Source organism: Schistocerca americana, chromosome 4, assembly GCF_021461395.2.
Source record: "Schistocerca americana isolate TAMUIC-IGC-003095 chromosome 4, iqSchAmer2.1, whole genome shotgun sequence".
Lineage (NCBI taxonomy): Eukaryota > Metazoa > Arthropoda > Insecta > Orthoptera > Acrididae > Schistocerca > Schistocerca americana.
In genome coordinates, this window is record NC_060122.1 from 338,311,556 (window position 1) to 338,537,113 (window position 225,558).

Consider the following 225,558-nt stretch of genomic DNA (forward strand, 5'->3'; position numbering starts at 1 on the left):
TGTAGTACTCCATGAGGACAACCAAATGTGTAAGCTGTAGCGCGTACTTCTCAAGCATTATTGAGAAAATCGCAAGATAATTTCGGCCGTCCAATGTATACCTGTGCGTGGCCGTTTTTACCTTGAAGCGGCGGCAGCCGAGTGGTTAGCGTTCAAGCCCCGTACTTGCTGGATTGCTCAATCGAGTCCCTTTGGTCAGTTTTTTTCCAACATAGCAATATTCTTTACTATTTGTATTACAATTGATATAATGGGAAGAATACGTGTAATCGTATGAACTTTACGATGTTATTTGGCAATCTACAAATTTTTATTATCACAAATAATATAATATTCGTAACTATCGATTAGCAAACGACCAAACACAAAATGATGCTGAAAATGTGTAGTTGTCCGTGATCTGAGAAATCCCTTATACTTGGAAGGGGCCCCAAACTACTTGTTGCCTGCAAGTTTTGACCGGCACAGACGGCTTTCGAAAGATGTACAATTAATCGTCGCTTTCTACAGGCAAGCTAAAAATTTGATTAAGCGTCTTCAGAATTGTTCTTATTTAATCGAAAGAGAACGAGAAACTACTTCTCATGAAGACGCTATTAAAATACACTCAATACTGCATGACCAATTATCAGCGCCGATATTTAAGATACTTCTGTGTTATGCATGGTTTGCTTCCAAATGATTGGCTGAAAGAGGGGTTTATGAAAATGTTAACGAGGTTTGTTTTTCCACGGAAAACCTCAAAAGACCTTGCGTATGCGGAAAAATAGCTTCACAAGCTGCGATATCGTCGCGAAAAAACAGTGACCCGTATATGTAGTAAGTTTCCTTTAATTTAAATCTATGGTCACAAACTTTTTACTAACTGATTACCGGTTTCGGTCTTTAATGACCATCATCAGATCTACAGCAAAAATGGGAAAAACATAAATACATTCGCACACTGTATACAGCTTAAGAACAATACATGGACCATAATGAAAAGTAGTACTGACAAAATTTACATTTGTGCGCTTTAAATATGAGGAGGGGTACCTGTTTCATAAAAACAAAGTCCTAATGTAGTGCACCCATAGTGGCATCGTCAAATGTTAAATTCAGAATCAGCACCAGCATCGTCAAATACATATACACTCCTGGAAATTGAAATAAGAACACCGTGAATTCATTGTCCCAGGAAGGGGAAACTTTATTGACACATTCCTGGGGTCAGATACATCACATGATCACACTGACAGAACCACAGGCACATAGACACAGGCAACAGAGCATGCACAATGTCGGCACTAGTACAGTGTATATCCACCTTTCGCAGCAATGCTGGCTGCTATTCTCCCATGGAGACGATCGTAGAGATGCTGGATGTAGTCCTGTGGAACGGCTTGCCATGCCATTTCCACCTGGCGCCTCAGTTGGACCAGCGTTCGTGCTGGACGTGCAGACCGCGTGAGACGACGCTTCATCCAGTCCCAAACATGCTCAATGGGGGACAGATCCGGAGATCTTGCTGGCCAGGGTAGTTGACGTACACCTTCTAGAGCACGTTGGGTGGGAAGGGATACATGCGGACGTGCATTGTCCTTTTGGAACAGCAAGTTCCCTTGCCGGTCTAGGAATGGTAGAACGATGGGTTCGATGACGGTTTGGATGTACCGTGCACTATTCAGTGTCCCCTCGACGCTCACCAGTGGTGTACGGCCAGTGTAGGAGATCGCTCCCCACACCATGATGCCGGGTGTTGGCCCTGTGTGCCTCGGTCGTATGCAGTCCTGATTGTGGCGCTCACCTGCATGGCGCCAAACACGCATACGACCATCATTGGCACCAAAGCAGAAGCGACTCTCATCGCTGAAGACGACACGTCTCCATTCGTCCCTCCATTCACGCCTGTCGCGACACCACTGGAGGCGGGCTGCACGACGTTGGGGCGTGAGCGGAAGACGGCCTAACGGTGTGCGGGACCGTAGCCCAGCTTCATGGAGACGGTTGCGAATGGTCCTCGCCGATACCCCAGGAGCAACAGTGTCCCTAATTTGCTGGGAAGTGGCGGTGCGGTCCCCTACGGCACTGCGTAGGATCCTACGGTCTTGGCGTGCATCCGTGCGTCGCTGCGGTCCGGTCCCAGGTCGACGGGCACGTGCACCTTCCGCCGACCACTGGCGACAACATCGATGTACTGTGGAGACCTCACGCCCCACGTGTTGAGCAATTCGGCGGTACGTTCACCCGGCCTCCCGCATGCCCACTATACGCCCTCGCTCAAAGTCCGTCAACTGCACATACGGTTCACGTCCACGCTGTCGCGGCATGCTACCAGTGTTAAAGACTGCGATGGAGCTCCGTATGCCACGGCAAACTGGCTGACACTGGCGGCGGCGGTGCACAAATGCTGCGCAGCTAGCGCCATTCGACGGCCAACACCGCGGTTCCTGGTGTGTCCGCTGTGCCGTGCGTGTGATCATTGCTTGTACAGCCCTCTCGCAGTGTCCGGAGCAAGTATGGTGGGTCTGACACACCGGTGTCAATGTGTTCTTTTTTCCATTTCCAGGAGTGTAAATAACATCACATGCACGAGTCATGTTGTCAGTACTACTTCTGTTTAAAACAAGCTGCCGTACAGTAGCCACAATATGTTTGTGTTGTAAGTTCACCAGATGTCGCTAATGTCGGCATACACTAGTGTATACAGTGTGCGCGTGTATTTATGTTTTTCCCATTTTTGTTGGAGATCTCATGATGGTCATTAAAGACCGAAACCGGTAATCTGCTAATAAAAAGTTTGTGACCATAGACGTAAATTAAAGGACACTTACGGAAAAATAGCATTTATTCAATGCAACTGGTGCCGTTTAACTTGATGTTTTCCATGGTGGTGGTGGTTAGTGTTTAACGTCCCGTCGACAACGAGGTCATTAGAGACGGAGCGCAAGCTCGGGTTAGGGAAGGATTGGGAAGGAAATCGGCCGTGCCCTTTCAAAGGAACTATCCCGGCATTTGCCTGAAACGATTTAGGGAAATCACGGAAAACCTAAATCAGGATGGCCGGAGACGGGATTGAACCGTCGTCCTCCCGATGTTTTCCATGTTTTTACGAAAAATACCATCGTGCAACTTGTACTCGTAATGTCGAAAGCGACGATTAATTGTACATCATTCGAAAGCCGTCTGTGCCGGTCAGAACTTGCAGGTAACAAGTAATTCCGGGCTTCTTCCAGGTATAATGGATTTCTCAACTTACTGACAAGCATACATTTTTAGTATCGCTTTATGTGTTTGGTCGTTTACTAGTCGATAGTTAGGAATATTATATTATTTGTGATAATAAAAATTTGTAGATTGCCAAATAACATTGTAAAGTTCATACGATTACACGTATTCTTCCCATTATATCAATTGTAATATAAATAGTAAAGAATATTGCTATGTTGAAAAAAAACTGACCAAAGGGACTCGATTGAGCAATCCAGCAAGTACGGGGCTTGAACGCTAACCACTCGGCTGCCGCCGCTTCAAGGTAAAAATGGCCACGCACAGGTATACATTGGACGGCCGAAATTATCTTGCGATTTTCTCAATAATGCCTGAGAAGTACGCGCTACAGCTTACACATTTGGTTGTCCTCATGGAATACTACAAGAGTACGAAGTTTGCACTAAATCCGCGTTCCAAACGTCGCGGCCTCCCCTTGTTAGTCTTCTCCCGCTGGGGTGCTACTGACAGAACGCTCATACAACAATGTGCAACTGTCAGAAAAATACTTCTTTGGGATGTTGTTCAACTCGCGCTCCACATTGCCTTGAATGTTGGTTGCGACGTCAGAGTGTTGACTACTGATCCCAAGTTCAGCATTTTGTTGTTTTGTGATAGGTTCGCATAGATCACATCATGTCTCGTCACCAGAGACGATTTTAACCAAAAAAGAATCGAGTCGCGGCATGTGCTCATATTGATTGCTTCTGTTCAGGAATCAAGGCATGCAAACTTAGCACTCATTTTCCTGTTCTTCAGAAATTCTGAAGGATGTATTAAACTCGTGATTTAAAGATTTTGCTCCATTGCTGTCTGTGACAACAACTTGGGACACTATGGCCGCACGCCCACGCGTGCTTACGACTGACTTGCCAAATGAACATCCGTTGATTACAGTTTTTAGTTCAAGCTGCTACCATAGTTACAGTACTGATGTCACTTGTATGTCAGGAACAAAAGCAGTTTTAGAAACCTTTGGACCGGCGGTACATAGATTCACAGTAAAGAGCGCATACTCTCTATGGCCGCAGTTAACACACTGTAATGCCACTGCAATTAGCCTGAAGAGACTCAGTTCGAATCCTGGTTGCGAAACAGGTTTCCCCGGGAAACGAGAGAGTATATTTTCCTATCACGGACCACGTCAATGTGTCGGGAAGACCCGAAGCCTCTTACACTTCCAGGTACAAATGAGTGCAAGCGTCGTGGTTGTACTAAAAGTAGGCTTAGCAATTTTCAATCATTTGTAAATCACGCTTACAATGATATTCGACACGTCTAGGTATTACAATTCAACAACAATAAAAATAGCGTAATTTTTGTATGTAGGCATTTACATACGTACAGGTCAAGTTTGACACGAACGGGGTAGGTAGTCGGCCATGGCCTTATAGTATGTACAATCCTGGCATATTGCTGACGTAATTTATAGAAGCCACGGGAAACCTGTATCACAATGGGCAGATGACGATTGGAATGAGGAGTCTGCGACCTACCGAATACACGGCCGACAACATCTTCCCATTCTATTCACCTCTAGTGCACAATACGTCTTTGTTATTTAATAATATAAAATCCTAGCGCTACATTATTCATTCATTTCTTCCTCCCAGTCACTGAACACATTACACACGACATGCACAAATTATTTCACAATGTAACACTACACGCACTATCAGTTGACTTCAAGACCATAATGATGATGTTTCGTTTCCATTCTGTGAACAGCTGCTTCTCACTTACTAGCCTAAAAACTGAGTCAGCATCCCTCTACAATAAGTGTGATGTTGAGCTCAGAAGAAGATAAGCTGTTAATGTTATACATTGCACAGTTTTGGGAGTAAAGTTTTTCAGGAAATAAACGTATGAGACAGTGTTATGTGAAATAATGGATTCATTATTGTTATTACGGTTATTATTATGTTCATACATTTTTTACTACACCCCTGATCTGTGTTATCTAAGTAATCCTCCGCCGTATACAATGTATTACGTAACATGTACTTTGTCTTTTTAAATAAGTTCGTTTCAGTGATCTTTTTAAACTCTGTGTAATTTACTGGATACTTTTATCCCTAGGTAGAAAATCCTATTTCTTCTTCATTCTTTCTTGGGAAATGTAAGTTTAGTCTAGACCTTGTTCCACGGTCATGGGCAGAGCAATCTGTGCAGTAATGTTACATTTGATGTACTCAGATTATCTAGTTCAAATCTGCAGTATTTTGAACAGACCTTAACTGTGTGTTCAAATATTTTCGGTTACCATTTTTGATAGCATTTCCCATAGATGAAAACCGTGTTCACATTTCGTGCATTTGTCTCCCAGTGCATATGAGCAGTATGTAACTGGAAGACACTGGCTGTTACACACTGATGAGGATACTCCCAGGGCACATCGTGCTGATGTAATTCAGTTTGCAATTATCTGAGTGTGTTTACACGACTTCAGCTGAGAATATGCATTCGTACAAATGTTGTATTTGTTACACTGTTTGTGGAAGTGCCATCTACATTTAACTTTAGTGTCATTTTCCCTCTTGAAACTGATATACGTAAGATTCGTTTTATTTAAGCTTAAAGTCACTTTGGTTGCATACCATCTGTAATCTTCCTTGAGAGTTTCATCCGCTTTCTTTCAAAGGACTTACCTTTTTTCGTAGTTATTTCAATATTGATGTTACCAGCAAAGCGAATACTCTTATTCCTAATGATTTTAGCTTACTTAGTAAAATATTATGGTCAGTAGCATCAAAAACTTTAGACACGTGACACACTCAACTTTGTCAAGACTGTCAAGTGTAACTTCTGTGATATTTTCTATGGCTGGTTCTTTACTTTTGCTACTCTGGAACCCAAACTATTATTCACTCAGAAGGTGAACTAAATAGTTACGCTGTTTTTCATAACTCGCTGTATTACTTTTGAGAATGATGGCAGCAGGCTTGCCCGTTTTAAATACTCTTTATGACAGATGCTCGTATGCTCTTTACGCATTGTTTCCGTACACACACTTATACTCAGTCTAAGCCTTTTATTTTTTAAGTTTTGTACAGTTTTGCTGGCGTCATGCTGTGGAGAAACATCATTGTATTTACTGCATAACTATTTGGAGGTGATACATTGGTTTTTGTGAATTTTAATTTCTCTGCAATTCTTGAAAAATAGTCATTCACATAGTTTACATCTTTTATTAGTATGTTGTTCTGATTTTGTTTGTTTGTCCCTATTTCTTTTTTAATGACCTCCGGCTTATTCGTCCATTGGATGGAGACGTTAGGCTTGGTAGAGGCTTTTACGGCCTTTAGGGGGTGTAAGGTAGCGAGTTCTCTCTCTCCTCCTCTTCTATCAACAAATCAAACACGACGCCACATTACATAAACACTCGTCACAGCCAAACATGCACACGGCTAAGACACATTCGTGGAATGCTGGACTGACGAAATTCATATTTCACTGTCCTGCCGTCACTCGTGGAAATAGGTCGCAATGCTTGAGTTCGTCTAAAGTCCATGCAACAAGTGTAACTCACTGAGCTGATTGTGGCCGCTAAACATATGGTTTCTGAGCTGTGGAGAGATAACGTCAGATAACGTGTCAGCAAATCAACCACTGTGTAGGTTTTAGTAACGCCCACATTCCTGTATCGGTCAACACTGAGACCAGTCTCTGAACTTCTTGTTCGGAGTGTTACCCACAACAAAACAGTTAAGTCCGGTACAGAGTACACGTTTTGGTAACGTAAGCCAAATTTTCCTTCCCTAAAATAACACCTCCCCTTCGACTGGTTTGATGCTTTTTCGGACCCTATTTTGATATGTCTGATCCACCGACTTCTTTCTTCATCTTGTGTATCTACTAGTTCTGCCAAATGCACATTGCCCATCAGTTTCATTTTCAACAACCTTTTGTGCCAATTTGTGTTTTGTTCCTCCGACTATCATTGAATTTGTACAGATTATAGTTCGTCTTTGTTGCTGTTGGCAGTCTGTTGTCACATTCTGTCCCAAACCACTGAATTTTTTAAATTCACTTTTCAGTTTTACCTTCAGTCTGGCATATAGTTTCATGCTTCTGATCTTGTACCAGTCGGGTCATTTATACATAAATGCAACATCGACATCCTCCAAAGCTATATTAGTCTGCTATGTTTTCTCAGTTGTTCCCCCCAGGGCGTGTGTGCCTCAGCAGATACACTGATCGATCAATAGCTTCTGCTGGCAAACGTTTTCTACATCGTTATTTCCTTGCCGATCGGTTTTAGTGGATCTTTATTTCATGCTTTATTTTTCAGTCTTACCTTCAACATCTCGTACCACCATGACGCACGTGCTGTGTTGATATGGTAAGAATTTTAATTCCCACAATCCATCTACAAATCGGCGCTATCTTCATGTCGCAGTCTGCGTTTGCTGGGTTTTTTGATTTTTAATTGTTGTCTGCGGTACTATGACACCGCTTATAAGTGTTACATTCATGTACTTCTGCTCATCAACTGTAAAAAACCGCCTTTCAGCGCCGGTAATGTAAAACTTTATTCTGCTACACGTCTCGCGTAACTGAATAAAATATGACAAAATTTCAAGGAGTGAGGTAGAGACGGTATTACTTACGCAGAAGCACCTAAATAAACTCTACTATGCTGTACCATTTTGTTTAGATAAACTTTTGAAAAATTAGTAGTTGTTCTTACCAGGTTCTTTTGAGCTTTTAATCAGACGATATGCCGAAGTTTTTTGTAAATCGGTACTTCCAAAGTGTAACATATAGTCACTGTAGAAGAGTTTAATCAACCTCTAAATATCCCTGCTGTAACTGTTTTTACGTAACAATATTTTTCTAAACAAAATAAATGTATTACCCATCACTTCACTTTCATCTGTAGACGTGCTGTTAATATACGTGGGTCGTTCAATAAGAAATGCCTCAAATTTTGTTCTCAGAACGTATTTATTGTTAAGAGTCAGACAACGCATAACATGTCTTGTCCACGTCCTGTTTTTCTTCATAGTCTCCATCACGTTCTACAGCCATACGCCAACGTTGTGGAAGAGCAAGTATTCCCTGCTGGTAAAAGCTCTTGTCCTGCAAGCGTAGCCATGTTTTCACTGCATGACTGATAAGCTCGTTATCTTCAAAAAGGGGGGTCCCCCTGGAGTGTTTTTAAGCGGCCCAAAGAGATGCAAGTCCGAGGGTGGCAGGTCTGGACTGTAGCGTCGATGAGGCAATAGGCAATGATGTCCAACCCAATTTCGCTATGTGTTTTGGGTTGTCAGACGTGCATGTGGGCGTTCATTATCGTGTTGGAGCAACATTTCCGCTGGATTCTTGTCTTCGATCGAACACGTCGGAAACGGTTTTTGAGTTTATTGAGAGTCTTCACGTATGCCTCTGAGCTGATGGTTACCCTCTTGGCATCACATCCACGAGAACGACGCCATCACAATCCCAGAAGACTGTCACCATGATTTTTGCGGCAGAGGGGGTTTTCTTGAATTCCTTCTTTTGTATTGGATGAGGATGATACCACTCCATGAACTGCGTTCTTGTTTCCGGCGCAAAGTGGTGCACCCAGCTTTCGTCCCCCGTAACGATCCGTGACAAAGTCCTCTCCGTCGGTCTCAAAACGCTGCAGATGAAATGACCTTCCTTTGAATCTTGTGGTCAGCTGTGAGCATTCGTGGAACCCATCGTAAGTACCTCTTAATATCCGAGAGTCTCCATCATTGTAGACGCACTTCCATTGTTGACCGACAACTGTAGAGCCAATTGTCGAGTTGTGATGCGCAGGTCTGGCATCGGCACAATTCAGCATATCTGGAGCACTGGCTGTGACGGGACATCCCGAGCATGGCTGATCATGGAGCTCTGTTTCTGCATTTCCAGAGGCTGTAACATTCTCTACCCATCGCCTAACTGTGATATCAACTGCAGCATCTCCATACACTGCACACAAACGTTTATTGATTTTCACCACGGTTTCTTTTCCTGAATGCAAGAATTAAATAACAGCACGTACGAAAAAATGTGTGTGAAATCTTATGGGACTTAACTGCTGAGGTCTTCAGTCCCTACGCTTACACACTACTTAACCTAAATTATCCTAAGGACAAACACACACACACACACACACACACACACACACACACACACACACACACCCATGCCCATGCCCATGCCCGAGGGAGGACTCGAACCTCCGCCGGGACTAGCCGTACAGTGCATGACTGCAGCGCTTTAGACCGCTCGGCTAGTCCCACGCGGCTACAGCACGCACGTAGAAGCTGTTTTGATGCTGTACTACGGCTCTGCCATCTGCCAGAACGGTTCGAAACTTCCACGGAGAATAGAATAAACATCAAATGTAAAGTAAAGCACCAACAAGGACGTTTGCCTATGTACATTAGTGGCTTTTTTAAAAAAAAAAAGGGGGGGGGCGTTACTTATTGAACGACCCTTGTAATTTCGGAAAAAGATTTCTACTGAAGTAGCTGATAGATTTTTTAAAGGTTACTTTGCAATAAACCAGTACTATATCGTCTGTGAAATGACTATCCTCATAAAAGTTCTTTACACAAAGATGTGCATAATTGAAGTGAAAAAATGTTATTTTGAAGGAAAAAAGACAGTTCAAAAGCAAATGAGCAGTTTTATTTCAGTTGCAATGTTCCGTATAATTTTTCGCTGCCGTAACGATTTACACCGATGACACAGTAGCCCAGCGCCGATGGGCGCCGTTGGGCGAGTGCAATCGCTGACTGGCGCCACGCAGTCGGCTAATGGCCAGCTGTGTGATTTGAATGCAGGTTGCTCGAGTAGGACGTCGCTCGACTCACACGGTGGACCTGAAACAATACAAAATACCGGAAATCAATTATTGTGCTAACCACACAAAAATAAACATTTCGTTTACTTATCGAGTGTGGCTCAAGCGGGAAAGTGTGTCAAACTTCAGGTTTTGGGACACGACGTCACCACAATTATGTACACTAGAAATAGAATTTGAAGAATTTTGTCAATATTATTTACAAGCTGAGATCGTCTTTCAAGAAAATTTTGTCACTAATGCGAATGCACGTGAGAGAGCTTCATTACTTTGGGCGTCTTACTACAATCAAGCCTTCTGCAGTACAGAACTTTCTCATTTCGTCTTCTAGTCTGCCGTAGATAATTTCAATGTTTAGCAGTCTACTGTGTTTCCTTGTATTACCGTTCATAACACTCACCGCAGTCTCTGACATCAACAACAAGGATCTGCCATTCTGGCCTGAGACAGGCATTGACGCTATAGTGCTACAACGATGAAAAATAATATTACGACGTCAAACCTTATTTTCATGCTATAAAGGAGAACTGGCGATATTAAAAATGTACTCATAATTTTATTATTTTAGTTTTTGTGCTCAGTGAATCAAAGACTTTCTAGTGCACGAAATAAACTAGCAGTTTTTGTACTAAGAAACTATATATGATTGTTAAGTGAGAACTGATTCTACGTAAGACATTTTGTCTGGGCAGATTTTGTTCGCGTACTGGTCGGTAGAGAAAAAAAGTTTCCGAATCGATGTATGTAATGTGAATGTATGAAGGCTATAAAAGATTAGATATATATGTGTGCGGACAATCAAATGGCTCTGAGCACTATAGGGCTTAACATCTGAGGTCATCAACCTCCTAGAACTTAGAACTAATTAAACCTAACTAACCTAAGGACATCACACACATCCATGTTCGAGGAAGGATTCGAACCTGCGACCGTAGCGATCGCGCGGTTCCGGACTGAAGCGCCTAGAACTCCGGCCGCCCTTGCGGACGATCACCCTATTGTATAAGAAAAGGTAAATATAAGATAATCAAAACAGATATCTCTACAGTATATCGTCTTGTGATTTCTAAAGACTGAAAATTGCGGTGTTTAATCTGAACCTGTCCTGAATAACAGCGAAGAACATTTATGTCATCATATGTTTCCTTCGTTTGACCACGACTGTGATTCACATGTTACTTTTTGTTACGCGACGTGTTGGGAATATTTTCATTATACCCCCAAAAGTGCACACAGCTTTAATCGAACCTGCATCTTTCGGAAACGATAACTCTTTATCAGTACAAGTAAGCGAATACCGTCTAAATCGCAACCGTGAACACAAAACTGTTTCCTGGACCTAATTTTTATAAATGTGTACCCGTGGTCTAGGGGTAGCGTCTTGGATTCATAATCAAAAACCTCTTCGGTCCCGAGTTCGATCCCCGCCACTGCCTAAATTTTAATAAATAATCAGCATTGGCGGCCGAAGACTTCCGGCATAAGAAGTCAGCCTCATTCTGCCAACAGCCTTGTCAAAGAGGGCGGAGGAGCGGATAGAGGTTCAGGGCACTCTCTTGTCCTAGGGGTGGGAAATTGCCCCTAAAGGCGGAAGAATCAGCAATGGTCAACGACATGAGGATGCAGAAGGCAATGGAAACCACTGCATTAAAGACACGTAACGTGTATCCACAGGACATGTGGCCTGTAATTGAAGAAGTGTCATGATGATCTCTCCATTGGCAAAAGATTCCGGAATAGTCCCCCATTCGGATCTCCGGGAGGGGACTGCCAAGGGGGAGGTTACCATGAGAAAAAGATTGAATAAGCAACGAAAGGATAACGTTCTACGAGTCGGGGCGTGGAATGTCAGAAGCTTGAACGTGGTAGGGAAACCAGAAAATCTGAAAAGGGAAATGCAAAGGCTCAATCTAGTTATAGTAGGGGTCAGTGAAGTGAAGTAGAAGGAAGACAAGGATTTCTGGTCAGATGAGTATCGGGTAATAGCAACAGCAGCAGAAAATGGTATAACAGGTGTAGGATTCGTTATGAATAGGAAGGTAGGGCAGAGGGTGTGTTACTGTGAACAGTTCAGTGATCGGGTTGTTCTAATCAGAATCGACACCAGACCAACACCGTCAACGATAGTTCAGGTATACATGCCGACGTCGCAAGCAGAAGATGTACAGATAGAGAAAGTGTATGAGGATATTGAAAAGGTAATGCAGTATGTAAAGGGGGACGAAAATCTAACAGTCATGGGCGACTGGGATGCAGTTGTAGGGGAAGGAGTAGAAGAAAAGGTTACAGGAGAATATGGGCTTGGGACTAGGAATGAAAGAGGAGAAAGACTAATTGAGTTCTGTAACAAGTTTCAGCTAGTAATAGCGAATACCCTGTTCAAGAATCACAAGAGGAGGAGGTATACTTGGAAAAGGCCGGGAGACACGGGAAGATTTCAATTATATTACATCATGGTCAGACAGAGATTCCGAGATCAGATACTGAACTGTAAGGCGTACCCAGGAGCAGTTATAGACTCAGATCACAATATAGTAGTGATGAAGAGTAGGCTGAAGTTCAAGACATTAGTCAGGAAGAATCAATACGCAAAGAAGTGGGATACGGAAGTACTAAAGAATGACGAGATACGTTTGAAGTTCTCTAACGCTATAGATACAGCAATAAGGAATAGCGCAGTAGGCAGTACAGTTGAAGAGTAATGGACATCTCTAAAAAGGGCCATCACAGAAGTTGGGAAGGAAAACATAGGTACAAAGAAGGTAGCTGCGAAGAAACCATGGGTAACAGAAGAAATACTTCAGTTGATTGATGAAAGGAGGAAGTACAAACATGTTCCGGGAAAATCAGGAATACAGAAATACAGGTCTCTGAGGAATGAAATAAATAGGAAGTGCAGGGAAGCTAAGACGAAATGACTGCAGGAAAAATGTGAAGACATCGAAAAAGATATTATTGTTGGAAGGACAGACTCAGCATACAGGAAAGTCAAAACAACCTTTGGTGACATTAAAAGCAACGGTGGTAACATTAAGAGTGCAACTGGAATTCCACTTTTAAATGCAGAGGACAGAACAGATAGGTGGAAAGAATACATTGAAAGCCTCTATGAGGGTGAAGGTTTGTCTGATGTGATAGAAGAAGAAACAGGAATCGATTTAGAAGAGATAGGGGACCCAGTATTAGAATCGGAATTTAAAAGAACTTTGGAAGACTTACGGTCAAATAAGGCAGAAGGGATAGATAACATTCCATCAGAATTTCTAAAATCATTGGGGGAAGTGGCAACAAAACGACTATTCACGTTGGTGTGTAGAATATATGAGTCTGGCGATATACCATCTGACTTTCGGAAAAGCATCATCCACACAATTCCGAAGACGGCAAGAGCTGACAAGTGCGAGAATTATCGCACAATCAGCTTAACAGCTCATGCATCGAAGCTGCTTACAAGAATAATATAGAGAAGAATGGAAAAGAAAATTGAGAATGCGCTAGGTGACGATCAGTTTGGCTTTAGGGAAAGTAAAGGGACGAGAGAGGCAATTCTGACGTTACGGCTAATAATGGAAGCAAGGCTAAATAAAAATCAAGACACTTTCATAGGATTTGTCGACCTGGAAAAAGCGTCCGACAATATAAAATGGTGCAAGCTGTTCGAGATTCTGAAAAAAGTAGGGGTAAGGTATAGGGAGATAGGGGTCATATACAATATGTACAACAACCAAGAGGGAATAATAAGAGTGGACGATCAAGAACGAAGTGCTCGTATTAGGAAGGGTGTAAGACAAGGCTGTAGCCTTTCGCCCCTACTCTTCAATCTGTACATCGAGGAAGCAATGATGGAAATAAAAGAAAGGTTCAGGAGTGGAATTTAAATACAAGGTGAAAGGATATCAATGATACGATTCGCTGATGACATTGCTATCCTGAGTGAAAGTGAAGAAGAATTAAATGATCTGCTGAACGGAATGAACAGTCTAATGAGTACACAGTACGGTTTGAGAGTAAATCGGAGAAAGACGAAGGTAATGAGAAGTAGCAGAAATGAGAACAGCGAGAAACTTAACATCAGGATTGATGGTCACGAAGTCAATGAAGTGAAGGAATTCTGCTACCTAGGCAGTAAAAAAACCATTGACGGACGGAGCAAGGAGGACATCAGAAGCAGACTCGCTATGGCAAAAAAGGCATTTCTGGCCAAGAGAAGTCTACTAATATCAAATACCGGCCTTAATTTGAGGAAGAAATTTCTGAGTATGTACGTCTGGAGTACAGCATTGTATGGTAGTGAAACATGGACTGGAGAAAACCGGAACAGAAGATGGTTAAAATAGCTCTGAGCACTATGCGACTTAACTTCTGAGGTCATCAGTCGCCTAGAACTTAGAACTAATTAAACCTAACTAACCTAAGGACATCACACACATCCATGCCCGAGGCAGGATTCGAACATGCGACCGTAGCGGTCGCTCGGTTCCAGACTGTAGCGCCTAGAACGCACGGCCACTTCGGCGGCGGAACAGAAGAGAATCGAAGCATTTGAGATGTGGTGCTATAGACTCTCGCGTCCGTCGGCCGTCGTAATTTAATATATATATTATTGTTATTATTATTTTTTTATTGTTGCCGACTTACGTGGTGGGCCTTAATAAAAATGATATTTAAGTTGAACAACGTAATAAACTTTTCATATTAAATTCCTCGGCTAGTCAGTTCACTTTAAAGCAAGAAATCTTTAGTTATTAATTAAAATTGCGGCCCACACACGCGTGAGAGTATTTTTCTTACCTCCGTTAACCATTGTATTGTAGTCAGAGTCCTGGCTCTGGGTCTCGGCTATGGTACTGAAAATAAGAATCTTAAAGCTAAGTATTTCTGCAACTTCGTGCGGCTGTGGAGAAAAATTAATATTATGCTAATAACGGGCGAGTTTTCCGCTTCCGCTAATTATTCATAAGTTAATATCGCCACGTAATGGCGTCGTTGGCTGCATCGGCCGCTGCGATTGTTGAGCTGTAAATTACTTGAACGCAGGTTAATTCAAGGAACGCGGACATGAAATCGGGATCACCTCTTACAAATTAAAAGTGCACAATAATATTTAATCGGTATATTATATGCTTAACTCATACAAATATGCTTATATTTGCCAGCACTCGCAAGATGTCCGTACGTACACACTCAAGACAAGAGAAGAAGTAATGAAGACGACTAAAAAATTAACAAAAGAATGTATCTTGTCACCTCTTTAGATCATTTTGTCACAAATTATGTCTTTGCATTTGAAACTTGGACAGAGAAATTATTATTTTACGGCTACATGAAAAAAAAAATCTCTTACAAATTAATAATGTCTTCTTTATAAATATTGTTTTTAAGTCTTTTCGTAATATGGCACTGGGGACGCTATAAGACGAATGTTGAAAATTAGGTGGACTGATAAGGTAAGGAATGAGGATGTTCTACGCAGAATTGGAGAGGAAAGGAATATGTGGAAAACACTGATCAGGAGAAGGGACAGGATGAAAGGACATCTGCTAAGACATGAGGGAATGACTTCCATGGTACTAGAGGGAGCTGTAGAGGGCAAAAACTGTAGAGCAAGACAGATTGGAATACGTCAAGCAAATAATTGAGGACGTAGGTTGCAAGTGCTACTCTGAGATGAAGAGGTTGGCACAGGAGAGGAATTCGTGGCGGGCCGCGTCAAACCAATTCAGTAGACTGATGACCAAAACAACAACAGACTTGAAAGCGAACAGCATTGCACCATCGCTGGCTCGCAACAACTGAAAGAAAAGAAAACAGGGACTAAACAATTTTAAATTTTAACGCCGTCAGCGTTGCGAAATCTGAACGACGTAAGTTAATTAAATATTAACAGGAAGAGAATTATTAAATTTTAAAGATTAAATCATAGCAAGAATTTAAAGCATTTTAGCATCATTACGTTTCTTTGCATTAGTACTTGAGTATCATTATCATATCTATTTAAATCACAGTGCGTAAATAAAGTTGCCAACTTGTATAATTATTATAGCAATTCAAAGCCGACGGACAACCGTGTTGTCTGGAAGCGACATGGTGGAGCATGGGGTCAGCACATCGCTTTCCAGGCGGACCTTTAAGCACCTGCTTCTCACGGCAGTATCTCCTTAACTGGCATCACAAGGCTGCTTGGACCTTGGTCCTGTTCTGTCGGCAAGAGGAAATGCCTGAAAATACTGGTGATAGAACCTGAGTCCTCTAGAAAGCAGTCAAACACGATGACCACTCAGCCGTGGAGGCGTAAAGCATTGTACAACGTGTCCCAGGACAAATGTTCAGTATTCAGCGATACGACAGGAATGATAATTCGAAACAAAAAATCTCTAGCAAACATGGCATGCCTTAAGACCTATGACCACTTCGTCTCCGGAACTATGAAACTAGTTTCTTCTACTGCAAGCTCCTTGCTGTCCACATTTTGAGAGGTGGTAGTATCGATCAAATCAAGAACAAAAAATATTCGTTGAACATGGACTCCACAGTGCATACAATAAGAGCGAACGCAATGCGGTGGCTGTTCTGCCTATCTGAGTAATTGCTACTAGTAACTTGCATAGCCGCCGATAATGAGTGCGTATACGACGTTACACTGACCTCTGTCTGTCATCTGGGCGCTTCACATTTTTGGTCAACATGCGTACTCCACATTTTTTTTTCCATTTCGACTATCAAGGAAACCTGGTAAGGTTAACTCCCTTTCGCATATATTTCTTTTTCCTGCTGCTTCTTTGATGCTATTTGTGTTTCTAAATTTTCGATTTCTAAGCTGGAGCTGCTTGTTAATTACTTCTCCAGGAATAACTGAAGGTCTGTTTTGTTAACCTATTGCTAGTCGTTCTACGCAAATGTCAAGAAATCATTACCCTACTATTATTTCCAGGAGTCTGTGCCTTTTGGATGAAAAATTACCTGAATTCTTGTGTTCTATTACCTGTTTCTCTAATTTATAATTCAATGCTATGTATGCACTTCGATAGACGTATTCTGTCTACAATATTGTGTTATGCGATTCTTTTCTTTTTGCCTCAGTGTTCTTACTGAAAATACACTACTTACCATTAAAGCTGCTAAACCAAGAAGAAATGCAGATGATAAACGGGTATTCATTGGACAAATATATTATACTAGAACTGACACGAGATTACATTTTCACGCAATTTGGGTGCATAGATCCTGAGAAATCAGTACCCAGAACAACCACCTCTGGCCGTAATAACGGCCTTGATACGCCTGGGCATTGAGTCAAACAGACCTTGGATGGCGTGTACAGGTACAGCTGCCCATGCAGCTTCAACACGATACCACAGTTCATCAAGAGTAGTCACTGGCGTATTGTGACGAGCCAGTTGCTCGGCCACCATTGACCAGACGTTTTCAATGGAGAATGTGCTGGCCAAGGCAGCAGTCGAACATTTTCTGTATCCAGAAAGGCCCGTACAGGACCTGCAACATGCGGTCGTGCATTATCCTGCTGAAATGCGGAGTTTCGCAGGGATCGAATGAAGAATAGAGCGAGGGGTCGTAACATATCTGAAATGTAACGTCCACTGTTCAATGTGCCGTCAATGCGAACAAGAGGTGACCGAGTCATGTAACCAATGCCACCCCGAGACGTGTAACCAATGGCACCCGATACCATCACGCCGCGTTATACGCCAGTATGGCGATGACGAATACACGCTTAAAATGTGGGTTCACCGCGATGTCGCCAAACACGGATGTGACCATCATGATGCTGTAAACAGAACCTGGGTTCATCCGAAAAAATGACGTTTTGCCATTCGTGCACCCAGGTTCGTCGTTGAGTACACCATCCCAGGCGCTCCTGTCTGTGATGTAGCGTCAAGGGTAACCGCAGCCATGGTCTCCGAGCAGATAGTCCATGCTGCTGCAAACGTCGTCGAACTGTTCGTGCAGATGGTGGTTGTCTGGCAAACGTCCCCATCTGTTGACTCAGGGATAGAGACGTGGTTTTGCGATCCGTTACAGCCATGCGGATAAGATGCCTGTCATCTCGACTGCTAGTGATAGGAAGCCGTTGGGATCCAACACGGCGTTCCGTATTACCCTCTTGAACCCACCGATTCCATATTCTGCTAACAGTCATTGGATCTCGACCAACGCGAGCAGCAATGTCACGATACGATAAACCGCAATCGCGATAGGCTACAATCCGACCTTTATCTAAGTCGGAAATGTGATGGTACGCACTCCTCCTCCTTACACGAGGCATCACAACAACGTTTCTCTAGGCAACGCCGGTCAACTGCTGTTTGTGTATGAGAATTCGGTTGGAAACGTTCCTCATGTCAGCACGTTGTAAGTGTCGCCACCGGCGCCAACCTTGTGTGAATGCTCTGAAAAGCTAATCATTTGCATATCACAGCATCATCTTCCTGTCGGTTAAATTTCGCGTCTGTAGCACGTCATCTTCGTGGTGTAGCAATTTTAATGGCCAGAAGTGTACTAGCTGACAAACACGGCATTGCGGGAGTATCCATTTTGCCAATTTTTGGACTAAATGATGCTGATGATGATTGGTTTGCGGGGCGCTCAACTGCGCAGTTATCAGCACCCGTACAGATTCCCCGTCTCTTCACTGTCCATTCTCGCCACTTCCCCAACAACACAAAGACCCAGTCCCCGGGTGGCGTTTTATATTAGAAATGTACAGTTCCTGTACGCTGGGGGCAGCTGCTTCACGTATCTACAGCGCTATTTCATAAACGCCTGTGGCAACGCCTCTCCATCGCTCTGTACTCGAAAGTGCTGCCAGGTGTCAGGCATTTCTGTAGCTGAACTCGATTGTAGGGCTGTCTTAAATGTAAAGAACAAATGAAAATTCCATACACGATGCAACATTTTTTCACGCTTCTGTTTTTATGACGCCATATCTCCTGAAGTATGATAGGTTGGTGGTTCTTACCCGATAGCGATTGTTGTCTGATAGTAGTTGTCTGCGAGTAGATGAAAACCGACAAACAAACGCGCGTGCGTTTATGTAGATTAGTTGTAATTTCAGACGCATATCCTATTTTTCGAATCTTCCCTCTAATTCTTTAAACTCTATTTCACCACCGTCTTTCATATAAATTTCGTTGCATTTCTTACGTCGAATAAAAATTTAGTTTTCATAGGAGAGGCTCTTAAACCTGCCCTATCGGATCTTTTTTCAAAACACAGACATTTTTTTGAAATTTAAATTGCAGAGCGCGGCCCCTCCCGCCGGTGGTTAGTCCTCCTTGGTGTGTGTGTGTGTGCGTGTGTGTGTGTGTGTGTGTGTGTGTGTGTGTGTGTGTGTGTGTGTGTTTCTTAGCATAAGTTAGTTAAAGTAGTGTGTATGTCTAGGGACCGATGACCTCAGCAGTTTGGTCCCTTAGGAATTCATACACATTTAAATCGTGGAGTGGAAAGTTTCACCTCATACTCGATATAAAAATGGTACCACTATATGAGACTGCAGTGGTTCTTACAAATTAAAATAAAAAATTCGTACAGAGTAAGAAAGCAGACCAAGGAAAGAAAACAACATTCATGCTACCAGTAGTTGATGGCAACTGAATGCGGTTAAGCATCAGCTGAGGAATCAAGGGAAAAGAACTGTGAACAGAAAATAACGCGTGCCCAAGTCCATCCTCTGTTTCTGTGGCAATTCTCGTAAACAACAAGCTGTTACTTCGTGTCCCGAACCAAGTATAAATTAACAAAGAGAGAAGGATGTGGCTAATGCGAGGCGTTGGTGCGGCTGGTGTGACTTGTGTGACATTTTTTTTTTAGTTTTAAACGTTAATTTCAAACAGACGTTACTTTGAGAGCAATATGATTCAAATGTTCGAATGTGTGTGAAATCTTATGGGACTTAACAGATAAGGTCATCAGTCCCTAAGCTTACACACTACTTAACGTAAACTATCCTAAGGACACATACACACACACACACCCATGTCCGAGGGAGCACCTCCGCCGGGACCAGCCGCACAGTCCATGACTGTAACGCCTTAGACCGCTCGGCTAATCCCACGCGGCAACAATATGATTACTCTATTTCTAAGACGAAGTTACTCTTTCGCTTACTTGAGTGTGGGAATTAGGTCAGCATTAGAAAATTATTTCAGAAATCAGCTGAAGAGAAATTTATTGTATCCACTTAGCAGTTAATACAATAAATACATGCAATTAACAGGCTATTAAAATATTAGGGTAAAACAGTTTGAAAGACCAAGTTCTGAGACATTTTCAGTAGCTGTAAGTTAAAAGTCAGTATAAATGGTACACACGAAATAATGGATTGCCAGCTTGCATCATCCTTGACTGTTTCTAGTGATAAAAAACCGTTTTTAAATACTGCCTATAATTAAAAAGTTACCAATTATTAAAAGTTACCAATTTTCGTTACAGGCTTTTTAACCAAGTTCCTTTCATAACACCTATCCTTACGTAAACAATGTTTCAGTTTCCACAGCTTATTTCTTGTCTGTTACTCAGGAGCACTACCTTCCTACATTCGGCACACACACACACACCACCACCACCACCACCACCACCACCACCACCACCATCACCACCAAGATCCGACAAGGCAATGTTAAACCACTATTGACGATTGCTTCATGGCAGTGAAGAAATCCTGAGCGTTCGTCGTGAAAGTTGTTTCTGGAGTATATGCCGGAGGAATAGAATTTTGGGCCAATCCTCAACTCATATTTTCAATCATAGTACAATTCTGCTATTCTCTCATGCATACTAGTTTTTGTGAGAGACTGGCTTTTGAATAACGCTAGGCAAGTGTTGAAGTATTCTTGTCAAGAGTGAGTTGAGATGGTATTCCACAAACACATATGAAGGACAGTGGTCGCGAAGTGGCATGGATTTAACGAGAACGTTGCGCACACAGACGATACGAGGAAAATAGAGTAAAATGCGAGCTTTTCGAATCATCGGAGATCACGACTGCAGAAGCCACCAAGCTCATACCTTGACTGCGTGGGCGAACATGGCGCTGTACGGGAAGGAGTAGACGGTGCCGCCCGGCAGAGTGTCAGCGCGTATCGTGCCGTTACTGTAGGCCTCTGCCACGCAGTCCTGTAAGAAGGCCTCCCGCTGCTGCTGCGGGATCCTGCCGACGAACGGGTTTATCGCAGTTATCGTGTCTGCAACACACAAAGTAATGCGATCTACAGACAGGATCAAGTACAGCGTGAATAATGTGCAATTGTTCACCATGAATATACTTGCAAGTGTGGAAAATATAGAAATTGTCATTTAGAGAAGTAACACGTACATCTGCATCTAAATGGTCATTCCGCGAATCACATTATGTGCCTGGCAGAGGGTTCATCGAACCACTTTCGCAATCATTCCATTATTCCACTCTCTTAACAGCGCGTGGAAAAAAACGAACAGAATTCTTATTTCCCTTGTTTTATTATGATAATCGTTTCTCCACATTGAAGGTCGGCGTCAACGAAATACTTTCGAATTCGGAGGAGACTGTTAGTGATTCAAATCTCGTGAGAAGATTGCTCCGCAATGAAAAACGCTTTTGTTTTAATGTTGTCCACCCAAATCCTATGTTATGTTGCTGACACTCTCTTCCCTATTTCGCGAGAATACAAAACGTCCTGCTCTTTCTACTTCCTTGATGTATTCCCTTAACCTTTTCCTGTAAGGATCCCACACCGTGCAGCAGTACTCCAAAAGAGGATGGACAAGTGTAGTATAGGCAGTATCTTCAGTAGATCTGTTGCGTGTGAGTGTCCTGTCAATTAAGACAAGTCTTTGGTTTGCCTACCCCACAACATTTTCTGTGTCTTCTTTCCAATTTCAGTTGTTCGTCATTGTAATTCCTAGGTATTTAGTTGAATTTACAGCCTTTAGATTTGACTGATTTATCATGTAACTGAAGTTTAGCGGATTACTCGTATGGATGACCCCACACTTTCGTCCGCAGCTCGTGGTGTAGTAACTAGCGTTGCCGCCCCTGGATCACGGGGTTGGTTGGTTTAAAGGGGCATGGGGAAGAGACCAAACCATGGTCATCGGTCCCTTGTTCCCAGTAGAACAATTACCTAAGGCAAAGAAGAAAACAAAGACGACGTACTGTACAATAACAGGAGAAAGGAAGAACCAGAACAAAGAAGGACAACAAATACTACAGTGGTCAAAACATGACAAGAAAACCACACCATCAGCTATCGAGCCGTCGGTGTAAACCACTTCAGAGCCCCGGAACACTTCAAGAATCAAGACGAAGTGACAGCAGAAAGCCGAAGAGTTAACAGAGTCCTTAGGGCTTCGGCCTACGTCTACACGGACGTGTACGTGAATGGACCTCGAGGAAAGATGGTCTAGGGAAGGACTCCAGACAGAAGCGATCGCACGCGAACCGCAGATCTTAGCCCTGACCTGGGCCGCCTATGCAGGAGGTGAACCGCCGTGGTTGGGGAAAGAAGACGGTAATTATTATGTCCAGGAGCGCTATGAATGTGTGCAACGTAACTGGCGAGTAGTTGTGCACATCTGATCTTCAATGCAGGGACTCCAGCCTCCACCAGTACGCTTGTTACCGGACTCGTCCTAAAAGCTCCTGTCGCTAGTCGAACTCCGCATTGGTGCAATGGGTCGAGCAGACGCAATGCTGAGAGCGCCGCCGAACCATAAATCACAATCCCATAGTCAAGACGGGAATGAACAAGGGCTCTGCAGTGCTGCATCAGCGTTGAGCGAGCTGCACGCCAGTTGGTGTTGCTCAAGCAGCGAAAGGCGTTGAGGTGCTGCCAACACTTCCGTTTAAGCTGACGAAGATGAGGAAGCCAAGTCAAACGAGCGTCGAAAATCAGACCTAAGAATCGATGTCTCCATTGCGGTGAGTGGATCCTAATTAAGGTACAGTGCTGGTTCCGGATGAACGGTACGACGCTGACGGATATGCATGAGACACGTCTTCATGGCGGAAAACTGGAAGCCATGCTCTACAGCCCATGACTACTGCTTGTGGATGGCCCCTGTAGGCGACGCTCAGCAACACCAGTAATGGGGCAGCAGTACGAAATGCAGAAGTTGTCTGCAAACATAAGGTGAGACGTAGGGCCCGACAGCTGCTGCTGCTGCACTGTTAATGGCCACTAAAAATAGAGACCCTCAATACAGAGCCTCCTGGACATCGATGGAACTATGGGAGGCACCAACTTCGACCCGGAAAGTATGGAGCGACATGACGTTTGGGATAAAACCTGGGAGCATGGCCTCGGCGACTCCACTCATACAATATGGCAAGGATATCATGTTGCTAGGTCGTGTCGTATGCTTTACTTAAATAAAAAAAGACGGCAACCAGGTGCTGGCGTCTGGAAAACGCTGTTCGGATATCAGACTCGAGGGAGACAAGATTATCAGTGATCGAGCGACCCTGCCGAGGAACCACCCTAGCATGGAGCCAGTAGGCCACGTGACTCCAGGACCCAGCCCAACCGCCGACACACCGTACGTTCCAGCAGCTTACAGAGAACGTTGGTGAAGCTGATGGGCCGATAGCTATCCACATCAAGCGGATTTTTACCGAGTTCTAGCACCAGGGTGATGGTCCTCTCCCGCCATTGTGATGGAAAGACCCCATCGCACCAGATCCAGTAGAAGATGACGAGGAGATATCGCGTGTTGTCAGACGAGAGATGTTTGATCATCTGGCTGTGGATCCGATCTGCCCCAGTAGCTGTGTCGGGGCAATGTGCAACGACGCTGAGGAGCTCCCCCTCTGTAAATGGAGCATTATAGGGTTCATTGTGACGTTCAGTGATCGAGAGTGCTTTCCTTTCCATCCGCTGTTTGAGTGTGCGAAATGCTGGAGGATAATTCTCTGAAGCGGAGGCTCGAGCGTAGTGCTCAGCAAAGAGCTCGGCAATTGTGTTTGCATCGGTTGATAACACGCCATTGATGTTAATGCCAGTAACACGTGTCGGGTTCTGGTACCCACAAACATGTCTGATCTTCGTCTAGACTTGAGAAGGTGACACATGGCACACAATGGTCGAGACGTACTTCTTCCAACACGTCTGTTTCCGTCTTTTTATACGCTGGCGAACGCGAGCACGGAGCCTCTTAAAGGTTATTAGGTGCTCTAGGGAAGGGTGCCGCTCTTAAATTGCCACAGCGACTTCCGGCGACCACCAAGGGCTGTCTTTCGCCGGGGGCACCCTAGACAGCGAGGGATCGCGTTTTCCGCCGCAGAAATTATCGTTGGTGTGACATGTTCAATCAACATCGATGGCACCACTTAGGGGAAATTCAACGGTGACAGTAGAGGTGAAGGCTACCCTGTCTGCCTTGTTTAAAGCCCATCTGGGTAGGTGTCCGTGGGTATGACATTGGGGGAGTGACAGCACGATGCGGAAGTGGTCACTACCACACAGGTCGTCATGTGCTCTCCAGTGGATAGATGGGAGAAGTCCTGGGCTCCAAATTGATAAATCAATGGCCGAGTAACTAACATGTGCCACACTGAAATGTGTGGCAGCCCCAGTATTTAAGAGGCAGAGGTCGAGTTGGTACAGTAAATTTTCGACGTCACTGCCATGGCCAGTAAGCATGGCACTACCCAACGTAGGGTTATGGGCTTTAAAATTGATTAATCATTTCAGCCAATACGTTCAGGGGTACCGCACCATCTGGAGATAGATATACGTCGCAGACCGTTATTTCCTGTGTCGTCCTTATCCTTACAGCCCCAGCTTCAAGGAAGTTGGGAGGCCTCACAGGTTCACTAAATACCGAGTTCAGGACAAATGCAAACTCCACCTGACACACTATTATATTCGCTACGGTTCTTGCAATATCCCCTGTAGCTTCAAGGAGGTGGGTTACACTTCAGGGTCGCCTGCTGCCACCGATCGAGTATTTGTATCCATTCCCATTGAGGATGAGGCATCAGTGAGATCCAGGTTCTCAGGGGACACTGAGATCTCCACCTCATCCACAAGTGCAGAATTGATAGGGAGTGATGGTGTTCGGACCATCAGAGGGTCCTTTTTCTTAGCAGACTTCTTTGCTTGCCCTCTTGCTTCTCTTTAGGGTCTTACTGGGAGGACTTCTCTGAAGTAGCTTCAGACACAGAGAAAGGCCATGAAGCAGCTTTTGGCTTCTTTAGCCACTAGCGAATGTTCGCTATCACATTGGGGGAGGGGGTTACAAGGGACCCCTTCCACGTGACAGGAGCCAGAGGATGCTGTTGCTTTTCAGGCTGGGGGAGGGGACAAATGTCCCATGCATTTGGGGAGCCTTGCTCCCGAAGTAGGTACACTGGGAGCAATAGAAGATTTTCCCCCTACCAGCAAGGGGGCAGATGTATTCTGGAGACCTGGAGGACCCACAGTTCGTGGCACAGAATGTTGTATGACTGGTACTTGTGATGACAATGGTGATGTAGCTGCAGCATATGTGGACATCAACCGAACAGGGTGTAACCATTCAAATTTACGTTTTGCCTATTGATAAGTCATCTGGTCCAGGGTCTTGTACTCTATTTTCCGCTCATTTTGGAGTAATGTGCAATCTGGCGAACAGGGGGAGTGCTGCTCTCCACAGTTGATACAATTGAGAGGCGCACATTCAGTATCTGGATGCAGTGGATGTCTGCAGTCTCGACATGTGGCGCTGGAAGTGCAGCAGGCAGACATGAGCCCAAATTTCCAGCGGTTAAAGCAGTGCATAGTGGGAGGGACGTATAGTTTAACGTCACAGCGGTAAACCATCACCTTGACCTTTCCGGGCAATGGATCACCCTCAAGGTCCAAGATGAGGGCACCAGTAGCAACCCTGTTGTCTTTGGGTTCCCTGTAAACGTGCAAGATGAAATGAGCACCCTGCCGTTCTAGATTGGCGCAGAATTCGTCAGATTGCAAGGAGAGGTCGCAATGGAAAATAATCTCCTGGACCACGTTGTGACTTTTGAGCAGAGTGACAGAAACGGAAAATCACCCAGCTGGTCACAAACGAGTAACGCTTAGGATTGGGCTGGGATGCTGTCTGAATCAAGAGTACACTGCTTCTCATCTTGGACAGCGCTGTCACTTCCCCAAACTTATCCTCAAGGTGTTCAACAAAAAACTGAGGCTTCATAGGTAGAATGGAGTCCCCATCCTTTCTGCTACAGACTAAATACTGAAGCGAATATCACACTCTTTCTGTAGCCCTACGTTCCTCCCATGGTGTAGCGAGGGAGGGAAGCGATTTAGGGTCATATCTGTCAGCATTGTACTCGATCTTGCCCTTCTTAAAGACTACTGGCGCAGTACAGTCACAACCAAGAAATGACAGTCCGCTTCATTGTGGGTCATCAGCCCTGATGCCACCCACTCCAATCAGGGGCTCTCCCAACAGGCATCACCCAGTCACAGCAAAGACTACCTGGTATGATGGCCGTTGCTTGGAGTTCTGATGCCCCAGGAAGACCGTCATCTACTGCTTGGTATACATCGGGAGTTTGCAGCTCAGGCATCAGCAGTGCGATCCCTGTGCTGTCAGGGGGCTACCACCAAATGGGTACATAAAGTCCCCACCGCAAGGGACTGGTACTGTGCTGGATATTGGGTGCAGATAAATCCAATACTGTCATGGAGGCGAAGAGGACAGGGGACAATAAAAGAAGATGACATACCCTGGAATGTGCTGGGTTGAGTTGTTTGGGAGAAGATACCAAACGGCGAGGTCATCAGTCTCATCGGATTAGGGAAGGATGGGGAAGGAAGTAGGCCGTGCCCTTTCAAAGGAACCATCCCAGCATTTGCCTGGAGCGATTTAGGGAAATCACGGAAAACCTGAATCAGAATGGCCAGACGCAGGATTGAACCGTCGGCCTCCCTGGAATGTGTGCTCGCCCAAATAGTTGAATTGCAGGTGGAGATGCGAAGCCATGACAAGAGGTTCAGGAGATCGGATCTAAGGGCACTATGGATAACACACACACACCACGTAAGGCGTCCTTCCCCATATGGCCCGCACTTCTGTAGAATTTGGGAAGTGGCAGGTCAAACCACAAAATGGGACCTGAACTTATACTGCCGAGAAGTGTGAGACACCTTTTAGTCGCCACTTACAACGGGCAGGGACACCTCAGGCCTGTTCTAGCTCCTGGACCCACAGGGGGAGTAGCGTCTTTCAGCTTTCCCCACAGGCCAGTCACGCTACGGGTCCCCTGCTGAATCCATAGATTATGAAACAATTCGTGAATATATATTGTAGTATTTTGTGCACAAAGGGCTGGACAGCCATCGTTTTGGTACAACAGCTTCCTCCTAGTCTGGAGGGGAACGTCTTTTAGGGTCTGTGGAAGATTGTTAGGAGGCTGTAATACTTGTGCGCGTTCTGCTAACAAAGGGCCTATGAACTGATGGTTCACTATTCCACACCACATGTTTACACTCAATGGACTGACGTTCCACCCGACGATGCCAACGGGGATTCTCAGCAGACCAATAGTGCATTTTTCGGCGGTTCACCTGGCCATGGCTTCATCACTGAACGAGATACATGATTGTTCTGGAATATTCTGTCTTAATACACATGTACAGAAGTTAATACGATTCTCATAATCGTCTCCATGCAGCTCTTGATAGACAGGGAAGTGGCAGAGCTGGAATCGATGTCTATGGAGAATGCGTATGACACTTGCCTGACTTGTGCGATTGCGCGGGAGCTAACACGCGTATCAACTGCAACAGCAGCAAAGATGTAAATTTTACCCTCTTCTGTCATCACGTGTTTCCTTCTGTTTGGTTGTCTAGGTGTTACACTATCACTTTCACGTAATTGGTTGAAGAGGTAACTAAGTAACTGCCGAGATGGTTCACGTCTATTGGGATATCTTGACACATATACCGTACAAGGGCGAACTACATTTTTCCTGCGCTCTCCATACACGATGAAGATGGTGACCTTTTTGTACTGGTAAATCCCATCGTCTACTCATGACCCCCTGCTTGGACTGTCACACTCATTAACAAGTCGCAATGCATTCAAGGAACACACAAACACACTAAGTTGCTGTTTGAACGGCGCAAACCAGTGTCGGTGCAGAAACTGTTCAAAATAGTGTAAGTAGGCTGTTTAGGTTTTTATGTTGGTAACGCCACGTAGCACTCTATATGAAAATCACTGACTGGGCTGTGTGAAGGGTGTTGCTGGTTTGCATTGTTGGAATTCACTATTGTAGTGTTGGGCAGTTGGCTGTTAATGGCGCGTAGCGTTGCGCAGTTGGAGGTGAGCCGCCAGTAGTGGTGGATGTGGGGAGAGAAATGGCGGAGTTTTGAGAGCGGATGATCTGGATGTGTGTCCATCAGTGACAGTAAATTTGTAAGACTGGGTGCCATGAACTGCTATATGACTTTTGAACACTATTAAGGTAAATACATTGTTTGTTTTCTATCAAAATCTTTCATTTGCTAACTATGCCTATCAGTAGTTAGTGCCTTCAGTAGTTTGAATCTTTTATTTAGCTGGCAGTAGTGGCGCTCGCTGTATTGCAGTAGTTCGAGTAACGAAGATATTTGTGTGGTAAGTGATTCATGAAAGGTATAGGTTAATGTTAGTCAGGGCCATTCTTTTGTAGCGATCATTGAAAGTCAGATTGCGGTGCGCTAAAAATGTTGATCAGAATAGGTAAAGAGCGAAATGTCTGAGTACGTTCAGTTCTGCTCAGCTGTTTGAAAATCAAATAATGTGAGAGGTTTATCAGCACAGTAATTCATTGATTTTTCTAAGGGGACGTTTCAATAGGATACCTCGTAAACGATTTGCATTAGAATCCTGCAACAAGCACCACAGACGTTCTAATTTACACTACTTTTAGTTTTTATGTCAATATGCTGTTTCGATTTTGAAATCTTATGCATGCACAAAAATACACTTCATAACTATTACTACAATCTTTTGATTGGCTAACAATACGAGCCCATGATTACCAATACATTCTGTGAAAACTGCACATCAGTAGCACTCCCCATTTGCGCAATATCTGCAGTACAAGATTTAGGTGTGTCACCCTGTATAGCCGGCCGCGGTGGACGAGCGGTTCTAGGCGCTTCAGTCCGGAACCGTGCGACTGCTACGGTCGCAGGTTTGAATCCTGCCTCGAGCATGGATGTGTGTGATGTCCTTAGGTTGGTTAGGTTTTAGTAGTTTTAAGTTATAGGGTACTGATGACCTTAGATGTTAAGTCCCATAGTGGTCAGAGCCATTTGAACCATCCCTGAATACCCCACACACTTCCAGTTATTGCACCCTGTAGTGCTACAACGATGAAAATTAATATTACGACGATATCAAACCTTATTTTCATGATTTAAAGAAGTATTCATGATATTAAAAAAGTAATTATAATTTTATTATTTTCATTTTTGTGCTCAGTGTATCAAAGACTTTCTAGTGCACGGAAGACATTAGCATTGTTTGTACTACGAAACTGTATATGATTGTTAAGGGTTAAGCATGTAATAATTCGATTTAAGACATTTTGTTGAGTCTGAATTTTGTTCTCGTACTGGTCGGTAGAGAAGGAAAAGTTCCTTAATCGATGTGAAGGTGTAAAGGCTGTAAAAAGGTTTGAGAGAGAGAGAGAGAGAAAAGGTAAATACAAGTTATTCAAAACAAATATCTCCTAACTGCAACGTCTTGTGATTTCCTATAACTAAACCTTGCAAGGTCTAATCTGAGCCTGTCCTGAATAACAGCGAAGAACGTTTATGTTATATATTTTCTTCGTTTGACCACGGTTGTGATTCCCGTGTTTCTTTTTGTTACGCGACGTGTTATGAATATTTTCATTTTACGCGCAAAAGTGTACACAGCTTTAATCGAACCTGCGTCTTTCGGAAACGATAACTTTTAATCAGTACAATTACGCGAATACCGTCTGAATCGCAACCGTGATCGCAACAGTGTTTCCTGGACCAAATAGTTCTTATAAAATGTGTAGTCTCCAAAGCGAGCAGCATTGCACTATCGCTGACTCGCAACAATCGAAAGAGAAAAAAGTGCTTAAATAAAATTGCCACCTTTTAATAATTATTATTATCCCATTAAATAAATAAATAGCAATTCAGTGGCTATACAATCAATAAACAGAGGGAGCAATTCAGTGGCAACCTATTGACAGGACAAGCTTATATGTGTGTGCTAATGTCTGTTTTTCCTCTTTGTTTCATACCGTAATGAGCGGAAATCTACGACGACGTTCTTGTAGTCCGGGGTGATATGTTACAATACAGCATCACCGGTCTATTGCGGTCTAGCTGTGTTGGTGAGACAGTAAATTTCCACAGCGCAGTGACGTAGTCACTGCAATTCACTTTGGAGATGTGGCGGTGGGACTTGTAGTCCCGTACCACCCTCTGACGGTGATAGTACTACATGAGTCAGGCACAAAAATTTTGCCTAACATGTGCAAGTCGTCTTAGGAAGTTATAAGAGTCAATTACATTTAAATAGCTGCGAGAAAGACCAGTAAAATACAGCATCAAGTGTTTTCAGTATAGGTTAACTGAACGAGATTGGAACTGAATTTTAATCAAACGAAAGTGAACATTTATAGTACTGATTCCAATCTGGTGCAGTGTAGTAATTATTTTATGTTTTGTGTGAGGGAATAATTGATGTGTTGCGTGTGACGTTTTCCCGATTAGACTTTCACCCAAACATTTGCAAACATGGTGAAAACAGTGCGACGTCTAAGAAAAGCTACACAGCAGGAAGGAATAACTAGTGATGTAGAAATTGACAATATTTTTTTCAGATCAGACAGAGGATATAGAACAGGACACTAATATTAAAGTCAGTGATCCATCTGCTGTAGAACACTCAGGCAGAATACAGACGGTAGTTCAAGTGCATGCTGAAGCAGAAGCACAAGAAACACCAGTTACAGTCTATTTACCACCGGTAGAACCAACACAAACAGTAATGGATCCATTTTCTCTCTTAATGATGAAAATGGAACAAATGTTTAAAATACAGGAACAATCAAAGATACAGCGTGAACAAGAAACTGCTAAACAGCTTGCAACTGAGATTAATAATATTAGCAGAGTAGATGAACGGATTAGGACCTTGGATGAACGCATCAGTCAATTAGACGAGCGTATGCAGTTAAACTTTTCACAGTTCTCAAAAGAGATAGATCAAAAGCTTGAAAACCAGTTAAAAGAACACGATCGCCAGCTGCGACAGCAAATAGATGCCCAGTTGTCTGCTATACAGAACAACATTTCAAGTATGCAACGAACATACCGTGACTTATCACAGAATGTAAAGCAAGTAACCCAGGATGTGGACAAATTACAACAAACACACACTTCTTTGGAAGCAGAAATACGCAACATAAGTACACGTATAGAAAACCTTACAGTTGATAATCAAAACGTAATAGAACAAAAATGCAAAGAACAAGAAGAACGCGTTGTGACCACATTCAACACATGGCTAAATGACAAAGACAAACAAATTAGTACTGTTATGCAGAAGGAACTACCTGTGATGTTACAACGAGCAGGAACACAACTGATACATGGAAACAACACAAAGATTCATGAACTCCAGACTGAACTACAAAACGTGCAGAAAGTGCTTAATGAAACACGTATGCACACATCTCATAACAGTTCACCGGAGTGTGTTAGTATCACAGAAACACACCCTGATCATTATGAAACGCCTTTAACTGAAAGTAGAGGGCAGACGGGCAATAGTTTCAATCCAACACGTGGAGTAACATCCGTTTATCCAGACCATACACAATCACTGGTGACTCAGGATGCTTTAGTGAAGAATTCACAGTTTCAGAAGTTTACCAATGATAAGAACGGACTCCATCCAATTTTGTTTATCAAAGGGATCCGCGGAATAATGCCAAACAGTTGGAACGAGAGGAAGAAAATTGTCTTTACCATTACCCATATTCAAGGTGAGCCAGCGTTGTTCACGACACAGAAAGCTGAACAATGCAGCTCCTTCGATGAATTTCAACAAGCTTTTCTAAACAAGTATTGGTCGCGTGGGCTGCAAGAACGATTGAGAAATGAAGTTTATAGTCCTGAGCCATTTAATAGAAAAGGCGGTACTTCACGAAAATATTTCGAAAAGTATCTGGACAAAGTGAAATATTTATCCACACCAATTCCTGAGTGTGATGTTTTAAAGATATTAAAGGAGAAGTTACCGCGTGATGTAAAGGAGAAATTGTTTCACATTCCCGAAGACAACGTGGAACATTTTATATCTGTACTGGATTCTTTAGATTTGGTTATCGAAGAGGACAGACACCATTATGGGAATAATTCGTCGAATAAATGTAATGGCAACGGGCGAAACCACAAGAACAATAGTAATAGAAACACCTACTACGTGAATCAAAATCATTGGAATAGTCCGAATTATTCAGGATGGCAGAACCACAATATGAACACAAATGGACAGTACGGTAATGCACCGAATCACAATTATCATCCACAGAACAATAGTGGACAAAACAATAACGGAAACTTTTCAAAGAAACGGAAACGAAAGCCAACGCCAATTACAATAACGGTAATTTTTCAAATAATCAGCAAAACATGCAACCACCACATAACTGGTCAACACAGAATTGTGCACAACAGCAATGGCAGCAGCCTAGGCCACCGCAATATCACAATAACAATCATGTATAACCCCCGTACAACACAAATATGTCAAACAACATGCAGCAGCATATGAATGCGCAGCCATGGCAACCACCGAATCAAAATATCAAGATCATTGAGGTAAGTGAACCGCAACCATCAACCAGTACCAGCCAGTCAAACTAGATGCGACGACATTCTGCTCCCGTGTGTCAGTCGCAGGGTGTCTAGGGGGCCACTTGCATGAATGATGTTAGGAACAACGTACAACCAAACGTGCAGACAACCAGCTGTAGTAACAATGAGAATGTGTGTCGCATAGAATCAGCAGCGATCGGGTCTAACAACGCGAAAAATGCAGTGTGTAGGAATAATTCTGTTGATGTTGCTCAGCAACGTAGTTCAATTATGCAGATGTTAAGATATAATGACGGAGTCGATATACGAGAGGAATTATGTCAAGATTTTCGGAAGAAGTGTAATTTGTTTGAACGGGAAATTGTACAAGAAGCTATAGTTTGTGATTTTAGATACTGGAGCATCTGTTTCCGTGCTGAATGAATCTTTCTTTCTTAACTTAAAGAAGATTAGAAAGATTCCGGTTTCCTCAGTCACTAATTGTCGAGTTACAGGAGCCATTAGTCAGAAAGCCCAACTAGTTCGAGGACAGACACGGATTTGTAGCACCTTCCTTATTGTTAAGAATTTAGCCATGAACTGTCTCCTCGGATTAGATATTTTGCGAGAGACGGAAACTATAATCGATCTCGCAAAGAGTGAATGCAGCATGTGTTTCAGTGACACGAGAGTCAGGTTAGACTTGGTAAAGACCAAAGAATTGCATGGCAAATATTGTCAAATTTTTAAGATAGAACCGATTCGCGCACATTTATGGTGGCTTCAACATAGTTTCAATTCCACCTCTCTGAAGTAGTAGAAAAAGTACAACAATCCTCTGGTCTTGACAGTCTGCAGCAAAAGCAATTATTAGACACACTTACTAATTATCGTAAAGTATTTTTGAAAAAACCTGGACTAATTAAAGGTTGTGTGTACGACATGCAAGTGTTTCCCCATGAAATTTACTGTCATCAAACGTACTCAATACCCAGCGCGAAAAGGGAAGCAGTAACAAGACTCTCAGAATACCAATTAGTTGTAAGAAAATTTCAGCTCCAGTTCGACGGAGAAGACGACGCCGAGCTGCAGCAAGGAGAAGAAGAATTGCTTCAAGATGATTCCACCCTAAGACACTTAATCAAACACAATACAAACTAGTTGAGATTTAGTAAACTTTCAGGAACTTATGCGTATGAAACTACGAACAGTGAACATAACTGTATATTTCACACAACAGTAGGATATAGTGACTTCAGAAAATAAACGTTTCATTTTGTTGATTGTTAACTATTTTGAACTCACTAGGGTGAGCAGGTTATGTTTTTTTTTTTTCTTTCAGACTGAACAGGATACACTTACAACATGTAAAGTTTACGCGAGTTACGTACAAGTTTAACAAATTTTCCCCCGTAAGTTAGTGCTCGGACTTGCATGAGCTATAAACCAGGGCGAAAAAGATGTTGTCCATGACTGAACATATCATTACACAGATAAACATATGCAAACTTCTGTTTATCACTGCACAATTCTTTGTAAGTCCAGGAGCACCTTTTCGAGAAAATATACGACTTAGGATTTGCTTTTATATTGTAAATGACTACAATTATGTACTTCATTGATATGTACACTCATTCAGTTATTTATCATTATATAACTAGACTGTGTGAAGACATTCTTATGGGTAGCACAAGGACTTTACCTTGTCAGACTTGATAACTGTGATCAAGTGACTACGTGGTGGAGTGAACATTTCACAGATGACCTATGAACAAAGACTTCCTGTGAACATTATCCTCTACGCGTACGTTCTTTATTTCACTAGCGAAAGAGTGGAATTTAACACAAAAGTGGACGCTCAATGAGTGCGTTGTGTTACCATGATTTCGTTTTCAAATTTTGTGCTACGAGTGTTTAGTAATGCCAAATATTCAGAGTGTTATTGGGACCACATGCGTGGGCGTAACATTCCAGGCGAACTCAAACTCAAGAGCAAGTGTTTTTATCGATCAGTCAGCAACAGTGGTGAGTCGTAACAGTGTTGCGAACTGCTACTGACTATATCATTAAACCAGTTGCAGAACTGTATCAATGTTGGAACGGAATTACATGAACCTTTAATTGCAGATAGTTACGTCGGAAGGACGAATGGACTTGCATCATGATAAAGAAACTCACAAACAGTCTAACACCTCACAAAAAAAAAAAAAACACATTCTTCTTGTTGAGTGAAAGAGTGCGTGAAATATGATGTAATTTAGATGTTAATTTAAGGAACTGATACAGCTGTTTGAATTTCATGTGACTGTATGCTGGGATGCTGAGCACACGTGTCGGTGAGGGCAGCATACTGTAGCGACATCATCCGTCATCCCTTGCCGCACCCTGCCACGTCATCGCAGTCCATCGCAGACTTACCTGATGGGGCGAGACATCGGTGTTGCAGTACACCAAGTCGCCAGCCGTCGTCACCAGCAGCACTATCACGAAATTGTACCATTATTAAATATCATACGACGTGAATATTCAAATGTTGAAAATAAAAAAAGAGGGTAGGGAAGATGTGCTCGCTCCGCTGTGGTTTTTTTCCGGAGTTTTTCCCATTAGCCTTTGCCCGAATGGGGGAGCGTTACTCAAAATCCCTGAGACTTAAAAGTAAACAAAGCACATGCCTCCAAGTGAAAGAACACAGTGAACTTTAAACAGAACAGACAAGGACGATAAGCCTGCTTGGATGTCCAGTCAAACAAGTGTGACCGTACATCCAAAGGGGGCAATGTTGTGCTACAACGATGAAAATTAATATTACGACGATGTCAAACCTTATTTTCATGATTTAAAGAAGTATTCATGATATTAAAAAAGTAATTATAATTTTATTATTTTCATTTTTGTGCTCAGTGTATCAAAGACTTTCTAGTGCACGGAAGACATTAGCATTGTTTGTACTACGAAACTATATATGATTCTTAAGGGTTAAGCATGTAATAATTCGATTTAAGACATTTTGTTGAGTCTGAATTTTGTTCTCGTACTGGTCGGTAGAAAAGGAAAAGTTCCTTAATCGATGTGAAGGTATAAAGGCCGTAAAAAGGAGAGAGAGAGAGAGAAGGTAAATACAAGTTATTCAAAACAAATATCTCCTAACTGCAACGTCTTGTGATTTCCTATAACTAAAACTTGCAAGGTCTAATCTGAGCCTGTCCTGAGTAACAGCGAAGAACGTTTATGTTATCATATATTTTCTTCGTTTGACCACGGTTGTGATTCCCATGTTTCTTTTTGTTACGCGACGTGTTATGAATATTTTCATTTTACGTGCAGAAGTGCACACAGCTTTAATCGAACCTGCGTCTTTCGGGACGATAACTTTTAATCAGTACAATTACGCGAATACCGTCTAAATTGCAACCGTGATCGCATCAGTGTTTCCTGGACCAAATAATTCTTATAAAATGTGTATTCACCAAAGCGAGCAGCATTGCACTATCGCTGACTCGCAACAATCGAAAGAGAAAAAAATGCTTAAATAAAACTGCCACCCTTTAATAATTATTATTATCATCCCATTAAATAAAGAGCAATTCAGTGGCTATACAATCAATAAACAGAGGGGGCAATTCAACCCCTGGGATCCCACACATTGGTCCAGGCTTCGTCACTGCCTACTGTGACTTCACTCTGGCCACCCAAATTGGGACGTTACCACGCCATCCTGATAGAACCACAGCAGGCCGTTTGAAATGCAATGGTAAGCAAGGCCGTTCACTACGGGGATGCCTCTTTAAGTAGCGCTTACAGTGGAGCATCCACACTGTCTCGCCCGGCTGCAGAGTTCAACGTCCGTTGCCGTTGTCTACCTATTACGTTCACGCTGGTGTGTACCAAAAAAATGTCTCTGAGTACTGTGGGACTCAACTACTGTGGTCATCAGTCCCCTAGAACTTAGAACTACTTAAACCTAACTAACCTAAGGACATTACACACACCAATGCCCGAGGCAGGATTCGAACCTGCGACCGTAGCAGCAGCGCAGCTCCGGACTGGAGCGCCTAGAACCGCACGGCCACCGTGCCCAGCCTGGTGTGTTTTTTTTTTTATGTGGTTTTAGGACGCACAACTTCAACGGTCATTAGCGCCCAGACTACGTTAGGAATGCACCGCGAGTCACAAGTTTAAAACAGCAACGATACCGAAAACACGATAAAAGACAGACTGACAGGCATAGGATTTAAAAAACAGCATAATCAAATGTCCTTAGAAAGGGTTGTCAAGTTGATAAAATGAAGAACACGAGGAGCTGCTCGTGGGTCATCCGCTAAAATGGCATCTAGAGTACATGGCAGGCCAAGATCAAGACACAGTGTGTTAAAATCCGGACAGGACGTTAAAATGTGGTGGACCGTCAGCAATTGCCCACATGGACAGAACAGCGCCGGCGCAGCCGTCAGCAGATGGCGATGGCTGAACCGGCAGTGTCCAATTCGTAACCGGGCCAAAACTACCTCCTCCCGCCGAGAAGGGCGAGAGGAGGACGTCCAAGCCGCAGGAAGAGGTTTCAAGACCCGAAGCTTGTTGTCTGTAAGTGCAGCCCAATCGGCATGCCACAGCGATAAAATGCGCCGACAAATGACCCTGCTACAATCTGACGAAGGGACACACCAAGAAGCTATCCGAGGCTGGAGGACCGCAGCCTTGGCCGCGGCATCTGCAGCTTCATTCCCAGGGATACCGACATGGCCAGGAACCCACATAAAGCTAACTGGAGAACCGACGTCCACCAGCTACTGAAGAGAGCGTTGGATCCGGTGCACGAAAGGGTGAACCGGGTACGGATCACTGAGGCTCTGGATGGCGCTCAGGGAATCGGAGCAGATGACTTAAGCAGAATGTCGGTGGCGGCAGATGTAAAGAACAGCCTGGTAGAGGGCAAAGAGCTCAGCTGTGAAGACCGAACAATGGCCATGGAGCCGGTATTTGAAACTTTGGGCACCGACAATAAAAGAACACCCGACCCCGTCATTGGTCTTAGAGCCATCTGTATAAATGAAGGTCATATTAATGAACTTCGAACGAAGTTCGACAAAACGGGAGTGGTAGACCGAACCGGGGGTAACCTCCTTTGGGAGCGAGCTGAGGTCAAGGTGAACGCGAACCTGAGCCTGGAGCCAAGGTGGCGTGTGGCTCTCGCCCACTCGAAAGGTTGGAGGGAGTTAAAAATTAAGGTGTTGAAGGAGGCGACGAAAGCGAACTCCAGGGGGTAGCAGGGCAGAGACATACAACCCATATTGACGGTCGAGAGAGTCGTCAAAAAAGGAACGATAAGACGGGTGGTCGGGCATTGCCAGTAGCCGACAGCCATACCGACAAAGCAGTATACCGCGCCGGTAGGTGAGTGGCAATTCACCAGCGTCAGCATGAAGTCTCTCGACGGGACTAGTATAAAACGCTCCGATCGCAAGTCGTAAACCCCGATGTTGTATGGAGTTGAGGCAGCGTAAGATGGATGGCCGTGCAGAGGAGTATACGAAGCTCCCATAATCCAGCTTGGAACGAACGATCGACCGATATAGGAGAAGTAGGACGGATTGATCCGCTCCCCACGACATACCACTGAGAACACGGAGGACATTTAGAGAATGGGTACAACGGGCAGCCAAATATGACATGTGGAGACCAGCTAAGTTTCCTGTCAAATGTAAGACCTAAAAATTTTGTTGTCTCCACGAATGGGAGAGCAACGGGACCGAGTCGTAAGGACGGTGGGAGAAACTCTTTATAGCGCCAGAAGTTAATACAGACCGTCTTCTCGGCAGAAAAACGGAAGCCATTGGCGACACTCCAGGAGTAAAGATGGTCAAGAGAACGCTGAAGACAGCGCTCCAGGAAACATGTACGCTGCCCACTGCAATAGATGGTAAAATCGTCCACGAAAAGGGAGCCTGATACATCAGCTGGGAGGCAATCCATTATTGGATTGATCGCTATGGCGAAGAGAGCGACGCTCAAAACTGAGCCCTGTGGCACCCCATTCTCCTGGCGAAAGGTGTCTGACAGGACAGAACCCACACGTACCCTGAACTGTCGATCCATTAAAAAGGAACGAATAAAAAGAGGGAGACGACCGCGAAGGCCCCATGTATGCATGGTGTGGAGGATTCCCACCCTCCAACAGGTGTCGTAAGCCTTCTCCAAATCAAAGAACACAGCCGCGGTCGGGCGCTTCCGCAAGAAGTTATTCATAATGAAGGTCGACAAGGTAACCAGATGGTCAACAGCAGAGCGGCGCCTACGAAATCCACACTGTACATTGGTAAGTAGGCGTCGAGACTCGAGCAGCCAAACCAAACCAGAGTTAGCCATTCGCTCCATCACTTTACAGACATAGCTGGTAAGCGAGATGGGTCGATAACTGAAAGGCAAGTGCTTGTCCTTCCCCAGCTTAGGGATCGGGACAACAATAGACTCGCGCCAGCATGCGGGAACATGTCCCTCAATCCAGATGCGATTATAAGTACGAAGAAGAAAACCTTTACCCGCAGGAGAAAGGTTCTTCAGCATCTGAATATGAATAGAATCAGGCCCTGGAGTGGAGGACCGTGACCGACCAAGTGCTTTTTCGAGTTCCCACTTGGTGAATGGGGCATTATAACTTTCACGATTCGAGGAGCGGAAGTTAGGTGGCCTAGCCTCCTCTGCCTGTTTTCGGGGGAGGAAGGCAGGGTGGTAATGAGTGGAGCTCGAAACCTCTGCGAAAAGCGGCCGAAGGCATTGGAGACAGCCTCAGGGTCCACAAGGACGTCATTCGCGACCGTCAAGCCAGAAACTGGTGAGTGGACCTTAGTGCCAGATAGCCAGCGCAGGCTACCCCAGACAACAGAAGAAGGAGTAAAACTGTTGAAGGTGCTTGCGAAAGCAGCCCAGCTGGCTTTCTTGCTTTCTTTAATAATACGACGAGACTGTGCACGTAATCGTTTATAATTGATACAATTCGCCACTGTATGGTGGCGTTGAAAGGTGCGTAAAGCACGTCGACGAGCACGTAAAGCGTCTCTACATGCTGCGGTCCACCAGGGGACCGGTACGCGACGTGGAGAAGAAGTAGGGTGAGGGATGGAATATTCAGCAGCAGCGAGAATGACTTCCGTGAGGTGTGCGACCTGCCGATCGCAGCTTGTGAAGGTTTGATCCTGAGAGGTCGCCCTGGAAGAGAAGAGCCCCCAGTCTGCTTTGGAGATGGTCCAACTAGATGAGCACGGAGAGGGGGTATGCTGCAGGAGATGGATAACACAAGGGAAGTGGTCGCTCGAATATGTATCAGAAAGTGCATACCACTCAAACCGGCGTGCAAGTTGGGTAGTACATATAGAGAGGTCTGAATGGGAATAGGTGTGAGATGTGTCCGAAAGAAAGGTAGGGGCGCCAGTATTGAGGCAGACAAGATTGAGCTGGTTGAAAAGGTCTGCTAACAGGGAGCCCCTCGGGCAGGATGCCGGAGAGCCCCAAAGGGGATGGTGGGCATTGAAGTCTCCAGTTAACAAAAATGGTGAAGGTAGCTGAGCAATAATTTGCATCATGTCTGCCCTGGTAACGGGTGACGACGATGGAGTGTAAACGGTACAAATGGAAAATGTAAAAGTGGGGAGAGTAATTCGGATGGCAACTGCCTGCAGGCCAGTGTGCAACGTGATGAGATCGTAGTAAATATCATCCCGGACCAGCAACATAACCCCTCCATGAGCCGGGATACCTACCACAGGGGGTAGGTCAAAACGCACAGAGGTGTAGTGTGCCAAGGCAATTTGATCGCATGGACGTAGCTTCGTTTCCTGGAGGGCTACGACGAGCGGACGGTGCAAGCGGAGCAGCAACTTCAAGTCCTCTCGGTTGGAGCGAATGCTGCGAATATTCCAGTGAATAAGTGCCATCGTAAGAAGAAATGGAAGATGAAAGAAGGGGTCACCTTGAAGGCCGCTGATGGCCTGGCTTCGAGCGAGCACTGCCGCCGCTATCAGTAGGCGGACAGTCATCGTCCATTGGTTCTATAGGTTCATCGGCCATCTTGGTAAGATGGCCAGGAGGGGGAGCATCCTCCGCCGGTGAACGGCCAGATGTTCGGCTACCAGCGGTGCGGCCAGGCGAAACTGAGGACGGCCTGGGGCGGCAGCCGCTGGGTGGCGCAGGAGAAGAAATGCGCCGTGGCGGAGAAGGAGAACTGTGCTTCCTATGAGCCTTCTTGGAAGGTCGTTTGGTGGAAATACCGGTCGATGGCTGGGAGGTCGAGGTACGTAGGAAGTCTGCACAGGACGGTTCCTTCTTGAAGGCGCGTGCATCTGACTTCTGGGTCTACGCCTTAGCAGAAGTTGATGAAGGGGCTGGTGTCTCTGGGGTGATCTGAGGAAAAGGAGACGTCGACTGCGCGATCTTAGCACTGGCCGAACGGACGACCGTGGTGCTGAAGGTCAGATCGCATGTCTGGGTTGCCACCTGCCTGGTAGTCCGAGGAGAGGCGAGGACAGTACTGTATTTCCCTGCTGGGAACAGCGTGGGCTTCCTACTAGCCAATAGCTTGCGAGCAGCCGAGGTGGACACTTTCTCTTTGACCCGAATTTCTTGGATACAGCGTTCTTCCTTATAGACGGGACAGTCGCGGGAGGATGCTGCATGGTCACCCTGACAGTTCACACAATGAGGAGACGGAGGTGGACAGTCACCCTCATGGGCATCCCTGCCACAAGTGACACATTTAGCCGCATTAGAACAAGACTGTCGAGTGTGATTGAAACGCTGACACTGGTAGCAGCGCGTAGGTGTCGGGACATAGGGGCGAACAGAAATAACCTCGTAGCCCGCCTTGATGCGCGATGGCAGCTTAACACTATCGAAGGTCAAGAAAAGTGTCCGGGTCGGTACAAGGTCATTGTTGACCTTTTTCATGACCCTATGGACAGCCGTCACGCCCTGCTCAGTGAGGAAAGATTGAATCTCCTCGTCAGTCAATCCGTCGAGGGATCTAGTATAGACCACACCACAAGATGAATTCAAAGTTCGGTGAGCCTCCACCCGGACAGGGAACGTGTACAGGAGTGTGGCTCGAAGCAGTTTCTGTGCCTGAAATGCGCTCTCAGTTTGTAGTAACAACGTACCATTACGCAACCTCGTACAAGACTTAAGAGTACCGGCTATGGCATCTACGCCCTTCTGGATAACGAGAGGGTTGACAGAGGAAAAATCCTTCCAGATCGAGAAATGACGAGGAACTGTGGGGTAGGCGGTAGTACTTTTGTCACTGGGGGCTGGTCATGTTTCTGTTTGTGGGCAGAAGTCGAGAGGGAAGAAGAGAAATCCATTGCCGAGGAATCCCCCATGATTGCCAGCGTCTCCGATGGCGCGCTCCTTCCTTATGGGGACCCTCTCAGGGGGCACTCCCGCCTTAGGTGAATGTTTACACCTCAGGTCACACCTCCCGACAAACAGACGGAGGGACCAATCCGCATGGTCAGAAGGTATCAGCTCAGGCAATCACCCCTCCCTGGGCCTGGCCTTTACCAGGGGGTACGTTCGTGCCTTACTTGTCTACCCAGGGCGAGGAATTACGCGTTACCCCGTCACCAGCCACGCGTGCGAATGCGTGGGTCGGTCTTCAGGCGCGCACAGAGAGGAAGCAAGAAGAGGAAAAGGAAGAGAGAGGACAGACTGACTCAAACGTCGAAGCGGAGACCAGAGAAGGCAAAGGGGAAACGGAGGCAAAGGGGAAACGGAGGCAAAGGGGAAACGGAGGCAAAGGGGAAACGGAGGCAAAGGGGAAACGGAGGCAAAGGGGAAACGGAGGCAAAGGGGAAACGGAGGCAAAGGGGAGAAGAGGGCAACGGGGAGAAGAGGGCAACGGGGAGAAGAGGGCAACGGGGAGAAGAGGGCAACGGGGAGAAGAGGGCAACGGGGAGAAGAGGGCAACGGGGAGAAGAGGGCAAAGGGGAGAAGAGGGCAACGGGGAGAAGAGGGCAAAGGGGAGAAGAGGGCAAAGGGGAGAAGAGGGCAAAGGGGAGAAGAGGGCAAGGAGAAGAAGGCAAGGGAAAGAGTAAGGAAGACAGTGAGATGGAGAAAAACAAAGAAAAGAACCAAACAAAGAAGGAAGAAACGAGAAGTGAAAAACCAAAAAGACCACAAATATAGGTCGTGGGACCGTCCGTCTCCGGACGCAGGCGCTAACTACCCTCTTGAGGGGGATGGACTCCTTTTAGTCGCCTCTTACGACAGGCAGTAAGACCTCGGGCCTATTCTAACCCCCGGACCCGCAGGGGGGAGCCGGGTGTGTACCATTGGTGGCTCACATAGGATGCTGATCCTCCCACTGGGCGGCGTGTACCGCCGGAGGATCATACTCGATTCCACCAAATATGTGAACAATACACTAACGTATGTCGCATTACCTGTCACTCGGGCGCAACGGACCGCTGTGAATACAAATGTGTGCCCCATTTTCAAAACAAGGACTAGAGCATTTGAATACGACCGCCGCTCCGCGGCGATAAACAGGAAAGCAGCGCCTCCAGATGAAAGACAGCATGAGTGAGCGCCGCCACGAAACAGCAAAAACTACTCTCAAAACCAGTGGGAAAGTGCTAATGCATGCATGCTGCACTATCTCTCTCTGATTAACAGTAAATGACTTCGACAACATTTGGCTGCTTCATCTTCTAGGCTTTCACTTCCATTACACAAAAACTCACCTACTCCACTCTCCGGAACTCCATTTACACTTGGTGTCAGGAACTCTGTTGGAGATTGAAGTGGTTGAGCAATGGAGGGCTTCGACGGTGGTTCTAAGTGTGTGACAACAACAAATGCACGTAGCAGTAAGAGTCTATCTTATATGACTAAGTGTCCTTGTATTCTTGCCTTTATCCTCTTCTTGTCGTTTTGTTCCAGTTACGTCAGGGATAGACAGTTATGGTGCCTGAGGGAGGGAGGGGGAGGGGGTTCAGAGGAAGAAACCTGCGACACCGGTTGTGTGTACCAAATGTAATCTACCTGGGAACGCAGCACCGTGCGCCGAATCGAACGGTATAGCACAGTGGGTACACCGACACTGAAGACATTAACGCCAGACAGTAAACGAAAACTCATGGCTAAATCAAGAAAATTTAGGTCATCGTAAACAACAGGCAAATACAAGCATGGGTAGATGTACAGGCTACTACATTCCAACATCTCTGATTACAAGTGCATATGACAGGTCTGTATAAAGTAGAGTGAATGCTGTTGACAACGTTTCGCCTAAGAAATATAACAATCGGTAAGAGACAAAGAACCTATAATGTTGTAGTATGGTGACCACTGGGCCAATATGTGGTGAACACTGTTAGTTCTAATGACGTAGATGTAAACAATGGCAATGCTGACAAGGAAGAACAATGACCAAGTGTCGCAACAGTATCGTGCAGTTATAGTTTCCTGGCTTTGAATCATGCAACACTGAGGAAGCAGCAAGACACAGACGTCACAGGTGCAATATCAGTTACTGGGCGTGATGTCAAACCGTTCCAGGGTCCTCGAGATACAATGATCATGATAGCAAAAAATCCACTGAGGTACCTGTCCAAGCTAAAAATATGACTTATGTGAGAAACGCATCACGGATTCAAGAAAATATTAGACGTATCTAACATCTATCTTTGGTTAAGAGGGCAGCTGAAAAGTTACTGTGGCCGAGGATGTAAGTCAGCTATATCAGAGAGCTCATGTTGCATGATACGCTTGTCTAGTCACTCGGGCTCAGAGGTCTGAGAGAACAGATTATTATAGTAAAGTGAGTCACAGAACAATGGATTTTTCGTAGTAATGTCTGAGAATGTGACCACAGCAGTGTTAGAAAGGTTCATTTTATAAAAAATTATTCTTATTTGTTCTGACAGCGATGAGGTCGCAAGACCTCTAGCTAAGGCACTTGACGATATTCAGTGCCCCTCATATGCAAGTCAAGCAAATTAAAAATACGATAAGAACGATTAAAATGTAAGCGCACAAACGCACACACACTTAGCATAAAATAGAAAACTCGTTGTTGCAGCCCAGTCCTCCGCCCTCCGCACTTAAAGACGAAACTGAAAAGTCGCTGTTACAACACTGGAGGAGGAACAGTAAAACAGCAAAAATCATCCACCAATAAGGAGCACTGTTCAGTACTCCTTACCGTAGACGTGATACTGTTTATGACCATGGCAAAGAGGGTGACACTTAAAACACTGCCCTCGGGAACACCACTCTGCTGCTCAAAACAATCCGACACCACGTCACCAACTCGAAACCTAACAAAGCTCTTAGACAGAGAGGATTGTGTGAACATGGGTAAATGGCTACGAAAGCCCCATTGACAGAGTTGCACGAGAAAATTCTATCTCCAAGTAGCAGGAGCAGCAGAGTCAGTTCTGGATTTCTTACAAGACTCTGCCTTTGGAGGTACTGAGAGCACGGCATCAGTGGCAACAGTCGCTTTCTTTGATGGTCTTTAAGGATGGGGGGAGGCGGCTATGGGGCCCTGAGACAATTGCAGTACACAGACAAACGCAGGAACGCAGGTACTCGTGCTAACACTAGCGAACCCCATTTTCAACTTCTTAATGGCCGAAGCAAAATATGTATTGGGTGTGGGAGGCTGCAGGCTTTTTAAATCGTCTTGGCTTCACCATACGAGATGTGCTTCAATTTTTTAATTTCCTGTATCTTTCTTTCTTCAAGGAAGACCCTGCAATTGCTACTCCAGACAGGGTGATCCGCAGAGCAGTTTACACACTTCGGAGGCGAGGAGCTATCAACTCCTCCGTGGGCGGCAGTACCAGATTTGCCACAACTGGCTTTACCCTTACTTCAGAAGGCGGTGTGCTCAAAGCGCTGTCATTTAAAACAACACATTGGGGTGGGGACATAGAGCTACACAATTAGACGAAGGAAACATGACTTGAGATGCTCTGGGAGTTTCATGCTATCGAAGACAATGATGAACGAGTCAGATTTTATTAAATCCCTATCTGCCCCTTCCAATATACTTTTCACATCAACGATCCCTCCTTGAACCCTCTCCGTTCCTCCTTGGGGGTCTACCAGATCCCTACACGACAACACGGTTGCTGCATGTCAATGGGTTGTGGGGTTCCGGTTCTATGGCACCTTCTCCAAGGCATTTAGTTTTCCAGAGATTGTTGCTTATTGAGAACTAGCAGTTTCAACGAACAGTGTGCCGTTACACAATTGATGGATTTCAGCGTACCTGTGAAGACCTCCAAACGTTTATGAATAGAAAAAGGCGAAACCTCAAAACTGCCCTCATTCCGTTTAACAATCAAAAACACATTCTTACCCGCAGCAGTTGTTTTATTACTATTCATGGACAAATTCTGTGAAACCTCCGAGTCTGGAGGACTAGTTACGTGAGTCCTCTTATTTTATCGGGCGCTTGTCTACCAGCGACCCATCCTTTCAGGTGGGCGGAGAAGGAGAAAACTTTGAAGGTATCATTTCGGTATCACAAGCAGTTAGAGAAATAAAACTGAGCCCCGTGTGCCAGAGTAAGCTGTATAAACTGAGATGCGCCAAGTTCCCCACCAATGATTGTTCCACCGCATCAGCGATGCATCGTATTGGTTCGCTGCATACCTCGAGATTGAGGGCCTTTTTGTATTTACCATCCCCACAACCCGGGCAGTCAAGTGAAAATCTATTCCTTGTCACACACAAAATTCCAATGACATGTCCAGAGATTACGGTGACAGTGGCTGGTGGCGCTTACCATTCCCCATCTCAGAAATCCCGGGGTCGCGAAGCCGGGGCTCGGCGAACGAATACTTAGCCGCTGAGGGCCAGAAACATCAATGAGGACTGTTATCCAGACAACGACCAGCTTTCAGAAAGTATCGATGGCAATGAAAAATGCGGCAGTGCTTATCTTTCGCATTGGCCGTATCTTTAACCTTGCCCCAGCAAAGCAGCTAAGGAAGTAAGAGATTGAAAATACCGCTTCAGTTGTAAATTTCTCTTATTATTACACGACCGGTTTCGGGCTCTTATAAGCCCATCTTCAGGTGTCTTAACTGTGCTCTGGCCCCCGAGCACCGCCGTGGACGTGTGCTAGGCGCGGTGTGTTACCTAAAAGCGCAGAACAGGGAGTTGCGGATGTACTTCCAATAGGATTGATTGTAGGGAAATAAGATTGAGTCATCACGGATTCCTCACTCTGCCACTGACTCCACAAGACCGCCAGACGATTCTCGTGCCACCTCATAGGCCAAGGTATGAACTGATGTCCTCCCAATGCTGTACTGCTGGGATCCGACACTGCTAGAGGAATTGACCAAGCCATCAGTCCAGCGCTACCACTATCTCACCAGGGTGACCACCAACCTGCTTTGCTCTGGACACCTGAGTGGGACACTGCCATGCCATCTTTATTCAGCAACAGCACTGGTCTTTGATATCCTGGATAATGACACTGGAACTGTGCGTACTTCTGAAATGGTCCCAAGCATCTACATATATAATCCGCTATCCACCAAGCGGTGTGTGTCGGAGGGCACAATTCGCTCCAAAGTCACGTTTCCCCCTCTGTTCCATTCGCGGATCGCGCGAGGGAAAAAACGACTGTTTGAACGCCTCAGTACGAGCTTTAATTGCCCTTATCTTTGAATGGTGATCATTGCGCGATTTGAAAGTCGATGGTAATAATATATGCTCTACATCCCCTGTGAAGATCGGATTTTGGAATTTAGTGAGCAACCCCTTCCGTTTAGCGCGTCGTCTATCTGCAAGTGTGTCCCACTTCAAACTTCCTATGAGATTTGTAACGCTCTCGCGGTGGCTAAATGTACGTCACGAATCTTGCCGCTCTTCTTTGGACCTTCTCAATTTCTTGAATCAGACCCAACCGGTAAGGGTCCCATACAGACGAACAATACTGTGAGACTTGAATTAACGTATTGTAAGCAATTTCCTTTGTTGATGGACTGCATCGCTTCAGGATTCTACCAATAACCCGCAATCTACAGTTCGCCTAGCCCGTTACTTCTGTAATCTGATCATTCCATTTGAGATCATTTCGAATAGTCACACCCAGATACTTGACGGATGTTACCGCTTCCATCTATTTTGCACTCTTACATTAATGGGGATTTTCGCCTTGTTATACGCAGTAAGTTACACTTACTAATATTGAGAGATAACTGCCAATCATTACAGCACGCATTTGTTTTCTGCAAATCCTCACTGATTTATTCACAACTTACGTGTGATAATACTTTCTTGTAGACTACAGCATCATCGGCAAACAGTCTAATGCCGCTGTCAATACCATCAACCAGATCGTTTATGTAAATTGTAAATGTTCTGTTGTCTAGAAATCTGGGTATTTTGCCAGCCACAGTATTACGTCAACACTATGCAGACAATAGAGACTTGTCATTTGTAGAGAAGCATCGTCCGGTTGAAAAATTACGCCACACTTTTAGCACGAGAAGGCACACCATATCTGTAATGATGTGTCATCAGAGTTCCTTCAGTCACTACGCCAGCCGTGATTTGATTTCTGCGCAGGTTTCTGCCATACTTGCCGATGACAACCTTCTATTGTAGTGTGGAGCCGCGTCTATCACTTAACCCAATTCGACATCATTCATCAACAGTCCAGGCTTCTCTGTAATGGCAGCACTCCAAACAGATAAGCTCTACATGGGGCGGTAACTCCCATCCAGGAGCTTTTAGTCTGTGAGCAACGGTGTGGGATGACACAGAATGTTGCAGGGAATCCTTTACTCGTGCTCCGATGGCGGGCGCAGGTATGAAAGTGTTACGGAGTGACTGGTGCACAATACGACCAGCTTACCTTGCGGTGGCCGCAGGTGGTCGACCAAAACCTTGACAGCAGTATGCCCATACAGTACAGCAACAGGCTACTGTAACATCCGAATGCCACACAAATCTGGATACTGCACGACTCGAAAAGCGAACCAAAAGGAGACGCAAGACGAGGCGCCGGCCCGTGTGGTCGAGCGGTTCTAGCCTCTTCAGTCTGGAACCGCGTGACAGCTACGGTCGCAGGTTCGAATCCTGCCTCGGGCATGGATTTGTGTGATGTCCTTAGGTTAGTTAGGTTTAAGTAGTTCTAAGTTCTAGGGGACTTTAAGTCCGGTAGTGTTCAGAGTAATTTGAACCAAGACGAGGCCCATTTCAAACTGTCAGGTCGTGATAAAGCTGACACACCCTAGTATGCGAAATCTCAATGTCAATTACAAAGATCACTCAGCGTCTTGTGTGTGCTTCACTGTATCAGTCAGTGAACTTTAACCTGCTTGCTCCAGTCAAGTCTGCCCCCTTTGACAATTTGTTTTACCCCCACACTTACTCTCACTACCTAAGTAACAATCCCTTGATGTATCAAAGTGGGCCCTATCAACATATTTCTCCTTTAATCTATTCTTGAATACATCTACATCCATACTCCGCAAGTGGAGGGTACCTTGAGTACCGCTATCGGTTCCCTTCTATTCCAGTCTCGTATTGTTCGAGGAAAAAAGACTGTCGGTATACCTCTGTGTGGGCTCTAATCTCTCTGATTTTATCCTCATGGTCTCTTCCCGAGATATACGTAGGAGGGAGCAATATACTGCTCGATTCCTCGGTGAAAGTATATTGTGGTTTTCGCTGAGACACTAGACACTGTACGCTTTATTCCACTGATATGCCTGAAACGGAGACGTACAAAGACTTACAATTATGTTTACGCACAGTTAAGACGCAAGACTCAACGGATTGGTTATTGCAGCTATGACATTAGGTCAAGCTAGAAGAGGTATTGTAAAATCCAGAGAATAAGGAACAGATTAAGAATGTGAAGACCAAATCTTTTATCTAGTCGCTTAGCTGAGAGTAATCGCGAGGAACAGGGTCGAACAACCAAATATTACTCAGACATCTTGCGCGAAACTTCGTGGCTCGTCAGTCGGAAGTTTCCAGAGTTTGTTAAGTGTTGAAATGTATCACAGCACCAGAGGTTTAGAACGCTATTGCAGTGGCTGTGTTGCTCAGAATTACGCTGCATTGTGTCTGCGGACTCTACGGGAATGTACATAATCGATGTAGGAGTGCAGGCTGTACACACATGGTTGACGAAGTTTGGATCTAGCCGTGAAAAGTACTCTGATAGCCTAATGGTAAGGCGACCACGGGCAATAACCGAGGAATCGGGTTCGAGTCCCGGTCCGGCACAAATATTCAATGTCATTCCATACATAGCAGATGGTTGTCCGTATTTGCAACTGAATACTTTTAGGGATTTATTGATGGCTAGACATTTTTGTTTAAGAGGTTTTTTTAGTTCCATTCAGGGTAGTGAAAGTTGTTGTATGGTGTCACATTTGTTCTATTAACTTAAATGAATATCCAACGTTATCGCCGAATGTATTTTTGTTTTCGGACACTGTAAGGAGTTACCATGAAACACTATAAGAGAAAATATTTCATTGAAATATTCTCCGATGAGCATTCAGCACGATACAAGGATAACCTCTGACTTCTTTTTGGGAAAAAGTTGTGTGTCCCTTTTAATACTGAGCAGAAGTCGGTACACCTGCCTGAGCCGCTCGGCCTAAGACTGCGGTAACAATGGTACCGATCTCGGCAGATTTTGCCGATTACCGACATCTACCGAAGAAGACCGATCTTAAATCAGTACGCCATTACGTGTACTATAAAACAGAGCGTAAAAAGCTGATACGTTTAGGCAAAGAAATAATATGATTATCAGTATGTAGTTCGAAATCTATGAACTGAAATCATAGAAGTAGGCAAAATCTTTATTAGAATTTCGTGTCTAAATTATAACACCATAAAATAATTTGTTTAAATAGGAATTGAGGCGTAGGGTAAGTTTAAAATTTCTGTAGTGAATCTTTCTTGCGTTGTGGAAAGTGGAAATTAGCTGTCATTATTATTTCTTTCCTTTCTCAGACGTTATGTCTGGTTAAAAATGGATAGTGACGCCGACCTTGATCAAGCGTGACCTCCTTATAACTGTACGGTATATGTTACATTACATTTAGGAACTTTCGGGTAATTGAACATGTATCAATAATTGCAGATTTCTGTAGTTGTCTATATAAGTTTGGATGTAGCTGTCTTGCGTTGATATACTGGTGGATATTGTGTGGTATGACTCCTGTAGTTGATAGTATAATTGGTATAATGCCAACTTCATCCTGATGCCACATGTCCTTGACTTCCTCAGCCAGTTGGATGTATTTTTCAACTTTTTCTCCTGTTTTCTTCTGTATATTTTTGTATTGGTTATGGATATTTCGATTAGTTGTGTTAATTTCTTCTTTTTATTAGTGAGTACGATGTCAGGTTTGTTATGTGGTGTTGTTTTAGCTGTTATAATGGTTCTGTTCCAGTGTAATTTGTATTCATCATTCTCCAGTGCATTTTGTGGTGCATACTTGTATGTGGGTACCTGTTTTATTAGTTTATGTTGTATGGCAAGTTGTTGATGTATTATTTTTCCTACATTGTCATGTCTTCTGATGTATCCTATATTTGCTAGTATTGTACATCCGCTTGTGATGTGATCTACTGTTTCTATTTGTTGTTTGCAAAGTCTGCATTTATCTGTTGTAGTATTGGGATCTTCAATAATATGCTTGCTGTAATATCTGGTGTTTATTGTTTGATCCTGTTGTGGGGCGGCTGGTGGATTTATTGCTATTATATAATGTTTGGTTTGTAATGTAATGTAGATACATTTCCCGGCCAATTAACCATTGTGGGGCAGCTGGTGGAATTAATTGTTATATAAATGTTCCTATTATTTATGCTGTCTTTTGCCGTTCTCAACACTGGCTCTCTAACTACAATATTGGCAACCAGAAAGTGATTAGCAAAACGTGAAGCCTGTAATTAGAATTCCTAGTGCCCACTTCATCTGAGAAATACACTTATAGCTACAGCTTATAGCTCTGAGGAATTGGGAGATTGTCTGGGATTCATAATCAAAAAACGATCCGGTAAAAACGTTCGCTATATTCTGAAAGTCACAGGTGGGAAAAAAAAAAAGGAATCCACACAATCCAACTACCAGAGCAGTTCAGAGTCTAATGCGCTGATGCCACTATAACTGTCCAAATTAAATGTTTAAGTGAATGCTCACCATAATTTGATGATAATGTTCATCAAACGCCACGCTAAATAATGGTAGAATGTCTGTCCCGCGACGGCACGTGAAAATACGACATACGCAAACTGAAGGTAGATCATTAAAGTCATCCCAGAATTAACACTTCACTCGAAAACGATTTCATGGCTACGCGTATCCCGAGTAACTTAATACGGCATCCGAGGCTGTTTATAGCAATGATAGCGACGCGACGCGACTCCCAACACAGATGGTGTCCTATTCAGCGTCTGGAGAGAACTGGGGCCTTGCTTCCTCGCGCAGCGTTCTTACATATAAAGCCGCGGTGCGGACAGCTAAGGGAACGCCTGATCAAATCGGCTCTCCCGACTAGCCGCTGGGCTAGTAATGCACCACTTTAAGTTATCGAATAAATCATTGCTTCCTTTGCTGATGGCCGACGAAGCTCTCAATTTAAATGTGCATTCAGCACACAGGTAAGTGATCATAATAAAAGTCTGACATGGCTAAGTAAAATATTTTGGGCGAGAGAATTAATTTAATTACACTACACACAGTAAACGAGCCCTGAACTTGTCCTTTGGAGATACGCTATCGCTATAGTTTTATAGTTATTCAATTGAAACTTCTCACATCTTTATGATTATAGCGGATCTCCCTTCTACTTAAATTTAAACATCCAAGCCTTATTTATTCACCTACTTAATCTATCTTGCTTCCTTAATTTTTAAGACAAAAACACAGAAAATCATGAATTTCAACTAAAATCTTAATTTGTGAGATCCAGAAGACTGTTTCTACTAAATTATTATGAAAAAGGAATCTAAATATAAATTTTTAAGTCTCTGGCTCTTTTCTGTTGCGCCAATGATTTTTACAGAAAAACGTCCAAATTTCGAAAATGGTTAAAGTTATTGAACTGATATTCAACACACATTGCTTTAGTATTACTCCTGACATGCTAGAAACGTTTCAGGGTATTTACTTGATTTTTAAAGTATTACGCAACATTTATGACGTCAGAGCTAGTTACAGCGGACTAGGCTGGCACACAATGGAAAGACTGATGAGAATTTTATAAGGCGTGAGTAGGCTGCTTCCCTACACTGCATTGTAATCATGAATCCTTCCGTCTCACTACATATATTGCCTTTTCTTAGCCATGTGTTGGATGCGTCTTGATCGATGTGTGGCTGTGTTAGATGATCCCGCTGCTTGCCTTGTAGTGTTTTCTTTTTCCAATTTGCTTTCTTCGTATATGTTGATGTTATGTGATATAAAGAGTTGTAGAAGTGGTTATGAAATTGCAGTAGTGTAGCCGATGTATTTATATGAGTGATTGCTTTGTGCATTTTGCTAGTTTCTGCTTGTTCTATTAAGAATTTCCTTAAATTGTCTACCTGTCCATAGTGTAGATTTTTTATGTCGATAAATCCCCTTCCTCCTTCCTTTCTGCTTAATGTGAATCATTCAGTTGCTGAATGTATGTGATGTATTCTATATTTGTGGCATTGTGATCGTGTACATGTATTGAGTGCTTCTAGATCTGTGTTACTCCATTTCACTACTCCAAATGAGTAGGTAATATTGATATAGCATAAGTATTTATAGCTTTTGTCTTGTTTCTTGCTGTCAATTCTGTTTTCAGTATTTTTGTTAGTCTTTGTCTATATTTTTCTTTTAGTTTCTCTTTAATATTTGTATTATCTATTCCTATTTTTTGTCTGTATCCTAGATATTTGTAGGCATCTGTTTTTTCAATCGCTTGTATGCACTCACTGTGGTTAACCAATATGTAATCTTGTTTAGTGTGTTTTCCCTTGACTATGCTATTTTTCTTACATTTGTCTGTTCCAAAATCCATATTTATATCATTGCTGACTACTTCTGTTGTCTTTAGTAATTGGTTGAGTTGTTGATTTGTTGCTGCCCATAGTATTAGATCATCCATGTACAGCAAATGTGTGATTCTGTGTTGGTATGTTCCAGTAATATTACATCCATAAATTGTATTATTTTTCATGTTGGATTGTGGGTTCAGAGCAAGGCAGAACCAGAAAGGACTTAATGAGTCTCCTTGGTATATTCCACACTTAATCTGTATTGGCTGTAATGCGATATTATTTGAATTTATTTGAATATTAAGTGTGGTTTTCCAATTTTTAATTACTATGTTTAAGAACTGAATCAATTTAGGATCTACTTTGTATATTTCCAATATTTGTAGTAACCATGAGTGGTGTACACTATCAAAAGCTTTTTGGTAATTAATGTATGCATAGTGTAGCGACCTTTGTTTTGTTTTAGCTTGATATGTCACCACTGCATCTATTATCAGTTTCTCTTTACATCCTCCTGCTCCTATGCAGCAGCCTTTTTGTTCTGTGTTGTATGTCTCCTTAATTTCTGTATAATGACTGAAGTTAAAATTTTTTTATATTGTTGGTAGGCATGTTATGGGGCGATATTTCTTTTTTTTTTTTTGTTTGTTTTGGTTTTAGGGCGCAAAACTGCTATGGCAATTAGCGCCCGGTCCGTGACTTAGGAAACAGTAAAAAACCGGAATTGAAAACCAGCAGCAATGGGTACGAAAGTCATAAAATTAGAGAAACTAAAAGCAGAAGGAAGGCTTAAAAATCCACTACAGAAAGGGGTTCGTTGTCCACAAAAAAAGCTTCAAATGACTGACATCATTTCACTGGCACTAATAAACTTGAGAGCGCGGTCGGCTGAGCGTGTGTCATCTGCTAAAATCGACGATATATCAGGCGAAAGCTGTACACGGGAGCGTAATGGATTAAAATAGGGGCACTCAATTAAAAGGTGTCTTACCGTCCACGGCTCAGAGCAGTGGAGACAGAGTGGGGGAGGATCGCTGCTTAAAAGATGTCTATGGCTAAAAAGACAGTGCCCTATCCGGAGTCTAGTTAAAATTACCTCCTCCCGACAACGCGTTAGGGAGGAAGAGGTCCAAGCACAAGGAAGAGCTTTCACGTCCCGCAATTTATTATGGGTGAGTGTCGACCAATGCGTGTGCCATAAATGAACAAGACGACGACATAAAACGCTCCGTAGATCGGTGAAAGGAATCGATTGAATAGCTGGCCGAAGAAGTGAGACTGCAGCCTTGGCTGCAATATCGGCCGCCTCATTTCCACAGATACCAACGTGTCCCGGGAGCCAGAGGAACGCCACCGAGACGCCCCCCAGGTGGAGCAAGCGCAGACAGTCCTGAATCCGGTGGACCAGAGGGTGCACAGGATACAGAGCTTGGAGACTGAGGAGAGAGCTGAGAGAATCTGAGCAGATAATGTACTGTATACGCTGATGGCGGGGGATGCAGTGGACAGCCCGGAGAACAGCGTAAAGCTCCGCAGTATAAACCGAACACTGGTCGGGAAGCCGAAAGTGATTTGGGGTGTCGCCAACAATATAGGCACTCCCTACACCTAACGATGTTTTCGAGCCGTCGGTGTAAATAAATGTAGCGTCCGTCATTTGTGCTCATAGAGCAGCAAATGCCCGACGATAAACAAATGAAGGGGTACCATCCTTGGGAAATCGACAAAAGTCACGGAGCAGGCAGATCCGGGGACGGAGCCAAGGCGGTGCTGTACCCCAAGTTCTCAAGAAGGTTTTAGGAAAACGGAAGGAAAGAGAATGGAGCAGTTGACGGAAGCGGACTCCTGGTGGTAGTAGGGAGGAGGGGCGGGCTGCATACCCTACATCAAAGGAGGTGTCGAAAATAAGGTCATGGGCTGGATTAGCAGGCATGGAAGACAGATGGCTAGCATAACGACTCAGAAGGACTGCTCGCCGATTGGACAGCGGAGGTTCAGCAGTCTCAGCATAAAGGCTTTCCACAGGGCTGGTGTAAAAAGCTCCAGACACTAAACGTAATCCACGGTGATGGATAGAGTCGAGACGCCGAAGAATAGACGGCCGAGCAGAGGAGTGGACTATGCTTCCATAGTCCAATTTCGAGCGCACTAAGGCGCGACAGAGGCGGAGAAGGACCACTCGGTCCGCTCCCCAGGAGGTACCATTCAGGACACGGAGGGTGCTGAGGGATCGCAGACAGCGAGCCACAAGATAGGAAACGTGGGAGGACCAGCACAGTTTTCTGTCAAACATAAGACCCAAGAATTTAGCGACGTTTGAAAACGGAAGGTTGATAGGACCTAGATGTAAGGAGGGCGGAAGGAACTCCTTACGTCGGCTAAAATTAACACAAACGGTCTTACTGGGAGAAAAACGGAAGCCAGTGTCGATGCTCCAAGAGTGGAGGCGATCGAGACATCCTTGAAGGCGTCGCTCAAGAAGGCTGGTCCGTTGAGAGCTGTAGTAGATCGCAAAATCGTCCACAAAGAGGGAGCCCGAGACATCAGGAAGGAGACAATCCATAAATGGATTTATGGCAATGGCAAACAGTACAACACTCAGCACGGAGCCCTGGGGTACCCCGCTTTCTTGGGAGAAAGTACGGGAGAGAGTAGCATTCACTCGCACCCTAAATGTGCGCTCTGCCATAAATTCGCGAAGAAAAAGGGGCAGCCGACCTCGAAAGCCCCAAGAGAACAGTGTGCGGAGGATGCCTGTCCTCCAACAGGTATCGTATGCTCTCTCCAGATCAAAAAATATTGCTACTCTTTGGCGCTTCCGGAGAAAATTGTTCATGATATAAGTGGAGTGTGCAACAAGATGATCAACTGCAGAACGATGCTTTCGGAATCCGCACTGGGCAGGTGTTAAAAGACTGCGGGATTCCAGCCACCACGCTAAACGGTAATTCACCATACGCTCCAAAACCTTACAGATGCTACTCGTGAGAGAAATGGGGCGATAGGTAGAGGGGAGATGTTTGTCCTTTCCAGGTTTCGGAACAGAAACGACGATAGCTTCCCGCCACCGCCTGGGAAAAGTACTGTCGGTCCAAATTCGATTATAAAGGCGAAGGAGGTAACGCAGACTATGGGTTGATAAATGCAGCGACATTTGGACGTGGATACCATCCGGTCCTGGGGTGGAGGAGCGAGAAGAGAAGAGCGCATGTTGGAGTTTCCGCATGGAGAAAACAGTATTGTAGCTTTCGCGATATTGAGAGGAGAAAGCAAGAGGTCGCACTTCCGCTGCACGTTTCTTCGGGAGAAGCGATGGCGGGTAATTTGAAGAGCTCGAAATCGCAGCAAAGTGCTGACCCAACGAGTTAGAAATTGCGACGGGGTCCAGTAACGTATCATGCGCGACAGTGAGCCCAGAGACCGGGGAGAATCTAGGCGCGCCTGAGAACCGTCGAAGCCGACCCCAAACGTCCGAGGAGGGAGTGAAGGTGTTAAATGAGCTAATAAAGAATTTCCAGCTTGCCTTCTTGCTATCGCGGATGACACGACGGCATCGCGCTCGGAACTGCTTATAGCGGATACAGTTGGCCAAAGTAGGATGGTCGCGGAAAACGCGGAGAGCACGTCGCCGCTCACGTATTGCATCACGGCATGCCTCGTTCCACCAAGGAACTGGGGGGCGCCGGGGCTGTAAGAATAACGTCGGTAATATGTGTGACCTCATCGTCGACGCTGGGAAAGTGACGGTCATCGAATGTCGCTAGAGACGAAAAAACTGTCCAATCGGCTTGGGCAAACTTCCAGCGTCGCGGGCGCATGTATGGCAGTTGAGGCTGCAGCCTAAGGACACATGAAAAGTGGTCACTCGAGTGTGTATCATCAAGGGCGAACCATTTGAAGCGCCGAGGTAGCGGAACAGTACCGACCGCAAGGTCCAAATGAGATATATTTGTCGTGGAGGCAGATAATAATGTAGGGACCCCAGTGTTAAGGCAAACTAGATCCGCTTGGTGGAAGACGTCTAGCAATAGTGAGCCACGTGGACAAGGATGTGGAGATCCCCAAACCGGGTGGTGGGCATAGAAGTCCCCAACCAGCAAATATGGGGGTGGAAGCTGACCAAGAAGATGAAGGAGATCAGCTCGTGCCATTGGTGTGGACGATGGAATGTATACAGTACAAAGAGAGAACGTGTATCCGGAAAGGGAAAGACGGACGGCGACAGCTTGGAAGGAAGTGTTTAAGTGGATTGGGTGATAATGGAGAGTATCATGAGGAGTATCGTGGAGTAGAATCATGAGTCCTCCATGTGCTGGAGTGCCTTCAACAGAGGGGAGATTATATCGGACAGACTGAAAATGAGGGAGAACAAAGCGGTCATGGGGACGCAGCTTTGTTTCCTCAAGACAGAAGATGACCGGCGAGTAGGATCGTAAGAGGATCGACAATTCATCCCGATTGGCTCTAATACCGCGGATATTCCAGTGGATAATGGACATAGGGTGAACAGAAAATGGAGGAATGTGACCAAGGTCGCTGTCAACTCAACGACTGCTCAGAGCTTGCGACCGACAGCATGGAATGGCATTCAGCCGAAGGCAGAAGATCCTGATCCATAGGTTGTTCAGGAGCAGCTCCTGCCACCAGCGATCGGCCGGTTGATCGGCCACCAGCAGTGCGCCTCGGCGACACACAAGACGGCCGAGGGCGATTTCCGCCAGGTGGTGCTGTAGATGGGACACGCCATGGCGGAGAAGGGGAGGAACTGGGTTTCTTTGTAGCCTTCTTGGAAGTATGATGTTTAGAGGAAGGAGGAACCGATGGTTGGGAAGTTGCGGTACATAAAAACTCTTCACGAGTATGCTCTTTTTTCGAAGTCTTGGTGTCTGACTTTTGGGCTCGAGATTTAGCAGAACCCGACGAAGGGTGAGCCAGAGAGTGGGCAGGCGAAAGTGGTGAGGTTGAACGGGCGATCTTTGCGCTGGCCGATCTGACGACCGTGCCTCTAAAGGTGAGGTCGCAAGTCTGCGTGGCCGCCTCCTTTGTTGGCCGAGGAGAAGCAAGGACAGTGCCGTATTTTCCTGTCTGAGGCACGGTGGGCTGTCGACTGTCGAATAATTTTCGAGCAGCAAAGGTCGACACCTTTTCCTTCACTCTGATTTCCTGGATGAGCTTTTCGTGCTTAAAAACGGGGCAATCTCGAGAGGAAGCAGCGTGGTCACCCATACAGTTGATGCAGCGAGGGGATGGAAGTGGACAAGCACCCTCATGGGCATCCTTGCCACACGTAACAAATTTGGCCCGATTGGAACAGGACTGGCTGGTGTGATTGAACCGCTGACACCGTTAGCAACGCGTAGGGTTTGGGACGTAAGGGCGAACGGAAATTATCTCATAGCCTGCTTTGATTTTCGATGGGAGTTGAACTTTGTCAAATGTCAAGAAGACAGTGCAGGTTGGAATGATGTTCGTGTCAACCCTTTTCATAACCCTATGAACAGCCGTTACGCCCTGGTCAGACAGGTAGTGCTGAATTTATTCATCAGGCAATCCATCGAGGGAGCGTGTATAAACGACTCCACGCAAGGAATTTAAAGTACGGTGCGGTTCCACCCGGACAGGAAAGGTGTGTAGTAGTGAGGTACGCAGCAATTTTTGTGCCTGGAGTGCACTGACTGTTTCTAACAACAGGGTGCCATTCTGTAACCTGGAACAAGACTTTACAGGACCTGCAATTGCGTCGACACCTTTCTGAATAATGAAAGGGTTGACCGTGGAGAAGTCGTGACCTTCGTCAGACCAAGAAACAACAAGGAACTGTGGCAACGATGGAAGAACTGTCTGTGGCTGAGACTCAGTGAACTTACGCTTGTGAGCAGACATAGATGAAGGTGAGGAAACCATTGCGGAAGAATCCCCCATGATTACCGGCGTCTCCGATGGCGCGCTCCTCCCTTGTGGGGGCCCTCTCTGAGGGCACTCCCGCCTTAGGTGATTTCTCACACCTCAGGTCACACCTCCCAACAAAGGGACGGAGGGACCAATCGGCACTTTCTGAAGGTATCAGCTCGGGTAATCACCCCTCCCTGGGCCTGGCCGTTACCAGGGGACACGTACGTGTCCTATCTGTCTACCCGGGGTGGGCAATTACGCGTTACCCCGTCACCGGCTACGCATGGAAGTGCGTGGGTCGGCCTTCAGACACGCACAGGGAGGAAAAAAGAGAAAGGTAAAGGAAAGAAGAGGGGGTCTCAAACGCCGCAGCAGAGAAAAGGGCAAAGAGAAGAGGGAAGGAAAAGAGAAGGACAGAGGAAGGACGAAGACTTGCAAGTGTAGAAAGCAAGGAATTTGTAACAGATTCGAGCGTCCGTCTCCGGATGTAGGCACAAACCATACTCCCAGAGGGTGAGAAAGGGAAGGAAAGAGCCAGGGGTGGGGGGGGGGGCGAAGATGGGGGATGGGGAAGGATGCGGAAAGGGAGGGTATGCAGCCCGGAAAGGAAGGAGGGCCACATTAGCTCGGGATCCCGTGCTCGCTACGCATGTGTCCACAAAAGAGTTGTGGACCCCCCCAGGGGGGGGGGGGGCGATATTTTGCTAGATTTGCTGTGTCTGCTTGATCTTTAGGTTTCAAATAAGTTATTCTTTGTTTAAGTGTATCAGGGACTGTGTGTGGGTCTGCAATGTAACTCTTAAATAATTTAGTTAGATGTAAATGTGTCGAGGTGAACTACTTTAGCCAGAAATCTGGTATTTTATCTTTTCCACGGGCTTTCCAATTGTGAGTAGAATTAATTGCTCGGGTGACTTCATGTTGCAAAATTATCACTTCAGGCATTTGTGGTATCATCTGGTATGTGTGTGTTTCTGCTTGTATCTACCGTGCATGTCTTATGTTATACCTGGTTTGACCATATGTTGCTCCAGAAGTGCTCCATGTCTGTTGTTTGGTGGATTGCCTGTTTTAATGTGTGTGTTATCTATTGTCTGGTAAAATTGCTTTTGGTTTGTGTTGAATGTTTGGTTTTGTTTCCTTCTATTTTCACTCTTTTTGTATCTTCGAAGTCGTTTAGCCAATGCTTGTAATTTCTGCTTCTTTTCATCTAATTGCTCTATCGCTTCTTGTGAGATTTTACCTAACCTTTTTCGTTTTTTGTCTGATATTTCATTTCTTATAAATTGTGTTAGCTGTCCGATGTCTTTCCTCAGTTTTTCTGTTCGGATCTGTAGCCTGTGTTGCCTTGCTGGTTTTGTGGGTTTCTTCTGTGTGTTGGTTGGTTCTGATCTCTGCCTAGTGTGTATATCTAGTGTAGTGAGTGCTGCTATATATACCAGTAGTTGTAACTCTTCCATAGTTGTGTTTCCATTTATTTTGTTGTGTATGATTGTGTTGATAGTTTTTATTGTTGTTTCGACTTGTGGGTTATTTGGTGGTCTATGCAAGAATGGTCTAATGGCTTAATTTGTGTCTTTGTATTCTATATATGTTAGCTGAAATTTTTCTTCTATATCTAATATCTGTGTCACTTTGTGTTCTATTTGTGCTTGTTCTGGTGGCTGCCTTAAGATTTCGTTTTCCTCTGATTGTTTAATTGGTGCGTGTTGTTCTTTGCTTGTTTGCTCTGGGATGTTTGAGTCCATTACTGTATTTTCTTCTTCTTCTGATTGCACATTATTTTGTTCCAGTATCTGTTGTACTCGTTGTTTGATGTTTTCCAATTCTGACAGGGGTATTCTGTTATTTTTGATTATTACATGGATCTAATCAGCTAGTCGTAGTTCTGTTAAAAATTTTAATTCTCGGTATCTGGTTATAAATGTTGTGTATACTTATGATCTGCATCCAGTTGTGTTGGTTCCTGAGTTTGTTGGTTGGTAATAACAGAGCATGAGGTGTCGATTAACTTCATCTGACCATCTCATCCTCTGTCCCTGTTTTCCTTCTGGAGTGGTTGCAGGAAGCATATCCTGCAAAACACCTCTATTTTGATTTAAATCATTTTCCGTGTGCCTAGCAATGTTTAGCGGTTAACGTATTTTGTTATAAGCTTTATGCTTGTCTTTCACACGTATGCTTAACGACCGTAATTCAAGGCTACTATTGAATTACGTCTGCACAACTTCAAATAAATTTAGCAAAACAGAGCATTTGCAGTCTTGGTTTTAAGGGCCATCGCAATTCATTTCGAGTAAGTAAGGCCGAAGAAAGATTTTCACTTAACGAAAGCTGATTTCCAGTACTTGTAGAAGTGTGGTTCGAACTACATTTAAAAAAATCGAATAATCATTATTATATACTTTTGGCTGAAGTGAAGCTAGAAATTACACTACGATATTTGACATCAGGAGGTTACATCTTTGCAATATTTAGGCCTATGTCACGCTCTGGAAACAAGGATTTCAAAGTTTGTGTGTAGTATGAAGGATCCTATTTATGATGTAATAATCATCGATTTTAATCCTAACATTTTCACTCTTGCACCTCAAACACTATGACATATGATACTCATTCTGTACCGAATTTTGGGAGCTATGCCTCTTGAAAGTCTACTCTAAGACACTAAAATAGTGATTTCCCTTACTAAAAGCTGCACATAATGTGAAATAGCGCTGCCACTAATACCTTCTTACTTTCTTTCTCAAATCCACTGGGCAAGTCTTTAAAGAGTATTTAAGATTCCAGTACTACACTGATTATGTGAATATATGCCAGCATTTCATTAATTTTCGCCATTATTAGAAAAAAGTGAGCTGCTGTGAGACTACAAATTTACCTTTTACTGATTCAACAATACTTGCTTAATCACACACGAATTTTATCCATGCATCATGTAATGGAAATATCATGTACTTTCACCACGTAAGTTCACCATTATAAGCTCATACCCTCACTGGCAGACACTTTGTATACCGTAGTAGCACATCCTACCACTTTAGCGAAATAAAACATGCTCGAAACATCGCGTTTTGGAGAGATCTTTAATCCGGTGGATAATTTTTGCTACTTGGCAGAAAAGTAACTAATGATCGCCGAAATGGAGAGGATATTAAATGTAGACCGGCAGTGACAAGGCAAGCGTCTCTGAAGAAGAGAAATTTGTTAACATCGGGTATTTCTATGGAGTGTAGCTTTTCTTTTTGTCACCAGTCTTCTGATTGGTTTGATGCGGCTCGCCCAGGAAATCCTCTCTTGTGCCAACCTCCATCTCAGAGAGCATTAGAAACGTACGTCCTCAATTATTTGCTGGATGTATTCCAATCCATGTCTTCCTCTACAGTTTTTTGCTCTCTATAGCTCCCTCTAGTACCATGGAAGTCATTCCTTCATGTAGTCACATATGGAAGTGGAACATGGACGATCAACAGTTTAGATAAGAAGAGAACGGAAGCATTTGAAATGTAGTGCTACAGAAGAATACTGAAGATTCAATCTTGTAATAAGAGGTATTTAATAGAATTGGGGAGCAAAGAACTTTGTGGCAGAACCTAAGTAGAAGAAGGGATCATTTGGTAGGACACGTTCTGAGACTCCAAGGTTCAAATGGCTCTGAGCACTATGGGACTTAACATCTGAGGTCATCAGTCCCCTAGAACTTAGAGCTACTTAAACCTAACTAACCTAAGGGCATAACACGCATCCATGCCCGAGGCAGGATTCGAACCTGCGACCGTAGTGGTCACGCAGTTCCAGACTGAAGCGCCTAGAACCGCTCTGCCACCTCGGCCGGCTAGACCCCAAGGGATCAGCAATATAGTGCAGGAGGGAAGTGGGGGGGGGGGGGGGGGGTTTAAAGTCGTAGAGGGAGACAACGAAATGTATACAGTAAGCAGATTTAGAAGGATTTAGGTTGCAGTAGTTACTCGGAGGTGGACACACACTCACAGGAGAGAGTTGCATGGAGAGCTGCATCAAACCAGTTTTCGGACTGAAGACCACAACAAAACATCACCGAAACTCCGCATTTCCGTACGAACGCGTAAAAATGAAAACATCAATGCATCATTTTAGCTTCATAGGTAGCAGACCTTCTGGTGCTAATCGGTGGTGGGAGAAGGAAAGTGGCATCACAAAGTTAAAGCGTTTTTAACTTCTATGGCATGGCGTTTCCGCCTTCACCTCATACAATCTTAACACTTATCTGGTTATTCCAGTAACTGAAGACAGAGCGTACAGCACTCACCACTTTCTTTTCGAGACAGAGATAGCTCCTTTACACGCATTCGGCAGCCTTTTAATAGCAAACGCCTCATGGCAGCTCTGGTCTCCAGGCACAGAGACCTTACGGTATCCACACCACACAGGGAGGTTGAACTCTAACCTACTTCATACATGAAACAGATACTAACCTAACATAACCTCCTTGCCCCAGCAAAGACTGACGGGAGAGATCGGATGCACCGTGACCAAGCTGTCAGTGTATCCTGCCGGGCGACCTCTGGCGATGGCGTCAGACGTCCGTTGCCGATGGCACTGTGAGCGCAGCGTAACGGACAGCGTCTGTGCCACCGAAAAATAATCACGAAATCCACACCATTGACTTCTAGGTAATTCCCACATAAAGGAAAGGGAAGAAAACTTCCAAAACGTATGAGCATTATCTAGGAAGTAGCTTCCATAAGGCTATAAATAAAGTCATTAAATAGTCCTTTGTTGTTACGTTGCTGTTCAGGTTTTCTGTAGACGTAGACAATGTACGAGTTTTCAAAAGGAGCATCGTAGTTACCAGTTCCACTTTTGAGCAACAATAGTATTTTTTGAGTAAGAGTGCAAGGTGAAACTTTCATGATAGACAAAGTCCTCAGCTAGTAGAAGAGTACAGAAAGCTGGTGATAGAATTGGTAAAACTGTCAATACACGATATTTGAACTGACACACCGGTTTCTGCATCTTTTAAAGAACGTTCTGCATCAGATCGTCAGTAAACAATTAATGCCTCGCACTTTCTCTGTTCGTTTGGCGTCGAAAACTCCTGTCTGAGAACCGCAGATGGTTTTTTGGAACTTTGCTTTTGCGACGCGATCCGGAGCAAGAAGTCTTACATTATACGGTATTGCCAATTGACAGCTGTCTGTAGTATGAAGACAATTCCAATATAAACTAAACGAAACTGTTTAATAAAGTTTATGGCCACTGCTTTTGGTACACTGATGGAATTTTATTTTTAGATTTTATGGAAGCAGGAACAAAATTTTGGAAGATAGTGTGAACCATCATGAGAACTGAGGCAAGCCATCCTCAGCAATGTCAGTGCCGTGGCTCTGCAGTTGTTAAATACGAACTGTCACTGCAGTTAAAAAAGAACGTTTTTAAACACCAACCTTGTAGGCTGAATTGCCTCCAAGTACACATATTCTCTTTAGACAAGAAAAACATAGCACAGCATCATGGACTGAGTGATATCGGGAAGTTTGCACAAGGGCTTGTCAGAGTAAGAAAAGGTCGGTCGCGAAATGAAAAGCACAGCAGATTTACTTTTTTATATTTTTTTGCAGCAGTTAGCTACGTCCTCCAGCTACTTCTCTACATTGTCGCTGATCCGACAGACATCTGTGGTAACGCTGTACTAACTTTCCAATGAAGGGTCTCTGCATGAGCCTCTTCATGATTTTGCCATACCACACAGCTTCATTTGTTTGCCTCTGGCACTTCAATTTTTGCTGCAAGTCGTCTCTTACCCTAGATGTAAAGAAGAAAAGCGAAAACAGTGAGCAGCTGAGTATTTGTGGTGGGCACAGTATACTATCCACACTTTTTAACATTTCACTAGGTTATTGGTACATGTCGGAGCCCCCACACGCATGTTTGATACATTTAAGTGCCATATTTCAATGTATCTGTTCTTTCCACTTCTTGTCCGACCAGTTGAATGTACTCAAGGATTTCATTGTGTAGATCCGTGGGAGTATAACAGTCTGCCACTGTGAGAACAGCCAACTGTAGGAAACACCTACCAGGTAGCATCGAGGTTTCTGTTTGCCTTTGACGAACCCTTTGTATAGGTTGGTACCACAATAGGGGTTCCTCTGGCCACTTCCGTAGGTACGGGGAGCGATTGTGGTTCGAGAGCTAATGCTCGTGGAAGTGTTCCGTACGATGCGAAACGGGTGAGAGACACTGACGGTCAGTGTGCCATGTTGGTGAGAAGTTCATGTGTTTTATATACGTTTTTGAAAGCTAGTCAACGTAAATGATTCCTTTCATCGTTCATAGTTTATTAACGTGTGTGACGAATTTTACTTGCTAATTCGCGAATTTTAAGTGCTTTAAAATCCAGGGACGGTGTAGGCTATGTTCAGTTGAACTGTTAAACACGTGCAGCCGTGTTGAGTTTATTGGTATTCAGTTCACTTTGTTTAGTATCCCCTTCGCGAGAGCATATATATTTCGTATGATTTCCGTGATTTTATTACAATTTTGCGCAATTCGTCTCACTTGATAACTTTCTTTTTGCACGCTTTTGTTTGTGAGGACCACGTGGTCGTGATCTAATGAGAAAGTCTGCAGTGTCAAGGCCAAAGTGATCTTACGCTGTAGAATATCTGAATTGTGATTCTTATTTATACTTCATTTTAATAGCAATTAACTTTAATAGAAATTTCACTCATCCCGCATGTTAAAATCAAGGAAACAACCCCTCTTGCTACCCACGTGTGCTGTAGTCAAGGTTTTTAGTTCTTTTTCTTCCCGTTAGTCTCTCCAGTGCGTGTGAATGTATGTGTTTATGATTAAACCATCCTTTGATCATTCCTCTTCCATAGTTCGTAGACCTTGAAGGGGACTCTGAAGTAAAGTTCTAGGTTTAATTAACATGCGACGAAGTAGATTGCAGGCAACAGCAACCATCATCATATTACTCACTATATATATACACTCCTGGAAATTGAAATAAGAACACCGTGAATTCATTGTCCCAGGAAGGGGAAACTTTATTGACACATTCCTGGGGTCAGATACATCACATGATCACACTGACAGAACCACAGGCACATAGACACAGGCAACAGAGCATGCACAATGTCGGCACTAGTACAGTGTATATCCACCTTTCGCAGCAATGCAGGCTGCTATTCTCCCATGGAGACGATCGTTGAGATGCTGGATGTAGTCCTGTGGAGCGGCTTGCCATGCCATTTCCACCTGGCGCCTCAGTTGGACCAGCGTTCGTGCTGGACGTGCAGACCGCGTGAGACGACGCTTCATCCAGTCCCAAACATGCTCAATGGGGGACAGATCCGGAGATCTTGCTGGCCAGGGTAGTTGACTTACACCTTCTAGAGCACGTTGGGTGGCACGGGATACATGCGGACGTGCATTGTCCTGTTGGAACAGCAAGTTCCCTTGCCGGTCTAGGAATGGTAGAACGATGGGTTCGATGACGGTTTGGATGTACCGTGCACTATTCAGTGTCCCCTCGACGATCACCAGTGGTGTACGGCCAGTGTAGGAGATCGCTCCCCACACCATGATGCCGGGTGTTGGCCCTGTGTGCCTTGGTCGTATGCAGTCCTGATTGTGGCGCTCACCTGCATGGCGCCAAAAACGCATACGACCATCATTGGCACCAAGGCAGAAGCGACTCTCATCGCTGAAGACGACACGTCTCCATTCGTCCCTCCATTCACGCCTGTCGCGACACCACTGGAGGCGGGCTGCACGATGTTGGGGCGTGAGCGGAAGACGGGCTAACGGTGTGCGGGACCGTAGCCCAGCTTCATGGAGACGGTTGCGAATGGTCCTCGCTGATACCCCAGGAGCAACAGTGTCCCTAATTTGCTGGGAAGTGGCGGTGCGGTCCCCTACGGCACTGCGTAGGATCCTACGGTCTTGGCGTGCATCCGTGCGTCGCTGCGGTCCGGTCCCAGGTCGACGGGCACGTGCACCTTCCGCCGACCACTGGCGACAACATCGATGTACTGTGGAGACCTCACGCCCCACGTGTTGAGCAATTCGGCGGTACGTCCACCCGGCCTCCCGCATGCCCACTATACGCCTTCGCTCAAAGTCCGTCAACTGCACATACGGTTCACGTCCACACTGTCGCGGCATGCTACCAGTGTTAAAGACTGCGCTGGATCTCAGTATGCCACGGCAAACTGGCTGACACTGACGGCGGCGGTGCACAAATGCTGCGCAGCTAGCGCCATTCGACGGCCAACACCGCGGTTCCTGGTGTGTCCGCTGTGCCGTGCGTGTGATCATTGCTTGTACAGCCCTCTCACAGCGTCCGGAGCAAGTATGGTCGGTCTGACACACCGGTGTCAATGTGTTCTTTTTTCCATTTCCAGGAGTGTATATTCATGCATACAATTACATTTACCGATCTAATAAATGTTCTTTTGCGACAATTTCTGTTTATGCTCTCACTGCAAAAATTCCACTTCATGTTTCATCCAGCTCTAATGTACGGCAGATCCTTCTGCATTCCGTTTTCGCGAAAGTTTTATTGAGGCCATACTTTACCCCCAATATTCAGATTAACTGTAAACATACCTTTCACCAATACCTTCGTCCAAGAAAGCAGCCTTATGCTTCTTCAAATAGTTTTCTACACTGGACTGCAGCCCGCTCTCTGGGCAAAATGTTGTCTTCATAGCCAGCGGTTTCTCGTGACCAGAGGTGAAAATCAGAGGGAGCCAAGTCTGGGCTGTGTGGTGTGTGTGATCAAACAGCTCTGTGGGTGGGTCGTCATTGCCCCTGAAGTGTGCCACCATGAAGACAGAAATGCGTGACAATTACGTTATGTAGTGCTGCATGAGATTAGACGAAATCTCTCGGAAGACACTCATACTTGGCGGGGTGCACTGTTTTCCAGGCTGCTTCTTGCGCTCAATGTACGCTCGTAACTGAGAAGAGTGACGTGACGCTATCTATAGGCATAGTCGATACACTGGCTCATCTGTGCTGAACTTCAGATTTTCACTGTGGTTTCCATGTCGCGACCGATCGTTTCGTACTTTCCGAATAACCCACGTTATTTATGCAGAGGGTATTCGTCAACCAGTTAATTTTAGTCCTTACATAGCATGATCAGCCATTGTGACCACCTACCTAATCGACGGATGTCCTCTTTTGACACACAACAGCGGCGACGCGTCCGTGTCGAGGCATGGAAGTAGTGAGGTCTTGGAAAGTCGTTGGAGGAAGTGTACACGCAAAACACACACACACACGCAAAACACACACACACGCAAAACACACACACGCAAAACACACACACGCAAAACACACACACGCAAAACACACACACGCAAAACACACACACAAAAAACACACACACAAAAAACACACACACAAAAAACACACACACAAAAAACACACACGCAAAAAACACACACGCAAAAAACACACACGCAAAAAACACACACGCAAAAAACACACACGCAAAAAACACACACGCAAAAAACACACACGCAAAAAACACACACGCAAAAAACACACACGCAAAAAACACACACGCAAAAAACACACACGCAAAAAACACACACGCAAAAAACACACACGCAAAAAACACACACACGCAAAACACACACACGCAAAACACACACACACACACACACACACACACACACACACACACACACACACACACACACTAGTTACCTAATTCAAATAAATTCCGAGAAGGAAGGCCACATCCTAGCTATGTTCGATTGGGTTCAGATCTTGTTAATTGGAAGGCTGACGTATCAATTGGAGCTCGCCACTGTGTTCCCAGAAATACTCAACCACACTCCTAGCCCTGCGATATGTCCCATTACCTTTTTGAAAAATGGCACTACCGTCAGAAGACAAGATCGTCATGAAGGGGTGTCCGTCGTCTGCAACCAGTGTACGAAACTCCTCGGGCGTCGTGGCGCCTTGCACGAGCTCCATTCGATACATGAATACCCATGTGAGCGTTCACCAGAGCATTGTACAGCAGCCGCCAGTTTGTCTCCGTCCCGCAGTACAGGTGTCAAGAAACTGTTGCCTTGGAAGACGACGGATTCGTGCCCTCTCATCGGCATGATGAAGTTATCAAGATTCATTGCATCATGTAACGCTCTATCACTGCGTCAACGTCCAATGCCGATGGGTATGTACCCATTTCAGTCGAATCTGCCAATGTCGTGGTCCTAAAATTGGCACATGCGTGGGTCATCGGCTGCAGAGGCCCATCATTTGGAGTGTTCGGTGCGTTGTGTGTTCAGACACGCTTGTACTCCACCCAGCATTAATGTCTGATATTAGTTCGGCCATAGTTCGCCGCCTTTACTGGTTTAGCAGTCTGTTCAGCCTGCGACGTGCGACATCTGTCATAGGTGGCCGCCCAACCCAACGACGTCTAGACGTGCTTTCACCTTAGTTTCGCTACCTGTTGAAGACACCACAGCACTCCTTTAACATCCGGCAAGTCGTGCATCCGAAATGCACGTGCCGAGCCTCTGGGCCATCGTTATTTATCCTCAGTCAAACTGACAGATCGCACGCCTTTCCCATTCCACATACGGACAGCGCGCTCGCTGATACTACATGCACCGTCCATGTGTCTGACTTGCAGTCGTTCCTCACCAGGTGACGCTGATGTCGCATGGACGAATATATCTAGATACGAGGTCGGTCGTCATAATGTTCTGGCTGATTAGTGTACGCTACATACAAATTTTATTTTTTCCTAACTCAGGGAATAAACTAAATTCGCCGCGCTTGACTGACGCAATTCTTTCCATCAGTTCTTTCAGTGCATTAGTTTTAGTTTCTGCTTGTTCATATCAGATGGCATCATCTCCGTAAAGAAAGCTCAATGTCGGCGTGTCTTCGAGAAATAAAGTTAATTTCAGTTTGCGGTCAGTAATTTCGGATTAGAATTTGTTTAGAATTGCTGTAATATGTTAACGTACCACAAAATATCGAGTATGTGATCATTTCATCACATTAATACAATGACTCATACCAATGAAGCCTTGGACTACATTTGGCAACGACCTGTACTTTCATAATTTTTAAATGTTTTCTGCGTATTGCACGTATTTCTGTTATTTTCAGTTAACTATTATTCACTATTAACAAGTTCTAAAATTCAATTTACTAATCCCGTTTTGTCCCAGAACAAAGTGCTGACCACCAATACAAACTTTTCGTTCATAGAAACTAATCTCTGGACTGAGGAGTTTAAGTGGTGCAATAACGGTTGTAATGGTACTTTGACTTCCGCAAAGTTATAATTTACGATCGCGCACGCAGAAGAGCGCTGCGCCAGCGACCGATTTTATAAATAATTTTGTTCTTTTTTTTTACTTTTGCGTAGTTTTTTTGTTTTTAAGAGCTGTTGGATGTCTCTCTCTCTTGTCTTGATACGAAAGACGTGTATTTTTCCGTGATGTGTTGAATGTGCTTTTGGTGAAAAGCAAAATTACATAACAAAGCGATGTTGTTTCAATAGCTAATGAGGAGAAGATAATAAAAGGTAACACTACAATTGGGGTCCTGGTGACAGGACTTGCAATCTTCGGATTTGATACAAGTGCAGTTTGGATTTGATACAAGCGCAGTTATTATAAATTTTGGACATTTTATCTAATTTTAACCACTTAATAGCATCAGAAAATGAATTTGGACTAAGTCTCATTCATTTCAATTGTAATGTTACGTGCATGAAATTTACAACAATATTGTTTTCCCTGTTATTAATTTGTGTTAATTTTCACTTTCATGCTGAGGAAATTAATTTGTTAAAAAAAAGGGAAAAGGATAACGTTCCATAAAATAATTTGCACGGCCGCGAAAGAAAAACTTTGGATTGAAAACTGTATATTTGACGCTACATTTGCAACATAAGACTGAAAAAAATTGGTGAGTACAGAAATTTACATTTTTTTCCAGTTTCAAACAGCGATCTGTACTTCCTTTATTCCGATCCATTTATTTCGAAATTATTTTTTCAAATTGTAGTTAAAATTGATTTACTACTATTATTGGAAATGGTAAGTGAAGAGCATATTCACAGTCATTTATTTGTGAGAGGGAAATTTCAGTACCAGTTTAATAATTCAATTTCTAATTAGAAATCATATAGAAATATCCGTTTCCATAAGAGAAATTTCAGATTTCAACATATCGTATTTAAAAAAAAAAATTTTACCATTGGAAAATTTTATTTGCAATTAATTGTGAAAATCGCAAGATGGACGCTAGACGCGTAGAAATTGTTTCCGTGGACGAGCTTAGTGAAAGTGACACATTGCAAAACATGTCCGACAGTCAAATGAATATTGAACTTAGTAGGGAGGATGTTCAAGACATAATTTTACCGGATCGATTAAGACAACAACCCCTATATTTAAACAGATATACAGGCGAATGGAGAGTGAGTACTACGCAACAAAACGTGACATTGACAACGTCAACTTCAGAACCAGACATCAATCAAACACGAAAAAATGACGAAACTAAGACACATGACTCTGACATGCTCAACCAGATTCTGAAGTTACTTGGCGACCAAAACAGAAAATTTGACAGAAGATTTGACGCTTTAGACGAGAAAAATGAAAATTTAAAACGTGACATTGGGAAATTTGACACTAAATTCGATGAACTGACACGGGACATAAAACAAAATTTTGAAAAACAATCGAGACAAATTGCCGACTTGACAGAAACCACCAGTAGTCTTGGAAGGAAATTTACTGACTTATCAGACAAGGTTACGAGACAGGAAAAGGTATTTGTGGAATTCAGTGACGAGACAAAAACTGACTTACAACGATGTAATGAGAAATTGTTAACAGTAGTTTTTGATCAACAGAAAACCAGTACCCAAGTTGACGAATTACGAGAGTCACACAATTCCGTAAAAACAAACCAAGAACACTTAGACCTGACGATTACAGACCTTTCAGACAGATTAAATGATGTAACATTGGAGCAGAAATCCTTACAGGAAAAGTTAGAAAAGCTTGAAGACAGAGCAGATGTAGCATCTCTAAAGAATGACAACTCTAGCAGAAAAACTTGTACATGAATGCAAATTATGTGATTATTTAGATGAGAAGTTTGAGACAATGACACAGATCATTTTAGGTAAGACAAAGGAACAAGTAAAGGGAGAAACAGATAATATTCAGAAAGAGGTACGTAAACTTAAAGAGAATGTAATACAAGTTCGTCAGTGATACCAAAACCCATAACAGACAACCAAAACATAAATGAGAATCATAATAATGCTAGACCCAGCACACAGCCGAAAATAGAATTACCAATGAGTGACACAAATCCCAATGAACCATTTTCAATGCTACCACAAGATCAAAATTACTATCAGACATCACCACATACTATGCACAGTTTGATAAAAAATACAGGACCCATAATACCATCGGGAGTAGCTGATGAAACATTAGTACGACATGGATACTTTCAGACATTTTCATGTGATGAGAAAGACAAAGTGCATCCGACTGTTTTCATCCGCTCTTATGATGGTATTTTCCCGAGACATTGGTTAGAAGCCGATAAAATTCGATATGTTACAAATTTGTTACGTGGAAGAGCAGCTAAGTGGGGAGCAGCAATTAAAAGACGATGTTTAACATTTGAACAGTTTGAACAAGCATTTCTTGAGGAATTCTGGTCGATCACAGAACAGCAAAGTTTAAAACGAGAAGTATACAATCCAGAAATTTACAACCCGAAGAAAGAGACTTTACGACAATGCTTTGAACGCTACCTAGACAAAACATTATATTGGACAAAACCAGCAGATTTACTAGATGTAATTAGAACACTTAAAAGCCACTTACCATTTCCTTACCGTGATAAATTAATAGGAGTGTCCGAGGACAACATAAAGAATTTTTTCAGTTATGTTGATGAGATGGATGTTGTTTACAGAGATGAGATCAGGAATTTCAATCAATTGTATCCAATCCATCCAAGCAATTCGCGTATGCACAACAGAAATGACAGAGGCTATTGGAATCCGCCTCTGACACCACAACAAAGCACTCAAAGAAACAATTCACACTACAGTGGGACAAATCCATTCAATATTAGGAGAAACAACTCGCAGCATTGGCAAGGAAACAATTATTATTACTATAATGGTTATCCAAACAGTAATTACAATCAGAACAATAACAGTTATATTCAAAATAACAACAACAGAAGAAGGAACCGAAATTATAGAGATCAAAGAAGAGAGGATAACAGGCACCATCCAGGATATTTTCAGAGAAACAACATCCAACAACATCCAAACAATGCAGGAATAACAGTAATGACAATACCAGTTACAGTCATGGGCGAAATAATGTATGGGGAAATCACAATGGACAACCGCCACGACACATGCAATACAGCACCCTCAATTTGTACCTAACGAAACTCCCGATGCGACGGGGGGTAATGTCAACAACCAAACAGCTGATACTTAGGTGACGCGCGACAGAAATGTAAATATTATTGAGTTGGGCAATGAACCCAACCCGCAGCAACAACCTAATTTGCCGGAAATCGAACGACGACCTAGCTCAGCGCTCGATTTACGGTCAATAGGGAGCAGAGCGCAACGGAACCGACGATTTGTTTTCTCCGTTATGATGACAGTAAGAAAATAGAAAAAGAATTATATCAGGATGTAGATTTTAATAGTACCAGTAAAACAAAGAAGATTATTCAGGCTATAACACGAGTTATGATTGGTAGTTATGAAGTGGAAGTAATGTTAGATACAGGAGCAGCAGCAAGTGTCATTTCAATGTCCTTATATAATGAACTCAAACAAATCATGAACATACAAACATTGCCAGTACAGAATTGTCACATTATAAGTGCCACCGGTAACAAATCAAAGAATGTGAAATTTCAAGTGCTAATTAACTTCACATTTTCAAATATACCACTCAATTACAGTTTTCTGGTAGTAAACAAATTAGATATGTATTGCATATTAGGAATTGACTTTTTGAATGAATATCAAGCAATCATAGATTTAGGAAAAGGGAAATGTCATTTAACCGTAAACCAACAACAACTGACAATAGAGTTAACACAGGATGAAAACTTAACAGTAAACAAGGTAAATTTGAACAGTCACATTTTGTGTATCCACCAGCAATAAACATATGTGATTTAACTTTCAATGAAGCTGTATCTCAGGGAATTAAACCTAATGATTTATATGAGAAATGCACAGAATCTGAATATCTGACGAAGGAACAACAACTTGAATTACTTGAAGTTTTGCAGCAATTTGGTGAGGTATTTGTGGAAAAACCTGGAATTATTAGAGGCTATACTTATGAGATGGATGTTAAACCACACAAAACATACTGTAGAACATATTATAATATTCCTTGGTCAAAGAAACCCGCAGTTTTGAAAGAGATTGAAAAAATGCAAGGTTGGGGTATCATCGAAAGGTTACATTCACCATATTGCAGTCCGATACTAGCAGTTAATAAAGAGGATGGTAGTGTAAGGTTAGTGCTGGACGCACGAGAAATTAACAGAGTTATAATTCCAATCAACACACGACCTATTAATTTGGAAGAACAACTTTTAAAATTTCATAATGTACAGTATTTAACCAATATCGACCTCCGCTCATCATTTTGGCAGGTGAACCTCCATAAAAACAGTCGTAAATACACTGCATTTCTATGTGAGGGACGTAGTTATCAATTTTGTGTTCTACCATTTGGTCTACGAGTGAGTGCTGGAGTATTTATTGAAGCCTTAGATGCTGTTCTTGGACCACAATTGTTATCGCAAATCACAGTTTATGTTGACGACATTGTCATTGCAACCACTACTTGGGAAGAACATGTAAATCTTTTGAAGCAACTTCTGACTAAATTTTGTGACGCAGGTGTCACTATCAATTTATCAAAGACAAAATTAGGGAGGAGAGAAATCAAATTCCTTGGTCACATCATATCAACTGAAGGCATTTATCCAGACTCAAGAAAAATTGATGCAATAATTAATTGTCCATCCCCACATAATCGTAAACAACTCAAAGCCTTTCTTGGTCTATCTTCATTCTTCAGGAAATTTGTACCCTACCACCTTCTTAACAGTCCACATCTTCTATCTTTACTCAAAAGAAATAATATTTGGAAATGGACAGAGTTCTGTCAGACAGATTTTGAAGCGATTAAGAATGCGTTAGTTAATGCACCGTTGTTATGTCATCCTGACATGACGTCAGACTTTTGCCTAATAACAGATGCAAGTTCCTATGGGCTCGGAGAATTTTTATTCCAAATTCATGTAGAAGATGAACAGTCATCAAACCTATAAGTTTTGCTAGCCGCACGCTCACTGAATGCGAAAAGTCATATTCAGTGACCGAGCGCGAAACACTTGCCATAGTATGGGCGTTTCGCAAGTTTCGCTACTTTCTATGGGGAAAACGTACTAAGCTTTATACTGATCATCAAGCTCTTTCTTTCCTGCTATCATGCAAGTTATTACATCCACGTCTTGCACGCTGGTCTTCATCACTACAAGAATATGATTTTGATATTATATATATAAAAGGAGAATCCAACATTATAGCCGATGCTCTATCTCGTTTGCCACAAGGCCTACAAGAATTTTCAGATGTGACAGAACAAACATCAGATTTTAAAATTTTACTCATGTATGACGGTACATTTGCACCTTACTACAAAAACATGTGCAGGAAGTTAGCCATATTGCAGGACAATGATCACAGGTGGATCCAAATAAAGAATAAATTACGTGCAGGAACAGACCCACATCTTGAAAAATATTACACGTTACACAAAGAAGTATTATTTCACCGACGAAACCCTGAATCACAGCATTGGTGTGTTTGCTTACCTGAAGCCCATGTTGATGATTTTATTTTATTTACACACAGAACTTGGGGACACTATGGTGTAACCAAATGTACAGATAAGATTATACAATATTGCTATTTTCCAAATTTAAGGCGAAGAGTATTGAGTAATGTTAGGAAATGCATCATATGTCAGAAAGCCAAATATTCTAATCGCACAAGCATGAATGAATTGCACCCAATCATACCTAAGAGGCCATTACAGCTAATTTCTTTAGATATTGCAGGACCCTATCCACAAGCACGTGGAGGAATGAAATGCATCCTTGCTGTGTTAGATGTTTTCACAAAGTATTTAAAATTATATGCTTTACGTTCAGTTTCTGCCACTGCTATTACCAGACGTCTATTAACAGATTATTTTGTAAGAATAGGGAAACCTGAAGTTATGATCACGGATAATGCAGCATATTTTACCAGTTTAAAATGGAAGACATTTATTGAAGAACAGAATGTTAAACATATTTTAATTTCAAGATTTCACGCAGCAGGAAACCCAGTACAAAGAACATTTCGAGAATTTGGACAGTTTATGAGAACACACACACCAGAGAAGCGCACAAAATGGGTAGAATACCTAGCACCATTTGAACAAATAGTGAACAATTTAACTCACACTTCTACTGGATACACACCAACTGAATTAATTATGGATAAAACAGAAAGAAATGAATGGACAGACCCTCTACCTAAATTTACAGCAACAACAAATCATGTTAGGTTAGAAGAAAAGGTAAGACAAGCTTACACAACATTATGTGACAAAGCTAAGGAAAGAAAGCAGAAATGTGACAGAGGTGTCAGGAAAGCCCAAACATTTCAAGTTGATGAGTTAGTTTTACTAAGAACACATCCTAAACCCACAAAACTGAAACATTTAAACAGGAAATGGCAGATCTTATACTCTGGACCATACCGAATTGCAAATACTCCACACCCTGGCTGTTATTCATTAGAATATCCATTAACACATAAACCCAGAGGTCTACATCCACACAGGCATTTGAAAAAATACATACAGTAAAATGTTAGCTACTGAGGAGAAGATAATTAATATGATATACAGTTATGATGAGCCTACATTTAAGTTATACAGATACTTACAATCTAATGAATGCAAGTAAGTCTAGAAAGCAATGTGAATCATCCAATAGCTAATAAGATATTTGGTTATAAGAGGAGTTGCTATTGAGGCATATATACATTAGAGGAGGCAGAGAACTAAACAGAATTATTTTCTTTTGGGAGGCATGTGATAATAGTAATGTTGATATGAGTGATGTGAGTGACTGAATGAGATGAGTGAATGTAATTTTAGTTTAATAAGAGGACAAATAGTAATACGGAGAGAGGTAAATGGTATATAAGATGAGAAAATGGTATTATTATTATTATTATTATTATTATTATTATTATTATTATTATTATTATTATTATTGTTGTTGTTGTTGTTGTTGTTGTAAGATGTAAGTGGTGATGAATAAGAGGAAAATATATATATATAATGCTGAGGAATAAGTATATGTTATTTTGTGAAGAATGAATAATGGATAGGTGAGAATGTTATGAGTAACTGAGAATATGTTGAGAGGAGAGAAACTAGATTTGAACGCTATATCACATGTACTCATGGAATACAGAATGAAAGTAGTGGAAAGAATATTATTTAATGAAAGATTGGTATGCCTGAGATAATAACTTATGTGGTGTCTTATATATTCTTATAACTAAAGGTGAAAGTATAGATTTATGTGGAAAGAATTATTTACAGCAGCCACTGTTGGAAATATACCAGAAGATTTAAATCTATAACACATTAACACTAATCTAATGGGAACTTGTAATGAAATTTTTGGAGTTATGTAGGCTTGACACTTCAGATTGGAAGAATTATTTAAGAGAACATATTTAGCAGTCGTCTAATGACATAATTAAAGCTCATCTACTGTACTGAACTAATGCGCCATTTAATATAAAGGAGAGGTCAACAGAAACATCCGATCTCACGCGTCGGCTTTGACCCATGACGTAACGGTGTTGTGGTGTGTGACGTCATTACGGCGCGGAGTTTGGTTTGTGAGTGTGGCGTGTTTTTAGATGTCGTGTTGTTTGTTGTGCCCTCTGGTGGTATGTTCATAGTTTTCGTTTGTTTGGTGTGTTGGGCTCAGTTTGCTGTTGCTCAGTGGTGAGTGCTGCGTGCGTCTTTTTGAAGCGGAATTTGTATCAGTGAGTTAACGGTTTTGTGTGATGGTTAATGTAATGATGATTGCTGTACGTTGGGTGGGTTTGTTATTAAGTGTATTCGGTTGTGGTTTTTTGTTCAAGAATGGATATGAAAGACCAGATTAATAGTTCTCTGTTGAGAGCTATGATGGGGACACAGCTTTAGAGCTGATTAAATTCCTTCAGCTATTTGGCTTAATTGCCGAGGTCATGAAGTGCGGTGTGTGCCATGAACCAATGAAATTGGTTAAAGTTCCGGCCTCTCGGACCAGGGACGGTTACATGTGGCGCTGGCGCAAAGATGACATATGGCGTTCCATATGGCGCGGTACCTGGTTCGAGAAGTCTAGATTGGGCATGCGTGAGATTGTGCTTGTTACATATTACTTTTGTTATAGATATCCACAGAGTTTTTGCGCGTATGAGACTGGTGTGAGTGAGAGGACTGTTTTAAATTGGTATTCCTTTTGTCGTGAAGTGTGCTCGGAATTTATTAAGTACAGGGGTAAGTTGGGGGGGCATGGGGTGGTTGTGGAGGTGGACGAGTCACAGTTTGGGAAAAGGAAGTATGGGAGGGGGAAGTCTGTGGCTAGTCTTTGGGTGTGGGGGGGCTGTTGTTCCAGGGGGTGGGGGTTCCGAATGTGTTTTTAGGGTTGTGGAAGAGAGGTCGAAAGCTGAATTAGTGGGTTTAATTGAGGAATATATAGAGCTGCGGTCCACAATAGTTTCTGATGTATTTTCTTCTTATAGGGGGTTGGGTGAGAGGGGATTTAATCATTTAGTAGTGAACCATAGTTTAGAGTTTAAGAATTATGAGAGAGGGGCTTGTACTAATACAATAGAGGGGATGTGGGGGGGGGGCGGTTAAGTCAGTTCTTGGGAGGGGTAAGAGGCGCTCTTCCAACCTTCAGTCTCATTTAGATGAGTACTGTTGGCGGAAGAGTGTCCCAGAGGGCTATTGTATTGTTCAGGTTTTCTTAAGGGCTGTGGGTAAAATGTATAGGCCGAAAGTGGTTAGTTAGGGTGGGCTGGGTAGGTGGGTGGGTGGCTGTGGTTCACGGTGGGGTGGGTGGTTTATTTTGTTGTATAGTGTTTGTTAAGGTGGGGGGGGGGAGGGGGAGTGTGTGTTTTTTGTTTTAGTTGTGGAGGATCTATTTTGTTGAAGTTTTTGTTGAGTTGTACTGTGTGATTGAGATGTTTTTTATGTTGCATTTGTTTTTGTGGGTTTTTTATTTTGGGGTTGGGGGGAGGGGGTTGAGGTGTGGGTGGGTTGGGTTTTTCTTTTGGTACAGTATTTTTCCGTTGGTTTGCGTGTGTGTGTGTGTGTGTGTGTGTGTGTGTGTGTGTGTGTGTGTGTGTGTGTGTGTGTGATTGTGGTGGCCAATCTAGTTTGTGGGGCTGGAACTTGCTTGTGGTAAGTTCTCATTTTTTTGTTTTTGGCGTATGTGTTGTGTATTGGGGTATAGGGATGTGTTTCATTGAAATTTGTGGCTGTGAAGGTTGGTGTTGGTATTCGTATTGGGAGATGTTTTTGAGTTACATAGGTGAAGGATAGTGGTCGATCCTAAGTTATGGGATTGGGAGCTGCTGTTGAGCTCTATAGTTGGAGGGAAGTGTTCAGGCCCAATGTTTGGTGGAGTATGTTGATTTTTGTAATGGGAGATGGGATCGGGAGCTGCTGTTGAACTATATAGGTCGAGGGAAGTGTTCGATCCCAATTTATGGGATCAGGAGCTGTTGTAGATATATTTAGGTCAAGGGAAGTGTTTGTTCGTAATGTTTTGCGGTGTATTTTGATTTTTGTATTGGGCGATGGGTTCGGGAGTTGCTGTTGAGCTATATAGGTCAAGGGAAGTGTCCGATTCCAGATAATGTTTTTTGTGGTATTTGGTGAGTTTTGTGATGTCGATTTTTTTCGTCATCTTGCGTGGTTTTGTAACGTGGTGGGTGGCTAAATTTGTTTATATTTAGTTTCTCCCCACCCAAAAACCCCAAATTTCCCACGCTTGTCCCGTTAGAGTCATTAGACTTTTTGTGAAACCTGTGTGTGTGTTGTTTTTCCATGTATTTTCGTCTTTATGATACGTATGCAACGATTTTATATCCGCCATATTGGAATTGTCGTTTATGGCGTTTCCGCCATATTGGAATTGTCGTTTATGGCGTTTCCGCCATATTTGTGACGTCATGGGTCAAAGCCGACGGGTGGGATCGGACGCTTCCGTATTTCCGTATATCCATTCTGTATTTACCTTCTGGTACCTGTAAAATTCTATTCATAAATAAATATGTGTGTATGTCTCTCCATACTGTCAGATAATCACGAATTATATAATGTCAAATATTTCATCAACATGTATAAATTTTTCTAAGGAAGGGATGAGAGTATGAACCGCAACAGAGAACTGACGTTTTGTTTTCTCCTTTCGGAAATACGGAAGCGTCCGATCCCACCCAACCCCCTATAAGAAGAAAAAGCATCAGAAACTATTGTGGACCGCGGCTCTATATATTCCTCAATTAAACCCACTAATTCAGCTTTCGACCTCTCTTCCACAACCCTAAAAACACATTCGGAACCCCCACCCCCTGGAACAACAGCCCCCCCACACCCAAAGACTAGCCACAGACTTCCCCCTCCCATACTTCCTTTTCCCAAACTGTGACTCGTCCACCTCCACAACCACCCCATGCCCCCCCAACTTACCCCTGTACTTAATAAATTCCGAGCACACTTCACGACAAAAGGAATACCAATCTAAAACAGTCCTCTCACTCACACCAGTCTCATACGCGCAAAAACTCTGTGGATATCTATAACAAAAGTAATATGTAACAAGCACAATCTCACGCATGCCCAATCTAGACTTCTCGAACCAGGTACCGCGCCATATGGAACGCCATATGTCATCTTTGCGCCAGCGCCACATGTAACCGTCCCTGGTCCGAGAGGCCGGAACTTTAACCAATTTCATTGGTTCGTGGCACACACCACACTTCACGACCTCGGCAATTAAGCCAAATAGCTGAAGGAATTTAATCAGCTCTAAAGCTGTGTCCCCCATCATAGCCCTCACCCGAGAACTATTAATCTGGTCTTTCATATCCATTCCTGAACAAAAAACCACAACCGAATACACTTAATAACAAACCCACCCAACGTACAGCAATCATCATTACATTAACCATCACACAAAACCGTTAACTCACTGATACAAATTCCGCTTCAAAAAGACGCACGCAGCACTCACCACTGAGCAACAGCAAACTGAGCCCAACACACCAAACAAACGAAAACCATGAACATACCACCAGAGGGCACAACAAACAACAACACGACATCTAAAAACACGCCACACACACCAACCAAACTCCGCGCCGTAATGACGTCACACACCACAACACCCTTACGTCACGGGTCAAAGCCGACGCGTGAGATCGGATGTTTCCGTTGACCCGGATATACAGCATGGAACGCAGCAGCAATTATCTAAGAAGATTTATTTATTTATTTATTAAGTAAAACATTTATTTATATTGCTTGATACTCATGAAAGGAAGGAGATGAACTATACAAACTTTATTGGAACATGATTGACTTGAACTATATACTTACCACACTGATGTACATACTTGTGGGATCCTAAGATATTTAGAGGGGCACCACTTTTAGAAACGGTAATAGAGGGGTACCACTCTTAGAAACAGCAATAGTGGGGACACCACACTTAGAAACGGTATTAGGTATAGGAACTTTTACGTTATATTAAGTTAACATGTATTTTATTTATCATATTTTATTTTGTGTAGTCCACTGTAGGGGATGACTTTACTAGTATTTATGAAGTAGTTAGCAACCATCCCATGAACCTATCCTCCTACAGAGGGCTGTCTTGAAGCTTGAAATATGTGTAAATTTTATTCCAGGGTGCAAGATGAATTTTAAGTTGAATATTCTAGCGAGTTGCCGCAATTATCTTCAAATGTTGCAAGTGTAACGGGGAAATAAAAAAATAAAAAAAATAAAAAAATAAAAAGAGAGCGAGCTAACAAATAAAATAAATAAAATGTATATTTCAATCTGAATGTAATGTAATTCACATGTCAGCACAATGATATTGAATGTAACGTAAAAAAATTTAGTATATTTTTCATTTAATTCTGTAACTATCTCATGTAATCATTAATTGTAAATATTTGTATATTTATGTACTTACTGTATCAAGATATGTATTTTAAGGAGATGTTAACGAGCTGCAAAGGACTTGTGCATGTAGCACATGATTCATATAAATGGAACTGAAAATGCAAAGAAGAAACTAACGTGATGGAACACTGATCAAGCAATATTTACGTAGTGTCAATATGCTTTGAAGTGTATGGTGTTGTGGAAGCCGGCAGGTCTTCAGGTTGGTGTAAAAGACAAGCTCATCACCTGTCGTAGGCAGTGAGGTGTTCCCTGTGCCCTCATTGACCATTTATACCCCGGTAGACGCCACCCAAAATTCGACTGCTGGAGATCACAATTTCGTGTTTTCACACTGAACAAACTTTGGATTTTCTTCAAGTCACACGCCCGAGATCCAGGCAGTACACACACACTCAGAATCCGATACTACGTTTAAAGACATTGGAGCAATATAATAGAAACATTTATTGTTCGAATTAATTCCATTGTAAACACGAATCATGTGAACTGAATTCAAACGCTGTGCTAAGCAACGATAATACGCTGCAATTCAAAGACATTAATGTTACGACTCCTAAAGAAGATACACACCAAAAAGACTGTATACAAAGACTGATATGCAAAGAGCATTATGCTCAGAAATATTTTTTGTAATATGTAAATTTCTTATTTTCTGATATATGTATGTATCTATGTAAATTTTCTATACTGCCACGCTCGCTTGCGGAGCGTGTCAGTAGAGGAGGCATTGTAATGGTACTTTGACTTCCGCAAAGTTGTAATTTACGATCGCGCACGCAGAAGAGCGCTGCGCCAGCGACCGATTTTATAAATAATTTTGTTCTTTTTTTTACTTTTGCGTAGTTTTTTGTTTTTAAGAACTATTGGATTTCCCTCTCTCTTGTCTTGATACGAAAGACGTGTATTTTTCCGTGATGTGTTGAATGTGCTTTTGGTGAAAATTAAAATTACATAACAAAGCGATGTTGTTTCAATAGCTAATGAGGAGAAGATAATAAAAGGTAACACTACACGGTATCAGTCTAGATGGCTGTCTTACGGAATCTTAATCCCAAAGAAAAAATTTTATAAATGTTCTGTAATTATAAATCTTCTGTAATTACTCCCACATTTAATTTATATTCAAGCGGACCTCACATTCCTCGTACCCCACGTGATACAATAATTTTGTGGATGATTTGTAACCCAATGTAATTCACGGACGTACCTCCTAATTCACTAAGCGTGTCATTAAATTATGTATTTCAGTGTAGCTTACTACTGTTATATTAAGTTACTTGTTGGTAATACTTTGTCGTAGCATTTACTGCTCCAAAAGAGTGAATTTATGTACTAGAATCACCTGAATCTTTAAAGAACGACTTCACTATACTCTTACTATTCTCATTCCGTATGTGTCGTGTGTTCCGTGAACTGTAGTTCACTCACTTTTAACTTTTTGCTCATCCGTGGAAGAATAGCTGCTGTCCTCATTGCGGCATGTTTTTACGGAGAAACCAGCTTCATGCAGGTATTTCGTCAGAACGGCCACTGGATCTTCCGTTCGTACGTAAGGTGGCTCGAACTGACGGTAATCCTGGAACAGACCAAAGTTATTCTCTCTTTTATCCGGCCAGCACAAACACACAGTTAAGCTCTATTTCAAGCTGGCAGTGTCAGAGTTTTTTCTTTGGTGTGACTGACTGCATTAGACAGCCGTTAAGTTCTATGGCTCTACAGTCCATTAGACCTAAGTATTAAAAATCATTGTGACTTCTCCACCCACTAAAACATTAATTGCAGCTTACCATCATGTAGGCACTCCAGCGAGAGGACTTGGACAGTGTTTCGAACATCATATAGATGGGACTGCCGGTCACGATGATCAGAACTGTTTCGCCTCCGGGAGACAGAAGCTTACCGATGTTCTGAAGGGCGAGTCTGCAACGAAGAGTTTCATATCTGAATGACCATGTTTGTTAAATAATTGAATTTTTACAGAGTGAATAAAATAACTAAACGTCACATGCAATACTTAACAAAAACAATCCAAAAAGGTTTATGTTAAATAAATTCATAGATGTGGACGTGGGAGGCTATTCTGTGCGAGGAGCACGAACCAAGTTCCTCAAAGCTCAAGAGCCAGTTTCTGACCTGAGTTATTAAAAATAATATGCTGAAAATCTGTACCAACATTTGGAAGGAACTATTAAATATTACTTACAGCGTATCAGTGACAAAATACAACAATCATTTCTTCCTGTTGGACTAGAAAAATCAGTGCTAATCCAGAACTCTCGAAAATTCAGTATTTGTGTTAAGCAAGAGAGATTTTCAGTCAGTGAGAAATGAACAGTACAATATGTACCCGCTACACGTTGTCATAAATAGTGTCTCCTATAGTAAAAACAAGCAAATTACATCAACGACCCCTTTATACCTAACATTGGTTAGACATATTAATGAATGTACTGCGGGCGTTCACGAAGTCGTGCAGCATTTTTTCTCGGCATATTTCAATTTATAAATGTGTGACCCCACGGAATATTTCCGCTTCAGGACTTATCGTTTCATGAAGTTCCGATAGATGGAAGCGCTACACGTAGCCTTCAAAAGAGGGGGAGGGGGGGGGGGGCTGTAATGGAAGTGCGTTCCTAGTAATAGACCTGTCATTGTGCTTCTTTTCCGGAAATCTAGATCATCGCAGATATTCATGGGCACTTGCTGAATATCTACTGAGACCTGGCAGTGAACAAAAGCAGATGAGCCGTTGGGCGTGGCGTATCGCAGTACGGTCGGGCAAACCTGTCCAATCTCCCGCATGCCGACCGGTCGCACAAAGCTGTAACTCCCGGAATGCTGGCACGTGCAGAGGAGACACACATCCGAGGTGATCGACGTATCTGGAACTCTGAAGGTGTTTAGTGTCCTCCCTCATGGTGCTACCACCAGGGAGCTAAAGAAACGACTTAATCGCGTTCGTCGGCACATAAATGCAAACCGACTACCGCTTTTCCATGATAACACAACACCTCATACAATTCTGCGCACACGAGAATGAATGGATATTATATTGAAAAATAGGGTATTGTAGTCAAATGAAGGAATAATTTAGTGTACTGGAATCCCGAATAAAACCAACCTGCTTTCAGAAAAACCATGTTCCATTATTTTCTGAACGCCCTTCGTAATACGTTTGTAAGACAATGGCCTCACAGTTCTCTGCAGAGGCTATTCATATAGTTACTTGGTGCCACTAATTAGGGACGTAACCTCAAACGGACAAAACTGGACATTTTTTTTTACAAATACGGTGATGTGTGTACACTACTCAACATCATTTATCTGTAAAACTCTGCATTCGCGTACAATCTTTACTTGTAGCTCAACTATTCTAAAGGCTACAGCTGAAGGAACAACACCCTGAAACAGACAGTTATGACCAGCAGACTCACGAGAGTCATGGATGGTGTATTGTTAAAACATGCAGACTTACTGAGTCATTTCCCGAATTGGAAGCTGCTATGTATGTTCTTCCCTTATGCAGACATGGCACTAAAATTAATTAATTGAAACAACAGAATGGAACACTGCAAGAAACACACGGAGATGCTGCTTCATTTTTTGTGTATCCACGGTCCACGAGTTCAGTATAAAGTGCCACTGATCACACTGCCTTTATTTTAGCCATGAACCTATCCATTCCACTACGCCTTAATCATTAAATTGCAGTTGAATTCGCCTTCTCACTATTACAATTTGGGCAGCGTAAGTGTTCTGTAAGCCACCTCTTTTGGGCGAAGAGCAGTTTCGCAGTATTTTAACAATAGAAGGTTTTATAGCGTTTGCTTTATCAGCAACTGAGGCTACGCGATTATTCTGTTTCATATATTTTCGCAGTGTTGCTTCCATATATTTATTGAAGCTGTCATATGAATTCTTGATGCGCCTCAATCTTGTAATAAACATGTACCACAATTTTACGTTTCGTGATGTTCGCGACTTTCGGTTTTCTGCATTAAGATCTAGTTGCCAGTATTGGCAGCAGGTCGTTAGTTTGTCGACATTTGAAGCGACGTTACAGCAATTTTTACTGGACTGAGCTCAATCATACACCTAACTGCATCATTTTCTTAAAACGTAGCAGCTGTAGCTAATTTTATTCGATGAATATTATCATATACCATGAACAATAAACTTCCTATTACACTCATTCGGGGATACCAATGTCAGCAGATTACGTTTCATTGGTGACAACGTGCTGCGTCGTTTCTTTCACGAACACTGGAGCTTGCATAATAAACTAATTAAAAAGTTGGTTAAGACCTGAAATAGCTTTTTTCTTTGAGTCATCAGGCTCCTGAATGGCTAAATGTGGCCCACCATGGATTCCTCTCGTTTGCCAACCTATTTTCATCCCTTACCTTATCAAATGGTTCAAATGGGTCTGAGCACCATGGGACTTAACATCTGAGGTCATCAGTCCCCTAGAACTTAGAACTACTTAAACCTAACTATCCTAAGGACATCGCACATGTCCATGCCCGAGGCGGGATTCGAACTGTAGCGCCTAGAACCGCTCGGCCACTGCGGCCGGCTTATCAGCCCACCTAATTTCCAACATTGTGCTGTATTACCACATAATAAATACTCTATTCTTTCCTGTTTCGGTTTTCCCACAGTCGATGTTTCACTACTGTACAATGCCGTGCTCCAAAAGTACATTTTCAGAAATTTCTTCTCCAAATTAAGGCCTGTGTTTTATACCAGCAGACTTCTCTTGGCCAGGATGCCCCTTTTTGTCAGTGCTGATCTGCTTTCTATGTCTTCTTTGCTCCGTCCGTCATGGGTTATTTTGCTGTCTCTCCCTTGACTTCATCTGCTTCGTGATCACCTTTATGAAGTTATGTGTCTCGCTGTTCTCATTTTATTGTCATTACTTTCGTCTTTATTCGATTTACTCTCTTTCGCTACTCGGTAGTTAGTAGACTGTTCATTCCATTAAACAGATCCTGTATTTCTTCACTTTCACTGAGGATAGGAATGTCATCGGCGAATCCTAACTCATATCCTTCGACCTTGAATTTTAATCCCACTCTTTAAAATTCTTTTAATTTTCGTCATTTGTTCTTCAGCGTATGGACTGAACGACAGTGGTGAAAGACTTCATCCCTGATTCAAACTGATAGCAGTGACATATTTGGCGAAATCTAGATCGACTAATGGAAAATGGATGGGGTGGTGTTTGTCGCAGTATACAAGAAGTTGAAATGTACCTAGGCAGTAATTTAAACGGAATGCAACGTAGTCTAGGGAAGGCAGTACCGATGTTGGGTAAAATCTGGTAACTGAATCCTGTAGATCGCCAGACTAACTCGCAGATGTAGCCGATAACTTTTGAGATAGTTTAAATTCACTAGTACGTAAGATCTCTAATCATCGTGTCCTCTAAGGTCACTTGTCAGCCAACCGACAATAGGGAAAATTGTTTTCTTAAGAGGCACGTGTGACAGGCCGTCCTGCGAGAGATTACTAATTGCCTTTCCTGAGTGCTACCTAAAACAGAGTGTTCTAAAACCTACTAATGATGGAATATTGATTCGATCGAACAGCAAGAAAGCAAGAAATAGACCCGTTCTCGTTAACGACGTCCGCATTGAATGTGTAAGACGTGTATATTTCTACTGTCTATTGTCAAACCACAATTTATGAAAGATGTTATACCTTATTAATAGGATTAAGTAGGAATAATTAATATTTGTCATGTTGGAAATAATTGTTGTAGCGGGGAATGTCTGCACAAAAGTATTGTTGGCAAGAGAGACCGCACATCGATACAATTTTACAAAGGGCGGGAGATACAGCGTATGGATACATTTTAAGAAAAGTGCGGGAAAGACCGCACATTGATACATTTTGTAATGTTAGCAGGGATCGTCTGTACCAGAAAGCATTGTTGGCAGGAGAGACCGCACTCTAGCGTTCGTAGGAAGTCAGTAGTAAGCGAGATGTGAAACAAGTCTTTAGAGAGAGGTTGAGAGGAGCGGTGTGCCTGTCAGCCACCTGCTATGATATACAAGAGATTATAAACGGATGTACAGAGACATCAGCTAACTATTATCATAAGAGGAACTAATATTATTGATTTTTTTTTTTTTTTGAGAAATTCATGACTACTGAAGGTATGTTTGCGCAATGCTAGTTGTAAGATTATTGTAAAAAGTAAGTCCTATTTGAACGTTTGTAAAATCATTTCATTCAGAATATAATTAATTTTTGCCAGCAACATTGCATTACTGATTATAATCCATCTCAAGAACCATCAACGTAAAACTTGGCAAAATTTTATTGTTGTCAAGAAAAAGTTTAACTATGAATTACGTAACTTCAGTCAAATTAATTAAAGAATAACGTCGGCTTTGGTAATAAATACAGCCACTTATTATGAAAGCCCACCAGCAGCTAATAGAATATAGTAAAACAGAGGAAGTATATTCATGGCGCAGTTCGATGTAGCAGTCAGATGGCGATCCAGTAACAGTAAAAAGGTAAGGAACAGTTTTGGGTTATTACAGGTAACGACTGAGGGCCACGTCGACGCATTCTATGATTCGTCGAAATAATCAGAAAATAACTTAATAAGCAGCATTTAAATTTGTATACTAAGATTGAGAAAGAGAATTAATTTCAAAGGGAAGATTTCATTTGTTATTATTAAGCAAGAGGTAGAAATCCTAAGGGAAGGTTTCATAGGTTATTGTAAAAGGGAAGGTTGCGTTAAACAAAAGAGATATAGAGGAGACGGGAAGGTTCCTAAAGCAGTATTAGTGACCATGCGAAAGTTTTAACAATAGTGACTGCCAAAGAGCAAAGGGCTACTAGAACACCTACAAAGATTTATATATTCAGCATACTAGATAAAAAGCGGTAGTGGCGTATCTCGCCAATGGCTTTTGAGGATTGCTCTCTGGAGAAGAGCCTGGAGATTAACTGTAACCCAGCTTTATTTAAAGCAAAATATATGGCTGTTGAGAGAGAGTCGCTGCATGAAAAGCGGTTGGCTGTGATGAAGACAATGTGTGAAACCTTCAGTGACTACCGTAGCAGGACGTTATGGAAGGATGTCTTGCAAAACACAAAGAAATATTGGTCCTATGTAAATGCTCTTAGTGGAGCCAAAATTAATGTTCAGACACTCATTGACAAAACGGAAACTAAAGTTGAGGGTTGTTAAATGCTGAATTGTTTTCAAATGTTCCTTCACAAAGGAAGAACACTATATAACAAAAAGTGAAGCACCCGGAAGACATGGCCTGGTGTCTGTAACTTCAACACTGACACCCGTCAGCTAGTGTGAAAATGATTACAGTTTTATTTCTCTGCGATAGGATAATAGGCCACGAGAATTCATTAGTGTTTTCTATGTTTAGTGTTGTTGCCGGTGCTCGCAGGGGATTCGTAAGGGGTATGAACATAGTCTGATGATTGAATACTGTGAAGGACACAGAGATGCCGCCTACACTTTAAGGATAGCAGTATCACAAGTTAACAGCTTGTAAAGGATCTCATCGTGGGTCTGCATTGCGCCGTCCGGTAGAATCGCTCCATGTCTACATTTGTGAGGAATTGATATGCGACAGTGGCCCGATTTTAGACTGCATGGGATTGTAAGGACAGGCACAATCATTGTCGAGGTTTCGGTCGACACCTTCTGACTACAACAAGGGAGGATTCCCGTATCGTCCACCCAACACTGCGTAAACCCTTTACGTCAGAACCTGCCATCCGTGAACAAGTGATGGACTCCCTCCAGCATTCTGAGTCATCCAGCACCATTGGTCGAGGCGAGCAGCAGCTCGTGAAGAATTACTATCCCGTGTGAAGGCTGCCGTTAACACCACTACAACAAAAAGACTCGATCTGGAGTCGTACTATGACCGCGGAACATGGAATGCTGATGAATGGCTTCGCATTGTGTTCAGTGATTAATCGCGCTTCTGCGCTACCTAGGAAGAGTGTGGTGGTTGCCTGGGAAGAGGTTCCATTCTTCCTTGGAGTGGCACACCGCTGTTACTCCTGGCGTCTTAGTGTGAGGATCCGTCGATTTTGACTAATTTACAGCCTGTAGTTACTGGAAGAGCTCTAGAGTGCAACTGTACGTCACGGATATTCTGCGTCCTCATTTGTTATCTTTCAACTGACAGTCTCGTGGTGCCATTTTTCAACGCGACGCTCTCGTCCACACATGGCACGAATTTATGAACTGCCTGCCTGATGATGTATTCCCGTGGTCGGCAAGATCCCAAGATCTGTCCCCGATAGAACATATTTGCGACCAGCTCGGATGTCAACTCCATCACAGAGCCAGTGTCCAGGGTCTCAAGCACCACTGATAATGTTTGTGGACTAGCTTACCTCTGGAGGCGATACAACGCCTTCATGACACCATTCCCAACCGAACCAGTGCCTGCATTCAGACTAGTTAGGGTGTAAATTTTAGGGTGTAAATTCATACTGACAAGTGGGCTCATACTGCCAAATACTTCGTGAATTTAACTATTTTTTAAGGGGAGGTTTACTACCTACTGGTTCAAAAATCTATTTTTTTAAATTGCATTTTTGGATCCACAAAAGTGTTTAGCCCCTGCAACGGTTTTTCCGAATACGGAGTGGAAATGTTTGTTATTCGCGGTTGAATAAAAAATGCAGCTCCCTGAAGTCAGCCTTTCTCTCGCACCAGTTTTTTTTCTTCTTTCGGAGGACGAGTTATTGTACCGGTGCTTGAGAGGAAACACACAAAATTCAAAAAATTCAAATGGAAGTTTGAACGCGTGTGTTTGGAAGTTAGCCCCGAAGCATTTGTATTCTGGTGCGAAGACTATGGAGATTGCGACTTCCCAGGCAGTGAGCAGCTTCAACCGAGGGTATTCAGCAATTCTGAAGACCATGACAACGATAATGTCACCTTGGGATTCTACTCGACGCAGTTCGTCAAGCATTCGGACGACCACCGGATTCAAGCGGCCGAAAACCGCTTGTCACCGGCCGTACGAGCGGCTCTGGAGCAGCGCAGGACGGCCCAGATCGAGCAGAGCGCCCTCTATGAGGAAGGACTGGTTTATGGACCCGGAATAGCAAATTGAACGTAAGTTGCATAATATTGCATTTATATGTAGTCAGAACTTCAAATGCGCGTATCTCGAAATGACTATCACGCGGTATGGTAACTTCAAATCTACTGAACCGATTGGCATGATTCTTTGTTTCCGACGAAGCTAACTAAATTGTCTAGGAGTTTTACCACTTATTCCGATCCATCAACTATAAATATTTTTACTTGGCCGACGAAGTCGGCGAATCTATGAAGAACCCTATTTTTCCAAATGGCCGCCATTTTGTTTCTTATGGTCCAAATAACTTAAGCTAGGTACAACTGATAAAGACTCTTATGTACTTCACTAACGACGACTTAATGTTTATTTCAGACGAGCTGGCTGACCTGTGATATACCGCGCGTGGAGGTCTACATCGAAATTTTGTTTCGTTCCGATGGCACTTCCGCCTTTGCTATTCGACATTTCCGGACGAAAAACTTCCAGTTTGTAGAGAAATTATCAAACATTTTGAGAAAATTTGATATTGGTATCTATAACATCCCAAGAAAATAATTCTCAATGAACATGCTTTTTTCGGGCCAAAAATAGTAAGCTTCTCCTTAAGAACTGAAATACCATTACAAACCCTCTCATCCTGTGAAGTATCCTTTCGTTTGTTCTTCCCAACATTTTTAGGCAGTGTAGATCTTAGTATGTGTATTGTTAAAAGCAACAAGTCTCAGGTCTAACAGGGCGCCAGAGCCCGATGTAGTCCGTATCAGATTATTTACCAAATTTCTGACTGAGTTAACCCCTCTTTCAACAATTATGTACCGTAGATCGTCTAACGAACAGTTGTGCCCGTTCCTGTGAGAGACCCACCTGCAGGAAGGGTAGCAGAAGTGATCCGCGTAACTGTAGTTGAATATCCTTGATATCTTTTTGTTATAGAATCCTCTCATCTTAAACGTAATGATGTATCTCTAACAGTAACTTCCTAACACCAACCTGCAAGGTTATAAAAAATATTGATGTGAATCCCAACTAGCATCTTGTCACATAGCATCCTGAAAGCCATGGATCAAGACTGTCAGCGAGCTGCAATATTTCTCAATTTACGAAAAGTCACCGACCAGTACCACACGTACGCTTATTGTCGAAAGTAGGATCGTACGGGACATCAACTCTTCGACAGATCTAGAACCAACTCTCTAACAAAATGTTGTCATCATAGTACATACTTACACAGTTCATTAAACATTGTAAATGGGAAACGATTTGATAATCAACACAGTTCACCGCGGCTGGATGTCACTGGGAAACAGACACTGTAGAGGGATACGTCGATTGTCCAGATGTTGCTGGACAACCCACCGGGTTTGTCGTTAAACAGTTTGTTGACCGGCCTAGTTGCCGACGTTCTCAACAATTTTTTTGAAGGCTGCATCAGATGATTAGAGAAACCATAAAAACTCATATTTTGGACCTTTACTTGTCTTCTCGTGTTCGTCACTCGGATAAGTTAGAAATTGTAATTTCTCGCTGTGTCGCAAGGGACACGCTGTTTGGGCAACTATCTGTGTGGTGGTAGATCTCTTGCAGGCAGGGAATGGTTGAGAGTTGTGCCGTGGTTGTTCTTGCAGCGAAACGCTTTGGTGCAGTTCTGTTTATCAGGCTATTGGTTTACTAGTTTTCCAAACATCTGCAATAGTCCATCACAGAATCCTATGCTCCATAGTGTGTGGTTCACTGCGTGAGTCGAAGGTGTGCGTCAGATTAGGTGTATGTCTCCTAGTTTTTTTTTTTTATGAGTCGGTATCGTCCTGTTAACAAAGTTGGGACACGTGCTGTGGACTTTGTAAGAAGACAACCGCCCCTTACGTATTGAAAACAATAAATCTTTGCCTCACGCAGGTCGTAGTAGGTGCTATCGATAGTCGAGCGCCCAGTGCGCCAGAGGGTAGTCCGTGTTGTGACTCCGAGCAAGTAAGTTGTTGGCTGCTAAGCGAGCTCGACCGATTCCGGCAGGACGACCGACGGCGTTTTTAATTGTTTAACGGCTGTTCGTGTCACCCAAAGCTGTTTGCCTGACCTCCAGCAAAAACATAAATGGTGTTAATTGACAGATTTGTTTGACGTTTTGAAGAGTTCATTTGTGCCCAGTGATTACGCGACAACTGCGCCGGACACCCACGATTTGGACTGCAGTGGAGATTGCGTATTTAGTGCCACGTGTAGAATACTGGCGTGTGAGGACATTAACATGCGACGTGTGATGAGTTCATAGTTTTTACTTTGTCAGATGAAGGGAGTAACTGCTTAATTCGTGCTGTTTAGACAAAAGATATAGAACATTAACAACGAGCTAAGCACCGATTATTGCTACCAGACATCCTAATTAGCTTTGTTGGATTTGATACGTAACAACTCCCGTGCAAATATTAACCGATCAGCCTTTATCAGTTGCAGACGGTCAAACCATTTAAAGCGGTTTGGCTATAATTCACTAGTCAATAACGGTGGGTTGAACATGGAGTGCTTCACCTTCTGGTGATAAAAAAACGCAGCGAGGCGTTTTGCGATACGATATTGGAACAGGTATTGTGTGTGAATTTTGACTCAATGCCATTTGTGTGTGAACTGCCTCTGATTGGATGAAAAAATTCATATATTTTCAGTCAGATGTGATAAGATTCAACGGTGGTGCAAAAACTGGTAACGTGTTTTAAATTTACCGCAATGTAGGAGGGTGGTTCACTTAGATATGCAACAGTTTTGCTGAAAGCAGGTTGGTTTTATTAAGCACTACAATGCACAATATTATTCCCCAGTGTTTTGGCTGCAAAATCCTATGTCAACACAGTCTCAGTTCAATCCGACGGCCTTATACCGCCTTACTGGGACAGCCTCAGTCAGCATAGTACCACTTGTGGTCGACGTCTGAGCCAACGTGTATTGCTGCAACTCATCGACGGACTGCTACCACCGAGTCCATCCTTCACGGAGCTTAAGTCGGAAGGTGCAAAATCCGGGCCGAAGGGAGGTTGAAAAAGAACAGTCCAATGAAGTTTTTTTTTTGGACTCCTCTCGGGTGTGCAGACTTGTATGAGGCCCTGTGTTGCCATGGAGAAAGGGAAGTACGTTTACATTTTTGTAACGGCAAATACGAAGTCGTTTCTTCTGTTTCCTGAGGGTGTGCGCTGCCGACCAGTGGTGATGGCAGACGCCTTGCCCAACGATTCGCCGTGCTTTTATTTACTACAATGTCTCCGTAGACATTCTGCAGGTGTTTATCGATATCTGCTATGCTCTGGTTATCCGCCAAAAGAATCTATGACAGCTTTCTGCATGGATCGTATGTCTGTTACAGACGCCAATCCGTAGGCTACGTGTAGCGCCCCAACTATACGAACTTCATAAAACTATAACAACTGAAGAAAAGAATATTCCACGGGATCCCAAAACGAATTTTTCAGTTTTTCAATTAAATTGACTGATAAATGTGTTACATTACTTACTGAACGCCCCTCGCACATATGTACAACCGAGCGAGGTGGCGCAGTGGTTAGCACACTGGACCCGCATTCGGGAGGACGACGGTTCAATCCCGCGTCCGGCCATCCTGATTTAGGTTTTCCGTGATTTCCCTAAATCGCTCCAGGCAATGCCGGGATGGTTCCTTTCAAAGGGCACGGCCGACTTCCTTCCTCGTCCTTCCCTAATCTGATGAGACCGATGACCTCGCTGTCTGGTCTCCTTCCCCAAAACAACCCCCCAACATATGTACATGTAAGCCATCGTACGGTGCGTGGCGGAACGTGCACTGTACCACCACTAGTCATTTCCTTTCCTGTTCAACTCGCAAAAAGAGCGAGGGAAAAACGACTGTCTGTATGCCTCCGTATGGGCCCTACCTTCTCGTATCTTATCTTCGTGCCCCTTAAACACAATGTATATTGGCGGCAGTAGAATCGTTCGGCAGTCAGCTTCCAATACTGGTTCTCTAAATTTTCTCAATAGTGTTCCTCGAAAAGAGCGCCGTCTTCCCTCCAGGCATTCCCATTTGAGTTCCCGAAGCATCTCCAGAACACTTACGTGTTGCTCGAACTTACCGATAACGAATCTGGCAGCCCGCCTCTGAATTGCTTCGATGGCTTCTTTCAATTCTGATTACCTGTTCCGGGTCTCAAACACTCGGGCAGTACTCAAGAAAAGGGCTACCTGTATGCGGTCTCCTTTACAGGTGAACCACTCATTCCTAAAATTCTCCCAATAAACCGAAATTGACAATTCGCCTTCCTACCACACCTCTCACATGCTCGTTCCATCTCATATCGTTTTGCAACGTGACGCCCAGATATTCAAACGACGTGACCGTGTGAACTTGACACTAGTAATACCGTATGTGAACATTACAATTGATTGGCGACTCCATAGAGTGCTGTGCGCACAACGACCATATACGTGAAATCAGAAGGAAGGTCAGCGTTGGCCGTATTATTGATGGTTTATTGACCGCAAAATCCATTTTCAATCACGTACTTATGTTCTTCAGTGCTGTGTTGTACAAATTAAACTCATAGGCACTGGTGTCAAGTTACTACCAGTAATCGAAGCTCCAATCGATTTTGCTGTCAATAAACCGTTAATATTACGGCCAACGCTGACCTTCCTTCTAATTGAAATTTAGAAGTTTGATCTTCCTGCTCACCCCCCAACAACTTACATTTTTCTACAATTATGGCTAGCTGCCAACTAACAACAATTGGAAATTTTATCTAAGTCGTCTTTTATCTCCCTACGATCACTAATGTTAGACACCTTACAGTACGCCGGGCATCATCAGCAAACAATCGCCGATTGCCGCCCATCCTGTCAGCCAAATCATTTAAGTATATAGACACAGTGGTCCTATCACACTTCCCTGGGGCACTCTTTACGATACCCTTTTCTCCGAGGAACATTGGCCGTGGAGGACAACATACTGTGTTCTAAAAACTGCTTTCACGAAGCGAAGAAAATGCAGTAACATATGACTAACATCAACAATTTACAATTAGAATATGTCGACTCACTGATACCTATATGTAGCGGTCTATACGGATACGAAATGGGGTGGTCACATACGCCCAAGTTGTGGGTGGCAGACTTCGGTTTACTGATGGTACGCTGGGGTAATGCTAGTCCGTCTTTAAAGGAGATTGCTTACTCATCACTCGTGTTACCCATCCTAAAATCTTGCTCAAGTGTCACGAATATAATAGATTTTGACGTTATCTAACTCTGCGACGGTACTTCGTTTTTCTTTGAGAAAACGCAGCCTATATCGCAATAAATTTTCAGTTTTAATTCTGATTACTGGTTTCAGTTTCTGAGGCCATTCTCAGACTGACACTCAACGAGATGTGAGCAGACAGTGCATGGAGCCATTATGTAGGGACGACTGCTATCTGCTATGAACTTGAGTGCGTAACAGGTACCAGTCAGAACCATACAGTACCTCCGGGCACAGGCTCTCCATACGTGGAGCATTGGTCTGACAAGGGAACCTCCATATCGCACCCCCCCCTCAGATTTAGTTATAAGTTGGCACAGTGGATAGGCCTTGAAAAACTGAACACAGATCAATTGAGAAAACAGGAAGAAGTTGTGTGGAACTGTGAAAAAATAAGCAAAATATACAAACAGTAGTTCAAGGGAAGATAGGCAACATTAAGGACGAGGGAAACGCAGGAACGCCGTGGTCTCGTGGTAACGTGAGCAGCTGCGGAACGAAAGGTTACCGGCACGGTAGCTCAGCGTGTTCAGTCAGAGAGCTGATTCGCCTCTGTAATAAAAAAGCTGAGTGAAAGGATCAACAACGAACTTAAATGGATGTCATCTGATGTCCGCAACGACCAAACAACGTTAAAAAAAAATGTCCTTGGTTCAAATCTTCCATCGAGTGAAAAGTTTAATTTTTTATTTTCAGTTTATGAGACAAATTCATATGTTTTCATCACTTTTTTGGGAGTGATTATCACATCCACAAGAAAACCTAAATCGGGCAAGGTAGAAGAATCTTTTTACCCATTTGCCAAGTGCACAAGTTAGGTGGGTCGACAACATATTCCTGTCATGTGACGCACATGCCGTCACCAGTGTCGTATAGAATATATCACAAGTGTTTTCCTGTGAAGGAATCGGTTGACCTATGACCTTGCGATCAAATGTTCTCGGTTCCCATTGGAGAGGCACGTCCTTTCGTCTACTAATCGCACGGTTTTGCGGTGCGGTAGCAAAACACAGACACTAAACTTATTACAGTGAACAGAGATGTCAATGAACGAACGGACAGATAATAACTATGCAAAAATAAAGTAAAATTTTCAGCCGAGGGAAGATTTGATCCAAGGACTTCTCGTTCCGCAGCTGCTCACGCTACCACGGGACCACGGCGCTCCTAAGCACACATAGTCCATTATGTTGCATATATGGCCCATGGACTACTCAGTTTGTATATTTTGCTTATTTTTCACAGTTCCACACAACTTATTCCTGTTTTCTGAATTGATCTGTGTTCAGTTTATCAAGGCCTATCCACTGTGCCAACTTACAACTAAATCTGAGGGGGGTGCGATGGGAAGGTTCCCTTGTGAGGATGGTTTAAAAAAACCAAAACCAGTAATCAGAATTTAAACTAAAAATCTACTGCTATCTGAGCTGCAACTTCCATTTAAATGTCGCGGAGGTGCTGAAGAAACTGAACTGGTATACACCTGAAGATAAACTATGCTGAGAAAACTTATCTACAAGTTTCGATAATGAACTTTAAATCCTGGATCTAGGAATATGCTACAAAGCCCTTCGTATTGCTTCCGTAGCGATCGCGAGGACAAAGTATTAACACAGCCCGCAGAAGCGTTTCAGCAGTCATTCTTCCCGTGCTCCATACATGGATCTAACTAAGGCGGCCTAATAACTGGTACTATGAAAAGTACCCTCTGCCATGCACTTCATTTGTTCACAGAATACGGATGTAGACGTAGAAGCAGCTCTCGATGCAGTCACAAACATGGTTAGATATGCTACACGAACTTTGTTTCCTTAGAAGGCGTCCATGGAGTACTGAATAAAAGCTTTTCGAAAGCTGTTTGGTTCGACGTAGAGTAATATTTTTGCTCTAGGATTCTGCTTCGAATACATAGGGAAGTCGTCCTTCCCCTTTTGTGGATAGGTCTGGTCTGTGCTTTTTCCAGTATCTTTTCGAGGAAACTACGGTAAACTATGGTCAAGAATGGCGTTAACTGATTCTATACTAACTTAGCTGTGTGTGTGGGGGGGGGGGGGGGGGCTGTTATCAGCGCCTTTAAACATATTAAAAGAAACGAAATGGATAAAATGGATAAACGACTAACTAGAGAAGAGCTAAAATAAAAGCATAGGGAAATATGATTTGCTGACCAGTTACAAAAAACCATAGGTGAGCCAGTCACCCTGTCATTACATTAAGACTATTTTCCTAAAACTTTTGGAAACAAGTTAGTCATACCACAAAACCATAAAACTGACTACGTTCGTTTCAGTGTCACTTGAAACAGAGGACTGATCACCCGCTAGAGACAGTTTTATCTCAACAGCCATTCACCTCATCAGCACGTAGCACACTTTCAGGTTGAGGATCTTTTATAGAAATGTTAACCTTCCTCGCGGTCCAGGCGATGAAGCCAAGACGCCCGTTCTCCGAAACACGCAACATTCCACCGCTGCACCGGTCGGTGGTCGCTTAAGTATGCCCAGAGCTTATGGTGACAGGGTTGGTGGCGCTTACCAATCCCCACATCAGGAACCACGGAGTCGCCAAGCCCATACTCAGCAAACAAATCTGAGCCCCCGAGGGTGTGATTTCTGGGGTTGATTTCACTCTTACTGCCATAGCTCCCAGGTTGGTACGAAGGTGATCCAGTCACTAATGACATCCGTGTTAACCAAAGACCATACCACTTCAGACGCTATCCCAGGTCCGGCACAGTTCTGATGGAACATATAACCACACAACATTGGAGAGTGGTCGTAACATAGCAAGACAGAATAAAATAAGAAGAAAGAAGTTGTATTTCCGCTAGGTTACAGTAATACCTGTTGCAATTCCAATGCATTATCCTGAGGTTGACGTTGGATATGAAGAGCCCAAGGGGAGGTTGTCACAGAGACAAGGCTGACGTGACAACTACAAATGGCTTGTCAGACGCAGGTTGCGATGCGATGGGGAGATGGCACCTCCAGGGATACTACGGAGTGGGAGGGGGGGGGGGGGGTGGCGGCGGCCTTGTACTGGGACTTACGTTTCCTCCTCCTCTTTCAGAGGTTGAGGAAGGCATGGCACAGAAGAAGTGCAGGATTCAGCACAATCCAGGACTGAAAGAGAGAGAGTGCGACATTGGGGTGCACAGATGGTGTGTCCAATTTCTGAATAGTGGTAGCAGGACTGTGGCCTCAGATATGCTGCGAGAGGAGCACCTGGCGGGGAGGGTGTGGGAACTTCAGGGAAGGAGGAGATGGGAGTGCGAAAGAGCTGCATAAGGAAGTGGAAATGCGGGCAGGTGGAAGGCTGTAACAGAGGCAAAAGGAGAGGATATCGATACTGGTTGTAGTTGTCATATTTATGGCGAACCTCAGCATAAGATAGACGATCCAAGGACTTTTACTTAGCGACCTTTTCTTTCTTGTAAACTGGGTTATCTGGTGAGCATGGAGAGTGGCGGTCATGACAGTTTACACATACAGATGGCATAACAAAGGGGCTTTCCTCACGGAGTGGGTGGCCACTGTCACCACACAGAGTCTCCCGTGCAGCAGGAAGCCATATGCCCAAAATGCAAGCACCAAAACCACCTCATGGAGAGCTCCAGTGTGACAAGCATACATATACATGGAGGAGGGGGGGGGGGGGCGGAGAACAGTTCAGATATCAGTAGTGTGACCGCTGTGTTATCAGGGTAACAGCCCCACCACACAGACTGGCTGCATGAACTGGTAACCCAGTGGGGTGGAGGGGGCATACAGCAGTGAAGGAAGAGGGGATGAAGGGAGGGGAGATGAATCCACACCGTAGATGCTAGGGAGGGAGCTCTTCCTCAGTGGCTCACACTAAAGACTGAAAACTTAGAACAGGTGGTCAAACTCCAAGAGGAAACAAAAACGTCAGAAAGGATGAAAGACCAGGCAAGAGGAGAAAATCTTACGGAATACAGAGAACGAGATGGGTAGCCAGGTCGACGTAAATAAAAACACGGAGAGAGGGGGAAGGAGGGGGGAGCGAGGAAGGAGGCAGAATGGGGAAGGAGAGGCACGATGAAGGAAATGCAGCTTGGGAAGGAAGGTTGGGCTGCAAGAAGTTGGGGATCCAAGCGCGCCATGCGCGAGCTTACGAAAGAACTGCTAGCCCCGGGAGAACGGAAGAGGGGTGAGATTCAGATTTCAGATTGATTTTTAAAAGTCGTTCGCAACACATCATTGCTGTCCCTTCGTGGGGAAAAAGCAGGAAAGAGAAGGATAGTGTCGCGAATTGAGAGAAGAGGTTCTCAGATGTTGTGATATGTTTAAGAAAGTCGTGGTATCAGAAAAATCATAGCCAGATGCAAGAAGACCTGCAGACAATCGACGCTTGGAGCAAATGATGTTGGCTGACTGACAGATTTAACATATTCCGCACACACAGGCAACAAGACCCTTTGACATATCGTTACATTAATTCCACTTAGTCGCTGGATCCAGCCACCAGCATTAAATAGCTAGATTTATGTATTCACAATCGTTTAAAATGAATTACCACATTGAACAAAATACAAAAGCTTTATTGAGATTCTCAGGAAGCGCCCCAAAGAAAAATCGTTCGTCAGCAAAAAGAAATAGCTCAAAAATCTCTGAACATTTTCATCTCGTCAGCGTGGAACTTACTAAGTAGGACCGACAGAAGATCCAAAGTAGAGTGCCTTCTTTGGACAAATCCAGCAATTTCAGGCGAGACATTAGTCTTTTGCGACTAACAATTTATCTAGTGTAGTGCGTGATGAGGCTGCTTACCTCTGATCCTGGACCCAGTGCAGACAGAAGAAGGAGAACACCTTTGGGAAGGGTCCCAGCCTCCAGACGTCGGTTTCTTCAATACGCGGCGTGCCAATGTCCAGCTGACGGAAGCACAGACGTGGCCCGGAGAACCTGTCTGCCGCCTTGGCTATCATGGCGGGGCTGATGTCTACAGCGAGGACGCTGACTCCTGGTGGCAGCCGCGGCAGCAGCTCGTATGTCGTGACGTCACCAGCGCCGCAGCCAACGTCCAGCACAGTGCCTTGCTCGCACTGCCAGTCCAGCGCCGGCCACAGTTCCTGCAGCACCTTGTTCACGAACTGCTGCTGAAGGCTGCTCGATTTGGCGTACAGCTCTGCGTCGTCCATTTTACCTGTAAGTTTACTCTCATTATTGTTGCCATTATGAGTGAGTCTTTTACGTATAGTGAAAAATCAAGTTCCTTGGGTCCTTACAAATTTTTTTCTGCTTACTGTCGTTGGTATTATAGTTTTTGAGATGTTCGTTTATTTAACCTTCACCCTTTAATTTTAATCCCACATCTGAACTTTCCCGTTATTTGGATCACTGCTACTTCCATTTGCAAATTGAATAGTAGAGGCGACAGGCTACAAAGGGTGTAATAACACCCTTTATAGTCCAAGCACTTCGTTCTTGGCCCTCCACTCTTACTTGGTTCTTGTACATATTGTGTATTACGTTTCTGTCCCTGTAGCTTTCCCCTATTTTTCTCAAAATCCGGAACATTTTGCACAATTTTAAATTATCGAACGGCTTTTCCAGGTTGACAAATCTCATGAATGTGTCTTCATTTTTCTATAGTCTTCCTTCTATTGTCAGCCGCAACGCCGGAACTGCCTCGCTGGCGCCTCTACCTTTCCTGAAGCCAAACATCCTCATCTGATACATGCTCAATTTTCTCTTCCATTCTTTTGTATGTTATTCTTTTTTTTTTGTTTTGGTTTTAGGGCTCAAAACTGCTATGATCATTAGCGCCCGGTCCGTGACTTAGGAAACAGTAAAAAACCGAAATTGAAAACCAGCAGCAATGGGAAAATTGGAGAAACTAAAAGCAGAAGGAAGGCTTAAAAATCCACTACAGAAAGGGGTTGGTTGTCCCCAAAAAAAGCTTCAAATGACTGACGTCATTTCGCTGGCACTAATAAACTCGAGAACGCGATCGGCTGAGCGCGTGTCATCTGCTAAAATCGACGATATATCAGGCGATAGCTATAGACGGGTGCGTAACGGATTAGAAGAGGGACACTCAATTAAAAGGTGTCTTACCGTCCACAGCTGAGAGCAGTGGGGACAGAGTAGGGGAGGATCGCCGCTTAAAAGATGTCGATGGCTAAAAAGACAGTGCCCTATCCGGAGTCTAGTTAAAATTACCTCCTCCCGACGACGCGTTCGGGAGGAAGAGGTCCAAGCACAAGGAAGAGCTTTCACGTCCCGCAATTTACTATGGGAAAGTGTCGACCAATGTGCGTGCCATAAAAGAGCAACACGACGACGTAAAACTGTCCGTAGATCGACGAAGGGAATCATGCGAATAGCTGGCTGAACAAGAGACTGCAGCCTTGGCCGCTATATCGGCCGCCTCATTGCCACAGATACCAACGTGTCCTGGGAGCCAGAGGAACGCCACAGAGACACCCCCAAGTGGAGCAAGTGTAGACAGTCCTGAATCCGGTGGACCAGAGGGTGGACAGGGCAGAGAGCTTGAAGACTGAGGAAAGAGCTGAGAGAATCTGAACGGATAACATACTGTATCCGCTGATGGCGACGGGTGTATTGGACAGCCTGGAGAACAGCGTAAAGCTCCGCAGTATAAACCGAACACTGGTAGGGAAGGCGAAATCGATTTGGGGTGTCGCCAACAATATAGGCACTCCCTACACCAACCGATGTTTTTGAGCCATCAGTGTAAATAAATGTGGCTTCCTTCATTTGTGCTCATAGAGCAGCAAATGCCCGGCGATAAACAAGTGAAGGGGTACCATCCTTGGGAAACTGACAAAGGTCACGGAGCAGGCAGGTCCGGGGATGGAGCCAATGCGGTGCTGTACCCCAAGTTTTCAAGAAAGTTTTAGGAAAGTGGAAGGAAAGAGAATGAAGCAGTTGACGTAAGCGGACTCCCGGTGGTAGTAGGGAGGAGGGGCGGCCTGCATACTCTACATCCAAGGAGGCGTCGAAAAAACTGTCATGGGCAGGATTTGCAGGCATGGAAGACAGATGGCTAGCATAACGACTCAGAAGGACTGCTCGCCGATTGGACAGCAGAGGTTCAGCAGTCTCAGCATAAAGGCTTTCCACAGGGCTGGTGTAAAAAGCTCCAGACACTAAACGTAATCCACGGTGGTGGATAGAGTCCAAACGACGAAGAATAGACGGCCGAGCAGAGGAGTAAACTAGGCTTCCACAGTCCAATTTCGAGCGCATTAAAGCGCGATAGAGGCGGAGAAGGACCACTCGGTCCGCTCCCCAGGAGGTACCATTCAGGACACGGAGGATGTTGAGGGATCGCAGACAGCGAGCCGAAAGGTAGGAACAGTGGGAGAACAGTTTTCTATCAAGACCCAAGAATTTAGCGACGTCCGAAAACGGAAGGTTGACAGGTCCTAGACTTAAGGAAGGTGGAAGAAACTCCGTACGATGCCAAAAATTAACACAAACGGTCTTACTGGGAGAAAAGCGGAAGCCTGTTTCGATGCTCCAAGAGTGGAGGCGATCGAGACATCCTTGAAGACGTCGTTCAAGAAGGCTGGTCCGATGAGAGCTGTAGTAGATCGCAAAATCGTCTACAAAGAGGGAGCCCGAGACATCAGGAAGGAGACAATCCATAAATGGATTTATGGCAATGGCAAACAGTACAACACTCAGCACGGAGCCCTGGGGTACCTCGTTTTCTTGGGAGAAAGTACGGGAGAGAGTAGCGTTCACTCGCACCCTAAATGTGCGCTCTGCCATAAATTCGCGAAGAAAAAGGGGCAGCCGACCTCGAAAGCCCCAAGAGAACAGTGTGCGGAGGATGCCTGTCCTCCAACAGGTATCGTATGATCTCTCCAGATCAAAAAATATTGCTACTATTTGGCGTTTCCGGAGAAAATTGTTCATGATATAAGTGGAGAGAGCAACAAGATGGTCAACTGCAAAACGATGCTTTCGGAAACCGCATTGGGCAGGTGTTAAAAGACTGCGGGACTCCAGCCACCAAGCTAAACGGTAATTCACCATACGCTCCAAAACCTTACAGACATTACTCATGAGAGAAATGGGGCGATAGCTACAGGGGAGATGTTTGTCCTTTCCAGGTTTCGGAACAGGAACGACGATAGCTTCCCGCCATAGTCTGGGAAAAGTACTGTCGGTCCAAATTCGATTATAAAGGCGAAGGAGGTAACGCAGACTATGGTATGATAAATGTAGCAACATTTGGATGTGGATACCATCCGGTCCTGGGGCGGAGGAGTGAGAAGAAGAGAGTGCATGTTGGAGTTCCTGCATGGAGAAAACAGTATTGTAGCTTTCGCGATTTTGAGAGGAGAAAGCAAGAGGTCGCACTTCCGCTGCACGTTTCTTCGGGAGAAACGCTAGCGGGTAATTTGAAGAGCTCGAAATCTCAGCAAAGTGCTGACCCAATGAGTTAGAAATTGCGACGGGGTCCACTAAAGTATCATGCGCGACAGTGAGCCCAGAGACCGGGGAGAAACTAGGCACGCCAGATAATCGTCTAATCCGACTCCAAACTTCCGAGGAGGAAGTGAAGGTATTAAAGGAGATATTAAAGAAGTCCCAGCTTGCCTTCTTGCTATCGCGGATGACATGACGCGACGGCATCGCCAAGGAGCTGCTTATAGCGGATACTGTTGGCCAAAGTAGGATGGTGTCTGAAAACGCGAAGAGCACGTCGCCGCTCACGTATTGCGTCACGGCATGCCTCGTTCCATCAAGGAACTCGGGGGCGCCGGGGCAATTCGGCGGTGTGAGGTATTGAACGTTCCGCTGCTGTAAGAATAACTTCCGTAATATGAGTGACCTCATCGTCGACGCTAGGAAAGTGACGGTCATCGAATGTCGCTAGTGACGAAGAAAGTCCAATCGGCTTGGGCAAACTTCGAGTGTCACATGCGCATATATAGCAGTTGTGGCTGCAATCTAAGGACACATGGAAAGTGGTCACTCGAGTGTGTATCAGCAAGAGTGAACTATTCGAAGCGCTCAGCTAGCGGAACAGTACCGACCGAAAGGTCCAAATGAGAGAAATGTGTCGTGGAGGCAGACAAAAATATAGGGTCCCCAGTATTTAGGGAAACAAGATCCGCTTGGTGGAAGACGTCGATCAATAGTGAGACACGCGGACGAGGATGTGGAGATCCCCACAGCGGGTGGTGGGCATTGAAGTGCCCAACCAGCAAATAGAGCGAGTGGAAGCTGACCAAGAAGATGAATAAGGTCAGCTCGTGCCATTGGTGTGGGTGATGGAATGTATACAGTACGAAGAGAGAAGGTCTATCCAGAAAGGTAAAGACGGACAGTGACTGCTTGGAAGGAACTGTTTAAGGGGATTGGGTGATAATGGAGAGTATCATGGAGAGGAATCATGAGTCCTCCATGTGCTGGAGTGCCTTCAACTGAGGGGAGATCAAATCGGACAGACTGCAAAGTGGGGAGAACAAAGCGGTCATGGGGACGCAGCTTTGTTTCCTGAATACAGAAGATGCCCGGTGAGTAGGCTCGTAAGATGATCGACAATTCATCCGGATTGGCTCGAATGCCGCGGATATTCCAATGGGTAATGGACATAGGGTGGACAAAAAAAATGGAAGAATGTGAGCAAGGTTGCTGTCAACTCAACGACTGTTCAGAGCTTGCGACCGACAGCGTGGAATGGCATTCAGCCGAAGGCAGAAGATCCTGATCCATAGGTTGTTCAGGAGCAGCTCCTGCCACCAGCGATCGGCCGGTTGATCGGCCGCCAGTAGTGCGCCTCGGCGACACAGAAGACGGCCGAGGGCAGAACCCAACGAAGGGTGAGCCGTAGAGTGGGCAGGCGAAAGTGGGGAGGTTGAACGGGCGATCTTGGCGCTGGCCGATCTGACGACCATGGTATTGAAGGTGGGATCACAAATCTGCGTGGCCGCCTCCTTTGTTGGCCGAGGAGAGGCAAGGACAGTGCTGTATTTTCCTGTCTGAGGCATGGTGGGCTGTCGACTGGCGAATAATTTTCGAGCAGCAAAGGTCGACACTTTTTCCTTCACTCTGATTTCCTGAATGAGCTTTTCGTCTTTAAAAATGGGGCAATCTCGAGAGGAAGCAGCGTGGTCACCCATACAGTTGATGCAACGAGGGGATGGAGGTGGACAAGCACCCTCATGGTCATCCTTGCCACACAACACATTTGGCCGGATTGGAACAGGACTGGCTGGTGTGGTAGAACCGCTGACAACGATAGCAACGCGTAGGGTTTGGGATGTAAGGGCGAACGGAAATTATCTCATAGCCTGCTTTGATTTTCGATGGGAGTTGAACTATGTCAAGAAGACAGTACGGGTTGGAATGATGTTCGTGTCAACCCTTTTCATGACTATGAACTGCCGTTATGCTCTGGTCAGACAGGTAGTGTTGAATTTCCTCGTCGGACAATCCGTCGAGGGAGCGAGTATAAACGACCCCACGTGATGAATTTAAAGTACAGTGCGGTTCCACCCGGACAGGGAAGGTGTGTAGCAGTGAAGTACGCAGCAATTTTTGTGCCTGGAAGGCACTGACTGTTTCTAACAACAAGGTGTCATTTCATTTCATAATCTGGAACAAGACTTTACAGGACCTGCTATTGCGTCGACACCTTTCTGAATAATGAAAGGGTTGACCGAGGAGAAGTCGTGACCTTCGTCAGACCGAGAAACAACAAGGAACTGTGGCAACGATGGAAGGACTGTCTGTGGCTGAGACTCATTGAACTTACGCTTGTGAGTTGACATAGTAGAAGATGAGGAAACCATTGCGAAAGTATCCCTCATGATTACCGGCGTCTCCGATGGCGCGCTCCTTCCTTGTGGGGGCCCTCTCTGAGGGCACTCCCGCCGTAGGTGATTGTTCAAACCTCAGGTCACACCTCCCGAGAAACGGACAGAGGGACCAATCGGCACTTTCGGAAGGTATCAGCTCGGGTAATCACCCCTCCCTGGGCCTGGCCCTTACCAGGGGGTACGTACGTGTCCTACCTGTCTACCCAGGGCAGGGAATTACGCTTTACCCCGTCACCAGCTACGCATGGAAACGTATGGGTCGGCCTTCAGACACGCACAGGGTGAAAAAAAGAGAAAGGGAAACGAAAGAAGAGGTCTCAAACGCCGCAGCGGAGAAAAGGACAAAGAGAAGAGGTAAGGAAAAGAGAAGGACAGAGGAAGGACGAAGACTTGCAAGCGGAGAAAGCAAAGAATTTGTTACAGTTTCGAGCGTCCGTCTCCAGACGTAGGCACAAACCATACTCCCAGAGGGGGAGAAATGGAAGGAAAGAGCCAGGGTGAGGGGGGGGGGGGCCAAGATGGGGGATGGGGAAGGATGCGGAAAGGGAAGGTATGCAGTGCGGAAAGTAAGGAAGGCCACATTAGCTCGGGATCCCGTGCTCGCTACGCACGTATCCATGAAAGAGTTGTGGACCCCCTGGGGGGTGGGGCCACCTGTTGGGGCCTAGTGCCCGAAAAGACATTTGATCTGTACCCAGATTTGGAAGGTGACGTATGGCACCCAGTGGTCGAGACTTATCTCTCCCAACACTCCTGCTTCCGTCGTTTGGTAAGTTGGCGAACGTGGGCATGGAGCTGTTTAAAGGCTATGAGGTGCTCTAGGGAAGGGTGCTGCTTATGCCACTGTACAGCTCGCCGACGCTCCTTAATTGCTTCAGCGACTTCTAGTGACGACCAAGGGACTGCCTTACGCCTTGGGCACCCTACAGAGCGAGGGATCACGTTTTCTGCCGCAGAAATAATTGTTGTAGTCACCTGCTCAACCATCACATCGATGATCATCATGTTACCGTGTGGTGGAGATTCAACAGTGACAGCAGAGGTGAAAGTTTGCCAGTCCACCTTGTTTAAAGCCCATCTGGGCAGTGGTCAGTGGTCCTGACGTTGGGACAGTGACAGGAAGATGGAAGTGGTCACTACCACACAGGTCATCATGTGCTCTCCAGCGGATAGATGGGAGAAGTCCTTGGCTGCAAATTGATAGATCAATGGCCGAGTAACTACCATGAGCCACACTGAAATGTGTGGCAGCCCCAGTGTTTAAGAGGGATAGGTTGAACCGAGACCATATAGTTTAGACGTTGCTGCCTTGGCCAGGAAGCATGGTACCACCCCCCAAGGGCTTATGGGCATTAAAATCTTCTGAAGATAGGAAGGGTTTAAGGAGTTGATCAATCAGTGAAGCATCCACAGGTACTGCACCATATGGAGGAAGATATACATTGCAGATAGTTATTTCCTGCGTCAACTGTATTCTGACAACCACAGCTTCAAGAGAGGGTTGAAGGGGCACAGATTCATTACAGACTGAGTTTAGGACATAAACTCAAACTCCACCTCACACTCGATCATAGTCGCTACATTTCCTGTAATATCCCTTTTAGCCGCTGAGGGCAGGGGTCCGCATTGCCAGGAATCAGGTTTCCTGGAGGGAAATGCAGATAGCAGGTGCAAAGCTTAACAGCTGCCATAGCTCAGCCAGGCAGTGGGAAAAACCGCCGCAATTCCACTGGAGGATGACATCGTGAGACTGGGAAGGCATGGAACATTCAATGAGGCAGTTTACGCCTCAGTCACCTGCTATCACTGACTTCTTGCCTGGGCAGTGTATATCCATTGTGTCTGGAGGTCTGGCGAGATCTAGGTCAATGGCGAATGCCAGAATCTCCACCCCACCCTCAGATGCAGAGCTTGTAGGTAGCAGTGGTGTGGGTACCACCATAATTTCCTTTGTCTTAGAGGTTTTCTTTCTAGATTTCTCTCGCTGCTTCTTGGGTTTCCTGGCTGGGAGGACTCCACTGGCTCAGTTTCCGGGATGGAGGACGAGTGTGAAGCCCTAAGACCAGCTGCTTTTGGGCTCTTCAGCCACTGACGGATGTTGTCTTCCCCAATAGCAGAAACCTGGGAAGGGAGTGGCCCATGAGACCCCCTTCCTAGCGAGAGAAGCCAAATAAGACTTACGCTTCTCTGGTTTAGAAGTGGGGATGGACGTCCCCAATAGTTTTGGGTGTTGCTCCCGAAGTATGTGGTGCAGGGACAACAGAGAGGGAAATGGCCCTCACCATCAAGGGGGCAGGTATAGTCTTCCAGCTCAGAGTTAACTTGGGTTGGCCGTTGAAGTGGCATTGTAAGACGATGTCATAGGCACAGGATGCAGGCGTTCAAATTTTCTCTTCGCCTCACTTTATGTCAGTCAGTCCAGGATATTGCACTCCATAATCTTCCTTTCTTTCTGGAGAAACTTGCAGTCTGGCGAGCAAGGCAAATGGTGCCCTCTGCAGTTGACACAGATGGGAGGCTGGGCACATGAAGTATTGGGATGTGATGGGCTTCCGCAATCTCGGCATTTGACTCTGGAAGTACAGCGGGAAGACATATGGCTGAACTTCCAACACTTAAAGCACCTCGTCGGGGGAGGGTTATAGGGTTTTACATCAGAGTGGTAGACCCTTGGGCAATGTATCACCCTCAGAGGCCAAGATGAAGGCACTGGTTGCAACCCGATTATCTCTCTGACTCCAGTGGACACACTGAACAAAATGCACACCGTGCCACTCTGAATTGGAGCGCAGCTCGTCGTCAGACTTCAAAAGAAGGTCCCTGTGAAATATGATACCCTGGATCATATTTAAGATCTTATTGGACGTGATGGTTACAGAACATCCCCCATCTTGTCACAAGCGAGTAACGTCTATGACTCAGCAGAGGCTGCTGTTTTGATCAAGACTGACCCAGATCTCATTTTGGACAAGCCCTCCACCTCCCCAAACTTGTCCTCTGAATGCTCAACAAAAAAAAGAGGCTTGATTGTCTTTAAAGACTCCCCATGAGCTCTTGAACATACAAAGTACCAGGCTGAATAAGATCCGCTTCCATCCTCCTTTGGTGTGGCCAAGGAGGGGAACGATTCGAGGTCATATTTCTGTGCATTGAATTAAGCTCGTGAATGCTTAGAGACTGCTTGTGTTTCACCAGTAGCAAGGTATGATGGACTACGCTTCATCATGTGTAATCTGCCCTGATGCCACCCACTCTGACCAGGGGCCCTGCCCATGGGCATTACCCAGCCACAGCAAAGGTCGCCTGGCAGGATGGCCATTGCCGGAAGTCCTGATGCCCCAGGGGGATGGGCATCTTCCCCTTAGCATAGATGGGGCGTTAATGGCGCAGGCATTAGCAGAGCGATCCCTGTGTGGTCAGTGGGCTACAACCAACAGGGTACTTGGCGGCCCCACCACAACGTACTGGCTATCGTGCTGGATATCAGGTGCTAAGAAGTCCATGGTCATCGTCAATGCAGAAAGTGACACTGCATAGTGCATGGTGGAAAACACACCCAGGAAGGTGTCCTCGCCCAAGAGATGGAGAATAGGCAGGACTGCAAAATGATGACGAGAAAGTTGGCTAAAGATCTCAATACATGATGGACACTATGCACCATGTAAGGCACCCTTCCCCCGATTGGCTCGCTCTTCGGAAAATTTGAAGAATGGAGGTCAAACCCTATAGGGGACCATCACATGAAGGCCGGAACGTGTGAATCTCCTTTTAGTCGCCTCTTGTGACAGGCAGGAATACCTCGGGCCTATTCTAACCCCTGGACCTGCATGAGTCAGCACCCTTGTTTATAGCTCTCCATCCCTTCATCCACACTACATGCTCCCTAAGCTCCCATCCTGGTGCAACAGCAATACAGAATCTTATACAACAACATCTGATCCCTACCAACAAACAAGCCCCTTTCCATGCACACTCTCTCCCAAGACGTTGATACCTTCACCCTTAATGAATTAGTCCTCCACCCGTATCACACCATCCCAGTTCCTCCCTGTATCCTCCAATGTACAGATAATCCCCTCCCCTGGCCAGATGTGGAGTTTAATTGGACACCATGAGAACATCTGTTCGGCCACAACTCTATCAATAATCCCACAAAACACCTTATCCTTAGCCTCTTCTTATATATATATATATATATATATATATATATATATATATATATATATATATATATATATATATCCTAATCGTTCCATCTCCTACGATTTCCTCACCCACACCTTTTCCTCTTATGTTGTTGTTGATCTTAACATCTATAGTAGATCCCCTGCAACACTCTGGTGATGCCCATTATAATTATCCGGGCTGTTATGCCGTGGTCGGTTGATGAATTCTGAGGTGATTCCCAACGTTTCGTCTCCGACTGCGGGAGACATCTTCATCTTCAAGGGGGTCCGTAGCTTGATGGAAGGTCCAACACACACACACACACACACACACACACACACACACACACACACACACACACACACTGGCTCGCTACTGACTGCCGCTAAATTCCGTGTCCGCGCGCCCCCGCGCCGCGGCGTGACGTCACGTGTTCTGAAAACGTCAGTGCAATTGGCCGCTGTCCGTCGCCGTCGATCGCCGTTGCCATCACCCAGTAGTGGACGAGTGGTACACATCTTCTTTAACACCGGCATCCATATACCGTTTAATTTGACGCCCTCCTCCTTTCGGTTGAAATTATTTGGGTGTTTAGCGATTTCGATTGCCTCCCTGTAGAGCCTTTCGTAGTATCCGCTCGTGGCCGCTAGTACTTGCGTCTCCTCGAAACGAATATTGTGGTTCCCTGGCTGGAAAGCATGCTCCGCAACAGCTGATCGTTCCGTTTCTCCTCTTCTACAATTTCCCTTGTGCTCTTCCAAACGTTTAGAAACAGTTCTTTTGGTGGTACCCACATAAACATCACCACAGCTGCATGGGATCCTATACACTCTGGTGGTGCCGTCAGTTTACAGAACTCTTGTCCCGAAAGCAACACCACCCTAGATGCCATTCTCACATTTGCTAACCTCTCGCAGAAGTCCTCGCCCTAGCTGGAAGTGACCACCTACCTGTCCTCACCGTATGTTAGACACTGACTCGTCCTCATGCGGCGCGCCACATCCCCACCTCCTTCCGAAAATGGTCCACAACTACTACTGTGCAGCTGTAATGCCTACAGGGAACCTGTAGATGGGAAGCAACCCCCTAACCTTCCAGCAACATAATGATATCCCCATGCCACAGCTTTTCTGCATCAGACCTTGTCAGATGCTGTATCTGCCCACATCCCTACTAAGGCCATATGTTCCTATCGCCCCACTATATTATCACAAGCTGCGCCCCTCTTCGTGAGTCCTGTCGCTTATATCGCTCCTTCCTCTGGACTCGTGACTGGAACACACTAAAATGCTACCATCAACTGCAACATCAATTAGATATTTACTCCATGCTCTAAAACGCTGGTACTGGCGCCAGACATGTACCAGACTCAATGCTACACTCCCAGTTAACTCTTCCAAGTACTGGAAAGCATTCCATCGACTTACTGGCATCCATCCCATCACGTATTACCTGATCCTTCACAACAACCTTCCCTTACCTAATGGCCTGAGCGAAGCCAAATACTTTGCATCCTATCTGATGCATTCTCCACCTCTGATAACCCTCACTTTGACTAGTCCCAGTTCCCTACTGTTCATAAACGCACAGATACCGTAAACCACCTGTGGATCCCAGCTTCTGATACTTGACCAAAATACCAGACATAGAATTAAACACGCCAATCACATGAAACAAGTCTTTCACAGGAAACAACGCATAACCTGGGCACGTCTGTAGTACCTGTCACCACTTCAAAGAATGCTGTATCTTCTTTTTCATCGCCCTTGAAACCCTGTTTAACACTAACCTTTCCACATGCTACTATTCAAACCTGTGAAAAACCGCCAGAGACCCTCTTTTTCTCAAACCAAACAAACGCCTACCAATACCTCCTTGGACTGCTCCTTTTGCCTCACCACAGTGTTTACGAAGTTCTTTGAATGGATCCTCTCCCAACGCATCCACCACCATCTGCACCAACACCATCTGCATCCTGTTACCCAGTGTGGCTTCCATCTCTCCCTCCTATGCTGCTGATCAGCTTCTGAACCTCACTCCTCTCCCAATAACCGTAAACCAGCAGACCAGGAACTGCACCATTGAGATGGTTTAGGACACACACGCACTGAAGTGAGGCAGTGCACCATGTTGTATCCTCATCCTCTCAAAAACAGCCAAGTTTACGTTCTCCATGAACTCTGAACTCTTTCCACGAACCTCTAGTACAAGTGGCCATTCAGATGGACACGTAGAAGATATGGTCCAATGAGATTGTCATCCACATTGCACTGCTAAACGTACTTGATGGTGTGAGTACTACAGCGTGGAGGTTTACCCCCTCCCTCACATGCCTATTCCTGCTTTTGGAAATACCATCACAATCAAATGAGGCCTCGTCAGTAAACAGCCTGATTTGGAGGGACTCAGGTCGATAAATCCATTGTTAGAGCAACCACTGACACAATGCTACCCTTAGCGAAAAATCATTCACACGTATTGCATGGATTCGTTTTGGGTGATAAGGCTGTGGAGTGCTCGCCACAGGCTAATATGTGGAGCACCCTTTCACATGAAATACGACGAGTACTTATAGTGGGACCGCTGCAACACGTTCCAGCACCACCTCTTCAAAATAGGGTGTGCGAGTGGTCCTCATTTTGCCGGTCCCTCGTTCCGTATTTCCAATGAACCAGTCTGCCGCATTCGTCGATCGAGAGAAACACTCGTCGGGACGGATGATGCCTGTTGAGAAATCGTTCCATGTAGGGGACTTTCGGCAGCGAGAGCATTATAACGTACCTGCCCGTACACAAGATGCATGTCAGTGCGGAGCTGTACCGGCACTGCTCCATCGTGCTATACTGTATGTCTCTGAACAGCAGTGGGTAATGAACGGGTGTGTCGATACATAGCTCGAGCATTTGGGATCCCTATCAGTTCGGCTTAAAGGAGGACGCAGAACCAATTCAGAGGCGGGCTGCTAGATTTGTTACTGGTAGGTTTGATCATCACGCGAGTTACGGAAATGCTTTAGGAACTCGGGTGGGAGTCTCTAGAGGAAAGGAGGCACTCTTTTCGTGAATCACTAGTGAGGAAATTTAGAGAACCGGCGTTGTACTGCCGCCAACTTATATTTCGCGGAAAGACCACAAAGATAACATAAGAGAGATTAGGGCTCGTACAGAGGCATATAGGCAGTCATTTTTCCCTCGTTCTGTTTGGGAGTGGAACAGGGAGAGAAGATGCTAGTTGTGGTACGAGGTACCCTCCGCCACGCACCGTATGGTGGATTGCGGAGTATGTATGTAGATGTAGCACATTCTGTCATGGGACAATGTAAATACGGTACAACAGAGCAACCTTATGGACTAGTAAACAGAACCTGCATCATGACTTCCTAGTAATCAGGCGCGTCGTCCTTTTTTCCTTGCTTGAAACAAAGAATCTTAACAACACAGTACGTGTTAAGTAGCAGGCATGTTACTTGTAAATAAGCTGGAAAACAGTAATGCTAGACAACGCAGTTGAAAATTTTCTTCCGTATCTCCTTAACCTGGCTTCACTGACCCCAGGTTCCCTACCTCAATTGTTCACTGGAATACTCTGTATCGCCTGTTACAATTCTGCACGCACTTACGGAAACACCCTGTGTAATCTGTTCATATGCGTTTCTTGCGTTAGTAGTGACTCTGTTTTCTATGTAGTGTAGTGGCACTTTGTGAAAAGCACCCCCTGCGTGTATCCAAACTGCACCACAAGTTATTCGTAAGGTGAACTGCAGAAGGGTGTAACATTGTAAATCACTGTTATTACAGCTTGTAACACATTGGGATAGAGATGGTTGGTTTGAGGATTAAAGGGACCAAACTGCATAGGTCATCGGTCCCTTGTTTCATGAACACACAGAGCACAGGGAAACCATCCATTAGTCATACAAAACACAAGAAAAATTCCAGGGGAAGAAAATCCCCAAGGTCAATAATAAAGAAATATGGAAAACGGAGCACAGCAACAAAAACAAAGAAGAGAAGAAAGGCAGAAAGAATTAAAATTTTCAGCAGAGGATCGTGGCTGGCTGATCACGAAAATAAGAGGATGAGCCAGCCACTCTCCAACACGTTAAAACCTCCAGCCTAAAAGATTAGGATGGAGTCGATTTACAACACAAAACTAATTAAAAGATACAGCTCAAAAGAGGGTGATGTTAAAAAAAATTAAATGGACCTATAAAAGCCGCTTGCGCGAATAAAACTTAAAACCCGATCTGCCATAGAGACATTGTCACTTAAAAGAGATGATAAATCACCCTGGAGATTAAAAGCACGCCTGAGAGCGGTTAAAAGAGGACATTCCAACAACAGATGGGCCACCGTCATGGTTGCACCACAGCGACAATGAGGGGGGTCCACTCGACGCAGCAGATGACCATGCATCAGCCAAGAGTGACCAATGTGGAGCCTACAGAGAATAACAGAATCCCTGCGAGAGGCCCGCATGGAGGAACCCCACACGGTCGTGGTCTCCTTTACACGCCGCAGCTTGTTGGGTACAGACAGAGTGCGCCATTCGTCTGCCCACACCCCAAAGACCCGACGGCGTAACACCGATCGGAGATCAGTGGCCGGGAGGCCGATCTCCAACAGCAGTTTGCGGGTGGCTTCTTTAGCTAACTTGTCGGCGTGTTCGTTTCCCGCTATCCCAACGCGTCCTGGGATCCATATGAACACCACTGAACGTCCACGCTGATCAAGAGCATGAACGGACTCCTGGATGGCAACAACAATGGGATGGCGTGGGTAGCACTGGTCAAGAGCCTGCAGACTACTGAGAGAGTCACTGCAAATGACAAAAGACTCTCCAGTGCTGGTACAAATACGCTCAAGGGCACGAAAAATGGTTGTTAGCTCTGCGGTGTAAACACTGCAGCCGTCCGGCAAGCAGCGCTGGTCTACATAGTCCGCATGAGCATAAGCGTACCCCACACGGCCATCAACCATCGAGCCATCTGTATAGTTAGCCTCCGAGTCGCAGGATGCGTCGAGGAGAGCAAGAAATTGGCGGCGCGAGACTGCAGGAGGAACTGAATCCTTTTGCCATTGTGAGAGGTCCAGCGGCCGACGAATACACCAAGGGGGCGTATGTGGGTGGACCTGAAAAGCAGATGGAAGAGGCAAAGACTCGAGGTCACTAAGGAGTGACCTAACACGGATCCCAATGGTATGGCCCGATTGAGGCCGCCGGTGTGGGGTATGGACTGCCGCATTAGCGAAAAGGAGATGGTAGTTAGGGTCATGAGGCGAACAACGAACGTGGGCAGCATAGTTGGCTAAGAGTTGTAGACGCCGAATGTGGAGTGGAGGAACCCCAGCCTCAGCAAGTAGGCTATTAACAGGACTGGTGCGGAATGCTCCTGTCGCCTGTCGAACCCCACAGTGGTGAATGGGGTCCAGCAGTTGCAACGCTGAGGGCGACGCTGAGCCATACGCCACACTCCCATAATCCAGTCGGGACAGCACAAGGGCTTTGTAGAGCTGCAGCAGCGCTTTACGATCTGCACCCCAAGTTGTGTTGCTGAGGCAGCGGAGGGCACTCAGATGCTGCCAGCACTGACGCTTGAGCTGACAAATATGTGGAAGCCAAGTAAGCCGGGCATCGAACAGCAATCCTAGAAAACGGTAAGTGTCAACAACCCTGAGCATAGCATCCTCAAGATAGAGCTCAGGGTGGGGATGGACAGTTCGACGCCGACAAAAGTGCATAACACAAGTCTTCGCAGGAGAAAACTGAAACCCATGGGCTAAGGCCCACGCCTGCGCCTTGCATATGGCTCCCTGCAACCTACGTTCTGCAACACTAATGGTGGAGGAGCTGAAAAAGATGCAGAAATCGTCAGCATAAAATGTGGGTGAGACAGACGACCCTACTGCTGTTGCAAGGCCATTAATGGCCACAAGGAAAACGGGCACGCTCAATACAGAGCCCTGTGGAACGCCGTTCTCCTGTTATGAAGTGAACTATGGGATGTGACAATTAAAACGCGGAATGTCCGAACAGATAAAAATTCTGAATAAAAATGGGGAGAGAGGCCCGGAGACCCCACCCGTGCAACGTGGCGAGAATATGGTGCCGCCACGTCGTGTCATATGCTCTGGAGAGGTCGAAAAAGATGGAGACGAGGTGTTGGCGCCTGGAAAAAGCAGTGCAGATTGCAGACTCAAGGAAGACCAAAGTATCGGCGGTGGAACGGCCCTGACGGAAGCCACTCTGGCACTGAGCCAGAAGACCACGAGACTGGAGCAGCCAACACAGCCGTCGACTCACCATACGTTCCAGTAGCTTGCACAGAGTATTTGTCAAGCTGATGGGCCGATAGCTATCCACATTATGCGGGTCCTTACCAGGCTTCAGCACCGGAACGATGGCACTTTCTCGCCACTGCGACGGAAAGACACCATCGCCCCATATGCGGTTGAAGATGGCAAGAACACATCGCTGACAGTCCGGGGACAGGTGTTTGAGCATCTGATTGTGGACGCCATCTGGCCCAGAGGCTGTATCGGGGCACTGTGCCAGGGCGCTTTGGAGTTCCCACAAACTAAATGGGGCGTTATAGGTCTCAGGGTGGCGAGAAGCAAAAGAAAGCCGTTTGCCTTCCTCCCGGCGTTTGAGCGCGCGAAACGCAGGCGGGTAATTCCCCGACGCAGAGGCCCGAACATAGTGCTGTGCGAAATGCTCGGCGATTGCATCGGCATCGGTGGATACCGCCCCATTGACGGTAAGCCCTGGGACACCTGTAGAGTGCTGCAATCCAAAGATGCGCCGAATCTTCATCCACACCTGGGAGGGTGAAGTATGGGAACCAATGGTGGAAACGTACCTCTCCCAGCACTCCTGTTTCCGCCTCTTCAGCCGCCGTGCCTAGGCACGGAGACGTTTGAAGAAAATGAGGTTCTCCAAAGACGGGTGCCGCTTATGTCGCTGAAGAGCCCGCCGACGTTCTTTAATGGCTTCAGCGACCTCCAGAGACCACCAAGGCACTGACTTTTGCCGGGGGCACCCTAACGAACGAGGAATGGTACGTTCTGCAGCGGAAACAATCGCTGCAGTCAGTGTCTCAACCGCCACATCGATGGTACCGTGGGGGAGAGATTCAACAGCGGCAGCAGAGGAGAACGTTTCCCAGTTTGCCTTGCTAAATGCCCATCTAGGCAGGGGTTCATGGGATCGACACTGGGGTGGTGAAAGGAAGATGGGAAAATGGTCACTACCACACAAGTCGTCATGGACTCTCCAGTGGACCGATGGCACAAGCCCTGGGCTGCACAACGACAGATCTATGGCCGAGAACGTGCCATGCGCCACACTGAAATGCGTGGCAGCGCCAGTGTTTAAGAGGCAGAGGTCGAGTTGGGAGATGATATTCTCGACATCTCTGCCTCGGCCAGTAATCTTCGATCCACCCCACAGGGGATTGTGGGCGTTAAAATCCCCAAGGAGAAGAAAAGGCGTGGGAAGTTGGGCGACAAGTGCAGCCAATTCGGTCAGGGAGACTGTACCACCTGGAGGGAGAGACACTGGAGACGGTTATGTCCTGGGTAGTCCTTACGCAGACAGCCACAGCTTTCAATGATGTATGAAGGGGCAGAGGAGCACTATATACAGAGGTAAGGACACACGCAGGCTCCACCTGACACACTATTGTATGTGCTATGGTTGCAGTAATAACCCCTTTATCCACAGAGGACAGGGGTCCGCATTGCCGGGAACCAGGTTTCCTGGAGGGCAATGCATAAAGCAGGTGTCATGCTTATAAGCTTATGTAGCTCAGGTAGATGGCTAAAATAACCGCCACAATTCCACTGGAGGATTGTACAAAGCGTGTCCTGTAGGGGCATTCAGGCACCGAAAAGGCAAACTACTTCGCAGGGTCACATGCTGCCACCGACTGAGTGACGGACGTCGCTACAGCCATCGTTTCTGAGGAGACGGCGAGATCCAGGTCATCAGGGGACGCAAAGAGCTCGACCTCATCCTCAGAGGCTAAGCTGACAGGAAGCGTTGGTGCGGGAACCACTGGGTCCTTATCCTTCTTGGAGAGCTTCCTCTTCTCTCTCTTGTCTTTGGGAGGAGGGTTGGCATGCTGGGAGGGCTTTCCTGACGCATTATCGGGAACGGAGGAAGAGCGTGAAGCCCTTCGACCAGCAGCTGGTGGCTTCTTCAGCCACTGGCTAGTGTCTTGTGAGACACTGGGGAAGTCCGTGGAAGGAACTCCCCCAGGGGATCCCTTCTGAACAAGTGAGGCCGGAGGAGGCTGTTGCGTCTCCGGCTGAGCACCCGGAGAGAGCTGTCGCTTCCCCAGCTGAGGAGCCGGAGAGGGCTGTCGCCGCTCTGGCTGAGAGGTGGGGACTGACGTCCCCGGTTGCTTGGGGCGCACTGCTCCCAAACTGGGTGTTTTGGAAGCAGTGGAAGAGAGAGTGGCCTGTCCCAGCGGTGGGGCAGACGCTACTTGATTTCTCTGTGGGCCAACGGAGAAGAGAGTCTGTGCAGGAGCTGGTGGCGGCAGTCTGACAGTAGCAGAACTCCTCAACGCAGGTGTGGGGTTGAGTCGTTCTAGCTTCTTTTTTGCCTCTTGGCAAGTTAAACGGTCCAAGGTCTTAATTTCTTGTATCTTCCGCTCTCGTTTATAGACTGCACAGTCTGGTGAGCAGGGAGAATGACGCTCCCCACAGTTAACGCAGGTGGGAGGCGGAGCACATGGAGCATTAGGTTGCGGAGGTCGTCCACAATCATGACACGTGGGGCTGCCAGTGCACCTGGAGGACATGTGTCCGAATTTCCAGCACTGGAAGCATCGCATAGGGGGCGGGATATAGGGCTTGACATCGCACCGGTAGATCAGGACCTTGACTTTCTCAGGCAAGCAGTCGCCCTCAAAGGGCAGGGTAAAGCACCGGTAGTGACCCTATTATCCTTCGGCCCCCTAAAGACACGATGGACAAAGTGTACACCTCGTCGTGCCAGGTTCTCACGTAGCTCGTCATCAGACTGTAGCAGAAGATCTTTACGAAAAATAATCTCCTGGACCAAATTTAAGGACTTATGGGGAGTGACAGTAACGGGGATGTCACCGAGCTTCTCGCAGGCGAGTAATGCCTGGGACTGTGCAGATGAAGCTGCTTGTATCAGAATGGCCCCGCTCCTCAGTTTGGAAAGAGACACCACTTCCCCAAACTTGTCTTTGAGATTGTGCACAAAGAAAAGAGGCTTAGTCCCCAAAAACGAATCCCCATCAGTTCTGCTGCATAGAAGGTATCATGGCGAATATGGCTCCTGTCTGTCTGCAGCCCTACGTTCCGCCCATGGTGTGGCTATGGGAGGGAACGATTTCGGGTTATATGTCACAGCGTTAAATTCCACCTTACCACGCTTAGAGACATTGGCGGTCGGGCGACCACCAGATTGAGATTTCACCCCCTTCATTGCGGGCCATCCGCCCCGATGCCACCCACTCCGACCAGGGGCTCTCCCCACGGGCGCCACCCAGCCACAGCAAAGGCCACCTGGCAGGATGGCCGTTGCCGGGAGTCCCGATGCCCCAGAGAGACGGGCATCTACTCCTTGGCTTACGTGGGGAGGTGTCAGCTCAGGCATTGGCAGTACGATCCCTGTGTTGTCAGGGGGCTACAACCTAGAGGGTACATGACGACCCCACCACAACGGGCTGGCTACCGTGTTGGATTTTGGGTGCCATGGGTAGTCCATAGTGATCGTGGGTGCAGATGGTGACGCACTAAGGGCGTTACTTACACAATCCATCAGGTGTGTATGCCCAAAATGAGGGATGGAGGGTTTTTTTGTTTTTTTTTTTTTTGTGGTTTTCGGGCGCACAACTTCAATGGTCATTAGCGCCCTGACTACTCTAAGAATGCACCGCGAGGCACAAGTTGACAACAACAACTAAAAGGGAAAACACAATAAAAGACAGACTGACAGGCATAGGATTAAAAAACATCATCAAATGTCCTTAGCGAGGTGTGTCAAATTGATAAAACAAAGAACACGAGCAGCTGCTCGTGGGTCATCCGCTAAAATGGCATCGAAAGTATTAGGCAGGTTAAGATCGAGGCGCAGTGTGTTAAGATCAGGACAGGACATTAAAATGTGTCTAACCGTCAGCAAGTGCCCACATGGGCAGAACGGCGCCGGCGCAGCCGTCAGCAGATGGCGATGGCTGAACCGGCAGTGTCCAATTCTTAACCTTGCTAAAACGACCTCCTCCCGCCGAGAAGGGCGTGAGGAGGACGTCCAAGCCACGGGAAGAGGTTTTAAGGCCCGAAGCTTGTTGTCGGTAAGTGCAGCCCAATCGGCATGCCACAGCGACACAACGCGCCGACAAATGACCCTGCTAAAATCGGACGAAGGGACACAACAAGAAGCTGTCCGAGGCTGGAGGACTGCAGCCTTGGCCGCGGCATCTGCAGCTTCGTTCCCAGGGATACCGACATGGCCAGGAACCCACATAAAGCTAACCGGCGTACCGACGTCCACCAGCTGCTGAAGAGAGCGTTGGATCCGGTGTACGAAAGGGTGAACCGGGTACGGATCACTGAGGCTCTGGATGGCGCTCAGGGAATCTGAGCAGATGACATAAGCAGAATGTCGGTGGCGGCAGATGTAAAGAACAGCCTGGTAGAGGGCAAAGAGCTCAGCTGTGAAGACCGAACAATGGCCATGGAGCCGGTATTGGAAACTTTGTGCCCCGACAATAAAGGAACACCCGACCCCGTCATTGGTCTTAGAGCCATCTGTATAAATGAAAGTCATGTTGTTGAACTTCGAACGAAGTTCCAAAGAACGGGAGTGGTAGACCGAACCGGGGGTGACCTCTTTTGGGAGCGAGCTGAGGTCGAGGTGAACGCGGATCTGAGCCTGGAGCCAAGGTGGCGTGCGGCTCTCGCCCACTCGAAAGGTTGCAGGGAGTGAAAAATGAAGGTGTTGAAGGAGGCGACGAAAGCGAACTCCAGGGGGTAGCAAGGCAGAGACATACAACCCGTATTGAAGGTCAAGAGAGTCGTCAAAAAAGGAACGATAAGACGGATGGTCGGGCATTGACAGTAGCCGACAGGCATACCGACAAAGCAGTATATCGCGCCGGTAGGTGAGTGGCAATTCGCCAGCGTCAGCATGAAGACTCTCTACGGGACTGGTATAAAATGCTCCGATCGCAAGTCGTAAACCCCGATGTTGTATGGAGTTGAGGCGGCGTAAGATGGATGGCCGTGCAGAGGAGTATACGAAGCTCCCATAATCCAGCTTGGAGCGGACGATCGACCGATATAGACGAAGTAGGACGGTTCGATCCGCTCCCCACGACATACCACTGAGAACACGGAGGACATTTAAAGAATGGGTACAACGGGCGGCCAAATATGACACATGTGGAGACCAGCTAAGTTTCCTGTCAAAGGTAAGGCCTAAAAATTTGATTGTCTCCACGAGTGGGAGAGCAACGGGACCGAGTCGTAAGGACGGTGGGAGAAACTCTTTGTAGCGCCAGAAGTTAATACAGACCGTCTTCTCGGCAGAAAAACGGAAGCCATTGGCGACACTCCAGGAGTAAAGACGGTCAAGAGAACGCTGAAGACAGCGCTCCAGGACACGTGCACACTGCGCGCTGCAATAGATGGTAAAATCGTCCACGAAAAGGGAGCCTGATACATCAGCTGGGAGGCAATCCATTATTGGATTGATCGCGATGGCGAAGAGAGCGACGCTCAAAACTGAGCCCTGTGGCACCCCATTCTCCTGGCGAAAGGTGTCGGACAGGACAGAACCCACACGTACCCGAAACTGTCGATCCATTAAAAAGGAATGAATAAAAAGAGGGAGGCGACCGCGAAAGCCCCATGTATGCATGGTGCGGAGAATGCCCGCCCTCCAACAGGTGTCGTAAGCCTTCTCCAAATCAAAGAACACAGCCGCGGTCGGGCGCTTCCGCAAGAAGTTATTCATAATGAAGGTCGACAAGGTAACCAGATGGTCAACAGCAGAGCGGCGCCTTCGAAATCCACATTGCACATTGGTAAGTAGGCGTCGAGACTCGAGCAGCCAAACCAATCGAGAGTTAACCATTCGCTCCATCACTTTACAGACACAGCTGGTAAGCGAGATAGGTCGATAACTGGAAGGCAAGTGCTTGTCCTTCCCCGGCTTAGGAATCGGGATAACAATAGACTCGCGCCAGCATGCGGGAACATGTCCCTCAATCCAGATGCGATTGTATGTACGAAGAAGAAAACCTTTACCCGCAGGAGAAAGGTTCTTCAGCATCTGAATATGAATAGAATCAGGCCCTGGAGCGGAGGACCGTGATCGGCCAAGTGCGGTTTCGAGTTCCCGCATGGTGAATGGGGCATTATAACTTTCACAATTCGAGGAGCGGACGTCAGGTGGCCTAGCCTCCTCTGCCTGTTTGCGGGGGAGGAAGGCAGGGTGGTAATGAGCGGAGCTCGAAACCTCGGCGAAAAAGCGGCCGAAGGCATTGGAGACAGCCTCAGGGGCCACAAGGACTTCATTCGCGACCTTCAAGCCAGAAACTGGGGAGTGGACCTTAGTGCCAGATAGCCGGCGCAGGCTACCCCAGACAACAGAAGAAGGGGTAGAACTGTTGAAGGTGCTTGTGAAAGCAGCCCAGCTGGCTTTCTTGCTTTCTTTAATAATACGACGACACTGAGCACGTAATCGTTTATAATTAATACAATTCGCCACTGTAGGGTGGCGCTTAAAGGTGCGTAAAGCACGTCGACGAGCACGTAAAGCATCTCTACATGCTGCGGTCCACCAGGGGACCGGTACGCGACGTGGAGAAGAAGTAGGGTGAGGGATGGAATATTCAGCAGCAGCGAGAATGACTTCCGTGAGGTGTGCGACCTGACGATCGCAGCTTGTGAAGGTTTGATCCTGAAAGGTAGCCCTGGAAGAGAAGAGCTCCCAGTCTGCCTTGGAGATGGTCCAACGAGAGGAGCACGGAGAGGGAGTATGCTGCAGGAGATGGATAACACACGGGAAATGGTCGCTCGAATATGTATCAGAAAGTGCATACCACTCAAACCGGCGTGCAAGTTGGGGAGTACATATAGAGAGGTCTAAATGGGAATAGGTGTGAGATGTGTCCGAAAGAAAAGTAGGGGCGCCAGTATTGAGGCAGACAAGATCGAGCTGGTTGAAAAGGTCTGCTAACAAGGAGCCCCTCGGGCAGGATGCTGGAGAGCCCCAAAGGGGATGGTGGGCATTGAAGTCTCCAGTTAACAAAAATGGTGCAGGTAGCTGAGCAATAAGTTGCATCACGTCTGCCCTGGTAACGGCAGATGACGATGGAGTGTAAACGGTACAAAAGGAAAACGTAAAAGTGGGGAGAGTAATGCGGATGGCAACTGCCTGCAGGCCGGTGTGCAACGTGATGGGATCGTAGTAAATATCATCCCGGACCAGCAACATAACCCCTCCATGAGCTGGGATACCTACCACAGGGGGTAGGTCAAAACGCACAGAGGTGTAGTGTGCCAAGGCAATTTGATCGCATGGGCGTAGCTTCGTTTCCTGGAGGGCTACGACAAGCGGACGGTGCAAGCGGAGCAGCAACTTCAAGTCCTCTCGGTTGGAGCGAATGCTGCGAATATTCCAGTGAATAAGTGCCATCGTAAGAAAAGAAAGATGAGAGAAGTGGTCACCTCGAAGGCCGCTTAGGGCCTGGCTTCGAGCGAGCACTGCCGCCGCTATCAGTAGGCGGACAGTCATCGTCCATTGGGTCTATAGGGTCATCGGCCATCTCGGGAGGATGGCCGGGAGGGGGAGCTTCCTCCGCCAGTGAACGGCCAGATGTACGGCGACCAGCGGTGCGGCCAGGCGAAACGGATGACGGCCTGGGGCGGCAGCCGCTGGGTGGCGCAAGAGAAGAAATGCGCCGTGGCGGGGAAGGAGAACTGTGCTTCCTATGCGCCTTTTTGGAAGGACGTGTAGTGGAAGTACCGGTCGAAGGCTGTGAGGTCGAGGTACGGAGGAAGTCTGCACGGGATGGTTCCTTCTTGAAGGCCCGTGCATCTGACTTCGGTGTCTTCGTTTTAGCAGAAGCTGAAGACGGTGCTCGTGTCTGTGGGGTGATGGGAGGAAGAGGAGACGTCGACCGCGCGATCTTAGCACTGGCCGAACGGACGACCGTGGTGCTGAAGGTCAGATCGCATGTCTGGGTTGCTACCTCCCGGGTAGTCCGAGGAGAGGCGAGGACAGTACTGTATTTCCCCGCTGGGAGCAGCGTGGGCTTCCTACTAGCCAATAGCTTGCGAGCAGCCGAGGTGGACACTTTCTCTTTGACCCGAATTTCCTGGATACAGCGTTCTTCCTTATAGACAGGACAGTCGCGGGAGGATGCTGCATGGTCACCCTGACAGTTCACACAACGAGGAGACGGAGGTGGACAGTCACCCTCATGGGCATCCCTGCCACAGGTGACACATTTAGCCGCATTGGAACAAGACTGTCGAGTGTGATTGAAACGCTGACACTGGTAGCAGCGCGTAGGTGTCGGGATATAGGGGCGAACAGAAATAACCTCGTAGCCCGCCTTGATGCGCGATGGCAGCTTAACACTATCGAAGGTCAAGAAAATTGTCCGGGTCGGTACAAGGTCATTGTTGACCTTTTTCATGACCCTATGGACAGCCGTCACGCCCTGCTCAGCGAGGAATGATTGAAGCTCCTCGTCAGTCAATCCGTCGAGGGAGTCAGTATAGACCACACCACGAGACGAATTCAAAGTTCGGTGGGCCTCCACCCGGACAGGGAACGTGTACAGGAGGGTGGCCCGAAGCAGTTTTTGTGCCTGAAAGGCATTCTCAGTTTCCAGTAATAAGGTGCCGTTACGCAACCTGGTACAGGATTTGACAGATCCGGCTATGGCATCTACGCCCTTCTGAATAACGAAAGGGTTGACAGAGGAAAAATCCTTTCCGTCCTCAGTTCGAGAAACTACGAGGAACTGTGGGGCAGGCGGTAGTACTTTTGTCACTGTTGGCTGGTCACGTTTCCGTTTTTGGGTCGAAGTCGAAAGAGATGGAGTAGAATCCATTGCGGAGGAATCCCCCATGATTGCCAGCGTCTCCGATGGCGCGCTCCTTCCTTGTGGGGACCCTCTCAGAGGGCACTCCCGCCTTAGGTGAATGTTTACACCTCAGGTCACACCTCCCGAGAAACAGACGGAGGGACCAATCGGCATGGTCAGAAGGTATCAGCTCAGGCAATCACCCCTCCCCGGGCCTGGCCTTTACCAGGGGGTACGCGCGTGCCTTACATGTCTACCCAGGGCGGGGACTTACGCGTTACCCCGTCACCGGCTACGCGTGCGAACGCGTGGGTCGGCCTTCAGACACGCACAGGGAGGAAGGAAGAAGAGGAAAAAGAAGAGAGAGAGAGGGAGAAAGAGGACAGACTGTCTCAAACGCCGAGGCGGAGACCAGAGAAGGCAAGGAGAAGAAGGCAATGAGAAAGCAAGGGGAAGAAGGCAATAAGAAGGCAAGGAGAAGAAGGCAATGAGAAGGCAAGGAGAAAAAGGCAATGAGAAGGCAAGGAGAAAAAGGCAATGAGAAGGCAAGGAGAAAAAGGCAATGAGAAGGCAAGGAGAAAAAGGCAATGAGAAGGCAAGGAGAAAAAGGCAATGAGAAGGCAAGGAGAAGGCAAGGGAAAGAGTAAGGAAGACAGTGAGGTGGAGAAGAGCAAAGAAAGGAACCAACAAAAGGAAGGAAGAAACGAGAAGTGAAAAACCAAAAGGACCACGATGATAGGTCGTGGAACCGTCCGTCTCCGGACGCAGGCGCGAACTACCCCCGTGAGGGGGATGGACTCCTTTTAGTCGCCTCTTACGACAGGCAGGAATACCGCGGGCCTATTCTAATCCCCGGACCCGCAGGGGGGGGATGGAGGGTGCAGTTACGACGCCAGGACGATCAAGAGTGCCAAGGCCTTAGGGCACAGAGGACTGATGGTGCACCACGTAAGGTGTCCTTCCCCAAAAGGCTCGTACTTCTGTGGAATTTGGAAAAATGGAGGTCAAACTCTAATGGGGACCATCACATTAAGGCCGAAACGTTTGAGACTCCTTTTAGTCGCCTCTTACGACAGGCAGGAATACCGCGGGCCTATTCTAACCCTCGAACCCGCAGGGGGTTGGGATAGAGATAGCTGGGACTCGGCAGCTCGCTTAAGTACCTTCCCCATGACCCATCTATCTTGCTCCACTTATTCCCCTCAGGCACATCACAACTTCACAACAATTCGTAACTTAACACGCTTCTGCTGTGCTGAAAACAACTCTTGTGAGAATTTTATACTTGTAAAACACTATTTTTAATAATAGGCGATTTTTCCATCCCCCGATACACGTCAGCGACTAGTCCTACAGAGAAAATAAACAGAACTTTTTTAGAGAAAATTTTGTACAGCTGGAGAAATCGACCGTGTTGGAGCATTCACCGACTTATAGACGACATCACAAAATTCGCCGACGCGAAAGTTCTTTTCGTGGACGTCTACATGTATTCTCTGCAATTCACACTTAACTGCCTGGCAGAGGGTTCATCGAACCATTTTCATACTGCTACTCTACCATTCCACGATCGAATGGCGCATCGGGAAAAAGGAACACCTAAATCTTCTCGTTCGAGCTCTGATTTCTCTTATTATGATGATCATTTCTCCCTACGTAGGTGAGTGTCAACAAAATATTGATAAGTTGGTGATCACCTTTGTTTCAGTGACTGCCACCCCAACTCGTGTATCCTATCAGTGACACACTCACCCCTATTGCGTGCTAACACGAAGCAAGCTGCCCTTCTTTGCACTTTTTTGGTGTCCTCCATCAATCCAACCTAGTAAGGATCCCACACCGCACAGAAATATTCCAGCAGAGGTCGGACAAGTGTAAGGCAGGGTGCCTCTTTAGAGGGTGTGTCGCAACCTCTAAGTGTTCTGCCAACAAAGCACAGTATTTGTTTCGCCTTCCCCACAATATTATCTATGGGTTCTTTCCAATTTAAGTTGCTCGTAACTGAAATTCCCAGGTATATAGTCGAATTGACAGCCTTTAGATTTGTGCGATTTATGGTATACCCGAAATTCATCGGATTTCTTTTAGTATCTATGTGCATGACCTCAGACGTTTCTTTGTTTGGTGCCAATTGCCACTTTTTGCACCATACAGAAATTCACTCTAGATCATTTTGTAATTGGAATTGATTGACTGATGAATTTACTAGACGGTAAATTACAGCGTCATCTACAAACAATCTAAGGGAGCTGCTCGGATTATCACGTAGATCATTTATGTGAATCAGGAACAGCAGAGGGATTATGTCACTACCTTGCGGAACGCCAGATATCACTTCTATTCTACTCTATGATTTACCGTCTATCACTACGAACTGTGACCTTCCTCAGAGGAAATCACGAATCCAGTCAGTCGACTGAGACGATACTCTATATGCACGCAATTTGATTAATAGTCGCTTGTGAGGAACGGTATCCGAAGCCTTCTGGAAATATAGGAAAATGAAATCGATCTGAGATCCCTTGTCGACAGCACTCACTACTTCATGGGAATATTGAACTAGCTGCGTTGCATAAGAGCGATATTTTCTTAATCCATGCTGTTTATCTATCAATAAGTCATTTTCTTCAAGGTGATTCAAAATGTTCTAGTACAGTATATGCTCCAAAATCCTACTGCAAAATGAGGTCAGTGATATGGGTCTGTAATTCAATGGGTTACTCCTATTTCCTTTCTTCAATATTGATGTGGCCTGCGCTACTTTCGTCTATAGGAACAAACCTTTCGTCAAGTGAGCGGTTGTGTATGATTGCTAAGAAAGGCGCTATTGTGTCTGCATACTCTGAAAGGAACCTGATTGGTATACCATCTGGACCGGAAGACTTGCCTTTCTTAAGTGATTTGAGTTGTTTCCCAACACCTAAGATATCTACTTTTATGTTACTCATGCTAACAGCTGTTCTGGTCTCGAATTCTGGAATATTTACTTCGTCTTCTTTCGTGAAGGAATTACGGAAAACTGTTCAGTAACTCCGCTTTAGTGGCACCAACATCGGTAACATTTCCATCACTAACGAGCAGTGATGGTATGGACTGTTTTTTGCCAGTAGTCTACTTTACATACGACCAGAATCTCTTTGGGTTTTCTACCATATTTTGAGACAATGTTTCATTGTGGAAACCATTAAAAGCATCTGTCATTGACGTCCGTCCAAATTTTCGAGCTTCCGTGAAATTTAGCCAGTCTTGGGTATTTTGCGTTCTTCTGAAATTGGCATAGGTTTTCCGTTGCTTCTGCAACAGTGTTCTGTGTACCATGCTGGATCAGTCCCGTCTCTTATTAACTTGTGCGGTATGAATCTATCTATCGCTTTATCTTTGAATTTGAGCCATATCTGATCTACACTTACATAATTAGCTTGGAAGGAATGGAGACACTTTATTAGGAAGGCATCAAGCGAATTTTTATCCTCTGTTTTAAATGGATATATTTTGCGTTTATTTTTAGTGGTTTTGGTTGATATGGTTTTGAGCCTCGCTACAATGACCGTTTGTTCACTAATCCCTGCATCCGTCATGACGCTCTCAATTAGATCAGCATTATTTGTGGCTAAGAGGTCAAGTGTGTTTTCACAACCATTTACAGTTCGTGTGGGCTCATGAACTGATTGTTCAAATAAATTCTCACAGAAAACGTTTAGTACATTCGGAAGATGTTCACTGTCTGCCACCGGCTTTGAACATGTATTTTCGCCGACAAATCGAGGGTAGATTGAAGTCTCCACAAATTGTAACTGTATGAGATGGGTACTTATTTGTAAAGGGATTCCAGTTTTCTTTGAACCGTTCAGCTACTGTATGATCTGAGTCGGGGGGGGTCGGTAGAAGGAGCCAATTATTATTTTGGTACGGCTGTTGATTATAACCTGTACCCACAGCAATTTGCAGGAACTATCTATTTCAACTTCACTACAAGATGAATTACTACCAACACACACACACACACACACACACACACACACACACACACACACACCTACTTCATTTAATCTATCCTTTCAGAACACGGTTTGCGCATGTGTAAAAATTTCGGCAGAATTTATCTCCAGCTTCAGCCAGCTTTCTGTTCCTGTAACAATTTCAGCTTCAGTGCTTTCTATCAGCGCCTTAAGCTCTGGTACTTTTCCCACACAGCTACGAGTAGAGGTACCACATACACTTGTTTGCGGAAGCTATACACAAACACAAAGAGGAAATTAGCTTTAAGCTCAAGGTGAACGGATCCTGTGCTGCACCGAACGACCATTGCGTGTAGCAAGGGGAAAACCGGACCACTGATGTCCACAGTAAGGCCCTCCGAGCCAGGGACGAATCCGCCTACAGGAGGGGGAGGAGGGGGGGCGTGGGAGGGTGGAGATTAGTATTGAGGTCCGGTGTGCCAGACAGCTTGTGGATTCTTTTTTAAGGCAGTTTTCCATATCCTTCGGCGAAAGCGAGCTGGTTCCCTTTATTCCGCCTCAGTTACACTATGTCGGCGATTGCTGTGCAAACACTATCTCCATGTACGCGTACACCATAATTACCCTACGACGCAAACATTTGGGTTTACACTCGTCTGGTATGAGACGTTCCCGGGGGTCCACTGCGGGCCGAACCGCACAATAACCCTGGGTTCAGTATGGGGCGGCGGTGGGGTGGGTGGACTGCTGTAACCTGTTGGGGTGTGAACCACTGAGGGCTACAGCAGGGACGACGCCTCTCCGTTGTTTCTATGTCCCTGGTTCAATATATACACAATACGAGGCCCTTCGATGTTGGTGAGCCAGGTGCATATAATCTGTAACTGTGAGCTCGACTCCAGTCCACCACTAGCAGTCGAGGGTGAAGCTTTGACAATGTTGGTCACTCGTGCTGGCGAACATCAGAACCCTAGATAGAAGCCAACAGGCAGTTGGTCAGTAAGTGGCCACTAAAGCCTCAACAATTTAGCAACTTTCATGTAGTTCACTTTAAATTAATTATAAAACAGTTTAGATCGCAAGGCACGTTTATTAAAAGTTGGCCGGTTTTGATCATTAAATCATCATCCTCAGACGTTTGAGTGTAATAACAGATGATATCAAAGAGGATTACGTAGAAAGAACTTAAAATTATCTATAAAATTAGAACTCTGCTGTACCCATATTGATGAATAACGCCTGTGCCAGGCGTAGGAACACAGATTCCATCTCCAGTCATAGTTCAGTTTGAGTAACCTATGTTTTGTAATTTTATAGCTAATATTAAGTACTTCTTACGTATCCCTCTAATTTATATCCTGTATTATATTACAGTTTAACGTCTTAGGATGATAATATAATGACCGATGTCAGTCACCTTTTAATATAGGTGCCTTGTGATCTAAAAAGTTTTATAATTAATTTCAAATGTTATTTTGTAATCTCACTAGGGGTACGATAGATACATCCTACAGGAAAATTAGCGACCTTTGGAGAAAAAAGCCACTTGCATGAATATCAAGAGCTCAGATGGAAACAGAGTTCTATGCAAAGAAGGGAAAGCAGAAACGTGGAAGGAGTATATAGAGGTTCTGTACAGGGGCGATGTTCTTGAGGACAATATTATGGAAATGGAAGAGGAGGTAGATGAAGATGAAATGGGAGATACGATACTGCGTGAAGAGTTTGACAGAGCACTGAAAGACCTAAATCGAAACAAGGCACCGGGAGTAGACAACATTCCATTGGAATTACTGACGACCTTGGGAGAGCCAGTCCTGACAAAACTTTACCATCTGGTGAGCAAGATGTATGAGACAGGAGAAATTCTCTCAGACTTCAAGAAGAAAATAATAATTCCAATCCCAAAGAAAGCAGGCGTTTACGATCGTGAAAATTACCGAACTATCAGTTCAAGAAGTCACAGCTGCAAAATGCTAAAGCGAATTCTTTATAGACGAATGGAAAAACTGGTAGAATCCGACCTCGGGGAAGATCAGTTTGGATTGCGCAGAGATGTTGGAACACGTGAGGCAATACTAACCCTACGACTTATCTTAGAAAATAGATTAAGGAAAGGCACACCTACGTTTCTAGTATTTGTAGACTTAGAGAAAGCTTTCCACAATGTTGACTGGAATATTCTCTTTCAAATTCTAAAGATGGCAGGGGTAAAATACGAGGAGTGAAAGGCTATTTACAATTTGTACAGAAACCAGATGGCAGTTATAAGAATCGAGGGACATGAAAGGGAAGCAGTGGTTGGGAAGGGAGTGAGACAGGGTTGTAGCCTGTCCCCGATGTTATTCAATCTGTATATTGAGCAAACATTAAAGGAAACAAAAGAAAAATTCAGAGTAGGTATTAAAATCCATGGAGAAGAAATAATGTTGAGGTTCGCCGATGACATTGTAATTCTGTCAGAGACAGCAATGGACTTGGAAGAGCAGTTGAACGGAATGGACAGTGTCTTGAAAGGAGGATATAAGATGAACATCAATAGAAGCAAAACGAGGATAATGGAATGTAGTCGAATTAAGTCGGGTGATGCTGAGGGAATTAGAATAGGAAATGAGACACTGAAAGTAGTAAAGGAGATTTGCTATTTGGGGAGCAAAATAACAGATGACGGTCGAAGTAGAGAGTAATAAAATTTAGATTGGCCATTCGAAGGAAAGCATTTCTCAAGAGAAATCTGTTAACATCGAGTGTAGATTTAAGTGTCAGGCAGTCGTTTCTGAGAGTATTTGTATGGAGTGTAGCCATGTATGGAAGTGAAACATGGACGATAAATAGTTTGGACAAGAAGAGAATAGAAGCTTTTGAAATGTAGTGCTGCAGAAGAATGCTGAAGATTAAATGGGTAGCTCACGTAACTAATGAGGAAGTATTGAATAGTATTGGGGACAAGAGGAGTTTGTGGCACAACTTGACAAGAAGAAGGGACCGGTTGGTATGACATGTTCTGAGGCATCAAGGGATCACAAATTTAGCATTGGAGGGCAGCGTGACAGGTAAAAATCGTAGACCAGTCTCAGGACTGACGACGACAACAACATGCAACAACATGCAACAACATGCAACAACACGCAACAACACGCAACAACACGCAACAACACGCAACAACACGCAACAACACGCAACAACACGCAACAACACGCAACAACACGCAACAACACGCAACAACACGCAACAACACGCAACAACACGCAACAACACGCAACAACACGCAACAACACGCAACAACACGCAACAACACGCAACAACACGCAACAACACGCAACAACACGCAACAACACGCAACAACACGCAACAACACGCAACAACACGCAACAACACGCAACAACACGCAACAACACGCAACAACACGCAACAACACGCAACAACACGCAACAACACGCAACAACACGCAACAACACGCAACAACACGCAACAACACGCAACAACACGCAACAACACGCAACAACACGCAACAACACGCAACAACACGCAACAACACGCAACAACACGCAACAACACGCAACAACATGCAACAACATGCAACAACATGCAACAACATGCAACAACATGCAACAACAAAGATGTGACCTTAAATGGCGTCCCGCTCCCCCCTCTCCCCCCCCCCCTCAACACTCTTAGCCCACGGTTCAGGAGATTTAGTATGCTGTTCATGGCCACTCGCCCGTATCACTGTACTTTTTTTTGTCTTCACTGACGACTACATGTCAGTGTCGCAAGCCCTTGACCAGGCTACACAGGCTTTTCGACCGTGACGTTATGTATCCGATTGTAGGGGCCACAGGTACCTCGACACTTCCGACCAACCGGTTTTCCACTGTGATATTATAACACTATAATGAGAGTTTAATCCTTCCTATTTAAATTAACCACTGTATAAAGGCATTTTTTCTCGCAGAAGGAATGCCAAGTGCAACACTATTACAGTAGACAAAGGGAATGAATGTTCCAAATATCGTCTGCTGCAAGGGAATGCGCAAAGATGCTATGTGTGATTTATATATGTAAGTCCACTGCATCCACTCCTCCCTTCCTCTAACTGAATTGTAGGCAATTTGCTTACCTCGCGTCTTGTAGACTTTGCCCCCAACTGGTTCCTTCGAATTGGTTTCCTCTCGCTCGGTTGAGAGCTCTGACACTTGGGCCGTTCACAGTGCATAATAATGTGGCAAGGGGGTAGGTTTAAAAATGGACCAGCCAGGTTAGCCGAGAGCGCTAATGCGCTGCTTCCTGGGTAGGCGCGCCGGCCCCGGATCGAATCCGCCTGGCGGCTTAACGACGGAGGTCGGTGTGTCGGCCAGCCTGGATGTGGTTTTTAGGCGGTTTTCCACATCCCACTAGTTAAATACCGTGATCGTCTCCGCGACCCGCCTCAGTTACACGGCTCACAGACATCTGAACACATTCGCACTATTCCATGGATTGCACTAGACACCGACAGTTGGGGTACGCTAATTCCGTCCCGGGGGATATGGGGTGGCGCCAGGAAGGGCATGTGGACATCCCTTAAATTAACCTTTCCAAATTCGATTAACCATGCCGACCCTGCCTCATTGCGGGAAAACGGCACAAGCAAAAGAAAGGGGTGGGTTTAAAATGCTTAAGCATAATAGCAAAGTTTTAGGATACCAACTAACTGTTTCATTTCACCAGTCTCAAAATTAGTAGAACTATTTCTACAGGTAGTCTATACTTAATATTCATAAAGAGATTCCTGGTCATTAATCATTAGTTCCCGAGTACCGCAAAAGCCTCAACAATACTTTGAACGATCTCAGAATCAAAATGACATCGCACAATATGTTTTCTGTGGCAACTTTAAGAATTCCTCTCTATGCGTGTTGCCACCTCAAAAACCGATCGTAAACTGCCTTGGATTAACACGAGGCAATTTTTCAACAAACTGTTCCATCTGTACACGGGATCACGTTTCGTACATGGCTTCACGTGTTACTTCCTCAGAAACCTATCGTACACTAGTAGTGAGCGATCTTAACAGTTTGGCGCCTGCTCTCTCAGGGAGCGCTGGCAATTGGTCCATCCTTTCCATCAGTAAGCACCGACAGTGCCTAAAATTTGTAATCAGCATTTCCTAACGAACTGTGTGAAGTAGAAATTATTAGTAACAAGTTCCCAGTACAAGTAATGTTATCAGCACGGTTGGAGCTTTATACTAATGTCTGAACATTAAATATAAATAAGAAAAGATTCGCTTCTTGGCGCCCAGTGTCTTTGCTGAATTCCCACTGTGTCTCTGCTCAAATGTAATCAACGTGGAGAGGGATGTGGCATAAACGCCACAGTATTTCGGACCAGACCTATCTACACAGTTGATTTTCCCCAGTCGTTCACCAACAGCGGATGTGTTGTTGCCTTGGATGTGAAGTGTTCTGTTCCTTAACGAATTGTTCAGTATTTCAGTAGCGTGATCAGTACCAACGTATAAGTGGTACTTTGTTCTTAGAACTGCAAAATCAAGTCAGCTAACATTACGCTTTTGCCAGCCGGCAGCATAGTGGCGTTTGGACTGTGTGCAGTGTTTCGTATGCGAATCTGACGTATTTGGGAAATTAATAAAAAATAATACGAATGGTGATTACTACTGATCTGTATTAATGTTAGTATTCGTGTATCATTGCAATCTTATATAATTCTTTCTTTATGGGCAACAATTTCAGCATGTACGAGGGTAATCCCAAAAGTAAGGTCTATTTTTTTTATAAGTACAGAACGATGTTTGTGTGGCAGTTGGTCACACTTATGGAGAGTGCTTCACGCGCTGTGTGTATGTGTACGCCGCGCTGAGGCGCTCAGTCTTGGCTTGGCAGCCGTTGAGAATGGAGTTCCCGTTGGATGTTACCGCCAAGTGCGAATTGCGCGCAGTTATTCGGATTTTGAAGGCAAAGGACACTGCGCCGATTGAAATACATCGCCAGTTGACGGAAGTGTGGATGCCAAAAATGTTCGAAAGTGGTGTAGAGAGTTTGCAGCTGGTCGGACCGAAATTCACGACGAACAAAGGAGAGGGAGAGCGTCAATTTTTGAGGAGACAGTGTTGAAGGTTGAGCAAAGCGTGCGTGAAGATCGGTGGATCACCCTGGATTATCTCTGTACGTTGGTTCCTGAGGTTTCCCGAAGCACCGCTCACAGAATTTTAACGGAAACATTGAACTACCGGAAGGTGTGCGCAAGATGGGTGCCACGCATGCTGACTGAGGACCACATGCGGCAACGAGTTGATGCTTGCCTCGCATTTCTTCACCGCCTTGCAGCCGAGCAGGGTAACTTTCTGGATTCAATTGTCAAGGGTGACAAAACCTGGGCATACCACTTCACACCTGAGGCAAGCAACAATCATGCCATCGGTGGCATCCTCCTTCGCCAAAGCCGCGGAAATCCAAACAAACACAGTCTGCCGGTAAAGTCATGACAACCTTCTTTTTTGGATCGGAAAGGGGTATTGTTGGTCGACTTTATGCCCACCAGGGCCACAATTAACGATGACAGGTACTATGAGACTGAAAAAACTCAAACGGGCAATTCAGAACCCGAGAAGAGGAATGTTGAGCAAGGACGTACACATTCTCCATGACAACGCTCGCCCACACATCGCTCGGCAAACCGTTGCTCTCCTGCAACAATTTCAGTGGAACATTATCACTCACCCACCCTATAGTCCTGACTTGGCGCCCAGTGACTATCGCCTGTTCCCTAGGTTAAAAGAACATTTGGCCGGAAAGCGATTCATCTCCGACGACGAGGTGAAAGAAGAGGTTCGTAACTTTCTGAACGGCATGGCGGCGAACTTTTATGACATGGGCATACAAAAACTGCCACAGCGTCTACAAAAATGCATCGACAGAAATTGTGATTATGTCGAAAAATAGCTAAATGTTCAAGCTGTAAACTGATGTAAACCACTGTAAAAATAAACAGGTCTTTGTACTTCTAAGAAAAATAGGAGACCTTAGTTTTGGGCTTACCCCCATAACCAACCTTCTGTACAACCTATTGTGATACATTAGTATTATTTTGATTGTTCCAGAAATACTGGAAAGAATATTAGCTATGTACTTAAAATATGGATTCTTCACCTAGAAACGCTAAGCATCTTCATGGTTCTTGTGCTTTTACATCTACATGATTACTGCGCAATTCACCATTAAGTGCCTAGCAAAGGGTTCATCGGAACACGATAAACCATTTCTCTACCGTTCCACTCTCTAATGGCACACTGCAAAAAATGAACTTAAACCTTTCTGTGCGACCTCACATTTCTCTTCATTTATTATGATGACCGTTTCTCCTTATGTACGAGGGCGCAAGCAAAATATGTTCACATTCTGAGGAGAAAGTAACATCGAAATTTCATGTGAAGGTCCTACCGCCGTGAACAACGCATTTGTTTTAAAGACTGCCACCGTAATTCGTGTGTCGTCTGTGGCACACACTTCCGCACTTCGCGATAATACAGAACGATTTGTCCTCTTCTGAACTTTTTCGAAATCCTTCCTCAACCCTACGCCATGAGGATCCCAACCTCACAGCAGTACTCCAGAAGGAGGTGGACACACAGTGTAAGAAATCTCTTTCGTAGACCTAATACATTTTCTGAGTTCTGCCAATAAGTCGCAGTCTTTGGTTTGCTCTCCCACAACATTATCAGTGTGATCGTTCCATTTTAGCTTATTTGTAGCTTTCATCCTTAAGTATTTAGTAGAATTTAGAGCCTTTAGGTGTGTGAGATTTATCGTGTAAACGAAATTTAGCGGATTCCTTTTAGTGTTAATGTCAAGGACATCTTCCTTTTCATTATTTTGAGTCAACTGCCACTTTTTTCATGGCACAGAAATCTTGTCTAAATCATTTTGCAATTTATTTTGATCAGCTGGTGACTTTACAAGACGGTGAACGACAGCATCGTCTGAAAACCAAGATGGCTGCTCAGATTGTCTCCTAAATCGTTTATTTAGATCACGATCAACAGAGGGTCTATAACACTTTCTTGGGGAACGCCAGATATTACTTCTGTTTTATTCGACTTTCTGTGAAGAACTATATGACCTTTCTGACAAGCTCACTAATCCAGCCTCTCGACTGAAGGTTTGATTAGAAGTCGCTTGTGAGGAACGTTGTCAAGTCTTCTGGGGATCTAAAAAATATGGAATCAATGTAACATCCTATGTCGATAGCACTCATTACTTGGAAAAAATAAAGAGCTAGCTGTGTTTCACAAGAACGGTATTTTCTGAATCATTGTCGGTTGTCAACCGTTTTCTTCGAGGTAATTCGTAACTTTCGAACACTGTAGACATTCCAAAATCGACGTTAATGATACGGGAGGATAAAAAAGGGAACTACCCCGACATGATTTTCCAAGTTGGATTAGTTAAGTAGACGGCGAACACCAGGTCAGATGTACGGTTTGTTCATCTTTAGTGTGAAGAATGATGGGGTGAAAGCTCTTATTCAACACAGTAATGGTAAGAAACGTATTTTGCTGTTACTACTAAAAATGATTCAGACAGCATCTGAAAATTTCTTGTTCCACCTTCTGAAGATTTTAAAGAGAAAATAGGTGAAGTTCAACTCATTAAAATCTGTCACTCGCTAAGACATGAACACAGTTACGTTTCCTGACTGGCAAAAAATTTAGATTCAATATTATAAATGGGGGAATTGCTTTCAAAGGTGTAGTTAGATAGAACAAAAATGGAGACTCACGAGTAAAGTTTTGGCGCAATATTATATAGGAACTGTCGTAAGAAAACAAAGATCTTAGTATTCCATTTTAGTACATATTGACACTACCAACAAAAGTAAAAGAAAAAAATTGTTCCCATTTCTAGTTATTTTCTTTGATGAAGGAATAGTAAATTATCTATTTAGATTGTTATAAAGTACCGGATGTGGATCAGAGTCTACCAGGAAAACGATTATCAAAGCATTGCAAAAACTTTGTCTGGAGCTTACTACTGTTAGACATAGTGCTGACAATGGTTCGGTCAATTGTAGGTCAGGTGATTAATGTTTAACGTGCCGTCGATGATGAGGTCATTAGAGATGAAGCATAAGCACGGAATAAGGAGGGACGGTGAACGGAACCAGCCGTGCATTTTCAAAGGGACTATCCCGGCATTTAACTGAAGCAATTTAGGGAAATTACGAAAAACCTAACTCGACATTGCTGGACGCCAGTTTGAACTGGCGTCGTTCCGAGTCCAATGTGCTAACTCTGTCAATTGTAGTCACACTTTCTTGGTGTTTCAGAAGCTGCAAAATCTCATCCTAAATATCGTTAAAGCTCATTGCTGTTATCCTGCAAAACACTACATGAAATTGCCTTAATACTGTAAGTCTCGTTGGAATGTTTTTGGTGAATTTTCTGTCAGTGCTAAAAGAGTGGAAGTGCTTAAGGCTTTGCCTTTGTTAAGATAGTCGTGCCGTATTTCGCCATGCAATAGTTAGATGAGCAACTTTAGAGCCAGCTGTGGAAAGGCTTTTGCTTGATTGGAAAGCAGTCAAAGGGTATTTCCTGCCAGAGTGCAGGAAGCTTATCTGATCTTTTGTTGCTAGTGAACGAACTGGACTGCTACTTTTACTTTGTACGTAGTTAACTAAATTCGTAAACGTATTAAATTTCTGGAACCCATCTACATACATTTTGTAGAATTATATCTTATGGTCACATTGAAAGAGATTAGATCACGTAAAAAAATTGTTTCTTCGCAGTAGAAGTTAAGGGAGGAATGTGAAAACCAAATGGGGCTGAGCAAAATAAATTCAAAAATGAAGCTCTCATAGCTGAACATATACACTGGTTTGACTACGAAAACCCACCTTTTCAAATTTTCTGTTAGTCGATGTGGGAATAACGATCATATATGAAAGGCGGTGAGTGTATAAACCAGAGTGTGTTTATACGAAGATCTGTACACCAAATCAAACTTTGGTGGATGTAAAAGCTTGACTTTGTAATTGTTCTAAAGTCAAGTATTTAGTCCAACTCCTTTTCATGGTAAATGCTTTTAACGGAGAAGAAACGCCTGACATACAAATTACCGAACGGATAATGGTGGTTCCATGCAACAATGCGTATAAAAGTCTTCTGTCGCATGACATACTTATGGTCTGACGCTAGAAACAAATTAAGTATCGATGTAGTTAAAGAATTATGTATTCCTTGTAATTTGAAGTTTGCAGCCTGCAACGACTTTCACCAAAAATTTAAAGGTAACAAAAATTTGCTGAAAGCCTTCGCTAGCAATAATAAATTTAATTTTTAGTTGTCACCAAGAGTGTTATCGTGTTCACCTTCAGCTCAGAAAACTATTTCGCCAAGCAATGTTCAGGTCAATTTAATGTGGCAGCAGTGCTCTCGACGACAGCCTTCGTTTCCGTGCAGTTTCGTAAGCTACTTGAGTGCTACTGGTTTGTAGTAATGTAAAGAAGTAACAACGAAACTCTGTTGAAGGACAGTCATCGCACATGGACTGTGGTGACTATGTATGCGAACTGGTTGTGTGGGATTTCCGTACGGAATAAATGCAGAAGGCCTTTCAAAAATTTCAAATAGCGGAATCGTAGCTGAACAGCAATCTTCCTTGTCCACCTGACGAAAAAGATGCGCACATTGAAAAACGAATGTATAACTTTAGGAAGAGAATACACGCAAAGAAACTGCAGGTTTTCAATTTTTTAAAAAAGAATTTCAAGTCGCAAATGTGCCAAATCTTGAGAATTCCAAGACCACTGTTTAGAGGAACTGTTGGTACAACCTAGAAACCTGGCTATAGTTCGGAGGTTCAACTGAGTGAAAAGATTTTGAAATTAAGTGAAGATAATAGATTTTTTAAAGCTAACGATGGGTCCATGCTTATGGCCGGAACATTTGACAGCTGTTCGAAACAGTTCAAACTGTAGACAATACAAGTCGACATCGATAATTCCTTGATGAGGTAAAATTCTTCCCATACGCAGGGGTTCACACGATATTATTAGAATACTTTCGACCGGGAACTGGTACCACTCTTGACCTAGAACAGCAATTGGAATCTCAACAGCTCAGAAACAGCGCGTAAAGTTACTGCAGAATGTCGCTGGATATGACTGCTACTCGCAATCAACGACGCTGGAATGAATTTCTCACACTTTAAGCATCACGTGAAGATAACACACAAAAATGGTTCAAATGGCTCTGAGCAGTATGGGACTTAACATCTGAGGTCATCAGTCCCCTAGAACTTAGAACTACTTAAACCTAACTAACCTAAGGACATCACACACATCCATGCCCGAGGCAGGATTCGAACCTGCGACCGTAGCAGCAGCGTGGTTCCGGACTGAAGCGCCTAGAACCGCTCGGCCACCGTGGCGGACGATAACACATAAAGGACAGGTTTTTCCGTTATTGACCTACAACTACTACACTATCAGTTAACCACTATGCACACCGCGCAATAAAACAGATTCGCATATAAGATCAGTTTAAGGAGTTGAAAGCTAGCCATAACGGATACTGATAGGACGTTGTCATGGTTGAGACTGAATAAAACTCAAACTACGTCATTTATCACCCAAGATTTTTAAGTGAAATACATCTGAATCGAGACGTAAAACAGTTCCTATAACTTTCCTGAAAGAGAATGCGTCAATTTCCTTCCGGGATTTAGAAATACCCGCTCTGATACTTTTTGTTACTAACTAGTGGGAATTTTCAGCAGAAAAGTCGTACGTACTCACAGCCCAGGGGCTCAGACGACTGTGTACCGCTCCGTGTACTGCAATAATCTGCTGGCGCGCATAAACCTACTCAAGGTTGGGTCAATTTATCGGCCGGGTCACCCAGTTTCCTCTTCACGGGTCACGACCAACTCCACTAAGCGATTGCAGCGCCGCCCTGTCGTTGTGAGTTGTTTGCAAGGTCATTGAGTTTATGTGCTACGAGATCCTGTTTCTTTTTACAAAGAAACAAAAGCTGGGTTTGCATTGGCTGTAACAAGGCCAAAAATGCCGAGAGAAAGCTGTGAGCAGAGAAGGGGCTAAAGCACTGGAAGAAATTCACCCACGTTCTATTACTTATGCGGCTTGGAGCTGACGATTTTTCGTAATTATCTAAGAATTGATGAATAATGCATTTCGGAGTTGCTGAACATCATCAAACGAATGTTAACTAAAACGATTACACCCTCTCTCGTGGCTGTAAGCTGCGAGGAAAGTCTGTTGACTACATTACCGCTTCTAGCCTCTGGCAGAAGTTTAGAAGACCACCAACCAATTCAGTACCAAAGTATCGCCACAGTTATTAACTAAAATGATTCCTGTACCCTGCAACGTGATTGGTAGTTGACTGAGAAAATACATCGTGGTGAAGCAAAATAAATAAAACAAACGGCGTTCATATAAATGTAGTTTATTTATGTAAATAGCATAAAAGATGAGCTGTAAATTTAAGAAAAACGACACATGCTGGTGGTGTACATCACCTAATAAAAACAACAACAGATACAAAAGAAATGAAGCATTTAGTAGTCGACAGAACTGTAAAAAGTTTACCACACTTTGCTCTTCGTAGCAGAGGACTAGATATAGACTGGACGCTCAAATGGTTCATTTCTTGCGTCTCGATTGCTACACTCCTCACACGGCGTGTCCCCTTAAACTCTCTCCATACCCGCTGTCTTTAAAGTTTCACCTGCCTCGTATGTATGTTAGAAACCATTTAATCCTGCCTGCAGTGACAAAAGATGAACCTTTTGTTGGGCGGTTGGCACGACAGCACTACACATGGTTCAGTTGGTTGGGTGGAGTCGGGGGGGGGGGCGGGGGGGGGGGGGGGGGAAGGTTCACCTGGGATGCTCCTAAACGCCGGACATCCCAACAAGTCCTGCAGGTCTGGAACTTTATTTATTTATTTCATTAACAGTACAGAGTAACCCACAGCCTTGAAATGTAAGGTGGGTCGGATGCTTCTGAATCTAATAGCAAAGACTTCTCATTGTCACAGTCTTATTGGTATACAGTTGTTAATGCTTTTTTAAATAATATAAAGAACATAATGTATAAAGATTTCTCTGAGGTTACAGCGAATTGAATGCTTAACAATTGTTAAAAGAGTTCCATATAATTTGTTACTACTTACCTGATGAGAATATCATTCAATTTATACAATGCGAATGTCAAAGAAAAAAAAGAAAATAAAAAACGTAACACAGTGAGAGTGGTTAAGCTATTCTCATTTGATATGGTTTGCGCTAATGTAAGTTTACACATATTATACAGATAAAATGCTGACTGAGCACTTCATACATGGAATACATGAAATTTAGCTTCGCATGAGAAATACACTTATGTCTGTAACTTGTTAGTTGAAATAGAATATAGTTCATTGCTAATTGAATGCATTATTCCTTAAATAACTTAATACATTTCTGATATATGAAATTCATTGATTATAGCTTTGAATAGAGAAGAGAATATAGTTCTGTCTGCACACAATAACCGAGCAGTACATGACTGCTTGTGTGTAGTATATTTTAAACACTATGCAGGATGCCATTGGTGAGGAGGAGCCTCGGAATAAAAGTTCTTCGAGCCTTCTCCTCCCAAGTGACAATACCTTATTACTACAGTCTTAGTATTCGGTGATGGTGTTTATTTGTTTTATGATTGTTGTGTTGTTTGTTACTGTGTTGTGGCATGCAGTGTCATACACTGTTAGTTTTGGTCCCTTATATGTTGATCCCTTCTGAGTCATGTTCACTTAGCGTTCCTTCTTCGGTTTCGGAATCTGTGGTCGTGTTTGCGTCCTCCCATGTGGTTTGTTGTGTTGTTTGTGCTTATGTACGCCTCCTTCCATATGGGTTTTGGCGCTTGTATTCTTGGTGCAGAGTGTTCGGTACAATATCGGCTACGCTATTTGTTTTGTTCCAGTCATCGGGATTACGTATTATTCTGGCGATCATTGTCATTCTGTATAGGTATCACTTGTGCTAGCGTGTTGCACAGCAGTGTACACATGAACATCGACGTTTCGAACGCACATTGCGGTCCGTGGATTCCGTTCCCGGGCCACGTCTGGCTGAGGGTCGGCTACGTATACTGAAGCGCGCGGCGTTTGCCCGGCTTCGGAGACCTGGGAGTGTTGTGGCCGCCTGTGGGGTCGGCCGCGTCTCCTTAAACGTGCGATGCGCGCCCGCCGCCTGGCGGTTCCGGTGGAGCGTGAGTCAGTGCCGTCTTCTGACAATGAAGGCCATCAACGGAAACAGCGATCACCGATACGCCGAAAGCGCCGTCGTCGGACCGTGTCGGAACACACCGGTTCGCATTCGGCCGGGAAAGAACAACTGACCACTCAAGAAGCCAGCCGCGAAGCTGAGGCTGTTTCCACTGACTCCAACCTTGCAGAACAGACAGAAAAACATGCAGCTTTCGACCATCAGCCCATTGACAGAAACAGTGAGCAGCGGGAAGGTACCAGTGCAGTCAGTGAAGTCGCCCGGTCCCTTACTATCAAACATTCCGAGGCTATGGAACATGAACAGACATCCGCGCCCGCTTCGTGGGCCGAGGACGTCGAGACACAAGATCCCGATCCGCGGCCAGCTGAGGCGCCGCCGGATCATGCAGCATAAGCAGCACAAGGAGGACCGCGTTCGGCGGGGGGAGACATCACTTCCGATGTTCGCTTCTCTCCAACTTCAACATGGATAACCTCGCCCAAACAACGCGTTGCCAGGCTTACCGCCTGGCGACAATGAATATCAACATGATCAGTTCTCCTGTCAAGATCCAACTTTTGAAAGAAACCATACGAGCCATGGGAGTTGACTTTGCTTTCCTACAAGAAAGCGACTGCACTCCCGCACTTTTACGGTTACCCCACACATGTGACGCCCGGTAGCCCTGCAGACACCGGAGTGGCAATATTAGTGCGTGAAGGTATTGAAGTTACCGACGTCACGTTTCTTCCCTCCGCGCGAGGAATAGCATTTACGGCACTCAACACCCGATTCATTAATGTTTACGCGCCGTCGAGTACCACAAGACGTCACGACCGCGCCAGATTCTACTCCACAGATGTCGCTCCCCTTTTCCTTGGACGATACGACCACAGCGTCTTCGCCGGCGACTTTAATTGCGTACTTCACCCCAAGGACCAAATCCCACATTACATGCCTTGTCCGGAACTGGGTGCGATGATCCAAAAACTTCACTTGTGCGACACGTGGGAAAAAGTCCACGGTAACCGCTCTGGCCACACTCATCTTACCAGTCATTCGGCCAGCCGACTTGACCGCATATATGTGTCACAAGATCTCACACAAGGTGTGGTGGACGCCGAATTATGGCCTCAAGCCTATTCCGATCACAGTGCCTATATCTGCACTATACACCTACGCCCCCAACAAGTCTGGCGCAGCAATGGCTTTTGGAAGCTCAACATAACTCATCTCCAGGACCTGGACTGCCGTCGGCAAGTTGCAGCGACGTGGACTGACTGTGAACGCCGCCACCCACGATACACCTCGACCCTGGAGTGGTGGCTCCTCTGTGCCAAACCAGCAATCCGTAGGACACTTATGCAATATGGCAAGGACGTGACTGCGTGGCATCGACAGACCCTCGATTTTTACTACGCGGCACTCAGGGACCTCGACGCCTTACCCCTTTCCCCGGAGAGACAACATGACCAAAGCAGAATCAAGGCTCACATATTAACATTGACGAAGCGCCGACTAGAAGGTGCAGTAGTCCGCTCGCGACGGCACGACCGAACGGTTGCAGAGGAACCCACTATGCACCACGTTGTGGCGGATAAGCGCCGACAACGCCAACATTTAATCACATAACTCAGGACACACGACGGTCGCTTATGTACGACCTAAGCAACCATAGTAAAGGCGGTGGAGGATCATTTTCGTCATCTTTACAAGGAAAGAACCGTCGATGACGAGGCCACTACTGAAGCGTTACAGCAGGTAACACGTACTATCGACGAGGCTACCATGAATGCACTAACAGAGGAAATCTCACTCGAAGAAGTCGAAGACGCCGTGGACAAAGGTGCGGCCAATAAGTCTCCTGGACCTGATGGATTGCCCATCGAATTCTACCGGACTTTCCGTGACATCATGATGCCTCGCTGGGTTATAATGTTCCGCGAACTTATGTCTCCAGACTGTGTTGTGCCGCCAGCGTTTGTAGAAGGTCTTCTCATACCGGTACACAAGCCAGGTGGAGGGCTATCTATTAACGACTATCGGCCGCTTACAATGCTGAGCGCCGATTACAAGATTTTCACCAGGATTATGGCGAGCCGTATTAAGACGACTTTGCCGATGATCCTCGCTCCAGAACAGACGTCGCAGGGGGAAGAAGCCAACATACACATGGCCACCGGTGACTGCAGGGACTTAATAGCGATCGCTTCTGCGTGCCGTCTGAGAGCGGCGAACGTCTCCGTCGATTTCAACCGCGCCTTTGATAGAGTGCACCACAACTTCCTCCTACGAGTGATGGACTGTATGGGATTCCCCCCGGGCCTCATCGACACCCTACGGCGTCTTTGGACCGCAGCCAGCTCACACGTCCAGGTCAATGAAAGGACGGTAGGACCAGTACCCATTAAGAGGTCTCTACGACAGGGTTGTCCCCTTTCTACCTTTCTTTATGCAGTCACACTCGAGCCACTCCTAGGGGGCCTTAACCACCGCCTATCTGGCATCACGCTGCGGGACGTCACCTTTCGCTATAGGACATACGCTGACGACCTGCTACTGCTGGTTCGTTCCAATGACGAAGTTCAAAGCGTACTAACCGCAGGCAGCCTTCTGAACATCAACAAGTCGGCGGCGTTGGATATTGGGCGTGGTCTCGGACCGGAAGCCCTCGCTCCCCTCCCACCAGTTTCTGATCTGCGATATTTGGGAATCACGTTCAAGAAAGATGTACGTAAAACAGCTGCAGCAAACTACCGACAGTTATTACAGATCAACCGCGCAATGGTGCGACAGAACCTGCTCCGGGACTTGAATCAGCTACAACGTGTTGCATACCTGAACCTATACGTAGCATCAAAACTCAACCACGTGGCACAGGTCTTCCCACTACCGCTGCAGATAGGTCGCCGGCTTCAGGCGGCCTTCAGTTACTACGTTTCCGCAGGTCATATCTTTAAAGTACGATACGACACTCTTACCCTCCCAGTGCACAAAGGAGGGCTGGGACTGGTCAACGTCAGGGCGAGAGCAGCTGCGCTTTACATGAGCAACATGAGGAAACGATGAAAAAGTCAATATACCTCTCTCACGGGTCGTTTACTACAGGTTCTGATGCCAGTCTCTAACGTCCCGCCGGTGTCGGTTGCGCACGTCGCACCACAGCTCTCCCATGTGTCGACCTTCATTCTTGGCTACACCTATGTCAGTTCGAATCTCTCCGCCACACGTCCCCCAAAGGCGAAAGATTTTTATACCAACCTTCTGCGGGCTGTTCCCCATAACGTGGTGGAAAACAAGTACCCTACGGTTCACTGGCCAAGAGTGTGGAAAACGTTACACCACAACTTTCTGTCATCCACGGTGCGTTCGAAGTGGTATCAGATCGCCAACAAAAAATATGCCACACGACAGCGACTTCACACTATTGGACTGGCAGACTCCCCTTATTGCCCAGATTGTCACCTTTTGGATACCGATGAACATCGTTTTACTTGCGCATCATCGTACGGAGTTTGACGACTAACACAGAAGATATTGGCTTGTTACATCCGGGTCACACCTGATATGATTGACCCTCAGACCCTACTCTGTCCCGATGAAACTTGCTTTCCGGCTGCAAAATATCATGCGCTTACATGGTTCAAAGGACTTACCGTCGCCTACATCTTTAGCGACGGAGAGAAAGAGCAGCTTGATTACTGGTGGTTCCTACAAAATGCTCACAATGCCCTCGAACGCACACCGAAATACCGTACGCTCTTCGCAAATTATTTACGCAGCGTTTTCGTTAACCCCCCACTCAGCTGGCGAGTGCCAAGCTGCGGTTAATGTCCTGTGCCGCATCACACTAACGGCTCAACGTTCTGCCTTGTCAGCCATGAGCGAAGGAAGAGACAAGCTGCTGCAAGGATGCTGTTTTCCTTGAGGCACTAGCGAAGCAGAAATCCTCCGTTGCAGATGCCCTTCAAAGGCGCTATTGGAGATATAAGATAACGATGGCGAGGCTCCAAGTGGAACCAGTTACATTATTGAAGAACCTTTTAGTTGGAATTACATCAGTGATTTATATTTTTATGCCACCTTTGTTGTTGTAACACTTACTTGTAACACTTATTTACTAGAATTCTCATTTGTACACGTTCCCTAAATGTAATCATGTAAAAAAAAAAGTGGCAAAGGATAGCCCTAACCTTGATTTCCCATATTTCCCCTGGTATGTAGGCAGCTCTCTGGGGGGGGGGGGTTTACTCAGGAGCCAACGCCTGAAGTGGATCAGATTTTTTGTTATAGGATGAAAAGTGGCGGTGGCACTTAGGTTTTTTTTAGTTCCATTTTCCTAAGGGGCTTCTATTAAAAAAAAGAAAAAAAGAAAAAAAAAAGTTGGTAGAGCACTTGTCCGCGAAAGGCAAAGGTCCCGAGTTCGAGTCTCGGTCGGGCGCACAGTTTTAATCTGCCAGGAAGTTTCATATGTACGTCTTCCTTGTTGAGCAACAATAATGTAACATGCCTTAGTAATCTAATTTTTTGCTTTGAAAGTTATTTTTACGGAATTAAAAAAAATAAAAAAATAAAAAACGGGGGTAGCGTCTTTGATTCATAAACAAAAACGTCTTCGGTCCCGGGTTCGATCCCTGCCTAAATTTTGATAAATAATCAGCATTGGCGGCCGAAGACTTCCGGCATAAGAAGTCAGCCTCATTCAGCCAAAGGCCTTGTCAAAGAGGGCGAAGGAGCGGATAGAGGTTCAGGGCACTCTCTTGTCCTATGGGTGTGAAATTGCCCCTAAAGGCGGAAGAATCAGCAATGATCAACGACATGAGGATGCAGAAGGCAATGGAAACCACTGCATTAAAGACACGTAACGTGTGGCCTGTATTTGAAGAAGTGTCATGATGATCTCTCCATTGGCAAAAGATTCCGGAATAGTCCCCCATTCGGATCTCCGGGAGGGGACTGCCAAGAGGGAGGTTACCATGAGAAAAAGATTGAATAATCAACGAAAGGATAACGTTCTACGAGTCGGGGGGTGGAATGTCAGAAGCTTGAACGAGGTAGGGAAACTAGAAAATCTGAAAAGGGAAATGCAAAGGCTCAATCTAGATATAGTAGGGGTCAGTGAAGTGAAGTGGAAGGAAGACAAGGATTTCTGGTCAGATGAGTATCGGGTAATATCAACAGCAGCAGAATATGGTATAACAGGTGTAGGATTCGTTATGAATAGGAAGGTAGGGTAGAGGGTGTGTTACTGTGAACAGTTCAGTGACCGGGTTGTTCTAATCAGAATCGACAGCAGACCAACACCGACAACGATAGTTCAGGTATACATGCCGACGTCGCAAGCTGAAGATGAACAGATAGAGAAAGTGTATGAGGATATTGAAAGGGTAATGCAGTATGTAAAGGGGGACGAAAATGTAATAGTCATGGGCGACTGGAATGCAGTTGTAGGGGAAGGAGTAGAAGAAAAGGTTACAGGAGAATATGGGCTTGGGACAAGGAATGAAAGTGGATAAAGACTAATTGAGTTCTGTAACAAGTTTCAGCTAGTAATAGCGAATACCCTGTTCAAGAATCACAAGAGGAGGAGGTATACTTGGAAAAGGCCGGGAGATACGAGAAGATTTCAATTAGATTACATCATGGTCAGACAGAGATTCCGAAATCAGATACTGGATTGTAAGGCGTACCCAGGAGCAGATATAGACTCAGATCACTATATATTAGTGATGAAGAGTAGGCTGAAGTTCAAGACATTAGTCAGGAAGAGTCAATACGCAAACAAGTGGGATACGGAAGTACTAAGGAATAACGAGAAACTTTTGAAGTTCTCTAACGCTATAGATACAGCAATAAGGCAGTACAGTTGAAGAGTAATGGACATCTCTAAAAAGGGCCATCACAGAAGTTGGGAAGGAAAACATAGGTACAAAGAAGGTAGCTGCGAAGAAACCATGGGTAACAGAAGAAATACTTCAGTTGATTGATGAAAGGAGGAAGTACAAACATGTTCCGGGAAAATCAGGAATACAGAAATACAAGTCGCTGAGGAATGAAATAAATAGGAAGTGCAGGGAAACTAAGACAAAATGGCTGCAGGAAAAATGTGAAGACATCGAAAAAGATATGATTGTCGGAAGGACAGACTCAGAATACAGGAAAGTCAAAACAACCTTTGGTGACATTAAAAGCAACGGTGGTAACATTAAGAGTGCAACGGGAATTTCACTGTTAAATGGAGAGGAGAGAGCAGATAGGTGGAAAGAATACATTGAAAGCCTCTATGAGGGTGAAGATTTGTCTGATGTGATAGAAGAAGAAACAGGAGTCGATTTAGAGGAGATAGGGGATCCAGTATTAGAATCCGAATTTAAAAGAGCTTTGGAGGACTTACGGTCAAATAAGGCAGAAGGGATAGATTACATTCCATCAGAATTTCTAAAATCATTGGGGGAAGTGGCAACAAAACGACTATTCACGTTGGTGTGTAGAATATATTAGTCTGGCGATATACCATCTGACTTTCGGAAAAGCATCATCCACACAATTTCGAAGACGGCAAGAGCTGACAAGTGCGAGAATTATCGCACAATCAGTTTAACAGCTCATGCATCGAAGCTGCTTACGAGAATAATATACAGAAGAATGGAAAAGAAAATTGAGAATGCGCTAGGTGACGATCAGTTTAGCTTTAGGAAAAGTAAAGGGACGAGAAAGGCAATTCTGACGTTACGGCTAATAATGGAAGCAAGGCTAAAGAAAAATCAACACACTTTCATAGGATTTGTCGACCTGGAAAAAGCGTTCGACAATATAAAATGGTGCAAGCTGTTCGAGATTCTGAAAAAAGTGGGGATAAGCTATAGGGAGATACGGGTCATATACAATATGTACAACAACCAAGAGGGAATAATAAGAGTGGACGATCAAGGACGAAGTGCTCGTATTAAGACAGGTGTAAGACAAGGCTGTAGCCTTTCGCCCCTACTCTTCAATCTGCACATCGAGGAAGCAATGATGGAAATAAAAGAAAGGTTCAGGAGTGGAATTAAAATACAAGGTGAAAGGATATCAATGATACGATTCGCTGATGACATTGCTATCCTGAGTGAAAGTGAAGAAGAATTAAATGATCTGCTGAACGGAATGAACAGTCTAATGAGTACACAGTATGGTTTGAGAGTAAATCGGAGAAAGACGAAGGTAATGAGAAGTAGTAGAAATGAGAACAGCGAGAAACTTAACATCAGGATTGATGGTCACGAAGTCAATGAAGTTAAGGAATTCTGCTACCTAGGCAGTAAACTAACCAATGACGGACGGAGCAAGGAGGACATCAAAAGCAGACTCGCTATGGCAAAAAAGGCATTTCTGGCCAAGAGAAGCCTACTAATATCAAATACCGGCCTTAATGTGAGGAAGAAATTTCTGAGGATGTACGTCTGGAGTACAGCATTGTATGGTAGTGAAACATGGACTGTGGGAAAACCGGAACAGAAGAGAATCGAAGCATTTGAGATGTGGTGCTATAGACGAATGTTGAAAATTAGGTGGACTGGTAAGGTAAGGAATGAGGAGGTTCTACGCAAAATCGGAGAGGAAAGGAATATTTGGAAAACACTGATAAGGAGATGGGACAGGATGATAGGACATCTGCTAAGACATGAGGGAATGACTTCCATGGTACTAGAGGGAGCTGTGGAGGGCAAAAACTGTAGAGGAAGACAGAGATTGGAATACGTCAAGCAAATAACTGAGGAAGTAGGTTGCAAGTGCTACTCTGAGATGAAGAGGTTAGCACAGGAAAGGAATTCGTGGCGGGCCGCATCAAACCAGTCAGTAGACTGAGGACCAAAAAAAAAAAAAAAAAAGTTAGTCCCAGACAGTTTAAATGTACCGGACACGGTCCGTGGCCTGTCAGGAAATGGACCATCCCCCTGATAGGGTCGACATGTTTCAGTTGTAGTCTCTCGTGTACATCAGGAAAGAAATAGTGTACTCGGCGACCCTTGTCGGATGCATCCCACTCTCTCTGCCATGTTTGAATCCGCCATTGTTTCATTCGTGTTTTGTTCATAATGTTGGTTCCTATAATTTCGGTGACTTTGTCGCACCTGTCACTTTTAAGCCAGTAAAGTGCAGCTCTATAACGTATTGTTATGTCTATAGGGCAGGTCCCCATCACAACACAAAGTGCCTCTAGCGACGTGGTGCTGAAGGCTCCGCTCATTCTCAGGAGTACACTACGTTGACCTCGTGTTGCAATTGTCTTGTTGGCCTGTATGTTCAGTCTGTGAGTCCAAGCACTTGCGGCGAAGCTTGGATGGATTCAAATATCGCGATGTGGTAGGTCCTTATCGTCTTAATAGGTAATTTGTACTGAGTTGTGTTTAGTCTTGCTAGTTTGTGCACAATTGTGGAGGCTTTGTCAATTGTCAATTTTATATGGTGGTTGAAAGCCTGTTTTTCGTTCAGATGCAGTCCGAGATAACGTGTGGCTTGCTTCCTCTGTATGCTTGTATTGTCTAATTTTAGAATTGGACTCCTCTGTGTCCCTCTGAGCAGTAAATATACAGTTTTGTTGGGAGCTATTTTTAATTTATTTTCTTTGCACCAACTGTTAATTTTCTGAAGCAGTTGCGTGCCTTTTGTCTCTAGTGCTGCTCTCGAGTTGGCTGACACCACTATGAGCAGGTCATCTGCGCAGGCCACCACACCTCTCATCCTCTCGTCACTGTTGAGGGTGTTCAGCAAGGGCTCGATTGCGATATCCCAAAATATTTGTCCGCAGATCGAGCCCTGTGGACACCCCTTTGTTATTCTTTTGACAACCTTCCGTGTACCAGCCCTCCACTCCACCACGCTGCCTATGCAATAATCGAGGAGGCTAATCCAGAGGGAAGCTGATAGCCTCATTTACCTTAACCTGACGAAGAGGGACGGCCACCACAAGTTGTCAAAAGTCCCGACTATGTCGATTAGAATGGCGCCTTTCCTGTACCTTGCCGAGTGTGTTTAAGAGACAGATCGGTCGGTACGTTTTGGGGTCTGTTGGCTCTTTGTCTTGTAATCTCCTGATTATTACTACATTAGCAGTTTTCCACAGCTGGCTGGAGTGGTCGAGCGGTTCTAGGCGCTACAGTCTGGAGCTACGGTCGTAGGTTCGAATCGTGTCTCGGGCATAAATGTGTGTGATGTCCTTAGGTTAGTTAGGTTTAAGTAGTTCTAAGTTCTAGGGGACTGATGACCTCAGAAGTTAAGTCCCATAGTGCTCAGAGCCATTTGAACCAAGTTTTCCACAGGTTTGGAATTCTGCCTGTTAGTAGTGCCTCGTTGAACATGTTAGTAAGAAAAGGTGTGATTTGTGTTACTGTTTGTTTTAATGTTTCTCAAAGTATTTTGTCTCGGCCGGGTGCTTTTCGGTTTTTAAGCCTGCTGTTTGCCGTCACTACTTCTTCTTGCGCGAATGGCATGGTTACACTGTCACTGGTGTATGGTTGCCTCATGCTCTGTCTTAGGTCAGCGTGGTGTCGCTCGTCTTCTGTGGGGTCGTTATACGGGTGTAGCCTGTTCAGAAGATATTCTGCTGTGCTTCTCCATCCTCTGGTGCTTGTGCCGTCAGTTTGTTTTAGTGTTGACAGAACTGTCGGTGTCTTAACTCGTTCTGTTTCTACTTTGAATGGTTGTCCCTAGATGTCGTTCTGTAGCTGGTTTTTTACAAAATTGGTCCAGTAGTCTTGCCTTGTTGTCTTTAGTTGTTTTTGGTATTTCTGTTTAGCGTCACGATACATATCAAGTCTTGTCTGTCTTTCAGGAACTGTCTTTGCTTGTTGCTAGTACTTTCTTTTGTCCCGTCCGTGAATCCTTCCTTAGTCTAGCCAGTTCTGTCGACCACGGTTGTTTCTGTCCCCACCCAGTCTTTGCGCGTGGTATACCTGCTTCCTGTGCTCTTTGTAGGACCTCTGTCAGTACATGCGTTTTTTAATCTATACTACCTTGAACAGTGTATAGCGACGACGCCTAAACAAATTCTCGAACTTTTTGCCAGTGGGCTCTCCCTATGAGTGGTCCATGTTATGTGTATTGATATATCTGTCCGTGGTTATGAGAATTGCGTTGTGGTCGCTGTGTGTGGCTCTATCTAATACCCTCCATGTATTGACTAGTGGAAGAGATTTTGCGTTCCCAAGTGTAATATTATTGGGATTTCCGTAGTATGAAAGCTGTGAGTACCCTTGGAAAAGCATTCACCTATCTGTATACTAAATGATCAACCTATGAGATGAGACATATTCTTTGAAAGACATTTATTTTATATAATTTACGTAACTGTAAAGATGCGCATTTAGCGCGGACGCTAATACATCGATTGCGCAGTCAAAGAAACATTTTAACAGAAGCTGAAGTGACGTTCCGCTTCGATCTAAATAAAAGATGACAGTAAAAAACGTTTGTAGATCTTCAGATTTTAATGCACTTCTGCTTGTAATGTGAAAACGTAGAGAAGGTCGACTTTAAGCTAGAAAAGTGAGTAGTCTTGCCAGCGTGCAGACAACATTATTAATTAATAAAATTCAAGTAATTTATGTTCGAAACTGTAAATCGGCAAGTTATTGTTATGAAGGTGTTGGACAGTGCAAGAATTGTCTTTAACGAAGGAGAAAAGTAATGACTGTAAGTTGTGACAAAAACGTAAACCAAGGAGACGGCACAGGGCAGGCTGAAATCTGATCGCACCATACAGTTAGAAAAGTACTTATGTAAGTTATATTGTTTATAAATAAGCCCTAATTTGCTAGTGAGAATTGTTTGAATATATTTAGTGTTTACCAGATTTCTTATGCTGTTCTTTTCCTATATACTTTTTTAACCTCCATGCCATATTATTTTTATAAATGTCAAACAGCCTTTACTACAGCAGACAATACTGCGGCATCCTGGTCGTGTACAGAAGGCCGCCCCTTGTCTTCTATACAACTCATAGCTGCCCCATTTATTAATGATTTCATTTGCAAATTAATTTTTTTTTACTGTTCATTGTTAAAGGTCCCTTAGGTAATTATAAAATTCATACAGATTACGTAAAGAAATCCGGGTTGTTCTTTTCCAAATAATGGAAGTCTTTGCGTAATCAAAAACTAGCCTCCTTCTGACAACGATCAGGAGCCGACCAGAAGACGGACGTCTTCGACCGCTTTCGTGTCCCCTGCGGCAAAGCTGTGCCAAACTGGGAACACGACATTCTAGTATGAAACACAGATTTAAATTGAAAGAATTGAAATATATTTAACCTATAATTTTTTTTATCATACTAGACGTGGCGCCCGAACAGGGACCTGATAAAAATTTTTTATCTGTTCTGTTATTGTTTCATGACATCATCCGGTGGCCATCGGGAAGCCGTAAAGGAAGTACTGAACAAAACCGTGGAAGTATTAAAAAAAAATTTCGAAAAATAACAGCAGTGCGCAAAACGACTGATGTAAGTACGGTTTTCGTTACGCATAAAACTCGCATCTTGTATAAAAAAAAACTGATTTTCGGAATTTCTTTCCTTACCGCTTCATTTTATCCTATCGCTGTTATTTCCTTGCAGAGTTGCTTATGTACGTAGTTAGAATTCATTTCTGATCATCTCTTCTTGCAAAGATTATTTGTTAGTATTATCAGCATCTTCATTGTTGCTACGGTTAAGAACACAAGATGGATGCCATAATAGCAGGATTCAGTGTCTAGTAGATGTTTGTCACTTATTTTCAAAGTTAGGTGCCATCTTTCTTCTACCCGGTATAGCTCTGCAATTGTCAGCTACCGCGGTGTGACGTTTGACTATCAGCGCGCGCATCTGAGAGTTGACGATCGGCGTGCCGCGAAATATTTCTTTGAGCAGTTACGTCACAAACTTGAAAATAAACATGGCAGACGACAAAGGAAAACCGACAAACAGTGTGGATGACGGTGGTGACACAGTTGTCAAGTCATACCCACTACGTTCGCGAACGGGAACAGGCAGACCCGATTCGCGAATGGAGAGAACGGTAGACGATGATGGTGTGCGTGACGTATCGTCACAGCAATCATCGTCACAGCAAGCGGGGGAAAATTCGATGGTTGAAATGATGAGAATTTTTTTTCGAGAAAGAGAACAGGAGAAACTGGAAAGGGAAGCTTATAAATTACAAGAACAACGGGATAGAGAACAGGAGAAACGGGAAAGGGAAGCTTATAAATTACAAAAACAACGGGATAGAAAAGAAGGGGAAAAGGAACGGGAGACAGAGCGAAAATGGTTTGACCTAAATATCATGATTGGTACAATGAAAAATAGGTTAGATAATATTGATGCCAACTTAGAGGCAAGAGTAAGGACAGTCACGGTGGAATATATCTCGGAATTAAGTACTAAAGTTAATGACAGGATAGAAGGTATTCTGCAGAAGGTAGATGCATGTGAGAGCACAGTAGGTAACGTGCACAAAGACATCAAAGTACAAATCGAAAGTTGCCAGGCAGTTACAACGGATGTTTCAAAAAAGTCCGTTGAGGTCGGAGCTAAAGTAAACAAACTTGCAGACCATGTCATCACTCTGCAAGGCGTCAATGACCTGAGACAGGCGCTATCCGAAATTAACATTGAAAAGAAGGTGAATGATGCTGCAGCAAACGTTCGTTCCACGATACGAAAAGAATTTGTAGAATGGGTCGATATGAGGAACAGTACATAGAAAACAAGGTTCAACACGATTTAAAAGAAGCCGTTAAGTCAGCCACAGTTGAAGTTTTAGCTGCTCCAGGTACATCAGGAGATACGATTCTCACTGAATTAGGAGAGATTCATAGAGTTTTTCACCGAGATCTTCCCGAGTGGAAACGACACCTCACTGAGGAAATCGAGCAGTTGAAACAACAAGTCAATGATTTTCCTAATGACAATAGAAGTGAGCATTCACACTTGCTTTCTTCAGAACATGAATACAATAATAATCCCGCGTCTCGTGTAAAATTCTCTCCACTTGTACATGGTCACAGCAGTAAGAGTCCATCAGTACGCAACCAGAATGATCAAGTAACTCTTGTCGAGCTCATGAAAGAAGAAAGCGTTCTCAAGCACCATGTGTTCCAGCCTTTTCTGCCAGAGAAACGCAACATCCACCCAATGGTTTTTCTGAAGTCATTTAATGGTGTTTTTCCTGAGAGCTGGGGTGAAAAGCAACGTATGCGCTTTATAGTAGGTTACATTCAAGGAGAGGGTTCTGTCTGGGGAACAGAAGTAATTGACAGATGTAATAATTACGCTGACTTCGAAAAGCAATTTCTGAACCAATTCTGGAGTTCAGGTATACAACAACGCCTTAGAAAGGAAGTATATAATGCTGAACCGTTTAACACGAGAAGTGCTGGTCTCCGTAGGTACTTCGAGAAATACTTGCGAAAAATACAATATTGGGACACGCTCATTTCCACGAAGGACATAATTATGATCCTTAAGTCAAAGCTACCGGTATTAATCAGGGAGAAGTTAGTAAATGTCAGTGACGACGACACGGAGGCTTTCTGTCAGTACTTGACAACCTTGACATGATTCAAGAAGACGTGCGTGCTAGTGCGCGGAGTAATTGTAATCTTGGCCTGCACACTATACAGCCGTACGGTGTAGGCGCAGACTCAGGTATGTCATACCAACCAAACAACAGTAAAGGACACGACGTTCCGTGCGATAATAACAACTACTATCGCCGTAACGGGAAGCAGAAACATAAATTCCAGGATCAAAACAGGCACCACCCCATATACCAGACAATACAACAGCAATATGGTAATTCACCAGTTAATTACAATGATCGCTATCACTACAATAACGATCGCCAAAATAATAATTTCAATGGAAAAGGACGTTGGATTAACACCAACAGTCAACAGCAGTACGGTAACCAGCCTAGATTCCAGCACTTTTCTCAAGGGAGAAATGCTCCAGATCCTTCCAAGCAATACAAACAACAGTATGCTCCAAACTTTAGGAATAGTCCTCCACCTTTTACTAATTATCAAAGTCAAAATCATGAACCTCAAAATTCTCGCATCTATTATGCCCAAGAAAACCAGCCAACACACACCATCTCGGCTGAAATTCCGGCAAATAGCTCGCAATTTAGGTGGAATACGGAAGCAAACTTCGTACCGAGCGTACCGCCCGGTACTTCAAAAGTAATTGTGAGCGAAATTCAATCTAATGAACATGCGGAAAACTAAAAGCAGCTTCTTTTTCTTGCCTCCTTGGGGAAGCTGCGGTACATGTTGGGGGCGATTTCATTAGAGGACAAATCAACCTTATACGATATGACAATGGCTGTGACTTACGAGATGACTTGGTGAAGGAGAATGACGTTTTGAATGGTGAGGATTTATGGGAAAACCAGGTTCAGGCATCCACTATGATTCATATTCATGATGTACCACTTGTCGCTATAATAGATACTGGTGCCAATATCAATGTTTTGTCTTTATGTGTATATAAGAAAGTGTGTTCTGTAGCAAAAGTTCTGTCATTGCCAGCACAAGGGTGTACCGTATCCGGAGCTGTAGGCTCTCTAGTTCAAAAGGTGACGCTACAAATTCATGTACCAGTGAGATTTGCATCAGACACCGTACCATGTACTTTTCTAGTTGTTAAAAATCTGTCAGTACCTTGCCTCCTAGGAATGGAGTTTCTACGTAAGAATCGTGTCATCATAGATTTGTATGAAGGTACATGTAATTTAAGATGCAGTGATAAGAGTATAGTGATTCGACTTATGAGGACCAAAGTTAAGTTGTCCAGCCAAGAACATAAAGCAAAGCTCCGCAAGCTCACATCTCGGCAACAATATTTCAATTATTTAGACGAGTCAGGAGATGCGGACGAAGACTTTGACTTATTACCGACACATGAAGAATTACTGACGATGGCTAATGAATCTGAAGGATTAGGTGACCGACAAAGAAAGGAACTATACGACCTGTTGACACAATTTATCAATGTGTTTTCTAAGAAACCGGGAATCTTAGCCAACTATGTATTCGACATGAAGGTTAAGCCCCACAGCACCTACTGTAAAACCACCTATGCAGTTCCGCAATCCCGCAAGGAAGCAGTACGACAGGAAATCCGCAAAATGTTAAACTGGAAAATAATTGAGCCCTCTGACTCTCCATATTCGAGCCCATTATTGTCTATATTTAAACAGGACGGAAGTGTTAGGCTTGTTCTAGACGCTAGGAACATCAACAAAATTATTGTTCCTGTGTGTACCCGACCGGAAGCATTGGAGGAGCAACTGCAAAGGTTTTATGGTATCAAATTTCTAACCTCCATCGACCTTCGAAGTAGCTATTGGAAGGTGAAGTTGTCGCCTTCTTCAAGGAAGTACACGGCCTTTATCTTTGCGGGTCGGTCATATCAATTTCGTGTCGTACCCTTTGACTTGAATATTGCCGCACTTCACCATGTCTTAGGTCATGATTTACTGGACAAAATAACTGTCTATGTCGATGATATCTTAGTAGCCTCGACTTCATGGGAGGAACATCTTGACTTGATTCGGAAAATCTTCGTGAGGTTTGCGAATTTTGGCGTTACTGCCAATTTACAAAAATCAAAGTTTGTAAAAAAGGAAGTAAAATTCCTTGGTCATATTATCTCTTCTGAGGGAATCTCTCCCGATCCTAACAAACTGTCTGCAATAAGGAACTTCCCTGTGCCCTGCACCAAAAGACAATTAAAAGGGTTTCTAGGGTTAACGTCTTTCTTTCGTCGCTTTATGCCAAATCAATCCATGAACAGTCCAGTGTTGCACAATCTATTAAAGAAAAACGTTCATTGGGTATGGACCTCTGAATGTCAGCAAGCCTTTGACAAAATCAAACAAGCTCTTCTGAATAGCAATATCCTCAGTCACCCGGATATGAACTCCGAATTCTGCATTTCTTGTGACGCCTGATTTCAAGGCTAGGGCGCTTGTTTGTTCCAGCTGAAGAAAACAGGAGATAAAGAAGAGATTAGGATAGTTAGTTTCGCCAGTCGCGTGCTGACGGAGTGCGAGAGATCGTACTCTGTTACAGAGTTAGAAGGATTGGCAGTTGTATGGGCGTTCCGCCGTTTTAATTATTACATTTATGGCCATCCGATCAAAGTGTATTCCGACCATCAAGCTCTTAGCTTTCTCCTTTCGTGTAAGCTCTATCATCCGAGGCTTACTCACTGGTGCCTATTTCTACAGGAGTACAATTTCGAAATTGTTTACGTGAAAGGCAAGAGCAACATCGTTGCAGATGCACTGTCACGCATGCCGGAAGGTATGCCGGAGCCTACGGAACTTGTAGAACAGATTTCCAATCACAAGATACTCCTTATGAAAGATCCCTTGAATCGCAGTTATTTTCTACGTCTTTGCCGACAGATGTGTACTCTGCAAGAAAGTGAGCGTAAACGGAAGAGAGTCAAACAGCTTCTACAAGAGAACCCCAATCATCGTTTGTCGAAATTTTATAAATCACACAATGGTGTTTTATTTCATCGTACATCTATGTTGACGGAGCAATGGTGGCTTTGTATTCCTGAGGAGTACGTTGAATATCTCATATGGTACTCACCTATCCTGGGGACATTATGGCCCCGAGAAGTGTAAAAGAAAGATTTCTGCCTATTGCTACGTACCCAATCTGCATAAGAGAATTCATAAACTGCTAAGCACTTGTTTAATCTGTCAGAAGGCAAAGCCTTTCAATCTTTCGAATGTCATACCTTTGAATCCTATCTACACTGAGCGTCCTAACCAAATAGTCAGTCTCGACTATGCGGGTCCACTTCCTAGAAGAAGAGGAGGTGCTAAGTACCTTGCTGTTTTGCTAGACCTCTTCACTAAGCACGTGCGTTTATACGCGATGAAGTCTTCCAGTGCAAAATCTTTAATAAGACGAATAGAAAAGGATTATTTTCCTCGTTTTGGTAAACCGGAAACCATGTTGTCTGATAATGCTTCAAACTTCGGTGGAAAAGAGCGGAGACAGTTTCTTGCCAATAATGGTATTAGACAGATTCTAATCTCAAGATTTAGGCCGCAAAGTAACCCGACAGAACGAGTCTTCAAAGAATTTAATCGTTTTATTCGTACCTATGTACCGAACCAGCAAACACGGTGGGTCGATTTCGTTACTCCATTTGAAGAAATTGTAAATAATCTTCCGCACACTTCGACCGGTTTCACACCTTCAGAATTAATCTCCAGGCAAAAGGAAAGCAATGAATGGACTGATCCTATCCCCAAGATACAAGGTCCAGAAGTCAACCTAGATAATAAGTTAAGACAAGCCCTGATCCCTCTCACAACTCATGCCAATTTGAGAAAAAAGGCATTTGACAAGCATGTCAATAAAGTTCTGTCGTATCGCCTGAACGAGCGTGTTCTTCTGAGGACACACTTCAAACCATCTCTCATCCTACGTAAAAATCGTAAGTGGCAACACCTATACGAAGGACCGTTTGTTATAGTCAGGAAGCCACATATTGGTTGTTACGTGTTGGCAGATCCAGTTAGTGGACGAATAAAAGGACTATAACACCATGTAGACCTAAAGAAGTACCATGAAAAACATTAAAAAAATATCATTTATTATGTTAAGCTGCAACTTGAAATAAGAGTGTGATCTGCTTAGAAAGTGTGTGGGTCATCAGCATGTACATGTATTCTGCAGATGACATAATCATTTGAGTGAGGTGGACACAAAGTAATGATGGAGCTTGAAAGATAAGAAGTGATTGAAGAAGGTACTCTACGTATTTGGAAAATAAGATTTGCTTTAGTTTTAAGGTAGTTTTAAGTTTCTTGAGCAATAGAAGACTGCAGTCGTTGAATTCAGTAAGGGATGTGCCAAAGTGCCACCAGCTGCTTTAGTTTTAAGTTACGGCAAATCTCCTTTTTTTTACCAAGGTTTTCTTTAAATCCCTCATTCAGACCAGAATGTCCGTAAATGTGAAGTAATGACCTACGTTAAGCTTTCAAAGGATTGATATTTTAAGTTGCTAGAACCATGTACGATGCAAAACTGATGCATTGTAATCTGTAGATTACACCGAGTATAAGCAGCAACATATAGTTAATGTACAAAGAAATGAATAATGGTACCCGCAACTGGAGACCAACTTTAATTTATTTATTACTATGAGTCAACCAGTTAAGAAATATGTATTTATAATGATAATTAGGTCCTGTATTGGAGAAACTTAGAGAGACTATTCCTATGTCACGACTATTATACAGAAACCTTCGATATTAAGATACCTAGTTGAGGACTGAGATAATCTGCTTATATTCTTCTGCTATGTCCGCATGCCGTGGTTTTGAGATATATTTGAAGATGCTTTGGAAGCGGATTTGTGCGACATTTTAATACTGAAGTCAAGTTATGCCGCGTGGATGACACTAGAAACGGTGGAGCCGAAGAATGAATTTGCTCAACTGATTATTTCACCTATTATCTATCTTCGTATCTTTCATTTCCTTGCACTATCCTATTGTAGTTTTCTTCTTTAGCATTCTTACCTTTCTACCCGACCCGGTATGGGAAGAAATTTGGAGATTGGTTCAAAAGACTTGGCGTGTGTATATTGTGTGTATTGACGATGGTGGCGCGTTGGTTAATGCGTATCTGCAATTACTTATCGAAACGTGATGTAAATCTGATTTGCTGTGAGGAAAAGCATCCTAGGAAACATGAATAATTTTCCCGATTTCTGATAGATGAAGTTTTGAACGTGAACTGTTCAGCACGCCAAAGTGGGTATATTTTACTGATTATTGATGTAACCGAATAAATGAACAAAGAAACCAAAAAAATAGGCTGCTACAGAACAGTAAGAAAAGGAAAAGAATCAGATTTAAATTGCATATAAAATCTAATGCGTTTCAGAAGCGCCATTCATAATAGCAAACACGTTTTCTCGTTACGTCTTGGACAGTGATAAAAAAAACTATGTATATTTTGTAAATGATCCTTTCATGACAAGTAATTATAGCATTACGTGTACTACTCTGTAGTATAAAGACACCTAAATGGACACGTATGGATTGATGCGTGTGACTCAGTGACAAATTGATGGACACGTGTGTAAAATAGTAATTTGACACACGTATGGACACGAAAAACTAGTTATCTCTTGTGTGAATCAAAACTGTAACAAACTTATGGACACGAGTGATGTTCCGCGTGTGAAGTAGCATTACAAGTATTCTCACGTTGCGACGACGATACAGTGACTATCAGTCAAAGGATAGACAAGCTATTCTACTCACTGCAATAGGTGACAGTAGTCATTTTCATCGATGACTGTTCTTCGTCGCTGGTGCAGTCAATTTACCGTCCAGGTTGACCATGTTACCTTGACGAGCTGCTCCAGTACCCATGATTCAACAAAATGCACAAGTTATAAAACGATTGGTAGCCACTGAACTATCTGCCACGTGCAGGACGCGGACTGCCAACGCTGTTAAACCGCCAGTTCGTTATCACGTGACTGTGAAGCACTGTGGCAACATTCAATGACTGCTCACCGGCCCGTACTCAACAATAAGCACTCCTCTCCATAATGGGCGCGAGCGTGCTCCAGATTTGAGATGAAAATGGACATAAAAATAACAAACCGTTGATAAACTACGCACGATTTTACTGTATTTACATTAAAAGGACACTTTTCCTTAACTATGAAAATTGCTACGGCAATATTGCTAAATAAATTGCTTAAGAAAGACCTGTACAAGACGAAACGTGTTTTGCTAATATTTGCTAACGAAAGAATATAAAACCTAGACACAAAGTATGAGTAATATATAAAGTATATGTACATAGTCTACGTAGTAATTTTTATTGTCTTAAATTCTTACTCTATATTCCCTTAGATTAAGATGCTAGTTAATGTCCTAATACAGATTTTTTTTTTTTTGTATTTTCATGTGATGACACATGAATTGGAATGAGATTAAAACAGTCACCAAACTGACGCATTCGTCATTGAACCAGTCATCAACTTTCCTGATTCCCGACATGACCCGATGGATCGTCGAGTCAAGAAATATCACTTCCCCCTTCACATAGTGAAATTCCCAGTGTTTTCCACCAGAATGTGAAAAGGTGAACCTTAGTTTTAGTGCAGTGAAAAGTGAAAGATGATGAAAGAATTCCCCTGTGAAAATCATCCGAGTTCATGGGAAATACTCCCAACTACAAAGTGAAGAGTGATGTCGCTACGAGAAAGACTGATAAAAGTTTTATGTTCTGTTCACAATTGGCGGCAATGCACCAATACTGTAATAGAATTTTTTTCTTCTTGTCAATATTTATGTATATATGTATCTGTATGTGTATTTAATTTGTACTTGTATCTATGTTAGTATTTCAATGTTTCAATTGACTAAATGAGAGTAATTCTTGAGAACACGCAAAAAAAGGAATCCTTGAACACTTATGATGGCATCATGCCACAACCAAGTTTGTTAATGATCAAGCAACTGTGAGTAGCTTTGACGACTTAGTGTGAAACGTATATAATTCTATGTGCCTTATGTTATGTTTGTTTTGCTCCCTACAAGGAGAGATCCTCAAATACTTCATTCACTAAGTACGTGAATCCAATAATATTACGACTGCGCGTAAGTCGTAACGATCTTTCAGAATCATTACTCCTCACGCGGGAAGCGATGTAATATTATTGGGATTTCCGTGGTATGAAAGCTGTGAGTACCCTTGGAAAGGCATTCACCTATCTGTATACTAAATGGTCAACCTATGAGATGAGACATATTCTTTGAAAGGCATTTGTTTTATATAATTTACGTAACTGTAAAGATGCGCATCTAGCGCGGACGCCAATACATCGATTGCGCAGTCAAAGAAACATTTTAACAGAAGCTGAACTGACGTTCCGCTTCAAAGACCTTGTAAAAAATAACTAGACTCACTGATGGCGCTGCAGTCGCGGGATAATTTGAACCTTCGGCTGGACGCCATTATAATGGTTGTAGTCTGATGTGTTGTGCAGTATTGTTGTTTATGAAGACCCAGATTCAACGTTGTATCTTTGTTGGGGCGTACATACAGTATTTGTTACTCGCAATTCTACTGTCTGAACGTTCCAATCAAAAGAAGTACAACGGTGAAGAGTTGTGCAGCGATTAATTGTACAAATAAATTCGAGAAAGGAACGAATATTACATTTCACAGATATGTGAATATTTTAAGTTTTTTTGTATGTCAGCGCACTTGCTTAATAAATGTTTTTGTAACACGGTATTAGCATAATGTCTGTGCATCTATTTGCAGGTTTCGTTTCTCAAAACCACAGCCGTTACAAAAATGGTTACACGCTGTCAGGTGGCAAGATTTCCGACCGACAGAATACCACTTTATATGTTCTGATCATTTTGAAGAAAGTTGGCTGATCGGTAGTGTTTTCATGGTCTAGATTAGGTAGAAACTTGATAATTTGGTCGTGAGTTGCCAAAGCACTATGCCATATAAAACGCACTTCTGGTCATAAAATCTAAAGCAAGGTAGAGTCAGAAAGTATCTATTAATATAGTGGGCAAATCTTCGAGTATTTTGATGCATTTTGCGTACATCTATCGTTAATGAACTACGAAAAATTCTAGGGGTCCAGTACATAACTTTTAGCTACGGCAGATTCCATGTAGTACGTAAGATAAATTCATAAACAGTGACTAGTTGCTATATTGTAGTAGTATATTGTAGTAAAGTATATTATAGTAAAGTATTTAAATGAGGCATTATGTTAGTGACCTAACTCAAGAGAAGGCATTTTATAACCAAAAGCGATGTATAAACATTCGAATTCCGCGCGTCGATTTACCACTGTAATGGCCGCCGCCCAGCTATTCAATTTGTCTTCTCTTCACAGTCGACCACTCGTGCGGTTGTGGGGGCCTGTTCCGCTTCGATCTAAATAAAAGATGACAGTAAAAAACGTTTGTAGAGCTTCAGATTATAGTGCACTTCTGCTTGTAATGTGAAAACGTAAAGAAGGTCGACTTTAAGTTAGAAAAGTAAGCAGTCTTGCCAGCGTGCAGACAACATTATTAATTAATAAAATTCAAGTAATTTCTGTTCGAAACTGTAAATCGGCAAGTTATTGTTATGAAGGTGTTGGACAGTGCAAGAATTGTCTTTAACGAAGACGAAAAGTAATGACTGTAATTTGTGACAAAAACGTAAACCAAGGAGACGGCACAGGGCAGGCTGAAATCTGATCGCACCATACAGTTTGAAAAGTACTTACGTAAGTTATATTGTTTATAAATAAGCCCTAATTTGCTAGTGAAAATTGTTTGAATATATTTAGTGTTTACCAGATTTCTTATTCTGTTCTTTTCCTATATACTTTTTTAACCTCCATGCCATATTATTTTTATAAATGTCAAACAGCCTTTAGTACAGCAGACAATACTGCGGCATCCTGGTCGTGTACAGAAGGCCGCCCCTTGTCTTCTATACAACTCATAGCTGCCCCATTTATTAATGATTTCATTTGCAAATGCAATTTTTTTTTACTGTTCATTGTTAAAGGTCCCTTAGGTAATTATAAAATTCATACAGATTACGTAAAGAAATCCGGGTTGTTCTTTTCCAAATAATGGAAGTCTTTGCGTAATCAAAAAACTAGCCTCCTTCTGACAACGATCAGGAGCCGACCAGAAGACGGACGTCTTCGACCGCTTTCGTGTCTCCTGTGGCAAAGCTGTGGCAAACTGGGAACACGACATTCTAGTATGAAACACAGATTTAAATTGAAAGAATTGAAATATATTTAACCTATTAATTTTTTTATTATACTAGACTAGGGAATGGTCTATGTTACTTACACCACGGAAGGGAGGTGGCTGACCCTCCCTATTCAGCAGGAAGAGGTTGCATTCGATTACCACGTCAAGCACTAGTTGCGCTCTGTCGTCAGTTCTGAGCTCCACAAGGGGGATATCAGAATGAGCAGCCTTTTTCTTCTGAGTGTCGTGCAATGTCTTTTGTTTTGTCTAAGAAAGGTTCTACATCATAGGAGTACTGAGCGTAAATAGACGACTTGAGCCATACATCCTGTCCGTCTGTTATTTCTGTGTGGCAATGTGTTCAGAACAAAACTGGGTGATCTGTGTTACTATGAGGTATTTATTAACTACTATTATCGCGGCTTTCGAGTTTGGTGTTCCAGATATTGTGATGTAATGTGAGGGGAGCCCTGAAATTTTCCCGCCTAGCAGAAAAGGTTCTTGAACGCAGGTGATGTCTGCTTTTGTTTCTTCTAAGAGTCTACGTAGTTCTATGTCTACTAGGGTACTGCCCTGGCAATTTAGTTGTATTACGTTCAGAAGGGATATCTAGTGAAGGAAAAACACTTGGGTGTGGTTTCTCTAAAATCCAGAAACACACGTCCATGTGCTCTCACGAAGTCCTCGTATACTTTCTTTAGGTTTAGGCCCTCTCCCCTTCGCGCACATGCCTCCTTTAGAAGTTTGCATAGCTCTTTGAGGTTCGCTGGCAAATTTTCAACTCTTAGGATCATCCTGTCAGTTTGTTCTGCAGTTGGAAAGCAGATTTTATCCCCGTTTTCATGCTTGGTTCGTATTAGATAGCGAAGAGCTCTTTGAAATATATCCTAGTTTTCTAACCTGCTAAGCCGTAGGTTAACTTCTAAGTTTTCGTAGTTTACGTAATTAACGGTATTCAGCTTGGGGTCTCCGGCTGTATCTGGTTGGTGTTCTTGACTGTTCGTTTGTTTCTCCGATTTCGAGTAATTCTGTAGTGCAGCACGTCTTTCCTGCTTTATGGTGTCTGGTAGTGTGGAGTTCGATGTGTTTTCGCTGAACATTTCCCCTGATAGTGACTTGTTGTTTTTGATCTCTACCGGGGACTTGTCCGTAAAATGTGACTGTTTTACGTCCGTTTATGTGGTGTTTGTGTCTGGTGCTGTGCCGGTGCAGGATGTGTCTTTCTGTTCAGCTACCTTACTGTTTCGTTTTTCGTAGTGACTGTGTTCGCTACCCCCGTAGACAAAACGAACTGGTGTAATATAGGGTCTACATGTGGTTGTATCATATTCTACTTGTTGCGCGGGTAGTGTGCAATTATCTTTGTTTGTGTTTGCCTGTGGTGTTGGATTTCTTGTGAACTCAGTGACATATTCATTCTGAGGAAGTTCAAGGACGTCGTTGTATTTCTCTGTACTATCTCGCAGTATTTCGTCTTCCAGTTCGTCCACTCGTAAAAGGAAAGACCAGCCTGGAAAATGGCCCAGTCAAACATGTGATGTTTCAGGTGCCTGGCAACCTCATATTCTATTGCACCGTGCATGCACATATCGTCTATATAGTCGGTAATGCTGCAGGACCTGCACTGTATTGTCTCCCAGCACTGAGGTATTACATTAGTATCGGTATCTGCATTTGGGGGTTGTAATATCGCCATGTGTTGCCGCCAGGCAACGGCTCGCCGCCACCCTCTCATCCTGGTCGACGGCGATTTGTACCTTTGCCTGTTTGTGTTATTAGTTGCGTCAGTTCCTGCGTGTGTTAGATGGATGGGTTTCTGACAGTTATGGTAGCACTCCTTATTAATGGACGTTGTCCAGGACATCGAATTCGGTGCGCTGTATTTGTCTTTCGTAGAGCTGTTTATATGTAGGACAGTCTGGCCGCCTTGCCTTATCGCATGTTCTGTTTCTGTGTTTGCATGGTATACAACCTACAGAATCCTCTTGCCTGCATTCTGACTTTTTGTGTCCCGGTTTTGTACATCTTCCACATACTGGATCTTTGTCCCAACGCTTGTATGGGTGACAGAAGCCCCAACAATTAAATCATTTTTGTACAACAACAAAGTCGTGATTCAAACGGAATAAAAACCCTTTCTTTTTGAAGCAGCAGTAATCGTACTCTTGGCGACATTTCTAGAATATTGTTACTGTCCTTTTGCCTTTTGGTCCTGTATTAAATTTTATTTTAACCTTGTTATCGAACTCGTCTTTAGTAATGAGTTCGCTGTGGTTTATTTCGTAGAGCTCTTCCAAGAATTCCTGGTTAGTTAAATATGTTGAGACATGGTGCACTGCCAGCAGGGGTCTGAATTTCTTGGGCTCTTCACACCTAATGTCCTTAAGCTGTGCTGCTTTTTCTATTATCTTTTTCTTGTCTACTTGTGAGCGTGTTTCAATTATTACGGTGTTTGCTGTTGACCTGACTGATTTTATTTTTAATTTGTCTCGCTTGGGTTTAATTGTTTTAGTGATGATTTCTCTCATGGTTCTCGCATCTTGGTTGGTTTCTGATTTAAAGAAAAGTATGCTGGACTGTTTAGATTTTGTTTGTTTTATGAGTTCCTGTACTTTGCTTTTAGGTTTTGCAATTGGACCGGCAGCCGCAACCACTGCAAATGAAAGTGGGACGGGTTTATTTTCTGACTTTATTCTCTGATTTTCGGATTTGAGTTCCGCTATTTCTTGTTCCAGGCGCTGAATGCGTTCCTGGGCATCTGGTGCGTTTGCAACCGCTAGCTCTTTTCTGATTCTGGCGTTTTCAGTTCTGAGTTCTTCATTTTGTCCATAAAGCCTTGCTTGACCTACTGCGAGTGTCCAGATTTTGCCTCTAACCTGCGATGTAATTGTGATTGAGGCCCTTTTTTGTTTTAGTCCCTTCTGGAACTCCGCTAAGATCTCATCCACAGCGCTTATCATTTTAGTTTCCATTTTCTTTCTTTTGGGAATTAACTCTTCGCTAGATACCACTCGTCTTATTGCCCCCGTGTTCCTGCCCTTCGGAGTCACATCACTGTTTCGACGTCCACTGACTGATGTGTAGCTCACATTGATTCCGGGAGCGCGTTCTGCATTTTCCAAAGTAGCAGCGGCTGTCGCCAGCGTGGATCAGGTTGTACGCTCCAGTGTCCACACATACTCGAGGACGTGGAGCTTAACTTAGTTACAAGGCGATGCACGCGTCCCAAATGCTTCACAGAGTGAGGCAAAGACAACGCACACCGGACGAAATTTGCTGTACGGCAGCCGATTCTCAAATTCTGGATCCGTTGTGCTTGTAGAGTGTCTCTAAACCGATTGCAACCAGTACCGTTAAGCGCAGTACGATCTGTGATTTGTTCCACAGCTTGCCGTGCTGTTTCTCGGTAACGCCAGGAAGTAAGAGCCACACGCCCGCAGTACCCGCTGCCAACTTTCCGTAGACGGCGCCCGCCGAGTCGGCCGCTGCTGTCTGGGACGCCTGACGCAACGAGCAGCTGTCGCTCGCGCAGTCAGCCCGCCGCAATCCGCGCTGTCAGAGCCCTCTGCGTCCGACGTCACTGCAGCCGGCTGCACTCCACGCCTTCAGCAGAAAGCGCAGCGCGTCGTAGCCCACAGAGAAGACAATAGCCGCCCGTTCGCCGACGAAACATACCATACGGCACGCAAGAATACATTCGCTATCACAGAAAAGAAAGACCTCTCACGGTCAAACTACGGTCACTGAACTAGACTTTAACACGTAACGTGACAGATTACGCCTTTATCTATCCACGCCGAAACTTGTACTAGACTCTGACCACTTTTTCCCACCAAAAACTCGAAAACAAGTGGAGGGTTCGCCGAACACGTCCGCGCGCCACGCCACTCGCCACTAACTGTCACGAGGAAACGAGGCTCTGGAACGAGGAAAAGTCCCCGCACTTGCACAGGGTTGAACCTGGGATCTCCACGGCCAGGGGCCATATCTCTTTACCCGCTACACCACCACAGCCTCTGACTCAATCTCCTATAGTGCTTTCCAAATATCACAAGCAATTCAATTAGTAAAGCTCCTTTTCTTTTCTAGCCAGTGAAATACACTACTGGCCATTAAAATTGCTACACCACGAAGATGACGTGCTACAGACGTGAAATTTAACCGACAGGATGACGATGCTGTGATATGCAAATGATTAGCTTTTCAGAGGATTCACACAAGGTTGGCGCCGCTGGCGACTCCTACAACGTGCTGACATGAGGAAAGTTTCCAACCTATTTCCCACACACAAACAGCAGTTGACCGGCGTTGCCTGGTGAAACGTTGTTGTGATGCCTCGTGTTAGGAGGAGAAATGCGTACCATCACGTTTCCGACTTTGATAAAGGTCGGATTGTAGCCTATCGCGATTGCGGTTTATCGTATAGCGACATTGCCGCTCGCGTAGGTAGAGATCCAATGACTGTTAGCAGAATATGGAATCGGTGGGTTCAGGAGGGTAATACGGAACGCTGTGCTGGATCCCAACGGCCTCGTATCACTAGCAGTCGAGATGACAGGCATCTTATCCGCATGGTTGTAACGGATCGTGCAGCCACGTCTCGGTCCCTGAGTCAACAGATGGGGACGTTTGCAAGACAACAACCATCTGTACGAACAGTTCGACGATGTTTGTAGCAGCATGGACTATCAGCTTGGAGACCATGGCTGCGGTTACCCTTGACGCTGCATCACAGACAGGAGCGCCTGCGATGGTGTACTCAACGACGAACATGAGTGCACGAATGGCATAACACCAGTTTTTCGGATGAATTCAGGTTCTGTTTACAGCATCATGATAGTCGAATCCGTGTTTGGCGACATGGCGGTGAACGCACATTGGAAGCATGTATTCGACATCGCCATACTGGCGTATCACCCGGCGTGATGGTATAGGGTGACAATGGTTACACGTCTCGGTCACCTATTGTTCGCATTGACGGCACTTTGAACTGCGGACGTTACATTTCAGATGTGTTACTACCCTTCATTCGATCTCTGCGAAACCCTGCATTTCAGCAGGATAATGCACGACCGCATGTTGCAGGTCCTGTACGGGCCTCTCTGGGTATAGAAAATGTTCGACTGCTGTCCTGGCCAGCACGTTCTCCAGATCTCTCACCAATTGAAAACGTCTGGTCAATGGTGGCCGAGCAACTGGCTCGTCACAATACACCTGTCACTACCCTTGATGAACTGTGGTATCGTGTTGATGCGGCATGGGCAGCTGTACTTGTACACGCCATCCAAGCTCTGTTTGACTCAATGCCCAGGCGTATCAAGACCGTTATTACGGCCAGAGGTGGTTGTTCTGGGTACTGATTTCTCAGGATCTATTCTCCCAAACTGCGTGAAAATGTAATCACATGTCAGTTCAAGTATAATATATTTGTCCAACGAATAACCGTTTATCATCTGCATTTCTTCTTGGTGTAGCAATTTTAATGGCCAGTAGTGTATGATGACCACACTCTTTTCCTCAGATTCCAATGTAAGCGTCATCTTAAGCGAGTTACATTTAAATTTTAGTATTTTTTGCTTATTTACCAATGACGCGTTTCGCCAGATACAGGCGTCTTCACATTGGTGTTAGGTATGTGGGATACTGAGCATACTCAATGTTCCAGCAAAACATTTGGAAACATTGCGCGGTGTCCTTGTTGTGGCGTGCGCGGTATCCTATCTAATAGTCAGCCAGTCTGAATATGCCTGACTCAGGCGAAACGCATCATTGGTAAATAAATAAAAAATACGTCCCTGCAACGAAGACTGCCTCTTTCTTCATCGTGAATCACTAGTTGCTGTACCATCCCTGCCATGTGATGGAAACGTCGTATGGATTTTAGATTGAACAGTAGTTTGAGATCACGATGTTTCAGCCACTGCTCTCCCCAGTAGTATAACTGGAGGTCCTTCTTTTTCTTCTGCCTCCCAGAGATCAACCACCATTACTCCGATGATAACTGACTGCTTGATTAACACCTGTAACGATGACTGAGTATGATACTATCGAGATTACAAGAAACTAAATCTGTTTCTTTGATTTCGACTTGCAGGAGGGCAGCTTATGTAAACCGACCGGAACCATATCGACACCAGAAAAATAATCACTCGTACGAGATATTAGCTAATATTGAGTAACACTGCCTTTGACCTCGTTAAATGCCTCAATTTGGAGAATGTAACTTTCTTTCGGTGAGCCACATACAAATGAAATCACTCATTTACTATTACATCTCGTAGATCCCCATCAAACTGAGGGATTTCTGGTTGGCACATTTTACAGACAAAGATCGGACGGTTTCACTGGGCCAGTCGAGATGCAGTAGGATGCTTGAGCTCATCTAGCCAAGGATGTGTGCCTGCCGCCTTGTGAGCATGGCTGTTGTCATCTTGGCGGCCAGAAGTGTTCACAGTAGTCTAAACAACAAGATGTAAATGAATGACGAACACAGATACAATTGAAGTAAACGTCACGGTTCATGTCCATGGCAACCTAAATGAACACTACCCCACCCCATCCCCCGCCCTCCCCCCCAAAAATATTCACAGAACCACTTTCCACCTGAATAACACCCTTCACACACTGTGGATTGAACACCGCAATTGCACCATCGGTGCACATAATATTTTGTACACTTCACAAGAGGGAGGGAGGTGATTCGTACAACCACACTACATATCTCCAGTCAGCTACTGTCCACAATTTATGTTATTTTGTACCTCGAAGACGTGTAGCTTCATGCGATGAAGTAGGCAATGGTCTTTTGTGAGACACACAGCTCCAAATGGCCGTTATACACACTTTGCTTTATAATGTTCGCTCAGAAAACGAGATGAACCTGCATTCCCTGACAACAGCAATTGCCGTCGGTTTTGAAATCGACTGTCATTTACGAAGCATGACATTCGTCTCAAATCCCTGTCAGTTAGGGTTTCCTTATGACCACTGTTCTTATGTCATGATAGATGACTACGTGTGTCAGGGCCGGTTTCAGAACATTTTTGCACACAAGCGACTTGTCATTTGGCACCCCTCCATCTTCCTGGTTGCTCTTGTACACTTCCACATGTGTCAGTTTACGCTGCTAATCCTGGTAGACACGGCGCACAAATCTTGCTCTTGCGTGCCTCTCTCAGTTTGGCACTCCAAGTGACCGTTACCAATAAATTGTGATATGTCATATCTGTTGTAGACACATTAGACAGTCCGCGTTAGTCCACTACTAATCGGGCACCATAATTCACGACTTCGACAAACACAATAACTCGATGCGGCCATTCTGTCACGACTCCATCATACTGCGATGATTTCATGCACCCAGTTGGTACATATACACCACTTCAATGCCGTCACGTACACCAGTGGTGGAAGACCACATAACTACCTACTAAAACTTCTATACCATATGTAGCGCTCCAAAGTGACCACTCTGCTCTCTTACGGAGCGACTTATAATGCGGCCAGTGAGCTTATGAGGTGCCTAAGAAGTCAACTGTCTGAAGGATGTTAAACGAACCAGAAGTACAGGGGGCGTTCAATAAGTAATGCAACACGTTTATTTCTGAAAGCAGGTTGGTTTTATTTAGGGTTCCGATATGCCATATTGTTCGCCACTTTTCTGGCTACGAAATTCTATTTCTCAACATGATCTCTGCACAATGCGATGGTCTTAGCCACCTTACTGGGAGGGCCTGTTAGTAGTGGGACAAAAGAAGCATCACGCCAGTTTGTATTGCTGGCAAATTTATTCGAGATGGCGGATCCAAGGTGGCGGCCATAGATGTGGAAAAGTCGCACTGACATCAAGGCGGTAAATTCAAATTTTGGCGCGAAAATAGGGCAATTGGACTACCTACACTAACTAAACCTCCCTCTCCCCACTCACGCCTCCCCTCCCCCCTCGACTTCCTCCCCTCCACCTCTCCTCCTCTTGCCTCCCCCCCACTTCCCCCCTTCTGGAAATTGGCGAGTAAAGGACTCGTCTGTGCTGGACTGCTTGGTAGGATGGATGTAAGTCTGTGTGTTTTGTATGCAGTGTGGTACATCGTTTATTCAAAAATTTGAATTACCATTGACTGAGCACCAAACAGCAGTCTGTGTCTAGCTGCTGTACTGAGAGATGTCACGATGATATGCTAATATAACGTACACAAGGCATTGTTTAAACAATTTGTTCAAGAATATTGTTTATTTATTTCCGGAATCACAATACACCTCGAAACTGACACCGGTGTTTTAAGCAATTTAGACAATGTTAAACAGTTGTGGTACTTCTTCTTTATTCTGACAATGAAGGAAACACGTAATTACACTGTCACAGATCGCCCTATACATATCTAAAAATGTTCTCAAACACGCTTCTTGCACCGAGTAGTGCTCATTGGGAGAAGCCATGGGCCGGACTTGCAGCACTGGCCATCGGTCAATGGCAACTGCACGGCTGCGCGTCAAGCACTTCCTGTCATCCTGGACATACCCACAGCCTTCCTTCTCCTCATCCCTGGTGCACTTTCATTCTCTGAGGTACACGCATACCCCTTGTCGAGCACATGAACTGCTTCAGGTGTTATTAAATCTGGTGTTTAAGCAATGTGTGGAATACTGTCACGTACCTATCTTGAAGACATCACAGGGAACTAAATATACCACTACAGAGAGAGAGAGAGCTTTGCAGATGATGCAAGAATATTTAAACAATTTTCGATAATTATACCCTTTATTCCGAGGAATACTGTCACACTGTAACATTGAGTCTGATAAGATCGCAGCACATTTGTGAAACCTCCCAGCCTTCCTCCCTGAGAAACTTACCGCGCTTTTGTGGGAAATACCACATCCTTCCTTTGTCTATGAGCACGAGCTGCTTCAGGAGTTATTAATTCCAATTGAATAAGGCTCTAAATACACCTCCAAACAGATAGCTGTACAGTAGTTTGCTTCAGTTTTGCGATGTAATTATAGTTTTTATTCCGGGGAATACCGCTACACTTGTACACAGATTCTAAAAACATCGCGGTGGGTTCTGACACACAGTTGCGAAACCTCCCAGTCTTCATGCAGCCTTCCTCCATGCACGTTTTTATGAGAAGCAGATACCGAAACCGATATCAGCAGCAATGCCAAAACCACGATATTTGGAAGTAAAAATAAATATCTCTGTAACTGTAGACAGGACCCTCACCACTTCACGAGTTTCAGCTGCTTGTTTGAAGGCAATGCCAGACAGAGAAAACATTTTTGAGTACTACAGTTGCTGTGGTGTTCATCACTTTTCTGAAACGCTGAGTGGGCTTCAGTTATATTTGCTGCTGGAGTCAGGGACGTTCAGACTCTAATTTTCATTTTCGTCACTTTTCTAAGCACACTAGTGTCTAAGCACAGACCGAAAAATGAGCTCATGACATATTTCGAAACTCAACGCCACTTTCTGCAGACTGACATATTACTAGTATTTCAGCAGCAAACTATTTTGTACGGATCGAGAAACATATATACATATTGCACTGACAGTTAAACCCTACAAAAGGGGTCTACAGATTATGAACGGAATGAAGTGTGGTATTGTAACCACGGTCTGAGACCTCCCGTGTGTGTGTGTGTGTGTGTGTGTGTGTGTGTGTGTGCACCGGCACCGCCATGAAGGTCAGGTCGAAGCAGCCCAATGTCCTAATTACAGATTACATTACTAAACACCACCGACCACGAACCAGATATTGGCCTCCTTTGACTTCATGCCCCCCAATCAAAGCATCAAGTGGAGGCATTCTGTTGATTGGCAAATTCCAGGCTCGCTTTTTGTCTCCGTCTCTCTAAAGAGACCACTCCTTGTTTGCCTGTGTGAACCAATGTCACCAGACACGAAGCTGGAGGTTTCTATCTCTCCTCAGAATACTATATTCCTGTTGCCTAATGCTGAAGACAAAGAGAAATCTGACACAATTCTGATACCAAAAATAGAATTAAATAATCCATTTTCACTACCCCGTCAAATTAATTTTAACAATTGCTGCTATATCGATTGATCTGGTTCAGTACCCTCCTCTAGATGAATGGATATTTATGCAGCGTCTTCCATTCCCCTGTCGCATCTTGAGCATAAATCGAGTGTTTAGTTTCATGACTACGGTGATTCTAAGTTAGTGGCAGGTATTTGTGAGGTACTGCAATCCCTGTGCATACATCTGCTTGACAGATGACATATCTACGGAATTAGTGGCAGCATGGCGTGTAATTTCATGTGTCAAACACCGCTGCTATGTGAAACTTCCTGACAGATTAAAACTGTGTGCCGGACCGAGACTCGAACTCGGGACCTTTGCCTCTCGTGGGCAAGTGCTCTACCACCTGAACTACGCAAGCACGACTCACGCCCCGTCTTCACAGCTTTACTTCCGCTTGTGCATGTATCACAACGACAACATGTCTTTTTCTTATTCTTGTTTCTTTTTCTTTAGTGTGGAAGGAAGAAATTTTATCTTCTTAAAGTTTTTCACCGTAGTGAGTGGGACAGAAAACTTGCAGGGTGGATGTATGTCAGATGTTGGACATTTATGTCCTGCATTAGGGTGCATGTGTTTATGTGCTATAATCATTTCTCTCTGCCTAATACCTTCTTGGTACTGATCCCAGACACTAGAACAATACTTTAGAATTGATATCACAATGGATTTACGTAAAATGCTTCAAACTCCGACTGTCTGGAACTCCATCATGCATAAAACCACATGTTTTCTTGTTAACCAGTCTGTCATATCATCACAGCACTCTCATACCGAGTATACACTGGTAAAAGGTGCTAATTTCTTCTACAAGCGCCTATCTGGAGAGATTTTGTGCAGCTGGATGGGTGTCATTAGTTAGGTTATTGGAGGTAGCGTAAATGACCTATTTTCCTGCCAAAATTTGAATTTCGTACCATTATGTCAGTGTGACATTGCCACATATGACCGCCATCTTCAACGTGCCATCTTGAATAAATGTGGCAACAATGCAGAGTGGAGTGATGCCCCATTAGCCCTACTACTCCCATTTGCCTGCATGGTACCATTGTACTGGTCTCCATCATCCATGCCTGTGGAGTACATCCTTCGTTGTGCTAAACAGATGGAAGCTCTTTATGGTCTTCTGTTAGGCAGTGAGAAACCCAGCTGGTACACACCATTGAGTACCCCAACTGGTGAACGAGTTTATCAGCACCATCAACAGAGACGTCCAGTTGGACAATGAGGTTTTTGTTTGAATCAGTCGATCACCTTTCCAACAATGCAGGAGTTACAGCTATGCCCGGCCGGCTGGCACGCAGGGGACTGGAGAGGTTTGCGCGATCTTGTTGCGAATGATGACGGTCGCCTTTCCCAACGGTTCACCGTACTTTTGTTGATTGCTAGTCTTCGCAGACATTCTGCAAGTGCCTACTGCGATGCTTTGGTTCTCCATCAAATAAATTCAGTAACAGCTCTTTGTTAGGAATGCACCTCCGTTAAACACACCATTTTCAAAACTATGTACAGAGCCGCCACCTGTCGGAAATTCATCAAACTATAGGAGCTGAAGCGAGAATATTCCACGACATCCCAAAACAAATTCCGTATGTTTTTGATCGATACTGTCCGAGAACAAGAATTTCTTGCGTTATTTATTGAACGCCCCTTGTATTATACCCCATTTTATCGGAAGAAATCGCAGTCTGATATAGGGAACACATAGGATCTGTACTGCCAGTGTGACGACGTTAAGATTCCAGAAATAGCTAGGTTTGAAAGTAAAAGTATGATTCCCATGAAATATCGTCTGCACAGTTTGCATTGCAGTTCCTGCCTATTTTCTAGTTATTACCCGACTGTAATATTCGTCTCTACCCATGTCTATGAAACATGTGGTACTAACAACTTAAAATACGCTGAAGAGACAAAGAAACTGGTATACTTGTCTAATATCATGTAGGGCCCCCGCGAACACGCAGAAGTGCCGCAACATGACCGGGCATGGATCCGGCTAGTGTCTGATGTAGTACTGAAGGGAACTGACACCATGAATCCAACAGGCTGTCCATAAATCCGAAAGAGTACGAGGGGGTGGAGATCTCTTCTGAACAGCAAGTTGCAAGGCATCCCAGATATGTTCAATAATGTTCATTTATGGAGAGTTTGATGGCCAGCGAAAGTGTTTAAACTCAGAAGAGTGTTTCTGGAGACATTCTATAGCAATTCTGGACGTGTGGGGGATCGCATTGACCTGCTGGAATTGCCCAACTCCGTCGGAATGCACAATGGTTATGAATGGATACAGGTGATCAGACAGGATGCTTCCGTACGTGTCACCTGTCAGAGACGTATCAGGTGTTCCGTATCACTCCAACCGCACATGCCTCACACCATTACAGAGCTTTCACCAGCCTGAACAGTTCCCCGTTGACACGGGCCCAATGATTCACGAGAGTTCAAATGGTTCTGAGCACTATGGGACTCAACTTCTGAGGTCATTAGTCCCCTAGAACTTAGAACTAGTTAAACGTAACTAACCTAAGGACATCACAAACATCCGTGCCCGAGGCAGGATTCGAACCTGCGACCGTATCGGTCTTGCGGTTCCAGACTGTAGCGCCTTTAACCGCACGGCCACTTCGGCCGGCGATTCACGAGAGTGTCTCCATACCCGTACACGTCCATCAGCCCAATACAATTTGAAGCGAGACTCGTCCGACATGATAACATGTTTCTAGTAATCAACAGTCCAATGTAGGTGTTGACAGGCCCAGGCGTGTCGTAAAGCTTTGGCTCGTACAGTCATCAAGGGTACACAAGTGGATCCTCGGCTCAGAAAGCCCAAATTGATGATATTTTGTTGAACGGATCGTACGCTGACACTTGTTGATCGCCCAGCAATCTGCAGAAATTTGCGGAAGGGGTGCACTTCTGTCTCGCTGAACGATTCTCTTCTGTCGTCGTTGGTCCATTTCTTGCAGGATCTTTTTCCAGCAGCAGCGATGTCTGAGATTTGATGTTTTACCTGATCCTGATATTTACAGTACACTCGTGAAATGGTCGTACAGGAAAATCCCGACTTCATCGCTACCTCAGAGGTGCTGCGTCCCATCGATCGTGCGCCGACTATGACACCACGTTCAAACTCACTTAATTCTTGCTAACCTGCCACTGTAGCAGCTATAACAAATCTGAAAACTGCGTCAGACATTTGTTGTCTCATATAGACGTTGACGACCGCAGTGCCGTATGTTGCCTGTTTACATACACTGTGTGATCAAAAGTATCCTGACACCTGGCTGAAAATGACTTACAGCTTCGCGGCGCCCTCCATCGGTAATGCTGCAATTCAATATGCTGTTGGCCCACCCTTAGCCTTGATGACAGCTTCCGCTCTCGCAGGCATACGTTCAATCAGGTGCTGGAAAGTTTCTTGGGGAATAGAGGTATTGATGTCGGTCGGTGAGGCCTAGCACGAAGTCGGCGTTCCGAAACATCCCAAAGGTCTTCTATAGGTTTCACGTCAGGACTTTGTGCAGGCCAGTACATTACAGGGATGTTAATGTCGTGTAACCACTCAGCCACAGGCTATGCATTATGAACAGGTGCCCGATCGTGTTGAAAGATGCAATCGCCATCCCCCAATTGCCCTTCACCTGCGGGAAGCACTCAGGTGCTTAAAACATCAATGTAGGCCTGTGCTTTGATAGTGCCCCCTCCATTAAAAACACGATCACACCATAACACCACCGCCTCCGAATTTTACAGTTCGCACTTCACACGCTGGCAGATGACGTTGACCGGGCATTCGCCAAACCCACACCCCGCCATCGGATCGCCACGTAATGTACCATGATTCATCACTCCACACAACGTTTTTCCACTGTTCCATCGTCCAATGTTTACGTTCTTTACACCGAGCGAGGCGTCGTTTGGCATTTACCGGCGCGATGTGTGGCTTGTGAGCAGCCGCTGGACCATGAAATCCAAGTTTTCTCACCTCCTGCCTAACTGTCATAGTACTTGCAGTGGATCCTGATGCAGTTCGGAATTCCTGTGTGATCGTCTATTACGCATTACGACTTTCTTCAATTGTCGGCCATCCCTGCCAGTAAAGAGACGAGGTCGGCCTGTACGCTTTTGTGCTGTACGTGTCCCTTCACGTTTCCACATCGGAAACAGTGGACCTAGGGATGTTTAGGGGCTTGGAAATCTCGCGTACAGACATATGATACAGGTGACACCCAATCACCTGACCACGTTCGAAGTCCGTTGGTTCCACAGAGCGCCCAATTCTGGTCTCTCACGATGTCTAATGACTACTGAGGTCGCTGATACGGGGTGCCTGGCAGTAGGTGGCAGCACAATGCACCTAATATGAAAAACGTAAGTTCTTTGGAGTGTCCAGACACTTTTGGTCTCATAGCCTATCTCTGTATTAGAATACGCATGCCTAAACCAGTTTCTTTTGCGCTTCAGTGTAGCTACCAATAACTACGTGCTGTCTGGAAGAATCACGTCTCTTAAGTAAGTTGCTTGCCTTTTCAAATAAATTCACCAGACTACCTTCGTAATATCAATTGTGTAGTCATAATCCTAAAACACTAAGAAAAACGAGCTAGTACGTTCTCTGTGTGTAGCACTGGATACGAAATTATATTCCTTGACTGGATATTTTAGTTGAGGTTAGTATATTGAAGAAAGATATATGAATAAATTTCAAAGTACTTACGAAATCAAGATTTTTGTTAGGGGCTTCAGTAATGCGGCTGCAGTGCAGTAAACGTTAAACTCAGAAAACGGGAAATGTTCTTTTCAGGTATTACAAGACTCAATCTCAGATTGCTGTCCTGAGCAAGTCTCAGGTAAGCACAGACTGATATTAATCTTGGTGAAAGGCATCTAACTATATAAGTTCTTCAGTATAGGACCTGAATCAACGAAACTTGAGTGACTTTCAACTTCAACAGGAAGGGCAGAAGCAAGGTGCAGCACGAAATCCCATAAACAATAAATGTCTGGGCCAGATGCTGTACGTTACAATTTTTGGAGTCTGAAATATGTCAGGCTCTGTGACCTGGTTTATAGGGACATCACCCAATAGATTGTGTCAGTGGTTCCTTGTAGGTCCAATAAAATAATTTTATCGTTGTGCTGGTCTCATTAAGTCAGTTTACCGCCCATTTTCAGAAGGTTATCATTTGCAACACCATTTCCTAGAGGCTGTTGTCATTGTCCTATAACCACCAGAAGTCTCTGTCGAACTTCCTTGTCATTTCAAAGATTACTCTTTAATTTCAGCAGTCTGCCTGCAATACTGATACTTCTAACAGCTCACACTCCGCATTGTACAACTGTAGCCTTCATCGTCCTCTTCTTAAGGACCACCGCCTGGACAGTGATTTAAACAACGGATTTATTTCACTTTCAGAACCTTTCTTCCAAACGAAGAAACCGCAATATAAGAAACCTTAGAAGCGTGCGTGGAATAGACACGTAGTCGACCATCTCCAGTTTAAAGAAATCGACATGGTATTTGCCTGTGGTGATGTTGGGAGGGATAGTTAGTTAGTTACTAACATGTTCGATGGATCTTTTACAAGATAGATGAGAAAGATGTGGAACGGTTCATTATACGTTCACATTGTAAATTAGTTTGCACATATAGTTATGTTCTGAACATTTTCTTTTTTTTTTTTCAAAAAGGAAAGAAGATATAGAGATGTGAGATAGTAATTCCTACCCACAAACTTTTGCACATTATAATAACAGAAATTCTTCTACCGAATAGAAGGAGTTGTCAAGCTGTAACTTTCTCAGTTTGTTATCAAATTTTACTTTGCTGTCTCTCAGACATTTTATATTATTGCGTAAACGATCAAACATTTTTCGTACAACATTGTGTGCACCTTTTTTATGCTAAAGACAACCTTAATGTGGAGTAATGAATGTCATTTTTCCTTCTGGTGTTGTTGTTATGTACATCATTGTTCCTCTTGAGCTGCAGTGGATTATGTACAACAAACTTCCTGAGGGAATAAATATACTGTGAAGCAGTAGTCAGAATGCCCAACTCCATAAACAGATGTCGACAAGATGATCGTGAATTAACACAACATATTATTTTCGCAGCACGTTTTCCTGCAATGAAGACTTTCTTTCATGAAGATGAATTACCCCACATGACATTACTGAATGAAAATATGTAAAATATGTCAACATACTGATGTTTCTCTCCCCGAGATTTGCAATGGTTTTAAGCGCAAATATGGCTGAACCAAGTTTATTTAAAAGTTCCAAAATGTGTTTTCTCCAATTTAAAATCTCGTCAATATGAAGCACTAAGGATTTCGAAGTTTCCACTCTCTTTGTTATTTCCTCACCATGTGTAACTCTTATCAATGGTGTAGTACTTCTAGCTGTGCAGAACTGAATATGTTGAGTCTCTTTAAAATTGGGGGTGAGACCGATCACGGAAAACCAGTCAATGATACTTATAAGAATGTTTACCATTTCTTTTTCGGGAGGACGACAGTTCAATCCCGCGTCCAGCCATCCTGATTTAGGCTTTCCGTGATTTCCCTAAATCGCTCCAGGCAAATGCTGGGATGGTTCCTTTCAAAGGGCACGGCCGACTTCCTTCCCCGTCCTTCCCTAATCCGATGAGACCGATGACCTCGCTGTCTGGTCTCCTTCCCCAAACCAACCAACCAACCAACCATTTCTTTCGTTTCTGTAGATATGGTTGTATCTGCAAAAAGAACTAATTATGCCTATTGTATACTACACGTAACGTCGTTTACATATATAAGGAACAGTAGTGGATCTAATACTGAACCTTGGGGAACCCCATTCGTGGTTTCTCCACAGTCAGAATTATGTCCCTGGGCTATATTCCTTGTATTACTGATTACAACTGCTTGCTTAATATTGATTAGAATGACATTATCCATTGGTTACTCCCATAAAATGTTAATTTATCTAGGAGAATACTCTGATTCACACAGTCAATTACCTTAAAGAGGCCGCAGAAAATACCGATCAGTGCTATTTTATTATTTAATGCTTGTAAAAATCAAGTGAGTGAACGTGTAAATGGCATTATCATTAGAGCAACCCTTCTGAAACCCAAACTGTGATTTGCTAAGAATACTATAGTTCCTAAGGTGAGTTACTATTCTAGAATATATCACCTTCTCAAAAATGTTGGAGAATGATGTCAGCAGTAAAACAGGTCGGTAGTTATTGACATCTCTTGTGGTGTCACCGCCAGACACCACACTTGCTAGGTGGTAGCTTAAATCGGCCGCGGTCCATTTAGTACATGTCGGACCCGCGTGTCGCCACTGTGTGATCGCAGACCTAGCGCCACCACAAGGCAGGTCTCGAGATACGATATTGCACTCGCCCCAGTTGTACGACGACATTGCTAGCGACAATACGGACGAAGCCTTCCTCTCATTTGCCGAGAGACAGTTAGAATAGCCTCCTGCTAAGTCCATGGCTACGACCTAGCAAGGCGCCAATTGTAACAGTGCATGTATCTTACGAGTCGCATTTGTATAGTCAAGAGAGATGTATCACAAGGAGTCATTAAAGTTAAGTATAAAGCAGCTACGTACTTTTCTTGCTACCATTCAATAGTTATCCTGTTCCAGACTTCACGCCCGTCTGCGTTAGATAGCATGCCTATCGGCCCCCTCAAAATAACACTGTGTCGGCACTTCTGTCGACACATCATATGGCGACGAGTAAAGAGTTCTTTCTGATTGCTTACAATTATTTGTGTCATGGCTTCGCCACAATCTCCAGATGTACTGTCCGAATTTTATCGCTTGCAGAATCAGCAGACGCAGGCGTTATTGGATGCCCTTGGACAGCTCGTCCAGGGTCAACGTGCCATTCAAACCGATGCGGCAGCCGCCGCTTCACCGCTACCGCAGCCACAACATGCCGTTGCCCCACCGTTTCGCAGTTTTAATGAGGCGCACGAGTCGTGGCCAGAATGGTCCCGACAGTTCGCCTTCCATCTCGCCGCCTACAGAATTCAAGGTAATGAGCGGCAGCCGTTTTTGCTTTCTTGTGTCGGTGTGTCCACATACCGTGTGATAGTGAAATTGTTTCCCCGACGCGACGTAGCAACTCTGTCCTACGAGGAAATTTTGTCTGCTTTAGATGCCTATTTCAAAGAAACAGTTACTGTGGTTGCAAAACGGTATACGTTTTTTCGTACAAAACGTACGGCCGGTCAAACTGATAGGGAGTGGGTAGCAACATTGCAAGGACTTACTAGGGACTGTGCCTTTGACTGTGACTGTGGCTCAAAAATGGTTCAAATGGCTCTGAGCACTATGGGACTCAACTGCTGAGGTCATAAGTCCCCTAGAACTTAGAACTACTTAAACCTAACTAACCTAAGGACAACACACACATCCATGCCCGAGGCAGGATTCGAACCTGAGACCGTAGCGGTCGCGCGGTTCCAGACTGTAGCGCCAGAACCGCTCGGCCACTAGCGGCCGGCTGTGACTGTGGCCTTTCTTATTCAGATACAATGGTACGTGATGCAATTGCACAGAACGTTTCTGATGTTCGCATACGGGAGCACATTTTGAAACTAATTAATCCCTCCCTTCAACAAGTGATAGACATATTGGATAGGCAAGACACACTTGACTGTGCTCAGGACTCTTTTGAAACTTCGCCAGCCGTGTGTAACATTAACCGGCCCGCCGGGCGAGCTGCGCGGCCCGGTAAATTGCCCTCGCGCACGTCGACACAGCTGCCGCCGCGATCTAAACCAGGTGTGCCGCGCCAGCACACAAATGCAGTGAAATCATGCCCGCGGTGTGCTACTAGACATTCGCGTGAACATTGCCCGTCACGCCAAGCTATTTGCTTTTTCTGCAATAGGAAAGGACATGTTCAAAGTGTTTGCCAGAAAAAGCTCAGTTCAGACAATCACAACCATTCCAGGCCCTTTGCTTCGCGCCGGAATCGCACCAAGGACACTCAGGATCGTGGACCTTCGCCCATGGACATTCATGTAGTTAATTCCGCTTCGTCCAGTGCCCGTTTCTCTAACAGTGACTGTGTTCGTCCCACAAAAACTGTGCGTCGACGTCGCCGGAAATCATGTCCATTAGCAAGTGATTCTGTACCAGTGTCTGTTCAAATTGCACAAAACAGTCGCTCTTGTCGTCAGCAGGACAATAAACTTTTTGTAGATTTGGACTTTAATGGCAAGGTCGTACCATTCCAGCTCGATACCGGAGCTGCAGTTTCATTGCTCAATCGCGACACGTACAAACAACTGGACGCACCTCCGTTGCGTGCCGCAAATGTTAAGTTACATAGTTATTCAGGACAGAATATACCTGTGTTAGGACAGTGCAGTCTTCTTGCCACATACAAGGGACATACAAAACTTGTGTCATTTCACGTTCTTCGTTTTTCTTCTGCAGTGAACTTGTTTGGTTTAGATTTATTTCAGTTGTTTAACATGTCTATTGTAAATCAGGTCCTATCAGTGAATCAAACTGTGCCTTCAGACAGTGTTTCTCGTCTGTGTGACGAATTTGCAGACATTTTTGCACCGGGCTTAGGTTGCGCTAAAAACTATGAAGCACATTTGGAACTGAAAGTAAACGCGCAACCGAAATTTTTCAGAGCGCGCAATGTTCCCCACGCATTGCGTGATGAGGTCGCAAGAACATTAAACGATCTAGAATCACTGGGTGTAATTGAACGTGTGCAAGCTTCTCTCTGGGCCTCACCCTTAGTAATTTTGCCGAAACCTTCCGGAAAATTGAGACTTTGCGTGGACTTCAAGGCCACAGTGAATCCACAACTAGTGACTGCTACTTTTCCTTTGCCCCGCCTGGAAGATCTTTTTGCTAAACTGTGCCCGGGAAAATATTTTTCAAAGTTGGGTCTCGCCGATGCGTACTTGCAAATACCGGTGGACGACGAATCCCAGCGCGTGTTGGTGGTTAACACGCATCTTGGATTGTACAGGTTCAAAAGACTGCCGTTCGGGTGTGCATCCGCCCCTGCATTGTTTCAGCAATATTTACAAACTATTTGTGCGTCGGTCCCTACTGCAGCAAACTATCTGGACGATATAGTGATCTCTGGACAGACAGAAGAAGATCATCTTGCGAACCTACGAACGTTATTTCAGGTCTTGCGACAAAATGGTCTTCGCTTGAGGAAGGACAAATGTGTGTTTTTTGCTCGTGACTTACCATACCTGGACATGTCATTAATGCCCAAGGCATACATCCGAGTCCAGAGAACCTCTGTGCCATACAAGATTTGCCTTCCCCTCAAAATGTGAAACAGCTACAGAGTGTGTTGGGTAAAATTAACTGTTATCATAAATATGTGCGCAATGCCTCTTCCATCTCCGCTCCGCTTCATCGCTTACGCCGTAAGGGTGTTCCGTTCGTCTGGACGACGGAATGCTAAGCGCCTTTCGCCAGTTGAAATCGGCGTTGCTTTCTAATACTTGCCTTACGCCATTCGATCCCCAGAAACCCCTTTTGTTGATGGTAGATGCATCGGATTTCGGGATCGGTGCTGTGCTTGCGCACAAGGTTGGCTCCCATGATCGCCCTATTGCCTTTGCGTCAAAATTGCTCTCATCTGCGCAAAGAAATTATTCCCAGATAGAGAAAGAAGCTTTGGCTCTCGTGTTTGGTGTTACTAAGTTCCATGATTTCTTGTAAGGTCGTCACTTCACCATCATCACAGACCACAAACCTTTGACATCGCTTTTTCATCCGAACAAGCCTGTACCTCCGCGTACAGCGCAGAAATTCATTCGCTGGTCTATTTTCCTCTCGCAGTACCGCTACGATATCTTGTATCGGTCCACTGCTAAGCACGGAAACGCCGATGCGTTGTCCCGTTTGCCTGTTGCTGAGGATAAAGCATTCGATTCTTCCGAACTTGCTTGCCTGTTCATTGATTCGGAAACGGATGAAGTGGTCGAATCGTTTCCGATTGATTTTCGTCGTGTAGCTACAGCCACAGCTGCTGACCCTGTCCTTGCTACTGTTTTGCGTTTTGTTGCCACGCAATGGCCTTTGTCAAAGTCTCGGATTGCGGATCCGTTGGTTCGCCGATTTTTTGCTCACAAGGAGAGACTTTTTGTTCGACGTGGTGTTTTGTTGTTGCGTTCTGATAATGATCAGTCCAGAGTCGTGGTCCCACGTTCGTTGCAGTCCTCTGTTTTACGGCTTCTTCACCACGGACGTTGGGGTATAGTGCGAACGAAACAACTTGCTCGTCAGCACTGTACTTGGTTCGGAATCGATGCTGCGATTACGAATATGTGTTCTTCTTGCATGGCGTGTGCCGAACAACAATCCGCACCGCCGCGGAAAGTCTTTGCATGGCCAGAAGCCACTTCCCCTTGGCAACGCTTGCACGTTGATTTTGCTGGTCCATTCTGGAATGCTCGATGGTTGGTTCTGGTCGACGCCTTCAGTAATTTTCCTTTTGTTGTCCGGATGTCTTCCACGACGTCCTCCGCCACCATCCAAGCGTTGTCTGCTATCTTTTGCATTGAAGGTCTTCCGCAGACTATTGTTTCCGACAATGGCCCACAATTCATGTCCGCAGAATTTCAGTCATTCTGCCAGGCCAATGGTATACAACATCTGACATCCGCGCCGTTTTCGCCTCAGTCAAACGGTGCCGCTGAACGATTGGTCCGGACTTTCAAGTCACAGATGTTAAAGTTGAAAGAGTCGCATTCTCAGGAGGACGCGTTGTTGCTCTTTTTGTCCTCGTATCGCTCTCAGCCCCGAGATGGTCGCTCGCCGGCTGAGTTGCTCCATGGTCGTCCTCATCGAACCTTGATGTCTTTGCTGCATCCGCCGCATCGGGTTCCTGTGCAGCGGCAGACTCCTGCTTTTGCTCCAGGCGACGTTGTATTTTATCGCAACTATCGCGGTTCACGGCGTTGGCTCGCAGGGCGCATTCTTCGCTGCCTCGGCCGCGCGATGTATTTGGTTTTGGGGGCCTCTGGTGAGGTGCGTCGGCATCTCAATCAGCTGCGCCTCTGTCGTCGCACGGGTTCTGCCGCTCCCCGTCTGCTTTCAGCGACGGTGCCGTCCGGTCAGCGCCCTGGGGACCCATCTACTGGCTCGCCTCATCCCCAGGTGTTACCGACGATGCCTTCCATTTTGCCCCATGGCGACGCGCCGCTGCAGCAGCCGCCGCCGCCGCCGCCGCCGCCGCCGCCGCCGCCGCCTGTTCTCCCGCCGGCGCCGCCCGCATTCGACTCTTCGCTGCAGCCGCCAAGCGCCTCCCTGGATCACGTGCCGCCGATCGCTTCCCGTGACCAGCTGTCCTCCGCCATGGAACTCTTGCCCGCTCCGGACCACATGACGTCATCGCGCGTCGGCTACCCCGACGCAATGGAGGTCGACCCTTCGGCCCCTTCTGTCTCTTTACGGGCGCATACACCGCATGTTGACGTGCACCCTGGACTAGGTTTTCAGGCGTTTCCTAGCTCCCCTCGGACCGAATGGCCGGGTGCGGGTGGCACAGCCTCGCCTGTTGTTAGGCTCCCCACCTCATCGCATACGTCAACATGGGGTCCTCCCCACGGCGGGCGGAAGCCTTATAACACGACCGTTCGCCGATTTGCGGGGGAGGAATGTGGTGTCACCGCCAGACACCACACTTGCTAGGTGGTAGCTTAAATCGGCCGCGGTCCATTTAGTACATGTCGGACCCGCGTGTCGCCATTGTGTGATCTCAGACCTAGCGCCACCACAAGGCAGGTCTCGAGATACGATATTGCACTCGCCCCAGTTGTACGACGACATTGCTAGCGACAATACGGACGAAGCCTTCCTCTCATTTGCCGAGAGACAGTTAGAATAGCCTTCTGCTAAGTCCATGGCTACGACCTAGCAAGGCGCCAATTGTAACAGTGCATGTATCTTACGAGTCGCATTTGTATAGTCAAGAGAGATGTATCACAAGGAGTCATTAAAGTTAAGTATAAAGCAGTTACGTACTTTTCTTGCTACCATTCAATAGTTATCCTGTTCCAGACTTCACGCCCGTCTGTGTTAGATAGCGTGCCTATCGGCCCCCTCAAAATAACACTGTGTCGGCACTTCTGTCGACACATCATCTCTCGTGTCACTTCCTTCAAAAGGGGTTTAACAACGGCATATTTCAGTCTCTCTGGAGAAATGCCTTCAATCAGTGATGCATTACATATTTCGATAAGACTGGGCTTATTACATGGGAACAAATTTTTAGTACTCTATTGGAAATAACATCAAATCCAGGTGAGATTTTATCTTTGAGAGAATCTATAATTTTTATTAATTTCTGACTCCCGAACATGAGGGAACTGACGTGTATCGAGACTAGAAAATAGTGCATCGATAATGGCTAGGCACTAGACGAAATCTGGATTTGCCAAATAAAACACACAAAAAAGGACGACTGATTGTTGCGCTCAATAATTTATGAATAATATCACGGTCGGTGAGTGCACCAACTTTCCTAATGGAAGGCAACCTGATGACTGAATTTTATGGAAGTTATATTTTCAACACATTGCTGTGATTCTGCTCTTCAACTGTTGCTCCCTATGTTTTGTACTACATCTAAGAAATGAATTATCTTTGAATGCATATGCTGCCTGTGACTCATCATTTATAGAACTCCCATTTCGTTCAATGGCGCTGTTGTGTTGTCCTGTGGCTAGTATTCCTTTCTCTCGCTTCACTACGTTCCATGTTGCCTTAAGTCCGTTGTCGGAATTATTGATTTCGGTTATTATGTGCATGTACTTTGATTTTTGAATAACGTTGAAACAAGTGTATTTTACTACCATTCACTATGCATGCCTTTCGTATTTTATTCTTTTTGCAATTCTTTCATCGTTTTACAATTGCAGTAGGATGCCTATATGTCTAGACAATTTTATGTAGCAATATTACGCTGGTTCAATGAGAGAGGATGAGTGCAGGGTATTTTTCGATATTTGTAGGCCCAATTTAGCAGTCTCCTGCAGTAGCCATAATGGGTTACCTTTTCACTCGCTGATCATTGCTGTTCTGAGCCTGTGGGACCAGTCTGAATGCTATATAGTGGCCAAACTTGTTCCGCTTTCCTGGTCTCACAAGATGTAGTACCGACCATTTTAACGGTGGAGATAGCCTCTCTGACGAAACTGTGATTGTCGTCTGACGAATCTCGAGCCATTACCCAGAGTTTGTGCGGCTAGCCGTAATGGCGTCGTGTTCCGCGCCAATCCCGTGCCCTCTGATTGTCTGGGCCATTGCTCGCGACCCATCGCTCCCAGCTATCCTCTGGAGACGTGGAACCTAGGTCAGTTCAGTTGTTTTCCTGCTCGCTGGTGGAGGTCTGACGTCACGACGCTGGTAGGCATCTGTGAACTCAATGAATGCCAACGTAGTTGGTTACAATGCACTTACAGCGCTAGGGATTCGTTAGTGAGAAAGCACTATTTTCTTTTCGTTCCTCATGAATTTTGCTTCGTAAATTCGATGATTCGTGAGTAATGTTGGACATGGCGTCTGACCTTTGCCGTTACGAGCGTGAGGTCATCTGTTGCTCATACCAGGTTAAATATTCTTGTTCTCGGAGTTACAGTATCGCCTGCAGACTCTTTTATTTAATCTTTTTCTCGTGACACGCGTGTGGAGTTAGGTTTCTAGATTGTAACTTCGTGAAATGAACTCATGGTCCTATGTGCTGGGACACGCGACCACCTAGTGAGCGGTTGGTCTTGCGTATTTCCAGTTCTATAGCAACTTCTCAGCCTTGCAGTGATTTTATTTTGTTCATGTAAACGAGTGTCGCTATGATACATATTCATTTGATTTACTTGATTTTCTGTGGGGAGGCCACTTTGACGCTTTTTTATTCTGACTTTTACTCTTTACCATGTTTGGTCTATGGTAGTGGCGAGCGCATCTTGGTAACTCCATTCTCTTGTAAAAATAGCAGTGCAATTATTTAGTCGCAACAATCAGACCCCTTATTCTTCTTCCCACCACTCCTTTCATACTTCGCCATCGTGGAGAGGGCAGACTGCTAAATCAATCTTTCCTTCACCCCCGGAAAGTTATTTTCCATAGTATTTGAATGAGCGAAAATAACGACATTATTTCCTTTGTATTAATAAGAGATATCGTTTAAGCTCTTTTTGTAATAAAGATTTCATACTGATGTCTATCGATATTCAGTAATTCTATGAAACTCCCCTCCCACATAAGAGCAGTTTTCAACCCCCACCCCCATTAACCATTATGATCAGAAAATTAACTAATGAATAAATGCGTTGCTTAGTCGGTCTTCGTAAGTATGTGCGGATCTCGCACTGTTTTATGTTGGGGCCGAGTGTGTTCGCAGACCCTTTGCGACCATTGCACTTCCGAAGCCGCTGATAATTAAATCAATTTTTTTTACTTCCGAATAAGGGAAAGTCAAGGCTCACTGCGAGTTATGAAGAAAATTCCACTTGTGGTGAAAGTTGGTTGCCTTATCCTGAAGAGGTGATAGAGAGTTTCGATTATATAATTATCACCTATTTACTAAATTTACTGACGAGGCTATAGAGAGTTGGGATTAAACAACTATCACCTATTTACTAAATTTATTTTTTGAGGAATCTGTCCACAATTTCCATAGAACAGTACTTTAAACGAACAAGGCACCGCTTTTATTTGGTGATCTTGCCTTAGGATCGTACTGACAGGAATCCTGGAACCATACACAGTCGGAATATTTTTCTTTTAACTTGTACTTTTTCATTTCCACAAGTTGTTTTGCTATTCCGTTTGCATCTGGTGTACCTGTGCTGCTGATAAAACATTGCTCGATTTCTTCTGTGAGTTTCTTCGTGTGTTTCTTTTGGGAGATATTAATGTGACTTAGGAAGTCGGAATGAGGGGTACACGTAGCATGGAAGCTCACGGCTCCCAGCTATGTCACTCCTTAACACAACAACTAGCAAATCAATAATTAACAATTTATTCAAAACAAGCCTGTATAAAACAGATAAGAGGCAATCAACACGCGGCCGTGTTTAAGACAATATCAAATGTACAATCACAACAAGTGACTTAAAAGATGAGCCACGGAAATTTCAATACTTAAGAAACATACATTACAATCTGAAGGTGATTTTAAAAGGTGGCACAGAGAGTTTTTTTTGGGGGGGGGGCGGCAATAATCATCAATATATAACACAAGGAGCACAACAAGTTAGTTAATACAACTGATTCACAAGTACATTAAAAACTCCTTTTTTTAAAAAAAAAAAGGTATCCACAGAACGGGCAATGACGAAACTTAAAATGCAGGAAGCAGCAGACCAGCCGTCCAAAACAACACCTAAACGCCGGGGTCCAACCGGCAGTCACTTCCCATTAGACGACACGTCACAGCTTCTGTGCACCAAAGGGTGCGTGGCGCCGCTTCCACATATCCCAGCTCGCAGAAAACTGGAACACAAACAGACGGCAGAAAACACGACAAACACCAAGCAAACATCAATTAATATAAGTTAAGAGATCAATAAACAACAATGTAAATGAAGAACCAATAAATGCTTTCAATAGAAGTGACTGAAGTTTTCCAGCAATATAAATGCTGTAAAACATTTAAACTAGGAACTGTACACAAATCCAATGCTGAAAATCAGACTTTTACACTCCCATAGTTTGCCAAACAATATTTCGACATATGATTAAGGCCGACAATGTGTACAAAGATGAAATGAAAAAATTTTCAAGATAATATCACGTTATTCAAATGCACAACTTCACAACGATACTAGGTTTTGTGCACTTCAATCTCGTTGCATAGGTCTGCAATGTAGCTGCCAATTTTGTAAGCTTGGCATGCAGAAAATTACAACTAGACTATGACCTAATATCTTCAATACCTTACAGTTACTACATCTTTTGGGAACACTGATTTGTTAAACAAAGTAGTGACTGCAGGTCTCCATGCGATCACACACCTTGCCGGCTGCTCTTACTTCAGCACATGTACGCTAGGGCAACCAGCCAACAAGTACACTCGCTGCAACGCAAATCGTTCTACGAAACGAAGGCACCAAAATCACTTACGTTGTTAGAGATGGGTGGTCTCGAGGGATGGGTCTCTCTGAGAAAACAGTATCCAAAGCAATGCGACGAGCAGCGCCCGGAGTTGACGTCAGGCAGGTCCACCACAAACTCGCGACCGTGTTGCGAGGTAGACCGGCCACGCCGCTGCTGGGCGAGCCCGCGTGTTTTCCTCCTTCGTCCCCGTGAGCAGGTCCTTCCGCCTTGTATACACTGCACTGGAAAGGATTGTGAATGCTAACCCAGAAGGCAATAATGATCACCAGTCTAGGGGTATAATTGTAAATGAATTTAAGGACTTTGAGGAGAGACTACGTAGATTGTGAAAATGCAATCCGCCAGACGATCAGAGACGCGATGAGCTGTTCGATGAATTTGAGGAAGATGACAACCAGAGGCACTACCTCTCAGTCCAGAAATAACGCACGTTCCTAATTCGGCTGTCGAGATACATCTGCATACCTTTATTGACCAATTTCCGTGCGTTTTTTCTATCGTAGTGAAGCCCTGCTCTCAGGATTAATTTCGTCTGTGGGCACTTCAGGAACGAGGGAGCAGCACGCATGCGTATCTCAGTGTGGAGCTGCCGATCTTATAGTGAACTTCGAAATGCCTTTCTTACGGATTTCTGGCCGAAGTGTGATCACGATTGTGTCAAACTGGGTATCGTGACGTCCAAACCGTTTGTCCAGACTAGCCGTCAAAGCCCCCTTTATTACTATAAAGTCTTTATACAACGTAATGAGTTTCTGGAGGCTCCGAGTGATGCATCTGAGTTGATACGCATTTGCTCCACAAAACTCCGACAGCGGCGACAACGTGGTATTGCAATTTGTAATCCTCCTATAAGCAGGCAACTACACTACTGGCCATTAAAATTGGTACACCACGAAGATGACGTGCTACAGACGTGAAACTTAACCGACAGGCAGAAGATGCTGTGATATGCAAATGATTAGCTTTTCAGAGCATTCACACTAGGTTGGCGCCGGTGGCGACACTTACAACGTGCTGACATGAGGAAAGTTTCCAACCCATTTCTCATACAGAAACAGCAGTTGACCGGCGTTGCCTGGTGAAACGTTGTTGTGATGCCACGTGTTAGGAGGAGAAATGCGTACCATCACGTTTCCGACTTTGATAAAGGTCGGATTGTAGCTTATCGCGATTGCGGTTTATCGTATCGCGACATTGCTGCTCGCGTTGGTCGAGATCCAATGACTGTTAGCAGAATATGGAATCGGTGCGTTCAGGAGGGTAATACGGAACGCCGTGCTGGATCCCAACGGCCTCGTGTCACTAGCAGTCGAGATGACAGGCATCTTATCCGTATGGCTATAACGGACCGTGCAGCGACGTCTCGATCCATGAGTCTACAGATGGGGACGTTTGCAAGACAACAACCATCTGCAGGAACTGTTCGACGAAGTTTGCAGCAGCATGGACTATCAGCTCGTAGACCTTGGCTGCTGTTACCCCTGACGCTGCGTCACAGATAGGAGCGCCTGCGATGGTGTACTCAACGACGAACCTGAGTGCACGAATGGCAAAATGTCATTTTTCCGGATGAATCCAGGTTCTGTTTACAGCATCATGATGATCGAATCCGTGTTTGGCGACATCGCGGTGAACGCACATTGGAAGCATGTATTCGCCATCGCCATCCTGGCGTATCACCCGACGTGATGGTATGGGGTGCCATTGGTTACACGTCTCGGTTCACCTCTCGTTCGCATTGACGGCACTTTGAACAGTGGACGTTACATTTCAGATGTGTTACGACCCGTGGGTCTACCCTTCATTCGATCCCTGCTAAACCCTACATTTCAGCAGGATAATGAACGACCGCATGTTGCAGGTCCTGTACGGGCCGTTCTGGATACAGAAAATGTTCGACTGCCGCCCTGGCCAGCACATTCTCGAGATCTCTCATCAATTGAAAACGTCTGGTCAATGGTGGCCGAGCACCTGGCTTGTCACAATACGCCAGTCACTACTCTTGAACTGTGGTATCGTGTTGAATCTGCATGGGCAGCTGTACATGTACACGCCATCCAAGCTCCGTTTGACTCAATTCCCAGGCGTATAAAGGCCGTTATTACGGCCAGGGGTGGTTGTTCTGGGTACTGATTTCTCAGGATCTATGCACCCAAATTGCGTGAAAATGTAATCACATGTCAGTTCTAGTATAATCTATTTGTCCAATGAATACCCGTTTATCATCTGCATTTCTTCTTGGTGTATCAATTTTAATGGCCAGTAGCGTATTTTGAAAAGCGCAACGGCAGTGACTATGTTAGGCTATGAGTGCACTCCAGCTTTGGTTCTTCAGGAAGTCGAAACGTTGTAATAATATCACACAACTATCATAAAAAAATATTCCAACAGAACAGTTCGTGTGTCTTCACCTTCAAGTGTGGAAGTACACTAAGCAGCTTAGAACCAATGTTACCTCCGTTCCTACCTCCCATCGTTCCTCCCTGCCCTCCACCCACCCACAGGGATACTGATTTCCGAGGCCTGTTATAACCTCTTGCTGATGGTACACAAAGAGATCCATCTGCTGACGATGTTCTGACTTGGTCAGTGTTGGGTTAACAATGATATACTGTTTCAGGTCTGCATAATTCTAGGAACTACCGACACCTGCAGCAATAGCGAAATACTTGACTATTCCTCACGGATTACTCTTCAGAAGAAGAATGGCCAACATCATGCTACGGCCCTTGGCTGTATCTTGCGGTAGGAAGAGGCAGCTTCAGGGCTGCATTCGCCAAAGAGGAAGGCTACTGACGGCGGTGTGGGCGGTCGCTATTCCATACGCCGGGATCGACCACCCCCGCATACATTCAGATGCTCGATTGGCGATTGTCGTCTGTACTGGAAGATCATATCCCACAGACTATCAATCACAACAGAAGGTCCTCATGTTGTTGTTTCATAACCAGTTTGGTGCTTTCTTTCTCTCTTCCCATTTATTGATTTATTTTTTAAATTTTCTTGCTGTAACACGACCAAGCAGTTTATCACTACAGACAGTGCACCGCCACCCATTCTGGTTTTCCACCATGGGTTAGTGGTCTGTGTCAGGCGCTAAACAACACTAATACGTTTTGATCCATTACCTCTCACAGAAAGCTGGACATTGCATGATCTAAGGTAAGCTCCTCCCGCTGTGTACAGGAAATAAAAGACAGAGGTGGTGTTTCTTATTGGCAAAAATGTGGAAGACATCGCAACATATGGAAAATGGAACAGTCTGGAGCATTGTGGAACGTTTTCAACCAGCTGTCCAAAGCTGATGACCTCCACATTTAATCTAATGCACAGTGACAGTGTAGCAAATGTTTCAGTGTTCCATTGCGAAGAGACCAAAAACATTGATTCTTCATACTGGTGGTGCAAATTGCACCCAGGTACATGATCATCGTTTCGGTGTCCTAGGCGGTGGTCATCCTGACCTACAAATGTTTGGACACTGCGTCTTTCCTTTTAAGGGGGGGTGAAACGTCCCCTTTGAACAATTATACAGGACTGTGCTTAACCTGACACACAATATTTTTAGCGCAACGCAATCTGACTTTCAAAACTCCGTACTAAAGAATGGCCCTGACAAACATTAAACTATACCTTTCACAAATCACTTACCTCACAAAAATCTTCGCTGCTCAAGCTACTGCAATACAGCGAGCGCCACTACTGCCAGCTAAATAAAAGATTCAAACTACTGAAGGCACTAACTACTGATAGGGGTAGTTAGCAAATGAAAGATATTAATAGAGAGCAAACAATGTATTTACCTTAATATCATCACAAATCATAATATATATATATCAGTTCATGACAAATTACAAACCTCCGCCATCTCTCTCCCCACATCCACCACTGCTGGCGGCTCACCTCCAACTGCGCAACGCTACGCGCTGTTCACAGCCAGCTGCCGCTGCCCAACACTACAATGGCGAGTATTACAACAATGCAAAGCAGCCACAGACTGCACACAGCACAGCCAGTGATTTTCATATTGAGCGCTACGTAACGTTGCCAATAAGAAAACATAAACAGCCTACTTACATAGAGAAAACATAAACAGCCTACTTACATAGCCCCCATGCTCCCCACAAAAAAAATTTACAAATTGGGTTGGGCAGTGGCCAATACAGATTTGAAAAAATTTTTCATAATTACAATAACAAAGAAATCAAATGCACACACTTATTGATACAACGTTGGTCAAAAGCTCAAATTTTCTCACAGTCCATAAAGACAGTCCTAATCATACATAACAGTAGAATAGCAGTGTTTTTCTCAAAGTCTGAGCAGTAAAAGAAAATGCACACGGAAGTAGTGGATTTCCATACAGTCTTGAAGAAGTAGCATTGTCCTTCCAACGGAAAGACAGTGCTGACTCTTGACATGCTGACAGATAATGGGCCGCAACAGAGCAAACCCACAGCAGAGTCAGTCGTAGTTTGGAAGAATATTGGTAGGTAGGTCATCACAGAGCAGACCCACTGGAGTCCTGGTAGAGATTGTGGTATTGGTGGGCCACCAGAGGTGCAGACCCACTGTAGTCCTTGTAGAGATAATGATATTGGTGGGTCATCAAAGATGCAGACCCACTGTAGTCCTTGTAGAAATAATGGCGTTGGTGGGTCATCATAGATGCAGACCCACTGTAGTCCTTGTAGAGATAATGGTACTGGTGGGTCATCAAAGATGCAGACCCACTGTAGTCTTTGTAGAGATAGCCAGCAGCCATCTGTTGTGACTGTGCAGGTGCACAATCACCATTGAAGAGTCTTGCGGATGATATAGCAAGTCCATAAACCACCACTTGTGCACTCACAAAGTTTTTGAAATTGTCCTTAGAACAAGCAATGCTGTTATCCAGTCCCTTGCTGAATTAGTAACACACGTGCAAACACTAACAGTCCCAACTTCTCACATATTGTCCATATACTATGACCAACAGAAACGTGTGCAGTGAAATGTAACTCACAAGTTACTTAATTTGATGAACTGGTGTCAAGTACAATTTTATAACATGAGAATACAATTACAAAGATACAGAAAACATCATTAAAACATAATAATACAGATAACATTTGTAGATAATAGGGGCTTTACAAAAGAATAGAAATAAACATATACATCAATGTTACAGGAATTATGACATGAGTACATACATAAAAGATCAGAGTAACTTTCGAAACATCAACTTCACACATGAGCATTAAACAGAACAGAATTAATAATATCTAACATCTTTACAAAGTAAATAACATATTATTAATGCCAATTATATTCGAGGATAAAAGTATTCCTCATCATAGTGAATGTAGCTTAATATTAAAAGAAAAAAATTCTATGAAATTACACAGAGACAGGAAGAAAACAAATACACAAGGGTACACAAACACATAGTGGGATAACACAAAAAGAAAGGACAGGGTTTGTTGTACTGCAGTATTTTGCATTATTTCTCGGAGATCTCCCTTCATTTGTCATTATTCCCAAAAAGTCCTATCTATACCTGCTCTCTGTATTCTATTCATATTTCTTTCAAAATAAATATGGCTCATTGTACAATACTCATTTAGGCCCAAACCGTTTTCATGTAACTTTCAAAGCATTCTTCCCCTATTCTCCATAGTTCGTTTCTTATATAGTCTACCCCCTCTTAAGCTAACTTAAATCTACTGAGCTCAGATATTAAACTAAGGGACGAGGCAATGCAGCAGCACAAAACAATTAATACAAACAGCAATGATAAAAAATACAAAAGGCAAAGCAAGCAGCATAAATTACAACTAATATAAGGCAATGAGCAGCAAACAAAACAAAAAAAAAAAAATCTGGCTTAGCAGAGTAACACAAATTAAAGTTCAGTAGCACTATGCCTGGCAAACAGCAGCTTATATCTAAACATGACATAGCTCAAGCAGAAAAAATTGTACACTAAAGATAACAATGCAGATAAGGGAAATGTATAATCACATCTCAATGTCTAAGTAATTAAAGTGGTGCACCACAAGAAGTTATTCTACCAAAAAGTTACCAATTACTTGAAAAGAAAATTATGAATGCAGTTACTAGTTCCTTCTTATTGTTCTTTCCTGTCCAAGTGCTCCTTTTTTAAAGAATGTGGATCATAAAATAATTATTTAATAGATCTGTTGACAGAAAGTGTTCACATTAGCAAATGCATTTCATTTTATAAAAGCAATGCTGCAACACAGCTGGAAACCAGATATCAAATGAAATAAGCAACTATGAAAAGCAAAGCATATAAATATCATTCAGTAGTCATGTGACATTTCATAAGTTAGTAGAAATTCTCTCAACTCTCATAGAAAGACGCTTGTCATAATCAGGTGTGCAGATGTAAAAATATTTCTTGTCATTTTATTAGGCATTTCAGTAAATATCATAAATTACGAGCTCCACAGTATGCTTTCAACAAGGAAATGTCAGTAGTGCGGACAATGGCCCCCCCCTTTTTTTTTTTCTACCTGTGCAGCTGAAAGGCTAATGGCTTTTTTTTTTCGGGCGGCTGTCGCCCAGGTGGGTGCCCACGACGCATTATGTGCAGGTGGTCACTTAACTTTCTTACGGAAATATTTACGACAGCAGTTTCCGCTACAGTGACAGTCTCACATAAAAATATTTCACAGGTCAAGAATTAGCGTTGCAAATCTGTAGAAACAAAACCCTATAAATATAACAGTGTCCAAAAAAATTTTCAGTGGCATTGTGATACATTCATGCATATACACACACATTTCATAACTCTTAAAGTACGATTCTTGGTTTCCAACAACCTTTTCATAAATCGGAGTCCCTAACCCCTACTCCTTATTCCTTACCTTATTACACATATACATATTCATATTCATCAACACGTCTTCAATATTTCATCATAATAGCTACATAGCATAATCAGATTCCTCATATAGCATCAGCTTATTTATCATAAACATACCTCAACAGCATAGTACACATCGTCGTCGTAATAATAACATCATAACACTTCAGTCAAATCTTAAAATCGTCGTAACTTCCTCCAATAATTTCAAAACGTAAAAAAAATTCTCTGCTTATTTCAATAGTGTCATCTACCTCAAACGTACTTTAAAATCATGATCCCATACCAAATATCTCAAAGCTCTCATAGTATCACAATGAATCCGAAAAAATATGAACATTTCACAAAGTACAGACAAAATACAGTTTCATAAGTGTGAAGTTATCCAACTGTGTAATTGCGTAAACATCTGTCACTGATGTAATAAAAAAAGTTTATCTCTCAGTTACATGATCAGATAGCTGTGTAATTTGTGTGTTAGAGAAATATGGTACCGATGTGTAAAGTTGTATAAGCAAATACCATATTAGCTAGGGTTCCTTGTGGTTGCCACACACATGGTACACAAAGTAAGCGTGCACCCCCCTGAGGATAAATGTAATTATGCCCTCAGGTGTTACAAATTACAGCAATGGAATGAAATGTATCACGGAAAACTTTCTTTGTAATTAAAAAATCTTTAAAAATAAGTGTTTTAAGTACAAAATTAATCACTCAAATACGTGTACTGTAGCGCTAAATGTGCGTCTTGTTGCAACATAATCTGTGTGGAAGTGTCGTAGTTATCGTCCTCCGAAAGCTAAGTTCTGCAGAAGCCAATGTACTTACCTCATGATAAACAAAAGTGAAATGCTTTGCGTATAGATATCATACTTATTACGCTTATTGCCGTGATGAAGAAAGTACTGTGCTGTAACGTATTGTTGTGCTACAGAAAAGGCTGTCTCCTTGTAGCTATACCATAAAAGTTACTACTAAAACATGTTTTACTTTCCAGAATAATACAGAAAAACTGTGCAGATATAAAACAGAAACACCGCAAAATCAACATTGTACATTGTCACTCATTAGTAGCGTCGTGATAAAAATCGTGTAGCTATCACATAAACTAACTACTGTGTCGTCTGGTATCTCACAGAAAGTACTTTAAACCCAGAATGTATTTTCAAGTAAACCAAAATGTTGCATTAAAATCTCATTAGCAGTACCAGTATGTGTCCTAAGTATGTAACCCTTATAGTCGTTATGTAATCGTGCAACTAACAAGCAAGAATGTACAAATACAACACTGTGTCGTCTGTTCACTATAACAATGCATTCGTAATTTCTGTTTTAAAAATGTTCCCTAGGTTCTAGACTGGATATTTAACTTCAAACATTGTTGCATGTTAACAGTTTCTTAAGTCTGACAAAGCATACTAAAAATGTGAAGTGAAAAGTTATATGACAAAGACAAAGTTAAAAAACAGATTATCTTTCAATAAATGGTTTTACATGTGAAATGTGGTGTAAACCTTTACTCTTCCTAATACGCAGAGTTTCAACTTCAACGCAATTATCATGTGGTATACGTCGGATTCTGTATGGTCCATTGTAAACTAGAAAGAATTTGTGACTCAAGTGTTTCTTCTTATGTGACAATGAATGAGCTTTAATGAGAACTTTCTGACCAATATACAATTTCTTTGCATTTGCTTTACCGTGTAGTTTTCTCCTTTTGTCTGCTGCAGATTTTATATTTTTAAGAGCCAAATCAATTATGTCTTTGTGTCGAAGTTTACGTGTATTCGGGAAAGGTACAAGCTCTCTGATTCTGTTCGGTGGTTCTTCATTCTTCAGTACAAGAGTAGGTGGTAAAGCAGTGGAATCATGAGGCATTTCATTCAGCACGTTTTGAAATAAGTGTAAATATCTGTCCCAATGCTGATGCTTTGTGTGACAATAAAGCCTGCAAAGCTTATTGATTTCTTTCATAATCCGTTCGGAGGGGTTACAATGTGGTGAGTACAATGAAATAAAAACAGGTTTGATTTTATGGTTGCGAAGCATGCGTGACCAAACAGCAGATCTAAATTGCGGTCCGTTATCTGAAATGACTTTAGCAACGTGGCCAACTTCACGTAAGAAATTTTTAACAAAGGCGTTGGATACAGACCGTCCAGTGGCTTTACGTAACGGAGTGAAAGAAACAAATTTTGAAGTAAGTTCAACAGCGACTAGAACGTACGAAAATCCATTAGGTGTTCTGACAAGCGGTCCCAAGAGATCAACAGCAGCAAATTCTTTTAATTTAGAAGGAATAATAGGAAACAACGGAGCACGATGTGAGACAGTAGATGGTTTCGCCTTTTGACAAAGTTTACAAATAGATAAGACTCTTCGAATTCTTTTTTCCATATTGTTAAAATAACAAGTCGTTCGAAGAATATGATAACATTTTCGTGGACCAAAATGTGCGTAGCTGAAATGAATGTACCAAATGAGCTTATTAACAAAATTGGCTGGAATGCAAAGTACCCATAGCTTGTCATCAACAGTGCAGCGTTTGAAGAGTATGTTGTTTCTAACCAGGTAATAATGCCGAATCTGTGTGTGTGTCTTTTCATGCCATTTCCTCTTGATGTCTTTCCAAATCGGATCTTTATCTTGTTCATGAGCAATGTCCTTTAAAGATGTGGTGATGAAGTTTTCAAAGGCGACTTTCTGAATGTAAAGAATACTGAAATTTTTCTCGAGGTTGCCTTCTGTGGTACTTTTCTCAAGCCCAGCCGGTGCGCGTGACAGTGCGTCCGCAACAATGTTCTCCTTGCCGGGAATGTAGACTATTGTGAAGCGGAATTCTTGCAGAAACAATGCCCAACGTTTTAACCTGTCATGATTTAATTTTGAAGACATAAGAAATTGTAATGCACGATGATCACTGTATACTTTTACGTGCTTACCAGAAAGAAAGAAACGGAATTTGTTAAATGCCCAAACGATAGCTAAAGCTTCTAATTCAGTAACGGAATAATTTTTTTCAGATTTTGTTAGCACTCGGCTAGCAAAAGCAATGGTTTTCTGAACAGTAGTGTCATTTTCTGTGGCTTCTTGAAATAAATGGGCACCAAGACCGACTTTAGAAGAATCCGTGCTAAGGCAGAAATCTTGTGACAGATCTGGATGAGCTAAGATTGGCGCGTGAAGTAACGCTTCTTTCAAAGAATTGAATTCCAACTGTGCTTGTTCGTCCCAGTTCCAAATAGTATTTTTTCCAGTGAGAGAACAAAGTTTTGGTGTAACAAGAATTTGCATATTCAGAAAACGACGGTAAAAATTTACGAGACCTAGAAAACTGCGGACTTGTCTTTTTGTGGATGGAACTGGAATGGCTCTGATTGCTTCTAACTTTTCAGGATCCGGCTGAATGCCTTCAGAAGAAAAAATATGTCCCAAAAACTTCACTTTTGTCCTACCGAATTCAGACTTTTCCAAGTTAACTGTAATTCCAGATTCTGCAAAAATATGTAACAAACTGTTGAGAATGCGATTATGTTGTTCCCATGAAGCTTCTGCTATCAGAATATCGTCCACATATAAGGCGATGTGACGTTTTAAGAACTCAGGTAATATGGAATTTAACCCACGAATGAATGCTGCCGAAGAAATGTTCAAACCAAAGGGAAGTTTCCGAAACTGATAACAAACGCCGAAACAAAGGAAAGCTGTGTATTTTCTGCATTCTGGATGAAGTTCGATCTGATAAAAGCTGGATCTGAGATCAATGGAAGACAACACTTTTACACCATTAAAATTTTGAAGAAGTTCTTCCATCGTCTGCGGCCTGTCTGTTTCAGGAATAATGATAGTATTGATTTGTCTCGAATCTAAGACAAGCCTGATCGATCCATTTTTCTTCTCAACAACATGTAACGGATTGTTGTATGAGCTTACTGCAGGCTCAATAATGCCCTCGTCAAGCATAGATTGTATTTCTGTTCTAACACGGTCCCTATAATGCGCCGGAATTACGTATGGTCTAACACAAAATTTAGTATGCTCACGAACACGAAATTGGTATTGAAATCCCTTGATTGTTCCTGTTTTATGAGTAAAAACTGTGGGATGTTCTTGTAAAATCTCAAAAAGGTCCTGCCTATTAGTGTCATTACAATTCTCAATTGCTTGAATTTTATTCTGAATTAACTCATTAATTTCAAATATGCCGTCGATGTCATCCCTGTCAGTACTTGCAGAGTGATTGTTAGTGTCAAGTTCCGTCGAAAATTCCGAACTGTTGTCTAACAGAAGGTAAAGCCGATTAATTTCCTCGTCATGGTTTGAGAGCCAATCTTCAAATTTCAAAGCTACTGACTTACCTTCTTTTTCTAAACTTATTTCAGCATCGTGAAAGTTTAAGATTGCTTTGTATTCATTCAAAAAGTCTACTCCCAGTATAATTTCCGTCGACAATAATGGAACAATAAGAAAGTTCATAGAGAAGCTGTGGCTTTGACAAAAGAATTCTAAGTTGGTTTGTTGGCGTACATCTACACTTTTTCCAAAGATTGCACCTTGTAATTTAATCTTACGTAACGGAAGTGTGGGGCAATCGTTCGATTTGTTGCATTTGCTAAAGGCTGTTTCACTGATTACTGAAATGGGACTGCCAGAGTCAAGTACTGCCGTAAATTTTATGTCATTTACTGTAATGTGAATCACAGGATATGCAATGTTGTTATGTTTTATGTCGTGTTCCTGGAGTAAGATGTCCCTAATGTCTTCCATTTTTACGTAATTACTAGCTACGGCAGCTGCGTCGTCAGTTTCATAAGTATGTTTTGTGGCTGCCAGCGGTGTGAGTCATTGCCTATTGTCTCTTTGTTGGCGCGCGTCGTTATTGGGATTTGGAGACCTAACTTCTACAAATTCACCTCCTCGAGAGGGCCCTGCCCTGTTTAAATCCCGCCAGTTTTGATGCAATTCAGGTCTGTCGTTACGATCACATCGTCTGTCGTCATGTCGATAACTCCTGTAGTTTCTTTCTTGTCGGTTAAGTGGTGGAGAATTTCTCCCTGAATCGTAACTGCGCGCTGGACCGTTGCGTCTAAAGTTATTCTGTCTCCCTTGATAATAATTGTTTTGGTTCCCATATTGTCTGTTTCTCTGATTGTCTCTGTGATAGTCATTACCACGGAGAGGTGATCTTTCCCTGTAATTATTACTACTCTGCCAACGGTTGTCATACGGGTGGTGTCTGTTTTGGTCACGATATGTGTTGTGAGAATAGCCTTGTCGTGTCCAGTTATTATTTCTTTCATCGTGGAATTGTGACAGATGTGACCTGTAATTGTTGTGTTCCTGCTTTCGCGTTCCGCGATTGTCAGTGTCAATTTCTAATTCTTGTAAAAGTCCCTGAAATGCTTCAATGTCGTCTTTGCAACGTCCTGCCAAAATAATATGTCGTAAATGTTCAGGCAGTTTGATTAAGCAAATGCGGATGAGTTCTGAGGGGCTGTATGGGTTTGTCAGGTACTGATTCTTGTGCAACATGTCTTCAAAATATTTCACAAGACTGGAAAATTCAGACTGTGCAAAGTGTTTCATCATCATGATGCTATGTTTTACACGGTCTTGTGTGGCTTGAGACCAATATGCTGAGAGGAAGGCATGGTAAAATTCTCCCTCACTGTGGCAATCGTGAATGACCGATCGCATTCTTACAGCTGGTTCATTCTCTAAATAGCCACACATAAATTCTAATCTGTGTTCTAACGACCAGTTGGGAGGAAAACAATGAGAGAATTGATGGAGCCATGCTTGTGGATGAATGTCGTTGCCAGAATTCTTAAATGGTTTGAATTTACGTGTAGTAATGAACAGCTTATAGTCAAAATCATCATGTCGGCGAGTCGCATGTCGGTCATTGTTACGTCGCTTCGGCGGTTCCAACTCAAAATTCGGTGCACATTGCCGATTTCTTTCATAACTTCCGAAATGCCCTATGTTATTATTTTGTGGCTGTTCCGTATTTCTATGTCCCTCTTCCCTTATTGGGGCGCGAGTGTCCTCTGAAATACGTAATTCTTGTATTACCTGTGTTAGCTGATCTTGTACTTCCCGGATTTCTCTTTGGTGTTGCGTATCAATTTGATTCAGGTTTTGTTTCAATTTCCTAATTTGTTCGCTCTCTTCTGTGTCAGTGAAGGCTACAGGTGTTGTGTCATTCAGATCATCATCTACCTTTGTAGATAAGTTAGTGAACTGATCTGAAAGTTCGGCTACTTTATCCGATAGTGTACTTATTTCCTCAGTGTGTTTTTCTGAACCAAGTTTCAGAGTGTCCATTTGTGTTGAAATCGTATCTACTGTGTCTTTTAAGTTTTCTTGACTTTTTGCAAGTTGCGTAACCGAATCGGTAGATGCAACTGCGTCAATTTTAGCTTGCAAGGTGTTGTGATTTTCATGAACAATAGTTTGCAGTTCTTTTATGGCTGCTTCGTGATTCTGTAATGCATTTTCATGACGCGAAAAAATAGGTTGAAAATGCTCACAAATTTGAGTTTTTACGTCATTACAGACTTTTTGACATTTCGATTCAATGTTATGTAACTCAGCAGTTAAATCCTCACGTGTTTGTTCGAGAGTTTGTTCCAATGAGTCTAACTTTTTGAGATTTTGTTCCACTGTGTCTAACTGTTGCTGTGTTTGTCTCTGGTGTTGTTCCATTGTGTCTAACTTTTTAAGATTTTGTTCCACTGTGTCTAACTTTTGAAGCTTTTGCTGTGTCTGTCCCATTTGTTGTATTAATTGTAATAACAATGCATTGGTGTCTGAAACATGTTCCTCAGTGCTTTTCGGCAGTGAATTTACACCGGAAACATTCACATTTTGACAAGCAGAAAATGTGTCTTGACTTATTCGAGAAAACGGTGAGGATCCAAAACCTGAATCTACAGTATTTGCGAGATCGTGTCGTGTCATTTCGGCTTCCTGAGGCGAGCTATTGCCGACCGGTCGATCGATAATGCTTCCCTCTTCACTAATTGTTTCACTGTCCACGCCATTGTTTGACGCCCGCTCCATTTCCCTGTGCACAGTTACCAAATTACTACTTTGAACATTAGTAAATTCATTACTCGGCGGCGCTGATAAGCTACGCTCGTCATCACTATTATTTCTCAGTTTAGTTTGGAGCCTAGTGTTACGTTTTTCACACGCCATTATTGTCACAGTATTTCACACGACAACACAGAAAAACACAATTTGAAGATCAAAAATAAGAGAACACATTAACATAGCACTGAAAATAATATCTAGTTAATTGCAAGCGCAGCTGCGAAATACTTGGTGCAAATCTACATGCATGCCACAACTGTTTTACTATACAACAATATGAAAGACTGCAACTACAAAGGAAATTCTCTCTACAATTACGCGCTAGCAATAAACAAAAGCTACACTAAATACACAAACTACAAGAAAAAATCAGAAGATTCCAGTGAGGTATCCTAGACTAAGGGTCGACATATGAAACGTCCCCTTTGAACAATTATACAGGACTGTGCTTAACCTGACACACAATATTTTTAGCGCAACGCAATCTGACTTTCAAAACTCCCTACTAAAGAATGGCCCTGACAAACATTAAACTATACCTTTCACAAATCACTTACCTCACAAAAATCTTCGCTGCTCAAGCTACTGCAATATAGCGAGCGCCACTACTGCCAGCTAAATAAAAGATTCAAACTACTGAAGGCACTAACTACTGATAGGGGTAGTTAGCAAATGAAAGATATTAATAGAGAGCAAACAATGTATTTACCTTAATATCATCACAAATCATAATATATATATCAGTTCATGACAAATTACAAACCTCCGCCATCTCTCTCCCCACATCCACCACTGCTGGCGGCTCACCTCCAACTGCGCAACGCTACGCGCTGTTCACAGCCAGCTGCCGCTGCCCAACACTACAATGGCGAGTATTACAACAATGCAAAGCAGCCACAGACTGCACACAGCACAGCCAGTGATTTTCATATTGAGCGCTACGTAACGTTGCCAATAAGAAAACATAAACAGCCTACTTACATAGCGAAAACATAAACAGCCTACTTACAGGGGTAGGACGTCAAACTGGCCGACTTCGAGAAGGGGAGGCACCACAGGACATTTTAATTTGCACTGTCTATACTTTTACAAATAAATTCATAAAACGTTGTCGGCATGAGCAGGAAGGATTCAGGATTCACACTCACAGCAGTGGAAGTTCAAAAACACGAAAAAATAATATTTTTAAATGTGAAATTTCGTGATTTTTTTTCACTTACTGTTGGCTGCATTTGTTGCTATAGTTACACTTTTCTTCATAAGTAAGAGAGATTCTTCGATGAATTTTGCACAGCTTACAAACCATACTTACAGGTGTATGAAACTCTAGAATTTATTTTATCTGTGGATAAATGAATGGGCTCTTACGTTTTAAACTTCGTGTTTAGAGAAAACTCGAATTTTATAGTTAATTATCTCAATTTTTACCACAGTTTTTAACAGATTTGGAAAATTCTAGAGTTTTATAAACCTGTAAGTATTGTTTGTATGCTGTGCAAAATTCATCGAAGAATCTCTCTTACTTATAGAGAAAAGTGTACCTACAGCAACAAATGCAGCCAATACCAAGTGAAAAAAAGATGAAATTTCACATGTGCAAAAAATTTTTGTTATGTTTTTGAACTTCCTCTGCTATGAGTGTGAATCCTGAATCCTTCCTGGTCATGCTAACAAAGTTTTCTGAATTTATTTGTAAAAGTACAGACAGTGTAAATTAAAATGTCCTGTGGTGCCTCTCCTGCTCCAAGTCGGCCCGTTTCAAGCCAAACCCCCCCCCCCCCCCCCTTAATGGCTTACAATGCACAACCGAATATGGAAGTAGGGGTATTCCGCAGGACCCTGCGGAGCATGGATAGTATGCACCATCAATTGTCATTAGCTCTGGTGGAGGAATGGAATGATTTTCATACAGTCAGCTGAGCATGTAAGTATCCTCATTCCTCCACATTATTGACGTATTTTCCTCAGTTTTTTTTTTTTTTTGTATTTTACACCAGTTTTCACAATTTCACAAGATTTTCGGTGATTTCAACGCATTTTACCCAATTACTCGATTTCCAAGCCACTGTTTTCGACGACTTGTCACGTCAATAAAACGTCTCCTCACGTCGATCTGGTAATGCTAGCAGCCAATGATATTGCAGCGTGGTTCTCAATTTCTGTATCATTGCTAAATCATTCCTCCATTATTCTACGAGTGCTGTTACCCCGCGTACATCACATGACACAAATACTGTTTATTAGTGTGGAAAATAATCAAAAGAAAGGAGGTATAACAACTAAATTTCTTAACCGAAACATTTCATAAATTCGGCAAGATCTTATTTCGGTTTGTCATATCTCCCTATGTCACTGGGAGTCACAAAGTATTCTCGCATTCATAGCATAAAGTCGGAGATCCTACGATATTTGATGATTACCTCCCTAATAGATGAATCATATTCATAACAGCACTCTGCCCTCTATTTCGGAATGGGCTGCCCGATTGGAGGCCCCTTCGTTGAACCTGTCGGCAAAGGATACTGAACAAAACTCTCCATGGTCTCTCTACACATCTTGTAACTGTTCCTCTGTCTTTGACCAACCTTCCCTGCAACATTATCTCTGATTTAAAACGGGACTGACCGGAAGTAGGAGGGCACTATACACGCACATTCGATGTCTTGTGAATGAAAAGAAAGAATTGAGTTCCATGTAATCAATACACTTCCATATATTTCTTTCAGAAAGATCAAAACACGTTTTCGAAAATTGCACAACCGATCAATGCTAGTGATACGGACCGGTATTCCCATATCAGCATTACAACTGCCATCCTGTGAAGACTGAATCGTACTAATCTTACTCACGTCACCCATCGAAGTACACACAATCTCTCTAGATGCACGCAGGCTGAGGAGGTTATCACTCCTTATTGGTGTATAGTGGATATGAGCCTGATATATGTGAGAGTGTTGTGATGATATAACAGATGGTTAATAAGATGAAAAACGTACAGTTTATGCATGATGGAACTCCGGATGGAAGGAGTTTGAAACATTTTCCTTAAATCACTTGTGTTATAAATTCTGTAATATTGCTGCAGTGTTTGGATTCCATAACAGGAAGATGTTGGAGAGAGAGAAATGATTATAGAATATAAACACACACTTTTACATCGTTCTGCACTTAAACATGCTGTAATGCTAAATCAATGTGGTTTCCAATATATTAGTCGTGGAATGCAACGCTGTTAATACTCCAATGCAAGAAATGTAGCGCCCACTGTACATGTCTATATGTGCTTCAGAAATTATCCTATGCTCTCATCATTTCTATAATATGATTGTCAGCAATAGAAAGTGCATGAAACAACGACATTTTAAGATAGACAAATAGATAGCAGCAGTGCTTGACATGATAAATGACACGCATTGCTGCACTATCTCTGTGAACAGACCATGGGACATTCTGTGGACAGACCAGTTCCACATCCGTCTCCAAGGACATGCCAATACCCAGCATTACAGAATGTGGATAACAGAAAATTCTTAAGCCGTCAGCACACGGACCGTGCATCCGAACGTTGAGCGTTGAGCGTGCCGAGTTTCTGACGTCATAGCGTGGAATAGCACGTTCGGGAGTCTTTCCGAACGTACAGAGCAATATCTGGCATGTCAGATATTCTGAGCGTGCGTCTGAGCGTTGACCAATGAGATGGCACAACGCCACCTACGTCACACGCAAGCCGTCTCCCTTCAGTAGAGAGTTGTGAGGCGCCATACTGGCGTTCATTTCAAGCCTATATGTATATATGACGTTTCTGAGCACCAGCAAATTGAGAATCACTGGAAAACCCGTTGTTAGTTGTGTGATTCGTTCCAATAAAATAATGAGAAACGTCATATTCGTGGCAAAAGAATTATTGTAACTTGCGTATTATGAGAATAGGCTATTTAAAGGCAGCGACACACTGAAGATCCACCCAAAACGCATTGTTCTTCGTACAATTTGTTACAATTAAATTTCAATTAGTTACATAATTATCTATGATTAACGTTTTTAGCAAGAGATAAGAAATCATGATTTATTGTAAGGCGTGTGTTGTTGGTTTAGTGGAATGAGTAGCGTCTCTGTCCAATGATGAGTTTTTGTTGTAGCGGTGGTTCGCGTCTTAACACTACCAATTTTTTTCCCTAACATTCGCGTTTTTATTAGGTCCGGATACTTTACTATTAGTTTAATATAAGTATATGCTATAATATTTAATGTTATGTAAATATAAGTTCACCTTTTTTTGAGGGGTGACTTTATTCGATTGGCTTAATCTACAGGACAGCTTGCGCTACTTGTATAAAGATATTTTGCTCCTTTTTCTGTTACGCTTCATAATTCGCATGTTGCAAAGATTCTGCTGGGTAGGAACAGTAATCAAGTAAGACTGACCTTGGGGTTTTACTAAAATGTGGAAATGATGAAATAATGTTTATCTTATGCGGAGAAGTATTCCAAAATTTGTACCGCACTGTTTGTAATGGAACTTTTACAAGCCTGTGTCCTTATTGATTGGACGAGGTACTTTCCTTTTCGTGGACGATGGAGGAAATGTGCGTTTTAATAGAGCTAACGTGGGAATTTTACGCACGCCTGTTGTGTAAACAGTGTGATTTACGAACTAGAAACATCCCTCAACTGCCGCTGCACTGCGTTGCGATCGCGTATACCACGTTGGGACCCCACGTACCGTATGCACAAGTCGCATCGTTCCTAAGCGTTCAGCAGCACGTTGAACTTGGCACGCTCAACGTTAACGTTCGACAGCACGGTCCGTGTGCCGACGGCTTTACGCTCTTCAGCCGGCCCCACTTTATTCTTGAAAGGAGACTGTGTATTGCGGGTTGACACCATCGTTTACCTTTACCACCATGGTTAACGTTATGAGGGTCTTTTGCGCACCAAAATCATTCCATGCCGTCAGTAGCATAGATGTGTGGGTAGGATCATTTTTATGCAAGATGGTGTACCTCCGCACGTTGCAAGCCAGTGAAGCGGCTGCTGCAGAGGAATTTCGTAAATACAGGAACTATCAGGCGTCGTTTCCCTACAACCTGGCTGTCCAGATCACCTGACGTGTGACATCTGGCTGTGGGGTTTTCTGAAAGATGTGTTCAACGCTCCATTTACGAACGTAGGTGCATTAAAGGCGCACATAGCGCAAGGCATTCTGAATATGACTCCCGAGACACTCCGATCTGTTGTGAAACGTGCTGTTTGTCGATTTCAGATTGTGGCAGAAAACGGTGGGCAGTACATAGAACATGTCTTGCCCCAATATCACGACAATTAGAAACCGATGTCATATCGCTTTTTATGCGATTTTTGGCACCAGGACAATTAAAAACAGATGTCATTTTGCTTTCTATGTGGTTTTTGACCTCAGGAGAATCAAAATCCCTCCGATGTGGTACGACCTCGCCGTGCTGGATTGGCTTACCTAAAAGCGCCACAGCTGTTAACCGCCCAACTTTTGCAGTCTTGAACACTGAGCAGTGTGGACGGTGTGATGTGCAACTCAGACCATAGTCCTCGTATTGCAATTTATCTGTCGTTTGTAGCCGACTCCATTTACTTCAAGACACTTGCAGCGTCATATATTGCTGAAATTTTCTTTTTCTTCTGTTCCATGACGTTTCCCCCTGCGTCAATAATATTCTGTTCAAATTTGATGTCATTCTGAGGAGTGGTTCTGTTTCTACTGCGTTTTGAAACTGGAACCTTAGTTAAGAACACCCTGTATTTGTTGAAATGCCATGCTGTGATAATTGTTTAATACACGATAATTATGTGTTTGTTTAAACATGACACTGTGCTAATTGTTTAATGTGGGTTATCGGTTTATTTGTTTAAATATCGAGCTGTACTAATTGTTGAACTTTTAAATCATGCAGTTCTAGGTGCTGCAGCCTGGAACCGCGAGACCGCTACGGTCGCAGGTTCGAATCCTGCCTCGGGCATGGATGTGTGTGATGTCCTTAGGTCAGTTAGGTTAAACTAGTTCTAAGTTCCAGGGGACTAATTGTAAGTAGGCTGTTTATGTTTTCTCTATGTAAGTAGGCTGTTTAGGTTTTTTTATGGTAACGCCACCTCTGTATGAAAATCACTGGCTGTGCTGTGTGCAGTCTGTGGCTGCTTTGCATTGTTTTAATACTCGCCATTGTAGTGTTAGGCAGCTGGCTGAGAACAGCGCGTAGCGTTGCGCAGTTGGAGGTGAGCCGCCAGCAGTGGTGGATGTGGGGGGAGAGATGGCGGAGATTTGTAATTTGTCATGAACTGCTATATTTATACATGATGATATCAAGGTAAATACATTGTTTGTTCTCTATTAATATCTTTCATTTGCTAACTATCCCTATCAGTAGTTAGTGCCTTCAGTAGTTTGAATAATATTGTGTATCAGTTTAAGGACAGTCGTGTATAATTGTTCAAAGGGGACGTTTCATAATGACCTCAGAAGTTGAGTCCCATAGTGCTCAGAGCCATTTTTTTAAAAAAATCATGTATTTCCGTATATGTTAGAATGGAAACGTTGTATTTGGAACTAATTAGCCAAGAGTTTTAAATATCAATGGAGCAGTCTCTTACATTGCAATGTTTAGAGAATAAGATATGAAATTATTAAATTACAGTAGTTAAGCAACAATCCAGTTATACACTGTAATGTCTAAGCGTCTTATACGACAAATTATGTTAATACGAGGATTGCCCAGAAAGTAATGCACCGGATTTTTTTCTTCAACAATTCTTTATTGAACATACTGAGAATTACACACACGAAAGAATGGTGTTTGATCGACACACCCCATTTTTCCACGTAATCTCCATCCCGTTCTATGGCCTTTTGCAGCACGAAACAAGGACGTGTATGTCCTGTCGATACCAATCCTTGCCCATGTAGCGGAGCCAGTGCTTCAATGTGTGAATCACGTCTTCCTCAAAATTTCTTCCACGAATGGCATCCTTTAATGGCCCAAACAAGTAGAAGTCCGAGGGGGCTAGGTCAGGGCTGTAGGATGGATGGGGTAATACTGTCCAGCCCTGTTTTGCGATGTGTTCAGCTGTACTCAGACTTGTGTGGGGCCGAGCTTTATAGTGTTGCAGCAAAACGTCTCCTGGGTTGCTGTGGCGCCAAAGTCGTCAGAAGCGCGTCTTGAGTTTTGTTAATGTGTTGACGTATGCTTCTGAATTAATGGTACCGCCTCTTGGCGCCACAACAAAGACACCTTCAGAGTCCCAGAACACGGTGATCATGACCTTACCGGCGGAAGCAGTTGGTTTGACTTTTTCTTCTGTGCGGAGTGGGAAAGTCACCATTCCATCCACTGTCGTTTTGTTTCGGGCTCAAAATGGTGAACCCGAGTTTCATCACCTGTCACAGTCCGGGACTTCAGCTTCAAAATGTTGCAACAAATCAAGACAAATGTTTTTTCTGTTGGATTTACGATCCACTGTTAGACACCGCGGGACCCATCTTGCACACACGTTTGAATATCCAAGAGTACGGATAATTGCATCCACACTTCCTTTGCTGATTGACAGATGCAGTGCCAACTGCTGAGTCGTAATGACAACATCAGCTCGCTGCAAAATGTCGGTTGTGACAGCCGTGGATGGTCTCCCCGACCACATCAAGTCGTGGAGCTCCTCCGAACAGCCTACCGACGACCTCACCCTCCGTGCCCAGCGACTGACTGTACTTCTGCCGTCAGCAGATGCTCTGCAGACTTTGCACAAGCGTTTGTATTCCCCACAGTTTCTTTCTCGGCAGTAATAAAATCAATGATGGCACATTACTTGTAAAGAGTATCACCTACAGACGCCATTTTGGAACTGTGTTGCATCTACGCTATCTGTCGTAAGTGACAGAAACTTGCCGCGCTCATTCAGGAGACTTCAAATAATACATATGTAACGTTTCGCATTCCTAGCATTGTTTTTGACAGAAAAAAAACGATGCATTACTTTCTCAGAGATCCTCATATTTACCACCATTTTGCACAGTATTTAATGAGGTCACTGACTTTTAGTATTTCGGCCGTACACTGCTATTTCAAAGTGTCATGTCACGAGGGGTGAAGGGAGGGGGAGCTTGATTCCTTACGGTCTCGAGAGAGCTGTCCTAATGGAGAAGATAAGCGGTGGGAGAGTGACCTCGCTTTAGATCATTATAAACTAAACTAAACTCCTCCCGAACAGGCCATGAAGCCCCAAGGGGACCGACCGGCCGCCGTGTCGTCCTCAGACCACAGGCGGCACTGGATGCGGATATGGAGGGCATGTGGTCAGCGCACCGCTCTCCCGGCCGTATGTCAGTTTCCTAGACCGGAGCCGCTACTTCTCAACCAAGTAGCTCCTCAGTTTTGCCTCACGAGGGCTGAGGACACCCCTTCCAATAGCGCTTGACAGACCGAATCGTCACCCATCCACGTGCTATCCCATCCCGGCAGCACTTAATTTCGGTGTTCTGACGGGAACCGTGTTACCACTTCGGCAACGCCGTTGGCCTTTGTATCATTATCTCAGCCGGAACCCGCAGCATCTGACCGAGACGCACGGGCGGTGGAAAGCGAGGCCACGTGACAGTTACTAGATTATATCGTGGCCATTAATGTAGCGCACACAATTGACCTGCAGGTGTGGCTGGGGTATCAGGTTACTTAGTGACCTTGTACGTACCTCGAGCATTGCCTCAGAAGCATGGGTGGGCTATCAGGCTACACCATGAGCTTTACTTTGTTTCCCTTCCTCTCTTTGATCAATGCTCAAGGCATTATCTCAACATTATGCAGGCCTTTCATAGATACACGTGCCATGAGTGGACGAGATCTGTCATGTTGAAAAATCAGATCACGATACCATGAGAGGTAACACACAACGACACAGGATGTCCGCGTCGAAACGTTGTGGTGTCAGAGTTTCGTCGGTCATTACCTACCGTGACCTGAAGTCATAACCGAAGACTCATGACTCCATGACGGCAAGAGTAACACTGCTGAGCTTCTCCAGAATATTAAAAAAAAATGAAATCTCCCCCATGTCGCCTCCATGCTCACCGACGATGATCAGATAGGTTAGGGCAGAAACGTAATTCATCACTGAAAACAATGCGACACTGCTCACTAACGTTCAACGCTTCCCGATCACTGGACCATAGCAAACGTAGCCACGTGTGTTGTGGCGTTAAAGACAGTCTACGGAGGGTAATTCCTAACTCCTGGTAGTCTTGGACTAACTGTTCAGGATGATGCAAAATGTTGCAGGGAGCCCATTACCTGTCCTCGGATGGCAGACACAGAAGTGAAGGGGTGACGAAGTGCCTGGTACTGTGGTGAGATGTTACCGACCGGAATCTTGACATCGAATGTGCCTGTCCTCTCGTACCCAGGTAGTCCAACATCGGGCCACTATCACATACGAATGCCCCAAATCTCTATATTACACAATTCGACCAGACCGCGTAATGGAGGCCCACAACGAGGCCTCTTTCAAATTGTGTCAGGCACTGATAACCCTCTCTCACCCAAGTCCACAGCATTCCTTTGTCCTTCGCAGAAATCACTAGTCAGACTCTGTCCACGCCCCTTACTTATACCCGGGAAGTCCTGGCAACAAAACTAAACGTAGATGAGACAAATACCTTCTTATCACAGAGGAACACAACTCTAATCATTTGCATACCCACGGATGGTGTGTACGTGTTCAATGTTGCATTGAGATCAGGCCATGTCTCCTGGGTGACTCACTTTTTATGTCAGGCAGTGTACTTCACAACTGTCTTCTACTGCTTTTACCAACGAAACCTAATGAAGACACCTCCAATCTCCTGCTTGTTCCTCCATGTTGTACATTTCTGAATCTTTTCAACTCCTAAATTTCAACTTGTTAATTATTTTTCCCAGGCATACCTAAAGTTCTATTCTGTTAAGCTATTACCATTCGATGTGACCAAATATTCAAAAATAGTATTCTTTTCCACATTATTTGCGCTGTTTTGATATATTTGTACATATTTTGTCAGTATTTTTTAACTTGCAGGTTTCTGTGCTTCTTATTGACCGAGAAATTTTCTCCTTCTCTGTAATACTTCTTGTTCTTCTAATTTATAATTCAGTGCTGTGCAAGCACCTGGACTGACGTATTTTGGCTAAAATATCTTGTTGTAATGCGTTTTTTATTTTCATTTCTAAACACACATATCCATTGAAAATATTCATAGTAATTGCAAGTGCATATCCTGTTTTGTGTATCCTTATGCATGGAAGATTTTTCTAACATATTTTCTTGAATTCTCTCTACTTGAACTCTAAACTCTTCCGTTTCACCAATATCTTTCATTATAAACTTTGGTGCAATTCTTACGTCGAACAAGAATTTAGTTTTTTTAGCTCAGCCTCTTAAAGCGAACGTATTGGCCGTCTGTTCAAAAACCCTTACCTAAATGCTTTAAAATTTCATTAATAGAATGGAAAGCTTTACTTGATACTTTATATAAAAATTATCCACTATATGAAGCTGCAGTTGTTCATAAATTTAAAATAAAGACATACATAAAAATAACACACACTGCGGAAACAAAACAATATATACGCTACCTGCCGAATTTGACAGCAAATAACTGCAGTAAGTATCAGTTGGCTAATGAAGGCGATATGGCAATGGTGAAGAGAATGCAATACGAATCCAAGTCCATTCTGTGATTCTTCGTTGCTGTGGCAGTTCTCTCGTAAACAACCAGCTTTTACTCGTTTGTTATCCCGAATAAAGTGTAAACTAACAACCACAAAGGGAATGACCGATGTGACGTGTTGAAGTGGCTTGTGTGACTTACTATTCTTTGAATTTCAAGCGTCAATTTCGAACACACTTTATTTGGACAAGAACGAAATTGCTTCGACTCTAAGACGGAGCTCCTTCTTCGCTTACTTATGTGTGTGTGTGGGAAGAAGGTTAGCATTAGAAAACTGTACATATATATTTCAGAATTTATCTACAGAAAAATTTATTGTCTTCAGTAAGCAATTAACGAGTACAATAAATAAATCCAGTTATCAACAGAATATTAAAATATTTTGTTTTCATAAAATAGTTAGACATGTCAAGATTTAAAATACGTTTTCAGTAGCTGCAAGTCAAAACAGTATATAAAAAAACAGTCAAACAATTCATCTTGTATCGTTATTTGGTATTTATAGCGACAAGAAAACAATTTTTAAATACAAGCTAAGGTGAAAATAGTTAACAATTATTCAGTCTTAAAACGTATCCTTACTTGCTGTTTAATTCAGTACCTCTCATAATATCAATCCTTACGTGTATTACTCTGTAACTATAATAGTTCTTTGTCTGTAGCACTTTCCTGAGCACTGTTAATATGACTTCCTACGTTCAGCCTTTACGTGAATTACATAATATAACTGGAAATAACTCGAATCCCACTATGACTAGATTATTTTCTACACTCGCTATGACGTACACTAAAATCACCAGAGTGTCCAGCCCTTTACCGCCGTATATGTGAAGCTGAATACTTCAGTTCGTGAGACTATCAGTTTTTTACACGTGTCTTTACAGTTCTATTCTTACGTAACTAATTTATAAAACAAATTGTACAAGGGTCACCTAGGAAGTGTTGCTCCGTATTCATTTCTTCAACAACTATTTGTTACTCCTGTCGACGTTAGGTGCTCCATAGACTTCACACTAACGGTTCATAATATTCCCCATAGTTTATTTCTTCGCTAAATGAAGCTCAATGATGATGCTTGTGCCGTTTATTACCTACGAACGCCGTTTCGAAACGTCGCTGCAGCTGCGCTGTCTCTCCGAGAAAATAGAAATTTTGCGCTCCCAAGCACGAACCGTTAAAGAGTTCATATCTAACGTTTCACACTCGCAAGACGGTTGTCGGATGAGAAGAAAAAATGTGGGGCGTTACTTTCTTGGGTACTCTCGTAGCTGTTGCACGTTTCAGAAAATTACGTGTTTTAAAATATTACGCGTTTGCGCAGAACATTACATAGCAAAAATATTTTGATTTCGAGTCAGTCTCTCTGTGCGATCAGGCCCTGATCAGTCGATAAGTACGGATGGGCAGCTCAGCAACCCACACTATAGCCAGCGTGCTGAGTCATAGCTTGGAACACTCGTGACCGAATGAATAATGGCTGAGATAATGGCTCTGCTAACACGTGGTCAGCTTGAACAACGGGACTGATGACCCCAGGCAATGAAACTCAGAAGCACCCGATTCTTGGTTGACACTGCTGTGAGCATAGCTCCGCCGAGTTTCATTATTGTTTCACGTGCTTCGGCAAACACTCGTATTCCTGACAGACTACAACACTATGACTGAGGCTACCTCAGGCGCCACTGTCTCGTTCAGTTTCCTGGAACTTCGTTATTTCGGTCTGGTTGGTAAACCATTTGAATTCAAACAGTTCACCAGCGTTTTCATGCGTCTGGAACACGATTCAAGAACGTGCAATCTAAGAAATGTGTGGGCATTAGTCCCGCACTGCAATGAAGACGCAGAAAATATCTGTTTTTAAGATGAGAACGCTAATGTCATAGTGGCATGTAACTGTGTAGTTTAGTATCATCAGATGTAGAAGCCAAGTGTGGTACTAGAGTGATTACGAAAGTAGACTCGTACACAGGGGAAACTTGATGATCCAAATCTTGTCTATACGTCGTCCTTTGGCTTTTTCTGGCATTTCTCTGAACTACTTCAAGAGAATGTCGGGATAATTCTTCGCACAGTACCACAGCCTATTTTCTTCTCAATTACATTACAATCCAAGTTTGTGCATCTTCACCAATAACTCCCACTGTCGACGGGTGTTGAACTCAAACCACTGTTCCTTCCACCCGTTGCTTATAGAACATCCCTTTTTCTATTATTGATCTTTCTGATTTTCGGAATCACACTCTAAATATAGTACCTGTAGTCATTAAAATAATAATTACAATAATAATAAACATTTAGCAAGCGACGTTTTGCAACAGCAGACTAGCTAGACCAGCCATCCTTGCGTGATAGGAGAAAAAAGTTTCAAAACATGAGTTTTTCGAATCATCGGAGATCACGACTGCAGAAGCCACCAAGCTCAGGCCTTGACTGCGTGGGCGAACATGGCGCTGTACGGGATGGAGTAGACGGTGCCGCCCGGCAGAGTGTCAGCTCGTATCGTGCCGTTACTGTAGGCCTCTGCCACGCAGTCCTGTATGAAGGCCTCCCGCTGCTGCTGCGGGATCCTGCCGACGAACGGGTTTATCGCAGTTATCGTGTCTGCAGCACACAAAGCAATGCAAGAGGATGACATACAGCGTGAACCATCTATAAATGTTGATCTTAAATATATTTGGTATTGCAAAATGAAATTTTCTCTCTGTAGCGGAGTGTACACTGATATGAAATTTTCTAACAGATTAAAACTATGTACCGACCCGAGACTCGAACTCGGGATCTTTGCTTTTCGCTGGCACGTGCTCTACCGACCTTTTTTTATGGATATCATTTTGTTCTACACTACCGGCCATTAAAATTGCTACACCACGAAGATGACGTGCTACAGACGCGAATTTTAAACTACAGGAAGAAGGTATTGTGATACACAAATGATTAGCTTCAGAGAGCATTCACACAAGTTTGGCACCGGTGACGACACCTACACCGTGCTCACATGAGGAAAGTTTCCAACCGATTTCTCATACACAAACAGCAGTTGACTGGCGTTGCCTGGTGAAACGTTTTTGTGATGCCTCGTGGAAGGAGCAGAAATGCGTACCATCACGTTTGCGACTTTGATAAAGGTCAGATTATAGCCTATCGCGATTGCGATTTATTGTATCGCGACATTGCTGCTCGCGTCGAGACCCAATGACTGCTAGCAGAATATGGAATCGGTGGGTTCAGGAGGGTGCTGGATCCCAACGGCCTCGTATCACTAGCAGTCGAGATGACAGGCATCTTATCGGCATGGCTGTACCGGACCGTGCAGCCACGTCTCGATCCCTGAGTCAACAGGTGGGGACGTTTGCAAGCAAACAAACATCTGCACGAACAGTTCCACGACGTTTGCAGCAGCATGGACTATCAGCTCTGTGACCATGGCTGCGGTTAACCTTGACGCTGCATCACAGACAGGAGCGCCTGCGATGGTGTACTCAACGACGAACCTGCGTGCACGAATGGCAAAACGTCCTTTTTTCGGATGAATCCAAATTCTGTTTACAGCATCATGACAGTTGCATCCGTGTTTGGCGACATCGCGGTGAACGCACATTGGAACCGTGTATTCGTCATCGCAATACTGGCATATCACCCGGCGTGATAGTGTGCGGTGCCATTGGTTACACGTATCGGTCACATCTTGTTCACACTGACGGCACTTTGAACTGTGGACGTTACATTTCAGATGTGTTGCGAACCGTGCCTCTACCCTTCATTCGATCCCTGTGAAACACTACATTTCAGCAGGATAATGCACGACCGCATGTTGCAGGTCCTGTACGGGCCTGTCTGGATACAGAAAATGTTCGACTGCTACCATGGCCAGCACATTCTCCAGATCTCTCACCAATTGAAAACGTCTGGTCGATAGTGGCCGAGCAATTGGCTCGTCACAATACGCCAGTCACTACTCTTGATGAACTGTGGTATCGTGTTGAAGCTGCATGGGCAGCTGTACCTGTACACGTCATCCAAGCTCTGTTTTACTCAATGCCCAGGTGTATCAAGGCCGTTATTACGGCCAGAGGTGGTTGTTCTGGGTACTGATTTCTCAGGATCTGTGCTCCCAAATTGCGTGAAAATGTAATCACATGTCAGTTCTAGTATAATATATTTGTCCAATGATTACCCGTTTATCATCTGCATTTCTTCTTGACGTAGCAATTTTAATAGCCAGTAGTGTGTATTGTTCGTTGAATTTGATCGGGGCTGAACTACCGTGCCGGCGTCCGACTGAGCTACCGAAGCTCGACACACTGTCTGTCCTCACAGCTGTACTTCCGCCAGTACCTCGTCTCCTATCTTCCAAACTTCACAGAAGCTCTCCCGCGAACCTTGAAAGGCTAGCAACGGTCCCGAGTTCGAGTCTCGGTCCGGCACACAGTTTCAATCTGCAGCAAATTTCATATCAGCGCACACGCCGCTGCAGAGTGGAAACATCACCCCGACTGAGGCTAAGGCATGTCTCCGCAGTATCCTTCCTTCCAGAAGTGCTGGACTTGCAAGGTTGTAAATAAAGCTGTTAGGAAGGGTCGTGAGTCGTATTTGGGTAGTTCAGTCGGTAGGGCACTTTGTAATCTGCCAGGAAGCTTCGTAAGTATTGCTATTTAAGGGAAGAATATTTTTCTAAAGCATCAATGTTCGTTACCATTTAACCGAGGGATATACTGAAGCTTTTTAAAAACGAATCCATGTTCATTCTGTAGACTTTAAAATGAGCTACAGCGTTATAGCACTTATTTTGTTTACCAGTTTATTTAATTTTCCTTGTGAGACTGAGGCCTTCAAATCCTTACATCATACCAGACATTCTCTAAGACTCTCTTCTAAAGAAACATTGGAATAAGCACCAGGTACCTATTATAGATAATGATAAAGTAATTATAATAATAACAACAATAATTGCTACAGTGAGTAAGCGCTGTAATAAATATATTTGAGAAGGCGACGAGCAGAATCGCGGTTTGAAGGAGGGTCTTGGTGCTCGGTTCCTATTTGAGGTAGAAACATTTGGTGAA

General features: G+C 44.1%; 2 protein-coding genes across 2 annotated transcripts in view; both read right to left on the reverse strand.

Moving 5' to 3' along the window:
* Positions 1-9,875: 9,875 nt before the first annotated feature.
* On the reverse strand, positions 9,876-143,421 carry LOC124613113 (juvenile hormone acid O-methyltransferase-like). Its single transcript, XM_047141725.1, has 6 exons — positions 143,362-143,421; positions 102,323-102,698; positions 84,971-85,103; positions 84,612-84,759; positions 21,098-21,273; positions 9,876-10,091 (listed from the first exon to the last, which is right to left on the reverse strand). Exons 2-6 carry the CDS (start codon positions 102,691-102,693, stop codon positions 10,023-10,025), a joined length of 897 nt encoding a protein of 298 aa, XP_046997681.1. The 5' UTR covers positions 102,694-102,698; positions 143,362-143,421; the 3' UTR covers positions 9,876-10,022.
* Positions 143,422-222,914: 79,493 nt separating this feature from the next.
* LOC124613457 (juvenile hormone acid O-methyltransferase-like) overlaps positions 222,915-225,558 on the reverse strand; it is a 10,370-nt gene continuing 7,726 nt past the window's right edge. Inside the window, exon 2 of the mRNA XM_047142161.1 lies at positions 222,915-223,062. Within this exon, the coding sequence (XP_046998117.1) occupies positions 222,915-223,062 (148 nt within the window). The remainder of the gene's footprint in view (positions 223,063-225,558) is intronic.

Bases quoted from the DNA above. Each gene is read 5' to 3' on its own strand.
- LOC124613113 (XM_047141725.1), bottom strand. From the start codon at position 102,693: ATGGACGACGCAGAGCTGTACGCCAAATCGAGCAGCCTTCAGCAGCAG. The intron at 85,104-102,322 runs GTAAGCAGCCTC...TCTTCGTTGCAG, and splicing joins CACTGGGTCCAGGATCAGAG to ACTCGCCCTTCAGAACATCG. The intron at 84,760-84,970 runs GTAAGCTGCAAT...GGTCTGTTCCAG, and splicing joins GCTGGAGTGCCTACATGATG to GATTACCGTCAGTTCGAGCC.